The sequence below is a fragment of the Plutella xylostella genome, chromosome 14 (assembly GCF_932276165.1).
Source record: "Plutella xylostella chromosome 14, ilPluXylo3.1, whole genome shotgun sequence".
In the NCBI taxonomy this organism is placed as follows: Eukaryota; Metazoa; Arthropoda; class Insecta; order Lepidoptera; family Plutellidae; genus Plutella; species Plutella xylostella.
This window is the reverse complement of record NC_063994.1, coordinates 3194750-3469854: the sequence shown is the minus strand read 5'-3', so window position 1 is coordinate 3469854 and position 275105 is coordinate 3194750. Positions and strand designations below refer to the sequence as shown.

General features: G+C 37.0%; 11 protein-coding genes across 13 annotated transcripts; 3 read left to right on the top strand and 8 right to left on the bottom strand.

Moving 5' to 3' along the window:
* Window positions 1–17217: 17217 nt before the first annotated feature.
* On the top strand, window positions 17218–20721 carry LOC105385737 (carboxypeptidase B). The gene is made up of 6 exons (XM_011556162.3): window positions 17218–17372; window positions 18094–18303; window positions 18675–18786; window positions 19213–19335; window positions 19669–19857; window positions 19995–20721. Exons 1-6 carry the CDS (start codon window positions 17305–17307, stop codon window positions 20619–20621), a joined length of 1329 nt encoding a protein of 442 aa, XP_011554464.3. The 5' UTR covers window positions 17218–17304; the 3' UTR covers window positions 20622–20721.
* A 532-nt stretch (window positions 20722–21253) lies between these two features.
* LOC105385736 (carboxypeptidase B) lies at window positions 21254–29829 on the top strand. Its single transcript, XM_011556161.3, has 6 exons — window positions 21254–21414; window positions 21600–21809; window positions 22121–22235; window positions 27997–28119; window positions 28426–28614; window positions 29100–29829. The coding sequence occupies exons 1-6, from the start codon at window positions 21347–21349 to the stop codon at window positions 29703–29705; spliced, it is 1311 nt and encodes a 436-aa protein (XP_011554463.3). The 5' UTR covers window positions 21254–21346; the 3' UTR covers window positions 29706–29829.
* A 9298-nt stretch (window positions 29830–39127) lies between these two features.
* LOC119694344 (carboxypeptidase B-like) lies at window positions 39128–41722 on the bottom strand. The gene is made up of 6 exons (XM_048625491.1): window positions 41556–41722; window positions 41136–41348; window positions 40852–40960; window positions 40476–40598; window positions 40076–40264; window positions 39128–39987 (listed from the first exon to the last, which is right to left on the bottom strand). Exons 1-6 carry the CDS (start codon window positions 41621–41623, stop codon window positions 39391–39393), a joined length of 1299 nt encoding a protein of 432 aa, XP_048481448.1. The 5' UTR covers window positions 41624–41722; the 3' UTR covers window positions 39128–39390.
* A 439-nt stretch (window positions 41723–42161) lies between these two features.
* Window positions 42162–45467, bottom strand: LOC119690308 (carboxypeptidase B). Its single transcript, XM_048625490.1, has 7 exons — window positions 45308–45467; window positions 44888–45100; window positions 43820–43928; window positions 43553–43675; window positions 43176–43364; window positions 42470–43094; window positions 42162–42317 (listed from the first exon to the last, which is right to left on the bottom strand). Exons 1-6 carry the CDS (start codon window positions 45373–45375, stop codon window positions 42498–42500), a joined length of 1299 nt encoding a protein of 432 aa, XP_048481447.1. The 5' UTR covers window positions 45376–45467; the 3' UTR covers window positions 42162–42317; window positions 42470–42497.
* Window positions 45468–46404: 937 nt separating this feature from the next.
* LOC105385733 (carboxypeptidase B) lies at window positions 46405–49907 on the bottom strand. Its single transcript, XM_011556157.3, has 6 exons — window positions 49748–49907; window positions 49316–49525; window positions 49095–49203; window positions 48768–48890; window positions 47364–47552; window positions 46405–47259 (listed from the first exon to the last, which is right to left on the bottom strand). The coding sequence occupies exons 1-6, from the start codon at window positions 49825–49827 to the stop codon at window positions 46657–46659; spliced, it is 1314 nt and encodes a 437-aa protein (XP_011554459.3). The 5' UTR covers window positions 49828–49907; the 3' UTR covers window positions 46405–46656.
* A 1677-nt stretch (window positions 49908–51584) lies between these two features.
* On the bottom strand, window positions 51585–54253 carry LOC105385735 (carboxypeptidase B-like). Its single transcript, XM_011556160.3, has 6 exons — window positions 54098–54253; window positions 53498–53707; window positions 53277–53385; window positions 52952–53074; window positions 52404–52592; window positions 51585–52310 (listed from the first exon to the last, which is right to left on the bottom strand). Exons 1-6 carry the CDS (start codon window positions 54163–54165, stop codon window positions 51717–51719), a joined length of 1293 nt encoding a protein of 430 aa, XP_011554462.3. The 5' UTR covers window positions 54166–54253; the 3' UTR covers window positions 51585–51716.
* Window positions 54254–64217: 9964 nt separating this feature from the next.
* On the bottom strand, window positions 64218–70019 carry LOC119692247. The gene is made up of 7 exons (XM_048625531.1): window positions 69897–70019; window positions 69310–69447; window positions 67475–68314; window positions 66977–67386; window positions 66565–66777; window positions 66002–66219; window positions 64218–64585 (listed from the first exon to the last, which is right to left on the bottom strand). The coding sequence occupies exons 1-7, from the start codon at window positions 70017–70019 to the stop codon at window positions 64218–64220; spliced, it is 2310 nt and encodes a 769-aa protein (XP_048481488.1).
* Window positions 70020–72188: 2169 nt separating this feature from the next.
* Window positions 72189–273956, bottom strand: LOC105385731. 3 transcript variants are annotated; one of them, XM_038120319.2, is made up of 5 exons: window positions 273520–273956; window positions 187652–187682; window positions 91744–91809; window positions 76036–77559; window positions 72189–74815 (listed from the first exon to the last, which is right to left on the bottom strand). In XM_038120319.2, the coding sequence occupies exons 4-5, from the start codon at window positions 77480–77482 to the stop codon at window positions 73911–73913; spliced, it is 2352 nt and encodes a 783-aa protein (XP_037976247.1). In that variant the 5' UTR covers window positions 77483–77559; window positions 91744–91809; window positions 187652–187682; window positions 273520–273956; the 3' UTR covers window positions 72189–73910. The 3 variants fall into 3 exon arrangements, with proteins under 3 accessions (XP_037976247.1, XP_048481399.1, XP_048481398.1); XM_048625442.1 differs by lacking the exons at window positions 187652–187682; window positions 273520–273956 and adding an exon at window positions 93638–93689; XM_048625441.1 differs by lacking the exons at window positions 187652–187682; window positions 273520–273956 and adding an exon at window positions 93646–93689.
* On the bottom strand, window positions 81563–84036 carry LOC105385730. The gene is made up of 2 exons (XM_011556153.3): window positions 83917–84036; window positions 81563–83773 (listed from the first exon to the last, which is right to left on the bottom strand). Exons 1-2 carry the CDS (start codon window positions 83926–83928, stop codon window positions 81740–81742), a joined length of 2046 nt encoding a protein of 681 aa, XP_011554455.3. The 5' UTR covers window positions 83929–84036; the 3' UTR covers window positions 81563–81739.
* Window positions 131756–134418, top strand: LOC125489477. Its single transcript, XM_048625443.1, has 2 exons — window positions 131756–132018; window positions 132873–134418. Exons 1-2 carry the CDS (start codon window positions 131945–131947, stop codon window positions 133351–133353), a joined length of 555 nt encoding a protein of 184 aa, XP_048481400.1. The 5' UTR covers window positions 131756–131944; the 3' UTR covers window positions 133354–134418.
* Window positions 135147–207102, bottom strand: LOC125489518. The gene is made up of 2 exons (XM_048625530.1): window positions 206248–207102; window positions 135147–135212 (listed from the first exon to the last, which is right to left on the bottom strand). The coding sequence occupies exons 1-2, from the start codon at window positions 207100–207102 to the stop codon at window positions 135147–135149; spliced, it is 921 nt and encodes a 306-aa protein (XP_048481487.1).
* Window positions 273957–275105: the final 1149 nt, after the last annotated feature.

Here is a 275105-nt window from a genome sequence, read left to right as displayed (position 1 = left end):
GTTTGAAAAAATTGGGGTTGTTTGGTGTCGGCATTTTGTGGGTGGAACTTTTTCATTGCCCGTGAGTGTAATTGTTAATAGATTGGGCAGTTTTTTGTAACAAAAGATATTGAGCAGACGTTTCAAGGTTCACTGATCAAATCCACCCTACATGTACCTATCGTTTATTATTTTATATGTACCTAAGTGACACATAATAAGGAGTATTAACTACAAGTAATTGCAGAAAAATATCAGCATTTAATATATGACTGTCTCTTTCTATCCGTATATTGTATACTGTCGAAGCTAGTCATTTAAGGGCGACACTAGCTTAAAATTCCTCTGTTACGCTCGATCTTTTCTATGACTTAAGCTGCAACTCTACTATCTTTATCTTCGTTAATGCATAATTGAGCAAATCGTTCGCTGACGGCTCCATCCCAATTCGAAGCCACAAATTGACGCAAAACTATCAAACTTGCATCCTTCACGTGTAATATTCCGAATATCCAGCTCAAATGGTTTCTAGATTAGAATCTCTAAATGCTACTGCTCCTATTCTCAAAGCTCAATCATCAAAACGTAATCGACATTGCACAGGAGACCTCAATACAGAGTGAGAAACTAAGAAATTTGAGCTCAAGGATAATACCCTACCCAAATATGAATTCACCGTTATTTGAGAATCGCCCCCCTGACCGGAAGTGCGCTATCTCGCCATCTTAGATCCGGCGACAACTTCCGGAAATAACGAGCTTCGTACGTGACAAGTTGGTGTTCACTATGTTGAGACGTTTGCGGATGGTGGCAATGTAACTCTTATGTCCGTCGTAATAAGAACGGTAAAGTACGAACGTTGGTTTTGTACCACCGTGAAATAGAAAAGTCTGGATTTCGAAATTTTCAGCAGTTTTCCTAAACGGGGAGCGCGATGTGACTCTGTTGGTAAGTGGATGTATTCGTATGTTCTTGATAAATACTTCTTGGTTGACAGCCGCTTCGGGGATTGTGCTGCATTCGTTCCTTTTTTGCATTCTGCTACTGAAATATTTAAAAAAGCCGTTAAAAAGGTAGTTTGGTAGTAGAAGATGCGATTTTTAGTTGCTTTTTAGTATCAAGTAGCATTTTTTTAGCTAATTTCGAAATCTCGTCGAATAAAAGTTGTTCAGAATTACCCTCGGAGTCAAATGAAGAGTCTGAAGAAGGTTTTATCTATGTAAACGTATCTGTTTAAGTTTAAGATATTTGAAAGCTTTCAAAGTTTTATGGTAACACTTATTTTGGTGGTTGGAATAATAAATCCAAAACCTATGGACTTAAAAGGGCAATTCGCTTGAAAATAGACTTAAATTCTAACAGCATTGCCAAAACTCTAGTGAGATATAATGCCATTGTCGCCAACGCGATTGAAGCTGCCTTCGGGAGTCGGAGCTGGGGGTTTACTCTATACTGACGAAAAACTAACGAACGGGAGCTGTCGTGCAATCTGCACGTTTAATACTCGATAGAGTCATCGCTCGCGCAGCAGCGTTTCAGAACTTAGTTTTTACAATACAATACAATACAATCCTCATTATTTGCACCAAAAACAGAAATAAAATACAAAATACAACTAAAAATAAAAACAGCACAAAAAAGCGGCCTTATTGCTTATAGCAATCTCTACCAGACAACCTTTGGATGGAAGAGAGTTTTAAATAAAATAAAATAGGATTAGAGGTAGCTTTTCGTAATATAGAGTGACCCCCTGTTCCCGAATTCATTTGTCTTGCAGATTTCACGGCGCATCGCAACCTTGAGTGGCAACTGCCAAGTGACGGATCAACTCGGTGAATAATACGAGCGAGTTATTGTCCGCACAAGCGACACTTGTGCGTTTCAGATAAAACCATGGCAGTAATAAGTACTTACGTACAACAGTACTTATTATTTCCATGTATAAAACATGTATATGTATGTTTGAGAACCTCCTCCTTTCTTCATAAATAGCATAGTACCTAAATGAATATTAGCAGAAGGGTTTTCGAGTGGAGAACACGTACCGGCAAGCGCAGCGTTGGGCGGCCCCCCGCGAGATGGACGGATGATATAGTCAAGTCCGCGGGGAAGCGCTGGATGCGGGCCGCCTCTGATAGGACAAGGTGGACATTACGGAAGGCCTTTGTTCAGCAGTGGACGTCCTGTGGATGAGTTGATGATGATGATGATGAATATTGTTATTCATCGTGTCGATTCTTGAATCGGGTATTAGTTAACAAAGTTTCATTAAACATGCATGGCATTACGAGTATCATTATAATAATCTTTCTTTCAATCTAATATTGAAATAAGGAAAACAATATTCGTAATACATAATGTAAGTACACTATACAATTGAACAAGTGCAAAAGTACTTTTGAGTGTATGACTGAGTGATTTCATCTATTTGAGAACGTTCGAGCAATAAAATTTTCCACAAAAGCTGTAGTATCAAAAAAACATTGTTTATTCATCCCGCACCGTAATTCATCGTATAGGCATCAAATGCACAAATCTGCGGTTCTCATTGCGCCGGATGATAACGCTGCGGTTAAACAGATTTAATTCAAAGCCTCCCGAGGATTCGTCTTTGCTCGTTGTTTGGTTCACGCAACCGGAAAACTTGCTGCAGCGAATGTAAGCTGTTGTCTGCAGCTTGCGTTATACGGGGATTAGATTTAAAATATACAAACTAGATGGTCTGGCATATACAAAAATCTGTCTGCGTTTAGTTTACTTTCAAACTGCTTTAAGTGGTTCAATCTAATGACAAACATTACCAAATGTGTTAGTTTTTCGAAAACTATAAAAGTTTACGTTATCTCGCATAAAAAGCGCCTCTAGCGGAAACTATCATTAAACTTTTTGCAGATAATGTATGCAGACGAAATAAGAAACCAAAACTTTTTTCGTTTTCGTAAATTGCTAAATCTGTAATAGAGGCTCAGGATGGGGTTTGTTGGTGCTGCGGAGACGCTATACCAACAATATTAGTCTATGCGCTATACCTTTCGAGTTTTAATCATTGATAAACATTATAACGCATAATTTTTATTTTAACTAACGGTGTACTGTAAATCTAGCCAGCTTTTGTGAACTTACAATAAACCCCAAAATAATAATTTTCTTTAGCCAGTATCACATTACATAATAACACTTACACGCTCGACAAAGTAAAATGCACAATTTCCGGAGTTACCCAGACTCTGCACAGTTTCAACGGAGATTCCTTGTAATTAATTAATAAACCCTACTGTAATAAATTATATTCTCACTGTCGCGTCGTGTGTCTGCTGCACGCGGCTGACGTGACGTTATTGCTGCACTCGGAATATATAAGCTTGATACTTTAACTTAGATGAATATACGTATTAGATGGAGTGTCAGTGCAAAGCGACGTCTCGACGAATAACATCTCACTTCTACCAGTCAGCTTGTATTTTGAATTAGTAAGGTTAGAAGATTTGTGATTTTATTCATGGGTAAAATAGTTGTTATAAGCTTAAACTTAGAAAGGATTGATAGCAAACAAAATGTTATTGTAATGCTGGAGACTTTAAGGCAAGATTTCACCATTGAGGAATAAGGTTATTCCGAGATAAATTATTTACTCGATAATAAGCAATATTAAACAAGGTTTTATTATGATAGTATCACAGAGTTATTTTAAAATCTCTCCTGTAACATTCAAGCACCAAACCAGCTTAGTGAGACAGCACTCAGTAGTTTGCAATAACTATCAATAGATGGCGCTGATTATTGGCCATGTAACTAATCACAACTGTCGCAGTTTGGAACGTTTATGTATTATCTAATGGCTAAATGAAGAGATTGTCAATAATATTTACGATCATAGGCACTGTCTATGCACAGTTATTTGATTCATTTCTAAGGAAATACACTCACGAGTAATGTAAAAGTTGCACTCACAAAATTACCGACAAGAAATGGCTGTAATTTTTATAACATTTTAATAAAAATAAATCTCAAAATTTTGATCTTTACTAAGAAAAGTTACCGATTGATAATATCTATAAAATATATAATTTATTATTATTCTAATTCTAACTAATCCTACCCTTCCTATAATGTGGCAAGTTACTTGGCGACCCTCCTTGCGGGGTGAAAGAAGTGGCGGGGGCGAGGTAGCACGACATGCTACACACGTAGAAAAGTGTGCCCGGATTAATCTCGCGATAGCTTGTAACTATTTCTGACGTAAGTAAAATTTTATTCTATGAGTGTTCCCGTAAATGTCATATTTAGCTTAAAATTTATAGTTTGACAGCATTAAAATTTGGATGTTTACCTTCAGAATATCTACCAATTTGAATTTATTTATGTAAAAGTGTTTTATTTTATAAATCAATTTCCATGTCACTTTCATGTTCACTCTCTGTTTGAACTTGTTCATCGTCGTCGTCATCCTCATCTTCATCATCGTTTTCATTAACTTCAATTATAAATCTAAGACAAAAACCAAAAAACATTGTTTTGTTATTTTTATGGATTAGTAGGTAGGTATTTTTAGACCCACTGACATAAGTAACAAAACTATTAGTAGGTAACTTTATGAACTCTTTATACCTAATTGTCAGTGTATTTCTACTACCATATTTAAAAGTGAGTTCCAGACGTTAAAATACGGCATTGAGGGTTTTTCCAGACTTGTAATTCTAACATAGCAACGATATAAAAATAATAGGCATAACAGCCCACTATACTTGCCACACTAAATTCTGGCTAAAGTCTATAATAACATAAAGATTATAGTCCATTAACACCGCTTTCAAATACGGAACTTTATTTGACATCCTTATACTTTGAAGTATAAAGTACTAGAGTTCGCCAGTCATATTAGTTCAGTGTACACCTATAATACCTATTTTATGTTTAATTTACATTAAATTATAAATAAACAATAACATACCTGTCCAATACATCGTCAAATACTCTATCAGATTTATAATATTCGTCTTAATTTTTTATGACATGGTCGTCACAATTTCTCCACTTTTCAGGCGAATAATTAGAGAAAAGCAACTCTAAGTCTTTTATCTCTTTATCTAAGTTAGAGTCAATCGACGTTCTTGCGAGCTCGCCTTTCACGTACCGCCACACAAGTTCAATAGGATTTAATTCCGGGTGGTATGGGGGTAGGTGAAGCACGATATAACAATTTTTTTTCAAAATTTCACTAATTTTTTAATTTTTCTCTGTGTTTTGCTCATTAATTACTTTCATTAAATCACATAAATTTTGGTTGCTTTCCTAGTTACAAGAACTGACAACTGACGCACTGTCATATGGACTCTTCGTCTTTGTTATTTACTTTTTCGTATTTGACTGCGCAGTACCAACCTTTAGCCGCGTAGCATGACTGATCCGGTACGCTGTTCTACAAGAAGGCTATTTTGAGACATTATACGATTTGTTGTTTTTAACGTTATTTTGTTGACGAATTATAGATACCTAATAATAATATAACGATAATATTAAAAAGGCCTCAACACTCATCCTAAGACTAATGGTCTCAGGATCAATGATCTCATGTGGGTCGCACTCAAATTATGACAGACTATATAAGACATGTGGCCGCCTCGGCTGCGCGGCCGAGACTGCCGGAAAGTGCCGTAACAATGACATGCAGTGCACGCGTTCCCCTCCACCGCTACCCCTCCCGCTACCCGCTGTCGTCTTGGGTACCTCGTCCCCTCCGCGTCTTTCACCCCTCAAGGAGGGTCGCCAAGCAACTTGCCAATCTATAACTAATATTTTAAATGCGAAAGTACCTAACTGTGTCTGTTACTCGTTCACGCCAAAACTACTGAACGGATTTGAATGAAATTTTGTATACATATTTATGGTAGACACTGAGAAAGAATATAGGCTACTATTTATCCCGGAATTCCCACAGTAAAACTTTTTAAACGAAGCTCGTGGGAACAGCTAGTATAATATAAATTCTTAACCATTTTTGCAACCGCTTGTATTATGTATTTTTCGACCATGGTTTTGATATCAAACCGAAAGCATTTCACTTGAGAGTTACCCAGTACATAATTTAATTTACATAAGTATATACGAAGTTGCTTATGATACTTAGGAAGTCTTTGAACCGCTGAGTTTCAGTAAAGTACGCTAATTTAATATTCTAATTAATTCTAATAACGTCACAGCTACTCGTTTTGCTGAATTTCAGGAGGGTTACTCTATACTGACAAAAATAGAAAGAGCGAACGAGAGCTGTCGTGCAATTCGCACGTTTAATACAACGATATAGAGTCGTGGCTCGCGCAGCAGCGATCCGAAACTTCGTTTATCGTCACATAGAATGACCCCCAGAACAAGGTTGTGCACCAACACAACCTAAAATTAATTAGATTAGTGTACTCTCATTCGTCTTGCAGTTGCCTATTTCATTGCGGTCATATGTTTTTTATGTCACAATAATTTTAACTTTTTGTAAGTTTGTCAATTTTATATTATGTGAGGTTATGTCAATTTTATGTTTGCACATTAAAAAGAACAAAGAAAACGTGCAGAAATAACGTTTAGCGATGAACAACTTCTATCATGTCTCTAACGAGAAAAAACACGCATTTTGTCGAAGTTTCCTGTAATAAATAAATACACACACGCACTCACGCCTTGTACTAATGTACTCCCTTGCGGGGTAGGCAGAGGTGCATTGCTGCACCCACTTTTCGCCAGAGTGTTATGTTAGTCCCAATGTAATAGGGGGCGGGCCTATTGCCATTTTACGGGCACATCCAAGACCCGAGAACAAATATCTGTGTTTAAACAAATATCTGCCCCAGCCGGGAATCGAACCCGGGACCATCGGCTCAGTAGTCAGGGTCACTAACCACTGCGCCATTCGGTCGAAGTTTCCTGTTTTGTATAAATTTCCACCCTGGGAGAGTCAACAGTAAAAAAAAAACTTTTAACGATACGCACACAAATTAATTAATTTGTATAAACTCTTTTCGGTCGGTCCGCTGAGGTTTATGCCGGATCCCGAGTGTCCAATCGGTTAATTTGAAAGATTTAATTCATTAAACTTTATGCAGTCAAAATTCTGATCCAAGCCAGCACGACGCTCAATGCGGCAATGCCAATATAAATAACATACCTACATATTGAACACTATATTTAATTAAGTAAAATGCTTGTTGAAATCGTCGTGTCGGTCATTTTATGCATTTCTACGGAATATTTTTGATATTGGGGCAGAAAAATAACCCGATTATTACATGATCGTATCGCGTGGAAAACAGATGTTGTTAGCATGGAAGTACAAAAAAAGACGGAAGGAATCTCGCGAACTAAAAAGTGACGCACCCAAAGTAAGTCAGTTTCATGTAACGACGAGACACACCCACACATTCACAAAAAAAGTAAGTCACTGAGCCGCCATTACGTCGCGAACCTTGCCGTAGTAAACACATTAAACGCTGTTTGAAAAGTGAGAAAAATATGCCGTCCTGCGTTGTTAAATCTTGCAAGAATCACAGTGGTTTTAAGAAAAAATGTGAAGGGATCACTTTTCACAGGTAAGTTATTCAATTAATACTATATTTCATATGGTTTACGTTTTTTTACTCAAAACATTTTGTTAGAAAAAAATGTAGGTAAACAAACAATCCCAGTGTTACCAGTAATATTTTTTTAAATTTCCCCAAATTTGTGAGTTTAGTTTATGATGTGAGCCACTATGCCTGAAATAAAGGATTATTAATATTATTAATGCTCCAAACCAAACTCAATCACAAAATATTAATTTACCAGTACCTACTTCTGTTTTTAGATTTTCTAAAGATCGCTCGCTCGATCGACCCCAAGATTTAATCCATATCGTAGGGCTTTGTTTATATTTATATGTTTATGTTATAAATACTTTTGTTTATATTATAAAAAATACGAATAAATCTATTTCTTTCTTATTTATATCGCCTACCTAGTTACCTATGTTTCAATTTCTACTTTCTTATACTGAGCACGAAAATAGTGATTTCAGGCTTCTTTGCACACTTTGAATTATATTTATAAATTATTTTTATAAAAGAAATCTAAGTTCAATGATATCACGTACCTACTCTTATGGCAAAGGTAAACATCGTGAGGAAACCTGCACATCTAGATTCCAGATTTTGTAGCCTATGTGAATTACATTATTCTATTATTCGTAAAAAGCAATACCGTTAGCAACCTATAACGGTAGTAAATTAAAATATATGGGCTACAAAAATTGGCTCTGACTCATAAACCTGTTCTATACGGACCAGTAGAATTTTAATTTATTCTGATTACATATTATTTTATTTTTATAGATTATTATTAACAGACTGCAAAATTTACAAAAGTAAGTATCATTTACATTACATTAATGAGTATTTGCCCCTAAATCATTCAATACATGAGTACAAATTGTACTTACCCGATTTTTCGGGAAAATTGGTTTTGTAATGGCAACCCTACGCACCCACACACTCTCGTGTCGCCGCCATTGCTGTGCGTCAATGTTTAGTTCGCGAGATTCCTTCCGTCTTTTTTTCTACTTCCATGGTTGTTAGTTAAGAAAAAAACTTTTCATTGATGTAGTTTGGTCGTAAGGTAAAAGAAGAATTAAATCCCACTTCTACCACTAAGCTTTTATTTTGGATCGTGTGTGAAGATGTCCGCACATATAGTTAAGTATTAATTCGGTTAGAAGATTTATGATCTTATCCATTGATAAAAAAGTTGTCATTAGGTTGAATTTTAAACGGTTTTGCAGTTAACAAAATTATAACAGTTTTTTGCCTTGTATGTGACATACCATATTGTTGGTATATTGTTTATCTAAGGGCGTCGCATTAGCAGAAACAGCCCTTGAAAGTTGGCATGCGTTCGGAAGATAGCGTACGTAAACACACTAACTTACTCGACGTATATTTAACGACACACTTCATTAACATATTGCTAACAGGATCTTGTAATAATCAACTAAAATATGGGTGGTAAGACCGGAGGGGCGAGTCAACAAAGGCTTGGTGTTCCAACGAGTCGGATGAGACTTTTAGTACAAATAAGTATTATGACTATGACAATAATACATTCTGTTATATTTAGGGCTACCACCGCAAAATTATTGTGGCTGTATGTACTTTTGTTCTTGAATAAACACACGGGATGTTAATAATTAATCAGACCACCCTTTCGGCATCGTACGTAACCCGAATCGACGATTGCCCTAAGAAGAAACAGGCTAACATCTCTTAGAAGAGTCTTCAGGAACTCGATAGTTTAAATGGCAGTCTAGTTGTAAACCACGCAGTGAGCACTAAACTATACTAATTTACTTTACTTTTTGTTGCAAAAGTGGTCAAATTTTGTTAAAAAAAATAGCTCTTCATAGTAAAAACTCACGTTCAGATTGACCCACTGAGTCACATTCTTTTGGCTTAGTATACTTACCACTTTTACAACCTTGTCTAGCGTTGCTTTCCTTTCGTAGGTAAGTACTTTTTATTCCCAAAAATATCCCTTTAAAATATTATGAAGATACGATACGTCGCGTCCAATAATAATATAGTCCTCACTACTTGTTTAATGTACCTAATTATTAACACGTTTATATGCTACACTTTTGCTAAAGACGATCAAAAGAGGAAACGATCTCAGTGTGGATAAAACAGCCAGATTAGACCCCCCGGAGTCGAGGCGGGCTTACTACCAAATAGCTCCATTGCACTTCGCTACACATTGAGACCAATAAACTCTTCAATGCTATTCCGATCCGGATTACTTATCAGAGCAGTTAAGGGTGAGTGCTTACTGGTCATGTATATGCACTCACGACTGTAATCCCCGAAGGGGTAGTCAGAGGTGGCTCACAAGCGAGCCACCCACTTTTCGCAGGACATTTTTACTCATGTGATAGGGTGCGAACCATATCGCCGTTTTGGAATAAATACAATAAGTATAGTGCTTACTGGTCAATTGGATGTAAACTGTAACATGTAACATGTAAAACAAAGCAAAAAATTGAGCGCATTTTGTTTATTGTCAAACCTTCTAAGTTCAAAACCTAATGGCAAGGTTAACTGGAAGATAATGTTTTAAGCATTAAGTTCGTATATGTACAAATTAATTAATGTGCAATAAAGAATTTAATAATAATGACAACCATGAATAAAATCACAAATCTTTTAACAGAACTAATTCAAAATACTAATTCCTCTTTTTCGTCACAGGTATAAATAAAAAAATACATAAAAAAACAGAAATAATACGCGTCACACGAAAGTTCATGAGGATGAATTTGGATCTGCTAGTCATTATTGAAAGGTCACAAATTTTAACGCAACTCAAAAAAGATTTCGAAACGGTCACCTCTGTATTCGTGGTAATTGTGGGACAATTCGGGACAAATCCCGTTATAGCTAGTCGATCTAAATGGCAAATGCATTTTTGTAACTTATTCTGGAAATTATAAATCGGCGTGTTTATTTTAAGCAACTACAAAAAAGGTTTGAACTTATAACATTTAAGCCTTATATGGATAAATAAGTAAGTACATCAAATTGGGTTTTTATTTGTAGTGGCACTTGTTTTTGTTAAAAAGTTAGTTTTGTCAATCTTTACCGTGTCTTTCTCAGTCGGATTGTCGTGTGTGAAATGTATATTATAACTATATGTCACTCGTATATTTTATATGTGCAGTCGGTCCTGTGCCTAGCTCTCTCCAGTCGTTGCGGTCAATCCGTCCCATTGGGCTATGAGAGTGATGGAACAGAGAGTGCTCCTGTGTACTGCGCACACACTTGGGCACTATAATCTACTCCTGCGTAGATGGCTGATCTCAAATGAGATTGGCCGCCGTGGTCGAAATTCGGCTAGGAGGACATTAATATAACTACTACATCAAATAATTATGTTAATGTAGATTGTATTTCAAAGTGCGCTGAGCCTTAACTCGCGGTTTGTGCTAAATCAGTGCAGGCCGTAATGGACGCCGAATGGTATGCTCATGGAATACTCCGTCTACAGCAGATACAGTGCACAGAAACGTTACTTGTAAAGATAATAATATTATAAATATTAAAATGTAGACTAGTGTAGATTAATAATACTTATAAGACATTAAACAAATGCTAAAAGGTGTAGTGCAGTGCGGAATAAAAATACTAATTAGGCAGTATTACTATTCCAAAAAACTCAAACTGTATTGTATTTATCATCAAAACATCCGTCTTCTAGTAATATACGGGGTATTGGAAAAGTGGTAATAACTAGTAAGCGGAAAAGAGAGATTTCCTGGGACTCTCTTTCGGCTTAGTATACCACTTTGGCAACACCTGTATATTATTAGAAAACTAATGTCTTCTTTTGTCTAAATTGATTGCTTGTGACGAAATTGAATTAAGATTTTCTTATCACGTAATACAACCGTAGTATGGTAATACGCTCATCCACAAAGCACCGCCACTGCAGCGTAAGCCACTGTGGATCACCTATCTTCCCGGTAACCACCTGCGCTTACTTTGCTAATGAACTTTGATACATGTTAGTTATTGGTAGTTAGCAAACAGCACGAGTGGGCTTAGTAAATACACTTCCAAATACGTACACCTACTTATAAAGTTAAGCTTTCACCTTCGTGTATCGTATGTATCGCACCAAACGGATTGACATAAATATAGGTATACATATTATGGAGAAACGGCGTCGGCAATGCCGATGAAATTGGACGCACTTGTGTATATTTGTATACAGGGTGTTGCAAAAAGGGTATACTAAGCCGAAACCTACATGTGCAGCATGGTATATCTAAGCCCGAAACTGAAATCAGAATTTGAAAATTCGCGAAAATGCTGCACATGTAGGTTTCGGCTTAGTATACCCTTTTTGCAACACCCTGTATAAAAATACTGAATGCGATGCGTCCGCTGCTTATGATGCCGAAAGGTAGACGCTTATACGACGTAATTTACGATTTGATGGCCGAATGAATTTTTTCTTAACTGATCGAGCAGTTAAAACCGACCCTCCCACGCCTCAAAAGTTCGCGTTTACTCGCCACTACTCGAAAGGTGAAAAAATTCACACTTTGTATGCTGTGCTAATTAATATAGAATGTGTTCTAACTTAAATTTTCTAGTACTTAAGTGAAAGTAGTATATTCATTTAATTTGATTGACTTTCCTACTTACCACTATTGAACACCCTGTAAATTATACAGGGTGTTTCGGAATTTCTGTACGGTACAACACCCTGTAAATTATACAGGGTGTTGTACCGTACAGAAATTCCGGTTAAATATGGAGCCTCTCAAACGCAACCTGATCCACAAAACCACCACAGTTTGTCGTCAATATTATGTTTGCAAATAATCTGGCAAACATCACCGGAATTTTGCGATATAATACGCTCAATTGTTGACACATCCATAATACTTACCTACATAATAATACATACTGTATAATGTTATGTTACAGTAAATGCGTGAATACGGTAAATCCTTAGATTCGACATAATTATATGAATACTTTTCGGGCTTTTACAGTAATAGAACAAGGTTTAACTTTGCACCAGAAACAAGTGGCAACACTTCGAAACACAGGAGTTTAGTTTGACTCGTTGTGTCAGTTAAAAAGTCAAAATTCGTATACATATTATATATCACAATATTAAAGTGACAAAAAGCTCTATGAATTAATTGGCACTTGGGGCTAGAAATCGAACCAGAGACTTTTAGTTTAATTCCATCATTTCTGCCTAAAATAATTGAGTTCAATCATACCTTATAAACAATTGACCATAATTTCAGTAGCCCCAAGTGCTAAGAATCTAATCGAGGCGGACCCCTAAAACCTTAATATCTCTTTGCTCAGTTCCAGAAGAGGAAGACGGGGCAAAATGGTCTCATTCCGACTAGGAAATGAAGAGCGATCGTCTAAACGATCCCCGTTAGAGGAGTTCTGGAGGGTTACTCTACAGGGTGTTGCAAAACGGGTATGCTAAGCCGAAAGGGGGTGACTCAGGGGGTCATTCTGAACAACTTTTCCATAGAAACTTTGTTGGTCACGTGACTTTTTATTCTGGGGAACGATTTTTTTTCGCGAATTTCCAAAACTCGTAGAATAAAAGTTGTTCAGAATGACCCCCTGAGTCACCCTCTTTCGGCTTAGTATACCCTTTTTATAACACCCTGTATACTGACGTAAAACTAAAGAACGAGAGCCTGTCGTGCAATCGGCATCTTAAATACAACGAGGTAGAGTCGTGGCTCGTGCAGCAAAGAGAGAGAACCTTAGTTTTAGTCATATAGAGTAACCCCACTGTGGCGCCTTCAAGACTCCAGTTCGGATTTACCCTGATATCCCCTTTGTTTCTCATTAGTAATCTATTATCTTTCTTTGAATATTTTTGCGGCGGCGAATTTTGTACTTTTGTAGGCATATTTAAATGTATAAAAGAGAGGGGCGTGTTTTAAGTGAGTGTGAAAGGGATATGCAGAGTGGAAATTTTATCAGTTAAATTGGTATTCCCGGGTGAACCTACCCGTCAAACTAAGTAACTTTCATTAGGATACCATGTTTGAAGTTTCTAGAAACAAATAGTGCCTTTTTTACTGTTTTATTAATTTTGTAATTAGTTTTTTTTCATCGTTGTTCTATTAGGTATATATTCTCTCATTTGAGGTAGCTATTGAAGATTTCCTGGATGCATCCATCTTTATTTGAAAAAAAAACGCAGTTATATAATTCACGAGCTCGATCATAGATGGCAGTTATTTCAACTGTTGGATCCCCATAGCAGCCATGTACCCGTACTCTTACCTTACGTAGTTTATATTTTATTTTAGTACAGGTTACCTACCTACATAATTACACTCACGGGCAATGAAAAGGTTCCACTGAGAAAAGTACCTACCAAATTGTACTTCAATGTTGCAGAAGGGGAACACCCAAATATTCCGAAATACTTTTTTCCGAATTTCAAAACACCGAATATGTACCTAATTTACGAAATATTGTAATACCGATTTTTTAAAATACCGAATTATAAAAATCACGTAAGTTCTAATTTCGAATATTATAATGACGAAGATTTGTTATTACGATTGTCAAATACACGAACGTTAAAAAATACGATTACTTAAGTATACGAAAAATAAAATACCGATTTATTATAATCACGAAAAATTCAAAACCCGATCGAAAATGTAATAATTCGTGATTTTGACAAAAAACCATAAACGTCTTAAAAACCTTAGAACCAAAACCTAAAGATAGGTGCGACGACGAGCAAAGCGAGGAGGAGCGTGTTAGGTGCACATAGATATCGAAAAACAAAGCGGAGCGCAGCGAAGCGGAGCGGAGCGTTCCAAATATAGAGCAAAACAATTGCTCGAAATTTTATGCTGTTAACCTTAAAAACCTTAGGACCTAAACCTAAAGATAGGTGCGACGACGAGCAAAGCGAGGAGGAGCGTGTTAGGTGCACATAGATATCGAAAAACAAAGCGGAGCGCAGCGAAGCGGAGCGGAGCGTTCCAAATATAGAGCAAAACAATTGCTCGAAATTTTATGCTGTTAACCTTAAAAACCTTAGGACCTAAACCTAAAGATAGGTGCGACGACGAGCAAAGCGAGGAGGAGCGTGTTAGGTGCACATAGATATCGAAAAACAAAGCGGAGCGCAGCGAAGCGGAGCGGAGCGTTTCACATAGTATAGCTTAAAAATATTGTTAAATTGTATACGGATTATGCTGATAATAAACACTATTCTTAATAACTATTTCTTGTTAACTAAGATACATTCAGGAATTTGTATTTTCGGAATATTCAAACTTCGGGATTCGTAATTTTAACAATTCGATATAATAAAAAGTCGTACTTTTAAAACATCGAAATAATAATATTCGGAAAATTGACTTTCGTCATTTTAATAAATCTGTTGTTTGACATTTCGTTCATTAACTATTCGTGATTTTCGTTATTCGGAAACTTAAAATTCGGGATTTTGAATTATTCGGAACTATGAAATTCGTAATTTAAAAAATCGTTATTTTCATATTCGTAAAAAAGTAATTCGGATTTATGTAGTGTACCCGTTGCAGAAGGCATCATTAATCAACTTGACCACAACACAAGGTATCTACCTATATAGGTAACATTCAGCTAAATGGTGAACTCTCTGCTGGTCCCCGCCTACGATACTTTCCATTAACATTGGGGATTGGGGCTTTTTTCATCTTTTTAGCGTGCAGTCGGGTTTTTTGTTTGTTTATAATTATTTTTTTTAGTCTAATTACAAAATAAATGTTTGAAAAAGCCGGGGTCGTTTGGTGTGGGCATTTTGTGAGTGTAACTTTTTCACTGCCCGTGAGTGTATATGAAAAAAACTAATTTTACTTTAGAGCTTCACTTACAATACCTGCTAGGTACTGTCTACCATAATTTATTTAAGGTTGAAAGTGAAAATATTCGGCTCATGCCACGTCTTACGTACGCTCTCATCTTTATTCATCAGACAGTAAGATCGAAAATTGAATGAGAAAAGCCGGCGTATATACTTGGTAGAAAAATTCTTTGTAGATAAGCGATATCGGGAGACCATTTGCAGAATAGCTGCTAATTTCCGCCGCTAGATGGAGTCGTTGTGCAAGTCTTCAAGATGGCGATAGCAGAGTATGAGAAAAATCTCAATGTACGAAGCAAACATGTGATAACGCTAATACAGAAGGTGCTCGCGCAAAAAGTGTGATGGAAAAATTTGGGATGGAAAAGTCTTTTGCAAATATTTACGTAGGTTGATATATTTTTTACCCCCGACGGAAAAGAGTAGTTACTTATGAGTTTAATGTATCTGTGTATGTGTCGTAGCTCACAAACGCATAGGTAATGTTAGCCGGAGTATTCTTAGCCATGCTTTATGAAAATCGGTTCAACTGTCCAAAAGTTATGCGACTTTTGGTGTTGTATGTCGGCGGTTTAAACGTTGCCGTTGGCTGGTTCTAGTTATTATTCTGTGCCGTTGGTTAGGTTATTTGGTTTTGTATCGTAAAACGTGGATGAGTCACAGGCACTACTAGTGAGACACCCAATTCTATTTCTGTTAAGTAATTAATTGCTTATACTCGCCAAAAAAACAAGATAGTCTGCAACCGCTCTTGTTAAAGTGACTCCAGTATTTTTGTCTAATTAGCAACTCATATACTGTAAGTAATTATTTAAAACAAAAACGCTTTATAATCTCTACCTATAGTGAATTTGACGTGGTTCCATTGGGTAATGATGACACAGTGAAAACAGAAAGTAATAAGTAGGTATATAGATACACGCTTTTAATTAAGTGTCAGACCGACGCATGATTAGCTATTCATAACAAACTGTATCCAAAATCGGACAGTTTCCACTCTAATTCAATGTGATAAGGCTGAAAATGAAATACCCGAAGCGTTTGTCAACTGTTTCTGTAATTACACCCATTTATTTTCGGTATTACACGTTTCGAATACGAAATGCCACAGTAATAAGAAAAAAATACTCCTGTCATTTTCAGAAACGTCCTGTTTCATTATGTAACGACGCGGCGAAGGAAAAATTACTACATACTATATACAGGGTGGAATTTTATAAGTAGGTTCTGAGGTAAGCTATCACCTATCGGTATCGTACCTATCGCACTAAGCGGATTGTCATAAATGTTTAGAGAAACGGCGTCGGCAATGTCCATGTTCTAAGAAAACATAATCAATATTATGTACTTACTGTTATTTATTTACATTACAATATACTTAAGTATTTCATTCACTTTTACCTAGAGATAAAACCTTAATAACTATGACAGGAAACCACTAATACAAATCAATAAATGCTTAGATTAGTGTTCAATTTGGGAAAATACGTTATTATCTCATAAATAATCAAAATATAAATATAATTACCTACCTATCTGTCAAGATTATGATAGTATAATTTAGGGACTTACCACACTGGTTATAGCTACTTACTAGCGGTCGAGTTTGAACACGGTTTTGTTTAATACATTATATATTTAAGTAGAGAATAATAATTGTAAAGCTGGCTTCCCACCTTATGCCTTTAATCAACAAAATCAGTTTAGACTCTTCATGATTTATGAAAAATATTCTCGGAAATAATTATAATTTATTAGGGATTATTAAGCTATAGGTAATATTTACAAAAACTGATCGCCTCGCTTTCAAATCTAGTGATAAGGCCCTTATTGATAAATGATAATATAAAATGAGTAGGAAATTGTCATTCTAAATAACATAGCGGTCCCAGCATGTTTCGAGTTTTAACAGTGTTTTTGTTGGTCAGCGTGGTTTATGCTAAGCATGAGATCTATGAAGGGTGAGTATGAGTATATTTAGAAGATACAGTGGGGCTACCACCACATTATTTAGCCATTAACAATCCATAAACAGCGTCCCTGTCAAATCTGACGTAACTTTTATGGATCTGACAGGCGAGCGACGCTGTTTAAGGATTGACAATTGCTAATGTGTCGGTGGTGGTACAGTCAGCTGCATAAGTAGCTATACACTTTTGAACCTTGTCAATCTAACAAACCGCCTACTCGTATCCAAACATTAAAGCATTGACGGTTCCTCAGTTTGACAAGGTACAGAAGTGTATAACAACTTATGCAGCTGACCGTACGGTAGCCGGTACAGCCGACCGACCGAATGTTATACCGGAGGTCTCGGGTTCGATCCCCGTCCCGGGCAAAATATTATATTCTCGGTCTTGGGTGTTAAATGTTTGTGTTGTGTAATAAATTATAAAATATATCCAAATCGCCTGCCAGGCTTGGATATCGTGGCGATCTCCAGTAACATGTCCTACAGTGGATTGTTTATTAGCTGTGTGTGTGGTACTATTCTATCCTACTCTCTGTTGGGGTGTCGGTAACAGGCACGTGCCTCCCTCTAATGGAATTTGTATGCATAATTGCATATCTCTATGGTCTAAACTGCCTTCCTAAGCTTGGAACATTTCCCACAACCCTGGTCCTCTAATTGGTAGGTTCACACTGCAATACACAACAATATAAACATATATTTTCTCCTAGGTGGTCGAATTATGAGTTTGAAGTAGAAAATGAAGCCCAAACTAAGTATGTATTCATGCTAGAAGATCAACTAGGCCTGGACATTTGGTCGCACCCTGGACCGTCGCACTCCGGTATGGTTCTTGTACCTAAGGACAAAAAGGAAGAAGCAGCCCACAAATTGCGACTAGCTGGCATCAAATTCCGACCTACAGTGGATAATGTCAAAGAGTAAGCATAGTTTTTTTCATTTTTGTTCAGAGAGTGCCTTTATTTATATTTATTATAAGATTCAATAAAGCATTTTGATAAATTGTTTTTCAGCATTGTTTTTAAATATAATATTATGTCTACCACAAACAAAATAGAATTCTCATCAATATTGTAATGATATGTAACATAGTAACTATAACGTTAACGAAGTTGAAATAGTCAATGTTTTATGCCAAATATAGTTAGAAACCTGATATAAACTAAAGACCAAAAATTAAAGCGAAATTCAGATATTTTCATAATATTTTATATTTTAATTGGAACACATTTTAACCGAATCTTCGGAAAAAAGGATGAGGTTCTCAATTCGTCTGTATGTTTTTTTAAAGACAGTTGGACATAGAAGACCGCATTATGGCCGCTGCTTCTAGAAGAACAGTCTCTTCAGATATTACTTCTAAGGCGGCTCTCCCTCTGGACAGAGTCTACACATGGGAAGAAGTGAGTGGAAATGATTTTAGAAATACAGGGTGTTGCAAAAACGGTTTACTAAGCCGAAACCTACATGTGCAGCATGGTATATCTAAGCCCGAAACTGTATGTAATATACCTTTTTTGCAACACCCTGTATAAAATGTTATAAGTAATTAATAACCTTGACCCAAACTGTTCTAAAATGATGACCATAAATGTTGAATCTAGACAGATAACCAGAACCATCTCCAAAGTAGATGATTGGATTAGATCAGAGTTCATTATTAGTCAAGCAAAGTTTATCAAATCAAAAATCAAAATTTCAGGCATCATGGCCTCATTTTCACTTATTTATTACATTACTTATATCAAAAAAAAACTAAAATTAAATTAATCTTCGAATCAAAAGCCAAAAGTACGATGAAATTTACTTACTGATAATCACTTTTTCAGGTGGAAGACTACATGGTTCGCTTGGCACGGAATTACCCTGACAAAGTGACCCTTGTGAACGGAGGCTCCAGCTTCGAAGGAAGACCTATCAACTACTTGCGTATATCCAGCACCAACTTCCAGGTATTTTTTTACAATGATTAAGATGATGCTCCGTTTTCACCATGAGCAATAAATTAGTTGTAGTGACTACTAGAAATTAATGCTTCTATGTGATGAACTGGACACTACCTAGTATTCTCCGTGTAAACGCTATTTGTGTACCTTAATTGAAACCAGAGTTTAGCCGATGGGTCTGATAGATCACCAAACCTCGTAAATAAGCTCCTAATGGTTATTGAAACTAAAAACTATTTAGATCTTGAATTCCCCTGTCTTGTCATCTTCCATTCGCTGTTTATATACCAATAGCATTGCTTAGTTGCTTTACTATAATAAGTTACATTATTTATGCAGGATACCAGCAAGCCGGTAGTATTCATGCAATCCCTGCTGCATAGTCGTGAGTGGCTCACTCAGGCCGCCGCTTTGTATGCCATAGATAAACTTGTCGTCAACAACACAGAGAGTGACCTCATCAATGACATCGACTGGATCATCGTGCCCACAGCTAATCCTGATGGTTTTGTGTACAGCCATGAAACGGTGCGTATTATTAAGTAACGTAAACACTTTTGTTACTGTCCGTAAATGTTTAGGTAGATTATTTTATTTGCTCTTAAATAATAAAATAATCTACCTACATAGGTATCTTACAACTCATTCGATATCGTATTTTTTAGGACCGTTGGTGGAGGAAGAACCGCAGAGACGATATTGAGTTTGACTCGGAGGAAATCATCCCTGGACTCGAGGACTGGTGTGTGGGCGTCGATCTGAACAGGAACCACGACGTGGACTGGGCCTCCTTCTCTAGCAACAAAGTTTGTGCCGGCGACTTCCACGGCACAGCACCGTTCTCCGAACCTGAAACTTCCGTCACTAAGAGAATTCTGGACGAACACAAGGACCGCATTGAACTGTTTCTGGACATCCACAGTTATGGCAGCTATGTCCTGTACCCGTATGGAACAGCTATTCTCCCACCTAACGCTCTGATGCTGCATAGGGTTGGTATTCTGATTGGAAACGCTATTGACGCTGTGAAACTGCCAGAAAATCCGAATTACACTGTTGGGAACAGTGGATTGGTGCTTTACCGTGCTTCGGGAGGTACTGATGACTACGCCCTTAGTGTGGGTGTCCCTTACGCATACACCCTGGAGTTGACCCAGTTTAGAGGTAGCAACACCCGTTTCTCGGTTAACCTGGCCCTTCTGGAGCAGGGTGGCTACGAGACCTTCGAAGGAATCAAGGCTGGAGCTCGTTTCGTTCGAGACAATTACAGAATGAGGAAAGACAGGCAATAAAGTGTGTCCATTTGTTGGCTACCTAAAAATATAATTCTGTAATCTGTGAATCAGAGGCATGTGCAGATAAATAAAAAATATATAATTTATGCAAGCGAAATACTGTTTTTTTTTTTTTTAAAACATCACACTAGATGTAAGAAACGTAACGTTAACAAGCTAAAAAAGTTTAGATAGTTTATTTACTTACTATTGTAATTATAATATTTATTATACAACTTCATCTAAATTTAATTAAATGGTCATGATAAATAGTATATTTAAAGAGGAAAGATTTTTTATGTTTGGAATCAGCCTACCTTCAAGTTATGCTTTCACACAAAGGTTGCCTGGAAGAGATCGCTTTTAGCGACAGATCCGTCGGCCGTAGAGCCTAGAGTGTAATTCCCACGGTGTACAATTGATACATATTTTTTTTGTAATTAATTAATATTCTATTAAACTAACCTTAAAACTTAGAAGGCCCATTTGAAAAATTAGTTATACTTACCTAAACATTATAATGTTACATTATGTACTTCCTATCCCAAAATTACACTGAATGAAAAGCTCGCGCGAAAATGCTAGTAAATAAAAAACTACCGACTAAGTAGGTAGTTTATCAGAAACTTAATTAAAAGATTAATAAGATAACCAAAATGAATAATTTATTGATAAGAGGATAATATTTATAAAGTGTGGAAATATGCATTGCTTATTCGAAATACTATTGAGGTCAAGTCAACATGTTTCGCCTTTTCACAATTTTTTTATTATTCAGCGCAGTTTATGCAAAACATGAGATTTACGAAGGGTAAGTCTTTTGATGATGATATTTATAACATTTTTATAGAAAATGGCATAGAAAACCAATATTTTACCAATGTACCTAGTTTTCGGGATTCTTAGTTTTTAGTTGCCTCATGTTAAATGTCTCTGTTCAACAGAATTTTGTTAAAAACAAACGGGAAATGTAATAAATAATTTGTAACTTTCCAGAGCATCAGTGTATGAGTTAGAAGTTGAAAATGAAGCCCAATCTAAGGTGGTGTCTATGCTAGAAGACCAACTAGCCCTGGACGTTTGGTCGCACCCTGGACCGTCGCGGTCTGGTATGGTCCTTGTGCCCAAGAACTCAAAGGAGGAATTCGCTTACAAACTGCGACTAGCTGGCATCAAATTCCGTACTACGGTTGACAACGTTAAAGAGTAAGTTAAATGATATTTTACTTTGTTACTTTGTACACCTATGTTACTATTTCAGTACAAAAAGTATATTTTTACGTTTTCCTAATGTAAAAATTGTGTAACTAGTGTGAATTCTATTACACACGAGGTTAAAAGGTTAACTCAGTGTGATTTGATTCTTGAATGAGAGTGATAATAATAATGCATCTAACGCATCAGTTTTGTAAATTAACTAACTTAAACGAATCAATTTGATATTCTCAGGTTAAATTTTTCATTCTGTTGAATTATAATAAAATTATAACATATTATACTTATATTATTTTTTCTAGACAATTGGACCTAGAAGACCGTCTATTGGCCGCTGCCGCTGCCTCCAGTAGAATCCCTTCAAAAAGTGATTCAAAAGCTGCTCTCCCGCTAGACAGAGTGTACCAATGGGAAGAAGTAAGTGTATTTTTATAGATAAGGTGTTAACAACTCTACGTGAAAACCGTAAAAAAGTAAAAGAAGCAGAGGGACGCCCCGTCATTCTTTTTACCTGTAATATAGGTAACGCGAAGTAACATTGACAAAAAAAAAACGAAAATCGTTGTTAAAACAAGTTTGTGATGGGAGGCTGCGTCTGGTCTGTGACAAATAATAGAGCTGACTAGAGTTCGTCACTGTGATTAAGGGAACAAGTTGAATGATTCAGAGGTGTAATAATAACAACAATATTAAGTTGATTGATGCAATACCTTATCTTTGCCTACATCAATCAACATTAGTCGGTATTAGCGATATCCACATACGTAGTAAATAATCAGCCATGATGATGGGGTTTTTCACAGAGATATGTGATTTTTAGTGATGACGATATTATTAACTGATTGTTTACAACTGAAAAGTGGGTATAAAGAATAACTGATGAACCTCTGTCTACCCTTGATTATTCTTCTAACTCCGCTATGAAATTTTGTCTATTCTGGTCGCTGAGAATAGATCTCCTATAAGTCTATGTAGGTCGCTCTTTGTGCTTTCTATCCTAAGGCGGATTCTAATCTAAGAACTACGCACAAATCTCCGCCATAGAGTAAATAATGCTAGTCGGTGCCACCGCTTCAACCGCTGCCGCTGGTGTGAACGCGGCCAAACACTCCTATGGCGATATTATCGCTCTGGTCTTCTACTCTTTAGTGTGTCCATATTTACCATTATTTATGACAATTTTTTAATAGACGCATTTTTCCTGAAATAAAAATGACATATTATGTATCTAGCCTATCTGAAACCTAGTTAAACATTGTGAGATATGGCGTTTCGACTTTCTCCGTGTTCGGCATCATAAGGGTCACAGTGACAGTTAAATAAAGTCCATTTTTCTCTCCACCTTTAATTTGCAAGGTGCGGGTGCCTATATAAATAGAGTGAGTCGCCTCGCGCCTCAGTTGTAATATCACCATGCAGAAATGACTAGGTTTCAGATAGGCTAGATACATAATATGTCATTTTTATTTCAGGAAAAATGCGTCTATTATGTAGTCTGAGCCTATCTGAAACCTAGTTAAACATTGTGAGATGTGTTTATTATCGCATGGTGGAGAGAAAACCAACTGTGACCCATAAGCTACTGATTAGTATATCAGTAGATGAATATTTGAATCTATAAATTTATAATGCATAGATTTCTAGGTAATAGATATACTAAAAAGAAAGGTATAAGTATACATAAGACTTAAGAACTTCCTTATTATTCCTGACTTGTCAGAAAGTTATGGAAGGTATGTACCTATACATATAGGTAGGTATTTATACATATGGATACAGTGCCTCTTCGAAAGCAATACTTATAAGTAATTATTGATCAAAATCTTGTTATTGTCAAGGCAATATTTTTAACATACACTAGCCGAATGGATGGAATCAGTGAAATACTTTGCAACAATATTTAAAAGCTGTAAAATGTAGAATATCGATCCAGGCCGCTGGGGCTCAGGTCAGCACATGCTGACTAGGGTATGTAATTCTGGACTGACCTCAGAAATGCAGCAGCCGACCCTGGAGCCTCGAGGACCTGCTCAGTCAGCCCCGTACGACGACACGGCCTGCAACACTTGGCGCGGCATCTAGTCCTTGGAACGAGGAGTGGTGCTTGAAGGGAAGATAATTTTACTAAATATCTCAGCCTCATCAGCTACTGGAAAAGATTAGATGAAGGCTGTGACACTGACGGATAACTAAGTATTCAGTTTTTCAAAACATGATGCAGGTCACTATATTCATATTCTAGATTGACAAGTAACACACAGTCTAATTTTGTATATTCTAACTAACTCGGCGGTTAACGAGTTCCTGTGCAGTCCTACTAGGAAGGAAAGTTATTTTATAAGCCTTTGCACCGATTTTGTGGGCTACTATCATTCTGTATCATCATGTGTGAATATTATGAGCTCTGGCAGCATTCCTTGGTAGATGACATCAATTAATAAAGATTGATTAACACAACAATAACAATAATAATTGATAAATGAAACCCGGCTAACATGTCTTAACTGGGTAAGTAAATGATCAGTCATGCCACCAGGATAAGTAAAATGTTCAGTACTTCATATGAAAACCATTAACAAGGTCACCTTTAGGTATGTTCGTCAACACTAACGGCAGGTCTCGGCCAAAACCTTAAGGCTTCGCCTTGTTGCAACTTCAAAGGTACGTAGGTAGGTACCTACTTACATTGTTGTAGGTTCGATTTTGAAACCATTAAGTCAACCTAGATAAAACAAAATAACATAGCTCGATTAAATAAAGATGGTACGTAAAGATGTTAGTTGTACCTGATCAGACCTGATGCAACGACAGCCAACATAGACTCTCTAATCTGTGGAAGCAACAATCATGGTGGCGGGAACATGGACAGTTGGACGAGCCACCTCGAGCCTGACTTATCAATCAGAACTGACAGTTCACCAACAGCAGATAGCTTGCGGCTATCTATAGGTAAACTTAGGTAGTTAGCTATACCCAAGAAAAAGTCCTTGGACATCGATATGACAGTGGAACGGCGAATAACTGTGACATTCTTTAAAACAAAAAGGCTTATTGTTGTCCAGCTAAGGAAGGTTACCTACTTCAGCGACCTGGTATTGCATTCTGAAAGAACTGCGAAGAGTTAATATTATGACTACTAATAATTAGAAAGTTTTATTTAGAAAGTTTTCAGCAAACTCTAATAAATCAAGCAGCTACCACGTCACCGCTGCCCGGTTATAACTCTGTACTAGCTTAGTAGATATATATACCAGTTCTAGCCTTCAGCTAGAGGCCAGAGAGCTCCTAAATGAGATGCGAGTACGAGCATGACACAAGTAATTTTTTACTTGGTAACTAGTTACGTAACTAACTGAAAGATCCATAAAACAGTTGAGGATTACTCTAAATGGAATTGTGAAAACGGCACGTCTGCATCTTAACCAGTCAGTCTAAGTAGTTTCAGCAGATACAGTGTTGAAAAATAGTTATGAAACGTTTCCGCCAGAATCGAATTAAAAATGCATTTTCATTAGAGAAGCCGTCTAGGCATGAATAGGTACTTTCACACTTTGGATTGTGCTCCAAATGATGACCTTCGAAATTCATAGAAATTTAATGACGACTGCCATTGTTTATTATCTAGCCCCGTACATTGAGTAGGGCTGCGGCTACACGTGATGTGATACTCAGTACACAGTACGTATATGCATGTTCCCAGAATAGTGGAAGTTATAATTTTACCAAAAGGTAGTCGTCTCGTGCAAGAGCACCGTTACTCGATTTATTCGATACACAACTAGTAGACAGCTGCTGCGTAGGAGGTTCACGCATTTTTCAACAAAGAGCTCGGATACACACTCACAATCCACTGGGACATAAGGAAGACAGCTAATATGGTGCCACTCAGAAACCGCGATGACACTCCGATCATGATCACCCGACAGTAGGATCATAATAAATTCGGTAACTTGTGAAGCGGTATGGTATAGCAACAGCGACTTTCACGAAATCAGGAATTAGCTCAGTGCTTTTAGGTTGAACACTCGCCGGTGGGATTCACTTTGCTCACAGCCGAGAAAAGAAAAGACTCAAAGCTGGAATCTGCCGATGTGTCATGACACTTAAGATAGTGTCTGGGGGGTCACTTTATATGACGAAAAACGAACTTTCAGTGCACTGCGGCGCGAGCCGCTCTATCTGTTTGTATGTATTAAACGTGCCGATTGCACGACAGCTCTCGTTCGTTCGTTTCTCATCAGTATAGAGCAACGCTCCTGTACTAACCGTGCGTCAACATTCCCATGAGCAGTCCAATGATCTTTAGGCAGTTTAGAACAAAAGCTGCATTAGACAGTTTCTTCAGCAGAGACATCGAAATAAAAAAATGATTGCACAACTATCCCCAGGAGCAGTCTACAGGTCACTTTGGGCAGTTAAGAAGAAAGCTGCTTTAATAGAATACCCTACCTCAGCGGAGGCATCAAATTGAAGTGCTATAACACTTTTAGAAGCGGTGCACGTTACCCGATTTGTCGTCATCCATGCCGATGCGGCTACGGCGACTGCAGGTGGTTACTCAGGCTTCGTTGGTGTGCCCTTGTATGGCTAACATGACCAACCTTGGCAGTAAACGTTCGTCTGCATATGCCAAAATCACTGATGAATAGCGCACGTTACTCGATACCTTCTAAATAAGTCACTCATAATGATGGCTGATGATGATGATGACCGTGCTAGCAATACTGCAGGCGGTTCCGCTGAGCATAAAATCTCTTCCCAGACAGGGGGCGTTTGGATCTGGCAACCAGAACAGGAGTGCCAGGTGTGCGCAGCGATGCAGGTGGGACAACACAGCCGCCAGGGCAGGAGTACATGGCTGGGTCTATGCAGCAATGCAGGTAGCACAAACCGGTGGCCAGGGCCAGGACCGGGTGTACGCTGCGATGCAGGTGGCACAAAACGATGGCCAGGGCCAGGACCGGGTGTACAGCCGCCAGGGCAGGAGTGCATGGCTGGGTCTATGCAGCGATGCAGGTACCACAAACCGGTGGCCAGGGCCAGGACAGGGTGTACGCTGCGATGCAGGTGGCACGAGACGGCGGCCAGCGCAGGAGCACAGGGCCGGGTGTATACTGCGATGCAGGTGGCACGAACCGGTGGCCAGGGCAGGAGCGCAGGGCCGGGTGTACGTTGCGATGCAGGTGCCACGAGACGGCGGCCAGCGCAGGAGCACAGGGCCGGGTGCAGGTTACACGAAACTTCAATTTCACCGAATCGGCCTGCCTACCCTCAGCGGGTAGGTACCGGCGGATCACATTACTCGCCGCACATGCCACAATGTCCCAACATACTGAAACTCGGAGCCACGTGCTTCCTGTAAAAAAAATCCTATGACGGTCCTGGAAAGCTCCTGTTTGTAAAGCCTTACATAAGCTATAATCAAGTGCATTATTGTAATAGCAAAGTTTTTATCAACTGTTTTATAAAAATATTAGAAATTGAGGGTAGAAAAATATATTTTTGTTATTTATTTATTTATTTTTTTTTTTTTTCCTGTATACAATTAACATATATGCTTTACTTAAAGCGGTCATTAATGTAAGTATCTAGCTCAAGCGCTACTAGTAGGACCGGAATATGTGATCAATCATCACCACGACTATTGAATCGGACCCTACTGCGTGGGATAAAAACCCCAAGCGCCGGAGCATTATGACCAGTGGCTGAGCTTTTAAAAGCAGTAAATAATAGCATTTTACTCACGGCTTATCAACTCAAACCTTCGTTGCGAAATCCTCAGCAATGGCTGCGTGCGCAGCAGCCGGCAGGCCCCGCGCCGCCTGGTCCGCATCACGCTACAGCTCCCGGCAGCGAGGACTCCGCAAATTCAATATTATATTTTTCCCCGTCGGAGCGAAGCCGACGAGAACCGTGGCTACATTGAGCCATTTTGCCGAAGTGTTCACTTCAAAAATCAAAAACCAACTGAGGCGCGCGGGCGACTCACTCTATTTATATAGGCACCCGCACCTTGCAAATTAAAGGTGGAGAGAAAAATGGACTTTATTTAACTGTCACTGTGACCCTTATGATGCCGAACACGGAGAAAGTCGAAACGCCATATCTCACAATGTTTAACTAGGTTTCAGATAGGCTCAGACTACATAATACAATATATCATGATCTCTTGTTTCAGGTTGAAGCATACATGCAGCGCTTGGCCCGGGCGTATCCCGACAAAGTGACCCTGGTCAGTGGAGGCATCAGCTTCGAAGGAAGACCTATCAACTACCTGCGTATATCCACCACCAACTTCCAGGTACATGTTTTGAACATAGGTATTTATAATGAAATCAGCTTATAAATCTTAACATCAAAGTGTACGTAGTAGTCTAGTGTGTAAAAACAAAAAGTACTCAACATCGTGTTCACAGTTCATACAATAATTTATTTTTTGATAATATATTAAGATTGCATTCTCCTTATGACACGCCGCCGCCGTTGACTTACATCTGGGTTATAAGTTCAGTACACTTTCTTTAAAGCTATTATACTGCAATTTTGTTTTATGTTTCATGAAGTGTTTTGATATTATTTTCATAGTCAAACCGTATTCTTCTATCAGGACAGCAGCAAGCCAGTAGTGTTCATGCAGTCCCTGCTCCACTGCCGCGAGTGGATCGGCCAGGCCGCCACACTGTACGCTCTGGAGAAACTTCTCGTTGACAACACAGAGAGTGACCTCATCAACAACATTGACTGGATCATCGTGCCCACAGCCAACCCCGATGGCTACGTGCATACTCATGAAGCTGTAAGTATCAATGTTATTGCAAATACTAATTATATTTTTACAGGTTTCACGATAAAAGTGTCCTTACTACCCTCACCCAAGTCTGATTTTTAATCTGGATAATCTTTATTTTTACCTATAATTAATATGATGTGACTCTACCATAACTACCTCTGTTGAGATTTCTGTTCGTATCCCTAGTGATAATTATTTTTATTATTTTAAATGGCGGATTAAATTTTTGGTTAGAGCATATAGGGCTCATCCAACGTTCTAGAAGTAAATTATTATTCCTGTCAAATGTTAATTCATGGGCTTTAAAATCGCTTCTGTCTATCCATTACTGTGATGGAACCGAGTGTGTCATTTGCATATACGTAGCATCATGCACTAACGAATAAGTAAGTCCTATGACAGTTTACTGGACCCCCGAGATAAGCCTATAGCAGTACCTACTCTAATAATCTAAAGTTCATACTCTAACCATCGCTTTCATAATGTTTCAGAACCGCTACTGGAGGAAGAACCGTAAAGACGGACTTTTCATCAACGACATATGCATGGGCGTCGATTTGAACAGAAACTACGACATCTTCTGGAGCACCGAATCTAGCAACTCAGTTTGTTCTGACACGTTCCACGGCAGAGCACCATTCTCTGAGCCAGAAACCGCCGTCACTAAGAAGATTCTAGACGAACACAAGGACCGTATCGAGCTATTCCTGGACATCCATAGTTTTGGCAGCTACGTTCTCTACGGCTACGGAAGCGGTCAGCTCCCATCTAATGGCCTGGCTTTACATTTGGTTGGAGTTTTAATCGGAGAAGCTATTGACGCTGTGAAATTGAGAACCAATCCGAATTACACGGTTGGTAATGTGGCGTTGACGCTGTACCCTGCTTCAGGAAGCTCTCAAGACTACGCTCAGAGTTTGGGTATTCCTTACTCGTACACCCTGGAGTTGCCCGCCTACAGAGGTAGTGCGACGCTTACCGGGTTCTTGGTGGATCCTGAGTTTGTGGAACAGGCTGGCTACGAGACCTGGGAGGGGATCAAGACTGGAGCGAGATTCGCTCTGAACAGTTACAGAACGAGAAAAGGAATACATTAAAACAATTTAGGTTTGTTTGAAATGACTAAATTATGTTTATTAAATTATTTAGATTTGACTGTTATAATAATATTAATATGATGTTAAGAAATAAATATTGACTACTAACGTTTATGTTGGCAAATGTTTTTTTATTTATTTCGTACTGCCCGTTAATTCCTAATTCATTCCAGCCCCCGTATTATGTAACTCCGAGTGGGGTTGGTTGGTATAAAATGCCTGACAACTTAGAACATTATTAATTAATAACTTTTTACTGACTTATTTGATTTCACAAACGTTTATGTTGAATGTAGGTAAGGATATATTGGTAGGCTTCTTGCATATTTCTTTCACTAAGATTTTTGGTGATTTCGGTTAATAAGTCTCTAAGTTGATACCAATTATCACCGGTTGCTAACTCTCAAAAAGTTACAAAATACGGGGGCTGATCAATGATACTAGGTACCTAATGAATTAATTGAATCGAGTAAGTAATAGTCTATAACAGATCCCGCTGCACGGAAACGTGACCGAGGTAGATAAACTAGTTTATTAGTTTATTGCACGTTTGACTAATCAGACCGCCATGTTTAACGCGCATTTTATTCCTCGATAACCGACACATGCAGCAGGGAATGAGCAGATTAATGTCCAACTTAACTATCGAGTAGCAAAGGTATTCTCGTAATTTTTTTATAGCATAACAGCAAAATTTGCAAGAATGAACTCCAGAGTCACAATCTTTTGGCTTAAATATCCACCCTTTTCAACACCCTCTATTAAGCTCATGTCTTAGCGTTGTTTTACTGTGCAATATTTTCAGCCAAAATGTGTGTTTAAATGGGAAGTAAACACCGTAAAACAACCATAATAGCTTTATAAATATGGCCACGGTAATAAAATAACATACTGTGTATCCAATAAATGTTGTTGAAATACATGACTTTGTATTCTTACATTTACACAAGCCTGTGCAGTGGTGTACTGCAGAAGATAATTATATCTGTAGGGGCCGATGCGAGGTACCCGTCGACTCCAATCAGTAAAGTCAGTGAGGAGTTTAGTTCACAAAATATATTAAATAAGTATTACAGAAAGATGGACTGTAATGGTTCAGTTGTAAGTGACGACTGATCTAACTATGTAAGATCTAGGTTAAGTAAACTGCTGCGTAAGACAACATAACTCTAGGTATGTGAAAAGGCTGTAGCCTGTACATGCTCCCAAGGGCACAAAAAAGGAAAAAAAAAAAAAAAAACCTTAAGTTTTAAAAATCTCTAGTAAGTAAGTGTATATAAGTTAAGTTATTATATTACCTAGCTAATTACAAAATTAACAATAAAACTCTGAACCATATCAGTTTACAAAGCAAAAAATTAAGTAAAATAATCAAAACTAAAAATCAAAATTAAATCCTTTTGAGTTCGCTTGCTTCTGCGACTCAATAGGAATAGCTCTCTGGTGCATAATCTCCTGTAACTCCATTCCTTGGTTGGAGTGAGTGTGTCGACCCGCGCCGCCGCCGCCGCCGCATGCCGCCGGCCTCCTGCCGCAGCGCGCTCGCATCCACCACCAGCATCCGGCTGTGGCTGCTATCACCAGTAGTATTGACGACACCGCGTAGTTGCCTATCTCATGCACGGATATCGAGTTCAATGTCACCTCGTGCTGTTTCTGCTCTAGAATTCGCTCCTCAAGTTCACGATGATTCTCAGTCAAATTTAGTATTTGTAAGTTTTTATCCACATGCTTCAAATTGACGGTGACCAGGTTGTTAGTAGAGTCTATAGTAGGAACTTGTATCCCGGTATCTACATCCACAAATACCAATAAATAATTTCATCCTCCTTCTGCATTACGCAATCCTGTCCAATCACAATCATTCCGGTGTTATTCAATGTTGTACTGGTTTTCACCTGACCCCCGCACATTATGCGTAGTAAATATGAATCACAACAAACAAATATCCAGTGATTCGGTTTGTGCAATTTGATCCATTTTTCCGAACATGTGTCTTGAGTGTAGTTGCATTGTAAGGCATTTCCCTGACTTAACAATTTAGCTTCGCACGGAGCCGCTTTATTGTATAAGTTGTATATTGGGTGCCGCGCGTGACATAATATATTGTTATCGTCTGTTGTTATACATTGCTGCACTTCTAATTCATCCATGGCTATGTAAGTGTTTTTCACAAAATTAGTAGCGATGTAATCCATGGACCGCCTTATCGTTAGTTGACTCTGTCCAATTTTCATTGGTACCGGTATAGTGCGATATAAGACATATTCGTCATCGCTTATTAGTGGTATGTGCAGTTCAAATAGCATGTAGTTTGTTATTCTCGCTTTGACGTAGATCAACTTGTAAAGGTTGTTTATGTCTTTCCGTAGGTCTTTGACCGGAAAGGAGAGTCTTTTCTGTAATGTGGATGAAATATGACTCAGTTGATCAATCAGCTGACTGGGTGTAAACAGTCTCATATCCAAGTGTCCTCGGAGTACGTCAGTAAGTGCGTTGGTAAGCATTTCTTGCTGTTGTTTCAAGTCTGCTATTAATAAGTTCGCCGTCAGTGATTCAGCATTTAACTCATTCATTACTGCTAGTTGAAGTAATCGGTTTTCAATCTTTGAAAAATCCGATTCAGTTTCATTTATGTATTTATTGATGGTTTGGAATTGGCTGTTGATAAACTTCTCATGGCTCTTGATAAGTGAATTCTCCGCTTCAATTATAAGTGTTTGATTCCTCATCAATTCTACTTGGTAGTCATCGTTCATTTGCAGCTTTTGTATGTCTTCTGCGTACTTATCGGCAAAGTTTTGATCTAGTACGCCAAATAAGGTTCGTGCGAGACTTCCTACGCCGTTTATGTAGCCTCGTTTCTTTCTTGATGAGTGGTCAGTTAATAACATCATGTTGTTTTCTGATATCATTTTTATTTCATGTTGCAAATGATCTGTCACTTGACTACAGTACCCGACTTCTAATCTTCCACACTGCTTGCTTAAGTGATCGACAAACCGCTGAACCTTTTCCGTAGTTTGCCAGTAATTTGTTAAGTTGTAGTACACCAGTACAATCCATTCGTCGTGTATGACTTGAACCTTGGCTATTTCATCAAAGTACATTGGTCGATTAGCTTCAAATGGCGTAACTTGGTATTTCGCTGATGTTTGTGCATTACCCGTCGGGAATATCATAAGTGTTAGCATAAGTGTTGTTATAAAGTTGCACAGTCTGCTCCTTTTGGTTCTAGGCTTCAGTTTGTTAGCAGTATCTGTCTCTTTTGATTTATGTTGATCCTTTTCAGTTGGTAAGTTATTGTCAGTTTTCATTGGCAATGGAGTCAGTTTAGTTATTGGGCGCTTGACTGTGTTATTTTGAGTCTTCAGTGTGACAACTCTAACACATCCGTCAGCTCCTGGATGAACTTCAGTTATTCTTCCCAGTGCCCATTTGCCTGGAGGTAAGCCTTTCTCTTTCACCAAGACAAGATCTCCTTTTTCTAGATCTTCTTTTCGCGTCAACCATTTACTTTTGGTCTGCAGTTGATGAAGATACTCACTGGACCATCGCTTCCAAAAATGCTGATGCATCAGTTCTACATACTTCCATCTATTCCTTAGATCCAAATGTTTTCCATCGGTAAGTTCTTCCTGTGGCAATGACATTATTGGACCACCAGTGAGAAAGTGGCCTGGAGTAAGGTATTCCAGGTCTTCCGGATCTTCGGTTATGGGGCAAAGAGGCCTACTGTTCATACACGCCTCAATCTGGTGTAACAAGGTCGTGAATTCCTCATAAGTCAATTTCTGCTCCCCGAGGACTCTTTTCAGGTGAAACTTCATCGACTTCACTGCCGCTTCCCATAGTCCGCCTGCACTTGGCCATAATGGCGCATTAAAGTGCCAGTTAATGCCTAGTTTATTCACTTCTTTGAAAAATTCTGGTGACATCAGTGTTTCAAACTGTTGAAATTCTCTTTGTAATTCTTTTGCTGCTCCGACAAAATTTTTCCCGTTGTCTGAAAACATCGATTTCACCACTCCTCTTCTTGCGCATAGTCTCTTCAAGGCCATAATAAATGACTGTGTTATTAAATCAGACACCAGTTCTATGTGCACCGCTTTAGTAGACATGCAAATAAATATCGCTATATATCCTTTGCATGTTCTGACCCCTCGTCCCTTGTTAATTTTAACATCGACGTGTCCTGTGAAGTCGACACCAGTGTTCGTAAACGGGCGCGACGGGGTTATTCGTTCAGTAGGTAAATTTCCCATTATTTGGTCAGTCTTCGAAGCCGCGTATCGCCGGCACTTCATGCACAATCGAATTATTTTCTTGACAGCTCTATTTCCTCCAACAATCCAATAGCGTTGTCGCGTCTGTGCCAATGTTAAGCGTGCCCCTCCATGAAGAGTCAGTTCATGAGCTTGCTGTATAACTAGCTCGGTTAATCTCCCGCCATGTGGCAATATCATGGGATGTTTAGTTTCGCTAGGTAAGGCGGAAAACTGCAATCTTCCACCCACTCTCAGTACACCATTTTTATCCAAAAATGGGGATAAGTTTAATAATTTACTCTTGGAGTGCACCAATCCAGTTTTCAAGATCATCTCGATATCTTCTGCGAACACGTCTCGCTGTACAGCTCTGATAATTACTTCAGTTGCGTAGTTCAGTTCCGATATAGATAAGTATTTATTGTAAGAGTCATTAGTTAATTGCTTCTCCCAACGTAATAAATAAGCAATTACTCGTGTTACATATTCGAGCCGACTATTGTTGTTTAGCAACGTCATCACTATGCACTCGCCGGCGCTTGTAGCTGCGGTGTCTGCACCTTTTGTCACAGTGCAAGTTTGTCGTAGGTCATGATCAGTTGAGTATGATTCATCGGTCTTTAAGTTGTCTGGACTCCATTTTTTCAGCCACTGTGGACCATTCCACCAGATTTTTTCTTCAACTAGCTGTTTCGGTGATAAACCGCGAGTTGCACAGTCAGCAGGGTTTTCTTTAGTATTCACTTAACTCCACTTTGATGCCGGTACTAAGTTAGTTATCAGTATGCTTCGGTAAGCAACATATCTATCCCATCTTGTTTTATCTCCCTGAAGCCACGCTAAGACCACTTGTGAGTCAGTCCAGCAGTAGGTTTCCAGTTGAAGGTCAGTTAATGCCATCTGACATTTGTTCATCAGTTTAGCCAGTAATTGCGCACCACAAAGCTCTAATCTCGGTAATGTAGTTTTCTTTTTCGTAGGCGCGACTTTAGTTTTTGCTGTCATTAGTGTAATAACGGCTTCTCCGGTATCATTCGTCGCTTTACTGTATATGACGCAGGCGAACGCCTTTTCGCTTGCGTCGCAAAATCCATGCAACTCGGTCACATTGTTATAACAGCTGATCCACCTCGGTATTGTTACATCATTTATGTTTATTATTTCGCTTCTTATCAGTTCCCACTCTTTCGACGAGCTTTCGGAAACGTTTTCATCCCAGTTCAGTCTATCTAACCAAAGTTTTTGGAAGATTAGTTTTGCTTTGACGGTCATAGGTGATAACCATCCTAGCGGATCGTAGATTTTGCTGATGTTTGACAGTAGTACTCGTTTAGTGAGCCTTGACTTTTGCTGAGGTAATTGCCAATTGAAAACAAATACATCTTCCGTAGTATTCCAGCTGAGTCCCAAGGTTTTCATTGACTCGTCTTGTTTAAAATCGATCGTATTTTGTTGACGTTTATAATTGTCAGGTAAGCCTTCCAGGATCGATGCTTCGTTAGTTGCCCACTTTTTTAGTACAAAACCACCTTTCAGTAATAGGTTATAGAGCTCATTTTGTAGAATTTTTGCTTCTTCAATAGTATTTCGCCCAGATATGACGTCATCCATGTAAAATTCTGACATTACGGCTTTTCTTGCTTGAGGGTAAGCGTCTCCCTCGTCGATGGCCAGTTGTTTTAGCGTACGCATAGCCAAATATGGGGCAGATTTACTCCCATAAGTTACAGTGCAGAGTTGCATTTCTCTCAGCTTATCAGTAGGTGTAAACCTCCAAACAATCTTTTGTAACTGCTGCTGATCTTCATGTATAAGTATGCCTCGGTACATCTTCTCGATATCGGCGATAACAGCGTATCGGTAACTTCTCCATTTGATTATTAGAGTCAGTATGTCGTTTTGCAAGTTAGGCCCTTTTTCCATGAGGTCATTCAAACTGTACTTGCTGCTAGTTTTCATAGACGCATTGAATACAACTCGTAGTTTTGTTGACGTTGACGATTCCTTTATTACACCGTGGTGAGGTAGGTAAACTTGCAGTGTCATAGTATTCGGTTGATTGACCGCCGGTTTCATGTGACCCAGTTCAATGTATTCTTCGATGAATTGTTTGTACCGACTTGCCAATTTATCGCACCTTGCCATTCGTTTCTCTAGCTGGTGAAATTGACAGATAGCCTGAGGTTTTGAGCTTCCCAGTTTGGAGGCTATATCTTCCTTGAGAGGCATCTTAACGATGTACCTGCCATCTTCTTGCCGTTCAGTTGTTTCCGCGTAATACTTTTCACAGTACGCTTCAGAATCTGTGAGCTCGGTGTCCTTTGTTATTTCCTCTGATTCCCAGAATCTAGTTAACTCCTCTATCTCATTGAGGGTTACAAAGCACTTGAATGTTTTGGTGTTTCCGCATAGAATCCAGCCCAACTTGGTCTGCTGCGCGACGGGAGAGTTTGAATCCTGCTTCAGCACTCCCTCCAGTATAATCTCGGAGTAAATATCCGCTCCGAGCAATAGATCAATTGGGCCAGCAGTGAAGTTATCGGGGTCAGCCAGTTTAATATTGTCTAGGTGCGTCCAGTTTGACGTGGTTAGTTTAGTATTGGGTAAGTTATTAATCAGTTTGTTCATTATGAGCACCTTTGTAATAAATTTATAATCTGAATGTATTGATTTACACTCCAGTGTCAGTAAGCCTTTGCTGCTGCCCATTGCTGATCCAACTCCTGATACGACTGCGTTTCCCTTTTGGATCGCCAGTCTGAGTCGCTGCGCCGCGTTCTCAGTGATCAGTGACACTTGAGATCCCTGATCCAGTAAAGCTCGTAATACTATATAGTTCCCATCAGTATTTTTAACCATAATTTTCACGGTGGTAAGTAAAACTTCTTCTTCCTCTTTTTTAACAAGGTTAGTATTTTTCTGGGGTGACCACGAAGGGGTTGATGTTGATTGTCCTTTGAAGTTAGTTTCGTGCAAAAATGTGTGGTGCGCTTTATTACACACTTTGCATTTTTTATTAGAATCGCATTGTTTACCGTAATGGTCGAATAAACAATTTCTGCACACTCGTAATTTCGTGACAGTTGCAATTCTGTTTGGCACGTTCGTGCTTAAGAATGTTGGACAATTCATGAGGACGTGATCTTTCTTGCATAGTGGACAGTTTTTAATAGAAACATGGAATGATTTGCTGCCTTTTTCCGCGTTCTTGAAGCTCGGCGCCTTGACCTCGTTATTCTTGTAATAACTTTTCACCGCTGGGTGATTAGTTTTGACGGTTTCTAAGGCCATGAATTTGGATTCTAGAAAGTTCAGCAACTCCTTTAGCACTGGAAACTCTCTCGGTTTTTGTAAGCCTTGCACGTAGTCATTGTAAGTGGCTGCATCCAGCTTCTGTGACAAGAGGTGAACCACTATCGGGTCCCAAGTCGAAGTATCCAATCCAATGTTCTTTAGCGCGTTCAAGGCTTCTAATGTCGTATCATGCATCCTCTTTATTTGATACGCATTCGGTTGCTGGACAATAGGTTGGTTTAATAGAGTATTGATGTATGATGAAAATAGCAGTCTCTTATTGTCAAACCGGTTTTGAATAATTTCCCAACAGCACTCGTAATTATCTGCTGACACAGTTAAATGCTGCACCAGTTTCTCAGCTTCACCCCTAAGTTTTGTCTTCAAATGCTGCATTTTCTGTGTTTTACTGATAAGGGGGTTGTTATGAATCGTTTCCATGAAGATATCTTTAAATGAAACCCACTGAGCGTACTCGCCAGAAAATTCCGGGATTTCTACTCTCGGCGTAGACTTCTCGTAGTGTAAGTTGGCCCACATCTTCTTGTTGATGACCTTGCGTAATTCTTCATAGAGATTCTCTAACCTGTTATACTCCTGCTCACATAATTCGTTAGATCCGTTGAGCCAGTTGTCCAATTCCCAATGAATGTTGTCAATAGCATTCCATTTCGTTTTAAGAATATTTAACCGATCTTCCAGGTCCCATTTTTCCTCGATGGTGTCGATGTTGACCTTGGTAGCGGCACGTTGAAAAGCTTTGAAATTACCTTGTTGTTGTTGTAACAAGACGCTCTTCCTGTCAGTTAAATCCGTATTTATCCCTCCAAATATGTCTTGCACTACGCCGAACGTCCCGGCTGACTCTCCTCTCTCTTCCTTAGACGTTCCAGCAGTCGGTTGTGGTTGAGTCTTCATTAGTTCAGCTACCCACTGCGCTTGTAAAGCCACCGTCTGACTTTTAGCTCTAAGATATTTCTCCTGAGCTTTCACAAACACGTTGCTAGTAAAATAAGATAAGTTTTTCTCCTCACCCGCGTTCAGTAACTTGTCAGTTTCTGCAAATTGTTGCCAGTGCGTATCGAGAGCTTCGATTCTCATCTTAAGATACTCCAGTGTTTTTCTTTCAGGAGCGTCCTTGCCGAAATTAACACATATCCTCTTGATGCTATCAAAGCAGTCCTCTTGGCGCTTGATCAGTGCTTCGGTATTCATTGTGTTGAATGTCGAAGTTAGTTTTCTTGGTAAGTAGTTAGTTTTCTTGATAAGTAGTTCGTTTTCTTGATAGGTAGTTAGTTTTTCTGGTTGGTCGTCTACACGATTTGTTTTCGTGTCAGTTAAGATTAGCTGGTACAAACACGTTCAGGTATGTGCGATTTTCCTTGTCTCAATACTCTCGGGGAGGTCCGCTGGTGGAAGGCCGAGAATACCGATTCGCTACCGTCACAGAGGCACTTCACTAATCACTTAGGTTCGAAGGACCATAGGTCGCTGGTTCATATCCGGCTCGAAGGACCATAAACATGTAGGGGCCGATGCGAGGTACCCGTCGACTCCAATCAGTAAAGTCAGTGAGGAGTTTAGTTCACAAAATATATTAAATAAGTATTACAGAAAGATGGACTGTAATGGTTCAGTTGTAAGTGACGACTGATCTAACTATGTAAGATCTAGGTTAAGTAAACTGCTGCGTAAGACAACATAACTCTAGGTATGTGAAAAGGCTGTAGCCTGTACAATATCAGTTCACTGTTATGATCATAAAATTCAAATTGGAAGATGAGTGTATGTTGCAAAACACACAGCCGACAGGAGTTATTACTTTAAAAAAATATTATTATAAGAAATTAAATCTATACAGCTGTGGCAGATTATTTATTTATCAGTTGATATTGATGATTATACCAAAGTAATAATGAAGAAATCTATAAATGGATTATTATTATTTACTGTGTCCTGATTTAAGTACAAATGAAAAACGTTTTTGTGCAATAACCTAAAACACTTTATTATTTTTTATGAATAAACATGTACATAACATAAAACAAAATCAGAAGATATCACTGTAATAGTAGAGGTAGTCAAGGCTATAAATATAAATCCATCGATACAGATTATTGCGTTCATCTCCTCATCTTGTAACTGTCTAGAACATAACGCGCGCCAGCCTTGATCCCTTCCCAGGTCTCGTAGCCAGCCTGCGCTATAAACTCAGGGTCCACCAAGAACCCGGTAATCGATGAACTACCCCTAAAAGCGGGCAGCTCCAGGCAGTATGAGTAAGGAATACCCACTTTACGGGCGTAGTCATCCGAGCTCCCTGAACTAAGGTACAGCAGTAGCCCGCTATTGCCAACCGTATAATTTTTATTGGCACTCAATTTTACTGCATCAATAGCGTTTCCAATTAACACACCAACCAAATTCAAGTCTAGAGCGTTGGGTGGCAGCTCGCCAATTCCATAGGGGTACAGGACATAGCTTCCGTAACTGTGAATGTCCAGGAACATTTCTATGCGGTCTTTGTGTTCATCCAGGATATTCTTAGTGACAGCAGTTTCTGGTTCTGAGAATGGCCCTGAACCATGGAATGTGTCTTCACAAACTTCATCGCTCGATTCGGTGCCCCAAGCATAGTCATAGTTCCTGTTCAGATCGACGCCCACACAACGATTATCTATTAAAAACCCCGTTTTACGGTTCTTCCTCCAGAAACGGTCCTGAAAGGTTTTGAAAGTTAATTATAATTATGAGAAATTTCTACAATCAAAAAATAGTTCTAGATATACATATAAAAAGGATGCTTACAGAGTTATGGCTATATATGTAGCCATCGGGGTTGGCTGTGGGCAAGATGATCCAGTCGATGTCATTGATGAGGTCGCTGTCAGTGTTGTTGACCACAAGTTTCTCTATGGCATACAGTGTGGCGGCCTGACCGATCCACTCGCGACTGTGGAGTAGGGATTGCACGAACACTACTGGTTTGTTGGGATCCTGGTAAATAAATAATAGTACAGCAATCATAATGAGGATATAAAAATGATTATTATAGTATTTAACGGACTGGCAGGAGGTAGGAAGAATATTTATGAACCTATTTCGGTATGATATCAAACGTTTTGTATGGCCAAGTGAACATTACTACCAATGTTCATGTCGATATTATGGAAAGGAGTTTTATTTTATTAATTATTGTTATAAATACCTGGAAGTTGGTAGTGGATATACGCAGGTAGTTGATAGGCCTTCCTTCGAAGCTCGTGCCACCGTTCATAAGGGTCACTTTGTCGGGATAATTCCGCGCCAAGCGCACCATATATTCTTCAATCTAGAATATGTAAAAATAGAGGTATTTTAACTGCGGTGATTATGTAGCTTTTTACAAAATATGCCCTCCCGAAAGTATATACCCTCGAGTACATTGGCCAATATATTATACATATTATGAAAGATATATATAATATATATTATATATATCATTGTATATTATATTATGAATGAGCCTAAATGGCAGCCAGCGATAATAACAGGCATCAACATTCAAAGTCCGACCAAAACATCCTTAAATTACTTTCACTTACTTCTTTCCATCTGTATACTCTGTCGAGTGTGAGAGCAGCTTTAGAACTACTCTCCGAGGAGATTCTACTGGAGGCAGCGGCCAAAAGACGTTCTTCTATGTCCAACTGTCTATAAAAATATTTAAATTATTGAAACAATAAATTTATAATTACAATATCGCTTACACGACCTGTAATTTTAGTCTAAAGTTGCTGCAAAATTATTTTAAGAAACAAAATTTTTAATCTCAACGGTGAAGGTAATTTTAAAAGTAATTCTATATATTATTTTTGAATCCACTTACTCTTTGACGTTGTCAACAGTGGCTCGGAACTTGATGCCAGCTAGTTTAAGTTTGTAAGCAAATTCCTCCTTAGAGTTCTTGGGAACAAGGACCATACCGGACCGCGACGGTCCAGGGTGCGACCAAATGTCCAGGCCTAGTTGGTCTTGTAGCATATAATATACAATTTTAGATTGGGTTTCATTTTCGACTTCAAACTCGTAAACAGATGCTCTGAAAAAATAAAATGTACTAGTTAGGAACATAATTTTAGTGGTACAGCAAATAGTATGCTCCCTCTTAAAGTTTAAAAGTTCAATTGAACTTTATGTTACGCGAAAAAGCGGTTGCACCAACATTAGCATCACACGCTTGTAATTTAGTGATTAATATGCATTCCTAAATAAATAAATTGCATGTGAACTCTTGTTTCGTACTCACCCCTCATAGATCTCATGCTTAGCGTAAACTACGCTGATCAATAAAAACACAGTTAAAACTCGAAACATGTTGGTTGTTTCCAGATTATACTTCAAATGACAATTATTTTCAATTTTATAACATTAGATCGTCGTATCAATACATTATCCGCTTAGGTTATCTAATTAATCTTGTTTATAATAATTAGTATGTTTCCTAATAAAAATATTTTACCTTAGTTTCAAAGATAGTGCTTTATTCGGAAATATAATAACTACTCTACGAAAGTAGTAATTCTAGGTAAGTAATATTTGAGTATTATACTTAATATAATCTGGATCTGGATGGATTATGTAAAAACAATTAAATTCTGATTACATTTGCATAAACCACCAACCCGTAGTAGGCCAGCGTGGTTGACTAGGCCTTTCCTTTATTGGAAGGGGAACTGTTCCCCAGCAGTGGGGACGTGATGAGACGTGATGGTAATTATGATGACCCGATGAGAGTTACATACGTGGACACAGACAATGACTGTTAATTTTTTTTTAAATATTTAATGTTACTCATGGGCTTATGGTGGGTGTTTTTCTGAAGGACGTAGTCAGAAAAATAATAAATATATAATTGGATTATTATTATTTATTCTGTCCTGATTTGTATACAAATGAATAACGTTTTTGTGCAATAACCTAAATCATTTTATTATTTTTTATGAATAAACATTATTTACATTAAACAAAATCAGAAGATATCACTGTAATAGTAGAGCTAGTCATAGCTATAGTGCCACAAACTTATCTGTTCCGGTGAGAGCGAACTAAATTGGTCCATATAATCTATGTCATGTCAATATGAAATTCATTAGTAAGAAGTAATGAGGTATGGACCAATTTAGTTCGCTCTCACCGGAACAGATAAGTTTGTGGCACTATATAAATCCATCGACACAGATTATTGCGTTCATCTCCTCATCTTGTAACTGTCTAGAACATAACGCGCGCCAGCCTTGATCCCTTCCCAGGTCTCGTAGCCAGCCTGCGCTATAAACTCAGGGTCCACCAAGAACCCGGTAATCGATGTACTTCCCCTAAAAGCGGGCAACTCCAGGCAGTATGAGTAAGGAATACCCACTTTACGGGCGTAGTCATCCGAGCCCCCTGAACTAGGGTACAGCAGTAGCCCGCTATTGCCAACCGTATAATTTTTATTAGCACTCAGTTTTACTGCATCAATAGCGTCTCCAATTAACACACCAACCAAATTCAAGTCTAGAGCGTTGGGTGGCAGCTCTCCGGTTCCATAGGGGTACAGGACATAGCTTCCAAAACTGTGAATGTCCAGGAACATTTCTATGCGGTCTTTGTGTTCATCCAGGATATTCTTAGTGACAGCAGTTTCTGGTTCAGAGAATGGCCCTGGACCATGGAAATTCTCTTCACAAACTGCATTGCTCGATTCGGTGCCCCAAGCATAGTCGTAGTTCCTGTTCAGATCGACGCCCACACAGAGATCAGCTATGAAAAGGCCCGTTTTACGGTTCTTCCTCCAGAAACGGTCCTGAAAGGTAAGAAAGCGAATGCTATGATTAGAAATTTCTAGAATCGAATAAATCGTACTACATGAAGAAAGTCTGCTTACAGAGTTATGGCTAAATATATAGCCATCGGGATTGGCTGTGGGCAAGATGATCCAGTCGATGTCATTGATGAGGTCGCTGTCAGTGTTGTTGACCACAAGTTTCTCTATGGCATACAGTGTGGCGGCCTGACCGATCCACTCGCGACTGTGGAGTAGGGATTGCACGAACACCACTGGCTTGCTGGGATCCTGGTGAATAAAATAATAGTAAACCAATCAAAATGAGGATATAAAAATAATTATTATAGTAATTAACGGATATGGGCTGACAGGAGGTAGGAGAAGTATTCATGAACCTATTTCGGTAATGATATCAAACGTTTTGTCTGGCCAACTGAACATTACTACCAATGTTCATGTACCAATGTTATAAATACCTGGAAGTTGGTAGTGGATATACGCAGGTAGTTGATAGGCCTTCCTTCGAAGCTCGTGCCTCCGTTCACAAGGGTCACTTTGTCGGGATAATTCCGCGCCAAACGCACCATATATTCTTCGATCTAGAATATGTAAAAATAGAGGTATTTTAACTGCGGTGATTATGCAGGTCTTTACTAGATATGCCCTCCCGAAAGTATGAATAAGACAATATCTTATATATTACATGATATACCCTATTGGCCATTATATGTTATATAACTTACTTCTTCCCATCTGTATACTCTGTCGAGTGTGAGAGCAGCTTTGGAACTACTGTCGGAGGAGATTCTACGGGAGGCGGCGGCTAAAAGACGTTCTTCTATGTCCAACTGTCTATAAAAATATTTGAATTATTGAAACAATAAATTTATAATTAGAATATCGCTTACAGGACCTGTAATTTTAGTCTTAAGTTGCTGCAAAATTATTTTAAGAAACAAAATATTCGAGTTTTTTTGTTTTACTATCAGCAGTAAAGATAATTTAAAAAGTAACTCTATATATTAGGTCCTTACATATGAAATTGGCGTTTTCTATAGGAGGAACATAAAGTCGTTTTTTTTTTTAATGAAATATATTAAATTAATCAAAGTATGTACCATTGCTATGTATGCACTTTTGCCATCTCATAGGTAGTTCATTGATCCCCTTACTAAAAAAACCATTCGGGCGGGAATCAATAAAATCTTTGAAGGCGGTTTGGACTGCCCCATCGGAGTAATAAATGCCCCATCGAAAAAAATGGTTATCTGTTGGAGCAAGGTCCGGAGAGTACGGTGGATGTCTAAGATATTGTAATTGAAGCTCCTCTAATTTGGTAGCCGTCTGTTGTGCAGTGTGTGGTCTAGCGTTTTCCTGAAGCCTTCAATTCTTCATTATCAACTTTGATCTCCGGCCGTCCACGAGGCTTGTTCTGCAGGTCGAAATTTCCAGAACGAAAACGTTGGAACCAAAAACGCACTGTGTTTTCTTTTGCGACACCGTCACCATACACATCATTAATGCTTCGAGCCGTTTCTGCAGCACTGGTGCCACGGTGGAACTCATACTCGTAGATAACGCGATATTTCAAGTTTTCCATTTTGTAAACAGAGTGACACAAAGAAAAAAACAAAAGAAGAAAAAACAAATGAATTAGGGGGTTTGAAACACAAATGCATGAGTAAATAGCTGTATGAATTTGAATTTGGAATTCCTAACCATAAAGGTAATATTTGAGATCAAAGTACGCCAGTACGACAAAACGCCAATTTCATATGTAAGGACCTAATATTATGTTTGAATCCACTTACTCTTTGACGTTGTCAACAGTGGCTCGGAACTTGATGCCAGCTAGTTTAAGTTTGTAAGCAAATTCCTCCTTAGAGTTCTTGGGAACAAGGACCATACCGGACCGCGACGGTCCAGGGTGCGACCAAATGTCCAGGCCTAGTTGGTCTTGTAGCATATAATATACAATTTTAGATTGGGTTTCATTTTCAACTTCAAACTCGTACACTGATGCTCTGAAAAAATAAAATGTATTAGTTAGGAACATAATTTCTGTGGTACAGCAAATAGTATGCTCCCTCTTAAAGTTTAAAAGTTCAATTGAACTTTATGTTACGCGAAAAAGCGGTTGCACCAACATTAGCATCACACGCTTGTAATTTAGTGATTAATATGCATTCCTAAATAAATAAATTGCATGTGAACTCTTGTTTCGTACTCACCCCTCATAGATCTCATGCTTAGCGTAAACTACGCTGATCAATAAAAACACAGTTAAAACTCGAAACATGTTAGTTGTTTCCAGATTATACTTCAAATGACATTTTTTTTTCAATTTTATAACATTACATCGTCGTATCAATGCATTATCCGCTTAGGTTATCTTTTAATCTTGTTTATACTAATTAGTATGTTTCCTAAGAAAAAGATTTTACCTTAATTTCAAAGATAGTGCTTTATTCGGAAATAAGATAACTACTCTACGAAAGTAGTAATTCTTGGTAATCGTTGAGTGTGCTTACCGCCTTATACATGATCGTATGTATAAATAATCGATAAGATTAGACAAGATAAATAATCGATGGTCTATGTAAAATCCATTAATTTTTTATCACATTTGTATAAAAAACCCCGTTACGTATGAAACGTGGACGTGTTAATGTTACTCAGGGGTTTACGGTGGGTGTTTTTCTGAATGACCTAGTCAGAAAATGAGCTTATACGTAGGAGAAATAAGGTAATTGACATTATAACTTTTGAAATTTCCTGTAGCATAGGTGGAAGAGGTGTAGGTAGAGGTTGGATTCCCCTTTCTTAGCAAATCAGTGACAAATAATAGCTAAAAATAATAACTAATAAAACATGGGAGTTGCCAACGTGGGAATAGTAGTACAGCACGGTAGTAGAAGGCTCATTATCGTTAAAGGTGAAGAGTAAGCTCAACTAGCGCCGCCAATTGATGATGATGATCATAACTTCTAGGTGAAATAGTTTTTCCTAAAACTGCCACGATTCACGCTCTCTTAATGCTAATTCCAATTCAGAGTCTACATCCATCCAAATACCCAGCCTCTAGAAAATAGAAGTTTATGTTGTTTCGGAAGTTATGATTCTGTTCAGAATTCCTTAAGTACCGTCATGTAACATGAGAGGTTTTTGAGAGTCTAACTAACTTATGGGTGCAATAGTTGATGTTCCTAAGAAAACGCTTTTAACACAATACGTATATAACTTTGTTTAATTTGTTGTTTATAAATAAGTTGACTATCAGTCTATCAGGCTTTATTCACTGAAAAGTTACGTCGCATTAAAAACAAGATTTTGATATTTAATTCTGTTTATTAATGGTAACAGTAAAGAGCGATGAAAAGTTTTTTCACCAATTAAATTTTTTAGTTGATAATCTTATCAGAAGCGAAGCATATATACCGTATGGGTTTAATTTGGTGCAATAGTCATTGAAACTTATTCAATGCTCCCGAGTGAATAAGAAAATGAATAATAGTTTCGTATTCCATTTCTAATGAGGAAAGGTTATTTAAATATGTATATATTGAAATATTTTACAAATCTAAACTGTAATTTGTATTTCTTTCCTCATTCTGTAATTGTTCAGTGCGTATCGTGCACCAGCCTTGATCCCTTCCCAGGTCTCGTAGCCAGCCTGCTCTATAAACTCAGGGTCCACCAAGAACCCGGTAATCGATGAACTACCCCTAAAAGCGGGCAACTCCAGGCAGTATGAGTAAGGGACACCCACACTCAGGGCGTAGTCTTGAGAGCCACCCGAAGCAGGGTATAGCGTCTGCGCTAGATTACCAACCGTATAATTCGGATTGTTTATCAATTTCGCTGCGTCAATAGCGTCTCCGATTAAGACTCCGACGGAAGACAAGGCCTCGCCATTGGGTGGGAGCTCACCGTTTCCGTAGCCATAGAGAACATAGCTTCCGTAACTGTGGATGTCCAGGAACAGCTGGATGCGGTCTTGGTGTTCCTCCAAGATTTTCTTAGTGACGACCGATTCTGGTTCGGAGAATGGTTCTGTACCGTGGTAATCCTCATAGCAAGGTGAATCGCTTGATTCGGTGCCCCAGTTTATGTCATAATTCCGGTTCAGATCGACGCCCATACAACGTCGGCCATATTTACGGTTCTTCCTCCAGAAACGATCCTGTAAATTAGAACAAGCGATTGTTTTAATACATTTTAGTATCATGCGCTGGTTAAATCACAATAAATCAAATAAATAGTACTACATGAAAAAGCTATGCTTACAGAGTCATGGCTGAATATGTAGCCATCAGGATTGGCTGTGGGCATGATGATCCAGTCGATGTCATTGATGAGGTCACTCTCTGTGTTGTTGACGAGAAGTTGGTCTAGTGCATACAGTGTGGCGGCCTGAGTGATCCACTCGCGGCTGTGCAGCAGGGACATTATGAACACCACGGGCTTGCTGAGATCCTGACGAAGTATATATTATGTATATGTTACTGTAAAAGCCCGAACAACGGTAAATCCTAAGATTTACGCGTAAAACCTAAGATTTACCAACCCTTAATGGTAAAAGCCCGAAAGATTTTGCGATTCGCACTTTTACCACTATTCACTTGGTAAATCTTAGGATTTACATTAAGGCACGGTAAATGTTGAAAAAGCCAGGTTATAACTTATAACCTCCGTAGTCGAACAAAGCGTCCGTAGTAGAGCGGGCTTCAGTGATCGTAACTGATCACTGAGGTTTAGCAACAACCAGCATGGTCAGCCATTGGATGGGTGACCGATTTCAAGTGGTTCTTTTCTGGATGCTTTCGTGCTTCGTACGGCACGTTAAGCCTAGTCAGAGGCCTTCGGGCGGCTTGAAAACGTCTGACAGTCGGGTTGCCCACTTACCCGACAACTCGCTCAGCACAAGCTTGCTTGTGTTGGGGTCCACCAACCCGCACTAGGCCAGCGTGGTGGACTAGATCGAAACCCTTCCTTCATTGGAAGGAGACCCGTGCCCCAGCAGTGGGGACGTAATGAGTCGTGACTCGTGATGATGATGATAACTTATAACTATCCGAACTTAAGAAATATTTATTATTGCAATCTACCTACTTTACTCGACGTCAACAATAATAATACGTGAAAATTATTTTACTTCCGGTTCCCGTGTTTAAATTATCGTTCAGTGAATGAGTGAAAATAAAGTTATTTTCTAATAATCAATAAACAAAAAAAATATATAATATCGATTCTGTTATGTTTTTGAGAAGACATTTTAATAGTTTTAATAATTACAAAATGAAAAAATATATGATTATTACACATTGTTAAAATTATTATGTTGATTTAAAGGTTTTAAAATGACTGATCATAATAAATAATATAAATTCTGAAAGAAAATAATTTAAGTTTTTGATTGAAATAAATGAATAGGTAATAATTAATCATTGTTTTATTCCCAAAACCAACTTTTACTAGGTATTAGTGGTAAAACCTAGCATTTACCAAATTCTAATGGTAAAAGCCCGAAAATAATGACCCATTTTCACAAATCCTTACATTTACCAACTCATGTTGGTAAATCCTAAGATTTACTGGTAAATCCTAGGATTTACCGTTGTTCGGGCTTTTACAGTAACATATATATTGAAATATGGCAATATCTTAATTGTTATAAATTCATTTACTTACCTGGAAGTTGGTAGTGGATACACGCAGGTAGTTGACAGGCCTTCCTTCGTAGGTCGGGCCTCCGTTCACAAGAGTCACTTTGTCGGGATAAGTCTGTGCCAACTGCACCATGTGATTTTCAACCTAGAATGGCATAAAGTTGTGGTTTTAATTGTCTGTTAGTGGCCGTCTCCACAAGCAAGAGATTAGCGAAAAGTCCGCTCTTCTATCGTGGGAGAATATAGAAATACGTGGCACGACAACTAGTATCGTCGCAATTTCATCGCTTGTGGAAATGGCTTGTAAGATGTGGAAAATACAATATTAATAATGATAATTTCCACTCACTTCTTGCCATCTGTACACTCTATTCAGTGGCAGAGCAGCTTTATTACTACGATCGTAGGAGATTTTATCACTGGCAGCGGCCAAAAGACGGTCTTCTATCTCCAATTGTCTATGAAAAAAGAAGTTTTCATGTTAAATTTATTATACCAATTCTGACTTTAGTTTTAAGGATGTATACAATTTAATTATATGGTGAAACTTGCTTTAAAAAGCTATCTTACTCTTTAACGTTGTCGACCGAAGTTTGGAATTTGATGCCGGCTAGTCGCAGCTTGTAAGCGAATTCTTCCTTTGAGTTCTTGGGCACAAGGACCATACCGGACCGCGACGGTCCAGGGCGCGACCAAATGTCGAGACCTAGTTGTTCTTCTAGCGTAGACACCACCTTAGATTGGGCTTTATTTTCAACTTGAACTTCATATACTGATGCTCTGAAAAAAATATATGTATACTCAAGTTATTATAGTTTTACGGAAGAAATAATGCTCGGGAATTTAACTTAATTTCTGTAATGCGCAAAAAAACATGTTTCGACGCCCTCAAAGTAGTAAGTAGCTTTCGAAAAACGTAGTTTCAGACCACCACTTTTTACCTACACATCTACTTATAATCATTTCTGTTAGTGTCTGAGAGTGCTTTTGTTTCGTACTTACCCGTCATAGATCTCATGCTTAGCATAAACTACACTGATAAATAAAAACGCGGTAAAAACTCGAAACATGTTAATGATCATGATCTCGATCGTTTTTTCAAATGACTATTTTTTTAATTACAACACTTTTTTATATATAACTGCGATCGTCATATCAATACATGATCCGCTTTGGTTATCTTATGTTAATCTAGTTTTTGCCTAATTATTTTTCGTAAGAAAAAGATTTTAATCTGATTCTGCAGATAGTGGTTTTATTTGGAAATTAGATAACTAGTTGGTAGGTACTCCACGAAAATAGGCATATTTTTCTTGATAATCTTTGAGTGTATTAAAATGAATATAATGGATGGTTTATGTAACAACCATTAAGTCCTGATCACATTTGCATTAAAAAATATACTTACTTAGTTATTTTATATTGATATCACATAGGTAATTATTATGACAAATAATAGTAAAACTTTACGTCGAATTAACAATCTTGACCGATAACGCGATTGTCCTGAGAGCCGTGGAATACCTCTCCATCCTTAGCACCTCATGCCATGTTGCCCCCTTGTTGCTACGTCACTGTAATGTGCTAGTGACTGTTTTGGAGGGGCCCATTTACTGTGTGTGTAAGTCACCCGCTGCCTTTTTATCCGTGTGTGAAACATATAGGTCAGGCAGGGGCCATAGTCATTCCATAGTCCCAGTTACCCAGTCCATTTAGCACCCCACTCCATAACCCTGTATTCTTTTTCTCCATATCCTACAATAGTCCTGCACTAACCGGGCGTTTTCCTTCGGTTTACTTCTATAGTTTTCACAGGGAAAATCGTCGGTTAGTGTCACATTTCATATGGGTTAAGTGCCAATTTCTCATTCTCGGTTAGAGCATAACCAGGGAGTAGTGGTTAACTTTTGACACATCTGTTATGAATTTTATATGGAGATGACGTTTAATTTATAAATCAATCCCTGTCGGTTAGATAATCGACAATGGAGAAATTGGCACTAATGTTGTCAAAGGGGCCTCTACAAGTTGGCTTCGGCCCCATGCACGTCTTCCAAATGTCCAGAATCCCATGGTCCCGAGATGGAACAACAACAACCACACAATAATAATATGTGGGGACATCTCACACACGGCCATCCGACCCCAAGCTAGGCAGAGCCTGTGTTATGGGTATCGGACATCTACACAAGTACCTACATAGATAGATAGGTACTTATTAAATAAAAATTAATATCAACACCCAAGACCCCAGTACAAATATCTGCCCCAGCCGAGAATCGAACCCGGGACCTTCGGCATAGCAGGCCAGGTCACTAACCACTACACCATTAGACCGTTAATATATATATAGAAATGCGTGGCACGACTATAGTATCATCGCAATTTCCTCGCCTGTTTAGGCAGCCCCTTCGGCTTTGTCACCGTGGGGAAAGGATTGGCCAGACATATGTGCTGTCGCTGACTATCTCGCTGACGTATTCAATATTCAAATAAGGAACAGAGTCGCGAGCACAAGTTTCGAACCTCCGATAACTTTGCGTATCGTCAACTGTCACTGTCAAAATGTAAGGCAAAGTTAGTTCCAAAAGTGACATTTGTTTTTTCTATATGTTAGGTGGAATTTCACCAAACTCTAAGGGCTATATTTCACCGGGACACCATGGCGGCGCAACCAGTCGCCGCTACCAACAAAATGTATAGATTGGTTGCGCAACGGAAAGAGTGTTTTGGGACTCATTGGGAGAGGCAAAATGTCTTAGTGAAATATTACCTACTGGCTGCGATGCAGTTTTTTTTGGTCAGTATAATAAAGGGATTAAGTCAATTAATAACAACATATATTATATATTTTTTTATAACTTGAGCAGAATTTTATTTAGATACATTACAAGTTTACAATATTTATGGTATCTCTTTTATAATGTAAGCAGAATTTTATTTAGATACCTACATTACAAGTCTACAATGTTTATGGTATCCCTTTCCTCATTCTGTTACTATTCAGTGCGAATCGTGCGCCAGCCTTGATCCCTTCCCAGGTCTCGTAGCCAGCCTGTTCCACAAACTCAGGGTCCACCAAGAACCCGGTAATCGATGTACTACCCCTAAAAGCGGGCAACTCCAGGCAGTATGCGTAAGGGACACCCACACTCAGGGCGTAGTCTTGGGAGCCACCTGAAGCAGGGTATAGCGCCTGCGCTAGATTACCAACCGTGTAATTCGGATTGTTTGGCAATTTCGCAGCGTCAATAGCGTCTCCAATTGAGATTGCGGCGGAAGACAAGGCCTCGCCATTGGGTGGGAGCTCACCATTTCCGTAGCCATAGAGAACATAGCTGCCGAAACTGTGAATGTCCAGGAACACCAGGACGCGGTCTTGGTGTTCCTCGAAGATTTTCTTATGGACGACCGTTTCTGGTTCGGAGAATGGTTCTGTACCGTGGTAAGTCTCTGAGCAAGGTGAATCGCTTGATTCGGTGCCCCAGTTTATGTCATAGTTCCTGTTCAGATCGACGCCCATACAACTGCTGCCAAATCTACGGTTCTTCCTCCAGAAACGATCCTGTAAATTGGTACAAGCGATTGTTTTAATACATTCTAGTATGAAATCACAATAAATCAAATAAATAGTACTACATGAAAAAGCTATGCTTACAGAGTCATGGCTGAATATGTAGCCATCAGGATTGGCTGTGGGCATGATGATCCAGTCGATTTCATTGATGAGATCACTCTCTGTGTTGTTGATGAGAAGTTTGTCCAGTGCATACAGTGTGGCGGCCTGACCAATCCACTCGCGGCTGTGCAGCAGGGACATTATGAACACCACAGGCTTGCTGAGATCCTGACGAAGTATATATTAATGTCAATGATCTTATTTAAAAATGATTTATCCCAGTGAAGACCGCTTTTTTAACTTCTAAGTGTGTCTGTGACAAAGACTGGAAGGAATAAAGTTAGTCACTGAACTGAAAAAACAAGGCATACAGTTTAGGCTGGTATTAATAAAGTCCTTTTGATATTCTCTTCCTTTACAAAAGGCGGTCAACCCCTCGCTATATCAGAGAAGGAAGTTAGGGATTAGAGAAGCATGTTATGTCACCATCTCCTTCTGGAACTGCCTATTTGCAGTGGTTGTTGGATGTTGGGTTGGCTGGGCATTATTCATGCAATATCTTAATCGTCATGAATTTATTTACTTACCTGGAAGTTGGTAGTGGATACACGCAGGTAGTTGACAGGCCTTCCTTCGTAGGTCGGGCCTCCGTTCACAAGAGTCACTTTGTCGGGATAAGTCTGTGCCAACTGCACCATGTGATTTTCAACCTAGAATGGCATAAGTTGTGGTTTTAACTGTCTGTTAGTGGCCGTCTCCACCAGCGAGAGAATGGCAAAAAGTCTGGTCTTCTATCGTGAGAGAATATAGAAATACGTGGCACGACGATAGTATCGTCGCAATTTCATCGCTTGTGAAAATGGCTTGTAAGATGTGGAAAATACAATATTAATAATGATAATTTCCACTCACTTCTTCCCATCTGTACACTCTATTCAGTGGCAGAGCAGCTTTATTACTACGATCGTAGGAGATTTTATCACTGGCAGCGGCGAAAAGTCGGTCTTCTATCTCCAATTGTCTATGAAAAAAGAAGTTTTAATGTTAAATTTATTATACCAATTCTGACTTTAGTTTTAAGGATGTATACAATTTAATTGTATGGTGAAACTTGCTTTAAAAAGCTAACTTACTCTTTAACGTTGTCGACCGCAGTTTGGAATTTGATGCCGGCTAGTCGCAGTTTGTAAGCGAATTCCTCCTTTGAGTTCTTGGGCACAAGGACCATACCGGACCGCGACGGTCCAGGGCGCGACCAAATGTCCAGGCCTAGTTGGTCTTCTAGCATAGACAACACCTTATATTGGGCTTCATTTTCAACCTGAACCTCATAAACTGATGCTCTGGAAAAAGAAAGTGTACTATAGATAGGAAAATTCTTATATTTTTTCGGAATAAAGTAGGTATGCTCTAGAAAACTAACTTCATTTCTGTAATGCGCAAATAAATAAACATAATATTTCGAAATATTTTTTTCTCATGTACCTAGTAGTCTAACCAAATACTAAGATAAAAAACTAAGTAATACACACATCGCAGATAAAGGTAAGCAGGTATATATCTTTTCCTAACAGAACCTGTTGGCACTCACATATGGAATCATCTAGAGATTGCAATGCGGTCCGGTGGTTCCGTTATGTTTTTTTCGATTGAAGATTTTACCGGGTTGCAATCCCTATCTGCAGATTTGCAAAACACATCTTATCGTATCTCAACTTTTGTTTCGTACTCACCCCTCATAGATTTCATGCTTAGCGTAAACTACACTGATCAATAAAAACACAGAGAAAACCCGAAACATGTTGGCTGGATTTCGATGGTTGTTCGAATGACATTTTTCTCCCCATTTATACCTACCTCGTCATATTATCTATACTTTATCCGCTTTGGTCTTTGTTCGCCGTTATCTAATTAATCTAGTGTGGATCTAATTATTTTATGTAAGAAGAAGATTTTACTCAGATTTTGAAGATAGTGGCTTTATTTGGAAATAAATAAGATAACTAGGTAGGTACTAGGGATGCCCGTTTTTCTGGCTTGAATCGATCTTTTGGATCGTAATGGATCGCAATTCCGTGAATCGATTCTCGATCTAAATCCAGAGATATGTCAACCACTGGATAAGAAGCGCATATCAAAAAAAGAGGAAATCCTCTTTAATATACCCTAACAATTATATCGATTCTAAAGGTACAAAATGAAGTTTTTCATACTCATAGAGTAAAATTATAACAAAGAATAACACGCATATTACGCTTATCAATAGTATAAGTAGTGATTGCGTATTGCCTATGTTTAAGTTTTATCTTATAGTTTACTTACACTTGTGCAATAAAAATGTACTTAACTGTAAATTTATGGATTTATTACGCTTTATTGATACCACATCGATACTGTTCATCGATGTTTTCAAGCCATATGCGGCAGAAAAAAAGTATTGAATGAACGAACATTTACTTCGATCTCATGTATAATCCAACTTAATTACGGATGTAATATCTAGAATATGACATGCAAATTTTGCCGTGTACAGCTTTGTTTACAAACCTAATTTTATTAATTTATCAAAGAATTGTGTTGAAAATAAGATGAAATGGTACTTAATGGTGAAAATAAACATTTTGCGATCCGCCAGAATAACATTTACAAAACAATACGGCGCATTTGCCCATTTTTCATAGATTGTTACTCCTTGGGCAGTGAATTGACACTATTTGACACTGACATAGTGGAAGTGAAAACGGTGACTACAAGGCGCCGTTGGTGGCAGAGGGGTTAAGGCGAAATCGGGAAGCGCTTCGTGTCCAGTGGTATACTTTTCTAAGTCTAAATCGTATGGCTTTGAATCTATTTGATCATATTTTTTTATGTACCTTTTCACAATATAAATCATATTATGGCTCGGAATAGGTCTCAGAAATAGCCGGAATTACGAGTCCGGCTGTTTGGACCAGGGTACTACGGGCGTCCGGATCTCGAGCCCTCCACTAGCTTGCTAGTGGATCCGGACTTGGGTATGGATTCGTAGTGGCATGTGGTTAGCTACAGGCTAAGCTAGTCACCGGGCGTCTCCCCCGTGCGCTAGTGGCTCAAGTAGCGGTTTAGGACGAGGGCCGTTGATGCGAAAGAGTCACGGGGCACGTGAGTTTTCCTTATAGTTGGTCCGAGGACTGACATCTCCGGTGCTTGACTGGATATCAAGTAGTGCGTGACTGATAGCATGCGCCGGCCGACCCAGCTGAGTAGGCTTCATGGGTAGACATGTAGGTCTGCATGTCGGGAGGTGAGCGCGCATTACAGCTCCGGTACCAGAGTGGAGATCTGGCAAATGGCTTCTCCATTGTCCCTAGTGTGGATCCAAACACGAGTGCTCCGGATGGAGTACGGGAAGTGAGCGTGCTATCAACAGCTCCGGCACCTGTCTGGACATCAGGGAGGGGGGGTCTCACCACCCCGAGGCGACTCTCCTTGTGAGTACTGTGGCTATACGCTGCAGCGGCTAGATCCACTGCTCCATGGATCCCTGATGTCAGACTGCCGTCTGACTGAAGGTATAGTGCCTGTAGTTTATGACCAAGTCGTCGGGAATTACAGGTTACTATAAATAAATACGTAGTTTAGAAACTGGGTATGGTGAACCAACCAATAAGGTTTCGTTTTCTGATGATACGATTTATTTCATACGATCTAATCTGCATACGATTCGATCTACCCCTAGATCGCATTCCCATTGAATCTTATTAAACCTTAAAACTTATTGGGTTCACAAAATTGCGACAGAACCAACCAATAAGAGCTGGCGGGTTTCGTTTTCTGATGATACGATTTTTTTCATACGACCTTCTCTCCATACGATCCGATCTACCTGCAGATCGCATTCCATTGAATCGATTCAAAAGTTCGGTAGATCGTATTGCCGTGAATCGGACATCCCTAGTAATCTTTGAGTGGCTACTACTTGGTAATGGATGGTTTATGTAACAACCATTAATTCCTGATAACATTTGCATAATAGTTATTTTGTGTACTATCGATAATAGATGATATCACATACCTAATTTCTTACATAATTTTAATTATCTTATGCCCAGCTGCCTTACCACCAAGGCACATAATTGGAAATTAAATGTCCGAAGGTGAAGTGTAAGGCCAACAAATGCCGCAAATTAAAAAAAAGTTATAACTTTGGTTTGATTGAGTTTTTTTCGTCTTATATTTTTCTTACCGACGTGACGGAGCCGTGGTGAAATGATGGTAGAGTAATATTATGACTATCGACAAATTTAAATAATTGTAAAATTTTACGTCGAATAAACAACATTTCATTTCAATTTCAATGAAATTGTTTCTCCCAAAAGTGCCACGTTTCACGCCCTCTCCGTGTTAATTAATTTTTTTATAACCTACCTAAGTACATATTTCTCAATGCCGTTTCTCTACATTCTAGATACTGGGTAACTGTGTATTGGGAGGTAGGTTCTAGGCAGTATTAGTAAAAAACATTTTCAAACGGGAGTTTTTTTCAATTGGCGCCGCTATTACTTACACTTTACCTTAAGGCGCTCCGCTCACTGCATCACAGTGGAGGCGGCGTCGCGAGGGCAGCGACAAAGAAGCTCGCCTCCTAAACATGCCGAAGAACCTATGACCGATGGTAGGCCGCCCTTCAGTCCCCTGGACCTCTACACTTATCTGGATTCGACTACTTAGCGAGTCGGTGACAAAGCTTGCTTAAAGCGTTTTCAGTCATCACCGGCTAGAAAATCGCTACCAGTTGACGTTTCCATCGTACTCACCCACTCATCGATAATATTGCCATGGGGAGACCTTCTGTGAGAGTATATAGAAATGCGTGGCACAACTAACAGAAGGTATCATCGCTATTTTCTAGCCCGTGGTGACGGCCCCTTAGGGTTTGTCACCGTGGGGTAAGGATTGGCCAGGCCAGAACATATTAGCTTCTGTCGCTGACTGTCTCGCTGACGTATTCAATATTAAGGGTCTGCAAGGGGGAATCGAGGGTTGGCATTGTCATAGAATTATGTAGTAAACGATGCTCTACAACCTTGAAAAAAATCACACGGGTAGCCGAAGAGTCTAGCTAGGTGCTGAATGATTCGAATTCAAGTAAATGATTATGGATAACTGTAAATAAAATTCAGAATATGACGAAAAACCAGAAAATCACACTCCCGTATTGTAACAACTTTGTCGTAATTATTAAGAATTTTCATATGATTTTTATCATATTATAAAGTTAAAGGCTTGGACTAGGCGCTAAATACCTTGTTTTTTAATAAACACACACTTATTTTGTGTAAATTAATCCCAAACTTGAGCAATTTTTTTCCCTCAAATCTTCATACAAATATCTATGGCGGCTTTCTGTGTTATAAAATCATAAACACAAGTGACGTTTGACTCAGTTGGCCGCTGGCCTCCAAAGAAGGGTCACGTCGGTTTAGGCAGCACTGACAGCTCGCGATCTTATCGTGTACAGATACAAAATCACTGCACATTGGTTGTCATTGCACTTTTTCAACTTTTATGACACCAACATAATTTGATTTAAAATTGAGGAAGCATAATTCTTCCAGTATATTCAATACATTAAATTAAATTAGATAGTGTGCAATATTCTCGTGACATTACAGTCTCGTAAAGGTCTGATGAGGAGCAGGAATATAGCGAATGGATCTAAGTGATGACAATACGCACGAACATTAGGTTAGGGATCAAAAATACAGTCTCTTGGTGCTGGTTGAGGTATGGTCTCGTGAGGATCTGATGAGGGCAGTAACACGGTGGTGGCTCAATTTTATTTCAAGATGTTAATAGCTAAAGGCATCGAGTTTAGGCTATTAAGTATGTTTTTCAGAGAGAGAGAAAGAGATTTTATTTTTCCTCTGGATGTGTTAGGTTTACTGGGTTTACTAAGTTCATTCTGTTAATGGCATCAAGTTGTTATATGTTTATAAGTAATAATTATTTATTAACAAAATGCTGTTGGTTCTCCACGAAAATGTAAAAATAAAAATAAAATAAATAAAAATAAATTCGTGACGTAAAATTGTCAATGACGGAATTTCTTCTATAGACAGTAGCCACAAAAAAAACAAACGATAGATGGCGTGATTTGAAGATAAAGATACATTTATTCGACACATAGACAGCAACAACAAAAAAAATACAGATTTAAAGAAAAGAAACACATACTTATACAAAACAACAAAGAAAAAAAAGAATACACATAACTGGAAAAAATATAAGCCCCAATTTACTTGTGTGGGACAGGGAGTACCATAATATTTTTTTTGGGGTACTCCCCATCTATTCGAAATATCAGCTTGATATCTTTACCCGTTTCTGAGAAAAAGGGCGGTGACAGACAGTCAGTCAGACAGACGGACAACAAAGAGATCCTATAACGGTTGCTTTTTTTCTTTTGACGTTCGAAACCCTAAAATTAAGTAAAAATATTATGCTGCTACCAAAAAATTTACTTAAAGGTATTGAAAAAGCGGTATACAGGGTTATTGATAAGTAGACCTGATCCTTTCAGGAGGTGATAGAGGAAGGCATTTCCAGTCGATTATACCCTATAATGCATTATCCGAAACTTAACCATTTCTAAGATATTTAATATTTAAAGATTTTTTGAATTTTTGCCAAAATTTCATGTTTAAAACCGAAAATAAAAAAAACTAGCCATATTTCAATCCTTTTTTTGTTTGTTTTGAATTAGTAACATCTTAATAAACTTATAAATAATCAAATGTGCATTATTTGACTTAAATTAGACACAATTCCTCAAAATAGATAAACATTTTTTTTTAATATTCAAAACCTAAAAAGAAATAAGTTAAATTAAAAAAGAATTTCATACAACAATTTTTTGTGCACTTCAGCTTAAAAACATTGTCAACTTATAAGCTTTCAAATGAGATATTTCAATATCAAATCGATTTAGGTATCACCAAGATATGGCTAAAACAATCAGAAAAGGTGGACAAAATTCAACAGAAAAACTAACAAAATTAGCGCAATTTAAAGGTAAAAAGTGTGATGGTTTTCAGTCCTGTTCACTTTAGTATGGAAACCCCTGTTGAGTTTTCTTGACAAGTCCCAATGTTAATGGAAAGTATCGTAGGCGGGGACCAGCAGAGGGTTCACCATTTAGCTGAATGTTACTTAGAAAACGGCCTTGAGTGGCGGTCAAGTTGTTCCCCGCCTGCGATACTTTCCATTAACATTGGGACTTGTTTTCATGTTTTTAGCGTACAGTCGGGTTTTTCGTTTGTTTATAATTGTATTTTTTTATTTGTAAATTTTTAGTTGTTTTTATTTTATGAAATTTTACGTCAGTAGTTCATGATCATTTTTAATTTCAATAATTTTGGTGTTGTTATTTAAATACCTTCAATATGCATATTTTTGTAATGTGAAAATCAAGCCCTTTCATTTGATACCTTACACGGCAAAGTTGAATTATTATTTTTTCGATCATCACGTTATGTCCTCTAGAGGGCGCTATGTACATTTTAATTGAACGTCACATAGCCTATAACCATCGCGCCATCAATACGCTTCTATCAATACCTCATACATCAAAATAGAAACTTTGTTGGACATGTGACTTTTTACCATGGAAAACGAATATTTTTTTTCGCGAATTTGCAAATCTCGTAGAACAAAAGTTGTCCAGAATGACTCCTTGAGTCATCCCCTTTTGGCTTAGTATAGCCCTTTTGCGACACTATGTATTTACTTTGCTTTGTCGTCGGGGTTCAGTTGGCTGGAGGATGCCCGAAACTTATTATCTACACTTTAATACTTGTAGTTACCTTTCTACAAGTAAATACCACATTTGTTTGAGAAAGCTAATCGGGTTCCGAGTATAGAGTAAAGTGGCACCCCTATTAATTTCTACTCTTTCCTGGTGCCTACCAGTGTAAGTAAGAATTATACTTACTTACCCTAAAATCACCCAAAATGTACTTGAACATAATTGTCAATAAAGTTGGCGAGTAAAAGTTTATCGACCCACTGTGCAAACTTACATGTGTGCGTGTCACTGCGTGTGCTGTGTGAAGAGCATTGAAAACCCAAAATTGGCGCGGCACGTCACCCTGTACGGGCCCTTAATATAAGGAACAATTGTTACGTCACGTGGCTGCATCATGCACCCGTGTGCTGTGGTTGGATGAAGAATGTGGAAATAGTGTTTTGGCACTCCTTGGGAGAGGTAATAAATGTCATAGTGAAAGTGTTTTTTTGGTCATTATAATAAAGGCATTAAGTCAATTTATAAAAATCATACTTTTTTATATTAATTCTGACTTTTGGAGCTATAGTTTGTTTGAAGTTATAGTATTGGTGATGTGCCCACTCCAAACCTCTTATTGTTTAGTTCTACGCTAATGTTGCGTTGCGATTGTATGAAGGTACGGCCAGCTTCATACACTTTTTACCTTGACAAACTAACAAAATCACAATGTTTTATTTAAGCCAATAGTTTGAATGAATATAGAGGCAGATTGCGATGTGACTTTGACGACAACCTTTGAATATTGAATACATGCTTAGCGTTAACAACGCTAACTAACAAAAATACAGTAAAAAATCGAAACATCTTGTCCGAATCCCAATTTTTATTAGAATGACCGATTTAAAGTTTTTTATTATCTCGTCAAATCAATAAATTATCCGCCTTTATCATAATTATTAGAGATTTTTAATTCTATTTTTTAAAGTACAGCTGTTACCAATTATTATAAAGATAATGATTGTTAGGTAATATAATTTCAGAGATAAGCTGTGGGTGTATATTCTAAAATTAGATAAATTTTCTTCTAGCATAGTTGTTGCGTACCTACACTATTTTTTATTACATAATTTGTTTTGTTAAAAAATATCACTGACCACTTCTTCTTGTTATTGTGTCGGTGGCAAACACTAGATTCGGTTTATTACCATGATGACAGGATTAGCTATGATTAAGTAATCAGATGTCAGTCAGTTGTCAGTCGCTGACTGCCGACTATGGGTCAATTCAGACGTACCACAACCACACCACAGCCACAACCACACCACAACCACACCGTGTGGTCGGGCGTATATTGAAAATGAATAATCCAATTCACACATGCCACATTTTGCCGTTGTCATCGACCACCTGTGTAATACGACCACATCGCAAGCACATCGCGTAGGCAGCGCCGCCACGCGGCGGCGGCACCGCGGCCACCTCCTCTCCCTATTAAATGCATACGACCACGTGGTTACCACATCGCAACGACAGCGACAACACAACCACATCGACATTTTGTCGCTGCCACAACGCAACTGCAAAAAGCCGCTGTCACACTATTCACACGTAACCACAGCTTGACCACATTATGTCGCTGCGACGTGGTGTGGTTGTGGTACGTGTGAATTGACGCTAAATATACAGGGTGTTGAAAAAGTCGTATACTTAGCCAAGAAGGGTTGACTCAATTCGTCATTCTGGGACACCCTCACCAGTATAGAGGCTGTCTGTCCTGTCAAAAAAAAAAAAAAAACACACACTCACGCCTTGTACTAATGTACTCCCTTGCGGGGTAGGCAGAGGTGCATTGCTGCACCCACTTTTCGCCAGAGTGTTATGTTAGTCCCAATGTAATAGGGGGCGGGCCTATTGCCATTTTACGGGCACATCCAAGACCTGAGAACAAATATCTGTATTTAAACAAATATCTGCCCCAGCCGGGAATCGAACCCGGGACCATCGGCTCAGTAGTCAGGGTCACTAACCACTACGCCATTCGGTCGCCTTGGGTGTCCTGTCAACTTACTATAATACTCTTGCAACACCCAAAGAAAAACCGCTGAAAAGTGAGAAGATTTTATATAGCATGTTATTATTATTATTATAAGGCAACATCATAATATATACCCGACCCATAGATACCGTAGATCCGTAATTCATACTCGGAAGGACCGGAAACGGAAGCCTTTTGTCCACAGTGGGTTTTGATCAAGGTTTCGATATCGTGATTAGTTCGTTTGAATGTAAGATGATGATGTGTTTCAGTATGAGACTGCTAATGAAGTATATTATGTAAGTACATAAGCAATCAGTTATACAAACTTGAGTTACTTAGTTTGCTGTATAAACCGACCTAACCAACGTTAAAATTAAGGAAAAGCTAAGCCGATTTTAATAAAGTATGGCTAAGTACACTTTGCGTATCTATGACCCAAAAATACAAATCGAAAATAGGTAGTTTCAGCCGTTTGGGTGCCACGCTAATACAGACAAATACACAGACTCGTGAAACTTATAACAACCCTCTTTATAGGTAGCCAGGGTTTAAACATGGTCGTAAAAGATAAACACGTATTACAACATAAACGGACTAAATACTTAATGAAAATAAATGATTAAAACTTCGACCTCCCCATATTTAATGAGGTGAATAAAAGCAATTCCGTAGTCTACTAACCCGTCTTTAGGAAATTAACTGAAAAAAAATAAGTTCTTTATATTTTAAACGACCAACGTTTACAATATTTAGGCCCTGTTTCACAATTTCTGGTTAGTCGCTACCTGTAAGATAAAAGACATAATGTCACTCTCTTAAGTAATATCTTTTTGACAGTGGCAGCATGTATTTTATCTCACAGGTAGCTACTAACCAGACATTGTGAAACAGGTCCTTAGAATCTGGGGTACATAAGTAGCCTTTTTGAGTGATGTAGGGGAACGTACCTTGAGCAGTCAGCGACTGAACAATAATAATATTGTTTAATGACAGTTCGTTTGAAATGAGACGCGACGCAATACAGCGCAACGCACCAATGGGGCCTCACCCTTGATTTAAAACGTTATGAAAATATGCTTTGGAAAAAAAACAGTAGAATACTCCCGCTGATATTAAACTTCGTGGAACGTTTTAATATGGGAAAAGTAATTAAAACCAGGACCAGAGAGAGTAGGCGATTGCTTTATCTTGAAGCGAAGAAAAAAATGAATAGGATCAATCAGGGAATTTTATTTCCGATTTCATGATGAGAGAGAATTCTGAAAAGTTTTACCAGAATACTTCATTCACTGTTATACAATAAAAAATATGGCTTTTTAGCCATTTCGTCCTATTTTTAGAACCAAAAATAAATAAAAATAAGAGTGCAGAATTTCGTAACAAAATGTTTGAATTTCACTCAATGTCTCTCAAGTCAGAGTGCTTCAGTGTGCCTTCAAATGAATTAAGTTTCGCTTATAATTTATAAATTAAAAAAAGGATTTGGTGTCACTATAGCACAGGCGGTTTATACCCTACTTTCGAAGCTCGGGGCCGCGGGTTCGAATCCCGCCCACAGCGTACAATTGTGTCGTGAGCCTTGTTTTGTATTGTGTCTAGTTTTGTTTATCTATTTATTTATTTACTTATCTATGTAAATACTAGGAACAAGCATAAGCTGGCTTTTCCAGCGATGCGTCTGGCGAAAGTTAATAAATCGTTTTTAGGGTACTGTATTAGATTTTATAATAGGCTTCCAACAGAAGTTGCTCAAATGCCAGATGTAATGTTTCGATTCTTGTAATAAACCACTGTTCAACACTTGTTTACCTTGGCTCGTCGGTACACGCCCACTTGCTTGTAACCCGCGCTTCCAGTGTCACACTGACAGCTGGTCACAGACAACTGACATATGTACTCGAGACAAGTAGGATCTGTGCAGGATGTTATTATTCCGAGTGCCATACACTACATCCCTTTCTTGTTTTAATTTTTCAAATACTTACTCTATATTAAATGAATTTTAATGAAATTGTGTTTTATTAAATGTAAGGTACATATTTATTTATTAATCCTCTTCCATGGTAGCACCATCTTCCGTATTTCCATTGATCTGCAATTGCTCGTTTTCACTTCTATTTACCACTTCCCAGTTTCCTTGAATCTTTTTAAGATGTACTACATTTCTTCTTAATGTCTGGCCGGTTTCATCATTTCGAACTTCAATGTCTCCTCCGATAGTCTTTTCAACCGTGTGAGGAGTTGCATCATAATTTAAACTCAATTTATTATCTTTGGACATATTCTTAATGTATACTTTGTCACCCAGTTCTAACTCACAGTCTTTAGCTTTACGTTTTCTATCTGCATATTCCTTTCCTTTTTCTTTCATTTCTTTATCCCTGTCTTTTACCTCTATTATTTCTGAACTTGGTCCTGCAACTGCATCAGATAACATAGGGATTTTATCACGAAATCTTCTTTTGAAGAATAACTCTGATGGGGTTCTTCCCGTTACTGTATGTGGTGTGCTATTGTACATAATCAGGTATTCTTGCAAGCATTCTCTCCAGTTTCTCTTTTCTACTTGACTTATCTTCAAACGTTTCAAGATGTCTCGGTTCTGACGTTCTACCTCTCCGTTTTGTTGCGGCCAATACGGTATTGAATTATAAAGAGTTATATTTCTTTCTTGACAAAACTCTTTGAATTCCTCACTGACAAATTGTTTGCCATTATCCGAAGTTATTGTGGAAGGAAATCCTAGGCGACTGAATATCTCTTTAAGGTGTGCCACAATTTCCGAGCTCGTTATTCGACGGCATATTTTAACCTCTTTATACCGGCTGAAATAGTCTACCACAACAAATAAGTGCTCTCCACTTGGAAGTGGGCCCATCAAATCAATGGCAACATCAACCCATGGTTCTTCTGGTAATTCTCTTCTCTTCAATGGGTTTGGGGGAGTTGGAGCCGAAACCAAAGTACAACCTTTACAGGATTTTACGAGGTTTTCAGCATCTTTGTCCATCTTAGGCCACCACACTTTTGTTCTTAATCTTCCTTTCATGGCTACGATTCCAGGGTGACCTTCATGTGCGGCGCTTAATACTCTGTCCCGTAATCCTAAGGGAATCACAATTTTTGTCCCTCTTAGTAAAATTTCTTCATAGAAACACAGTTCATTCTGGAAAATTTTGTACAGTTTAGTCTCTTCATCCCATTTACCATGAAATATTCCTTCTTTTACTTTTTTAATTTCTTGATCTTCTGCAGAGCTTTCAGCTATTTCTTTTAAAGAAACCGCCACAGGCCTATTGTATTCAACAATTTGATGAATATGGCTATCTTGAGTTGGAGGCATGACATCCGGGAGTTTACACAATCGCGAAAGGGGGTCTGCAATATTGCTCTTTCCTGGTCTGTATATGACTTTGTACGTATAAGCCTGAAGGCGTAAGATCCACCTTTCAATTCTTGCGCAAGGTTTAGATTTCGGTCCAAAAATAACCTCTAAAGGTTTGTGGTCTGTAATGAGTTCGAATTCTTTTCCATACAAGAATATATGAAAGTGCTCTACAGCCCAGACCAGAGCCAGTGCTTCTTTTTCGGTTTGGCAGTATCTTCGCTCACAGTCCGTGAGTGTTTTGTGCCCATATGCAATTATCCTCGGTCCTTCGTCATTTATTTGAATCAAAACTCCTCCCAACCCTACAGGACTGGCATCTGCAATCACAGCCGTTCGGTCATTAACATTATAGTAGCCCAATGTAGGAATGTTAGACAGATCTGATTTTAAGGAGTCAAATTCCTTTTGCTGCTTGGCCCCCCAAAGTTCTTGAATGTTATTACTGTGTTCCTTTTTACTTCTTAATAGTTCTTTAAGTGATTCTGTCCGTGTAGCCAAGTCCGGTATCCATTTACTCACAAAGTTCACGAGGCCCAAGAAACTCTGCAGTTCTCCTGTAGTTGATGGTGCCCTGAATTCTTGAATCGTCGAGACATATTTCTCAAGTGGTCGTATGCCTTCTCCAGAAAGTTCGTGTCCAAGAAAATTTACTTTCTCCATCCTGTAGGAACATTTTTCATCTTTTAACAACACATTGTTATCCTGCAATACAGTTTGAACTTTATTAAGCCGCAGGTCGTGTTCTTTTATGTTCCTTCCAAATACCAGAATGTCGTCAATGAAATTAATAGTACCCTCACATCCGAGCAACATACGTTCCATGGTTTTTTGAAAAATTTCAGGTGCACATGAAATCCCGAACATAAGCCGCTTGTACCTGAATAATCCCTTGTTTGTAATGAACGTAGTTATGTATCTGGAATCAGGGTGAATTTCGATTTGATGAAACGCATCTTTGATATCAAGCTTGGAGAACAATTTAGCTTCACGAATCTTAGGCAATAACACATCCATGGTGGGTAAGGAATGATTTTCACGAACAATTGCTGCATTAGCACGCCTCATATCGATGCAAAGACGCACTTCTCCATCGTCTTTAAGGATAGGAACTATTGGTGATACCCATCTTGAGGAGCCTTTAACTTCCTCAATGATGTCCCTGTTGACTAGATCCTGGATCTTTGCCTCGATTTTCCCTTCAAGTGGAATAGGTATTCGCCTATAAATAAGAAAATAAAATGCTTAGCTGTGAATCAAATTGGCTTGTTTATTATTCAATTAAATCCTTTAACATTAGGTATGTAAGGAAAACAAAACTTATTTAAAAAATATATCTAATTAATATAACTATTATGTTTGTTATATAATTTTAATCAATATTGTATTGAATACAATCATATCAATATTATATTCCATACCTGTATGGTTGAGATACCGGAGATACAGAATCATCAATGGGTAGGTCAACTAAGACATCTTTGAATTTTGGAAAAACTTCAGTATCAACACTACCAACGACACTGTCCAGTCCAATACGTAGTATTCCCAATGCTACTGCGGTTGTCTTCCCCAGTAGATTTTTTGTCCCCTTGATAATTACATAGAATGTAGCATTCTCGGAATTGTTTCCTACTTTTATGGTTGCTTCGAAAGAACCTTTAACTTCTAATGGTTTGTCACTGCCATATGACATGAAATTAATGTTTGGGTTTTTTATTTGGTTGAATACTTGAACATTATGCATTTTCAACTTGTTCCATGTTTCTTCAGTAATTAAATTTTGCTTACATCCTGAGTCAACCAACATTTTTTGTTTCAACCCCGCCCACTATGCAGTTAAATTCGACATCGTCATCGATATGGAAAACATAGTAAGTATCCTTTTTCTTATCATCAATGTTTACAACATTGTTTACTGTTTGTAATGTAATTTTCTTCCTTTTATCATATTCTCTTGTATTTTTCCCTTCCCATTTTCTTTTTGTTATGTTTCTTGTCTTACAAAATTGCCGGAAGTGCCCCAGGAGTCCGCATTTAAGGCACTCTCTCCGTTTGGCAGGGCAGTTAGGGTCATTCGATGAGTGTCTACGATTGCCACAACGTCCGCAACCTATTTCTTCTTTTTCACTTACTTCGAACTTAGATTTTGGCTTTGATTCAATTTTATTAATACTTTCAGATGACGCAGTGCAACCAAATTTTTCTAATTGTTTGTTAACTACTTCCAACAAATTTGCTTCTGATATAATTCTATCCAGAGTAATTCCATCTCCTATTTGTAGAATTTTCTTCCTGAGTTCACTTGAAAGGCATTTTTCTGTGATTTGGTCAATTATATTTTCATCCTTTGCTGTAAACTGACATTTGTCAGCCTGTTGTCGAAGTCGTACAACAAACTTCTCAAACTTCTCATCTTTTTCTTGTTTCAGGAGCCTAAACATGTGTCGTTCATAGATGTTGCTCTGCTTAGGAGCAAAGTATTCATCTAGTTTTTTTATGGCTACAGAGAATACGTTCACACCCTCTGCAGGCTCCACATGAGCTTCGGGTATATTATAATATATTTCCTGCAGTTCAATGCCGCCAAAATGTAAGAGGTTTGCTCTTTTTTTATCGTCCTTCTCTATATTTGACGCGTCTAAATAAATAAATAAAGCTCTCTTCCAACGCTCCCAGCGCACTCCCACCGAACCAGGTTCTCCTTCGCAGTCAAATGACTCCAGGGTTAATGGCGATGCCATTTTTAGCAAGGTGTACTGTAACAATCGATATAATCATATTACCATTGGTCAATATGCTATTAACAATTTAATGTTCAGATCATTATCTGCTTGAAAATAAACAATTTAATGTTCAGATCATTATCTGCTTGAAAATAAACAATTTAATGTTCAGATCATTATCTGCTTGAAAATAAACAATTTAATGTTCAGATCATTATCTGTTTGAAAATAACAATTTAATGTTCAGATCATAATCTGCTTAAAAATAAACAATTCAATGTTCAGATCATAATCTGCTTAAAAATAAACAATTCAATGTTCAGATCATTATCTGCTTGAAAATAAACAATTTAATGTTCAGATTCAATCTGCTTCGAGTATATTTATTAATCAATCTTTACATGATTAATTTCATGATATGCCTTGACCAATTTAATGGACAGGTTTTATTTGGTACCACTCACTTCACAAAGTAATGAGTAAAACATGTATTTTGAACAGTAATAATTATTTTAGTTAGTTATTTTTCAGGTTATGATCAGGTTATCCACAGCACCAAACTATTTCAATGAAATTGATGGTTCTGGTTATCAAAATAAACCCATTATCAGAATAAGCAGTTAATATAAAAGCTGATAGTAACCTCAGTTAAGATTATTTAAAACTTGTATGTCTTACATTTTTACTTTTGTAATAAAACTTAGCTCAACTATAAGTTAGTAAATAAAACATTGTTTACACCCTTTCTTATCGGTGAATTTAGTTTATAGGTGTAGATAGGTAAATTTAAAGGAGTTCTTATAGCAATTTATTTGATTTCCACAGTGAAAAATTGAATGTGTTTGTTGATTTCATTGCGGTGCTAAACCACAAATCCCACTTTTTTCAAGGTCAAAGTTTCGATCAGTTTCTGATCCCTTTTTCCTGTTTTTCTTAGTACGCAAACGTAAGTACTTACTTTTTTAATCCTCGTCGCCACTTGTAATGTTTCGATTCTTGTAATAAACCACTGTTCAACACTTGTTTACCTTGGCTCGTCGGTACACGCCCACTTGCTTGTAACCCGCGCTTCCAGTGTCACACTGACAGCTGGTCACAGACAACTGACATATGTACTCGAGACAAGTAGGATCTGTGCAGGATGTTATTATTCCGAGTGCCATACACTACACCAGAGAATAAGTTTAAGTGTTACATTAAAGAGAAACTCTGTAAAAAAGCTTATTATAAAATCGATGATTACTTAGAGGACGTTAATGCATGGCTGTGATAAGTAGTTAGCTCTGCTCATATTATTATAATAATAATTATTAAGCTTATAAGTATTGTATTACCAACTAGTTTTAAGTATTTTTTTGAAAAGATGGCTCAGGAGTTTCTTGCCTCCGTTCTTCTCCTTAGACAGAAAGAGCCCCCCCCTTATCCGAACGCAGAGTAATTTGTAAAAATTGACGGTCATCAGAAAATTTTACATTTGTACGATGAATAAATTTTTTTGACTTTGACTTTGACTTTGACTATTGTCATATGAACGTTTTCATTGCTCGTGAGTGTATAAGGTATACGTATCAGCTGTCTGTCACCAATGGGACAGTAGGCCTATGGGCCACAGTACACGGTACAGTCGGGTACCAATAAAGATGACCCCCTTCAGGTAGCATTTTGTCACTCTGTGGGGTCCGTTTTCTCTGTCCCAGAATTTAGGTACTATTTTGGGGTTGAATGTCCCTTTGGCCATGTGTCAGAGTACTCACGTAATATTATTGTACTTTTGCCACATAGCCAGGCGTCGTTATGAAAATAGCAACAATTGAGTTAATTAATGTCATCAGACAGACACACTCATGATACCCGAATGTTTAATTGGGTAATACGCAGTGTTGTAAGCGTAAATAATGTCGACTTTATTATGCCGCATTTAATTTTACCCGAATTTCGGTACGGAATTTCATTGCATACTATTATACATTTCGATTTTATCAAATATACTCGCGTAACTGAAAATTTTTAGTGTAATTTGTTTTCCTTATTAAGTTGGTAAGTAATTAAAATGTAGGTACTGTAATAGGTCTGTGGGGTGCACGACAGGTTCCTCATCCCAAATGACGTATCACGTACGTATATTGTGTACTCACATAATATTATGTATTTGATACCTACGGCAACTTATTTCAGTTATCAAACAACTAATCTGACTGGCTAATCCTATAACCAGCACGGAGACACACCCACAAATTGGCTCATTCTTTCAAAAGATCTTAGAAACTGGAATAATTATTCTTATGTTTTGATATTGCAGGTTAGAAAAACTTCATAAATAAACGTAATTTCAGTTTATAAAAAATAAAATTATACATTTAAGTATTGCTTACCATTTTGGTAATAAAAATCCGCTGCTTACTGTTCCCCGGATTGTGCCAAAGCAAAATAGTTAAAAAGGCCAGAGTTTGTGTCTTTTAATTAAATCCAGGTGAGTAAATAACAATAAAAACTTTAAGGAAAATGTACAAAACGAAACGTAAAGATTTGTATAAAGGAAGACCAGTCAACCGTAAAACTTAAGCGTCTAATTTTTACGACTTATTGTGTTCTTTTATTTTACATTTTATGGTATAAATGTGACTGTGTTATACCAAATATCCTCCTATCACTTAAAGAATTCTTCTAGTGTGTCCATGAAAAACACACAACTTGTCATAATTAAGTTCTCCTCCCATATCACTCCACTTTCACTTACCAACACTGAGAAAGAGCTACCTACTATAGAGGCAGCATTGTCATCAGCCAATAATCATTTGGTGCTCTACGTACAGGTATGATAGTTTGTCGAAAACTATAAAAGTTTTCGTTTTCTCGCATACAAAGTGTAGCCATTAGTGGAAGCCATCATGAAACTTTTGACAGATTATGTATGCAATGACAGAAAAAGAACTAAAATATAATATCTTCGTAAATTGTTAAAATAATTGTACAATAAAGAGTTAAATAAATAAAATAAATAAATTGAAACTCTTGTAGTAGAGTACTAGAGGCTCAGTGCTAGGCCTTGCTCATACATAATTATGTCTGCTGCTTGTGAAAATAAAATCTGCTCCGGTCATACTAAAGATTCATAGCGTTCTCTAAACGCAACTTATGTTTTGACCTACATAATGACGACGGAACCCTTATTATCACCTAACCTTATTATCACACCACACTTTTCTGTAACAAAATGTCGCCAGTCGTTAAGATAATTCATACCTTTGTGCGTCCATGATTTATAACTTCCTCGGCGGCTGTTAATTTCATTTTAAAAACCTTTTCTCTGTGATAAGCGCTTTTTAAAAGTCATCCTTGATAATGGCTCCCTCATTGTGTTCGAATTTAATTAGGATGAGTGTGGAAAAGAAGATTTATGTCTCGTTCCGATGATGGATGACCACGTTATTGGCTGAAGGCATTATTTTGGAGGTTCATTCAGGAATACTTCGACGCAACGCATAGTGGTAGGTCAGTTAATAATATATATATATATATATATATATATATATATATAATATGCGTAGGGACATCTCACACACGGCTGTTAAATCCCAAGGCAGGCAGAGCCTGTTATATGATAGCTCATACATCTATACTGATAATACATGTTACAATTAATATTAACCTCCAAGACCCGAGAACAAATGTCTATCTTTAATAAAATATCTGCCCCCGCCGGGAATCGAGCCCGCGATCTTCGGCATAGCAGTCCGGGTCACTAACCACTACACCCCCCGGTCGTCTGGTTAGCTGGGGGAACTAATATATTGGTCATCATGCTGTTTGTAGGCATTTAAAGATTAACGGAATTAAAAAACCTATATATTTTATCTAACTCGAGATTATATGTAAGTATTCACTGTAAAAATAATACAAAATGAGATAATTTCAAAATGCTTTTATTAGTTTATTTAAAATCTCTTAATCATCTTGCATTCTGTCACCACATTTCATATTTTTGGTCCATCCACAATAACAAACAATCTGTCTATCTGCACACTTTAATTTACAGTGTTACCGTGTACATTGTATAGAAAACGTTTATATGAAAGTATACTGAAAACATATTTGAGTAAAAAAAATAAAAGTTGACTCTGTAAGATGTTCCTTCCATATTTTTATTATTCACACTACACCGACATAAATCGCAATAAAATAGTTATACTTACTGTCTTAAACCGGGTCCAGACGAGTGTAACGTGTAATGTAATTTACCGTATAATGTAACACGAATTCTACGTGTGGACGTCTCTACAAGCATTACATGTAACGCTCGTGGTTGATCCATCGGCTGTCGGTTTTTCGCGCGAACACAAAGGCGCTCGCAGTGCTCGTTTGGTTGAGTTCGCGTGCCGTCCACACTGTTGACGCTAAATTACACGTAATGTTACATTACACGTTACACTCGTCTGGACCCGGCTTTATGTTAGAACAAAAGCGGTATATATGAATGACAAAATAATACAAGGTACAATTTGATCTAGGACTAGCTGTTCCCGTGGGGCAATTTCGTAAAAATCAGTTCAGTAATTTATACATGACAGTAGTATTCTCACAAACTTTCCCATTTATAATAGGTATATATTATGTTAGATTTTGTTGATGGGTGAATAACATCGTGAAGAAACTGTTGTTATGGGACACCTAATAATATACATAATTACATAAATTTAGCTTGAGCAGTTAAATATTTAACTGTACGAGTAGCTGTTACTTTTTCGCGATTTCTGAGTTGGTGCCAAAATTAAAGTTGCAGTTTGCGGGTTCATTGACCTGACACCGACATCACTGATAGAATTTCAACTGGATACCTGTATATTTAATAAACTAAAAATAGTAATTCAAACTTAATTACAAAAAACATACCAACAGAATATTTTTAAATAGAAGTTTCACAACTGAAATAATTATATTATTTTCCTGAATATTCACGGTAACATCTATACAATACATCCTTATAATTTAGGTAGGTACAACTTGTATTTACATATTTTATATTAGATGAGTGGAATATTTACATTTATACAATATATTTTTTTAAGTGAATTAACTGTATCTATATTTCATCAGTATTTATACGATAAAGAAAGAAATACCGAAGATTAATTTTCAGCAATTAGGTATGAAGATTGTACATATAAGAATATAGGTAGTTACTTATAGTATTAAAACTAATGAGAAAAAAAAACAATAATTAGAAAATTGATAATAATACATGTACTACAATGAAATGGAAAATTCTGTTGTATTTGTAAGGGCTAAATGATTAAATCAGTAATTTTAATCTTCAGTATTTCTTTACGACATCTTTTAACAACATAATTATACCGTTTTAGTGTGTTATTTTATAAACATTGTGTCTATACGTATATTTCACTATATTTACTTATTCTGTTTGTAATATGAATATCAGAGCAAGGATAAAAACAATATTTCAACACTATTATTTACAATATTCTGTCGTAACTATAAAAATTTAAAACAAGCCTATCATGGAACATTACGCATGTTTAATTTTACTTTCATAAGCACCAATATTGAATACTAGGTATATTTATTGTAAACTTCAATGAAATCTTTACTTAAACTTTTACTATTTATACGATTAAACCTGAGTGGCTGTTTCGCCGGAGTTCAGTAGAAACGGCTCTTTCATTTCGTTGGAGGATCTTTTTCTCGGCTTCGGCGGTGGTTTAGGAACAGTTTTTCTTCCCAACGTCCCCGTAACGTTGCCATTACCGCCCATTCGGCGTAACTCACGACTCGTATTCTTTATGAGGCTCTCGTTTTCTGGAGGGGTCAGGATTACTTTCAGCGGCCGAGGTTCGGAGGACATTGGCACCCGAGTGCCTCGCCCGTGATTCATCGACATGGCTTGTAAAGCCAACAGCTGGTTGTGGATGTTTGGAGAACTGATGCTGCTTCGAGGGATCGTGGCGTGAGGAGTCCCTGGCGCGGGTGACGGCGCTGGCTCGATTTCGTCACACGCTTCTACACCCTGAGGCACGCTGTAGTTGGGATTCACCCCTCTACTGCTGCCCGTCATCACGTCCAACTCACTCTTGTTCAGACTGTAATAGTTACTACCGTTCCCGAAAAGCTTCATGCCGAAATTATCGTATGGAATCACACCATTGAGAGTCGAGAACACTTGCGGGTAATTGCCTTCGGGAAGCCAATTTGGCATTCGCGGTCTTCGCGGTAGCGTGACGTAGCCCCCTTTTGAGTAGGAGCCTTGCGATGTGCTCGGTAACTGAATGCGGTTGAATAGATTAGGGTTCAATGCAGTGACGCCGTAGCCAGGGGACTTAATTGGACTGTTGGTGGTCTGTGTGGATTTTGGTCTGTCGACACCAGCTGGTGATATCTGCGTGCTGCCTCTTAAAGGGAACGAGAGCAGATCCGGGGGGTACGTTTGATGCTCTTGCGCTAAGCGATCTACCAGCAGAGTTTCTTGAGACATTTTCGGAAGCGGTTCCGCATCTTGAGCTCGATTTTCCCCGCTCGACGCTGTAGAAAAAAAGAATAAATGAGTTTTGAAAACATTCCAAGAAGCTACTGTTGCGAAGGTAATATCGCCGTTGTTTCGTAACAAAAACTATTTGGAAACTTCCAGTGTTGGAGACTCATGCGGCGGACTACTGAATTCACAAAGCATACTTTAGACATTCGTATAAAAATTTGGCACCGGCTCAGCTCTGTAATAACTCCGCTGGAGCTTGCAGCCGGAGCACAAAAGAGGGAGACCTCATTAAATTTTATGGTCCGACGAGCAAAGCACGCAAAGCCATGAATGTTTTATTGAAAATAGTCCCTAGTTTTCTTTAAATCAAATGAAATTATTACTCAAGTTGATACTAAATTTAAAGCTTGTTTCACAAAACAGTGATCGATTTAACATTTTAAATTTATTTGACTTAAATTTTATTCTAAAAGTGGATGATTTTTGGGGAAGTAATTGCAAATTGTTCTTTTTTGTCAGGCAACTTCCTATTCCAAGGGTCTTTGTAATCAAATTAGGGACAACAAAGGAATTCGAATACATTTTGACTTGACAAGAGAATTTCGGATTCGGACCGGAAGGAAGGATGAGAAAGTTGGATCCAACAAACCTAAGTTATCTCATTAATAGTTAAGTGTTTGTGTGCAGATTAAAATACAATGAAAGAGAAATACCTACCTATACAGACAGTCATTACCATTTTACTATGCATTTTAATTTTACATAGCTTCCTGCTAATTGAAACAAGATATAGCTTTGTTGTGTCTTCAAATGTGAAACATCAATTTAACGTCGTGCTCGCTAAAAATCACACGATAGTTATTATTATTTTATTATGTAACTGTAATGTGTTCTCAACATTACTTATGTGAAAACTAGTTACATAAACATTAATATTATAATTAATAAAAAATATGATCATGGGGTTTTACGAGTAGGGAGCAAGATGTACCTATATACATATATTTAGCTACCGCATGATCGGAGTCATCGTTCATTCATCGATGGGACAGTTATATTCTTAACTGTATTTAAATAATACGATTTTCTTAATGTAATGTTCTCTGTCTGATTGTCCCCCTGGGGTTAGTCTATACTGACCAAAAACGAACTAATGAGAGCTGGGCGTGCAATCGGCATGTTTAATATAACGGGATACAGTAGTGGCTCGCCTAGAAACTTCGATTTACAGAATGATAGAGTGACCCCATGTGACTTTAAAACTTACCTAAAGTGGAATCGTTGTCGAGCAGCGTCCTGTTGAGCTCCGACATCTCCGTGGCGGCGCTGGTGAGCGAGGGCGGCGCCTCGTGCTTCCGCGGGGGCTTCGACAGCGGGTTCACCTCCGCCGGGTACCCCTTCTCCAGCTCCGACCCCAGGGAACCCTCGATCAGAGCCTCCCCGTTTGTCCGAGTGTCATCTTTTATCAACTTCTTCGTCTCATTCCTCTGCGACGTGTAGTAGCACACAGCCGTGATCGACCCGAATATTATAAGGAAAGCAGACAGGCAACCAACTAAAATAGCAAACGAATCCGTATCCATTCCCATTATGGTTCCGTAACTGCCGTATTTAGACAGATATAGGGTGAGCGTTTTCTCGTCCCGCCCCCCTGGGTTCTCCGCTATGCACGTATAATTCCCCCTGTCGCTGTACCTCGCGTGCAGAACTGTCAAATTAACCCATCGGATCAGATCGACTGTGTTGTCAGAAATAACGTAGCGTATTTCCCCGAACGCGCGCATTTCGATTGTTTTCGAGTTGAAACGCCACACGACTTCGGGCGTGGGGTTGCCGACGACTTTGCAAGTCAGTGTCACGTTTTCTTCGTAACTTTTCACTGTTGCGTCCGGGAGCGGCTCGAGAATGGTCGGCCGGCAGGCGAAGTTGGATGAGTCTAATTCGTTCCAAAGTTTATCTCTTAGAGACGCCGGTTCGGAACAAGCGGTGGGTGCCGTGTACAGGTTATGACTGATCACCCAGTTGCGAAATGTTTGCAAGTTGCAATCGCATCGCCACCGGTTGTTGTGCAAATCTAAGCCGGATAAATTGCTGAGGCCCATCAAAGTTTCCGGTTTCATGTGGCTGAGGTTGTTGCCGTCGAAGCGCAGTATCTTCAGCTGAGGCAAGTTCGCGAACGCCTTAGTTCCGATCCGAACTATCCTGTTATTGCTCACCTCGACTTTCTGTAGGTACTTCAAGTTGCGGAACAGACCGTCTTCTAACTTGTCGATGAAGTTGTTGTTTAAGTTTATCAATCTCAGCTTCTCCGTGCCTCGGAACGTATCCGGGTGTAGATATTGTATTTTGTTCTTTGACAAATCGAGTTCGATCATGATGGCGAGGGTCGTAAAGGCGGATTTGTGAACGGACTCGATGGAGCAATCTTTTAGGAAAAGTTTCTTTAGATTACTTAGACCGACTTTCTTGAACGCCTCTTGATGTAGCTGCTGGAGGTTATTATTGGAAAGGTCTAGGATCTGAATGTCATTACTAAGGTTGGCGGGCACGGCTCTCAGGCTGGAGTTGGCGCAAATGGCGGCTTTATTCCCCGATTGCCATCGACAGTCGCACGGCCGCTGACATTCCGTGGTGAAGTCCGCGCAGGCAGTTGAGAGTAGTGCGAGGGGCAGAAGAGCGAATTTCAACCATTTTTTCCGATATTTATGAGCCATTTTGCCTCGGCCAGGGTCATTGCCTCGCCTTGAAGCATTCCCAGGAGATAGGTATCACGGCATTCCACATTTACGTTCTGAAACAACGAGAAAATAATATAAGTATTTTTCATTAGACATTACTTTTGAAGAGGTTATCAAGGGTTTGTTTATACATTCAAATTCATTCAGTTTTGGGATGGAAATGGCTGAGTTTTGTGTGGGTAGTACTATGACCAAAAAACATATGTTTGTTTACGTAAAAGCGTGGGTCTTATGATATTTACATTAGACAGATTTTTTTCGTTAAATTATACTTAAGTATACACCTACGTCTTGAAAAAACAGACGATGATATGAGGTATAATAATTATTAGAGATGCCACGAATATTCGGCAACTATTCGGTATTCGGCCTATTCGGCCAGTTTTTTCAGTATTCGGTATTCGGCCGAATAGTAAGTAGTATTCGGCCGAATACCGAATACTTAAAAAAGTAGGAAATATCTTGCAAAAGGGAATAAAAAACTCTTTGATCGAAACATTTAACTATAAAACAATCATTAATTGCAAAAACCTGAATACAAAATATGTATTTTTAATATTTAAAATTAATTAAAGGCAAATTGTGATGAATATAGACAAGTTTTCGGCATTTGTTCGTAAGAGAAAATTGCGCTTTTTTCATAAAATAAAAATATACAATACCTACTACTGAGACACAGGTATTTTTTAACAAAATATATAAGGTTTGGCTACTGATTCGAGTTGATTGACCACCAGTTGTACGGATCTGCCGTAAGATTACGAAGAACACTCTTTAAATAAAACTTCAACTTATTGAATTATACTGGATCACCTGCCGAATATTCGGTGGCCGAATATTCGGTATTCGGCTGAGAGTGCCGGCCGAATATTCGGTATTCGGTATTCGGCCAAATCACTATTCGTGGCAACACTAATAATTATACGTAAGTTAGAACTTCGTTCAATTTTGTTTTGTTTTTTATATTCTACTGTATAAAAACGCATCAATTAATATTGACGACGTATACGCCCATATTATGTAAATTTAGTACAAATTCCATTATGCATAACAAACATGTTACAAAACATACGTAACTAGTGTAATGTAAGCCCAACTATAACTTCCGTTTGAAATTGTTTTTCCCAAAACTGCTACGTTTCGCGCCCTCTTCATGCTAATTAAATTTTTTAGAACTTCTCTTCTAATACCCAGTACCTAGGATTAACTTCTAGTTAATAAAAAAATGCTAAAAACAACCGTTTCTGGCGGAAACGACTGCTAGTTGGACTTCCTCTTAATGTATTCCAGACTGTCTCTACAAACATAATATTACAATCAATCAAGCGAGGCGCGTGCAAACTCAATACAATACACATTAAAAAGTCATCGGGTGTAACAACCGGTATTATCCTCAGTGCTCAGTTTATTCCTATTTTATTTATCCAACGTAAGAGAAAGGCTTTACTAAATGTCAAAGTAACTTGATCTCTCTTTCTACAGAAGGTCACGTTTGCCTAAGGCCGCGTTTACACTATTGGTTAGTACAATTAGTGGGTCTACCTACTAGAAGTACATTTACGAGTATGTACACTCAGTTAAATAGTTATTAATGCCACCCCAGTGCAAATAATTTTATGATGCACAATTTAACCGTTTAGACAACTTTTTTTACATTTACATGTAAAAAGCAACTTTTTGCTAAAATAGGCATACATCCTTATAAGATAAAAAAGAAAATCTCTGGGGCATGTAGAATAATTGTATACTTAAATAATTATATTAATAAAACCTACATAATGAGGATTAACTGCTGGTGTAAATAAATAAATCAGAAAACACATGAAATACTCATTCAAACAACTTTGAGGTTGGTACATCAAAGGACAACAATAATTCCCATTTACCAACATGTTTTTCGACAACCCTATTAACGTCAATCAACAAGAAACCACTTACCGAGATAAATGAAACTGTCACTAAGAAAATAGATAGTTGAAGACATACAACATGAAGGAACTCTATAGTCTATAGTAGAGTAACATTAGAAAATAAGGAGCAGTAGGTAAGATCATGGGTAAGTACCTACTTACCTAAGTTTAGATATATAGGATTTTTTAAATGCTGTATGCTGCCGTAAATCTTTAAATTATAAGGTCAAATTGTTGAAAGAAATACAATTAAATTAGTGTTTATATTGGAAGGACGATAACCATAGTGTAACAATCACGATTTGATTCCCGACCGGGGCTTTCTTAAATATCGGATATTGGATAAGCTGGAAAACTGGCTACAGGCCACCCCCAACTCAGACCTAATTGACATTTCAGTTATTAAAAAAAACATGTATCTCCCAAATCTAATCTTCCGAACTCGGTATCATAATACCAGTATTCTAACCATGAGATTTCTACGATGTAGGCGTTATAGCAACTGAAAGTTATAGAATAGGGGTGGGCACAAGCAGCGGTGACAGTTGACACACCCATCATATCCCCAGGATATACGGCCCGGAGATAAAGTGTAATGTCTTCATATAGGTTAGAAGATGAGCAAGTTGAACGTCCTACGTGTTATGACTGTCATTTTTACCGGGATACACGGTTTTGTGTTTTATGTAAGTGATGGTTGTGTGATTTTGGTTATTATGTTTTCTATTGCGCTCGTTTTTTGGCGTGAATTGGTGCTTGTTTTGTTGTGAACGGCTATTGATCGTATTTTGTTTGGTAGTGATTATCTGCCTCTATTTATCGTATAATTAATATGATAATACCTACTGTTTTATAATGTAATATTATCAGTTTATCAATGAAATTTGTAACTATGATATCTACAGGTGTTGCAAAAAGGGTAGGTATTATACGACCGAATGGCATAGTGGTTAGTGACCCTGACTACTGAGCCGATGGTCCCGGGTTCGATTCCCGGCTGGGGCAGATATTTGTTTAAACATCTGTTCTCATTAAACATTTGTTCTCAGGTCTTGGATGTGCCCGTAAAATGGCAATAGGCCCGCCCCCTATTACATTGGGACTAACATAACACTCTGGCGAAAAGTGGGTGCAGCAATGCACCTCTGCCTACCCCGCAAGGGAGTACATTAGTACAAGGCGTGAGTGCGTGTGTATTATACGAAACCGAAAGGGGGTGACTCAGGGGGTCATTCCGAACAACTATTATTCAACCAGATTTTACTCTTTTGCAACATCCTATGTAAACATTAATGTTAAAAATAATGTACCCGCAACTCGATTATAGGCCTAAAAATAAAATGATACTAATGTTTGTCCGGGAATCAAGCCTTTCATATATTTTTAATCTACCTACAAACTACACCTGTTCGACAAAAGTTGTAAAAGTATAATAAAAACAAGGTCAAATAACACACTAGGCATCGCCTATTTGTAAACACGCATACATGCTCTATATGTCAAGGCAAAGCATAAATAAAACAAAAAGAACATACCTCATTACCATAATAATAATTATGTAGAATTGTAACCTGAATCAAATGTGTAATTTATTCATTTAAGTGGTCCATTTCGTGATATATGTTTCACCATATCCTGATTCATAGGTTTTTTTTCATGTATCGCAAAATTTGGTTTTGATTTGACTAATGATTGGAACTTGTTTTATATGAAAAGATAAATTAAATTAAAAAGAAATATGTCATCGTGCACATAATTATGTACAATCGAGACAGTAAATTAGAATTAATTTGAAACCTTCCATTAAAATACATATACCATGAACCATGTTCTATGGTCGTTTACTATGATTGTAATATTTAGTTTAAAAATGACTTACCCACGTACATAAATTATTATTATTATTACATTCGTACAGTCTTTGGTGCAATATTAACTTTCAATCGATTTATTTATAGATTTGTCCTTTCAACTGTTTAAAAGAAAGATCGTCAAATAAATGGAGAATTACGTCTGAGATCCTGGTTATACAGGTCGCGACAAAAATAAAGGTCGTTTGTCGAAAGTAAAATTCATAGCAGATCATAAAAATAGATACCTGCAATAAATTTTATCATTTTATGGAGCGAAACATAAAATACATCTCAAAGTTTCATATTTTTTATTTATAAATTGTTCAAATAATGCTATTTACATTTAGTGACTATTTTGTACACATTTTATATACAAACAAGGATTTTTTTCGACAAGAAATGCATGTGGTAAGTAACTATTCACTCGTGTTATCGTTCTATCTTACTATGAGACTAGGACTACAATACTTCTATTTCTTAACATGTTTACCGCAGTTACAACCAGTGCTGCCATGCAGAGGCTTAACACCTTCACCGGCGGTGTACAATGTAGAATAACCAGTTCTTGGATAAGCCGAGTACGCCACCTCACCCGTGCCTTGTGCGTAGGTCACTGGAGCTGGTCCATCAGCGTAGTAAAATGCCACGGCAGGATTACCTTGGGCAGTGCCAGCCTCCTGAGAATATGTCACCTGACTGCTTAAAGGGCTCGCAACCTGCGTATATGCCACTTGGTTGCTCAAGTTAGCGTTTTCAACTTGCGTGATAGCAGCCACCTGGTTTCCTGATACTTGCTGTTCAGCTTGATAGGTCACAACTGGGACAGCTGCCGGGGTAGCGACTGTGGCGGTCACTGGGGCGGCAATCCTGGACGCTACTTGGGGCGCTTCATAAGACCATTTGATTCCGGCAGGTTTTGCTTGCTGCTGAGTGTATGTTTGGACAGTCTTGACTACGGGAGTTGTGTAGGCAAACTTGTTTGTATTGATAGTTGATACTTGACTGTTTGCAGTGTATGTGGGGAAAGTAGGAGAGATGACAGTTAATGGAGCAGCGACTTTAGCCTTGTAGGGGGCAGGGGTAGTGGTAGTGAATAAGGGCGCTGGCGTCGATACAGAATATTGGCGAATACCGGCTGAGCCAACGTTCACAGCTTGGTTATTAGCGACAAATGAAGGTACAGAAGGAGCAATCCTTGACACAAGACTAGGGTTCGACTGAACTTTAAAAGGGGCAGGAGTAGTGTAAGATACTTGCTTTGTCGCGGGAGCAACCGTTGAGAAAGACCACTTGTGAGACTTGAAGGGGGTGGGGTTTGACTGAACATTTTGATTGACGTACTGGGTGGTTTTAGTCACAGGAGCGGCAGAATATTGGTATTGGTTAGTGTTAACCACAGCTGGTGTAACTTTCTGGTAAGTTTGGGTAAATTGGGCAGGTTTTGATACTTGTTGGTTAACATACTGTGTTGTTTTGGTCACTGGGGCGGAATAGGTGTACTGATTTGTGTTAACCACTGCTGGAGTGGCCTGTTGGTAAGTTTGGGCAAATCTAGTATTTAAAGCTGGAGCAGACTGGAATTTCTGAACGGTCACTTCTGGTCTGCTTACTGCGGCACTACTGGTTGGTTGGTAAACGGTATATCCTTGAGCAGGGATGGTCGTCACTTTAGATGGTTGAATTTCAACTGTGTTAGCCACTTGCTGGGTGGATACCTGGTTGCTGAAGGTAGCTGGAGCAGTAGCATAAGCTGATGCAGCGCTGGCTGTATTTTGAACACCTACTTGGTTAGAGTAGATCACTTGAGCAGGGGCGACTGACTGAACAAGTTGCGATCCGGCGTTTTGAGCGAAATTAACTTGCTGTCCTCCGTAAGCGACTTGCTGTCCAGCATAGCCTGCTTGTTGTTGCTGTCCACCGTATACGATTTGCTGCTGCTGACCTCCGTAAGCTATTTGTGGTTGCTGAGCTCCATAAACCACTTGTTGTTGTCCACCGCCGTAAGCTGCTTGTTTTTGTTGCCCTCCATAGACCACTTGGTACTGCGGAGCTTGAACATTCTGCGGTACTTGTTGCGGAACGTATTGGACTGGCCCTTGAGGGTTTCCTTGAGGAGCAGCATACACCAGCACTTGTTGAACTTGTCCATTACCGGCCTGTTGGCCAGCTCCCTGGTTGTTGGCAAATACGTAACCAGCTTGGTTGTTGTTAGCAGCTGAGTAAGCAGCTTGGTTGTTGGCTGTGTACGCCAGTTGCTGCACATTTCCAGGCGCGCCTACAGTTTGCTGGTAGCCAAAACCAGGTTGCTGGTATACTACGCCTTGGTTCACGTTTCCATCTGCATATTGAACAGGGTACGGGCCGGCGTTCGGTGCACCTGGGTATACGGCCGGTTGGACGGAGTACGGAACGGGGGCACCCTCTTGACCATAGCTGTAGACGAGTTCTTGCGGCTTGGATTTGGCCTTGGCGGCAGCGAAGGCCAAAATGGCGGACAAGACGATCTGAAAATGTTTAAAACATATATTAGGTGCGATATGTAATAAACCGGACCATAATAAATCTGTTCGTAAAGCCATGAATGTAAGTTAAGATGAGATCATAGACGTAATTGTCCATTAATAAATCATAAAAAAAAATCACTTACCAATTTGATCATCTTTAAAAATATAACCCAAGGGTTCCTGGGCGAGGCTACTTTTTAAATGACTTCGAGTAATGTTGTGAAGTTGTTTTATAAGCTTACTAGAACCGGAATGCATAACATTATACCTGACATTTAGAATCGAGATGATACGATTTTGAATTTATTGATTCCAACAAAAAGATGCGCTGGTCACAATTTTAGGTATTACGCAAAATGATGGCTCGGATACACAATTATAATATTATGATTCGTAAAATAATTATTTTTCATCTTATTCAGATTTATTTTGTACAGATACCTCTTTTGAACCCGGATATTGTAAGGGCGTCGTAAGGGCCATAGTTGTATGGTTAATGTCGGTTGCTATTTTTATGAGATTGCAGCAGTTAATTATAAGATACAGGTATAGCTTATCCCAGCTGTTGCAACATACAGGCTTACTGCTCTTATTTACACCATATGGCTTTGATGAGCTAAAAATAAGGGGACATGTAACTACAAAGGTTCTTTTTCCCAGAATATAATTAATATGGTACAATCTCGTGTCGTGGATAAACGTTAATGGAAATGGCTGTACTTTTGGTATAGTATATAACGGATGGTATCAGAAATTAGGTCATCTATCAGATAGCTAAACCACAATTTTAATTTAAAAATATCCTTGTCGATATCGGGACAGCCATAACGACTTTTAATACTGTTACGTATACCTATGTATGTATCGATTGATAAAAAAAATGCTTCAGGATAATTAAAGAAACGGATAAATTAAATTCCCAATTAACGACATCACTAAATACGAGTAATTAAGTTTCGCACACAGGACGACGTAACTGGTTCATTCAGTCTGTTCTAAGAATAGAGCCCACACTGCTGATACACTTTATACTAGCAAAATATATATTATGCAAATTACTACACACGTGGGAATGAGGCCACGGTAATGATATCGCATAATTTTAACACCGATTGAGCACATCGCTGCCAATTTAATACATAACCACGTGTTTTGCAAACTGTTTTCTATGATTTATGTATGGTATAAAAATCAGTATGATGGTTTACGTTAGTCCAGTAACATAACATTGTACTAGTTTTGCCATCGTTCTATTCGGAATCGCTTTTAAGTATAAGATCGAAAATTACTTTTTATGCTAACGAATATTTCATAGACCCTACTTTAACTAGGCTGGGCATTTCTTTTGTTTGCCATCCATCTATTGTTATTCCCGAAAAGATTCCCGGGAAATCAGGGCGTTCCCGGCTCTGAGCAAGAATGAAGCTAGTCTCGAATAGGCAATAAATCTTGGCAATTTGGCGCTGGAGCGTCTATGTAAGTAATAGCTTGTAAGTTTATTAGAAAAAATCCCATGAATTATTAGCCGTTATTCATCTACTTACGGCCTTTCTATCTAACTGCGGCATGATAAAGGCCTATTTATGTAATGTATGTACGTATATTATGTGTACTTATATATGCTCCCAACCCAATATTCATCCTTGAACGGGTAGAGGCTACTCAAAACGAGCCCTACATTACTCGCGTGATAGGAAGATTGTGGCCATTATTATCATTTATTTTATTTATAAGGACAAACAACAGTAAACATAACAAAACATAAATTATAAACAAGAAATACATAGTAAGCTCATTACCCTAAACATTTACCACGATAATATATAATAAACATATAAGAAAAATAATTACGAGTACTAACATATCCTTAACTAAACAATATATGCTTGGATATTTCCTTTATAAAAATAGCTTTTTTATTTTTAAATAATGTCTATCGACAGGAACCTCTCGTTATTTGACTGATATATTCGGTGTAATGGGTGCTCGAAATCCAGAATTATTGCGTTGGACACACTGTACTCATTGGAATCAGTACAGTGATACAATACAATACAATAAAATACTCTTTATTTTGCACCATTAAAGAAAACATTACAAAATCACAACTTATATATAAAATAGTACAAAAAAGGCGGTCTTATTGCTTAAAGCAATCTCTACCAGCCAACCTTTGTGTGATACGTAGCGAACCGGATAAGAACTCGTCTCTTATTCGAGAGGCTGCAAGTTTAAATCCTGACGGCAACTCTGCAAAATCTTATACAGGGTGTAGCAAAAAGGGTATACTAAGCCGAAACCTACATGTGCAGCATGGTATATCTAAGCCTGAAACTGAGATCAGAATTTGAAAATTCGCGAAAAAAAAATTTCATTTTCCATACAAACTTTGTTGGTCACGTGACTTTTTACTATGGGAGAATATTTTTTTATTCGCCAATTTCTAAATTCTGATTTCAGATTCGGGCTTAGATATACCATGCTGCACATGTAGGTTTCGGCTTAGTATACGAATTTTGCAACACCCTGTAGATGTAATTTCGTTGTAAACGCGAGGAAAGGCTAACATGGTCATTTTGACAATAAAACATGTAGCAATCAATCTCAGCAGGAAATCTTAGACAGGTCAGGAACACAGGCACATCTAGATTCTAGATGTGTACCGTATGTGCATTTAACTCATTTAAAAAACGGCGATCTTAGCTTACGACCTATCTTACCTACTACCCCTTCGGGGATTACAGTCGTGAGCATATTTAATCTCATTATCATTTTATTTTAAAGAAATGTAATGTGTTAAATTCATTGATTGATGAAAGGATTTGAACCCACAATCTTTCGAATGAGAGGCAAAAAGCTTATGAGATCCGGCACGGCTGTAATAATTAATAATGTAATGAGTCTGCTTAATGGCCGCGTTATCTTTGGTTGCAGGCATTCGGTAGTAATCTGGGATTTTGTTCTGCGGCTGCAGGGTAATTCTCGACTCAAAAATAAAAATCAAAGTCTATTCAAATTCAAATGGCAGTAAAGGATTAATTTTCACAAGAGTTTCAAAGGCTTGGCGCTTTTAAAATTAGCCATAATACCTATAATTATTTCGAATGGACATCCTCGAAAATCAGTCGCTTGTTAAAAGTGTTGCGATATAAAAGCGATGCACCTCTGCCTACCCCGCAAGGGAGTACATTGGTACAAGGCGTGAGTGCGTGTTTTTTTTTTTTTATAAAAGCGATGACTTTTTAACACTATGATATATTTATGATTGTTTTTTGGTTCTCAGAAGGAAATTGACAACACTAGCACGAATAAGGCTTTACCTACTTAAAAATAATAGGATGGGATTGAGACGATTTTTTTTTGTAAGCACGAGAATTACCCTCCTGGGGTTTGGCTCTGAAGCTATGCGTTAACTAGAGGATAAAAGTTACTCCTACTCTGATCCAGTTACTCGCATTAAGCGAGTCTCAAAGCCGTTGGCTATCGGCTTAAATTATCTACCTACATTTGCGTGCGAAAAAGTGGAAGTTATGCATCTATGTAATGCGGTATGTAATATTGCAAAATAATATTATGATGATGCTTACATTTTTTTTATGAAAGCTAACAGTTTAAGAAAACATAAGTATGTAAATAATTTTGTGTACCTAACTTCAGAGCTATTTAACAATAATAAGCTTTCTCAGATAGGTACAAAGAAATATACAGGGTGTTCAGCACAAGAACCGACAAGAAAAACTAAAAAAAAAAAAAAAAAAAAAAAAAAACATTTATTTGCAGAAAAATTTCAGTACAAACTTGTTCTTAGGCACAGAATTATATTAGTTACATTTAAAGTGTACTAGGTATATCTTGAGAAAAGGTTGCAACCTCCTGAACTAGTATTAAACTGTATCTCAGGAGGAAGAGACTGTGATAGAGGAGGTCCTGGAAAGTATTTTCTTCTTTAAGACCTATGTCTAAAACACAACATTTAGGTATTGAGATATATTTTTTCTACTTTTTCAATAATTAATTAATTACCTAAAATTTCATATCACATGCCTTATATTTTTTTTGTTATTTTATTTATCAGGCCAAAACAAACTTTTTTTATTTTGTACTTATTGTTTCAATCAAAATGCAGAAAAAAAAATTACTTACTCTTTACAACTTGTATACCTACATAAAAAGTACAAAACTCTCCAATTTATATCATTTGAAACTCATCCAAAACCCCATTACCGGTTACGGTACACACGGCAACGTTAAATGGTTGGCAGGGCACACTAACGTAGGTAGTGTATGTGTGTGTCAGCGACGTCGACGTAATTATTTAGTTCTGGGCAACCCACACACGGATATTGTAAGCATGTAGTTGTGCCAGTGACAATGATTCATTGTTTTTATAATATGAAGCAAAATTTTGCAATGCATTGTAATAGATTGAATGGCTCAGTTGGTATGATACAAGACTCACATTATTTGGTATGGTGGTTCAAATCCCACTGAACTTACAATATTCCTTTTTTGTTTTTTTTTATAGATTTAATTTATTTTTAATATGGTTAATAATATTATTGTAGTATATACGAATAAAAGCAACACAGAAAGTAAATGAAACAAGTTATTAAGTGTTAAAATTACAAAATTTATTCTTGCCGTAACATAAACATTAAGGATGTTACGTTTTTGTTGTTTTTCGTTTTAAAACATAGTTGTAGTTTATATTAATAAGGAAAATTTTCAATTAGCAGTTTTATATCATTATATAAACATCAGAAAAGGATGGACTGGCTGTTTTACTAAAGTAAATAGGCAAGTCATTAGTTATATGAATCAACATGTTAATTAGCTAGAAATAAGATAACTTATTCCAACATCAGTAACAATAACATCATTAACACATTGGCTTACCCATAATTGTAAATAATAATAAGTATTTAACAAAATAACTAAAATCTTATACAAATGGAAAAATAAAAATTACTGAGCTAACCCCAATAACTATAATTTTCACCACTTTTTCGCCATAATATCTTACCATCCATCCTTGTCTGACTTAAAGGACTTTTCATCACTAAATATCACCACATTATTGCACCAATCAAAGTTTAAAATAGTCAGTCGCAAAACGCACTCTGTTTCGACGATGCTGATCGGTTAGAGCAATTTTCTTCGTCGGCCTCCGACACCGCAACCCAGCAGCACGCAAGTGAACCCGTACGGTTTGTAGGGATAGATTATGTGTTGTGGCCGTAGAACGGGTGCTGCAGAACGGATCAGCGCTATGTGCAGCTACGATTTCTCGATGGCGTGGTGATGCATCCGTATAGACGACTACTGTCTACATGTCCCGAATCTGCGTATTGGTGAACCCATAATTGAACAGTTCTCCTCTGCAAACAAAAAAAAAACAAATACTTAGCTTATACAAATACAAATATTCTAACAGTCAAATAAAATATTTTCAATTCTATGTTACTTACCGTTAAACGTCTTGCGATTTCACTAATTGTAATGTTTTGTTCATATAAATACGATTATCTCCGCCTTTTTGAACATGGTTAAATGACTTTCCATAGTGACTGCGAAGATAAATTAATTATAAATTGACAAATCACAAAGTGAATCACTATGCAGACGCAGAGGTGAATTGTCACTAAAACTAAAAACTAATTTCGTTTATTCATATTGTATGAGGGTAGAATGGTTTTACTTCTCAAATGAAGAACGAATCATATATTTTTAGCGAAGAGAAATAGTCGACAGCTATGCAGCTTGTAGTCATTTGTCAATTTCAAATAAATTTATTTTATACTCAACAGCGTTTAAATTAACGCTAAATTTAAATAAAGTAAAATAAAAATACCGATCAGTGGACTCGAACTCACGACCTATGTCTCATAAGTCTAACATACTACCAATGAGCTACGAAGAGTATAGCTACAGGCTGTGAAATTTTGCTTCAAGTCAATTTTATAACTATTTGACTTACTCGACCGGTTGATATTTTTATGTCACAGCTGGTATAAGGGCGTTTGCCTACGCGCAAACTCGTTTGTGCTGTTGTGTGTGTGTGTGTGGTTTGTTACTGGTGTATTTACCGATTTCTGCTTTATTGCACACATAGACCACGTTAGTGTGCACACATACACTACGTTTGTGTGCCCTGCCAACCATTTGGAGTTGCCGTGTGTGTGTATATGTACATATACAGGTTAATTACAAAACTTTTACTAACACATTACAAACTCTTTATTTTAACCGTTTTACTGCGGCCGCATTCATTTCGAGAGCATAAACCTAAATTAAACGAATTGTAAACACATTTATTTATATAGCCTTGGTGCTAACTTTTGCCCGCAAGTCTGCTATATATTTTAGATTTCAATTTGATGTAAACACTCTGAAATCTCATATTTTTCAGTTAAATGTACTTAATTTTTATAGACTAAAATGAAAAAAATAAATAAAAATATAGTTAGTAATAATAAAACGCATACAAGACAATCGGCGTCTAAAGGACGCTTCCTTTCGTTGACATTTGTCTTTTCATCGTATCATAATCCACAGATTTAGTTTTATACCATTACAATAAAATTTATGTAATAATAAACATACAGCATTATAAACTTATGCTATTATCATGAACCCTTATCATTAACGCCCTTTATTGGCAGCAATGGTGATTATCCCGTGACTAACACCAGTTTCAGCAGGCGCTCCCTACACGAAATGCAAATTCCTTCTACGTTTCATGTTGTACAGAATAATTTGGACTTCCACGCGTACATTACATACATACCTACATACATATACAAAAAAAAAACAAACAAAGAAACACTTACGCCTTGTACTAATGTACTCCCTTGCGGGGTAGGCAGAGGTGCATTGCTGCACCCACTTTTCGCCAGAGCGTTATGTTAGTCCCAATGTAATAGGGGGTGGGCCTATTCAATAGGCTCAAGCGTTTAACGCTCGAGTCTAAAACGCTCCAAAGCGTCGACTCAGTGCTTAACGCTCGACGCTCAGCACTCATTTTTACAACACTAGCCTATTGCCATTTTTACGGGGACATCCAAGACCCGAGAACAAATATCTGTGTTTTAACAAATCTGCCCCAGCCGGGATTCGGACCATCGGCTCAGTAGTCAGGGTCACTAACCACTACGCCATTCGGTCGTCTTGATATACATATATAAATTTATTTAGATCCAGTTCCATAGAATTAGATTCGCCTAGACACCGCAAGTGAAGTAAAAAGGGAACGAAATTACCTAGTCTACTTTAGCAGATCTCATTCATTCCGCAGTCAAACGTCCTTGATGACAGTCGATGACGTTGAATAAAATAAAAAAATTACGTATTTTATTACACTGAAAAGGTGAAAAGTACGATATTATGGAAAGGTCATTTTGTTACTAGCTTTTGAAACTCTTTGGAGTGTAATGTTGACAATGCGAAGCAGCTCGAAAAAACAATCTATGAATATCTACATTTATAAAAAAAAACAAACAATTGACACAGAATATTGCCACTTGCTTATCTGCCGCCGCTTCGATGTGCAGTCAGGCGTGAGGGCAATAGACCCTGTTTCCATTCCATATTGAATAAATTTTCAATTCTATTTCACTCAGTTATGTGATAGTATTTATTCACGATCGTTTGTGATTGTGCTAACTCAATGAGATTGCATTTTGCGGCTATTTTGCGTGATTGTTTCAAATGTTTCAGTTGGATACTTTACGTGTGTTATTTGTTCCCACTGCAGGAGCACAGGTCTCGTTCGATTGAAGGGTTTAGGGGAAGCTAGCCAGACTACGGACTCTTCTCCTTTTTTGTGCAGTAAAATTATGAAAGACACTACTGTTATCATTGTATCTATTTTGTCACTCTACCAAAACATTAGAGAGATAGTTGGTAGGTGTAGTGTATCTAGTAAATAGATATAACACCTACTAGAAAAATATTATTAAAAACCAATTTACCTTCTAGTGTCTTCTGTTTATATTTTATTTCAATCGCTGTGACGGCCGCAGAAGTTGTTATAGAATCTGAAACAATAAAAAATTACGATTATGAGCTTAGATTAACCATACACGAAAAAAATGGTGTTTCATATTCAAAAACAAAGAAAAAACTGTCCGCATTTTATTTACTGTTAAACCGTTTTAAGTTTAACCCATAGACTAACCCCCGTATTAATAGAAAAGTTACAAGACGTTTTAACTAATAAACTGTTTTGTTCCTCTCCAACAGAGAGGACAGAGAGAGACAAAACAGTTTATTAGTTAAAACGTTTTGTAACTTCTCTATGAATAAGGGGGTTAATACAGGGTGTTAACTTAATTGCGTTGGAGCGGGAAATGGTAGATACAGCTGATGATACTGAACACGATAAGACATTAAAAAACGTATTTTATTTGCTTTAAGCTGACCAACATAAAACAGTTTTATTTGGTTCATTTTAAAATTTCATAGTCACCCTATTCATGTTTAGGTACGTTTGACAGAATGACCATGAACTTGAAAGCCAAGGTCAAGGCTAAAAAAATCAAAGCCAAGGTCAATAAAAAAGTATGCGTGCATCAGCACCACACTTGGAGCCACATCGTCAAGGTACCTACCGAGATTTTGGGTACTCAAAGTACCCAATCCATTGTAGACATTTCATTTTACTCCATAAGTATCACTTTATTGATACACAATAATTATCTTTTATGAATACAGAACAGTTTTATTTTATGCTTCATAACATAGGTCACACGTAATCACAGCACAGCACAACATAAAACGAGATGAGGAACAAGGCTTAGTAATCAAAAGATAGAATTGTAGGTACCTTTTCCCTTTTAGGTAATGATTGTAAACCATTTGTAAACAAGTAAACAACAATGACTGACTGACAGACTAGATCCACAGAGAAGGTAATGACTATCATAAATACTCGATGGTTATGATACGCGAGATTGTTATTATTCTACTGGTATTCAAAGTGAGGCCATACTTATTATGAGGATTTCCGTACTATTCGCCATCAAAGACGTCTCAATCGCAAGTACACAACACAAATCGAGATGAGCGAGTGTAAGTAAACCAATTCGTCATTGAAGTAGACCCTGTTATCATCCTGTTATGCATTGTGGTCTTTTATCTTTAGCTGCGTACAGACTGGCCAAACGAACGCCAACGAACGGGTTTTGTTGACCTTCGTTGCTCAATCTGCCCCTGTATTATGTATGATAAATGTCCATCGGTGGGCGTTCGTTGGGCCGGTCTGTACGCATCTTTAGGTAATAAAAGAAAAATAAAACGTGGTGAGTATCAAGGGTGAATACTTAACGCTTACCTTATTCTGAGTAAAAAGGTTTAGTTATTGTTCTGTGCTCCTAGAAAGTCATAAATTATATTCTGTACGATCTATGAAACTTTATGCACATCAGCTGTTTAATTGTTGATTAGTATGTCATTAATCACCATGAATAATTTCAATTTTATTAAATAATTGTTATTACCTACTGTGTAATTAATTACAATCATAGTTACATCAAATAAATTATGAAAAGTGAAGTTGATAACAAATTTACAGTGTGTGTTCTTTTGCAATCGAATGTCTCATTGGTTATGTGTTTGTGTAGGGTAACCATGTTTTTTGATTAAGGTAAAACTTTCCACTTTACTTTAGACTTTAAACATAAATATACGAGATTCTGATGTTTTTTTTCTTAGAAACGTGCTTGGTTAGACTAATACTAACCCCCATTTCCCGCTCAAACGCATTCTAGTTAACACCCTGTATATACTAGCGCAGTATATACTAAGTCTATGGCTTAACCTAATGACAACCATTGTACCAATGAATAAAGGCACAAATCTTCTAACCGAAGTACCTAATTCAAAATAAGAACTCAATGGTAGAAGTGAGGTGTTATTTTTACTGACGGCCGAATGGCGTAGTGGTTAGTGACCCTGACTGCTGAGCCGAAGGTCCCGGGTTCGATTCCCGGCTGGGGCAGATATTTGTTTAAACACAGATATTTGTTCTCGGGTCTTGGCTGTTGACATTTATAATTAGTATTTATCTATCTATGTATTTGTGTAAATATATCAGCTGTCCGACACCCATAACACAGGTTCGGCCTAGCTTGGGGTCGGATGGCCGTGTGTGAGATGTCCCCACATATTTATTTATTTATTTGTTGAGACGTTTCTTTTGCACTGACACTAGTTCGTATTAAAATATCTTTGCCGTATAGATTAAGGTGGCAGGGGTCAAAGTGAGTTCGAGATACCGAAACAACATTTGGGAAGCGGTTAAATTCATTACGAATTCAAAATTTTATACGTAGAAAGCATTCCATTTTCATTAAATTTTATCGTCAGACTCGATTAATTTCATCCAATTTTGACATATTGAGATAACTTAATTATCGGTAAAGATACATAATTATGTAAATATATTGAATGTGGTCATAAATGGACTTACTTTAACCAAATCACCGATCAATAAAGAGGGGTGATACTAGTTACACGTGTAAACCCGTCTAGAACTGATCGCCCCATGTTAAGATTCATCAAGTATTGAAACACTTCCTGTATTATCATCATCGACCCATAATCGTCTATAAAGATATGGTATGTTATGGATGCGTAATTAAGCCTGTGTCATCATCATTAGCCCGTAAACGTCTATTTCTGTGCATAGGCTTATCTGAGCAGCTTCACAACACTCTATCCTCGGCTGTCCTCATGCATTCTGCTAATATAGTGCAGTTATTTAGTACCTTCTGTGTATTTACGTATCTCTCCTGAAATTCTGTATACCTGAACCCTTACGAAGATATTTTATTATACAGGGTGTCCCAAAAGTCAACGTCATCCCTTAAAGGGCTGATAGGTCAGCTCATGAGAGGCCAGAATATCAGAATATGACCTTAGTAAAAACTCGATAATTTTCGAGATATTGACACTTTCATAAATTTGCCGAAAATCGACACCTTGGATCAGTTTTTTGCGTGCCGCCGGTACAAAAATCCATATTGTTAGAATTTGTTTGGTGTTGCATCACCCTGTATAGCCCTGCTATTGATCGCAGTCAAAAAAAATATCGAGTAATGCTGTATGTTTAAAAAAAACACGGTTTTCAAAGTCATAAAAGGTAATCGTATTTTTTTATAAACAACTTTGACTCTACATACTGTAAAAAAAATATACCACGCAATCCTGGTACCTTATTTGAAAAGATTGCTCATTTAATGCAATTTCCAAAATGGTATGAAACGTTGCTATTGTTTCAATTAACAAAAAAGTTATTGCTATTTTAGTACAAAACGACCTCGATATAAAATTGTTTGAAGGAAATTTATCTGACTGAATTTATTAAGGGTAAGTCATGTTGGAATGAGTAAAAGTAAAATAGGTGGTGGGGTCAGCCGTGGCAACATCTTAATGACGCAATGATGATGATGCGTTTTTTACACCTTATTTAAAAAAAAAACAAACATTTATTGACTTTTATTTTTATTTCTCAAAATTATAACACCACATTATTATATTAAGTACATAATCAGCAAAAAATTATACTCATTAATGGTCATAATCATAATTTTGAGAGTTTGGTTTTGTTTAACAATAACTTTAAAATAAATAACAAGTAATTAGAGGTAATGTTAATGACAAACTGATCTGTCCCTTTTTTGAATACTGTGGGTGTACAATGTACATATGTAAGCGTTTTACTTGTACAATATCACACATTAGCACTACTCAGGAATGCACGTTACCATGCGCTACATTTATGGGGAATGTGGAGTTGCTATAGTCCACTTTTTTCGAGAAAGATACTCAAAATGCGTTTTTTTTATTCTGTGACAACGTTGTCTCTTTTCCCACTCCCGGCCACACCACCTATTTTAGTTTAACTCATTCCAACATGACTTACCCTTAATAAATTCAGTCAGATAAATTTCCTTCAAACAATTTTACATCGAAGTCGTTTTGTACTAAAATAGCAATAACTTTTTTGTTAATTGAAACAATAGCAACGTTTCATACCATTTTGGAAACTGCATTAAATGAGCAATCTTTTCAAATAAGGTGCCAGGTTTGTGTGCTATATTTTTTTACAGTATGTAGAGTCAAAGTTGTTTATAAAAAAATACGATTACCTTTTATGACTTTGAAAACCTTTTTTTTTTAAACATACAGCATTACTCGATATTTTTTTTTAATTGCGATCAATAGCAGGGCTACACAGGGTGATGCAACACCAAACAAATTCTAACAATATGGATTTTTGTACCGGCGGCACGCAAAAAACTGATCCAAGGTGTCGATTTTCAGCAAATTTATAAAAGTGTCAATATCTCGAAAATTATCGAGTTTTTACTAAGGTCATATTGTGATATTCTGGCCTCTCATGAGCTGACCTATCAGCCCTTTAAGGGATGACGTTGACTTTTGGGACATCCTGTATACTCGCTATCCTGACGACAGAATAATATCTAACATATTATTATTCGTACGTCTATTATAGGACAGAATATAGAGTACTTAATAACCTGTAAAACCTATGTTTCACAAATAAACGACTTCTATTTCTATTTATATTCTATCCAAATTGAATATTAACGACGGAAATTCAACGCCTTCGACTGCCATTGTCAGGGGATGTCATTTGCTCCTGAAATAGTTTCCGAAGTATTTGGCCTTTTCGTTTTCATGACGGGATTCCAATGTGAAGTAACTTTTGTGATGCGCTCAGGAAAGCAAATACTTCCCAGTAGTTCCGATATTAGTTCTGAAAGTAACAGGAAATATTTAAAAACGGGAATCTTAGGAAATTTTTGATGATAACATTGGTTTTAATGTTGTATAACAGCTTTTCCCGGAATTTCCACGGGAACACCTTTTGAGGTGAAGTAAAGTACATAGGTACATATGCTCATGACTGTAATCCCCGAAGGGGTAGTCAGAGGTGACTCACAAGCGAGTCACCCGCTTTTCGCTGTAAATTGGCACTCACGTGATAGGTCGGAAGCCGTATCGCCGTTTTTGAATGAGTACAATGCACTGAAGTTGTCGGGTAAGTGGGCAACCTGACTGTCAGATGTTTTCAAGCTGCACGAAGACCTCTCACTAGGCTTAACAACTGCTGCCGAAGCAGCAACCGGGACCCACGGCCTAACGTGCCGTCTGAAGCACGGAAGCGTCCAGAAAAGAACCACTTGAAATTGGTCACCCATCCAATGGCTGGCCGTGCCAGTTCTTGCTTAACGTCAGTGATCGGTTACGATTACTGAAGCCAGCTCGACTACGGACTACGGACAGTTCTAAAGGGTGAAGTAAAGTGGGCGGGATAATCTAGTGTTGAATATTTCACAAATAATTATGTAAGTAGTAAAATGTTAAATAGCTGCATACAACACTCACAACTACTACTAAGCTGTCTACGAAACCCTAACACTCTTAAAGCCAAGGGAATTTATTGTTTCATTAAGCTATTCTATGAATGCAGATCAAAACAGGGTTTAACGCAGTGAAGTTATGTTAATCCTAGTAAGCGATCTGGATTAGAGGGATCCCTTTGATCAAAGGAGATCTCCTCATGACATACAGGATGATTTTAAATAGACACGCGGTTTAGCACGGCTTAGGTTAATTTGAATCTTTCACTTTCACTTGAATGCCTCCTAGAACATAGAGTATTAAAGAGAAATTTGAAAATAATTAATTTTATAAAACAGGAGATCAATATTGGTTTTCCAGGTTTCAGCATATTAATTTAAAGGATTGTTGATGTGTCGCTGGTGGTTCGGTAGCTGTTGTAATTCGTAAAACGAGTCAGTTATCACGTAACCACGTTTCAACCTATTTCGAAAACCAAGTGACCCACATCTGCTGAAAAGCAATTAAAATTGAGCCAATCTATCATGGAGTGACAGGGTTGTACACGCCGCTATCTCCTAGTTTGGCAGAAGGTAAATAATCTATTGAATGGAACTTTATCACATTACTGTGAAACGACTACGCTGCAATCCATCAGCCTAAGCTATAGATTAGCCAATGTTTGCTGACTTTATAGTTTAAAATATCTTTTTTTTATTTTATTTCCAAAGGTAAACTAATTACGTGTAGACATGGAGTTGTATTTATTATGTAGGTAAGTGGAAAAAGTTCGATGGTAACTTCTTCTTCTTCTGGTGCCTCTCCACTACTGGAGGTTGGCGGTCAGCTCTGCATACTCCTCTCTATTCTTCGCCAAGCGCATCAGCTGTTCCACACTGGCCACTCCCGTCCATTCGATGGTAACGTGACTTTCTAAAATGGGGATAGAATATTTTTTCATGAATTCAGAGCTGAAACACTCTTTCGGCTTCCTATACCACTTTGAACACCCTGTACATTTCACACAATTTCCCCGTGAAGACAGTAGTGACATCTTCACAGTTCATCTTTCATTGATAGTTGTGTAACGAGAGCAGTTATTAGTTCTACGAAGTTTGTTGGCTCACTAACATCGGATCCAGTAATGAAGAGAATTTCGACGTTTCCTCAACTTCCTGCCTCACTCAGCATTAGCTGTTATGATACGGGTGAATAAATGGGGAAAACCCTGGATCAACTTATAATAGACATTCAAATGATGTGATTATTTGAGCGAGTCATAACATAATTATACTGATATAACAAGGAAAGGAAAAGGGAAAGATGTGTAATGTGTATGTAAGTATAGCTAATAATGTAGGTTTGTATGTATGTATGTTGTATAGTAACAAATAATTTATCCTCAGTGACTGAGCGTTTGTAAAATGGCAGTAGACTCATAATCTTGACAATAAAGAAATAATTTAAAAATTATTGTAAGTACGTAAGTTGAATAAATAATTAATTTGTAATAAAAAAAGAATTGGAATAAACCGATAAAAAAAGGTTTAAATTAGATACAAGGGAGTAGGTAAGTACGTCTAAACTGGGTGCGGATGTATTGTATACGTTATTTTATCCCTGTAATCCCACTACAAAACCTGTATGCATCCATCAAACCTTTATGAAACTCGTGGTCAACAAAAACTAGTTCCTAACAAATTTAATGTCTCATTTATGCAGTTGCATTCTCATTATCATGAACTATAAATAAATCGCGATAACATGTCAAGGTCAGGTGTTTGACGGAAACAAAGTTATCTGAGTTCTTGACCTTAGATTCTTCATCAGCCTGTATATAATGATATCGCTGCATTTACAAGACTACATTGCAATAGTGATTATCTCAAAAATGTCACGAATACAGAATGTGTACATTTTGGTCGCAATTTTGATCATAATATTAGATGAGTCCCGACAATATCGTGTTGAAGATAATGTGTACAAATCATCGATATATGCGTTACAGCCGTTTAATAAAATAATTTTTATACCTAAAAGAGTGGGTACGGGTTTCGTTAACTTCCAATGTGCCTATAATCAAAAGAGAGTTGGAGAAATGTGCGTCGATCGATCAGTGATCATTTTAAACGACAGAGGTGAAGTGATATCGAAGGTTTAGTGTAAGAAGTGACAGTATTATTTTTATTTATAAATTTTAATTATATTATATAAATTAATTTGAATAAATCCCCATTTTACTGTGTTGTTTTTATTTTATTTATAGGACTAGGGAGCGTATGGTTATAGAAACACGACCCTCAAGAGCAATAAAAAATTTCCATTTATAAAGTGTTGACACCAAATGACCCCAATTTTTCAAACATATCATTTAGAATTTGATCAATTACCTTTTTAGTTGGTAACACTTTCATGCTCTGTTAAATGTACTTCAATATTGCAGAAGGTGTCATTAAGCTAGCATTTTCCGCTAAGGAGTAATTTGCTGCTATTGTCACTGGAACTTTTTCATTGCCCGTGAGTGTATGAGTCTACTGTCTATCCAGCTTGCAGGTTTTAAGAGTAGTAACGTTGTGACACGTCTTCTACTACAGCCTTGCCACTACCTCTCGCTACCAAATGGCACCCACCTCCGTTTTAGAGACGTCCACTCAGAAAAAGCCCGAGCATAGCTTTTTCCGTAGCCCTAAAGCACCTAACTAAACATAAACCAGGCCTTGTTTCATCCAAGACTATGATCGGGGCATTCCATCTTTTCTCTTCTAAGATAATGGCTGATTCTTTCGCCACAAATTAATCTCGCCAACCATAAAACGGGCTGAGAGCAGTAGACTTATTTACGTTTTAGTACCGATTCCACAAAAGTAGGTTATTTCTGCCGGCCCTTTTATCTTGGGTTGGGGAGAATATCCTCTGCAGTGTTGCTAGTTATTTACCAGTATGCTTTTTCACATCAATTTTTTTTCAATGGATTATTTGAATTGTATTGTTTTAGGGTGTTTGCAAACCACTGACTTATGGTATTGTAGAATAGATAATCTGGACGATGTTTTCTTTCTTCTGATTTATATACTAGGTATTTCGTGTTCGTTCTATTTCCCTGCTAGAAATCAACGATTGTAGGTCGCGTTCGGAGTAACGTATGCAACGTATAAAACGAGTACAACAGATATAATAGGTAATTTATAAGTCAATGAGAAGACACATAAACGATAAACAATATGTCGGTAACTATTTACACATTTTCTTACTTAATTGCAATCCGGAAATACTCTGCTAAACAAGAAAGTTGGCAAATGAATAACATAAAAGCTTCATAAAAGTGAACTAGGAAACGTAGATACTATCTCGTAAACAAAGACTTACAATGCTTTCGTAAGTGCATTTTTGGCAAGTTCACAAAATACCAGCAAAATAACTGTACTGGGATGGGTTAAATTTTATCAGTGATACAGCCAAACCATGGTAGTTGGTTCATAAGTTCATAGCATGCTTCCTGTAAGGCTTAACATATTATATTCATTGAATTTAAAAGAAAGATTTTTTACTTGTAAAGGATGCTATGTGAATCAACCCTTAAAATTAAACGTCTACCTATCGAATATGGAGAAACCGCGTCGGCAATGCCGATGAAGTGTATACTTGTATGAATTTCAATTCAGATATTACTGAATGCGATTCATACGTTGGACAACAGACGACATGGCAACCTCCTAAACTACATGTATATACTAACTCGTATTTTAAAACCCCATAAACGACAATCTTCATCAGCAAGGAAAGGAAAACCATGCAAAATCTCTTTACTTTTCTTTCAACCCTCGAAATAAATCCTGGTGTAAGGGCTTTGATGTAATGTGGAGGATATAAAATACACATGTGCACGGGACATTACGATAAGTTCATAGTCACTTAGCCGGCCCATAACAAAGATATTACGAAGTACACGTATGAAACGGTTACCCTTTGAAAAAATGGGAATTTGATCCTTAATATTGTGTGTGTTTTTTGGAATACTTACTTAGGTTTTCCATGTGTTTGGTTTTGGGAAAATATTTCAAGAATTTAGATGGGGACCTGATAAGTAGAGACCACGAAAGGTCTAGTAACATTCTATAATTATCTTTTGGTCCACTATAGATCCAACATTAGACTGGCGGCGTTAATTATGTCAGGGAAATATGGAAAAAAAATGGCCTTTAAAATATTTTAACCACAACAACGGTTGGCAGGTAAACCGAATTTTGTGCTATATTTTAATTGTCAAACGCTGTACGGCCCCTAACGACACTTTGCAAAACCGAAAAGCTGCGCTGTTCACATAATCAAGCAAATTGCTTTTCTATACCGGCTTTTCCATTTTAAATAGTCACCCGTGTTATACAAAAATATTGCTGTCATGTTTTAGCCCGAAAACAAAAGCATCATTTAGTTACTGAATATTTAAAACTCAACTACAGCCAACCCGATGGAACTACTGGCGATCCAAAAGGGGCAAAAAGTACAATAAGCGATAAAGAGGGGAAAAGGGTATTTTTCCTGCCATCAAGCGGAATTCCATCGAAATTGAACTCGCAACAACGACGTACGATAAAAAACCTCTTGATTAGAGAGGCATTCATTAGTATGGCACGTTGAAGAACCTTTTGTACGGCGATGTTCAATTGTTCGTTTATTTGTTTGTTTTGCGGGCGCGGATCGAATGTTTTGTGAAGCCTCCGGCCATTTGTTATTGCTAGTTTAGAGGCGACCAAATGGCGTAGTGGTTAGTGACCCTGACTACTGAGCCGAAGGTCCCGGGTTCGATTCCCGGCTGGGGCAGATATTTGTTTTAACACAGATATTTGTTCTTGGGTCTTGGGTGTGTCCGTAAAATGGCAATAGGCCCCCTATTACATTGGGACTAAAATAACACTGGCGAAAAGTGGGTGCAGCAATGCACCTCTGCCTTCCCCGCAAGGGAGTACATTAGTACAAGGTGTGAGTGTTCGTTTGTTTTATGTTTTTAGTTTGACACTATATTTCTGTCTGTTAGTAAGGTTATGAATTATGAATAATCACCCGAGCGGTGGTAGCTCAGTCGGGTAAGCGCCCGCTTCTCACGCAAGAGATGCGAGTTTGAATCCCGGCGGTGACAAGTACCAATGAGTTTTTACTTAAGTAAAATGTATACCACCGCTCTTACGGTGAAGGAAAACATCGTAAGGAAACCTGCATATCTAGATTTAGCACATCTAAATAATTATGTGAACCCACCATCCCGCAGTGGACCAGCGTGGTGGGAAATGGTACAAGCTTAGGAAGGCAGTTTAGACCTTGGGGACCAAAGGTTCCACTTGAGAGAGTCAGGTACTTACACCCCCACAGAGAATATAATAGAATAATCACCCTAAAAACTTCCAAATTCGGTTTAGCCGTTTGGGAGTTACGCCACCACATACAGATACACTGACATTTTAAATTTATAACACCCTATTTTGCTGTTCGGGATTTCAAATAAAAATGGTATTTAGTACTTTAATGGAACCATTTCAATTTGATAACTATCCTATGGCGGGTTTCGTTGCAACTCTATTAGTAAACATAGGACATTGGACATATTGAGGCAATGATGAAAGACATGCTTGCTGTCGTACATTACCAAAATATTTAGCAATAGTTTAAATCACTATTTTTTACAGATAACTTTAAAAAATATATCGTATACACAACAGAATGCCTAAAATGTATGTGTAATATTATTACCAAATTATGTCTACTTATTGAGTAGCTACTGGTGTGGGTAATATAATTTAAAACCTTTTTTTAGGCAATTTGTAAAGTTGTAGAACAATATAGTCGATCAGAGTGACCTGCTGAGTCACTCCGTTTCGGCTTGCAATAACTTTTTTTATCACCATATACAGGTTGAGTCTTTCATAGGTGCATATCCGGAAGTATGTTACAGAGCTCTTCATTCTGAACAACTTTTGTTATAATGATAACGATTGGTTGGGTGGACTAGGCCTAAACCCTTCCTTCATTGGAAGGAGACCCGTGCCCCAGCAGTGGGGACGTAATGGGTCGTGATGAAATGAACATTGGTTGTTTACGTATCACTGTGTATGGGGAGTAGATTTTTTTTTCGAGAATATCCCAAGGTCATTATAACAAAAGTTGTTCAGAATGAAGAGCTCTGTAACATACTTCACTAGAAAGACTGACCCTGTATATAATATTTTTCGTTGGAAATTCGAGCAGAATTCTGTGTTTTCTTTGAACACAAGCGTTATAGGCAAGCCATTCAAGTGGTATTCAATATGGAAATCCACTTTAAACACTTTTATTCAAAGAATGCACTGCAGAGAGCTTCTTCGGTTTCATAAAACAGTCATTTTACTAGAATAAAAGTGTTATTTTAGTTTTTTATGCTGTAAAATAACAAAATGTATATACCTACTTACCTAGCGTATCTTGTTGCACTATTCTATAACTATGATCACATAATGATCATGGTGAAATTAATAGATAAGTAGAAACTTAACCTATGCAATCATACTAAAGCCAAGTAGGTACTTATATTGAAATAAAATTATCCTGATTTGTCCTACTGACTGGAAAATGGGCTCTATATAATATTTTTATATGAATATTTTAATCTAACATGTAACATTTTTACACAACTTTGTAATGTAGCAGCTCAGCAGGAGCTGGTCTGGATCACCGGGGAGCGACCCCTGGGCGAATCGACCTGCCTGGCCTCCCCCGAGAGTAGGGGTTGGGTGCTATATTGTAATGTGATACTTACCCTTATGACTAATGTCCCTAGTGCTTAGGGCTGGTACCTACCTAATACCTCTCAATTAATATGTACCGGGAAGCGGTCTTAGACTAGCTCAGCTTGACGCCGGCCTCTGAAGGAGTGCCTGGTCGCCTGGGGGATCTACATTGACCGTGAAGCGGTCCTAACTATCCTGATCTTGATCCTGAGGCCCCTGGAGGGAAATAACCTCGGTAGGTGTACGGGGTGAGAATTAATAATGCCGATTAATTAGTGTAACACAATTCAGGCGGCACTGGACCCGCTTTATTTACAACCAGGTTAACTTATGTATCTAAGGTACTTACAGCTTATGTACTTAATATTAAACACACTACACAAATGCACAAATACTTATCACGGTTATTGATATTTTATATTGATATGGTTCGGGCCCTGAAGGGGCCAACGCGGATGTTCCTATCTTAATAAAGGGAAGGAATAAGGGTACAGGAGGTCGGGCGAATACCGGTGGTGCGTGTGGATTTGTTCCAGGATTTGTGGAGTGTAGTTGTGTTGATAAGAGAACGTGTGGCTGAGGGCCGGTGTGTGTTCAGCGATTGTATAGTTCGGTACACGGCCGCTTTAAACTAGGCGACCCAGGCGTCCGTGTATTCCGGGGAACCTCGATCCGCTAGTAGGCGACCCACAGCGTAGGGAGGACGGTGTAGTGAGATTAGTGTGCGTGAATAGATACTTAAATAGATAGAGGTGCGGGGAAGGATCTCGGGAACGGACTGATCACTCGCCGGAGCAGGAGGTGACGAATGGTGGCCGGGCAGCCGGCTCGCGGCTACTTATAGGCGGGTCGCCCCGCGCCCCTTGTATTCTCCGGAGTCGCCTGTGTGGTGCCCCGCCTCGACTCGCGGGCGCTCTTGTGGCTTCGGTATGTGGGTAGGTGCGGTGGATGGTTTGGTAACGGCTCGTTACATTCTCCCCCCTCAGCAGGAGAATTTTTACCTGGTAAAAATTCACAGGTTATGTAGACAAACACAAAAAATAATAAAGAGAAAGGTGCATGTACTGGTGCATTTGTTTACCACAGGTTCCTACTTTATCATCTGGATTCAGGATATATTTTATTTACTTAGATATTTATTTCTAGTTAAATTTACAATTATAATACTAATAATTTTGGTAAAAAAAACAAGATTAGACGGTATAGTCCATGAGCATTTCATCCTTGCTTGGGCCAGGTAAAACAGGGCATTCGGTTTCAGGTATATTCGGGGTTCTTTTCTGTATAAAAGATGTGAATATATTGCTTTTGCAAGCTATGAGCAAGGATAAAATGTATGGTTGGTTTTACTTACATTGTAGGCTATGTATGTATAACTTATTGTGTATTGATATACATTTTCCTGGTAATTAGGATTAGGTATACGGTTTCAGCTTTTCGGTTTTAGATTATTTACATTGCAAATAACATAAAATTTATAATGTATGTATAACTTATTGTGTATTGATATACATTTTCCTGGTAATTACATTAGGTATACGGTTTCAGCTTTTCGGTTTTAGATTATTTACATTGCAAATAACATAAAATTTATAATGTATGTATAACTTATTGTGTATTGATATACATTTTCCTGGTAATTACATTAGGTATACGGTTTCAGCTTTTCGGTTTTAGATTATTTACATTGCAAATAACATAAAATTTATACGGCATGTGCCCTTGCGCTGAAATTTACTCGGTCGGTTTGACGCTTGACAATTAAAATTCTAACCTGTGTACGTTCACAGAGTAACGTATTGGGCTGCGTTCAAAAACATTACACTCCTTATTCTAAGTCTGATCTACATTTTGCTTGTGACTTGGATGCAAAAAGGTGGATGTTATAAGTTTAATATTATGTCTGTGTGTCTATTATTTACTTATATTATATTAATCTACGGACGGACGGTGTAAAATGTGTGCATTTGCGTTTACATTTTTACCTATTTCTATATTTTTAATACAGATTGTGGTTTTTCGGTTGTATATCAATTTAATTACAAATTATACATAATAAGGTTTATACGGTACGGTACGGAATGACTAAGTCATAAATATATAAAATGTTTTAACTTTTTACGGCTATTTGTCTTCAATCTTCATTATGTTGATGATTGAGGGTAGATTTGGAATAATCGGTAAATCGTTCGGCATCGCATGAGTACCGCGGCTAGGCACATCTGGCGATGGGTGATGACGTCGTCGGTAGGTTATTACTGTTTCGGTTCGGTGGAATTTGGTTGCGGCGAGTTTGATGAAGATGATTTTAGTCGTTCTTTGTATTTTTTCATATGATGAAGAACATCTTTGTACATCCCGGGCCAATAATATGTTTCGGCAATGCTTTTTAGGATTTTTCCCGTGCTTCGGTGGCCTGTTGTTGTCGCTTCATTAAGGTGTTGCTCGATAATCGACCTTCTTTTCACTGTCGGAACGCATATTTTCCACTGCGATTGTGAATTGATCTTGACCCCGTACCTCGGATTTACAATTCGTTTATGGAGTGAGCCGTTTTTGATTGTGAATGTTGGGTCATTTTCAGGTGATTTTCGGGTTTCGGTCATTTTCCTCTCGAACCATCCTTTTCGTTCCTGGATTGAAGCTGTGTCGGGATATCTTGGTGGATGTAGTTGGTTAGGTTTTTTCTTTTGCTTGCGGGATTTTGTTTTTCTTGGGCCGTTTATTATATTATTGTCTGGTGGCGTTGATTCTGGTGCGACGATTTCGGTGACTTTCGGTGTATTTTCGGTGTTGTTGTCCCAGACTATTGTGGCTCCTGCTTTTCTTAGTAGGTCTATCCCTATGATAACTAGGTTTGACGGTGAATAAGCTGGTAGCACGAAGAGTTCGTGTGTTAATTTTCTCTGCCGTATCTCGATTTCTGGGTCTATCTTGAGTTTCACGTCCATGACTCTGCCATCTGCGACGGTTACTCGCATCCCTGTGACTTTTTCTGTGTCGGCGTTTGTCGAGTTCTCTTCATAAATGTTTCTACTGATGTATGATCTGGTGGAGCCTGTATCAATCAACGCTCGGTATGTCATGTTCCCTATTTTTACGTTTTCGAAGATTCGTTGTTCCAGTAGGTTTTCTTCGGCGGTTATGTTCGTGTCTCCGAACTTGGTTTCTCTTCTGCAGCAGTTGCGCGTTAGTCTCCCGAGGACTCCGCATTGGCTACAGAACAGTACTTGCCTGCCCCGGCATTCCTTGTGTGAGTGGCCTGCTTTGCCGCAGTTCCAACAGCACGTGGTCTTGTTGTATTTTTCGTGTATTTTACGAGGTTCTGGTGATGTTTCTGGTTGACTTTTCGGTGTCTGGCGGTGTCGGTCTGGTCGGTGATTCCACTGTTGAGATGAAGATTCTTCTGTGATCTGCTCGTACTCGGCTGCCTGTTTGATTAATTCCCCGAGGCTGGTGAAGTCTTGCTTCTTGATGTAGTACTTGTAACTCGCGTTCATGTTTTCGTACACTCTTTCTTCTTTTTCGGTTTTGGTCATTTTTCCGTACCTTCTCATCAGGGTTTGTATGTCGGTCAGGTAATTGACGAAAGATTCACGGTGGAGTTGTTTTCGTGCGATGATCATCTCGAGCAGGTTCTTCTCGTATCCCGCCGGGTAGAAAAAGAGTTTGAATTCTTCTAGGAAGTCCTCCCACTTTTTCCAGTTGTCAGAGTTGTTTCTGTACCATAACAGCGGTTTACCTCTTAGTACTTTAGGTAGTACCTGGAGTAATCGGTCCTGCGGGACGTCACCTGATGACGTCAGTTCATCCAAACGCTCGATGAACTCAACCGGGTCGCATGCGGTGTCGAACGATATATTCCATTCCCTCACGATGGATGACAGGTTCAGCTGGCTCGCGGTTTTGGTCTGGTCTTCGGATGTCATCTCGAAGGTCTCCTCCTCTTCTTCTCTAATGTGGTCGGATAGCTGTTTTCTTAGTTTGTCTACGGTTAAATTTACGGTCGGTAGCTTCCTCTCCCTACTTTCCCTTATTAATTCCTCTTTACTAAGGTTATAAATCCAAGAAGTTGGCATTTGATGCTGTATATTTACCTACTATAAAACGGGGCCAGTTTGTAATCGGTTACGGAAATTTCAATAAAAATGACCAACAAAAATTTACGTGCTCTTTACTTTTGAATTGTAATTTTTGTTAAACGGGGTCGGTCGGTCGGTTGTCGGTCTATTTTTAGAACAATTACGGGTAGTTAAGTTGAACGGCTAGTCGGTCGGTCGGTCGGTTATTTCTAATATTTTCTAATGATTTACAAGTTATTACAGGGGGCTAAATAATACTAAATATTGATGAGAATTAGTGGATTTTACGTTGGGCGCCAAATGTAATGTAGCAGCTCAGCAGGAGCTGGTCTGGATCACCGGGGAGCGACCCCTGGGCGAATCGACCTGCCTGGCCTCCCCCGAGAGTAGGGGTTGGGTGCTATATTGTAATGTGATACTTACCCTTATGACTAATGTCCCTAGTGCTTAGGGCTGGTACCTACCTAATACCTCTCAATTAATATGTACCGGGAAGCGGTCTTAGACTAGCTCAGCTTGACGCCGGCCTCTGAAGGAGTGCCTGGTCGCCTGGGGGATCTACATTGACCGTGAAGCGGTCCTAACTATCCTGATCTTGATCCTGAGGCCCCTGGAGGGAAATAACCTCGGTAGGTGTACGGGGTGAGAATTAATAATGCCGATTAATTAGTGTAACACAATTCAGGCGGCACTGGACCCGCTTTATTTACAACCAGGTTAACTTATGTATCTAAGGTACTTACAGCTTATGTACTTAATATTAACACACTACACAAATGCACAAATACTTATCACGGTTATTGATATTTTATATTGATATGGTTCGGGCCCTGAAGGGGCCAACGCGGATGTTCCTATCTTAATAAAGGGAAGGAATAAGGGTACAGGAGGTCGGGCGAATACCGGTGGTGCGTGTGGATTTGTTCCAGGATTTGTGGAGTGTAGTTGTGTTGATAAGAGAACGTGTGGCTGAGGGCCGGTGTGTGTTCAGCGATTGTATAGTTCGGTACACGGCCGCTTTAAACTAGGCGACCCAGGCGTCCGTGTATTCCGGGGAACCTCGATCCGCTAGTAGGCGACCCACAGCGTAGGGAGGACGGTGTAGTGAGATTAGTGTGCGTGAATAGATACTTAAATAGATAGAGGTGCGGGGAAGGATCTCGGGAACGGACTGATCACTCGCCGGAGCAGGAGGTGACGAATGGTGGCCGGGCAGCCGGCTCGCGGCTACTTATAGGCGGGTCGCCCCGCGCCCCTTGTATTCTCCGGAGTCGCCTGTGTGGTGCCCCGCCTCGACTCGCGGGCGCTCTTGTGGCTTCGGTATGTGGGTAGGTGCGGTGGATGGTTTGGTAACGGCTCGTTACAACTTTATACATACAACAGAATCACCTAGCTACTTACACCATCCACCTAACTCGCGATAAAAATAATATCATTCTTAAATTACATCAAAATTTCATACTTAAACAACAAGACCGACGACGGAAGAAGGTGATGCTGAAGAAGGGTCACTCTATATACTGACGAAAATCGAGCGAACGAGAGCTGTTGCCCGAGCACAGGATTTGAAACCTCCGTTTACGTTGCGTATCGTCAAATGTCACTGTCAAAATGTAAGGCAAATTTGTTAGTTCTAAAAAGTGGCATTTGTTTTTTCCATGTTAGGTGGAATTTCACCAAACGCTAAACGTATTTTAGTAGCCTGTCATACGTCTGTCAATTAGTGCAAAATGTATTTAAAATTTGATTTAAATACGTTTTGCGTTTGGTAAAAGCGACCCTTCGTGTAGATTCGAAAATAGTATCGAATCCTATGCTCGCGCCTCTGTGCAATGTCGTGTCTCGCGTAGCGCTCCGAAACTTAGTTTTTCATCATATAAAGTGACCCCCCAGGTAACTTTAACCCGTCAGCTGTAAAGTGCTGGTGGGACGACGAATTCATTATTTTACATAACAAAACCTCAAGCAACAGCGCCGCTACTCCCCGCATCGAAACAATAACCTAGCAATGACTAGCTGTTTCAGGGTTGGCAGTCTACTCTCCAAAAAATAAAGTCATTTTACTTATTTTTATTTTAACATTTTCATGGAAAACCAACAGCATTTTTAAAAAACTTCACAACATAACTTAATTATTACTTTATGCCATTAATAGGTCCCCGCATATAATACTAAAATATATAGTGACTGAAGGTAGGATTTTACAAGAAAATTGTTATTAGATATAGCCACAACGGGAACATTAAGGTCTAAGTCTAAGGTGAGGTAAGTAAAACAAAACGAAAATCGGTTGATCCGTTAGGAGCTACGCTAGTACGCTTCCACAGAGAGGTATGCGAACACGTTAAACTTATAAAACGCCCCTTTTTCTGTTAGGTGACATTAGGTCTTAATTTTTTCAGATATTTTTTTATAGTTTTTTTAGAGGCACCACCACTTTGTATACAAGAATGTTAATCTGTACTTACCTACTACAGTTTTCGTAGACAATCAAATCTCACCAATACAAAAGACTCATCTAACTTACGTGATTGTTCGTCAGGAAACTCAGGAATAATAAAGTAAACCAACAAAACTGGATTGTGGAAAGTGCGTCCTGAATTTATACAGCTTTTGTAGTTTGTGGGGCCAACCCAGTGAGCATAATTACTCCGCACTGGGGGAATAATGTCAAAGCAAAGCTGCTTATGTGAAAATTAATGTTTAAGAGGATTTGATTATGGTTGCAAATTTTATTGAAATGCATTCTCGTTATTATGATAATACCTTAGTATTTAATTTAAATACTTACGTAAAATTTTATGCGATTATGCGATATATCCACTTATGAATATAACTGACATTAAATGTTTAATTTATAGTGAGTAATTTATTATTGAAGTGTGAAATGGCAAAGTTATAATATTATTTTGAAGGTTATAATTACGTTACATTATTACACAAAAAATATGTAATTAACAGACAGTCGAAACTCAAATTATTTATTTATTTTAACACGTTATTGTATACAAAAACATAAATACATAACAATTGATAAACACAGTAAAAGCATACAATGGCGGGCTTATTGCCAAAAAGCTATTTCTTCCAGCCAACCTTTGTTGGTGGATAAAAGAGTTACTTACGAAAGTAAAGTTGAATTTCAATACTCAATAATAATTTGTATGCATTACTGATAACTATCCTATGGAACCATAATCATAAGTGGTACTAAGATATAATTTGTCACCAGCAGCGACCCTAAATCTTCAACTAAATAATAATCTGACCAAAATTAAAAACCGGCCAAGTTCGAGTTGGACTCGCGCACTGAGGGTTCCGTACAAAGATAAGCACTCTCAAAAAACAAACTTAACTTTGCAGTTGAAATTATATTTTGCCATACATCGATATCAATTTTGGAGAACTATACATCATGGTCAATTCTGCAACTTTAAATCATCACGACCAATCACGTCCCCACTGCTGGGGCACGGGTCTCCTTCCAATGAAGGGTTTAGGCCTAGTCCACCACGCTGGCCTAGTGCGGGTTGGTGGAGCAAGCTTGTGCTGAGAGAGTTGTCGGGTAAGTGGGCAACCCGACTGTCAGATGTTTTCAAGCCGCCGGAAGGCCTCTGACTAGGCTTAACGACTGCTGCCGAAGCAGCAACCGGGACCCACGGCTTAACGTGCCGTCCGAAGCACAGAAGCGTCCAGAAAAGAACCACATGAAATCGGTCAACCATCCAATGGCTGACTGGAATGGCAACTTTAAATGTAAGTTTGCAATTACAATATTGACTATTAATCGTAAACATATAAAGTCTACTTACCTGAGATAGTTTTCCTTTTAATTTCGTCATAAATGAACTTCATATTTGAATTTTTTAATGTTTTTAGGACCAACCATTCAGCCTGCAGGGGGGGGGGGGGGGGGACACTTGAGTCTAACAAAAATTTGCACTTTGAAGCTTAATATTTCCTAAACCAAACACTGAATCAAAAAATGATTTCAGCATACCTATAATGTTTTTGAAAGACTTATTCAACGATATCCCACACCATCGAAACAGCGGGAAAAAAAATATTCATCCCCGCTTTACTTGTATGGGAGGACCCCAGCTTTTTTTAAATACTTGTTTTTACTACTTTGTCGGGCCGTAAAGTTGTATATTTGTATATCCTGATAACTTTACCCGTTTCTGAGAAAAAGGGTGGTGACAGACAGACAGACGGACAACAAAGTGATGCTATAAGGGTTCCTTTCTATTTTTGAGGAACGGAACCCTAAAAATACTAAATCAATATCGGTTTATATCACAACCCAGCTATTCAAACGTAATCGAAAATTGTTGGTCTCGTATTTTAATAAAGAAAATCGTGTACTTACCTATTTTTTACTTTAAGATTTTATCCTACAGACTGGGACCGAATAGGTTAGGTAAAAACTCAGTAGGTAGTTCTTTTATTTTATATAAAATTTCTTTCAAGGGTTTTATATCTGGGAGAGAGCCCTTGGGAATCCGATTTTGGGTCGCAAAACCTAATGTAACCCAAATGGATAAAGAGGTCATTATTTCAATCAATTGAGATGTCATCTAAGAGATTTTTATCTATTACACAGAATTTATAGCTTTTGTATTGAATTTCCCGCAAAAGTTAGATAGTTATATCAGTTAGAAATTATTATGTTTTTTATGAAAATTAAATTATTACTAATAGAATTATTTAAACTTAATACAGGATAATGGAAGCAAACTGTTAGCAAAATGATAGATCTCGAAATAACAGTGTTTGCATGCATTTCGCATGTTTATAAATGTAAATCTTGATATAATCAGTCGTATATGACAAATTAAGTATTTTGATATGCATATTAATTACTTACATGTAAGTATATGATTATCTTGAACTGGTCTCAAAAATTTGTCATGAATATTATTTGGACTTAATACTAAAAGCATTTTCTACCAGTCAATTATTATGCATTAATGACCATTATAAGCGATCAGTTCGCAAGACCTTTGAGGTAAAAAAGAAAGTTCATTTAGTAGACACAACAAGTTAAATTTTATTTAACCTAGAAACGGAAAGGTCCTGTAATATCTTATAATTTTGAGAGCTCGAGGTGAGGGTTCAAATTCAAAACTCAGCTAGTACGGTCATGTGCAGAAAAACCTGACCCCCCTCTCATAGTAACAATGTTTCTGAGAGGGGTCTGATTTATCTGCCGTATACCGTACCTATCTATCAATTAACCACCACTATGCACCAAAAATCTATAATAGCCTTCCAGAACAGATTCGAACAATTGACGAAATAAATATATTTAAAAAAAACCTTGAAGTGGTTCCTTGTCTCGAGGACATATTATTATTCGGTACAGGAATTTTTCATGGACATTAACAAAAATAAATGTAACGTACAATTATAACTGTTAAATTAGATTGTCTGTGTCTCAACCGAGTTGCCAAATTAGATTTTAAGTGAAGGTATTTGTAGTTAATTGTTTTTTTTTTACTATTAGTTAGTACCTACTTATGACATAACCATTATTAATTAGAATGCATGATTTAGGTATTTTATAATTGTATAACTTTGTACGCCCAAGGGCAGGCCATAGTAGCAATAAAATTAAGAGGACTTTGTTAATAGCTGCCTAAACCTATGTGTCACAATTGGTCACAATTCACAATAAATATATTTTGATTTTGATTTTGATTTTGATTGAACCATTTGACCCCATGACTTCTCCACCGGGGTGGTCAGCTCAAAATTATATCTCCAATATAAGTACTTCACTTGTCACAAATTCTATAAAATCTTCATCACAAGTACCTAGTAAAAGAAAAATAAATAAATTAATGAAACCGTTTTAAGACGACTGGAAAACTGTAGTTTAAAAAACAACACAACATTATAGCCGACTGTGTGAGTATATTAAATCAGTGTTTGTTTCTTTATTTCTATCTGTATTAATTTATCTGTGGCAACCCTAGCTCCTTATGTTTTATACAGCGACACCGGCTGCACTCCCTCTTTGTATAATGAATCACGTCTTCAGAATAATGGTCTTACGCCTCACTCCTTGCTAATGCGGCAACCGTTAAGGATTCGCTGATAGGTGAAGACTCGAATAACACCAGCAGTGGAGCAGAATAATACATAACTAATTTATGTACGAATAAAAAATAAAATTTATATCTAATAATACACTCACGCACGGGCACTGAAAAAGTTCCAGAGACGTATGAAACGTCATTGGCAGGTGGAACTGTTTCATTTCCGTGAGTGTATTCCATACAAATCTGCGTGTTCGATTTCACTTCTCGATAGGTGAAAAAATTCGCACTCGAGACCCTGTTGCAGTTAAGTAAATTCACCGGGTACTTACCTAAGTTGTCAGTACGGCCGGTTCTAAGTTCTAAAAGTTTCTTTTGACGATTGTTTTTTATTTTTTTTCTGACTTATTAAAGCGTCGGTCGTCATTAGCTAAAGGTGTCAAGGCACTCTTTATTATAAAATGCGAGATTCAGCCGTTTTTTACCTTTAAATGTTTGTAAGTAATTCAGAAAACACAAGTTCTTTGAGCTTACGGGCCGTGGGCGGTGATAAAATCGCTTTAAGCGATAAGACCGCCATTTTTGTACATATTTGTTAGTATTTAAGTTTTGTAAGTTTCTTTTATGTGTGTGTGTACAAATAAAGAATATTCTATCTATCTATTCTAAATTAATGCTTTGTTTGACTCGCTGCCATTTCATGGGGTGCTGTTACAAATTACTTATGAATATTAAGATTAATTCATTACAGACCTGACTAGTGTGTCTGGTGAATTTCATTGACCCACTTGTTACCAGAAAAAAAGGACTCAAATAATCCTAATCCTAACTAATATTATAAATGCGAAAGTAACTGTGTCTGTCTGTCTGTTACTCTTTCACGCCAAAACTACTGAACGGATTTGAATGAAATTTGGTATACATACGGTCTAGACCCTGGGAAAGAACGTAGGCTACTTTTTATCCCGGAATTCCTACGGGAAAACTTTTTAAGGCGAAGCGAAGCGCGCGGGAACAGCTAGTGTCAAATAAATGTGGTTTTAATGACGAGTAGTAAAAAAATGTTTTCCATGTCAATTATGTATTTTACCTACATATAAGTTTATTTTAAAAAATATAGAGGAACTTTCTAGTTACTATAACATTCGACTCACATTAAATTAACTCAAGAAGAAAATATGACAGCTCTTTGTTTCAAACTGAATTTTATGCTAAATTTCCACTGCAATTTAACAAACATACTCAAAATGCGGCTGTAGAAATATGGCGCTTGCTGAAAGTTTCAGCCATTACCACGCTTACCGTATAACGTATGTGGTGTGAAGCTGTGAGCTGAAATAAACTTTCTCCTACCCATGATATCCTGGTACTTAACGTCCTTAAAATAAACTATATACTTAGTTGATTGAAATTATTTGATATTTATGGGTCCAGCCAGACTCGTCCCATTCCACACTCGACCCGGCCAAACTCGACCCGAATTTCTAAAATACGGTAAGGTCTAGGTACTTTTGTTGAAATGTACTGTCAGCCACAAGAGTTTTTTTACTGAAATTATAGTTAGGTGTTTTATGTGCTGATTAATTCAAACAAAAGTAATAATTTGTTCTTTTAATCATTTATTTATCATTTTCTATAAACATTATTAGTAGGTAACACATGTTTTGAATTATAAACGTAATAAGTAATAATAAATATTAACAAAATAAGTAACTATTAATAATTATGTGTGCTAAAATCACAGTTACACAAAATATCTTTACAATGAAATATGTATAAAATCCTTTTTATAAAATCCGTTTGCTGTTTATAAAATTATAATTACTTCGCAGTAGCCCTTGCTTATCAAATGTATAAATTACAATACAAGTAAGTGCGCGAAAGAGATGGATGCAGGCCATCCAAATCTTGACCATTGTTATCGATAACCCGTTTATTTCAGGCTAAAACAATGAGAAGGGTAAACTACTTCTCTCTGTTACTGAGGTCAAACTTAGGCTAGTTTAGTCAACATATTTCTTAAATTTAAGTGATAATCACTTTATATGCAATCAATTAAGAAATCCATAAACATTTTCTGTCGACTGTACTTTGCGATAAGAAAAAAAAATACAAACAAAAATGAACCTTATCGAAATTATGAAATTCGGGTCGAGTTTGGCCGGGTCGAGTGTGGAATGGGACGAGTCTGGCTGGACCCATATTTATATCTCATATCTATCTATCTATGTATTTGTGTAGATATATCAGCCGTCCGATACCCATAACACAGGCTCTGCCTAACTTGGGGTCGGATGGCCGTGTGTGAGATGTCCCCACATATTATTATTATATTATTATTTTACTAGATTTTACCGGGAATATCGCCTTGCCTTAATATTTATGCCCGGGATAAAGCTGATAATCAAGTTAATTATCAATTGACTATAGGTATTTAGTTTTAGCTTTTTCAATTTAGTAACCACTGTTTTTTGTTGCACCTTTCTACTAGTTTTTCTGTGCCTCCTGTAGGTTGGCTGGTAGAAAATGCTTTTGGCATTAAGTCCACCTTGTACACTTATATTTCATATTTGTGCAATAAAGTATCAAATAAATAAATAATGTTTATTTAAAGCGGTCGTCCGCCAGTTTCACCTCCTCGTGGAGTTTCCCGGAATAAAAATTTAGTGTTTGCTATAACATTTATCCTATTAAGTACTATTCAATTATTTCTCCATCTTTCAGTTATTAGGTAAGTACTTTTCAGTTATTCAAATTTGTAATGCCTGAGAAGTTTTTTCCGTGATAACTCCAGGATAAAAAGTAGGTACTCATATCTTAATCGCTCCCTACCTACATGCCAAATTTGATAAAAATCATTCATTTATATAATAAACAAACTCGAAAAATCGCGTTTAATAATAAAATCATAGTAGGAGGGATGACGAATCATAATTCAATGAATGCAGTCTGTGTATTTTTTATTTAAAGCATGAATGAATATCACAACATTCACAACACACAACGTGGGATCACTCGTTGCACCAGAATTTAAAGTACAATTAATAAAACACGATAGTGAATTATTTCCGTTGTTTAAATTTGTCAACTGGCCCGACCCGGATTTAATCAATCCGACCATCAGCGACAGTTACTTTTTTTTAAGTTCTGGAATAAGTCTGGAATTCATTTAAATTACTAAGCTACTTGACCTATGGAAGCTTTAAATCTAAATTTAATTTTGCGGTCCTATGGCGTTTTCGGTAGCCGAACTGGTCTACACTGATTGAGTTAGCGGCGTGTCGGGTATGCGTTGCAGGCGTCTAGGTGGATGAGTGCGAGCAGTCTACTGGGAAGAGGGAAAGCAAACATAAATGTATAAATCTTAATACACTCGCGTTCAATGAAAAAGTTCCATTGGCATAGCTAATATGGAACGGCAATAACAAGTGGAACTTTTTAGATTATCCTAACTAATATTATAAATGCGAAAGTAACTGTGTCTGTCTGTTACTCTTTCACAGCAAAGCGAAGCTTGCGGGAACAGCTAGTTTGTTCAATAACTAAGGTCATAACTAAATAAGGTAACTAAGGTCAGATTTTGTGCCATTAAAACAGAAAAAAAACTCCAAGCTTCTTTATTTTTAAGTTAGGCCCTTAGATTACTATAGCACAGACTAAGGCAATCCCATGCAGCTCCATAGATCGTATGGCACATCCGTGTGTTTTGATAGAATACCGTACAAGTAAAAGTCAATAGCTAACTTATTTTCCCTTCCTACTTATTTATATTGGATTCCAACCCTTCCATTATTAACTTACACAATATACCCTTGTGATCCAGTCATGTTATTCTCAATTTATCCACTCGATAATTCACCAATACGGAAATTAATTTAGTTCTATTTGCTTATTGTCACTCGCATCCGGTTCTTTTACTCGTACATAATGGAGTACACAACGTTCAGTGACAAAATTGTGCGTTAGTAAATCATAAATAATATGGTGTTTTGAAAATTGACACTGGAAGGAAGATCGAAATATATTATTTATGAAATTCAGTAGCATGTTCTAGAGTATGTAGATCTTTAATACGTGATATAAAAATGTCTCAAGTTTTCATTATCTTGAAAAAAAATGATGACACTGATGATGATGATGATGAAAACAAAACTATTTTGTTTCTTTTTCCTTTTTATCGCAAAAAATAACATCAGAATTGTCAGTAATAGTTGTCAGTGATCTGTACATTGTCTCCATATTGTGTATGTCGCCTATTTACCCTGTGTAACCGAAAATCCACCGAAAACACAGGAAAATGTCAGCCAATATTTTCAACCGTATTTATCTTTCTGATTATTATTGTTTTCATAAACAGACGATAGAGGGCCGGATCGGTAGAAATAACAGAATAAAAATGTTGTTGAGTATAATTTTGTTTTTGCTATAACCGTAACAGAGAAAGGCTATAGTGTTATAGGTATATAGGTAAAACTTGTGATCTTTTGCTCTTATGTTTATCACCGACACACTAAAACATTGACATATATTATATTACTAGCGTAAGAACAGGGCAAACCACTCAATAAAATGGCACCCGTGGCCCTAAAATATACATTTTAGGGCCAATGCTGCTCAGTCGTCAGTTGTCTGTGAAGGAGAGTGGTTTGTGACAGCTGTCTTTGATTCTTGTCAATGTGCCTAGTGGTGTTGTGAACGGCTTCAAAAACTACATACCTACTACAGCAGATTCGAACCTTAATGAAAAACCTAAACTGGGTCCTCTGAATAAACCCTGAGTCGGTGAAACAAAATTAACCACTAATATACACTATGAATACCCCTCGTCTATAAATGTTTGTTTCCCAAACACATTAATGCAAATAACGTACTCTCATAGTTAACTGCACGGAGCTAATGTTTCAAACTTAGTCGTCTGGTTTTGTCACTCAGAGAAAACTCCAGCGGTAAGTAAGTAAGCTCAGAGAGACAAGTGTAGTAGGATTTTCTTCACCGATCGAGAAAAGAAAATCGACTCAAAGTATAGCGAAAGGCTTTTAAGTGACTTGATTAATATAACTTTCAAATCTGAATTGGTGATTGGCGAAAAAACTACACACACACACACTCACGCCTTGTACTAATGTACTCTCTTGCGGGGTAGGCCGAGGTGCATTGCTGCACCCACTTTTCGCCAGAGTGTTATGTTAGTCCCAATGTAATAGGGGGCGGGCCTATTGCCATTTCGGGCACATCTAAGACCCGGGAACAAATATCTGTGTTTAAACAAATATCTGCCCCAGCCGGGAATCGAACCCGGGACCTTCAGCTCAGTAGTCAGGGTCACTATATAACCACTACGCCATTCGGTCGGCGAAAAAATCTATTTTGTGTCTTATCCTAAACTAACTAAATGCGAAAGTAACTGTGTCTGTCTGTTTCGATTTCACGCCCAAACTACTGAACGGATAAGAATGAAATTTGGTATACAGATTGTCTAAACTCTGGGAAAGAACATAGGCTACTTTTTATCCCGTAATTCCTACGGGAAAACTTTTTAAGGCGAAGCGAAGCTCGCGGGAACAGCTTGTATCTAAATAAAATAAAAAATGAACACTTCTTCTATCTATGCCGTGGTCGTTTTAACTATCATCGCGAGAACAAAATATAATACAAGTAAACAATATTGTAGATTATAATTCAACAAAAAACCCGTTTAGCCCATTTCTTTCGCCATTTCATATAAAAACCAATTTAATTAACTAACCATACATTCCCAAAAATTAGATTTGTAGTGAACCTTCTGTTCCTACCACTCAGCAAGAATCTTATTTGCACAAGAAATCTGACTATGCAAGCGAATTTCGTCGTTAGCATAAGTGGGGTAAGAGAACTTATGTAGTGTTGTTTGACTGTTGCCGAGTCCCATTGTTAACTGCAGTTCAGTCACCTTTTGTCAGAACTTGAGAGCATAAATTTACTGAGTAGGTATAATTATTAATCCAAAAGGTTATGCTACTAGTCATTTTGAATTTTTATGCCACTTTAAAAAAGATCATAACGATAACGTAGCGAGTTACAAGTTATGATTTAAGTATACGCATAATTTTGTAGCGTAGTAGTAGGCTACGAAAATGTGTACGAACAAAATAAAAGAGTGTCTTATAACTGAATCCCGAGAAACAAAAATTGGATGAAAACTTTTGAGTGGAATTTAATCAAAAACAATATTACTCCTCCGCCACCGTCGCCGTTTCTGTCTAAAATATAAACGAGCCAAACGAAATTGTATTTTCACAGGGAAACTATAGTCGCCAAAATGAATTAGAAGCGCTTTCCATTCTCCATTGAACGAAGTTTGCTTTTCACTTTGTTTCATTCAAATGAGCCAATCTTTGCTTACAACAACTATTCAAATAGTTTTGTAAAAACCTTGGCGTTTAACTGGACCGTTTGTTTTGTCTCCGTTTTAAAACCCCTTAAAGAAAACTTTTTTAATTAAACATTTTAAGAGCTTTGTAAGTATTGGTGTGGTCGTATCAGATTTTTTTATATGATTTGCTGTTTACTTTTTTATGACGTTTGTTCAACGGCATGTAACTAGGTCATCTAGGTATCTTGGTAAAGTTGTACAGTTTGACCAGCAGATCATGTAGCCTGTCATTTTCAAGATCTAAAATATAAGAATAAAATATTTATTAATAATAATTAATTAATAATTAGGCTAAATAAGAAATGTCAATCCAGCGGAGCGACAATGCCCCGTTTCCTGGATCGTTGGCTGCAATCAGCGTATTCATGAAGCCAGTTAATTGGAACCCGCGGCCCTACCGGCTACCACGACGAATTACCACCGACGGGCTTCAAGTTTGACAACCATTCTTAGGGCCACTTGCACCATAGTAATAAAAACACGATTTATGCCATAAATTTATATGGACACACGTTTCTTTAATCGAGATTAGACACTAAATCTAGATTTAACACTTTAGTGCATGTCACCCTTAGGCCTACCTAGGTATAATAGGTATAGGTCGCCCATGGCGGCTTTTTGCAGCGATTCTGTCGCGCGTTCGCATCGACACACACGCGATGTGGTCGCTAGGTGTCTGATTTTTATGTGTCAAAGTCAAAGTGAAGAAACTGGCAGTTAGTAGTGATACTATACTGTACAAAAACTCCGTCAAGGAGACACCTCGCTTTTGTATAACTGAATTATGCTGCTTCATGCTTAAATTTAAAGGCCAGATGTCGCAATGAAAATTGACTCCTTATTCGGTGTTGGTTCAGTCGTGTTTTTGACAGGATCATTTCGAGGTTGGCTTAGGAAGTATAATTGTGACATAGGTACCGACAACTGTGGTTGAAGTTATTAGGGCGGCAATTATGGCCCCTACAGATATTAGATAGGTAAAATTATGTTATATTTTTGTTAAAGCATCAGCCCCAACTGATAAATAGGCAAATACAGAATTAGAAATCATTCAACTCTTCATCCTTAACTTAATGGGTTAAAGTTCAAACAATGTGTCATCCATATTCCCACCCCTTATTAAGGCTTAAGTAAATGCTTTTAATAATTAATATAATAATACATTATGTTACGATAATCGTACATACTGCGACGCTGTAATGTTGGAGGGTCGGTGGATACTTGTTTGGAACAAACTGTACCAATGAGTTCTTTGTAATTTGAGTACAAGGTATTCCGTTTCTCTTTCGGTGAAGCGAAGTATGATAGGAAACCTGCATATCTAGATTTATCGCATCTGAATGTTATCATAAAACAAGAGTTGTTATGAATGTCCTCCAATGACCCTTTTCGAAAAACTAAACCACTTTTACAACACTCTGTATTTAACTTGGCTTTCTGAAAGTTGAATAAAAGGTATACTTAGATATACATATATATGCATAACACTATTATTATTGGCTTTTATTCTCAATTATTGATGCAAAATTTCAGCGGAAGCCAACTTCTGAACTCTGAATGATTAAATTTAGACCCCGAAATACCAATCTGAAAATAGATTGTAGGCGGTTAATTATATTGGTTATCGGGCAATTGGCGTTTATTTTAAATGTGAGACGAATATCTTTTTGAGAGTATTATAATCTTCAACACTGATAAATTGAAATTGACGATAAATTAAGAATTCAAGCGATATAAAAACCCCAAGGCAGATGACTTATATACGCTGTCAAATATGCCACAATATGAATCAGAAAATCCCGTTAAACATTTCTTATTAGCTTTTTTAAAAGAGGGTATGATTTTTCAGCAAAGTTAATTTTACAGAAGTATCACCCTGTATATTTGCATAATTTGCATAACTAATTATGTAACACCCGCCCGCATTTTTTCGGGATATAGCAATCCAGAATAAAGATACACCTGCTACCTTTATCTTCATGTGAATCGATGGATACTTTGAATCATATAATTCTTGTCAATATTACCTTTATACTTTATCAAACTGAGAAGTCCCCTTTGATTTCATTCAAACATTGACGGTTTCTTAGTTTGGCAAGCTACAAAATGTGTAGCTACCATGATGCTGACCGTACACAATCATAATTATGATTACGCACGAGCAAAGTTGATATTATCATGAGGTTATACTGAGCCAGATATGGCCCAAATATCGCAAATACAAAGTTTCAAAGGGCAGACCTTTAAGTTATCGAGCATCGATACCATAACTAATTTTGAAAGTCAATTATCGATAGTTGGTGTACGGTACGGACCGTACAGTAGATAAATGATAAGAGTTTTTGTAACTGTAAATTGATTTATTGATAACCAATGCCTTATGATAATGATGGGGATGAGTAACCGACGCGATTGCTGAAAGTATACTAATGAATACATGGAAAATTATTGGTTTGTTGTAAAATGATCCGCTGACGCGGCGATGTACGAGTTGCGGCTCGTACATGCTCCCGGCGAGAGATGAAAACAATTGATTTAATTATAGATACTGATGATAATAGGTATTTAATATTAATAACTAATTTATGATGGGGATGATGTAAACTAATAACTATTCTATTCTATTCTATTCTATTCTCTGTGGGGGTGTAAGTACCTGCACCTGGCTCTCTCGAGTGGAACCTTTGTGCATATCCCCAAGGTCTAAACTGCCTACCTAAGCTTGGACCATTTCCCACCACGCTGGTCCACTGCGGGTTGGTGGGTTCACATATCTAGATGTGCTAAATCTAGATATGCAGGTTTCCTCACGATGTTTTCCTTCACCGTAAGAGCGATGGTATACATTGTACTTAAGTTAAAAGAACTCATTGGTACATGTCAGCGCCGGGATCGAACCCGCATCTCTTGCGTGAGAAGCGGGCGCTTACCCGACTGAGCTACCACCAAACTAATAACAAGATGATGCCATTTTTGTTTTAAATTCTAAATTGTAAAGTCTCTAGTGTGATTGATTATAACCGAATTTTTAACGGATTACGAAATATAGGCGAAGTAGCCTTATTCACGACACTCCGCGCACTTAGTGGATTTTCACTGAAACACGGCACTCTTTGTTTATCTACTTGAACACTAGATAGCTCTGCTTTTACACTATGTACACTACACTGATGCTGCTGAAATGGGCCGGCTGCCGCCGCCTCGGCGACGCTGCCGGCGCGGGCGGGCCCGGGCGCGGCGGGGGCGGGGGCGCGGCGCGCGCGCAGGCCCTGGCACGCATACACCGCGCTCGCCACTGCTGCTGCTCCGATCACCAGATAAATTGCTACGTAATGATGAATGTCATGTTGTGATAGACTCTCTGACAATACTCCTTCTGCTTTCATCTGTTTTATGTTATTCCTTATATTGGTCAATATCTTTTTATGATCGCTAACGTTCATGATATCCTCTACTAGTTCAGTGCTTGGTATTGATATATTTATAATGTTATTTATTTGGGGAATCTCGATTTTTGCCAAATCTGAAGATATTGTTATCTGATTGCTGATCTGTCTATGTGCGAAAATAGTAAATGATTGTCCTTTTACAATGCAATCCTCGCTGATTTTTGCTATGCCAGCATTGCTCAGCTGTTGAGTGGTGACGTAACTCTCACACATGAGTCGGACGGTGCATTGTCCGCAACAGAAATATAAATATGTGTTGACGTTGCTAAGCTCATGCCAGGTATCCCGACACGTAGAAGTTGTAGTAGTGCACTGTTGTGTTGATGGGTTACTGATACAATAATGGTTGATATCTGACGTCATCTGATTCACTGGTCTTGATAATAAACAGATATAAGTTTGTGTGTCGCCTCTAAGGCAGTTCTGTATATCGATTTCTGATATCTCAATAAATAGATCTTTATGCAGGTTTATCGCTAAATGACTGGCTATTGGTTCTACATTCATCATTTTACCTTCTCTTTCAAAAGGAATGGGAATGAGCTTGTATATTTCGTAGTTGTCTCTTGTCACGAGGGGGATTCTGATTTCAAAAATTAAATAGTCAGGTTTCATGCTGGCCTTGACCTTTAACATGTGGTATATTTCATACATATCGGTCTGTATATTCTTGATAGGTAGAGATAAATCTTGAAGTTGCCCAGATATGATATTTAGTTCGTCCCGAACTTGTTTTAGGGTTAGTAAATGCATATTGAACCTTCCGTAATGAATGTCTGTAATAGTATCCATCAAGGTATCTTGAATATTTCTCAAGTTCACTGATAAGCTATTCGCAGAGATTGACATTAGTGCAAAGTCGTTCATTGATCTAGAATTTTTCAATTCAGCTTGTGTGTTACTGATCGTCTGCTCAAACTCATTTATATGTTTATTAAAAATCTTATGCTGCTTGTCCATGGCGGTTTCTACTCTTTGTAAAAGATTAAATTCAGCCTCTATAACCGATGTCTGATTCTTCCATAATGATGCCAAATGATTCTGATTGGATTTTATAAGTGTTATGTCTCTTTGATATTGTTCGGCGAATTCATCGTCTAGTACTCCGAACAGGCTCCTGGCTAGCGACCCGACACCGTTGATAAGCCCGCGCCGCTGTCTCGGTCGCGCGCTGTTTTGCTGATTCAGTACGAGTTGGTTGTTAAACTCGATCTCCTCGTAATCGTGACGTAATTGTAGTATTACTACGTCACATTGTTTATGTTCAATGACCTTTGTGCAGATGTTGTCCATATGATTGATATATTGCTGAAGAAGTTTTGTACCTTGCCAATACGGTTGTAAATCGTAATACGCAATCAGATTCCATTCATCCTTTACGAGTCGCATGTTTGATATTTTGTCGAAGTAAATTCTTTGACTATTATTAAATGCTGATATTTGATAACTGCATTGTGCTGATACAAACATAAATAGTAAAACCATTAGGATAGAAAGATAACTTCCTTTCTTTCTCGGATATCCTTTTGATTCTCTTTCTTTTCTTACAGGCTCCTCTCTTTGGTTTTCTGTGTTTACAGGTAGTTTTGATAACTTTACCACGGGTCTTTTATAGATGCCGTTCTGTGTTTTGATGGTGGCGACTCTCACGTAGCCGTCCTGCCCGGGATGGACTTCGAGCACGCGGCCCATCGCCCATTTTCCAGCTGGGAGATTGTCGTCACGTACGACCACCAGATCGTTGATATTGATATTTTCTTGTGGCTGTTGCCATTTGCTGCGCTTTGATAGTTGACATAAATACTCAGTCTGCCATCTTTTCCATATGTCTTGGAATATTTTTTGGGATAATCTCCATCTAGTTCTTTCATCTTTCTCCGTCTCGATGATTGTTAAAAGTGGTCCGCTTGATAGAAAGTGAGCTGGAGTTAGATAGTTGATGTCGTCAGGATCTTCGCTGATAGCACACAGTGGCCTTGTGTTCAAGCATGCTTCCACTTGACATAGGATAGTCGAATATTCTTCAAATGTAAGTTTTTGGTTTCCTATTACCCTTACAAGATGATATTTAAGACTTTTCACCGCAGCCTCCCACAGTCCTCCTGCACTCGGCCAGGCAGGTGCGTTGAAGTGCCATTCTAAGTTCATTTCTGATATTGCTGCGAAGAACTCTTCATCTAGAGTTTCTTTGAGGTTGATATACTCTTTTTGGAGTGTCCTGCTGGCTCCACAAAAGTTGGTTCCGCAGTCAGAATACAGGTGACCTGGAACTCCTCTCCTCGCTGCCATTCTGCGCAGGCTGGCGAGCATTGCTGATGATGAAAGGTCCGAGACCAACTCCAGATGGACTGCTTTCGTTGCCATGCAAACAAAAACAGCAATGTATCCTTTCGTTGTTTTTGCTCCTCGTCCTTTATTCATTTTGATGTCCACAAACCCGGTGTAATCGATTCCGGTGTGATAGAACGGTCGTGTTACGTTTGTTCGTGCTTCTGGCAAATCGCCCATGATTTGATATTGTTTAGGTGGATTCTTCTTCTTACAGATAACACACCTTGATAATCTTTGTTTCACAGCTCTGTTACCTCCGATTATCCAGTATTGTTGACGCAGCCATGATAAAGTAAGGCGGGCGCCTCCGTGAAATGTCATCATATGTCCTTGATCTATTAGTAAGTTTGTCAGATGGCCTGAGTGGGGGATGATGATGGGGTGCTTCATATTTTCAACAATATGTGCGTTTTTGATTCGTCCACCGACATGTAAAACACCATCCTTCATGAATGGGTTCAATTGATACAGTTTGCTTCTAGGGTCAATTTTATTGCTTTTTTGTAATGATTCCATTTCATCTGCAAATTCAGAACGCTGCTCGTTCATAATGATTTTCATCCTTGCTTGATTAAGTTCTGACGCGGTTAGGTAACATGGCCTGTCTTTGTTTTTTGATAAAAAGCGCATCACCCACGCTAGGACTCGTGTTGGTCGAGTAATATTGCTATGATTGTTTACAATTTCTTTTATGATGTCGCGTTCGTCTGTCTTGACCGATGCTAATGTTTGTTTTGATTTCTTTTCCTCTTCATTTGTGGTATACGAAGGTTTTAACTTTTCGTCCTGATGATTAAAAGATGATAACCACTCTGGCCCTTGCCACCATAACTGATTATTCTTCAACTGCTCGGCTGAAATACCACGGCTGGCACAATCAGCAGGGTTTTGACTTGACTCGACATATCTCCAGCCTTCGGGTGGCATGATTTTTGTTAATTGCTGAACACGATTTGCTACAAACGGCTTCCATCTCGTAGGTTCGCCTTGGATCCACCCAAGGACTGCAGTGGAGTCGCTCCAGCCGAAAACCTTGATCTCCTTTGCTTCTGTTAAGCTAGTCACTACATGACTCATCAGTTTTGATAACAAATGAGCTGCACACAGTTCCAGTCTCGGCAATGATATACTTTTGCTCTCTGATATTATTCTTGCTTTGGCTGCTACCAGTACAATTGTGGACTCTGATGATGAAACTGATTCTTCAGGTATTTTACAGTATATGACGGCAGCATAGGCCTTCGTTGACGAGTCTGAGAAACCATGAAGCTCTATGGTGCTGCATTTTTTCATACATAACCATCTTGGTAACTGTATGTCGTTGATAGTTTGGAGGTCGCTCTGAATTTTCATCCACTCTGATTTGATACATTCTGGTATTTCTTCATCCCATTCTATTCCAGTCTGCCAGGTTTTCTGGAACAAAAGCTTCAATTTGGTGGTCAATGGGGAAAGCCAACCCAAGGGATCAAATATCTTTGATATGTTTGATAAGAGTGCTCGTTTTGTGGTTTTATCAGAGAAATCTTCAAGATTAATTTGGAATCGAAACTCATCTGTTACTGGATTCCAGCGTAACCCTAATGTTTTGCTTGATTCTGCTTGTTTAAATGAGAAGTCACCTTGACTTGTTTGTTGTTGTTGATCTACTGCTTCCAATATTTCAGGTTGGTTCGAGGTCCATTTTCGCAAATGAAAGCCTCCGGAACTTAGAAGCTTTAATAAGTCCGATACAAGTTGCTTTGCGGTATTGATATCGTGGCTTCCACTGACTAAATCGTCCATGTAAAAATGATTTTCAAGTGCATGTTTTGCCGAACTTTGATACTTATGACCTTCGTCGCGAGCTAACTGCTTCAAGGTCATCATCGCAAGGAAAGGCGATGATTTTCCACCATAGGAAACTGTGGTTAAATTATAGTCTTGCAATGGTTGATCATCTGATTCTCGCCATATGATTTTATGTAATCTTTGGTCATCTTCATTTAACCATATCTGTCGGAACATTTTCTCAATGTCCGCTACGAATGCTATTTTATACTGTCTCCATTTTAATATAAGTTCGAACAAGTTTTGCTGCAAATTTGGACCTTGTTTCTGTATGTCATTGAGACTATAACCGGTTGACGTCGCTGAAGTTGCATTAAAAACAACACGGACTTGTGAAGTAGTAGAATCGGCGCGCTCTACGGCATGGTGCGGTAGGTAGTAGCTCACATTACAGTCACGCGCTGCGCGTTTCATGTGTCCGAGTTGCTCGTACTCCTGTAGAAACAACTTATATTTTTCTGCTAACTGATGTTGTCGCTTAAGTCGTTTTTCTAACTGTTTAAACTGCGCTATGGCTTTTGGCCTGGATTCGCCTAATAGTTGTAGACCTCCTTCTTTGATGGGAATCCTAACTTCATAGTGACCGTCTGATAATCTCTTCGTAGTTTCCTGATAAAAATTGATACATTCTTGATCTTCGATTGATAGCTCCGAACTTTCATGAATGTCTTCAACTGTCCAGAATCTTTGAATGTCATCCGTAAAGTTTAGGACAACGTTACAGTGAAGCGACTTTACGTTACCACACAATATCCAGCCTAACTGAGTCTGTTGTGCGATAGGCCTGTGGTCGTCTTCTTTGATAATCCCTCCCATGATGATTGATGAGTACACATCAGCTCCTAATAAAATATCGATAGGCCGGCTGACGTAGAACTCTGGGTCTGCTAATTTGATATTATTTAGGTATTTCCATGAGGGCTTCGGGAACGATTGATTTGGTAATTGTTTAACTAATTTTGGCATGATATAAGCATCTGTATTAAATGCATAGTCGCTTGATAATGATGAGCATTTGATATTGATTATTCCCTTGCAGGTATTTTCTTTGGATCCTACTCCATAAATGATACCCTTGCACCTTTGTCGAGGCAGTTGCAGCAGCTGACTCGCATTTTCTGATATGATAGATGTTTGTGATCCCTGGTCAATTAGGGCTCGTAGTTTATGGCTCTTCCCGTCCTTCGCCTGTACATTGATAATCGCAGTTGATAATAATATTTCCGAAATATCATCTTGCGAAACATGGCTATGATTGCGACTAATATTGTCTGATTTTGTAGCTGGCCGACCTGATTCCATGTTGTTTCCTGCCTTCGGCGCCTCGTGTAACAACGAATTATGATGACCGTTGCATTCCTTGCACCTTTTCTCGGAAAAACACGGCATGCCAAAGTGCGAATAAAGACAATTGTTGCATAAATTCAATTGGCGGACTGTTTTCTTTTTCAATTCAATCGGCATTTCCAGAAATTTCTTGCAATAAAATATGGCATGATCGGTGTTATTGCAATAGGCACATTTAATTGCTGATCCGGTTGCTTTGCCGGACTGATATGGTTTTTGCGTTGCATTGTTGTAGAATTTCCTGGGGCTATTCTGATCATTTCGGTATTGATTAAAGTTAGTTTTTTCTTGATAAGGCCTTTTAGTTTCAGATGAAGATGATGTACCTTGTTGATTCTTGTCTTGCTTACGACGGCTTGATTCTAATGATATGAATTTCGTTTCCAGGAATTTTATGAATTCGGATAATGATGGCAATTCCTTCGGGTTTTTTAGCGAGGTGATATATTCATTATTTGATTCGGAGTCTAGTTTTTGGCTGAGTATAAAGACAAGCATGGGGTCCCAAGTGACGATGTCGACGCCTAGGTTTTGAACCGCGAAAAGACATTCATTTATGGTGTCATGCAGTCGTTTGATATGATTTGCTGATTGAAATTGCATAGACGGAAGGTTCATGAGAATGCTCATATGCGAGTTGAAAATTAATTTATTGTTATTGTATCTGTTGTTCAGAATCTCCCAACTGATTTCATAATTGTCGGAACTGATACATAGATGTTGAATTAATTTCTGTGCTTCTCCCTTAACCTTGGACTTAAGAAATTGCATTTTTTGGGCTGCTGATAATGATGCGTTTTTATGAACAGTTTCCAGAAATAGATCCTTAAACGATGTCCACGTATGATAGTTTCCCTCAAAGGTTGGGATTTCGACCTTTGGAGTAATTTGATCGTTGTGTTTCATAGACCACATTTTCTGATTAATAGATCTTTTTAAATTGTTGTACATGTTCTCATTGCTACTATTAAACTAAATAAACTATTTTGATATTCTTCATATCCCCCATTTAGATCGCTATCGATTTCTAAATGAAGTTGATCGATAATAGACCAGCGAGATTCCAATGTTTTTAGAGCGTCTTGAAATTCCCACTTCTCCTTGATAATATCGAGATCTATGTATGCTACAGTGCGTGAAAAGGCTCTGAAATTGCTGCTTTGCCTGCGCAGCATTTCATCCAGCTTGCTGTTAGTACCCTGCGAGTACGTGGTGGAGGCGGAAGCACCTCCCGAGGGCGAGTGCGACCTTGATAATGCTGACGGCTTTAAGGTGAAGGCAGTAGGTTTCCCCTGCTCTCCGATTGGCAATGGTTGATAATTCATGATAAATGATTTAGCTGATAGATAAAGATCGTTAGTTTGTTGATAAATATTTTCAGTGAAATATTTCCCTGAGCGGTCTTCGTATTTACACAGGTTGATATGATTTGATTGGAACTCCTTCCAATAAGATTCAAGAGTGTCCAATCTACGTTTGATAAATTCAGGTGTCTTACGCTCAGCGCTATCCTTTTTGAAGTTGGACAGCAGCTGCTTTATAGCACCTATGATTTGATCTTGATTAGCGATGATATTCTCCATTTCCATGGTAATTTATGATATGATAAGCTCACAAGTAAATGGAATGATCTTACTTGAAAACTCGACGATGATACTTGCTGTAGTTCCGTTCGAAGCTCCTGCTATTGATACAGGCTCCGTGAACTGATTCCAAAGTGCTGATACCCAGAACACTCACACGTTACAATCCAAGTCACTGCAATCCAATGTTCTACACGAAACTTGAACTAAACACGCGCGATGTCCTGATTTTTCGAAGGACCAACATGTACGGTACGGACCGTACAGTAGATAAATGATAAGAGTTTTTGTAACTGTAAATTGATTTATTGATTTGCTGAAAGTATACTAATGAATACATGGAAAATTATTGGTTTGTTGTAAAATGATCCGCTGACGCGGCGATGTACGAGTTGCGGCTCGTACAGTTGGGTAAAAGCAACACCAAGTTAGGCAATATAGAAGTAAGTTATTAAATTGTACTTTCATAGTAAGTACTCGAATATTACTTTACAACTACAACCATTGAGTCTTGTCAGTGATGTCGTATGGTGATCAATGGTGATTGGTGATTGGTCCAAAAATGTGGAAGGTAAGTTGGATTGTCCCACCGATCGCGCTTTTGATTGCTCGGGATTTATCATATGAATCACATGAGAAATGACATAATCCGTTAGATTAGATGTTGATTGCTCATTGTCCAGGGTGAGCCAGAGATATAAAAAAGTCAAAATATCTTTTACAATTATTGTAAGGTTCACTGTGAAAGTATCCTAAATTGGGTATTATTTCACTGTAATTCATATTTTAATTGATTCTATTATGTTACGAGGAATAGTGGCAACACCGCTCTTGAGGGAGACTGACATTTGATTGACAGAAGGGAATAGATGTCAGGCGAGATGTCAGAAAAAGGAGGCAATTGGGTTTTTGGGATGAAAAATGGTGGTTCGAGTTGTGGATTATAAAAATGTAATTTATTGCTAAAACTATGAATAATGCTGAAAGTCATGGAAATAAACCTATATCGTGTACGTTTGGTGGTTTTACTATAGATCAGAAGCGGTGAGTAACCTTCTCCCATAAATTTTGTTGTGATTCTTGTTGTCGGCATTTGGCCGAGATGAATAATAATATCAAAATATTGTGTTTTTCATCAGTAGATGACACGCGTATAGTAGTAATGTTATGTTATTATGTCGTGTAATACTAAGGAAATGTTCGGAATAGTCATATTACTCATATTTATCATTTTCGTAAGATTTTTATTGCGATATGCTAGCGACATCTATAAAATAAATATAGGAAACTATCCAGATTCAATTGACATCTGACATTGACACTGACAGTTTGATCATCTGACAGTGTTGACATTACAGGGAGCGTTCAAAAACGATGCCTTGATTACTTTAAAATATTAGCATTATTATTCTGAGTAAAGTACTATTGGGTTTTACGAAATATTAGTTTCTGCAAAGATTTCCCGATGTTACGCTTACTACCTATCGTGTGGTAGATATTATTTATAAATACTAGATAGCCTAATATGATAAACGTGAGTCATTGTTATTGACTATAAGTCTTAAATTAAATTTTCATAAATGATGATTATTTATGAAAATGTTCTATGTTAACATTAGGTGTAACAAGGGTATGATTATACCGTTGGGCTCATTAAACTTACTACCGAAAATTACTATGGGTCATTACCTATATAATCATTTTATTTTAGTTGCCAAAGATACCAAATATATTAAGTATTGAAGACTGCTAAATTAGGATTATCTATTTAATATCCACCTTATCTGTCATCATGTATATTATAATTAATGTACCCTGAAGGTTATACATAATAATATCTGTGTATAAAATTATAATATGTATACCTACTAATATAAATTTATTCCTTTTTGTTTGAGTTGGAGACAAGACGAGAAAACTGGACCACTCAAGATATATGGGATGCAGCAGATTCAGTTGAAGATGGACAAAGATGAGGCTGCGGTACGGCTGTGCCTGGGGTGCGGCTGGGGCTGTGCCTGCGGCTGCGGTGGTGCGGCTGGGGTTGCCAGCGTCTACATCTCCAGGTGCAGGCCTGGAGTTGGAGCCGTGGTGACAGCGGTTGTCAGGGCTGTCAACATCAATATCAACCGGACCAAGGCTGGAGGAACAGTGGAGGAGATGGCTATCAGTGGTGTCAGTACCCAGACCGAAGACACCAGACCATACCATACCAGACTGAGGCGGGAGTCTGAACTTCGGTTCGCATGCTCAATGGCCGACGGGCGGCAGTGGCGACGCTGTCATCAACAGGACTGGAGCTACATCTACAGTTGCATGATCACCATGATTATTATAAGGAGCACCGAACTGGGTGTTATTTACATATTATTTAGTTAGTTTTGATCAGGTGCATAAAGTTACTCGTAATGTAGGTTAATAAAGGTATGAGGTACCTATGTTATGGTTATAAGGAAAGGGAAAATTAATTTGAAACCTGGATGAATTCCATTGCATTGGTATTGATACTTAATTTTGAATGGTGGTTGCACAGTTATCTTGCAATGTTTTATTTATACTTAATTGCTTTTTGATATAGTGATTTTGGAGGTTTTACAGTTGCTTCAAGTTTGATGATGGAATGTTCATTTGAGGAAGTCTTGATGGTTTTGATTGCATTGGCTGTGAGTGACAGAAGGGTTGCACTGGAGGAGTAATTAATTTGTTGGTCGGGCTTTGTATATTCCAATTAAATATTAATTATTGTAATGTAAAAAGGGAATCTTGCGCATAATAATTGCGTAACTAATTTTGATATGGAATTGGAGTAAAGTCACAATAGGTATAAAAGTACCTAAGTGCTTTGTTCTCTTTTGTGGTGTACCTATATTAAACCGAAACGATAATTATATTCTTAGAGTCCTCCTCTTAAAATATGTCATGTGATATATGGTGTCATGGGTGCTATAATTCATTTTGTGATTGAATGATTCTTTGTTTCATAAATGTACTCAGTTTTACAAGGGCATCATTTGATTTTGATTCATTATCTAAAATATTTGATATACCTACCTACTTCAGCTAATGACATTTACGTGAAAGGAACATTGTTGTTGTTTTCAGTATTGGTGGGGAATAAGGTGGTAAAGAAGGAAATAAAGTGATCTGGCAGGGACTGATGTCCGGCAGGGCGAGACTCTTTGGTTTTCCATCCGTTCTCGACCACGTTGAAGGGTTCATGTACCTTCTGTAGACCTTTAGTATGTCTACCCACTCACATAGAGGTTATTGTTGAGTGGGCCTGTTGATTCCATGAAGATGGGGTAGGAGGAAGCGAATCTTGTATCCAGCATCTGTGTAGTAGGTACCTATCAGTCAGCTGTTGTCGACAGACTTGAATGACGCTATGTCCTAACAAGTATTCAGTAGGTACCTACATATATTTACTTGAGTTTAAAATTCCTAGGCCATTATTGAGTCTGTTCGTAATGATTTCAAATGAAGCTACAATACGGAATACCTACTGTCTTTTGTCATTGCCTTGCGATTCTGGGACTGTGTGTCATAAATACTTATATGTTGCATTTCAAGTGTTATAGTTGGATCTAATAATTTTATTTTATTAATAATATATTAAGGATACCAGCCAAATTAAGGTACTTATAGGTATTAGGTATATAATTTAGTATGGTAGGTAAAGTAGGTATAGTAGATGAAATGATGATGATGACTCTACTTTTTCTAATGGGTAAGGTATGGATCATGACTGTGCGCTAATAGCATTGCATAATTAATTATCGGATCTATTTCACCCATACCTATAGTTTATCTAGTAGGTAAAATCTTATGGACTAATGTTATGATTTTCTAAAGATAGTTAGTTGGGGGCCACTACAACTTGTGGCAGTCTATGAGGGTTTGCAAAGTTCTACTTATAAGAAGTTACGTAATATTCAATTGTTGTAGACTTGGCATATAGTGACTTAGACGGTCCTATCTAGTATTGCTGTTATAGGTGGTTAAAGGTGGCTTACATTGAAGTGACGACCGGATATTGAGAGATGGATTAGTTTCTGTTGCCTAGGGAATTTTGAACTTATATTGCCATGTGGCCATTGGCGAATGGCGGTTGCTAAAACAGGACTCGTGTGTTTTTCGAAGTTCCCACAGTTCAATATTGTGACCTGCGGATATTACTGGATGCGCTTAATGTGGATATGAATATCATGAGGTATGTGAACATTTGTGAGTGTGAGCGTCTGGAATTTTACACGGAGATGGAGTTGAGGAAAAGATGGATGTATCTATTTACTACATGTTGTAGTTAATGTATATTCGAACTGTTGCGTAGGAGAGTGGAGTTTTCAACTTATTAAAGTACTCTTTATCCAGGGAAGTTAGACCGGCTTCGAATTAAAAACATGATTAATTACCTACTTATTAAATTTTATGACTTGGATATATAATAATATGTCAGATAGGTTTTGCCCGTTGGTTTCTGCTGTGATTATTATTATTGTATACCTACTAAATATTCTCTAGAACATGATCATTCTATGGAATAGTACAATCAGTCGAATTTGTCTTAAATTGTCGTTTTTATCTATTTGTTTGAACAAAGTTGACCTTTAAGGACAAATGAGACTACATTATTTTGTCATGATCATACAAGGATGAATGGATTGATGGACTAATATGCTGAATATCGTCATACATGGATGGCAGCTCGAGGGGATGGGTTATCTAGATATGGAAACTTGTAGTATTAAAATTTTGTGATTATAAATATTCAACTTAAATGGGATTTACATTGATTAGCAGTTAAGTACTTATGTTAAAATTAAATGTTATGGATAAAGTTGGAGCGGTTTCGAAAAGTCAAAACAAGGTATCTGAAGGACTAGGGTACCTAGTTATTTAATATTTATTTTAAAAGGGATTTACATTGGTTAACAGTTATGTTAAATCAAAAGTTTTGGATAAATCTGGAGCAACTTTTGTTTGAATAAAAATATAGGGCAACTTGTTACTTTCCCTTAATAGATTTGGATAAGTACCTAAGCTTAATTGTCTCTGCGCTCTCAAATGCTCGTGAAATGATAACTTCATTCAGCAAGGGATTTCAGGGATTACATTGTATTGTATAGGTACTTACCTAGTTCCATCTTCGGCAATTTGCAATTACCTATTTATATGTAATTATAATAATTTTGGGATTTAATGGTATCTTTTCAGTTAATAGCAGATTGCATCTGATATATTTTATGTTCATGATAATAGGTAATAATTAATTTGTATTCAGGATACATTAAAGAGAAACTCTGGAAAATAAAGCTTATTATAAAATTGATGATTACTTAGAGGACGTTAATGCATGGCTGTGATAAGTACTTGGCTCTGCTCATATTATTATAATAATTATTATTAAGCTTATAAATATTGTATAAGTACCAAACTAGTTTTAAGTCTTTTTTTGAAAAGATGGCTCAGGAGTTTCTTGCCTCCGTTCTTCTCCTTAGACAGAAAGAGCCCCCCTTATCCGAACGGAGAGTAATAAAAAAAAAATGTACACGATCAAAAAAAAAATTGACTTTGACTTTGGATAGACATCAAAATCCACAAAAAAAATATGTAAGTTCTTTTTCTGACATCTCAGGTTAATTGGTACTTACCTAGGTTATTACTTACGATTGCTCCTCTGATATATTTCATTGTTTAAACATTATTTAAGGATACTTATAAGTACTTAATACCAGTTGTGGAGTGAATAACTTTCAGAGTTTCATATTAATGCGTGACATTGTAGTTTAATCTGTAAGGAGTAAGTAATATATGTTTTGATAGATATAATATAATAGATATGGATTGATACAATTTTTATAAATGATTTGAAGAATATCAATTACAACCAAACTATAAAGTCATGGAAACGGAAGTGGAACCTAACTAATTGTTAAAGACTGTATTTAAATCGATTTATTATTTTTATTTAAGAACATATTCGTTATAAAGCTATTATCAATCGGCATGTTATTTTTAAAATGAATGTACCTAACTGTAAGCAAATAATTGACAATGATAAAAAGTCTTAGCAAAATCGCACTCTTTATTGTCAGGACTTTATAGTTGGTCTGTATCAAAGTATGTTATGTAAAAGTTAATCATGGAACAAAACAAAGATCCAGAAGGTTGTTATTGTAAAAATACTTAATGGATGAATTTTATGGAATTAATATTAACATTATATACTTAATTATTTAATAATATTGATAGTTATGTATATGGATATTATGGATTGATGGATTTTAAATGGATAATTTGAAGAACAACAGTTATCAAAGTAAAATCAATGTTATTTAAAGTTAATCATGGTATTAAGATATGGACCAAGGATCCAGACGATTGTTATTGTAAAAATACTTAATGGATGAATTTTAAGGACCAAGGTCATTTAATGAATCGATGTTGAATTATGATGGATTAAGTTCAAGCTCTAAGAAGATGTAACTTAGTAATTAATATCTTAGTCCTGCAAGAATGGGTTTGCAGTATTGCAAGAATGGGTTTGCAGGACTAATGAGTTTTCTATCAGTACAGCTAGAATTGATGGGTTAGCTGGTACTGGATTCCCTGCAAGATAGGAATAATTGAAGTCTGCTAGAATGGATGGGTTAGCAGATTTTGATTTGTTAAGTATCCAGTATTGCTAGAATGGATGGGTTAGCAAGTACTGGATACACGATTCTCTACTAGAAATGGATGGATTATCAGATTGTTATCTCTTCGTTTACTTATATAAAAATAATGCTTATTATGGCCATTTTTATGAAATTGTTATTACAATGTACAAGGAGTAGTCATTAACGTTTACAATTTGCACTGATAACTGTTGATTGATTGTTAAGTCATTGTTTTATACAAATATTTTGTCTGATGTTAAAGTTAATAATTTAATTATATTAGTGTAGACCTACCCACTTAATGATATTAGGTATAATTAATACTATCGATAGTCAGTCTCACTTGCCGAGTGTAAGGTGCCTTTGTATCTACTTTGATCCGTGTATGAGGACATACACGAGGTCAGGATGGACGAGTGTAAGGTTCACTGTGAAAGTATCCTAAATTGGGTATTATTTCACTGTAATTCATATTTTAATTGATTCTATTATGTTACGAGGAATAGTGGCAACACCGCTCTTGAGGGAGACTGACATTTGATTGACAGAAGGGAATAGATGTCAGGCGAGATGTCAGAAAAAGGAGGCAATTGGGTTTTTGGGATGAAAAATGGTGGTTCGAGTTGTGGATTATAAAAATGTAATTTATTGCTAAAACTATGAATAATGCTGAAAGTCATGGAAATAAACCTATATCGTGTACGTTTGGTGGTTTTACTATACAATGTAACTGTTTAACCGAAATACTATAATGTAAATGTGCCAATTCGTACTTCGTATCATGCGTATTTTGAGCCTTACCTTATCTTAGTACTAAACTTGTTATGTCACCACTTGTTTATTCATATGCTTACCTGGAAATGAAAAAAAAAACATTAGAAAATCATAGTAATCACTTAATTCGCTTTATTAATTACACGCAGTAGTTTTAATACAATTAGTACACCAAACACACTAATTCAGATGACAAATCAACCTACAACACCCTCTGTTCGTGTCAACGGTGAACTTTGTAACGAAAATCCCATCTACTTAGGCCCGGGTCTCCTATTTACGCCATAGGTCGCGTCCAGCGTCACGCTGTAGGCTGCGTCACGATGCTCACTATAGAAATGTACTGATGCGGTCTCCTTCACACGCCGACGTTGGCGCGTAGACGTAGTGAGCATCGTGACGCGGCCTACGGCGTGACGCTGGACGCGATCTACGGCGCGTAATAGGAGACCCGGGCCTTAGGGAAATCACCGACTAATCTGACTGCGTAATCTTTTGACCACATTTACAAACCATATTTTAGGTCTAGTGTTTGTCACCGATACACTAAGAAGAAAGATTAATCTTACTATTCTACAAAACGGTAGCATGCATGCATTTTATTTATTTACTCAATGATATCGATTCTGAAGGCAAAAATTCTAAATTTAGTGCTGTCAAAACCTTAATTTCTTTGTTTAAAATTCGACTCTATGATTGTTTCCGTAAATGTCATTTTATGGTAGCAAATTTTTTAGTTTGACAGCGTTAAAATTAGAATTTCTGCCTTCAGAATCGACATCACTGTATTATTTAACACTAGATTATTGTTATAATTAAGGTTGGTCTCAGCACTTGGTTACAGATTGTGTAAGCCATTATTGTTAACGAAATAAGCATTTTGATATTTTTTTTAATTTTTTGAATGCATATTTCCACGACTAATCCCCGAAGGGGTAGTCAGAGGTGATTCGCAAAACAGACACCCAATTTTCGCCGTACCTTTTGTACCCACGGGTAAAGTACCACCATTTTGTAACATTGCTAGCAGTATAGGTATAGCGTATGTCAGACATGACACAAAGTCAATAGCGCAACGTCGGTAAGAGATACCAATCAGACAGCTCACCTCGGACTAAACAACGCATAGCCATTTTCATTTGTCCGTACCAGCGTATTGGAAACTACATAAAGCGGACGTGCTCTCAGCTCATATCGGGCAAAATGTACCGGAAAAATACCGGGTACTACCGGTTCACGTACCTACACAATGCCCGGATCACTGTGTGTGCGAGAGATGCGCGATCCGAACCGATATCCGGTGCAAGGAAAAATCCGGAATCACGAGTTAGCCGCCATAAGTGTATGTGTAATGAGGAACATTAAAAAACGGACTAAATTGAATTTAGAGTTTCATATGATCCAAATCATTAATGATTCCAAATGCCTTAACACGTTTTTGTAAATATTTCCACATTAAACTATAATTGTAGATTTCACATTGTAACAAATTTTGTAAACCGCGTACCGGTCGTTTACCAGTTAACAACAATAAAACATATTCACTATAATGAAGATCATCGACAGCCACAACACCTTTGATAGGATAAACTATGCAGTAAAAATGCAACGAAACCGACTTCGTATCCGTATTTGTATCCGAACTGCGTGACAACCCTAGCGTACAATAAATAACACAATAGATACTGCTAGGGCCGCTGCAGGGGCGATTGGGAGCAACGCGTGGTAAATGGGAAGAAATGGGCAACGTTGTACACACACGTTGTTGGGACACATTTTTGTTTTACAGTGTGTTCATTTGGAATATCTGCAGTAGGGAAAAGCTTATATCATGAGTTATTGTTTTTAATTAATATAGTATGCCTTTACGATCATAACGAACGGAAATAGTAGTGGGTCGGCCAGATCTATCTACCGAAAACCGTTAGGGTAATTGTAGCGTAAATATAAAAGCATAATTTCGTAAACATGAGTAAGTAAAGGTTGTTCCTGAAGTTACACTCCGACTACGCTATGGCCACACACTTATCTAGTTATTGTAGTTGTGCATTAACCATTCCGTTCTAGAGTCAAGTTTAGAAACTCGGAAACTATCCGGTTTTTTTTCGCAAGACAATTGGCTCTGTGCCGTTAAGTCTGTTTTCAATTTGCAATTATTTTTCTGTTTTCTTTCGTAGTTCCCGCTAAGCTCTTTCGTTACAATCGATAATGTTAAGCTTATTAGTGAATTGGAGCTTTTATTCATGATAAGTAAACTTAGTCATAGTAGGAATAGTTTTAAATTTCGTACTTATATGAAAAAGGACAACTTGCCATGGTAAGGTTTTTGCAAGCATAAAATAGCATGGCTTATAAATGTATTTTATTCTATGATAAATTAAGAAGCTCCATTTATAAATGTAATGGATACCTCCTATGGAGCGATAAGAATTGTTAACTAGGTATGTTCTCGCAGCAGTTTTGTCTTTACGTTCCACAGATTTTTAAATAATAATATTAATTATTTGAATTATTTGATTATCTTCTGAGATTTAGAATGGCTAGTGCCCTTTAATGGCCTGTTAGTTCTTTTGGCTGTACCCAGCGAAGCTAGGTTCGTAGTAGTAAACAGGTAAGTACAGTTTAATAGCTAATATTGTAAATATACTAACTGATATCGCACATGATCAAAATTAAATAAATTTTTAATTAAAACACTTCTGTGTGACGGCCTAATACTCGTTTAATATGCAAATTTCACAATGCGAATCAAAATATAGCAATTATTATCAATTTAGCGTCGCTGTTAGCGATCAACGGCTGCATTCAATTAATTCACAATAACATTATTTAAAATTAATAAATACTGTGTTTTGTACTATAAAAGGGTAAACATGTTCTGGAGTGGAGGCCGCGACTAGGCAAACGTACCTCCTGCTAGATGGGATGACGACTTGCGAAAGGTGGCTGGTTATGATTGGATTCGGAAAGCTAAAGATCGCATCCAGTGGCGTGCTTTGGGAGAGGCCTATGTGCAGCAGTGGACTGCTATAGGCTAATGATGTAAGTACTATAAAAGAACCTTATTCATGCCTTAATCAATTTTGAGATGACAAGCATACGTAAGAATATGTATTATACGTAATATACTCGTATGTAATATGGTTACTTATACTTATAAAAAATCTAGAATGGGTCCAGCTGACACCAGCTACCGTACCAAGATCGACTTTTAATTTATTAGCAATCAACAATCCTTATCCAACTGTCAGATCCATACAAGTTACGTCATATTTGTCAGATAAGCGGTGCTGCCTGAGGATTGTCGATTGCTTATGTTCGGTGGGGGTAACCCCGCCGTAACAGAATTATAAAAATCCCTTCTAAATATTACTAAATGCTACCTATTGATATTTTTCGATATATGTACATATATATGATAAGGGATAATGATTATGAAATGGCTGTGTAAAGTAATTTATGCAATGCATGTGTATGTGTAGTTATGGTTAATCAGTATGTGATAAAATGGATAACCCGTTAATTTGCCTACTTAGGTATTATATGAGATTAATCACATAATGATTCGAGTTTTCATGAAACGTAATTAGGTGAATTCTATTCTATGCCTGCACCTGGCTCTCTACAACTGTAAGGTAATCTGTATATTTTACAATACTTTTTTGTTTATCAATGTTTTAATAATATTAAGTACCAGATATTAATATTTTTTATACGTGGAAACCTGTATAATTGGTTGTTTAGTTTAGTTGTTACAATTATTTAACCATACCGTTGGGGTAGACGAGTTCTCGAGTGGAGACCACGAACAGGCAAACGCAGCAGCGTGGGACGCGCTCCTGTCCGCTGGACTGACGACCTAAGGCGGGTAGCCGGTAGTGGTTGGATGAGGAAGGCCGAGGACCGAGTGTTGTGGCGCTCCTTGGGAGAGCAGTGGATGATTATTGGCTGATGATGATGATGAAACCATACAAAACTTAACAAAAATAAGTCTGTGCATTTAAATAAAGGCGTCGTCTAGTAAACAACTTGAACTGCAATGTTTCAAAAACAGTGAATAATCACAGCCCGGAGTAGCTGCGAAGTTTGTCGAATAAAACGGGGCGATTACAAAAACTTGTATCACAAAAAGGGATCTGCGGGAAAAGTTGTCCTTTATATTCCACGTCAGAGGGGAAAACATTAATTTTTAGTCCAAGCTTGCTAAAAGCGGGCTCGGGGGCAACAAAAGAAATTGTTGGACGAAATTGCAATAAAAATGTAAGGCGCGAGCTGAAATTCAAAGGTTTGTCTCCGGCGAATGATTGCGTGACTATTTATAAATGATTTTTTGTCTAAAATCGCTTGACGCTGTTTTCTAAACTTAGCTAAAATAGAAAGTAAGCAATACAAAATGGCCTCATGGGGAGTTGGCCTATTCTATTCTATTCTCTGTAGGGGTGTAAGTACCTGCACCTGGCTCTCTCGAGTGGAACCTATGTGCAGTAGAACCTTTGTGTAAGTTATGATTAAATTTGTTAACCTTATTATTTTGATGGATGTGTAAATAAAGAGTACTCTGGAGTACAGTATACCTCTACTATCAGAATCTAGGTATCACAAGTTAGCTTACCGCTATGGTTAGTTATTTTAGAACTGCTGTCAGAAATGCCAATTCATATAGCAAATAATATTATTATATCATATTGAAACCGGCTAAAATACCGCTCATTCCACTCACGAGTTTGTAGCGCCAAAATTATGTGTTTTCATTATTATTGTTTGAACAAAAGTCCGTGTTTCACGGCGTTTCCGCCTCTTTGACAATCGTAACAATGGACGATGAAAGAGTTAAAGTGTGTTGGTTCTGTGGCCTTCTGTTTATGTAACAACGGAGTGAATTGCTCGCATATACAATGGGAATGCGAGTAGTAAACGTAGAATTCGTTTTGTTATTTTAAAAAGTCGTTTTTGGACGACTACGTTCACGTTAAAAGGTGGGTTATGATTATTCTACCTATTCTATTTCTGTTCTATGGGGGGTAAAGCTCCTGTAGTTAGCGTGGCTCTTTCGAGTGGAACTGACAACATCATTATACTTACTTATAACTAGTACTTATGTATAGTATAACTACAACCAGTAGGTCTGTTCGTCTGTTCCTAGTTTTTTTCAGTACTACCTACGACTAGTATTCAGTGTTTGTTAGTCTCGTAAAACTGATCTTAAAATAGGCTGTAAAAAATTAAATAATGCGTGGGAAAGGATAATGGGTACCTTACTCTAGCCCAAATAATCTAAGCAGCGTTAAAACTTTAAACTTTTCAATTAATCTCCATTTGGAAAGTTGAACCAGGTAGCGAATAAGCTCGCAAGCTCAGAAATTCAAATTAACAATATAAATTAAGCCACATTAGGCAGTGTGTAATGGTTGGAGGCGTGAATACTGAATACTCTGGTACCATTTGTAGTTCCGCCACCTAGGTACCTAAGAGTATACATTTACAGAGTATACACAGTAATAATACTTTCTTTTAGTGCTTGTCATGATGCTAAAATGTTTGTATTGTATTGTATAATCAGTATCTAACATAAAAATAGAGACACATTTTCCTTTATAGACCTTCACCTTTGATATCGCCTGTTCATAACCTACCTTTGCCTTTGACTTTACAGTTTAAAACCCGGCAAGAATGATAATGACTAAAGCTACTACTTTTTGTAAAAGTTTCGCAATAAATTTTATCGTTCCTCTCCCGTGTTTTTCCGTTCAGTTTTAGGCAAAAAGCCTTGTTCTTTTAAATTATGTAGAGGAAACCTTTTTGTGAGATGGAACTTTCTGTTCATAGACTGGTGAGTTTTGTTTCTTGAGATCCAATAAACGTTTTAATGAATTTTCAGAGGTAACTTTAGTGATTCCAATTCAAGAATGTTCACCTTTTAGAGAGAAGTCTGGTCGTCAGGGCCGTTTGAGTTCTAATTACTTGGTATTTGAGTTTGATCCGTTTCAAGGTGCCGCTAGCCGAAAAAAAGACGGGGTTTTAATAGATTTTTATTTGATTTTGTGTGTCTGAAGAAATAAATATAATTTGGCTGAACTTCAAAATTGGTGAATCAGAAATACAAATCCACAAAAGTTGAAAGCTTTTTGAAATCGATAATAAAGCCTGTAGGTATCTCGCTAAATTTTAAAGCATACTTTCTTGATCTGAATAAAATTACACCAACTTTCATATACATTATAGATCCAGAAAGTCGAGGATTCTTACAACGGTTTCTATCATCGTCCAACCCGCCGCCGCAGCGTTCAAATCCGCATTGATAGAAATTCAATTTCGTATTGCTAGGGAACCGAATCTAGCAACACTGCAAGGCATAAACCTTGCACCACCCGTCCCAGGGGCGTCACTCTATACTGACGAAAAACGAACGTGCGAGAGATGTCGTGCAATCGCCGCGGCAGCGCTCCGAAACTTAGTTTTTCGTAATGTAGAGTAACCCCCTCAGTTCCGAATAGTATATAAACAAGACCTGTAGTAATTGAGTTGCTTATGTACGTACAGCATCCAGACATTTCCCCGCGGAAGATACACAGGGTGGCAAAAGTGGTAAGTATAGTAAGCAGAAAAGAGTTGAGTCACCCCGACTTTTGTCTACTTATGACATTTAAATATACGTGGAAAAAGTCTATTCTCTACGGTAAAAAATCACATAACAACAAATTTACTATGGGAATTAAAAAAAATCGCGAATTTTCAAGAGAAATAATAAAAATACTATATAACAAAACATGTTAAGCCTGAATAACCCTCTTTCTGCTTACCCATACCCATACTTTACCGATTTCAAACACCCTGTATAATGTTTCGTCCGCATTGTATTTTGTGAGACCCGACGTGCTGGGAATAAGGAGTCAACAATCACGCTGATGCGATTATTCTAGTTCCAGATATCTCCAGATATTATCCTTATGCAATATTAAATAGATGCTCACCTTTGAGAACTGGAGGGTTACTCTATACACACGAAAAACAAAGTTTCACGAAGAAACGAAGCCACGACTCTATCTCGTTGTAAACGTGCCAATTGCACGACAGCTCTCGTTCGTTCGTTTTCGTTAGTATAGAGTGACCCTCCTGCTTTGTTGCCACACATACTCACACAGACACACACACACACAAACACACATGTCGTAAATAGTCCACTGAAGAACATGGGCCTCCTCAAACCTGGATGGAGTATCATTGTCAGAATCTCCACGCTTGGCAGGCGGGGTTGGAGATAGGTTTCACGTAACACAAAAAATACTTCTAAGACCCGAGAACAAAATAACGATCTTTAAATTCACATCTGACTCGGGTGGGGATCGAACCCGCGGCCTTCGGCTCGGCAGGCAGAGTCTCTAACCACTGCGCCGTCTGGTCGTCGTTGCCATGCATACGGGGAATTATGTATAACACTAACCGTTGCTCTCGAGATCCATTCCGCATTGGCTTGCAAAGTTATCTCGTCTAGTACTAAGTACAGTAAGCAAAAGACGCGCAAGGTGTTGCAAAGGATAGAGAGTAATCTGAAAAGGAGTGACTCGGATTATCATTCTGACCAACTTTATTGAAAATTAAACATAAACAAATGCACATAGCAAAAAGTCACTTGATCATGAAATTATTATTATCTATGAATGGCATGAATTAACCACTTTTGGTACAACATTTTAAATAGCATAAAATCATATTTTGTAAAACTCTATTGATTCTTTGTCTGCGCAGGTAACAGCTTAGGTCATCCATTTCTCGAGGACATTTGACCTATTTCTAAATACTGTGGCTATTTCTGATATTGCTTTACCACATACACACACACACACACTTATTCTATGCCGACATTAAACAATGTTAAAAACAAAAGGTGTTTTAGCTCGGGCTCATGGAACATTAGTACAATGACGTATCGTATACGAAGCTTGTCATATACAATTAAAATATTACCCTTTTTCGATCTTTGAAAAACGAAGTACTTATTACCTACAGAAATTAGGAATGTCACATAAGGATAATAAAAACTAACCATTCCCGCGAACTTTCCCAAACTGTTCATTTACGCCGTAAATACATTTATAACACATAAATAAATTTAATTATATTGTAATTTATTCTACAGGGTCCAAAATATCTAGGCACTGGTGCGATAATTTATAAAGGCTAAACCTACTAAAGGTAAACAACAGTGTTCACAACTTAATTGACTGTTAATTTTAGACAAATAATAATTAACAATGTATAACGGCTCGTTACGTTTCAGTTCGATTAGAATACCTGGTATTTGTTTAATTTTACTCATGTGCACGTTGTATGGAACATATATATTATTATGGTAGGTATATTTAGGTACCTGTATTTATCAGAATTGGTTATTCAAATTGTGTATAATAATGATGGTGAGTTCCAATTAGAGGTCTTCATAAATGCTAAATATTTTAAATACCTACCTAATAATATATTTTATCAATATAAATATTTAAAAAAACTTTTAGGCGATTTTCAAAGTAATTCAACGTGATATTATATTGAAAATAATGCTAGTACATTTAAATCATAATTCTGTAAGATAACACTAAAAATATTTTTTCATAGCTACCTTTGTATCCTAACTTAAGACTCAATATAAAATAACTACATGTTGAATTTTATTATCACTTTTCTTATTTCGTTATCCTATAGCCTCAACCTGAAACAGAATTGTGTTGTGACTTACCCGGCTTGTCCTAGCTATATTGTGTTCCACCAAACTTTATAGTTCCGATACTGAAAATTTACGGTTAAACCCACAACGTGGTGTGCGGTGTATAAAAGGAAGTTCTTTGGGAGAATTATATGCGTTATCACACGCAAGTTATAATACTAGTCTTCTACAAGGATAGTGATGTCTATATTCTTGTTAGGGTGTCGGTGGCAAACTTGGGTTTGTCATGTTACCGTAGTGAAAAAACTGGCCATTCAGATTATACTCTGTCCATTATATTATTTGTTTATTGACAATGACAAAAAATCCCATACATATTTGCACTGCAAAGGAAAACCAACTTTACTTACCAGACATAAGGAAACGTCTAAAATACAATAACATAGTGGAAGCTCTATAGTGTCGGTCGGATTGGAATTTAGTGATACGTCACCAGAGGAGGCTAGCCTGCTGGATAATAATAGTTTAGGTCAATCTGTTGCTCGTATGTGGCAAAATGGCGCCAAAATAGTGTGTCCTTCAGAACTTGATATCGAGCCCTGGATTTTGACAAAAATGCCAATTAGCCAAAGCTGAAATCAGACTGACCGTACCACACCAACCGCATGCAGTCGCATCTACAACATACGTACATAATATGCTCACGACTGTAATCCCCAAAGGGGTAGTCAGTGGTGATTCGCAAGCGAGTAACCTGCTTTTCACTTTAGGTACATTTTTACTCCTGACAGGTTGCGAGCCGAATCGTCGAAAAGCTATTTTGTAATATGTGGGAAAGCCCATATTTTTATTTTGTTAAGACATATAAATCTGTATCTAGACTTGTAGATCCGATAGTATTTTTAACATAATAGGTAAAAAAATAAGATATTAAACATGCAAAGAGTTCGCAGTGGATGTACCTACCCCGCTGTGAGGCTTGCTAATATAAGAAACACGTAGGTACTTCTCTTCGCAAAATTTCAGATTTATGAAAGTAATATTTTACTTGAGGCATCGTTGAAGGCCGACTATTATTATCTTGTGGAAGAAAAAAATGTAAGTGGATTTTAGTTGGCCTTGAATTAATATTCCCAGCGTCGGCTGGCAACTTGTGGCGTTATAATATGTAATATTATGTTATTCAGCCCCTACCAGAAATTATCATGAATATATTCAAGGAAATTTTTTGGCAGATGACCGCACAAATCTTAAATATAAAGTGCTGCATTAATGATGCAGAGTAGCCGTAAATATGCTTATAATCATCATCATCAGCTTATAGCAGTCCACTGCTGGACGTAGGTCTCACCCGAAGCACGCCACTGGATGTGAATCCTCATGTAGCCAAGCCACTACTGCTAAATAGCACGACATGCCAGAGAAAGGTCGTCGTTCCAGAGGTGGTCCCACGCTACTAGCTTGTTCGAGGTATCCACCGGTCATCGGTAATAGATTATGCTCATCAGTTTAAATATCTTGGGCACGTGTTGACCGAGGACCTGAATGATGACGCGGACATGGAGAGGGAACGCAGAGCATTATCAGTCAGGGCGAATATGCTGGCCCGCAGATTTTCCCGATGTACACCTGCAGTCAAAATTGCGATTTTTAAAGCATACTGCACATCTTTGTACTCGGGAAGTTTGTGGGTAAAATATACCCAAAAGGCGTATAATGCTCTGCGTATCCAATTCAATAATGCATTTAGGGCACAGTTGCGGCTACCCGGCTTCTGCAGTGCCTCAGCAATGTTCGCCGAGGCACGCACAGACGGCTTCAATGCAATCTGGTGCAAGAAGTCGGCCTCTCTTTTGGGCAGAGTGCGGGGGAGCCGTAACAGTATCCTAAGTGCTATAGCACAAAGAAATGACAGTCCACTTGTCTGGCAACTAGTCTTAAGAACAAAATCTGTTTTCGTTATTAAGTAGATATTAGAATGTAAGTGTTGTAAACCGTGTTTTTATATGGACAAATTGTCTGAAATAAATAAATTATATATATGCACAACCCATCCACAATTTTGTATCTCAAATACGAACATCTACCACATAATTTAGTAACTGTCTACAGTATACGCAGTGTTGTGACAGCCCTTAAATATCCGAATACTCATTGAACCAAATGTAATTGTAGTATCTAATAGGATACCTAGTACACAACTACACAGGTATTAAACGTTTCCCCGATTCTAGTTCATATAAGGCAGTACGGAGTAAAATAAACCAATTTCGAGGAGTTAATTGCGATGTGGTTTCAAATATCCTGTGCGATTTGCAGTTCATTAAAACCGGCACAGTCTGCGTTTGAAACATAGATTCGAAATTCACTCATTTAAATGCTAAGTTGTGGTACGTAAGAGAAATATAATGGTTACGTTTCTACTCTGAAATATAAACTGCCTGTTTCACAAAGTATGATTATGTTTCTGGTTGAAGCGGTAAAAAGATCATTATGCATGCTAACAGATTTGGAGATTTTATAAAAGTTTAACTTGGCATATAACATATTTTATGTGATGCGTATTCCAGTCATTGTGAAACAGACACATAGGTACATCAATTATGTTTCTACATATCCCTTTTAATAAAAATATCATGGACAATACCCTCAGAAAAGCCAGTTCTAGATTGAGCTCAACTCGAAGCGAGCTAAAAGTTTTTCATAACTTCCTAAAGCTACTTTTCTAAGCGCTTTCCAGCCGTTTTCCGCGTCCAAACAATATGAGTACCTTAGCTAGGGGTCACTCTATAAACCGACGCATAAACAAACAAAAACTGTCAAGCAATCGGCACGCTTAATACAACGACATAGAGCCGTAGTTAGCCCACCGCTCTGAAAGTTCGAGAAAGCTTCGTTCGTCGATTTAGAAAGTGACCCCCCAGTAACGGAACATGAGCTTTGCAAAGCTCGATCCTGCAATTGGAAAAGCTTACTTACACTGTTTGCCCGGTGAACGAGTAGTAAGGGCCAATATCTAGGGTGTTTATTGAGCAAACACCTGTAAATGTTGGGCGAAAAGAACTTTCTCGAGTCAAATTAGAGCACGGGAGCTGAAAGTGTTTGCTGGAGGTCGTTGAAAATAAATTGACACCTTTTGTTTATTTGTTTGCACTTGAAATACTTGGGGAGGTTTAAACTCGAACGCTAGAAAGGGGTGTTATTAATTTACGTCTAGTCTTGTGTATTACAGGTAGGTATAGTGATGTATCTTTAATATATTTTAGCTTGGTTTGTCATTTTGGTTAATATTAATAGACTAGATATATAGTAAAAGACGTAGGTGTGTGTGTTTTTTTTTATTAGACGTGATATTTAGTTCCTATTGATGATTGTAAAAGTCCTGTTTTAATACCTCATTATAGGAAATGCAACTTAAAACCAGAAGGTATAGTAGAAAATATTATAAATATCGGAGGGATTCTCAAAATTTCATTAAAATATCTGTTCTGTTCTTCAGTAAATTCCTTTAAGAAAATTATATGAATTAAAATTTTAAGCTAACTGGAGCGTACATAAGAAGACTTGAATTAAACGCTCCATTTCCATGTAGGTAATTTAAATACGCAATTATGTTATTTATTTCTTAATTTTGTTTTTGGTACAACTAAAATACAATGTTTCCTATAAAGATTTCTAAAACAGTGACTCCATTTTCTATATTACACATAATGATGTATGTCTCAATCGTCAGCATCCATGCCTACTTCTCATCAAAATCGAATTACCCATTCAACAATTATTGTCGAACGCTTTTAACATCGGTAAGGTTGAAAATAAATAAATTATTTGCCAAAAATAAGTAATGTGGTGGCCATAAACCGACACTAATAAATCAAACCCAACTCGGTAACCTTTAACAAATCCTTCTCCCCAAGTAGCCGGTAATAAATACCTGTAATTTATGAATGAAACGTTTATGTGGACGTGTTTGTAATCCGTTGATTAACAAACCTTAAATTCAAATTTACGGTTTATTTATCTCTTAAATATTAACGTTGTAATATTTTTCGCAAAACCGGGTACCTCATTTATGTTGTATATGTTTTTTTTTTGGTAGCTAATAATTAGATCTGAATGAAGGACCTTAAAAGAAAAATAACCTACCTAGATGCTAGAGTCTACCAATGCTAAATTTGCAACAAGTAAACGATAGAACATATTTTTTGCTTAGCTGATGTACTTAGCCCTAAATCAATTTAAAAGCGATACCACGTCGGAAATGACAAAAAATAATTGTGTCCCTAATAAACTGGTTTGGTTTCTACTTGTTCATGCTGCAAAGTTAGCGTTGACCACTCTGTTTTGTAATTTCGGACGGCCACTGTACCGGATATGGTGCACGTGTTGCCATGTTGCAAAATTACTCACTAAAATGATACCGCAGTGTGATGGAGCCTGTCCGTAGTCAGACGGGGTGTTTACTACGGAAATTACTGAAGCTGTGTGCTCCTTAATTAATGTTACATGTGATAAAAGCACTACAAATTCGGTATTTAAAATTTAAAAATACATCTGAGATGTCAGTTTTAAAATTGGTGACGCTATACAGCATGTTTGCGGGTAAACATGCTTTACAACTAGATCGCTGAATGTACTGTCTTAAAAATATACAATACACAAGACCCACACATTAAACACATGTGTATAAATAAGTTATCAATACCACAATTAAGCACATCTAATATAATACAACACCCCAACATCTACCCTTAAACACGTTCCACGCCATGTCGGTCACTGCTGGGCGACAGTGGTATATTTCAATCGGGTCAAATGCAAATCAGTAAAATGTCAAAATTTCGCAACTTTTTTTTGAGTTATTTTAATAGATAAACCGATTTTAATAGTATTCTATTTAACAGCGGTGTATTTATATTGATTATTTACTGAGTTATGGGGTATCACCCAGCAATGACCGACGCGGCCTCCAAGGAAGGAAAACCGAAAATTCGTTGCACAGAGCCGCGCGGGTCAGCCCCGGCCACGATGTGTCGCCCACCCCCCACTAGTAGCTAACTTTGCCCCAAACTTAAAAGACCGACAGTTTTTCAAAAGATCCCTTAATTTATGTACATATATCAATTACAAACGACCCACCATGTGATTTTATCCGCATAGTTCCCTTTTTAATAAAAAAAAACATGACGGGCGTCATGATCCTAGATATTTGATTTAAAAAAATTTATCTTAAACATTTTCAAAAAACCAAGTGGTATAGGACATACTAGAGAGCCACGCGGGTCAACCTTCATTGCAATCGCCTAAGAATTACTGCCCGTCGGCCTCTGGGAGCAAGTCAAAAAAGACTCTGACTCGCGGTCACCGTTGTCCGACACGGCCCGAATGGAAAAGCTTGTTGTCGCCCAGCTCTGTCCGCCATGGCCCCAATGGAAATTCACTAAATTTTTGATGGCGTTGAACGTGTTAAATACCCAACCACCGTATTCTCTCTACCAAGTCTCAGCTACCCAGCTAACTAAAGTTATAACAAAATTCCCACCTCGAAAATTGCCAGCCTAAAAATTTCACCGGCCGCACGTTGAAAAAACGAAGCCCACGGTTGAGTTGGTTAGCTGACACAATAATCTTGTTTATAATGCATGTACCCGCCCAGGGATGTGTCACATACCCTGCGGAATGAATTTCGACGGACGTGCGTGTGTTGTACAACGTATTCGCACCTACGTACGTGACGGAGTTTACATAAAACGTTACGTCATTACGTTGGTGCTGTGTTTTTGGGTGGTATATTGTACTAATGCTTTGTAGAAAGCTACTATACGGAATACACGTGTTAATAATAATTATGTAGTTAGGTAAAGTGAGATTTTAGATGCTGGAGTTAAGTTTACAAGGGTGGTTCTAATGAAATGTCAGAAAAAGAAATGCAGGTTGGTTAATCAGTTTCTAAAAATCAGTTCCTTATATCAATACAAAAAGTTCTCCGAATCTTAGCCAAATCAACCAAAAACGGATAAAAAAATAAACGCACAACCGAAAACGGTTGCAAAACCAGCACAACAGATATGCAAATCCCAGCCAGCTAAGTAACTAGTTATACGCTTTATTTTCCTTTTAGCAACACTAAAACGCCGGCTTCTTTATGAAAAAAGGAAATCTTTTACAAACAAGCTCTTTTTCACTGAAACAGCATTTTTTCCTCAAATGCGCGACCGCGCTAGTCCACGCTATAATTTTTAAGGGTTATCTACAGAGTGCACTATTTTGGCGCTGGTTTTACACAACGCAAAATGTACGGCGTCCGCTTATGAAGTTCTGGTAAAAACAATGAGTTTTCACAGATACGTCGGAGTGGGTTGCTTTTTGTTTCACCCGTGATGTCAGCGTGTGTAATAAAATACCGAATGTATCTTTGAGCCGATGAAAAATGTTAGCAAATATATTTTCGAACGGTCTCGGTATAAATCCACCCCGAATACTAAACTAAGGAATAACTGTGCCAAATCAAGGTACAATGCATTTCCAAACTTATAATTACTGTAGAACATAAAGCTTTTAACCACATCTCTCTTTTTTCCAATATGTACAGCTAACTTGACTCCCACATAGAGATTTTTCCTTATGTCAATTCTTTTAGTCTTGTTACGAGTATAGTATTGATAAATAGTTATAAATTAGAACCTGAATACCGTTTCGGAACACTGTGAATACTTTGTAACACTCACTCCTTTTGTTTTGTAACGGGAAAACCCTTAGAATATTCAGACAAATTTAAATAGATTCCCTGGGAATGTGCACTAAGTGGAAATATGCCCGTAAACTTTTCCGGGTACATACCTACCTAGTGGAAAGTTAAGGGAAATTATAAAAAATTAGAACGGCAATATTTCCGTTTCCAACAGTGTTAATACACGTAGTAGAAATTGCAAATCACGACATTGCAACTACATTTAAACCCGTCACTTAGCGAGGCCATAACTTGGACTCAACAAGGATTATCAGACGTGCTGAGCGTTCCAAGTGAATACAATATTTCTTTGCAACCCCACTTTTTCAAAACCTTTATTTTCTTCAAGCGAAATGCAACTGAGAAGTCTGTGAACTATTTCTGTTGAAAAGAAAAAAAAGCACGCTTGAAATCCTAACAGTAATGGCATAGTTTTATTAGGTACTTATTATTGTCAATTTGATTCGGCTTAAAAAGCTTCTCTGTGTGAATTCTTGGAAAAAATACACTCTTATCTAATCAAGGGTATACTTTGGTTTGCCGAAATCATTAAAGTTGTAATGAAAGATCAACAAACATCAATCCATAAGGGATCGAACCTGGAACCTTCTGCACAGCAGCTATTTTAGTGAACAAGACACATATATTTCGAGCAATACTACTACAAAATACTGTTTAAACGGCCAATAGCTTAAAGTTAAGGGCAGTGTTTCTCGGGAATTGATTCGACTCGCTCGGTTACTCACTTAATTGTCACCCTGATGTATTTATGTGTCTCCAGTTGGAAGGTTGTCCCGAAGAGTGATATATACTTGCTGCCAGAACACAGGTGGAAAGAGAAGTGATATTTGTAAAATAAATAAGTATACATAATAAAATGGTTCAGATTTAATGCGATATTTGAAATATACCGGGTTTCTACAATTGCCTACTGAAATACAGACATCTAGTTTTTCCAGAACAATGTTATATGGGGTCAAAAACGGAAATGGTTCTCTCTGAAATTATGTTTTAGACAGTGACAACATTATTGTTATCGGACAGATACATTTTATAATGTACTTACTGGGACGCAGCCTAAGGAGAAGATTACTTAATCTACTGTAAATTGCCTAAAATTATCTAGCAAAACTAGAAAACTGTGAGAGCTTGGCATAGTAAATAAACATTTAGTTCGACTTACAAAATAATCAAAAAATCTATTTCACAATCACAGATTTTAAGTTGATAAACTGAAAAAACTACACTTCTCCCTATGTAACTATCCAAACAGGAGGGTGTATTAGGCGATAGGCTTTTACGGCAACAACGTATGTCCACCTATGGACATAAAAAACAAAACCGACTGTCGCATGCGATACAACTGAAGCTTTTATACAGCGGGAAATTTTATCAGTGACATATCCTTTGGGAACTCTGAAATCGGGCAAAAGATTCAGATATTTTACAGTCCATTTTAATATGTACTCAACCAAAAAATCTGTTTTTTTCGCGATTTCTGCGTGGTTTACACAATAAAAGTGGCTCAGTATGAAAAAATCACCTGCCAAGGCGATATACCACTATTAAATTTTCACCCTGTTCCTGTTTGGGTCAGTTTTTCTGTCCGCCAGTACGCTTGGGAGTTTAATTGGGAACAATAGCCACTAACGGTATTATACGGCTTTCAGGTTTTAAAAGGACCTTTTAGATTAATGTATTTATAGAGCCAGCGCCAGTCGCCTTTGCCCAGACTGAGCTACTCGGTCGAAACAGCAACTAGTTAACCTAACAGCCTGTATGTCGTTATGATGTGACTTATTAATTGAAACATGCACGAACGGCCAGCTTCATAAGTACCCTTACATTTTGGTATCTTGTCAAACTAACAAACTGTCCTATCTATGAATGAATAAATGAGTATTTCAAGGTACAAATTCTAGTACTATATAAACTAAAAAAATGGGAACTAGTAAGTAATATAAAACTCAAAAAATAGGAAATTCGCACGGTCGCAACCAATGTCATATGGATCTCATAAATTGACCGTAGAAGCTTAACCTTTTCTCGTAAATCTAGCCAAGGAAAATTAACCTCTATTTGTGATAGTATTTGGAAATTTATCAGCCTCTTCTGGCATTACTTAAGCTGTTAAGGGTTTGCTAGTGATATAGAGGTTCTTTTAGACAAGAATTATGAGGTAGAAGACCTTTAACTATAATAGGTTTACCTTGGACATTATAGCATAAAATACCAGGTGGAAAAGTATAATCAACAAACAACAAAAACTATCAAAAAAGTTATATCACTGGCATGGCGTTGTTTAACAGGACACCCTGTACTATGTAGCAGCAGATTTTTACTAAACGGTAAAAGTGGCTTTTGGTCATAAATTTTACATTACTCACATGAAAATTCACCCATGCAATGAACTCGGTAAGTAGGTACTAAACGAAGCCCTAAATAAGGCGTAAAAAAACCTATTTAACCGGTGCGAGGTTGTTAAATAGGGATAACAAGCAACGTAGGTACTACCATCTAATTATGAATATATTTAGCCTTTTACGCGGTCCGCCCGCTCGCTTATGCCCACCTGACTTAGTTAAAATATAAAACACTGACCTGATTTTATCATAAAAATATCTTGTCCGTACTGGGGTTTTTGCGTAAACTACTCCCAAAAGGTTTTCTAATGGAAATACCGAGTTAAAAAGTAATCAATGATATATTTTTGTGATTAAATACGAGAACAATCCTAATCCTAACTAATATTATAAATGCGAAAGTAACTGTGTCTGTCTGTCTGTCTGTCTGTTACTCTTTCACGCCAAAACTACTGAACGGATTTGAATGAAATTTGGTATACATATGGTCTAGACCCTGGGAAAGAACATAGGCTACTTTTTATCCCGGAATTCCCACGGGAAAACTTTTTAAGGCGAAGCGAAGCGCGCGGGGACAGCTAGTTACAGACAGTTGTTGACAGGACAGTTGTTCAATAGATACTGTGATTAAAAACTGCTTCTTGTTAAGGTACCCTCTACCATCGTAGGTAAAGTATCATTATGGCCACTTGGGCCTGAGATGTTGCAGCTGGGAAGCTGGGAACAGCACTAGTATATACTTAAACCCAAAAACCTGACAAATAATCTGACTGTAGAATAAACACGAAATACATAGTATACGACACACGACTTTCAACACCAAAATATTCGAAATTGATCAAGCCCTTTCCGAGTTTTAGCTCAACTAACATTTTTTTTTGATTTTTTATACATATTTTAAAGATTGGTGAAGAAAAAATACTTTTCATATTTCAAATCAAATTAACCAGTCGCCTCAAACCTCCAACTACAGTAATCAACGAACCCAGACAGAAAACAAATAAAAAGTAAAGCCAAGAAGTTAACTAGTTGCGTGATTGTTATATTTTCCAGTAATCACAGGTCAACGAACCTCATTGAATAAAAAATACTGTTTAAATTATACGTACGCTTTAATGCCTTCAATACACAGTGCTGTCGCGTGCCACTAGAAAATTACAACAAGTTAAGAACAAATAATGTAAGAGAAGTGTTTAATAATTCTGATCACACCCTGTCATATTTCTAATATCCGTTGTGAATGACGATGGCCATGCTTACCAAGCCTTTTGAAAGTAATTATTATCAATTCACCATCATCAGGTGCTGCTAGTGACAATGTCATAGATAGATAGAACTATGTAACACTATAATAAATCTATAACTTTCGTGTACCTACTCATACAAAAAAATAAACAGAGGACAGAAAATAACATATTTTTTAAGTAAAAAGTTACCCTTTCACTCATGGACAAAGCCTTATCACAAAGAAGTCTACCTACACCACACCACTCCAGCCGACTAGACTATTCTGTTTCTCAAATCCCACTAGTGCGTACGCGTACTCACTCTTCGCTTCACCTTCATCTGTATGTCCCGAGCAACAAAATAATACTCCTGTAGTAAAATTCAGCCGTACAGCTCTCACAATTTTCGCTTTGTGCAACTTTAGGAAGCGTCCGCCCAGCACAAAGCCCGCATACAGTTGCCTCATAATGCCAACTCTATTGTTGACTTTTTAACGAATAGCTTTTAAAACGATAAAAGGAACTTTTTTCGGTGACACATCGTTGAGGTTAAAAGTGCGGGCACACAGATAATACAGGGTGTTGCAGTCACGGCCCCGGAGGCACCCACTTTCAGCTTGTTTGATCTCTTGTCGTTGGAAATTTCCAATCATGTTTGCAATCCTGTATATATAGTGCAGGTGGGTTATTCCGAATTTCGGGTAATACCGATTTTTGCCAATTTCTTCCAATGTTTTTAATTCTAATGTTTTAAAAGGAAATATAACGCTTTTAAAAATACGTATAAATAGATTTATAGATTTTTTACAATATAACCTGGATAATAAATTAATACTAACTATTCACAATAAACACATTGAGTATTAGGCGTCTAATCCCAATTCATAATAGGATTAGTGGCTCACCTATCGAACGTCAATTTAGTCACTTATGTACTCGTGTAATAAAATCTAGCAACCATGATTGATGTAATAACTTTGAGGTTTCAATTTACATACAAATACAACAAACAAACCTCTGTAACTAAATATCTTTACAAGTTATTTCTGAAAGGAGTAAAAGTAAGTATTTAAATCTTGATACTTAAGTATTTGCTTATCATACGCCATAATAAGAGTATGTTTTGTGATGATGATGACTCTGTGTATTTTATATAAAATATTACATAAGTAGGTAAAAAGGTGAAAAAATATAACAAAATCTTCACATTTCGACTCCAACCTGACTATAGTGTCTCGATTATTGATTAGGGGTCGTTTAACAAATTGCCTGAAAGGTAAAGGGCAAACTAATTTGTCGCCATCAGGAACTAAATTACAGCTCCCGAGGGTAATGTTTCAATCAATCCCATCTGAAGAAACCTACGAACATCGGCTAAAATCATATTACTAGGTCCAGCTAGAGTCTACAGAATTACTTAGTCCACTGATACTAAACCATGGAAGAACATGAAAATATCAATCTGGACTGAATTAATAATTAAAATAGATGAATTTTTAATTTGAGCAAACACAGCGGCACCGCCCCATCCTTTTCTCGAAGTTGTTCAGGCCATTTTCGACCCCCTATAACTATGTCATAAAAATTGCTAGATGTCTGGATTTTCAGAATACAATTAGATATTCTATAAACCCAAACTGAATAAATTTTTAACCAGTATTTTTATAATTAAAAATTTAGTCAAAGTTTCTCAATTTGTCACTCACTCACTCTCTCAAGCTCACAGGAAGTTTTAGGCACTTCTAGCAGACATAGAAGCCTCAAATTTAGAACGGTATTTGTATGTATGCAGTTATTGTATCCTGAAACTGTACTGAAAAAGAAAAAAAAAACGTTTTCTTTGATCTATACACTACTGGGTGGTGTATGGAACCGGTACCTATAGGTCTATAGATCAAGGAAAAAGTTAAATAGGTATTTTTCTTTTCGGTTTCAGGATACAATAACTGATTAAAAATGGAAATGTTATGCTTTTGTCTCTAGTATTTTAGTATGTTTTAAATTCTCATACTTTAATTTTGTCGTCAGGGGTCATATGTCATAAACATTTTCGACAAAAGCGCTTCGTCTTCTCCAAAATTGTCACCTAAAGCGCTCGCTCATCATACTATATTAAAACACTGAAAACAAGGCTTTTGGGACAGATTCAGTTTCTGTGAAAGCTTTCATGAAAGTGTAGTATGTCCGTCGGAAAATTTACTAGACTATTATACCAGGTCTAATCTAAACAAAACTAGGTTAATTGACAGAATACCGATGGCCTATTAAATGTTTAATTGGAGGTATTGGTTACGCTGAAGTGATTCATGAAATAAATGTGGTACCATGTTTGCCAATTAGAATAACATTTTATATATAAATTCAAAGGCATTTTTTTGTTTCACCCGAGATAAAAGTTATCTCGGCGATATCATTCTAACACATTGGAATAGAGCACCAGGCCCTCGCGGATGGAAGTACATCCACGAGCAGTGAAAAAGTTTCACTTACCAAATGACCGCAATTTTTCAAAACATTGAATTAAAACATTTATGAAAATATTACGTTTTTTTGTTGGTTATATTGTGATACGCTATTAAATGTACTTCAATATTGCAGACGGCGTCATTGAGCTAATCTTTTCTGTTAGAAGTAATTTGGTGCTATTGTCACTGGAACTTTTTCATTGCTCGTGAGTTTATAATAATAATAATATGTGTGGAAATCTCACACACGGCCACCCGACCCCAAGCTAGGCAGAGCCTGTGTTATGGGTATCGGACAGCTGATATATCTACACAAATACATAGATAGATAGATATTAAATATAAATATCAACACCCAAGACCCGAGTACAAATCATCATCATCATCATTATCAGCCCGTATCTGCCCACTGCTTGTCTTTAAACAAATATCTGCCCCAGCCGGGAATCGAACCCGGGACCTTCGGCATAGCAGTCAGGGCCACTAACCACTACGCCATTCGACCGTTTATACATAACTACATACATGCTTACATACTTGAACTTGGAAGTATCTACGTCATGTTCATTAAGACTCAGCCGAGCATGCTAGGTTGTCAGTTAACCGACGAACTAACCTGACACTGCGGTCCGACCTTGGTGTCGGGTTCGAGGTCTGGCCGGTCTTCATAGCCGTGTCTAGTTGCAGAGAAACCCTCAAGTAATGCGATCCTTGGATACTCGTAATGTCAGTCGCTTGTGACGTAAAGGCCAGGATGAAGGTCTCTGTCTACGTATCGTTATTATGTAATTTAGAAATAGGTTTTTTATATATTCATATCGGTATACGCTAATGATATATCAACTTTTATATACCTTCACGATGCTCGAAAAAAGTTAATTACTATTGTATGGCAACTATTTTTATCGGAGTCTAAAACTAAACCCAGATTTTTACGTAAAACTTTTCGAACTGTGAATTCGCGTGGAAGTAAAACTAACAAAAGGTTATTTCGGTCGCAGAGTTCACCACTGTGAGGATAAATATTGTCATAGGATTCTGTTGTTTTGATAGAACCGCTAAGATAAACAAAATATTTGTCCCAAAAAGACTTTTCGGAAAAGACGTGCGTCACACGAGATAAGTACTTAGAGATTACTCGTAATATACCTCGCCATTTGTATCAGAATCAAACATCATGTTCAGTGCTTACTTTTCTTTAATCCCATGACGATTTTCTGATAAGTGTTCAAAATTCTTACTACTCGTATCGGTAAGGAACTTTTAAGTATAATAGAGGAATATACCTATTATAAATAATACTATATCTTGAGTTACTACTAGACCAGTAGTAACTCAAGATATAGCACAGCCATTATGAAAAAAGTCTACATCGCAACTCGCAACTCAACTCAAGCTACGATCTTCAGTGACGCCTACAGCCTACAAGAATAGTCATTCACACTGTCGAAGAACCATTGAAAATTTCAAACTCTTATTCAAACGAATATAAGCTTTATACGCCAAGCAATTAAGCTTAGATTGGTGTGGTGAGAGATACTAATTATTGCCAGGAGAAAGAAGCGGCGAGAAGCCTGTGAAATCATGCGAGATCGTAAACTATAGTTATAGTGGAGTCGAGTAGGGATGGGCTATGGTATAACCATAAATGTTTTTAAATAATGTTTTGATATTTCTTCAGCGTAGCAAACCCTACTGTACTCTGTGCATTATATTATTGGTTTCTTGACAGTCGAAATCCCATACATATTGGATGACTGCAAAGGAAAACCAACTTTACTAACCAGACATACTCGTAAGGAAACGTCAAGAATACAATAACATAGTGGAAGCTCTATAGTCCAGTTTCTTACCAACAAGTAAAACAAAACATAACTATAATTTGAAAAAAAAAATACTCAGAACAGTCAGTATGATAGTGACATAATATGGAACGCTAATGGGAGGTGGAACTTTGTCATGATGTAATTGCTCTTGAGTGACAAAGTTCCATGACATGAGTCCTATGACGTTAGATTGAGAAGGTAAACCAACTGTATTTACCAGGCATAAGGATATTATGCCCGGTAAATAAAGTTGGTTTTCCTTTAAAAACAACCAAGTGACGAATAAAAGTTACGGATTTGACAGCTGTCACAGGGCTCATGCTTCATTTTACAAAGTATAATAAAACATCGATAGCTGTCTCTTTTCCTTATCAGTGTTTCCCCTCACTATGTCTCGAGCACACTGCGCTCTGTAAAGTGGCATACGCTCTTTCCAACGCCGCCATTCATATTAAAGGACTTTACTAGGTAGCGAAATTTAATAAAACTATACACAATAGAAGCTGCTTGATCATGTTTCGTGTGAAAATACATTACTATTATGTTCTAGACGATGAATGGATTGCGGTGCTGATGTTAAATTTTAAATTTGAGAGTGATTTTATAATTACAGGATGTTGTCACTGGATGATAAGTCGTTAAGTAGCTACTACTTTTGAAATAATAGGTTGTAGATTCAATATGGTATACTGCTTTAATTTTTTTATTCCATGCGGGAAAAGAGGAGTGTTATAAGTTTATCGTATCTGTGTAAGTATATGTATCTGCCTGTGGTAGCGTAGCTCCCAAAATGCTGAACCGATTTTCGTTTTGTTTTTTTTAGTGTGGTAGGTAATCCTACCCTGAGTATCCTTATTCATCCTTACTAATATTATAAATGCGAAAGTAACTGTGTCTGTCTGTCTGTCTGTCTGTATGTCTGTCTGTTACTCTTTCACGCCAAAACTACTGAACGGATTTGAATGAAATTTGGTATACATACGGTCTAAACCCTGGGAAAGAACATAGGCTACTTTTTATCCCGGAATTCCCACGGGAAAACTTTTTAAGGCGAAGCGAAGCGCGCGGGAACAGCTAGTGTTTTATAAAAATCACTTCATTTATCCCTCAGACATACCATCACAATCTAAAACATAATGTCCTTTTTTGTTCGGGTCTAAATACAAATGATAGTAGAACATTTTGTATTCACGTATTCCATTTGTTCACAAAACGCGCAGTTTATTCAGATGAAGTACCCTGCTCAGAAAATTTGGACATCAGGTAAAGCAATTTCATTCATAAAACGAGGAAGAGTACAGAAGTAAAGGTTAACAGAATTACACATATTCTCAGAAATTAGAGTTAAAGGTTATTCGTCGGAGAAATATACAAAGTAAAATAAGATAAGAAATTCTTTATTTGTACACAAAAACATGGACACAATAATAGAAAAATATGTGAGTAAAAACTAAGTATAATATGTATGCAATAATTTACTTTACTTCTGTACTATCTGTTTATGTTTTTGTGTTTACAAAATGCCGAACCCACCACCTGAAATTAAGAATAGCGAGAAATGACGGTGCCTACTACTGCCTACCCAATTATTATTCATGTAAGTTTGCATCATTTATTTTTGTTATAAACTTTAACCTTTGTTTCAAAGTCCAAATACACTCACGGGCAATGAAAAGGTTCCACTGAGAAAAGCACTAAATTACTCCTTAACGGAAAATGGTAGCTTAATAACGCCTTCTTCAACATTAAAGTACATTTAACAGAGCATCAAGATATGACCAACTAAAATAATAATATTTGGTAAAGAATAAAAAAAATAAATAATAAAAAAATAGGGGGTTTTTGAAAAAATAGGGGTCATTTGAGTAGAACTTTTTCATTGCCCGTGAGTGTATTTGGACTTTGAAACAAAGGTTAAAGTTTATAACAAAAATAAATGATGCAAACTTACATGAATAATAATTGGGTAGGCAGTAGTAGGCACCGTCATTTCTCGCTATTCTTAATTTCAGGTGGTGGGTTCGGCATTTTGTAAACACAAAAACATAAACAGATAGTACAGAAGTAAAGTAAATTATTGCATACATATTATACTTAGTTTTTACTCACATATTTTTCTATTATTGTGTCCATGTTTTTGTGTACAAATAAAGAATTTCTTATCTTATTTTACTTTGTATATTTCTCCGACGAATAACCTTTAACTCTAATTTCTGAGAATATGTGTAATTCTGTTAACCTTTACTTCTGTACTCTTCCTCGTTTTATGAATGAAATTGCTTTACCTGATGTCCAAATTTTCTGAGCAGGGTACTTCATCTGAATAAACTGCGCGTTTTGTGAACAAATGGAATACGTGAATACAAAATGTTCTACTATCATTTGTATTTAGACCCGAACAAAAAAGGACATTATGTTTTAGATTGTGATGGTATGTCTGAGGGATAAATGAAGTGATTTTTATAAAACACTAGCTGTTCCCGCGCGCTTCGCTTCGCCTTAAAAAGTTTTCCCGTGGGAATTCCGGGATAAAAAGTAGCCTATGTTCTTTCCCAGGGTTTAGACCGTATGTATACCAAATTTCATTCAAATCCGTTCAGTAGTTTTGGCGTGAAAGAGTAACAGACAGACATACAGACAGACAGACAGACAGACACAGTTACTTTCGCATTTATAATATTAGTAAGGATGAATAAGGATACTCAGGGTAGGATTACCTACCACACTAAAAAAAACAAAACGAAAATCGGTTCAGCATTTTGGGAGCTACGCTACCACAGGCAGATACATATACTTACACAGATACGATAAACTTATAACACTCCTCTTTTCCCGCATGGAATAAAAAAATTAAAGCAGTATACCATATTGAATCTACAACCTATTATTTCAAAAGTAGTAGCTACTTAACGACTTATCATCCAGTGACAACATCCTGTAATTATAAAATCACTCTCAAATTTAAAATTTAACATCAGCACCGCAATCCATTCATCGTCTAGAACATAATAGTAATGTATTTTCACACGAAACATGATCAAGCAGCTTCTATTGTGTATAGTTTTATTAAATTTCGCTACCTAGTAAAGTCCTTTAATATGAATGGCGGCGTTGGAAAGAGCGTATGCCACTTTACAGAGCGCAGTGTGCTCGAGACATAGTGAGGGGAAACACTGATAAGGAAAAGAGACAGCTATCGATGTTTTATTATACTTTGTAAAATGAAGCATGAGCCCTGTGACAGCTGTCAAATCCGTAACTTTTATTCGTCACTTGGTTGTTTTTAAAGGAAAACCAACTTTATTTACCGGGCATAATATCCTTATGCCTGGTAAATACAGTTGGTTTACCTTCTCAATCTAACGTCATAGGACTCATGTCATGGAACTTTGTCACTCAAGAGCAATTACATCATGACAAAGTTCCACCTCCCATTAGCGTTCCATATTATGTCACTATCATACTGACTGTTCTGAGTATTTTTTTTTTCAAATTATAGTTATGTTTTGTTTTACTTGTTGGTAAGAAACTGGACTATAGAGCTTCCACTATGTTATTGTATTCTTGACGTTTCCTTACGAGTATGTCTGGTTAGTAAAGTTGGTTTTCCTTTGCAGTCATCCAATATGTATGGGATTTCGACTGTCAAGAAACCAATAATATAATGCACAGAGTACAGTAGGGTTTGCTACGCTGAAGAAATATCAAAACATTATTTAAAAACATTTATGGTTATACCATAGCCCATCCCTACTCGACTCCACTATAACTATAGTTTACGATCTCGCATGATTTCACAGGCTTCTCGCCGCTTCTTTCTCCTGGCAATAATTAGTATCTCTCACCACACCAATCTAAGCTTAATTGCTTGGCGTATAAAGCTTATATTCGTTTGAATAAGAGTTTGAAATTTTCAATGGTTCTTCGACAGTGTGAATGACTATTCTTGTAGGCTGTAGGCGTCACTGAAGATCGTAGCTTGAGTTGAGTTGCGAGTTGCGATGTAGACTTTTTTCATAATGGCTGTGCTATATCTTGAGTTACTACTGGTCTAGTAGTAACTCAAGATATAGTATTATTTATAATAGGTATATTCCTCTATTATACTTAAAAGTTCCTTACCGATACGAGTAGTAAGAATTTTGAACACTTATCAGAAAATCGTCATGGGATTAAAGAAAAGTAAGCACTGAACATGATGTTTGATTCTGATACAAATGTGTTTGCATCATTTATTTTTGTTATAAACTTTAACCTTTGTTTCAAAGTCCAAATACACTCACGGGCAATGAAAAAGTTCTACTCAAATGACCCCTATTTTTTCAAAAACCCCCTATTTTTTTATTATTTATTTTTTTTATTCTTTACCAAATATTATTATTTTAGTTGGTCATATCTTGATGCTCTGTTAAATGTACTTTAATGTTGAAGAAGGCGTTATTAAGCTAGCATTTTCCGTTAAGGAGTAATTTAGTGCTTTTCTCAGTGGAACCTTTTCATTGCCCGTGAGTGTATAAGTTCACCTAGGCCTATTCCGTCTACGGGGCTGTCTATGATCCTGCTCGCGAGCTCAACTCCGCCTTAAAAAGTTCCCGCGGGAATTCCGGGATAAATAAAGATAAAAGATAAATATAAGATAATACATATCCTATATCTCTCCTGCTACCTCTCTACCACTTTTAAGTCAAATATGTTAAGCCGACTGTGATTTAGGTTAAATAGGCAAACTGTGTATAATATATTGTATTCATTTGAAAACTTATTTCATCTATCTAGTTGTAGTTGTAGTTACGTTGGTTAAATAGGTACTCAACATGTTGTAAGTTATTAATTTTTTTTTACGAAATTGGGTTTACTTAGGTCCCAAGTTGAACTAACCTAAGCCTTTTGAGCGTGTATACGTAAATACGTATACCACAAAAATTTTAAACTTGACTGAAATTTACATGGGAACGCAAAAAACAGCCGAAAACGGGTTACGAACTGTAGTTATGAAATTAAAACTTGCACGAAGCTATAAAGTTATGCGAAACTAACGTAACATGAAAAAGCGGTTTAAACATTTTTCATGGAAATTGTCGGGTAAGGGTCCGCTCATGCTTGAAAATATTATTTATCTACACGTAAATTACTACTATTCATTATAAAGAAGTCAAGTGTGTTTGTTCGAAGTATTACTTAATTTAAATGAACTGTTTTTATTATTTTTACAATATTGTTGAGTGACGCTCCTTAATTTTTAGGTATGTTTTGTTATGTGCCAACAAGTGTTGAGCATGTCTGTAATTGGTACATGTTACAGATAAGTACCTCTCTAACCTATCTTTTGTAAGTGTATTGTAACATGTACCTACTGTTGATGTGCCTTATATAAATAGATAAATAAATACAGTATTCTCCGTGAATCACATACAGAAGATTTACATACAACAAACTTACTTTAGTGTTAATTTCAGTTGTTATAATGATGTTACTTACAACATAGTTATAAAATATTGTATAATTTTATATAAAAATATAACAGTACCTACCAAGTCGGTATTCATATTGTAATTTAAAAAATGTTAAGTACCTACCTACCTAATAAAAATATTTATTGACAACCGCAAATATACTGTAAAATTTTATGCAAATAAATGATTTATTGAAATCCCACGGCTTCCACATTAATAAATTTCAATATAACCACACCCTTATTTAGTAGCACGCAAATGTAAATTCTCCTTTGTGCTACTGAATGGATATTTCACCTGTAATTTCGAAAATTGCTATGTCTTTTTACATAATATATGAGGAATGTTAATACGTTTTGTCAATTTATTATAGTGATTTTTGATACTGCCTACATATTGGATCTATTCTATTCTATTCTGAGAGGGGGCTAAGTTCCAGTACGTGGCTCTCTCGAGTGGAACCTTTGTACATATCCCCTTGATTTCAGCTCAGCCAGCTTAGCTCCCGAGTAAACTGGAGCAGAAAGCCTGGATGTTGTAATAGCTGAGATGTCATATGGATCGTTCAACTTTTTTTTTTAACAACAAAGTTTTAAACAGTAAGTAAGTACACAAAAGCGGGCCTATCGCCTAAAAGCAATTTCACCACCTTATAATCCCATAATTTTCAACATCACCTACATATACGAAACCAATAATTCAACAGTCAATTTCTGTGAATGCAATGGAAGGAAACTGTCAATAAACAACATTCCCATCCTCTCCAAGTGATTTCATACGAAATATTCTCCCGAGCTCTCTATTGACATGTCAATTTAAGGGAATATTAAAAATTTCATTGCTTTTTACCTTTAAATATTTTCCTATGGGGATTCCGAAAATAATTTTAACATAGTATATTATTTTTAATTAGATTTAAGGTGCTGAAACTGATTTACTTACGCTAGTTCATATAATTTTAAAGCGTTCGTATTCCCGTAAGATCGTAATTATTTAATGGAATTACTAGTTTGACTATACTATTGAAAATAAAAGTAACAAAATTCTTTAAATTCTTACCTAGAATTTAAAGAATTTTGTTACTTTTATTTTATTTTTACACAACAGTGTACCACCTAGCGCATGACAAATTACTTTGGTTATATCTGCCTACCGAAGTCCACGACACAGGCTTAGTCTAGTGTGGACTTCACTGAAATTCCATGCGAAATACCTAATGTCATCATTTAGTATGGACGACTTATACCTACCATCTTTTATGTAATGTTTCTCACTGTATAATATTTGTCTATGCTTACATGGTGTTAAATAAATTATTTTTGATTTTGATTTTGATTTGATTTTGACTCTGAAAATCATCATACTGTGACACAATATGTCCGATGGTGAATATAGTGATGTGATCCGAAGATGCGTATTTGTACCAAATAAAAGATTTTGGATGACAAGGGGGAGGACCAGGGCTACTCAAATCGCGCGCCAAAACGTTAGCGTCCCAAGCCGATTCTTGCGCAGCTTTACTGCGCAGACCGCGTCCCGCGCATCGCCTCTTCACCCGCGCGCACCCCCGCTCGCGCCGCCGGCCAGCGGAGCCCGCGCATTCAGTCCCGGCTAACTCGTTGACGGCTGCACCACGCTCGCTTGCGCCTTCGCGGTTATTAGTATTAAGCTATACAGTAGGTACCTCACTTGCATATATTTGTGTTTGTAGAACCTTTAAATACAGTGAAGTATTCCCTGAGATTGTGTTTTAGTTCTATCTACCACTCCCACGATAGGACCTCATAGGACCTCATAGGACTCTTCTCATAAATAGAGAATTATACACAATGCGAAATTTTATAATGATTAAGAGCTCCTCTGAGTAAATAGGTATAATTTCTTGACTATATTTATCCCTACTTCAAACAGACAGCTAAGTTAGCATAGAAGTTAAGTTAACATAGATTCAAAGAAGATAAAGGAGTCCTACTATTACTTTGAAAGTCTGTTTTAAAATTTAACGTCTGACGCGAGTTAGTCGCTGACTGTTCATGACAGCTCGCTTGATCCACAACTTTGCGTGTATTGCTGTGCCTCGTTCATGTTATTTCGATTTACTCTCTCGAGGAGTTTCTTTCGCCATTTCTTTCATCCTTTATGACGGGGCCTTTGTAAAATGGTGGTACATGACTATCGACAAATAATTGTAGAATTTTACGTTGATTAAACCATTTGAATTTGAGTACTTTCGAATATTTGTTGAGGTTATTGAACTCCCTTCTTCCGCTTTTAAGTACGTAAAATTACTGCAGTACAGAAAAAATATTACAAAATAATTTGGTTATGGCGTGGTTTCAGAAGGTACTCACTGCGCTAATCTGCCGGGCCCATCCTTTTACCACGGTGGCAAACCTTACAAGCTCTTGCATTTGTCACAGACGCAATAAATAGAAAACATTAGGGGTGACTTGAGCGGTGGTAGCTCAGTCGGGTAAGCGCCCGCTTCTCATGCAAGATATGCGGGTTCGAATCCCGGCGCTGACATGTACCAATGAGTTCTTTTAACTTAAGTACAATGTATAACATCGCTCTTACGGGAAAGGAAAACATCATGAGTGTCCTTTAAACCAACCAAAGGCGCTGCAGTAGCTGAGTGGACACCGTTTTGACGACGACAGCATATTAATTATTACCTATCACCAATTACTTATATATACATATATTTTTTTTCTCATTATTAGATTTATATACTTATATATATTTAGATTGATTAGATTAAGTACCTATATTTATATTTCATTGCATCTTTCTTTGTAAATTAATATTGCTGTCTAAGCCAAATAAAGTTTTTCTTTCTTTCTTTCTTTCTTTATAAGTAAACCTGCATATCTAGATTTAGCACATCTAGATATGTGAACCCACCAACCCGCAGTGTACCAGCGTGGTGGGAAATGGTCCAAGCTTAGGAAGGCAGTTTAGACTTTCAAAGCAAGAGAGAATGGATTTAATTTCACTGATGATTGGTGCAAGTCCCCTTAGAAGGAGAGCATTCAATTGTATAGTGACTTGAACATGTAAACACGTCATAAGATAAGTGAAATGCCCGTCTACGCCTGTTGTGCTCTCAACTTCAGTATTATCTTAAATCCATACACTTAATGGATTCCTTTAGCTAACAAAGAAAGCTTTCATCTCGGTTGTCATAACAATATAAAGCCTAGTCATAATTGTCTGTAACAAAATAATGTAGATTTAGAATGAAATATTAGGGAAAATTTAATTTTGAGTTAATAACTTGCCAATATTTTTTTAATATCTATGTTAAGAAAGCAATCTCTATATTGTTAACTAATTTACCTGGTATATTACATTATCAGATTATTTTATGAAAAAATAGAAAACAGACACTTAATTTTCAATATTAAATGCCTGTATCCGGGTAGCCCACGCGCCATATTAAGTTTTTATATTATCCTAGCGACTTATTTCTTTGTATTTATGGTACGAGAATCATCGTTCAGTATATCAGAACACGGGCTAGGGGGTCACTCTCTCGTGTAGGACAGGCCCAACCGCCCTAGAAAATGACACTCCCGCATTGGCCATATGGCATTATGAATTAGGACCAGCGCGCGGGTGTCATTTTCATTTCACAAAACGTTCTGACAAGCGTATCCTTCCTCTTGAAATCATTGTGTATACTCGTGAATTTCCAAAACTAGTAGAAAAGTTGCTCAGAATGACTCCCTGAGTTACTCCCTTTCGGTTTACCCTTTTTGCAACACCCTGTACATAATATATTTCTTCCAATTTTATGGGAAAATATGACCCACATTCTAGCATTTCTACTGAAATTCAAAATACAACAATGAGAAGGAACGGATTTTATATAAAATTATACATTTAATTAAGTATTGGTTATTAAGTAATTTCCGTCGCTTTATATTTCTGTTTGTAATATGAATTAATTTAATAAATAAATAAATAAAATAATAAATAATAAATAATAAATTTATTTATTTCAAAGCCAAAAACATAAGAAAAGGAACTTTAATAATAGTCAATTCTGTTTTGAAGACCGAAGTGATCGGTAATGGGGCGTTTTACATGGTTCAATTTTAAGGACGAGCCCTCACATTGCTGCATGTCCCTGAAAAATACACTCAAAAGCAATAAAAAAGTTCACTTACAAAATTTCCACACTAAATACACCCCAATGTTTTAAAACATTTATTTTAGGACTTGGTTAAAATATTTACATTTTTGATTGATAACATTCTAATGCTCTGTTACTGCCAGTTTCTATAACTCTATATATCCATAACATAACTGGTAGTTACTTTCATACGATTTTGACAGATTGTTACTATTTTGATTATGTCAAAATTGTATGAAAGTAACTACCAGTTATAGATAGATATAGTTATAGAAACTTGCTTAGTACCTACCTACTGCAATGTCAATGCTACTTTTTCATTGCTCGTTAGTGTATAAATATGTCCAAAACCGTGCAGGAGCAAGCACTGAGAATGATTTTGCTGATGACAGCTAGAAACCTAACCTAACTATGTAGGTTCTATCTAGAGCTAAGCTAGTATCTTCACGATAACATTTATTAGAATCTGGTTAAGCTCTTTGTCGTACGAAAATTGACTTCTCGGAGCTGTGAATAAACCTCTTAACAATAGAATATCGATGCAATATCCAGCTTTTGTTCGAAAATCGGGTACATTAATGTTAGACAAGAAGTTGTAGTGCTTAATCATCAAAAATGGTAAACTAAGACGAAAAGGCGTGACTCATGGGGGTCAATCTGAACAACTTTAATTGTACAACTTTTGGAAATCCATGGAACAAAAATGCTTCTCCAGAGCGGTGGTAGCTCAGTCGGGTAAGCGCCCGCTTCTGACGCAAGAGATGCGGGTTCGAATCCCGGCGCTGACATGTACCAATGAGTTCTTTTAACTTAAGTACAATGTATACCATCGGTCTTACGGTGAAGGAAAACATCGTGAGGAAATCTGCATATCTAGATTTAGCACATCTAGATATGTGAACCCATCAACCCACCAACCTGCAGTGGACCAGCGTAGTGGGAAATGGTCCAAGCTTAGGAAGGCAGTTTAGACCTTGGGGATATGCACAAAGGTTCCACTCGAGGGAGCCAGGTGCAGGTACTTGCACCCCCACAGAGAATAGAATAGAATAGAATGCTTCTCCATAATACCTAAAAACCTAAGTTCCTAATGGTTTCACACTTCAATCCCTTATAGCTCCACTGCTTCGTTTGCAAAGGCGACAGTTTAATTAAACATTTGATTACTACGCTAAGTACCAATTAGTTCGTACCACTGACTATTTTACCGCTTGTCTAGACGCTGTGTGTACAATAAATGGTATATATGTCGCAGGCATCTAGTTGAATCTCCTTTTTGGTTGAATCACTAGCGCATTCATTGGATGGCGCTATTCAATTGTATGACTAAAGGACAACTCGTCAAGTCGTTGATTGTAACGTTCGACGTCTTACTGAACGTCATTTAGCGAAGTCGTTGAATGGGATAGCCGACTTTGTAATGTCCGGTTAGGGTGAACATGACCGGACAAGAGTCAACAAAAATACTATGTTACAAACCTCTTATCTCACACATTAACTAAACATTAAAAATCAAAGTATGTTCATAATTATCCAGTTTCGCCTCAAGTTTTTCTTCGAAATTAGTCATACAACTTAATAGCGTCATTCAGAGAACGAGCTAGTGATTCAACCAAAAAGGAGATTCAACCAGATGCCTGCGACATATCTACAGTTTTGTCGAAAGACAATATTAAAAGTGACGAAAAATGGGCAAGAAACTATTTAAGTTAGCATCTTGTAAATGGGACTATAGCTTACTTTTACCTATGGCTTTAATTCTCCGTAACCCTTCTGCCTTTATCGGTTTGAATTAAAAGCATGCGGGCTAGGCAATCATAATTGTTTTGTGCAAACGATCCATTCGCTAGCAATAATAGAGAATGTCTATATCGTGGTTCAAATATCGTGACAAACACCAATAAATGCGTGACTAGTCGGTGTGCCCCGTGAATAAATAAAAAGAATACCACGCAGCGAGCGGTACAAATACCTCAGGAAGTATAATAAAGCTTTTTGTCAGCAATCACCCTACATTCCTGCCGTATAGTAAATTAAATATACAGTCAAGAGCATTGAAAAAGTCCCAGTGATAATAGCACCAAATTACTCATAGATGGAAAATACTAGCTTAATGACGCTATCGGCAATATTGAGGTACACTTAACAGCGCACCAGAATATTACCTACTAAAACCCAGCTATGGAAACCAGTACCGTTGCCAATCATAGAGATCATAGTCAGCCTAAAATCTTCCAATATTGGACATAGCAAGAGTGGAAGATTGTCTCCCAAGGACCACAACCAACAGTCATTCTGTTTTCTGTCTACCTCATAAATTTCAGTTACATCATCGTCAGTCCATAGGGATGTACAGGGTTTTTGGTTTGGTCACCTTCAGCTAACATACCACCACCGATCTATCTAATATCTGTCACCCGAGTCCGCGTTGTTCTATGGTCGATCCATAAAAAATACAACACGTTTGACAGGCGAGCGACGATGTTTACAGATTGTTAATTGCTAAGCTTCGGTGGTGGTAGCCCCACTTCTCGTCTATTTGAGTCGGTCGAATGGCGCACCAGTAACATACTATTTTTAGTAAAGTCCAAGCCACATGACTCCTGTTACTTTATGTCAGGATACGCTCCCGAGAGTGATACTCGAATTCGAAATCTTCTAAGTGGATTTTTACCCCTTCTGTACATTTGACTTCACTGAAAAACTTGCTTAAACAAATTCAATTACATTTCATGCTCCAGATAAAACTTTAAAATTCTCTGAACAAGATGTCATCTCACAAAGGAAAGAATAATGTCTACGCTCGGAGCCATTCCGCGAACCGATCAAAAACTTCCGCATGATTTTGAAGTTTTTTCATTACTCCATAGAAATAGTCAAATAAAACGGCGAGGCTGGTCGTCAATAACACTATCTCGTATTTTATTCCTCTTCGGTCCTAACTTATTTTTAAGGTACCGTCGTTAAAAGTTTAGAACCTCTGCTTTTACGATTGGAGAAATTGAAATTTTCCACAGGTAGCGCGGCGAGTGCGATATATTTTAAAAATGAGACAAGTATTGCGGAATAGCAACTCGGAACAGTCAGTAGACGAATGGCGATACGAAACATATGAAAGAAAATGGAACGGTCTCTAAGGAGCAGTAGGGTAACAACAATGCATGTTTAAAGAGAGATTCGGACAATAAAACAAAGTGTCCGTTTGAGCATTCGGTGCTTTTCCGGCGGGAGGGAATATTTTATGGGATAAAAGTTTGCAATGCAGATGGATTTATCAAAGATTCGTATAGTTTTACTACGGGCCAACAGCAGTATTATAAGTCGATATTCAAATAAAAATAGAAGACATCAGCTGTTATCGTAGCTTTTTCCCTTCCTGTAAAAGTATCTGAAAATATAGATGAGGTAGTAAGAGCAGATATTAACCTTAGCTACAAAAAATCATTCATAGATCGCTATCTATTTTATATTTAAAAACACACTTGGAATTATAATTATTGTGATACATAAGAATATAATTTATTTTGTTTCATAAATGGGAAATGGGATGAGAAAACAATATATCATAAGTATAATAGCTACACCCACATTACCAAAATCTTCTTGTACTGTTTCATTGTTAAATTATTATTATTTTAGCATTAAAGTAAATTTTTCAATTTATACGGATCTGTGTACAATATCTTGCTTTTTATCCGCTTGCAAGCTTTCAAAACTTATTAAAATTAATGCCTTCTTATCCTTTAAATTTAAATTTTAACTCTTTCATCAACAGCGACGCTTATTACAACGTGAAAATTGCAAAACCCCCGATACAAAGTAAGGGCGAGATTCCCCAAGGGGACCTTAAAAAACATGGCTACCCGAGCGCTACGAAGCTTATTACGAAATCACATGCATCATTTTTATTAAAAGAATAATTGAATGCCTGCCTGTCCCATTTTTACAAAATATATTGTCGCCCCACCGACGCTTAAAACTTATTGTATTGAAGTAAATAAAAGGATGTTAAGAAGACATATTCACGCTCGATAACTCACTTCGTCTTGTCCTTTTAGTTTATGTAGGCGGTAACGACTATTAGGTCTTAAAGTCTGGGGACTTGTGGCTATTTTCGGTTGCAGTCCGGTCAAGAAAACGACAGAATAAAAGACAATATAATGTGAACACAGCTTGCGAAGAGCGCTTGTGGAAGTCATAATATATTTAAGAGGTAGACGGCAGTATCTTAGCGGTAAAGTAGCCTTTTCTAAAAGAGTATTGCACGTATGAAAACTTTCTTTAAGAATTTGCAGTTTTAAAGAGTATAACAACATCTCGTGTACGAAATTAAATTGAAGTTAAATATTGTTCACAGGTAAACGAAATGGTGTTTGATGGCTTTATCGAGGAGTACCGCTCTGTCCTCGACCTTCCCGACAAATGGCGGTCGCCGGATCCCGGGTTCGATTCTTGGTTTCTTGGTTAAAAATGCCTTTAACCCTTTTAGAAAAAAAAAGTATATGTATTGATACATATAAAAATAGAAAGAAATGAGTTATTATTATACCAGATAGAACCGAGCGCAAATAGGCTAACTAATGTCAGAATGAAATACTTAAGTTATTATTTTTATCAGATATATGGGTCATTCTACCAAACATCGATTTTTATGTTCGCGTGAAATAACTCTTAAAATATAATACCTAGACGTTAATAATGTACTATCACAATCAAGCCGGGATCGTGTTCTATGTGTTCTCCATAAAATATAATGAAAATTTTCATTATTTATTGAAAAAACCATATCGACACTATGTGATTTGTCACGTCGTGTCGATTGTTCGCGAGCGTGGTAGCACGGTTTGAGCAGCTATAAAAAAATATTGTGTAGAGATAGGATTATATTTAACATAATAAAATAAATTACAATACTTTTACTTATTCATAGTTAAATATTATATTTTTCCAACAATTAATTAAAAAAATACAGACCATTCTACAACCGTTATAAAAAAATAGTCACAAATGTCGACGTTCATAAATCACGATTTTATGAAGGTAAATATTTTACTCTGTGAACATATTTTTTATTAATGGCAACTCTAAACCACACCTGTCATTGCCAAGTCTAAAATTTTCGTGGGGAATGAATAGTTTTTTTGTAATTCAAAATTCAATATACGTTCTACACCTGTGTCAAAGTTGACCTGTCACAAATGAGGAGGCTATAAAAAATAAATGGATCATTCAATTACAATTTTTGTTACTTGACTTAGTGAGTATGAGAGTACTTAGCACATTTTTAAAACATGCACAAGTTTAACATCATATTGAAGCTGATATGGCGTATTTTGTCGATGTTCTCACTAATGTCGATGTCACGCGTGATGAAAAATTGTTCGACAATTGTGATTTTGTTCGACACGAGGTGACAGATGCTTCTAGGACTTTGGTCAAATATCTATTAACTGTGTATTTTTTTTTCTATTGCTTATTGCATTCACTAATATAATTGTAAATATGTCAAAAGAGTTAACAGATGTATCAAACATGCGATGCAGGCGTTATTATATGTCTTGTCGACACTTGTGATTTTATTTGATCGACACAAGTGACTGTAGCTTGTAGTGTGTTGTGAAATTTCTGTTAAATTATACTATATAATGTACCGATCTTTTTACCTAGGTTTAGGGTTTTTACCAAAATAGGGGTAAAGACGAAGTTAAAGCACAAGAAATACACGGTTTAAGTAAAAAATATTAAAAATGAGTAAATTAATGCTAGAATAAGAAATTTGACAAAAACAATACAGTAATTATGGAAAATACTTTAAAAAAAATAAAGTTTTTAAAAAAAAGGAGGCACCAGGATTAATGCAGATTATTTTAGACAATTAAAGGTTTACGATTATCAAATCAAACTTATTACAAAATGTGCTAAGGAAAAGACAAGGATGAAAAAAGCGATTCTGAGATTATTGATCTAAATAAAAATAAAATATTTGGAATAATAGTCCCAAATAATGTATTATTTTCATTTAATATGATTCCGATGACCTTGATTCATATTTATTTTGTGGTCACCTAATAAAACCTAAATTTCCACCATCAAAAAATTTCGACATTTGTGAAGACACTTTTGTCGAAATTTTTAATATATTTTTTAAACTTTTTTCAATATATAATTTCAATAGACAAAAACATATTATGGTTTATATGTAATGAGAATAATATTATAGAATAAAGTTGAGAACCTTAAATGATTATATTATGATAAAAAACATGGATTGTATCACCCATGTCGACTTCATAGTCACTCGTGTCTATTTAATAAAACAAAAAGTTCATATTTTTTCCTAAAATAATTCTACTATATCTCTGATTTTTTTATTTAATGTTCCCATCATTATGTAAAAGTTAAAAATCTACTTCAATATGCGTAAAAGTTGATTTTATTTTTATTTATTTTTTTAATCCGTACGGTAGAATTACCCTTATAGAACCGACTTCAAATAGGTTAACAAATGTCCAGTATTCAAGCGTACAGTCCGGTATTTTCGAGTCCTGGCAAATTATAAATATAACTGAAGGTGAAAATACCTATTAGGTACCTAAGATACTTTACAAGAAGAGGCTTTCTGATGTCACGGAAATATGAGTATTTCTAGGTAAGTAATAATATTTCGACGTAGGTATTTCGGCAACATTTCTCAACGCAAACCCGTCTCCCCTTAACCATTTCTACCGAGTAATCATGGCCTACGGAGCTGATATTTACGATTGGCAGGTCTGACTCGTATTTCTTCAGTGCGATACCATTTTGCAGCTAGTGACTGTGAAATGTTAGATGTCGACGCAAATTAAGAGGTGGTTCCGCTTTGATACACTGCCACTGGTGCCGTCTTTTATACAGGGTGTTGAGATGATTAACATTTAATAAAACATTATACCTATATCAGTATCATTCCACGGAAGTCCTTTTAAAGGCAAAGCAAAGCTCGGGCAACAGCTATTTTTCTTGTTAATTTATAATAAATAATTAATTTTAATAAATGATGTACATGTTCACTCTTTAGAAACGTCTCGATTTGATAGTCCTACAAATGAACAGACAATGGTATGACAGTCACAATAAGTGTACAAAGCCATAACAAAAAACTATTTAAGTAGTCTAACAAAGTAACCTACCCTATCTTTCTGCCCTGATCATTTCGCGAACGCTAGCACAGGCGTTAACCTAAATTACTTGGCTTGTGAAATATCATCTGAAATGTCTTTCATTTCATCCTGCCCTCTATTTTCAGGCTGTAGCGGCCTGAAACTTCCTTCGTCTCATTAGTGAGAGCGTAGCCGACAAAATTACAAGATACGATTTCTAGAATATATAGGTACTAAATTATTTGCTTATAGGTTACTACGTGGCTGTGCAACATCAAAGAGTGGACCGGTGTAAAAACCGTGGAAGAATTATTTAAAACAGCCAGGAATAGAGAGCGCTGCAAAGAGCTGACTGCCAACCTTCAATGATGGAAAGGCACTATAAGAAGAAGATAGGTTACTAGCTGTTCCCGCGAGCTTCGCTTCGCCTTAAAAAGTTTTCCCGTGGGAATTCCGGGATAAAAAGGAGCCTATGTTCTTTCTCAGGGTCTAGACTAAATGTATACCAAATTTCATTCAAATCCGTTTAGTAGTTTTTGCGTGAAAGAGTAACAGACAGACACAGTGACTTTCGCATTTATAATATTATATATTAAATATTATATATAGTTAAGATAGTTATTATTTCTAAATACACTAGCGAGCAATGAAGTTCCACCTGCCATTGACGTTCTTTATGTACTGGAGCTTTTTAACATACCAAGTTCCTATTTTTTACTAGATTTCTTACTTATAATTATTTAAGATTATAAATTACTGTTCCGTTAAAATCGGTACCTGCGGCAAGTTATATATAAATCAATTTGACTTCAGTCAAATGGAGTACTTAATTTTTTGCAGACAGATAAAGACAACTTTCTTATTTCAAAAGGTTTGTTTTAAAAAACATACATTTAATAGCCTTTTTAATAAGATATTTATGTTGAACATTCTTCTTTACTCTGTTCCCTCAAAGAGATACAAACAAACTTGTTTTCAAACTCTGGCAATACTTTCCTCTGGAGGTTGTTAAAAAACTTTATCCAAGGCCTATCTATTTAAACTTTAATAACTTACAAGTAAATTCTATTCAAAAAGAGATATTTTTTAGCTTAAAATATTTCCATTCAAAATGTACAAAACCTAGAGATTTTTACAAGTATTTTGTATTTAACCATTGTACACTGTACAGTAGATACATAATTAAAAATTTAGATTTAGAAGTTTGAGATAAGTGCTATTAGGTTCTTCAGTGGAAATCATTGACTGATGATGATGCGTTGTTACCGATATATACAGGGTGTTGCAAAATGGGTATTATACCAAGAATAAACCTATATTTGCAGCATGTTATATCTAAGCCCGAAAATGAAATCAGAATTTTGAAATTGAAAATTAAATCAGAATTTTGAAATTTTCGCTTAAATACCTATATTTACATGCTGCATATGTAGGTTTCGGTTTAGTATACCCTTTTTGCAACACCCTGTATGGTACTGGTCGTCAAGTCCTTACCCACGCAGCCTGAAATGAATCCCGGTGCGAATTGTGCGCCATGATTTAGCGGACCAGCCACCTTCAAATTCCCCATAAAACATATCAATACTTTCAGTTTTATACAGGGTGTTGCAAAACGCGAAAAAAAAAAACATTTTCCATAGAAACTTTGTTGGTCACGTGACTTTAACTATGGAAAAAACATAATTTTTTTTCGCGAATTTCCAAATTCTGATTTCAGTTTCGGGCTTAGATATAACATGCTGCACATGTAGGTTTCGGCTTAGTATACCCTTTTTGCAACACCTTGTAGAGTGATTGAAGGATATTTGCCATACCAGATTCCTACATTACCATACAGCTATGCGTCGGCGCTCGTGAGCAAAAACTGCTAGGAGTATCAGGTTAATTTAAGCGAAGCCACAACCTCCAGCCTTACCATCAAACTGAAATATGCCGAACCGACTAACGTGTAGTCAAACCAATGACAAAAGAATAAAGAGAGGACCTGGCATAAAAATCGGTATTTAAAAATATATCGTCGTTTCTTTTTAACTTATTAGTGTTATCGTACGTAAAAAAGGACAACAGTAGTTTTGTCTTTGCCTAAAATTACAACATTGCGACCGGTCGCCATGTTTATTGACATCCAAACACAAGGTATTTCAGCTGTCAAACAATTTGTTTGTTTACATTTTTCAAGAAAACCGCCGCCATTTTAATTGAAACCAAAGTTTAGGTAAGCGCATTTTTTTCGTGGATATGCCATGTCCTCTCTTTATTCCTTTGTCATTGAGTCAAACACACTAAACCCGTAGTAAATTCGATGACATTATCGACAAGTCACTATGTCCGACATTGCAAGTTGCATACGTCGTGTCCAAAACAGCATGCAGAATTTCCGGCCATGCTAAGCTTATAAACCGACGTGTACAGCTTATGTAGGTTGTGATATGTACCTATGTGCGTATGTCCGGCCCATATCACACGGCTCAGAGGGTTACTCTATATGACGAAAAACTAGGCTGAAACTAGCTAGGTAGTTTCAGAGCGTTACTGCGCGAGCTACGACTCTGTCTCGTTGTATTAAACGTGCCGATTGTTTGACAGCTCTCGTTCGTTCGTTTTTAGTCAGTATAGAGTAACCCTCCAGCTTAGCCATGATCCTCCTAGCCTGACGTACTCAGCCACCAATAGGAGTGGACGGTAGAACGCAGAACGTTATTAAAATTTAATCTGTGAGAGTACATAGGCTTTGATTTTGTAAAACGTACAACGTTATTTAAGCTGTGGAGACTAGGTTTGAATATTTTAAATTGTATTTATACGCTTTTAATAACGTGGCAATAAATTTGTTATATAGGAAATACAAATATGTAGGTATAACATAAATGTTTGTGCGACTTGAAAGAACTAAGATTTTAGAAAGTATTTTTATGGTCATGTAAACCATGTAAACATGTTTGTTAGGGCATGCAATACCGCAATACCGGTATTCGTAATACCGGTATTAGGGACAAAATTCACGCTTTTTTCAATACCGGTATTGAAAGTTAATACCGGTATTGAAGTAATACCGGAATCGGACTTTTTTAGGCTATAATAAAGCGATTAAGATATAGTATTCCTATGTACTGTGAAAGCGCACTTGTTTCCAACCGTTTGATGCAGTTTTCGGCCGTTTGATATCTACTGTTGACCATGCGTAAACGGACACTGGATGTAAAAATATTTTTTTTTGTAAAATTTAAACTCTAATACTCAATTATGGTAAAAATCTATTACAAAAAACTGAATTTCATTGCTTTTTCTCGTTTTATTTTGACCTATACGACCTTTAATCACAATATATGCCATTTATTACAAGGAAATCTAATACCGGTATTAATACCGGGATCCCGGTATTGAGTTGCAATACCGGAACTCAATACCGGTATTGAAAATAGTTCCGGTATTGCATGCCCTAATGTTTGTCCATTGAGTGAATGCGTTTTTGACGTTCCCTTATGTCTGGCAAGTAAAGTTGGTTTTCCTTTGCAGTCATCAAATGTCTATGGGTTTTCGAATGTCAAAAACGAATTATCTCAATGGACAAAGTACACTCATGAGCAATAAAAAAGTTCCACTCACAAAATGCCGACACCAAACAAACCGAATTTTTTCAAACATTTAATTTAAAATTTGAACAAAATACCTATTACCGTTTAGTTGGTAATATCCTAACCCTCTGTTAAATGTACTTCAATGTTGGAAAAGTCGTCACTAAGCCAGCCTTTTCCGTTTAGGAGTAATTTTGTGTTTTTCTGAGTGGAACCTTTTCATTGCCCGTGAGTGTATAAGTTACATGATAACGGTTATTCCGTTGATCGTAACATTATCAAGTTATGTACGTGATTTTAAAGTTATTCAATTGATACGTTTTGACTTTATCCCAGACATAGGCTTGCGCGGAAGCCGAGCCAGTGTATTTGGCAGTGCAGGCCGTTACATAGAGGAAATAATATGCGCAGACATTGTGCGTACAATATTATGTAGTAGTAAATTGAATTTTGGCTTGAATTATTGTTTCAGATGATTTAATACGGAATGTTGGGAGAGATGCTTGTCATCTCAGGATTTCAAGTTTTATTGTTGTATTGTATAGACACATTATTTATTTGCTTACAAAATATATGGGCCTCTTGTTGACTGATCATAAAAGTGATTCTCTGAGAAATTCATCGTATGCTGTCTCATAAATGTCAATATCAATACCTTGAAATACCCTATGTGTAACGAAAGACGGTAAAAAATCCAGTTGAAAGTTAATATGGGATCAATTTAATCATGTTACATGTCATTGATCCATTCTTTGAAAAGTATCTGTTACCTACTTAAAACTTCCAAAAATTTGTTATGACTAGATTTCTCTAAATTTTTTAGATTTCTTATGATCTATCCCCACCAATTATAATAATTTTAGTAAGTATTTTCTATTCCAAATGGAGATAAAAAAAAAAATTATTGTAAGAATCTTTAATCAAAATATCCTTCCACCCTAAGGTTGTCTTGAAAAAATCGCTTTAAGCGATAAGACCGCCATTTTTGTACATAGTTTATAGTATTTAAGTTATGTAAGTTTCTTTTATGTGTGTGTGTACAAATAAAGAATATTCTATCTATCTATCTATAAGAATCTTCCCTCGAAACAATAGAAGTCAGAAATTAACTCAAACAAAGAAAAGCGTTGGTGTTTTCCGTTATCGGCTAACCTAATTACGTAATACAGTTAGCAACTACACCGATACAAACGAATTGAAAGATAAATGACTCAAGCTAATTGAGTGTGGCGAAACTTTATTGATCCTGCTTTTGGGTTCTGTAGTACAATTAATGAATCCTTGTATCTAAAAATATTGATCAACCGGCATAAATATTATAACGTTCACACCGTGGGAAATCCGGGATAAAAACTAGTACTTACTATCAGTTTAATGAAATTCTCTTCAGTAGTATTTACGTGAAAGAGTAACAAACATTATGTATGTTGTTGTACAAAATTTTGCCTTAATAATATTAGTAGAATACCAATTGAAATATCGTGACATTCACAAAAGCTCTATTGATTTAGTAATATTTGTGTCATCTATCTCACAGTGGATATGAAAGTTAATACTTGTTTGTTGTTCACTCGTCAATGTAAGTTGCAACTAGGAAGAACTCATTTATATAGTTGACTTATTAGTTATTACCTTGTACAATGTTTTCCTTTAACGTAAGAAGTACGTATAATGCTGTTTATATAGTAGATCCTAAAAATCTTATTATTTGTCATAAATATCGTTTATTTTTTGAGCAGCTGAGGTACAACCGCTCTGTCGGTCTGTTAAAACGGTAGACTAAATATAGTAAGTACTGGATTAGAACCACTTACAGTCTAGAGCTTTCATAAAAACCTATAGTAAAAACTAAACCCGAGTTTAAATCAGAACTATCTTCAGTCTTCGTTTTCTGGGTAAAATATGTTGACTTTCACATAAAATTTCAACACAACATTTACATGCGTATTCGTCACACTTATTATACCGAGGCTGAACCGAAGGCGGCCTATATTAGGGTGTATTATGTCAACATTTAGCCGTGTGAATGATCGGCCTCGCATGCTTGGCCGCCATATGCATGCCGCCGCGTTTTAAGGGTGAAAACGATAAGTTAGACATGCGATAGCTCAAGGCTGAACGGGAGCTACTAGGTATATTTCATACCGCGTAAAATAAAGAAAGAAATGAAATATGTGTAACCGTAGAGATATTAACTTGGTATCGTCAGGATATGATAGGTTGATAGGCCCGTTTTGACAGCTTCACGTAATTATTATATTGCATTTATCTTTGATTTACTAGAACAAATACATCCAAAAGACAAAATCCTCAAGCATAATTTATTAGTTAACAATTGAAAGAAAAAATAGTTAGGTATCAACTCAAAGTTAAGATTTTGTATGATTTTGATTCCCAACTTATGATTGATTATATTTTGTAGCTGTCAAAACGGGCTAACTAGGTATATTGTGAGGTTTTCGAATTATTATAATATTAAGATTTTCTCTAGATGTCACATAAATATGGATTTATTTTAATTTTATTAGCGCATCGGTCACAGTGGTGATATCATATTATACACATTCAGATTAGTTCTAAGCTCTTATCTTACCGCCTTATTCATAGAAAAGATACAGGACGTTTTAACTAATAAACTGTTTTGTCCCTCTCTGTCAAATAACAAATTGTTCATGGTCGGAGAGGGACAAAACAGTTTATTAGTTAAAACGTCGTGTAACTTGTCTATGAATAAGGGGGTCTGACTATATAAAAGCGCTTATATGCACCCGTAACTGGCGATGAGCGTGGACATGAAATCAAAACGTTCCAACTCAGAATCAGATTCTGAGTTGGAAGCTGTACTTATTATTACGAGTATTACATTACAACGCTGACTGCTGTGGTAATGGTCCGGAATCGTGAGTATAATACTCAACATATTCTGAAATATAATTTGTGGTTGACATTCATACATTGTGAATGCGTCATGGTTGCTGTACACTGTTTGACAGAAATCCTCTGTGGCAATGAACTATTGTAAAGGACTTTATTTAACATCGACGTGTACACTAATAATAATGCATATAAATAAGCGAGAAGTAGCTGTTGCCTGCGACCTCCGTTATAACTGAAAAAAAATCTGTGGGAATCCAGATATTAAAAGTAGCCTAGTCTAGGGTGTAATTCAGCGTATCAGCTTCTCACATACCAAATTTCATCAAACATAAATTGGGGTAATTTGGCGTCGGCATTTTGTGGGTGGAACTTTTTCATTGCTCACGAGCGTATTATTAAAATCTAAACTACGTTCGTGTCTGGTTACAATCAATAGCTTTTCCATCACAATACAAGACACATACAATCTTACATCGCAATATCCTGATCGCATGGCTGAACGTAATAAAAGAATATCTTCTACCAACATCTTCGACACTGCTGTCAATTTACTTTACAAAGGGAGACGACCTGAGGGTGCAGTGGTTAGTAACTGACTATTGTGCGGCGTTCAATCCCAGCCGGGAAAATTAACAAAAAAAATTAACCTGTGGGGATCAATAAATAGATCTTCTAGAATAATATTGAGGTTCCTACATTAAAGATTCATTTTAGAATGTGGTAAAATTTGGTATGTTTTTTTCTGCTTGCCACCATTAAACATGACTATAATACCGGGTGACTAGGCTTTCAATATTCCGTTTCCGTCTGGCTGACTACACTGCCGTTTCCAAGTACAGCTATCAATAGGTAGGTATGGGCTGCGGCCTTATTTACCAAACCTCTGTGCAATGTGGCTAATTCAAGTGCAATGAAATATCACATTTGAGCTATCAAAGCCTATATGATTTTGACCCCTCGACAAAAAAGAGGGGTGTTTAAAGTTGAACGTGTCTGTGTATCTGTCTGTGGTAGCGTAGCTAACAAACGGCTGAACCGGTTTTTTATGTCTTTTTTGGGTCATACATAGGTAATGTTACCCCAAATTAATGTTCTGAATGTTATGCGACTTTTGGTTTTGATAATCGCAGTGTTTAACGTTGGGTAGGTTATAGCAATTTGATTGCATTTTACAAGCACATTTCAATCTGATTGTGATTATAGACGCAAAACACACGTAAAACGTATACCTCCACTGTTTTTTCGTTCACCGGTGAACGAGAAGTTTTCCTGCTCTTTCCTAGTTTACGTGTCCCGTTTCATACAGTAAAGTCGGGCGGAGTGACGGGCTTTTAGCTTGCTTGTGTTTATTTTAATGGCCGTTGTACATTTTTTAAAACAATACGTTTTATAACATTTATACACGTACAGCGCCAGTTAAAAGTCATGGTCCAAACTAAAAACCAAAAAAGGGTCATAACGGACCTAATTACAACATTACAAACAATGAATTCTTCTCCACCATGGCCAGGCTGTATAAAGCCTACAAAATAAATTATACAGAGTGTTTCGCACATGGACCGATACACATTATTTGGAGGTAGATGAGGTCATGAGTAAGTATTATTTTATTCTTTTAGACTTATTATGTCCAATCCTCCAAAGTTGTAGAGTTTTTTTCGATCATTACCCGAAATTTCATCTTAAATGAGTTACAACTTTTGAATTTTTTGAAAACCAGAGAATTCTGTTGTGAAAATAAAATAAATGGAGGAGAATTGAGGTGGAAATTGTAATCTTACCGTGTAGGGTTTCCACTCTGCCCTTACGGAAGGGCAATTTAAGGGTCACGTGACACCTAATCATCCTGGCCCCGTCACGTTTCTGCCCTGACTAGTGTTGTACTAGTGTTGAGAGATTTAACGATATCGATAGACTGTCTTACTCTTAATATTGTTTAATTTTATCGCACAAATGCAAGTTAACATAACGTTTAATTTTGAAAATTAACCCGACTAAAACACAGGTCATATTTTAGGCAGCCCTAGATTTAGCTAACTTATTGACCTACATGTCCTGCGTCCAATAGTATTTAACGGGGTTTACATAAATTTCATAGGTCAGCCGAAAGGTGTTTGCCTATGCAGCAGGCTTCCTAATAAATAAATGTCATTAAAGTTTTCCGGATTTTCCCGAAATTATCGGAGTTTTTCCCTGAATTATTAATGTATTTCATATACTATAAAAATCTATCGATATCAGAAATTTTTGGCAACACTTCTGATAGCCAATTAATGGTACTTTTATGAACATTACGTGCACTTGCCCCGCGGCGTCGGCGGGTAGACCTTACAACTGCTATTCTTAGAACAGGAAAAGTTACAGTATTTCTCTCTTACGAATGGCACCGTATGCTCTATTTTTAATTAATATGAAATAAAATGGTATTTCCAAGGGATGCACTCTTAATAAATAAATAAATAAAATAAATAGTCATTTATTTCAGGCTAGACACCCATATTACACATTATATAAACACAAACGTACTTACACAAATAAATTAAATTGTAGTATTACAATTATTATCAGTTTAAACAAACATATACCTATTACATAGGTAAGGTCATTTTTATTTTTTGTGTTATATTAATGTACGGTCAGTTGCATAAGTAGCTATAAACTTTTGTACCTTGTAAAACTGACTTCATAACAAACCGTAGATGTTTGAATAGGCAGTTTGTGAGTTTGACAAAAATTAAATTACCACTAATTTATGAAATAATAATGTAACATACGAGAATATATAATATTTACCTTGACATTCAAGCTGCTACGGCTATTCCATCTGAAACAAAAATAATTATGTTTTAGAAACATGACATACCTATGTTTAAATCATAAACCAAAAGGTGAATGTGTAGGAGTCAGTAAACTGCTGTCTAAATGTCAAATGATTCGTGTGCCTTCTTCGCAATTAAAATAATAGTAGGTACGTCTAAATACTAAATGAGACCTTTGTTTAAAATTACATGCTGTATAAAATGACCCTATATTGGTTTAATTATTAATGGTTTCACCATCCGTTAAAAGAGATTATTTTTGTGTAAAACATTTTTATTATTTTGATTTTGTACAAAGTGTTAGAGCCAATACTATTGTGAACAAAAAAATGCAATCATCTTAAAACTGATCTGTTTATGTATCATCATCATCACGACCCATTACGTCCCCACTGCTGGGGCACGGGTCTCCTTCCAATGAAGGAAGGGTTTAGGCCTAGTCCACCACGCTGGCCAAGTGCGGGTTGGTGGACCCCAACACAAGCAAGCTTGTGCTGAGAGAGTTGTCGGGTAAGTGGGCAACCCGACTGTCAGATGTTTTCAAGCCGCCCGAAGGCCTCTGACTAGGCTTAACGACTGCTGCCGAAGCAGCAACCGGGACCCACGGCTTAACGTGCCGTCCGAAGCACGGAAGCGTCCAGAAAAGCACCACTTGAAATTGGTCACCCATCCAATGGCTGACCGTGTCAGTTGTTGCTTAACCTCAGCGATCAGTTACGATCAATGAGGCCCGCTCGACTACGGACGCTTCTGTTTATGTATAATAGGTAGGTACCTACTTATAATTTGAACGAAGTTAAAAAAAGTAATAGTACCTAACATGTAAGTTTCCTGCTTTCAGGCTTACATTACTTTTGTTTCCTAACACCCTGTATAAAACTCAAGTCGTTCTTCAGAACAACACGTCTTATCTCAGGTTGGCAAGGGAAGCACTAAGATATTATTCAGTATATGTATAGTATGAAAGTGCGATGAATTAAGCTCCCTCGTCCAAACTGCAAGGAAGTTTGTACATGAATTTTGCAGAAAACTTAACCGCACAAAAGTTTCCTGCAACATGTGTAGAACCTAAACAGTGTAACGTTCTCTCTATTCTATTCTATTCTCTGTGGGGATGTAAGTACCTGCACCGGGCTCTCTCGAATGGAATCTTTGTGCATATACCCAAGATCTAAACTGCCTTCCTAAGCTTGGATCATTTTCCCACCACGCTGGTCCACTGCGGGTTGGTGGGTTCACATATCTAGATGTGCTAAATCTAGATATGCAGGTTTCCTCACGATGTATTCCTTCACCGTAAGAGCGATCTTATACATTGTAAGTACTTAAGTTAAAAGAACTCGTTGGTACTTGTCAGCGCGGGATTCGAACCCGCATCTCTTGCGTGAGAAGTGGGCGTTTACCCGACTGAGCTACCACCGTTCCTAGTGTAACGTGTTTTGTGAATGTTATAAAGGTAAGGGTCCACCTATCGGTATGGAATGTATCGCATTAAACCGATTATCATAAATGTATCTAGAAATATAATTATAAAGAAACAAAAAACCCGACTGCACGCTAAAAAGATGAAAACAAGCCCCAATGTTAATGGAAAGTATCGCAGGCGGGGACCAGCAGAGGGTTCACCATTTAGCTGAATGTGACTTAGATAGACGGTGTACCTTGTGAGGCGGTCAAGTTGGTCCCCGCCTGCGATACTTTCCATTAACATTGGGGCTTGTTTTCATCTTTTTAGCGTGCAGTCGGGTTTTTTGTTTGTTTATAATTATTTTTTTTATTTGCAACTTTTTAGTTGTTTTTATTTTATGAAATTTTATGTTAGTAGTCGAATTTTAGTTCTTTTACATTTTTTATTTCAATAATTTTGGTGTTGTGATTTAAATACCTACAATATGCATATTTTTGTAATGTGCTAATCAAGCCCTTTCATTTGATACCCCACACGGCATAGTTGGAAAAATATTATTTTTTCAATCATCACTTTATTTCCTCTAGAGGGCGCTTTATACATTTTAATAAAACGTCACATAGATGGTTATACCATCGCGCAATTAATACGCTTCTAACGATACCTCATACATCAAAATCTATCAAGCCGTTTAGGCTACAGGAGGGAACAAAGAAACAGACATACATACATACATACATACAAACATACAATCGAAAAACATTACCCTCATCCTTCGGCAGTTGGGTAAAAAGCGTCGGCAACGCCGATGAAGTGGACTTGTGTGAATTTCTATACTAAATGCGATACGTTCGTTGGGTACGATCATACGATGCCTAAAGGAGGACGCTTACCTTAATTGAACGTACGTAATCCTACAGGGAAGGGAAATATCTGCCACGATAGCTTCGCTACTAGTATGGTTTTTGCAATTTACGAAAACGAAAAACTCTTCTGCTGTCGTCTGCACACATTATCTGTCAAAAGTTTCATGATAGTTTCCGCTAGAGGCGCACTTTGTATGCGAGAAAACGTAAAATTTATATTATTTTATTATAGTTTTTGACAAGAGCGACCGGATGGCGCAGCGGTTAAAAACGCTGACTCTTGTGCCGAAGGTACCGGGTTCAACACAGATATTTGTTCTCGGGTCTTAGATGTGCCCGTAAAATGGCAATAGGCCCGCCCCCTATTACATTGGGACTAAAATAAACACTGGCGAAAAGTGGGTGCAGCAATGCACCTCTGCCTACCCCGCAAGGGAGTACATTAGTACAAGGTGTAAGTGTTTATAAGTTTTCGACAAACCGCCAAACCTGTACTAAACGCACTGAAGAAGGTTACTTACTGAAGCAGTTTCACCTCGGTGCGTTGCCCGAAGAGTTTTAGGGTACCGCATGGTGCAGTGGTCAAACGCTCCGAAACTCTTTAGGAGCTGTGGCCGGGACACTTTATACAAGTCCAGCAGTTCCGAATTACTTTGTCAGAGTCACTCATTTTATGCCGCATGAAAGTTTGCGCTGGATATTTTCGCTCAGATTTTAAAATAGTCACTGTGTGTACGGAAGACGTGAAGAGAGCTTGGTGTTTTTATAGACTGAATTTAGTGAGTTTTCTGGACTATCCTAACTAATATTAGAAATGCGAAAGTAACTGTGTCTGTCTGTCTGTTACTCTTTCACGCCAAAACTACTGAACGGATTTGAATGAAATTTGGTATACATATGGTCTAGACCCTGAGAAAGAACATAGGCTACTTTTCACCCCGGAGTTCTCACGGAAAAACTTTTTAGGGCAAAGCGAAGCTCGCGGGAACAGCTAGTATTTTATATTTTACTGCTATTTAATCTAACTGCAATATGAAATTCGTCATTCTTAATTATTAAATATCAACTTTTAGTAAGTTTTTCTTAATATTTAGTACTGACCTTATATTTTATACGTAATGTGATGGTCTTGTTAATTGTAAATTAAATTTATCCAAGTTATTTTATAATATACCTATTTGCAGTTTAATATATCCAAGTAGCTACTTTAATCCCTCTGCCAAATTAAGCTCACAATTCATTTACTTACACCTACCATATACCTACAACTTTAATACTCCACCATTTATTGGTCTACGCGTTTTTCATTATTTCAGATACTACTGAACCCTCCACACACTCGAGAAAAGATGCAAAAGTTTGCAAGACACGTAGACTTGAGAGTGATATATCATGTCGGTAAATGTACCCACGGGATGAAAGCAGGCGAAACATCGAATATCGGAAGTAGTACTTTTTTGCATGGATTTGGTGCGGAATTAATGTGATGCTGATTTTTTGAAGTAGCCAGGATTTAGGTAATGTAAATATATATTTTTTTCTAAATCAAAATAAGTGTTTTATAAGTATCTACTTCTACCACTTTCAACTCGTGAAGTGGAGAAATAAATAAAACAAAGTAGGTATTTATGGTATCAAGCGTTTAAGCCCAATAGTATAAGTGGTCAATCTGCATTGGTGGTGGGGACTGACTTTGTAAAAGGTGGAATTTTCTGTGTGAATTTCCATACGATTCAGTGTGATTCTATCTCACAAAAAATACAGCTATAGAGTCAGCTCACTGGTAAAGTGGAGGTGGAGTCGATGCTTTACAGGTAACGACTGAAAACAAACAATCTATTTTAAGTATACTTTTGGTTCTATCTTAGGTACTTCATTTCTACATCCACTTGCCAACACGTATACCACTCATAAAATTCCCCCCTCTGTAATAGCATCTTGCACTACCGTTGATATTTTCCAGCACGGGACCTTCGGACATAATACATACTCGTACCTACTCAGTCACGTAGTGGTGAGTGATGTATCACGTCGTTAATGTATCCTCTGGAGGGTTACTCTACACTGACGAAAAACAAACCAAAGAGATCCCAGAGGTACTATTATTACAACGGCATCGAGTCGTGGCTCTGAAACTTCGTTTTTCGCCACATAGAGTGACCCCCTGGACAGCGTGCGACGTCGAACGCCTTTGTCCGAAAGGAGACGCCATTTTGAAATCTCGTTGTAAAATATCGGTGACGGTATGATGAGTTGTGGAACATTTTTCATAAGTGTGTTTGGTGTTGTTTGTTAAAATAGACATGGCTGTGTGTTTACAGTTTTTTACGTTACGGGTTGGGTGACAACTCTAGGGAGTACCGCAATGACTTTTATCGCATTTATCTTGATTTATCTTATCTCCTTGCTGCAGGATGGCAGAGGTCATGTCGTATCAAGAAATGAAAGAACTGGCTCTTGAATCTTGTTACTAGTTGTGACAGACCGCGGTTGCGGGAACTACACAGCAATTAAGGCTCTTAAATTTAAGAAAATCCTATTGGAAAATTCGAACTCCAGACGTTGGTTGCATAATCAAAATTGTTTCTAATCGCTGCAATCCTATCAAATACCAGCTGCTCAATTATACAAAAAAATATGCGTAACAATGAGAAAATATAACTTAATTACCACCCTGTGTTTTTATACAGAATATACTACACTACTAACCACCGGTGCTTAGCTCTCCATTAGCTCGGGTTAAAGCAGAAAAATCACATTATTACTTCTTTTTTAACCTTATATTTTCATACACTGGCAACTGAGAGCGGCGCAAAATGAACAAAACTCTAGTAAGTTCTTTACTTACATTACAGCGATAAAGGAAAAATTCAATCTTGTGGTTCCCATTTTCTGAAAACCCGGCGCCCAAACTGGCCGGATTATTTTTAAATAAGGGTACAGGAGTGTGTATCCGAGAAACGTATTTTATTTCATTGCTCTATTATCAACAAAGAACTGATAAAAAGGGACCCGTATCGAAGTCTGGTAGCCCAGGAGGGTCACTCTTTATAATGAAAAACTAAGTTTCGAAGAGCTACAGCGCGAGCCACGACTCTACCTCGTTGTATTAAAAGTGACGATTGCACGATAGCTCTCGTTCGTTCGTTTTTCGTCAGTATAAAGTAACCCTCCACCCCCCGAAACCTACGATCTGGGTATTGTTTAAAGATTTTGTTTGTAGATTCCAGCTACTCCATCCCTACTGGCAAATTTAAGGGATGGTATTTGAACATTATTTGATTGTGTAATAAGATTTGTTCCAGTCACTGCCTGATACGCTTTAGTTTCTCGATTCGTTAGACGATTTCGTCTCGTGTTCTGTTCTGCGTAACAGATCTTTTTATCTTCTGCTTTTTCAATTGGTGATTGTGTTTTGTTTGATAAAGTGGCATTACGAATAGAAATACTTATTGTGGAATTTGTGGCGGGAATTCTAACTTGACAGGTGATCACAAACCGTTATATTTTTTACCGTTACCGTAACCGTTATAGTTTATATATTTTTTATTTTGCCCTTACTGAGATTAGCTCAGTATCTCGGGTACACTGACCCTGCCTACGGCTAAAACAAATGGTTTCGTTGCGAAAGTATCAATATTTGCTAGTTTCATCTAAGTTTTTCATTTTAAGCTTTATTTTAAAACATACTTTTTTTTTTTTTTTTTATTAGTCTATTTGTTTTCCCACTGCTGGGATACTTTTCCCACTGCTAACATACTTATTACCAAATAAAAATACACACCAAGATTGTTTACCTTTTATGCCAAGCAAGAAAAAATGCATTATACATACACACCTCCCCTACAACTATGGAGGGTAGACGCAACTATGCGACGCTCCGGCACTACCTACGTTGAAATGCGTCTCATGAAATTTAAATAGCTTGTTACCACCTCAAAGTGGTCGACATTGTTACGTAAAACAGCTGTGCAGTTTACAAGATGCTTGTGAGTCTTGTGACGTCACATCTCCAGGGATGTTGTTTCTATTTTGTGTTAACAAGAAGTCATTATGTTGAGGATTGCAGTCTTGTGTGTTACGTCGCGCTCTGCTTTAGGTTTGAAGTGGTTTTAAAGTGGTTTTTGTTAACAATGTAAACGTGTAACATTTTTTGAGATTAATTTATAGGTATTTGTGTAGGCATCATTAGATTGAAAGTTGAAAGGCTGGAACTAGTAAATATGGACTAAGCTGGAGTGAGGCCAAAAGTACAGCCGAAGATAGGCGGAAGTGGCGGACGTTAGTGGAGACCCTCTGCACCTCTGGGGTGCCATAGGACTGCAACAACAACAGTAAATATAATCTCAATGCGTAAAAAGGGTTTTACGAAATTAACTAAAAATAAAACTTCAACGTGTCAGTTAAACTGCCGCAGCGATGCCAAAAAACCACATGAAATTGACTAGAGCACCTTTCGTACATACATTACATATTTACAGCGAGTCAGCCATCGTATTTTTTCTTATTGTATGTATATTTTGCCCTTTTGCAGTCTAAATAATCGATGATGCGGGTCTGTCTATCAAATATTATTATTTTATAAGGTAAGGTACATTTTGTTTATACCAGTTTATACATAGTAGATACCTCGGTCGGGTACAAACTGGACCGTGACATGTGGCAATAAGCCTTTTTCTATTTATTTAACCCATCATTATGATAAAATCCATACATAAGTAAATCAAAATAACTAAAAATCGATTCTAAATTACATCGATTTTAAATTCTATTTGTCACATCATGTCCCTTATTCCATACAATTTATAATATATTAGCATCTATTGTACCGACTGACATTCCCCGGAGGATAGTATCACAGCTACTTAGGTACTCTTTTCGCGTCCACTTATAAATAAATACATCAGCCTAACGTACTACCGAAACCGGAATTTTATTATTTGCCAAAACCAATAAAGATAAGCCATGAGAGAGACAATTTACTAAACTAAGCGCCTCACCGGCCGCGCCCGCAATATCGCCGACAGCTTGTTGCTAGGGCATGTCTACATTAGGCTCACACTTAGTCACTGACTAATAAAACATACCATAACACTTAATTACATCATGTAATGTATGGTTCACGAAAATTTTTAGGATTCATTGTTCTTACATAGCAAACTTAAATACACCAGCTACGAACTAGGTAATACTATATAGGAACACTAAATAGGAAACAGATTTATAATAATTATTACTAGGCAGTAACTATTACTTATTATATGGTGATCCGGTGCACCCTGGGCAGTCAGGGCGCAGCGACTGCCGACATGCTGACTGGTTTTTCTGTCACCATCATAGTTAAAAGAATAATCCATTAGTGTAAGCACAGAGGGATTTGTGTAATTGTACACTTTTAATCAGTGTTATTATTATTAATATTATTATTATATATTATGTCCTCTCAAATCTGACCTCAGTGTAGGATACACAACACAGTCAATATGTAGGTATTATATTTTATGTGTATGTGTGCTAACTCCAGTTTTATTAAACTATTTGGACCACGTCCATTTGGAGTCCGGAATCCGGACTATTTATTTAGCCTCACTTTAAACTATCGAATGTAAATTACACGCGATATCTCATCGTGTAGCCACGAAGCTCTGAACTAGGTATATTTTATGCACCTTGTAATCCCATGAAAACCCTTATACAAGACAAGACGAGACTAAATTGAGAGATTTTAACTCAGGTTAGGACATGACAAGTGAGAGGTCAAGTAACTAGTGTCGAGCCAGCGGTCACTAGAGTCCTTGAGTTTGCGGCTGACCCAATCAGACTCTAGAATCTAGACTCTAGATGTGCGCCTAATCGGCACTCGCCCTAACTAGAGTCTAGAAATTCCTCACCGCCCCGAGCACACAGCTCAGTTTCAATTCCAGCCGTTTTGTTATTACTAGCTGTTGCCCGCTTTTGCAATCGTCATAAAATAATATTTTTAATTCTTTGGGAAAAAAGTCCTTGAAACACTGACCGTTTGCTCAATATTTGAGTGAGGATATTAAAAAGTATTCGCTTTTGGTAACTGTTTTATTAACTCTGTAGATACTCGTTTGACGACCGAATGGCGTAGTGGTTAGTGACCCTGACTACTGAGCCGATGGTCCCGGGTTCGATTCCCGGCTGGGGCAGATATTTGTTTAAACATAGATATTTGTTCTCAGGTCTTGGATGTGCCCGTAAAATGGCAATAGGCCCGCCCCCTATTACATTGGGACTAACATAACACTCTGGCGAAAAGTGGGTGCAGCAATGCACCTCTGCCTACCCCGCAAGGGAGTACATTAGTACAAGGCGTGAGTGCGTGTTTTTTTTTTTTTTTTTTATACTCGTTTGAAAATTGTACATGATTCAGTGTGTAACTATTCTTTACATAATAATAACTGATAATAAATGTATTTATTCCAGGTCAGAACCCATATTTCTTTTATTAAATAACTTAATATTTATATAGGAAGATTCGTGACATTCACTAAAATTTAATTGCGTGTAACTTCAAATTAAGTTTAGAGTAATTTGGGTTCGTAATACGACAGTAATAATCATTGATATTGATAACAAATTATAAATTAAACCAGATATTGCAAAAAATATATAATAACTACAATAATATCACGGCAGTAATATCACACAATATTTAACGCCCAAACCCAACATATCAGCGTCAAAACGAATATCTACAATTAATTCCAAGAAAAGCTATAACTTTTCACAACTTATTGCACGGAATATTACAGAAAGGCTGCTTTATTACGAGAGGTAGTCTGTATTTTGAGCAAAAAGACTAAAGGAGATGTGTTATCATAACAAGTTAGAACCAATTCACAAACGGTGATACGGCTCGTGACATATCACGTGAGTACAAATGTTTAGCTAAAAGCAAGAAAGTAAAAAGCCTGTTTGTAAAAAAAAAAAACACACGCACTCACGCCTTGTACTAATGTACTCCCTCTCGGGGTAGGCAGAGGTGCATTGCTGCACCCACTTTTCGTCAGAGTGTTATGTTAGTCCCAATGTAATAGAGGGCGGGCCTATTGCCATTTTACGGGCACATGCAAGACCCGAGAACAAATATCTGTGTTTAAACAAATATCTGCCCCGGCCGGGAATCGAACCCGGGACCATCGGCTCAGTAGTCAGGGTCACTAACCACTACGCCATTCAGTCGTCTAGATGTTCGCAACTGATAACATCACTTGAATGCAATGCTGTGATTGTCTTAATTGCCATAGGGTACTTTAAGCAGGACATAAGTGCAGGCTTAGATATAGATGGATACGAGTAGATAGAGTTATCTTTATTTATAAACCAATGAATAATAGCAATATTAAATTAAAACTTTATTAGGGTACAAAAGGCGTAAATATTTGTGAAGATATATCAGCTGTCCGATACCCATATTACAGGCTCTGCCTAGTTTGGGATCGGATGGCCGTGTGTGAGATGTACCCACATATTATTATTTATTCAAATGAAAAACCTTTGTTTCTCTATTAGCTAACCCTTAAAACAGTCTTGGCATATTTTAGCACATCTCTGTTTATGCTACTTTCGGGAAAATATGCAAGCTACATAGACTTATTTTGTAAAAAATGTAACATTTATGCTAACTGCGCTTAAAACTTTCATGCCTACACAGTCAAGTTTTCTTCTTCGTAAGAATTTACATCTTGGGAGTTGGAGCTCGCGTCTTATTATGAAAAAAACTTTTGATATTGTTATCTATGATCTAGGTCGCTTCTAGGAGAAAATACTGGTGTGTGTTAGCTTCATAACTTCATAATGTGTTTTCATTGGTTTTCATAAACAAATATGAAAAAAAACACAAATTGAGTCTGAACCATTTCACTACCAAATTTACGAAAATCCGTTTGGTCCGATGCGAACGATACCGAAAGGTGGACGCTTACCTTTTAACTCTTTTTGTTGCGACATCAGACACACACACACATAGCTACATTGTATGTATCTATGTACAATAATGTATACAAGGGCGGGAAGTAGGCCAATGCTATCCGCCACAAACCTAAATAGATGACTGAATACCTGATTTTTGCCAAACGACTTTTATAGCCTTATAATAAATAGAATAGAAATACATTGAGAACCTCCTCCTTTTTCGAAGGACATTATGCTACTTTTAAACTCTATACGACCATAAAAATTAATCCATCTGTTTCAGAGTAACTATTTCACGGATACACGCACAGATACACTAACTTATAGCATCCCTCTTTTTCAGCCAAGGAACGGGTTATTCTTACATCAGCAGTTAAGTCGTGGCCGTACGGTGAATAATATTGCAAGTCGTTGAAGGAAATTGCATATATGTATCTGTGTTATGGTTATGACTACGATATTACTTTTCAATTTGATATGTCGCAAACTTGCATAGATGGCTTAGATAGCAAGTCATATTATTGAGAGTGGCTCTGGATAAATTGGGTAAGAGTTATTTGGCTGGTTTTGCAAAATTATTAGTTTACATTATAAGGAGGAATAACTTGGTTGTTAGTTAATATTTTAATACTGACTGAATTAGTTTCACCTTCATAATGCTACCCCTCCCCCTCAGTATACAAGCTACCTTTTATAACGAAATTCCCATAGCACATAATAATTAAAGACATGTCTATAGACACGAGTACAGTAGTAGTACGAGTACACTAGTACTCGTTATTCTATGACAGACACCATAATGTCTACATTATCTATCTATACAGATACATAGATAAATGTATATTAACACGCAAGTCCCGAGTACAAATATATTTAAAGATGTTAACAAACATTTGTCGCGCACGGGAAACGAACCCGGGACCTCAAACATAGCAGGGTCACTAACCACCACACCATTCGGTTGTCAATCGCCCTATGTGAGCGGAGCGTGAGGAAATGAACCGCTTTTGCCATTCAGCTACGGAACCCTAGTATTTGAAAGACAGTAAAACACAGCTAGACAACAACAAGATACAGCGTCAACCGGCCGGGCTGAGTCCACAAACGGCCGGGTTGAGTCCACAAATGGCCGGCGTCGGGGCACCTGGCAGCTGTCACTCCGGGACGCAACTGACAGCGGCTAATCCAATCAGCGGGCCGGTTATGTCGCAGTTAGGTACAGCCGGATTAACTTACACTTGTGTTGGGGTTTGGGCGGAATTTACGTCCGGGATCGTCGTGGTAATACGAGTACCTACTTAAAGGACGTATTTGTTTAAGGTAGAGAGAAAAGCAGAATAATTAAAATAATTCTAATTACCTATAGTTATTATTATCATTCTATTGGTGAAAACACCTTAGAACCAAAAACGGCAGAAGTCTATAAAAAATTAAACGATGGTTCAAGCTAAGGACAAAAGGGAGTTGACTGCTATTACACATCATAGGTACCTATACCCTGTACATGTAAAACCCAGACAATGCTAAATGGCTCCAAAGATATTTACCTCAGCCAGAAATCCCTCGCCAACAAACCGAGATCGAAACGACGACGCGTTCGGAAATAAAAATAAATTATGAAGAAACCCGCATAAGCTCACAATACATCCTGTATAACGATAATACGTAATGTCTGTACATGAATGTTTTAATGCTATCGGGCACAGATGTAAAAGGTCCTTCTCTTTAGTGCTTCGGCTGTAAACTTCACTTTATGTGTGACTCGTGCGTTTGGAGCCATAAGTTTTAATATCGCCAGCTTTTTGTGTTTTGGGCCTCTTGCCTTCGGTTGAGGATTTCTTAGGATATTTTCTGAAGCTAAGCCGCTTTGTTACCATTATCACACGTGATTTGTACGTTTTGTGTGATTGATTGATGAAATGAAATAATTATAGTTGTATACATATCCCAAAAACTTAAAGCAATCTCTGTGGTGTTAGGTATTTTTAAAATATAATTTGTTAATTTAGGATATACCTATTAATATCTCTTCAACCATTCCAGTGATTAAATTGAACTCGTGTGACAACACATCATGACACGATGTTCATTCGAACATTGAAATTTATCACGTATAACGTCATGTCATGTAAATATGTAATGGCATTTACAGGGTGTGCCCACGGAAGTGGTTCAGAGGCAGGCACACATCAAACGCTTGTAGTAATAAGTGTTTCAAATAAATTTAATAATAATAAAGACCACATAATTCAGAGTAATTCTAAATGGTATTCAGTTTCTTTTTTGTCACCATACTGTATGATCTATAAAATTTATGTTTGTAATAACCAAACTTCATAAAAGTAAACAATATTATAATGAAGCTTTCTGTACACACAGGGTGGAATTTGAACTTTTCACCATTGTATTTTTGATGACCGTCAATATTTTATATACTACACTCTCTATTATAATAGACTTAAAAAGGAACTGTCTAACTCTGAATTCAGTAAATTGAAAGATGTATGACTTCCCGTCCACTGATAAAATGACACCCTATACATGTCCGCGCCACATCCCGCTTCAGCGTATCAATAACAAAACGTGACAGGAGCTGTCCCAAACCAAATGCGATAGCAAATCACATAATCGCACACGCGTAATCACTAATCTGCTCATACTAACTCGAGAATTATGGGGATATGAGATCAGTCATTGTGGATAAAATCATGGGGATATTATCCTAAGGGTAGATTAAGTTACTGTAATGAATAAATAAATAATTCGTAGTGATTGACGTTGTGATCCTCGAGGATTATTATATGATTAATTGTTCTTTCAATTCTTAATGAAAACGTTTATATCTAGGTATTTGGAAGCATTTAATTTCACGAAAAACGACAAAGTATTTCATAATTACACTTCAATAAATAACCATATTTTATTTTGGATTATAACTTAACAATGCTGCAATGGGTTCCACATTAGAAGGCATTGTTTTTGGTTCACGTCCTAAATGTATGTTTGATAGTAAATTTACTTATTGTGAAAGTTCTTAAAATACCTCATGACCGTGAATTTCTTATACACCCAGTTGACTGTAGTGGCGGGACGATGAAGACAGATTGTGTCGCTCTGATGATCACGACCGACGGAGACACAAAACAAATACCCACAAACCCTTTCGCAAAATGCGAGTCTACCCGCAAAAACCCGTTTACACGAGCTCTCCGCAATATAAACTAGACCAAGAAGGGCACACAAGACAATCTACTACAAAGCATAATTCAAACTCTTTGTATTTTCAGCGAAAAATCTGCACTTTCAGGACGAAGCCGCTTCGCAGTCTTATGTTTAAAAAAAACTGAAGTAAAAAAAGATTTAAAGGTACTGGGGCGCGTGAAACGTACAAATTACAAGGAATGAGAGGGTTCCGCGGAGCGAGGAGCCTTTTATTTCGTCGGAATCATTTGCGAATCCTCGGGGGATTAAAGAAAGCCTACTTTTAGTGCACGCACTGCGGTGCAGAGACGCGCTGTCGGGTGTCACTCTTCGTTTTGTGTGCGCGAGATCTGAAGGTTTGGTTTAGGTCCTTGTTTATGTATATTTTGTATTTACTATATGTGTTGGTAAAGAATAATATTCGTTTTTTTAAATAAGTCAATCCTTTCCAACCCTGTCCACAAATCTTAGACCTGCACTAATGGTTATTTGTAACCGATATCGAAATGATTATATGAAGAATTCAGTAATCAGTACACTGTTTTATAAGACCTACTTATTTCTTTAGAACTGACTTTGACATTATAAGTTGTATGTATACATGCTACTTGGCAGGAATTAGTATGTGTCCATTTTTTTAAGGCAAGCTCCATAACTACTATGGGAAATCTTATAAACACGGTTCCAAAACACAGTGCGTGGAGAAACAAAAATTAGAGCATGATTGTGCCGTGGTCACTCGAAACAAAGCCTGTGTTTTGTGAAGACCCGACCTCTTGCAGTAGCGGCCAGGCGGCCATTTTGTAATCTGGGGTTTAGAGAAAACAAACAAGTGCGTTCAAGAGAATAATAGGAAATAATTTTGTAACAAAACGACGCACTGTTCTGTGTAAATTTTGTCGCTGTTTATGCTAATATGTTAACTGAAATTGTACTGGGCAAAACTCAAATTTTTTTTTATTCATCGTACAAATATAAAATTTTCTGATGAACGTCAATTTTTACAAATTACTCTCCGTTCGGATAAGGGGGGGCTCTTTCTGTCTAAGGAGAAGAACGGAGGCAAGAAACTCCTGAGCCATCTTTTCAAAAAAAGACTTAAAACTAGTTGGTATACAATACATATAAGCTTAATAATTATTATTATAATAATATGAGCAGAGCTAACTACTTATCACAGCCATGCATTAACGTCCTCTAAGTAATCATCAATTTTATAATAAGCTTTTTTACTGAGTTTCTCTTTAATGTAACACTTAAACTTATTCTCTGGCATTTGAGCAACTTCTGCTGGAAGCTTATTATAAAATCTAATACAGTACCCTAAAAACGATTTATTAACTTTCGCCAGACGCATCGCTGGAAAAGCCAGCTTATGCTTGTTCCTAGTATTAATGTCATGATTACTGCCAATTGTATCAAAAGTTGAAATATTCTTTCGTACATACATTAAATTGGAAAAAATGAACTGACATGGAACTGTAAGGATGTTAATTTCTTTAAATAGTTCTCTCAATGAATCCCTGGAACCAAGTTTGTATATAGAGCGGATGGCTCTTTTCTGTAATACAAATATAGTTTCAATATCAGCTGCTCTACCCCAAAGCAAAATGCCATACGATAATAAGCTGTGGAAATAACTAAAGTAAACTAATCTGGCGGTTTCAACGTCGGTCAGCTGTCTAATTTTCCGTACAGCAAAAGCTGCGGAGCTCAACCTTCCAGACAATTTTTCAATGTGAGGTCCCCACTGTAACTTTGAATCTATAGTCATCCCAAGAAAGACAGTATCATTAACTAGGTCCAATTTATTCCCATCTAGAATAATGTTAGTATCGCATTGTCTAACATTCGGCAGTGTAAATTTAATACATTTCGTTTTCTTAGAATTCAATAGAAGATTATTAACGGTAAACCAATCGTGTATGTCAGATAGAATTGAATTAATTTCATTAAAATTATTTTCTCTTCTTTTAACTTTAAAAAGCAAAGAAGTATCGTCAGCAAATAAAACTATATTAGTCAATTTTTCAACCATAAAAGGCAAGTCATTAATATAAATGAGGAATAAAAATGGTCCTAGAATAGATCCTTGAGGGACGCCTATTTTTACATGAGCCCCCTGTGATTTAGTATTGTTAATATCGACCCTTTGTTGTCTCTTGTCTAAATATGAAGATATCAAATCTAAAGCCTTTCCTCCTATTCCATAGTATCTAAGTTTCGAAATTAAAGTCTGATGGTCTACACAATCAAACGCCTTCGACAGATCACAGAAGACTCCAATAGCATCGTGATGGTCTTCCCAGGCGTCAAATATGTGCTTAATCAACGCAGTACCGGCATCGGCTGTTGATTTGCCTTTTGTAAAACCATACTGCTGGCTATGAAACAATCGAGCATCATTGAAATGCAAAAGCATCTGACTGAGTATGACCCTCTCAAATATTTTACTCAAAACTGGAAGAACCGAGACAGGCCTGAAATTTGCAGGGTCCTCCATATCCCCACTTTTGAACAGAGGTATAATTTTACTAAATTTCATAAGATCTGGGAACACACCTTCAGCGATACATTTATTAAAGATGTTAGCCAAAATTGGGGCGATTTTATTAATAATAGAAAGAACAAATTTAACTGACATTCCCCACAAGTCTTCAGTTTTCTTCATATTTAATGACTTAAATGTTTTTATAATAGTTAATGTATTAATATATCTGAATTTAAATTCCTTATCGGTTGAAGGTGCGTTCTCCTTCGTCAGGGTTTCAGCTGCTGCAGCCGAAGAATCTAGGTTACACGTAGTCTCTAAAGGAATGTTCGTAAAAAACTCTTCAAAGACCCTCGCCACCGCATCATTCGATGTTATAATGTCATTGCCTACCTTCAAAGATAAATTTGTCTCGCGTGTTCGATTCTTCCCCGTTTCGTTATTAATAATAGTCCAAACGGCCTTAGATTTGTTAGCAGAGTCTTTAATCTTGTTATTAATAAAAATTGTCTTCGCACAGTGACAGACACATTTATACATCTTGCTATATTTCTTCACATAAGATTGAAAGTCAGGTCGGAGTATGAATGTTTTCATCTCATACAGATCATATAATGTCGCCCTGCTTTTGCGAATACCCTCTGTAGCCCAGTCACAAAATTTAATTTTATTGTCAATCAAAACTTCCTTCGTTTCAAAATTACTCTCAAACTCATCAGCTATTATCTTAAACAAGTTACTATACATCTCATTAGAATTGCAATCTAATTTAACATTCGGAAGTTTTTCGTCTAGTTTCTTCAAGTAATTGTCAATTTTCTTTGTAGTAATCGGTCTGCATCTCACCTTAGTTTTATTTGTCTTGTCAGTGTTTACTAAGGTAATGGTCTGCCCACTGTGGTCTGACCTCAGGCAATTAATCACACTACTGTCTTTAAACTCACAGTTACAGAATATGTTATCTAGACAAGTGGCTGACGTGGGTGTAATTCTAGTTGGTTCCAGAAAAACATTAAAAAGATTAAATGATTTAAAAAGTAACAACAATTTCGACCTATTAGGAGAGTCACCTAATAGGTCAACATTAAAGTCACCACACACTATTACTTCCTTTTTACTATTGGAAGCTAACCTTAGAACATCCTCCATGACAGTCTCAAAGGTAATAAAATCACCAGTAGGTGGCCTGTAGGTACATACTATTATATACTTATTAAGCTCTGCACATGAAATTTCTATATGGTGTTTAACAGAAAGAGCAACTATATCCTTTCGTTCTTTACATTTACAATTTTCTTTAAGAAATATAAGTGACCCACCATGCTCGTTGATATTTCTGTTAAAACAGCTTATAAGTTTGTAATTTTTTAATTGGAACATCATTTTATTCTCGTCTAACCAATGTTCTGTGATACATAAACAATCAATGTTAAATTTTTCCGAAAATAGTTCTATTTCTAACAATTTAGAAGAAATACTCTGAATATTCTGATGTACCAATTTAAATTCATTCTTAAATGTCTTGTCCTTCGATAGTTTTGAGCCGAGAGAGCAGTGAACTGAATCAATCTTTATATCAACGCTATGATGCTCTCCCGTTGTCTGAAAATCTAATTTAAATCTACTGTACTATTTTCAGTATTACTACTGACGGTGTCAATAGGGACACAAGTTTTCTTCGTTATAATGCTTATAACTGAGTTAATAAGAGGAGCTACTTCTGTAGCTAAACGTCGTTTCTGATTTAAGGACAGAAATAAACTGTCCCAGGTCAACTTAAAATTATCTACATACAAATTAGTATCAAAGAAATTGATACAGTCAGATTTATAACACGCATTGTACATATTTTTATTTAGGCTACATGTCATATAATTGTATTTGTCAGGCAGTGTGCAAGAATAAGGAAATGCACAAACAAATATATGTTTTGCAGGAATGCTTTCTAATATAGCAAAACTTCTATTTATATCAGAATTTGACACACCTAAACTATTTCCCACCATAATTAATATAGTAGTTTTTTCGGTGTACGACCTCTCTGAAATCAGTTGTACTATTTGTGCGAATGAAAGTTCTGGGTAACAATGATTAACAACATTTCCAGTTACATGATTACCCAACATGTGCCCGAAATCCTTGCCAAGCCTATCGGAGTATACAACTGTGCTGTAATCCTTGGCTGAACTGCTACTACTTGTATCAGTAGTAAGCCTTGTCAAGTAAGTGGGTGACATCTTAGGTAACTGCTTATTACCTACTATTCTACTAGCTGCCTGAGCATAGGTGGGTATCCTATGTAATTTATTATTGGAGGTCGGAAAAACATCTGCTGTAGCCGATTTACTCTGGATGACCCTTGAGGATGGCGTGGCCGTCGGGAGGCTGGTGGTGGCCCTCGGGAGGATGGTGGTGGCCCTCGGGAGGATGGTGGTGGTCCCCGAGAGTCTGGTGGTGATCCCCGAGAGTCCAGTGGTGGCCAACGGGATGCTGTTTGTGGCCTCCGAGGTGGTGGTGGCCCTTGGGAGGATGGTGGTGGTCCCCGAGAGTCCAGTGGTGGCCAGCGGGATGCTGTTTTTGGCCTCCGAGGTGGTGGTGGCCCTCGGGAGGATGGTGGTGGTCCCCGAGAGTCCAGTGGTGGCCAGCGGGATGCTGTTTGTGGCCTCCGAGGTGGTGGTGGTGGCCTCCGGAGATGCGGTGGTGGCTTCAGCAGGTGAAGACTTCTCCGGCAGCATCTCAACCCGAACTAAGCCCACACTACTCAGCACCAGCAGCTGGTTTTCGTATTCCAGAGTTCTCTGTTCTAGGGCAGACTTCAATGTGGCCAGCCTAGACTGTAGCATAGCCATGTTGAACTCGCACTCCTGGTTGTTGTCTGCGAGCTTCTGGTTGTAGTCTGACATCTCTTGTTCATATTTATTCACAAGTAGTTGGAGTCTCACTCTATCCTTTGTCAATGGAAGGTGCGTCTTATGCTTTTTCAATGCTCGCTCAGACTTCCTGATATATTTCTTTATTTTAATATATTTTTTAAGCCTGTTTGCACCTGTGATATTGGTTGATTTTCTTGGAGTTGTGAGGTCTATTGTTGGCATAGGGGTGGGGTGTAGGGTGACTAATTCATCGTACAATGCCATTGTCTTATCTGTTTCCTCCCTTGCATGTGCTTCATTTATTTGCTGGATCTCTGCGTGTGCTTCAGCCAATTGCTGCTCTAGGCTATAGATCTTAGACAAGGCAGCTTCATGTAAATCCTGATTTTCTTTGTATGATCTAAGTACAATCTGTAGCTCATCACATTTGCCTTGCAAGTCTTGGTATTGGATGTCCATTTCAGCTATGTCATTCTTTAAGTCCGAGTTCTTTTTTAAAAGGGAATCAAATTCCTTTTCATTGTCCTCCCGCTCTGCCATCAGTTGGCTTGAGAGGTCACGAGATGCCTTGAGATCCTCCAAAGCTGTCCTCAGCTGGATCTCCAGGTCACGGCTCTGCACCTTCCGGGTCGTCATCCTCGACATGTCTGAAACCACCCGGGGTTACCCGTTAGTATGTTGATAGGTAGAATTGAGAGGATGTTTATCCAAGATATATACAAAATAACCCTCTTTAGGTATAACTTGATCAAACCAATCAAAACTTGATATATTGTAAGTCTATGTAAAAATGATCAAAAGGTAACTTATTTGTTAGTTATCATATACAATGTAGTCATGAACACAAACTATGGGTGGGGAGGGAGTAATATGCATAATATGTTACTTAAATGAATAGGTACTCAGTGGTATTATTGACTTAGAATTATGTAAACTTTAAGCCAAAAAAAAAAAAAAAAAAAGCCAAATAAAAGAGTCTCAGAATAATTTTACGGGCACATCCAAGACCTGAGAATATCTGTGTTTAAACAAATATCTGCCCCATCCGGGAATCGAACCCGGGACCTTCGGCTCAGTAGTCAGGGTCACTAACCACTACGCCATTCGGTCGTCAATTTCAATTTAGAATTCGGGAAATTAAATTTACGCAGCCATGCAATAAAAAAAGTACACTTTTGACTTTGCTTAATTATCCCTTATTGTACACTCGAAGTGCAACTCACACGTTTAGTAAACCAAACTGAGCACATCAACTTAATCAAAAGTAGGTTGTTAACCAACAGATCAACGCGGCCCATTACACCTTAAGGCCAGCACATCTTTAACACAAGCCCTAACCCTGAGCACAAGCTGGTCCGTGAAAACGAAATGGACCGTAGGCGCAGTACTTGGTGTGACATTACCCTTAATACGAATCTTCGTCGGCGCCCTATTACGCTATTAGTGACGATCATTAGGCATAATGGCCACTTGTCTCGTCGTGTGAGTTGGCAACCGGTGTTGGTAGCGTTGATGTAATAGGGTTTTTTATTTTCTACCGTTTAGTTGTTGACCAAAAACCCTTTCTCACGGGTTTTTTTGTGATGTATTCTTTGCTATGTACCTCACTTTTTGAGTCAAATAGGTACGTAAAGTTATTTTTTAATGTAATATTCCATTAAGTACCTAAATGTTAAGCTCAACCGCATACGTATTCTATATTTTGAACATTTTCTTTTTAACTAGGGATTTATTCTACTGATATAAAATAAATACTTATTCATTTAAAAAAAAACTGACAAGTCTATAAGTAATAAAAACTAAGACACAACAAAACACCAGCTCAAACTCTGTCTACTAAGAAACCCAATTTCGTCCGAATCACCCAGAGTAGGTATTGCAAAGCAAAAATGTTTCCACTAGGGATCTAATACAGAACAAGTAATGGATATCGGAGTTGTCCCCAACGGCCTCTGAGTTGCGATATACGACACGTCACTTTGTGTCCCGACTTTCTATCTTCTTTCTGTATTCAATAGAACACTTACCGAGTACACTCGGAAACAAGTCAAGCTCAACGTTTATTGGCCTTGTGAGATGTTTGTTTGGAAATAACTGAGTAGCGATGTTTGATAAACAATAAACGAACGAAAAACAAAGCAAAGTATTTACTGTGCTTATGAATATGTACTCATACGGCTTAGTGGCAATTTCTCCATTGTCGGTTATCTAAGACAGGGATTGATCTATAAATTAACCAAAAGTTGACCACTATTCCCTGGTTATGCTCTAACCAAGAATGGAGAAATTGGCACTAAGTTTGTTAACTGTCAAACCCAGATAAACGCCTTAAGTTCATTGTATAGCTGATATTTTTTTATAAACTTACATGAAATAAATATTTAATTCCAGACGGAAAAAACTTGGAATAAATAAACCATTAACCATTTCAACGAATCGCTCAAACGACAAGGCGACAAAAGAAAGGGGCATTTACCTTTTATTTGAACAGTTAGGTACAGGAATAAATAAAACAAATTAGGTACATTATATTTGTGTTTTCCGGAGTAGAAACACCTAAACATAAATACTGTAGAGACTATCTTTAATTTGAAAATGATGCTAGAGATGAATAAGAGGTCTTATCACCATCATCATCATCACGACCCATCACGTCCCCACTGCTGGGGCACGGGTCTCCTTCCAATGAGAGTTCCTTATCACCATAAGTCCTTATTAGGTATACATCGTAGATTTATCACGATAATTCTACGACAAACTTTTATAAAATCAGATCGCAATATTTCATTTTATCAATTAATCTTCACGTAGAAATATACATGTTTTTTTTTATTATTTCAGTACATCCAAAACGAAACGCTCGGTCCAAAGCCAGTAATTTAATGCTGGTGCTATCACACCCCCACAAGTAATGAAAGCAGTAGCTCATATCATTATGAGGTGCTTCGAATAACCATAAGGTACGTTCCCTTTGCAATGCATCTGCACGTAAGCGAATGACGAGATGTTTGACCTCATTTCAGGTGGAATTTTCATGTAGGTCACAACAAAGTCGGTGGTGGAAGTGTTTTTATGTTTGCCTTGAGTAAACTGTAACATTTAATGTAAAAGAGTTTTGTTACTGGGCGTTCTTCTAACAGTTTCATTCTTTGATTAATAATACGAATCAGATGAAATGTCAGCGCAAAAGAAATCGTCAAACATCATCTCTCTTAGCTCAGTGGTAGGAGCCCTTATTTTAAATTACTTCGGTTAGAAGTTAGGTTAGGTTACCGAACTATAGTTCGGTAGAAGTTTGTGACCGTATTCATCGGTACAATGGTTGTCATTTGGTTGAACTTAAAACGGTTTTAAACAAAATGCGAACAGTTTATTGCTTTATTCATGTGACAACCCATTTTGTTTGTATAATGTAAGGTAAGTACAGTCACTTTTGTACCTTGTCAAACTCACAAACCGCCTATCAAAACATTGACAGTTTGTTGTGTAGCTTTGTCCAGTTTGACAAGGAACAAAAGTGTATAGCTACTTATGCAGCTGACCGTACATATTAAATGTAAAGTTCAATTAAGAAAAAAACTCGCTCCTTTACCAGTTGCAAAGTAAGCTTCTAATAACAAAATAATAAGAATTGAGTATAACATAATTATTTACAAACACATTTTGCGTAGGCGTATTATTCGTTCATGTGGTACTTAATGGTATATTGGAAGGACAGGATAATGAAAAAGGAATGAGATGGCATATTAGAGTTAATCAGCTTTCGTCGACATGACGATACCAGTTCCGTGTTATGGTTGCGGCAAATTCCATAACGTATTAAAGAACTATGTAGGTCGTGAATGAAAATTGGTTTTCATTTATTATGTATATTTTAAGGATATGCTAACTACGAATGTATCTTGTTGTATTGTGTTGGCGGCTGAATTGAATGGCGTAGTGGTAAGTGACCCTGTCTGCTATGCTAAAGGTCCCGGGTTCGATTCCCGACTGGGGCAGATATTTGTTTAATAAAGACAGATATTTGTACTCGGGTCTTGGGTGTAGATATTTATATTTACTATGTATCTATCTATGTATTTGTGTAGATATATCAGCTGTCCGACACCCATAACACAGGCTCTACCTAGCTTGGGGTTGGATGGCCGTGTGTAAGATGTACCCACATATTTATTTATATTATTATTTATTATTGTATATTCTATGGATATGCGCATACAGATCTATCTCGTTATATTAAAGCGTCCCGATTGCGTGACAATTATCGTTACTTCGTTCGGCAACCGTTTGTTTGTATGTTTGTTTGTATCAGTTTGTTTGTATTATTTTCTGTTTTTTTTCTTTTCATATAAATTATTAGGGTTCCGTAGCCAAAATGGCAAAAACGGAACCCTTATAGTTTCGTCATGTCCGTCTGTCCGTCTGTCCGTCTGTCCGTCTGTCCGTCTGTCACAGCCGATTTACTCGGAAACTATAAGTACTACAGTGATGAAATTTGATGGGAATATGTGTTGTATGAACCGCTACAAAAATATGACACTAAATAGTAAAAAAAAGAATTGGGGGTGGGGCCCCCCATACATGTAACTGAGGGATGAAATTTTTTTTTTCGATGTACATACCCGTGTGGGGTATCAATGGAAAGGTCTTTTAAAATGATATAAAGTTTTCTAAAAAACATTTTTCTTAAAGTGAACGGTTTTTGAGATATCAGCTCTCTAAGTCGTAAAAAGTATGTCCCCCCCCCTCTATTTTTATAACTACGGGGTATAAAATTCTAAAAAAAATAGAGGTGATGCATGCTAATTAACTCTTTCAACGATTTTTGGTTTGATCAAAGTATCTCTTATAGTTTTTGAGATAGGTTGATTTAACTGTAATTTTGCTGCTACGGAACCCTTTGTGCGCGAGCCCGACTCGCACTTGGCCGGTTTTATTCTTTTTGTTTCTGTTTTTTATTGTTCAGTGTGTCAAATAAATGTTTCTTTCTTTCTTTCTTTCTTTCTTTCTTTCTTTCAATTTAGAGAGTGACCCCGGTTCAGAGCGGATTTCGTAATAACGTGTAGGCATTATATTACCTAAGTATATTAGTACAAATACAACCCATCAACACATATAAGTGTCACATTGTATTTAACAATACAAAACAAGTGTAATGAAAACCGATATAATAGAGACACATACTTGAAACAAGGTAATAGATTGTATTTATCGTAAAATTATCATTGCACATAATAATTGTAAATATTTCACATACTTACACACAAAGTTAGTTTTTTTTACTGTATTCATTGGTACATTTTTTTTCATATTACGTTGAATTTAAAAAGTTTTGACGGTAAAAAAATGCGGAAAAGTTTTCTTTGTTTTTGTTCAAACATAACACTGTAGTTCTTATGATTGTCACTGCTAATCACTGTTACGTCTTAAAAAATGCGATAATTCCTATATGTAAACAGCACATCCCTATTTTATTTAGTCTGCGTCTTACCAGTACGTGTACAAGCTATCAGATATCAAGCCCCGTCTGTAGCGCTGCTGAACCTAATCTAGTTATCTAGATGTTAATAAATTGTAATTGCTATAATTGACAGTTTGAAGCTTTAGCTAGAGGAGAGATCATAGAACAACGCGGACTTGGGTTTTCAGAGCAGAAAGTAATTGACAAATGTAAGTATAATTGTAGATATACTACAATTATATCTTTAATTGAAAAGCCAACAAAAGTAATGTAATGTATGCGTTAAATTTAGATGGTTTAAATAATACGGTGGACGCTAGAAGAAAATGTTGTGCACACAGTAAAATAATTAGTACCTAAATACCTAAGGTAACATAAAATTTAACTTCCAAAATGCAAATTAGGCCTTCATATTTTATTGCAAAGGGGTTCATTTTCATTCAGTCGTTAACTTGATGTCTTTGAACTTAAAGTACAAGTGCTTTGGAACGTTAATAATTTAAAATATTCTGTTTCATTTGAGTTTTCTAGTAAAAGCTAAGTGATGATGAGACTGCTCATTTCCCGAGAGACGGGACTGTACTATTTAAATCTTTTGAGACTGTGGCAGTTCAGACTGTATTATCGAATTATTTTTGCTTAGGATAACTGAAGGGAATTTATATCTGATGCCAGTAAGTCTAGTACTTACATGACACGTTGGTTTAAAAAAATAATCAGAAAGACGACGTTACGATCCTAACTAATATTATAAATGCGAAAGTAACTGTGTCTGTCTGTCTGTTACTCTTTTACGCCAAAACTACTAAACGGATTTGAATGAAATTTGGTATACATACGGTCTAGACCCTGGGAAAGAACATAGGATACTTTTCATCCCGGAATTCCCACGGGAATACTTTTTAAGGCGAAGCGAAGCGCGCGGGAACGGCTATTCAGAATAAAAACAAAATATACTTATACTTATAGCGCTGAATCTGCCACTGAACTGTACCTATCTTTTTGTGGCCAAGCCTTCCTTATACCCTCATTTGTATTCTCTTTTCTCAACCTTTGTTTCTTATAATAAGTGCTGCTATATTGCTGGGGTGTACGCAGGGAATGTTACTTTTATCCTTAAATAAGGCAGTCGGGAAATAATGGCCAGGAAATGAGATTTTGGTCAGTGACACATTTCGGTCCCGGCCCAGGCAGTGATATCAAGTTTGTTAAAAACATACCTATACATACTTACTTATAGGTTCCTAATTATGTCTCTAGATGGCGAAATGCATATAGTATTTATCAGGCAAATTAATAATGTCAGTAGTAATATTTTATAACCAAGCAATAAAATAGTGACACTAAAAAAAGACAGTCATGAATGCCACAATTTTTTCAAAATGTATTATTTAAATTATTCAATTTTTGGTTTGTTATATTGTGATGGGATGTTAAATGTAGTTCAATATTGCAGGCCGCAAATTTAATGTTTCATCACGTAGTCTCTGCAATATGGTATTGATTAGGTCATGTACTCCACTTATACTTGCGTTCATATATCATAAAATGTCGAAGTCAGAATATTAGCCAGGTACTTAAGCGCTTCAAATTCATCGTGTTAAAATTATAACAGTCTCCAGGGACTGAAAATAGTGGCTGTTGGAACTTGACCTTCTATGTACTTATACATTTTGAAAGAGGTTAGAGAAAACCTGAAATTCTACAAGATATTTTTTGCGTCAAAAGGAGATAAAATAATTATTATTATAAAGAAATTTAAGTTAGTTAATTTAATAATTTCGATCTTCAAAAGGTTTGGAGGCTTTTTGAAAACTTTTGATACTATTTTAGATTTTAATAATATCAAATATCACCGACGACCGAATGGCGTAGTGGTTAGTGACCCTGACTACTGAGCCGATGGTCCCGGGTTCGATTCCCGGCTGGGGCAGATATTTGTTTAAACACAGATATTTGTTCTCGGGTCTTGGATGTGCCCGTAAAATGGCAATAGGCCCGCCCCCTATTACATTGGGACTAACATAACACTCTGGCGAAAAGTGGGTGCAGCAATGCACCTCTGCCTACCCCGCAAGGGAGTACATTAGTACAAGGTGTGAGTGCGTGTTTTTTTTTTTGTGACTGCGTGAGCCTTATACTTATAGAATAGAATAGAATAAAATATATCTTTATTGAACACCACAAATTAAAACATACCAAGAGAACTTATAAACTAGGAACAATGAACAATAGGCGGCCTTATCGCTAAGAGCGATCTCTTACGGGCAACCTTAAACATAAAGAAAATAAAAGTAAAGAAAATTTGAGGGCGGTGTACCTACTACCTAACTATACTTATATACACAGAGCGGTGGTAGATCAGCCGGGTAAGCGACCGCTTCTCACGCCAGAGATGCGGGTTCGAATCCCGGCGCTGACATGTACCAATGAGTTCTTTGAGTTTAAGTACAATGTATACCATCGCTCTTACGTTGAAGGAAAACATCGTGAATAAACCTACATATCTAGATATAGACATATGTGAACCCACCAACCCGCAATGGACCATCGTGGTGGGAAATGGTCCAAGCTTAGGAAGGCAGTTTAGACCTTGGGGATATGCACAAAGGTTCCACTTGCACTCGAGAGAGCCAAATGCAGGTTCTTACACCCCCACAGAGAAGAGAAGAGAAGAGCCTTATACTTGGGTAGAGTAGCGGTTGCTGAGCCGAGTCAAAACTTGAAAAAGAATTTCTTAAATTTCTTCGTTTCTTATCCCTATACAAAAGACTATCAATGTACCTATGTACATTATCAAAGTATGATTGATGATCTATGTAAATAATTATGCCATCCTCGACATTACTGCGTATACATAAATAGGTACTACATACATAGGTACATGACAAAACTCCATTAGATATTCAAAGCCACATCCCAGCGATAACTCAAGTAAGCATTTCTTAAGGGATTTATTTTAACTTCGATTGAAACGGACCGCTTTCCGTCGTTGGGCCCATAAATCAAATATGGTTAGGAACTTAAGTATATAAAAAAAAACCTTATTGAGCTGTCACGCAATCTCCAATACGCCAATAACACCATACATAGCTCACCGAACCGTTTTATGCTGCTCACTTAATGGTGAAAGTCTGTGAGTAACGTTTATAGCTTTTTAATAACTCCTATTCAAAAAGGGATCGATGTAAAACATTTATAAAATGTATCGTTACCAAGTTAGTATTATGTCGGTGTTAATGAAAAGTTAACTTTTATATCTAAAAGGTTACTCTAGCTAAACTCTAGCTTGACAAATCACGAATTGGTAAACCTGGCGTACCTATATAACAATACCGCCCTTTATTTTATTACTTTTATAGTTGGTAACATTTGGGGTTAAAACATTTCTACGACTGCCTCCTTCATAAAGAGAGAGATGTAGTAGATCAGAAAAGGCGTATCAAACACACAAAGATTATTTAAAAATATATAGGAACATTCATATAATATAAGTATGACTAGCTTTATCTACTCTATATCTACTAATAAATCCTATACTGTCAAAAATACAAAATTATATTGCATTAACATTTAAGCAGTATAACTAAGAATAAGCCTCTATCCCCAAAATAAATGAAGTTGATAAATAAAACACGCCGAGTAATTTATCGAAGCGGCTCACATCGAAAGAGTTGTGGTTCGTATAATAAGCTCATCGAAATAATGCGTCGTTCGTATTTTCAGCCCTTTTTCATATAAAATTATTCCCGCATCATTCTGAATTTGTTTGAATAGACGGTCTAAATTGTATTAAGGGTACGTTCTTAGCATTTGCGGCGTGATCGGGACATCACTTTTTATTTTCACATTCCTTTCGTTTTCATACTTCTTACTTATGTGGGAGTCCTGGCTGGCTTTGCATGCGGAAACGGGAAAAAATCGTTATGTAAAACCTGCCTTCTGATTTGGTTACAAAAACAATTTAATGTTCGAATTGGTTTGATAGTACTGTCGGAAACAGCCTAAATTTATATCAGTGTCTGTCAAATTTAGCTCTAGCTACGCACAAATCAAGGATGATATAACGTGTAAGGTTTAGCCAGTCTCGTACTGTACGACGGGGCAAGCGCGGCTATCAAATTCGATATTTTTTGGACATCACATGCGTGATAAAATTAATGTGTGTACAATTAAATATTCGTAACGTGTTATTGAGAATCGGGACACGTAGCAATCACAATGCTATATGTGGTGATTATTCCAAAAATATTTTATGGAGAGTCATCAAAGGGTAAATAGAGTTCTAACTCTTAGTTAGGATTATGTGTGTATACTAAAATAAGTGTATAATCTCTAGATTATACACTTATTTTAGTATACACACATAATCCTAACTAATATTATAAATGCGAATGTAACTGTGTCTGTCTGTCTGTCTGTCTGTCTGTCTGTCTGTTACTCTTTCACGCCAAAACTACTGAACGGATTTGAACGAAATTTGGTATACATACGGTCTAGACCCTGGGAAAAAACATAGGCTACTTTTTATCCCGGAATTCCCACGGGAAAACTTTTTAAGGCGAAGCGAAGCGCGCGGGAACAGCTAGTTATTTATATATTATGGTGTATTCTTTATTCTTGGTACACCAGTACCCTTCCTAAATGAAAGAAGAAATATCCAAACCACCACCCAAAGGTTGTCTGAAAGAAATCGCTTTAAACGATAAGACCACCATTTGTACTTATGTGTTAGATTAAGTTTTTTGTAATGTTGTCCATGTTTTTTTGTACAAATAAATAATATATCTATCTATCTTAAATTTTCCTATACTTAACCCTTTACTTCTGTAATGGAATTAAGAAAACAATTTCTGCTTAGTTGGAAAACATCTTCAAAAGCGTAGAATAAAGAAACTTCATATGCCACAAATGCGAACATATGACGAAGATTTCTTCATTCCATTCTTGGGACGAACAGTTGTTTCTTACAAGGTACCCTATTACAGAGTCACAAACTTCTAGACCCAGCTGTGGTTTTGCCGCCGGCCTATCTAAACTTTTGTAAGCTTTCGCCTATTCACGCACCGTGACTCAGTACTCCCTTATTAATACCCGACAAATAAGAGGGCTGTTATAAGTTTATCGTGTATCTGTCTGTGGTAGGGTAGCTCCTAAACGGATGAACCTATTTACGATTTGTTCTATCTATTTGGTCACATAGTCATATTTTATCAAAAACGGGTTAACTGTTATGCGACTTTTAGTTTTGAAAGTCGAGTATTTTTAACTTTTGTTAGGTTATTGAAAGACCTTTTGCCCTTTTTAAGAAACTGTGCTTTAGCATATTATAATTTATTATTATACAGGAGAGGGGGGTCATTCTGAACAACATTTGGTCTAAGTTTTTTTTAGTCTCTATAGAAACTTTGTTACTTAAGTAAGTAAATATATATTTAGCTGTTTATTTCCTGTATCCTTTTCGCGTGCATTATGTATTTTTTGCGACCGGAAAAGTGTTTGTAGAGTACGGATCACTTTACATTTCAAGATTCTTGTCAGAAAATAAGGATATAGGGGAAAACTCCAAAGAAAAACAAATTACGTTAATGTGTGTAAATTAAAGTAATGATACGATATTATTTTAGGCACAATTTGTTCCTATAGAGGGAAGCCAAGTCTTTGATGTTTCAAATAACATGTAGCGATAAAACAAAATACGCCCAAGTGAAGTGTGAAATTTAGATGGAAAATCTCACAGTAATTAGGTAGCAAATCGTTTAAAGGTTATAACATTGTTTGTATTGCGTCAATATTCAACGCTTATTCGGTTGCCACCGGAAATTTATACCGTATTGACAACAAAGCTAAGTAAATATATATTGTGCTTTATAATGTTTATTCCGCTTTAGTAATTACCAAGTCCTATGGAGTTTGATTACCGGTCGGGCAAAATTAACTGGTTGAATATTGGCGAAAATTCCGTCCTCGAGCACGTTTGAACTGAAAATATCTTCGAATGGTTCGTGTCCCATCACTATAGTTACCTGGCTTTGAGAAAAACAATTCTCTCTGTGTAGTGATGGGCTATATCCGGGTTAAAATATCCAATTGTTCCGGTCAAAGGCCGGAACTGGCCGGAATTGGAGAGAAAATGAAAAATTTCGATCAATTACTAAATACGATTGCTTTTGCGCTTTCCGAAGAAATGTTATATCTCGAAATACCAGAGAGCGAAGCGCTGTGAGTGCAAACTTGGATTTGCTATTTCACTTTTTTATTTACTGTTTCATTTCTGTAAAATGAAGCTTGTTGTGGCTGCTTATTTTAACTTTCTTGCAGACTTTCAGAACATTTCAAATAATAACAGAGAACAGGACAGGAATACGATGTATTTTTACTTTGTCTTTGATTGCATGAGCCTTTAACTGGCAATTATCTAAAGTATCGGTTGATATTCAAAATATAATATTAAGAATTTCTAAGCACTATAACGGGATTACGACAATATATATTCGTTTAGACGTAAAGTACTTATAAATATTTGGAATCTCGGATACAGCTCCGACGATTTTCACGGATCATTTAGAATTTAGAGTTTTGGAAACTATAAATAGATAGCTAGGTTTAAAAGCTTTATCTACGCTATCTTTTCCAAATAATAAAAACATGCAGCGATTAGCAGCCTATTATTAGGATACAAATAACTTTTACATCCATATTATATTGGATAGATACAAATATATTCGAACTACGAAAACTATACCTGCATCCTTCGTCCGCCTTTGAAGACGACCGCAACACTGGGTGAAGGCTCTAAACACACACATCAAAACTCCATTACCACCCACAAAAGCCTCATTACAAACCGAATTATCCTTCACCATTCAGTTTGGGGTAAAATCTTTTGACCCCACAAGATTCGAAGTAAACAGATCCCTTTAATCTAACGTGTAGGTTCTTCGGGGTAAATAGTCGATGCCAAAACCAGTGCTGTAAATAGGGGGCGCCAACCGGCTTAGGCACGGGGCGCTAACTCTGAGGGGTCGCAAAAAAGTCCACGCAAAAGTCATAATAAAGGATTAATCCCTTCAAAATTCATGAATGTATACTACTAGCTGTTCCCGCGAGCTTTGCTTCGCCTTAAAAAGTTTTCCCGTCGGAATAAAAAGCTTCGACTATGTGTTAATCCAGGGTGTCAGTTAACTCCATACCAAATTTCATTTAAATCAATTCAGCCGTTTTGACGTGAAGAAGTAACAAACATACACACACACATACTCACAAATTTTCGCCTACGTAATATTAGTAGGATATTATTAATTGATCTGGTTTTCAGCATTTTCAGTCATCTGGTTAGCCGTGTCTTGGCAGAGTGTTTTTCGCCTATTTGATAGAATGATACTGTCGGTGCTAGCTATTTCAATAAAGCAGAATTTACTTTATTGGTCACCAAAATAACAAAACTGACAAAAAATATATAATTGTTATGTTATGTTATGTTATGTTATATATGTTACCTATGTACTACACTCAAAAACCTAGGGGCGCACAGAATACTTGTTACATCACTGCGCACAACTGGCTATATGCCAGGAATAAACTTTGGCTTCTAAAGGTAAGCCGACTGAATATTTTTAGGTTTAAGCTGCGTATGATTATGGTTGATGTTGGAAAGATGTCTGCCACATGAGTGCAATGATGCTGTTTTTGGGTTTGGTTTCATACGTAATATGTGGGAATTTACTCGTAACATATAAGTATAGTGAGTAAACAAATGAAGTAAGTAAACACCTTAAAGGAGAACGGCAGTGGGCGTACCGCCTTTTTTTTGGAGCGTTTCATAACCATGTTTTCATCATTTATTAATACAGTGTAGACAAGGTATTTTCAGTAATTACAATATTTTTAGAAGTCGGGGGAAAAGAAAAAATGATAAATGAAGAATATTTAAATCTAAGGATAATGGAACGTAAAAACAAACATATAGAGAACGGAACGTAACAACAGTGGTGCCAGACCACGGAATATTACCAGCAAATCCGAGCAAAAAAGTAATCGAATAGAAATACCGATACATTCTTAAATACAAAAGATATTTTATTTATCAATAAATTACATGTTCTGGTACTATGTGTGCCAAAACTAGTACATTTGGTTTATAAAATATCATTATATTTAAGTCTTGAAGACTTTTATCCATAGTAAACCATTTTCTTTTTCTCATTATTCGATTCACTATAATCGATATTTTTTGAATATTTAAATCTAATAACACTGAATCTTGCTTGTCAATCTTGTCATAGTAGTTGTTATTTCATTTTCCATTACCTAACCTAATTATTTAATATTTTGAATACCGCTGAAACTGCTGAAGATATAAAACAAATGTGACAAAGGGGAGAACCAGACCCGGTTCCTGTTCCACCTCCCCGGCAGGCTCCCGTCCCATCTTCATCAGGAACCTGCAGAAGCAGCAGAACAAGAACACGCAAAATCCTGACAATATTTTCTATGAACCATAGGATGATAAATACCTAAGTCAAATATGAGAAGAGCAACTGCGTTCTGCAGTTCGAATCCCGGCGCTGACATGTACCAATGTGTTCTTTGAATTTAATTAAAATGTATACCATCACACTTACAGTGAAGGAAACCTGCATACCTATCTAGATTTAGCACATCTAGAGAGCCAGGTGCAGGTACTTACACCCCAACAGAGAATAGAATAGAGTAGGTAATAGGAACATAAAATTCCTAAAGTTGATTCCAGGCAAATTATGTTATGTAAATAAAACAATGATCTTTTAAACAGTATATTTTATTTCATTACATTACTCGCCAAATGCATACCCATATAGTAGAACCTTTACATATAGCATTTCGAAATGGCATAGCAGATCCCTGTTGCGGAATGGCAATTTAAAACTTCAGACGTTGGATAAGTATAACATTATTCCATGATGAAAGTAGTAGCCTGATCTAGTCGATAATATTAATAAAATCATTATATTTATTATGTACGTTGCACGTCCCGTATTTATTTAAACGTAATTAAAACATATAACTTGATATACCTAACATAATAATATTATTATCAAATTATTATTCACGTTGTTCGTCTTGTGTTGTTCAAGTGTTGACATGGTGTTGACGTATAGTTGTTGACATGACACATTTTTTTATCATTTCAATTTTTCTGCTCTGGTTTGTCAATTTTTATCATTATACTGAGATCCAACCTAGACATTTATGACGTAAATCACAAAGTACTTGGCATAAACATTACTTCACTTGACGTTCCATTCTTCCTGTATGAATGTTTACGTTCCATTGCGACTACAATTTAAAGATTCTTTTTTTCCGTTTTTCTCTTTTCTCCCAGCTTCTAAAAATCTAGTAATTAATTGACTTGTGTACCTGTACAGTGTCTCTCTAATCATGGTACTTTCATTACGGAACCCGTCATTTCCATAGTGGTACAAAACGTCCTTAGAACCCTGCCTTTGTCCTTTTTAAAGTGAGATTTTAAAGCAAGCAATTTCTTTGAATTCATGTTTGTACGTATGATTGAAATAAATTAAATAGGGAAAAGAATGTCATATTTGTGCAATAAAGTATTAAATATTAATAATAAACCTATATAGGTACGTTTAAGATGAGAAACCCAAAAAAGGAGAAAAACTTTCCCAAAGTTAACCTCCCGAAATTATTCGATGAAAACGCTATTCGTTGAAGCTCTGCATTGTTCGGTGTTGGAAATTCTACGATAATCGCTTAATTGAATGACCGAGCTCTTTGTTGCCGTAATGCCTTAATTGTAGAATCGATGGATCGGACGAGACCCGATTCACCCGATTGTTTGGGCAAGCGTTCAGAGATTTATTCAGTTACCAGAAGCCGCGGTCGTCAGTCTCACAATGAGGTTTGGAATTTATGCCTCATATTATTCCCACCTTTTCATCTTTCTCATGTTAAGTATTCCACTCTCTCAAGTTCACTCTTCTCGTATATGTTTTTTTATGAATAAATGACCGTACTGAACTAAAGCTAACACTTTTCTTAGTCTGGAAGAAATTACTCTTAATAATAAGGCCGCCATTTGTACCGTCTATTTTGTACATTTTCTTGTGTAATTTCTGTTTGTGTGTGCAATTAAGAAATATCTATCTATCTATCTAACACTTTTCCTATTCAGATTATGGTGTTAAAATCAAGTGTTTTCATGATGCGTTATTGTCATCAACAACATCTACCTTTGTCATGCTATGTGGCCTTTTGCATGATCATACTAAATTATTGTATCATAAAGCAAAATAAAGGTTTTGCTGACATAGGTTGGCTAGGTACTACCTCTTATTTCTATGCAATAAATACATATTAAAAATGCATCGAAAATATAATATCCCCAGCCAGCCTATCCAACAAACCTCAAAAATTCAATTTCAGATCAGAGGCGGGCTAGGTATAATCCGGCCTGCAAAGGTTTGGAATAAATTCAAGAAGCAAAGCCTTCGCGGGCCGAGGTTGATCTTAGATGCCCCTTAAACTATATTCAGGAGGGCTTGAGTTCAGGGAAACGGGCTTTGGCAAGATTCTCGAGATGGACGCAAGTGTTCTCGGCATGTTTTGTTTGAATAGTAAGATATGTTGTTTGGGAAAACTTAACAACTGTACGCAGGTTACTGTGTTGTTTTTTTTTTCAAAATAAACTTCTTGATAACCGATGGAAGACACGGAGGTGGTCCTTTATTCGACGCGTTTGTTCGTTTTAAATAATAATACATGTAGTTAAGTATTTAAGTAATATTTACCTTTAGATGTAAAACTAAAACATAGAAAGCAATATCTCAGAACATGGTTACTATGTACTCATACTTACAGACGGAGTAACTTTCTTGAGACATTTTTAGTATAAAATCTTCACGATGTAACGTCCGTAGCAGACATATACATTATATTTGTGTATAGATTCGCAAAAGTTTTATTAAACGATTGCTATTCGATAAAAATTAAAAAACGTTGACCGTCTTAGCGTGTCTGAATTTTTTAATTAAAGTTTATAGCTCAGTCGCTGGAAGTAGGTCGTATTAATGTTGGATGTGACGTCGTCCGCATTTCGATGTGTTGCACTCGGCGTCCACCTGGCCTTAAATACTTAGGACTCGGGTCTGTTCCTGTTGTACCGTGGCTGGTGATTCATGATATTTAAAAACATACAGATTTTCAAGATTGTATGAAATAAAACATACGGGTGCAAAAGGCACCGATAACTTTGAGTGAGAATTCAGAAATATTAATAGATATCAACGTTATGCACAAAGATTCCACTCAAGAGAGCCAGGTGCAGGTACTTACACCACCACAAAGAATAGAATAGAATAGAATAGACATCAACGTAGTAAGTTGTTTGAATTCCCATAAAAACTCCATGAATCATATTTTTTACAGCAAAAGCTAACTAAGCATCTAGGAACAATCTATCTTATAAAAAATACCGATATTTTTAAACTACTTAAATGTGTCTGTGTTAAACATGAGGATATTATACGACTTTAACCATTTTATCCATTCATGACTTATTTACTTGATCCAGAGTTGTGATCACTGGACTAATAGCCCATAACTAGCAATACATAATTACCAACATTACTACCTACTGATAATTTGGGCCCAAGGTTATGGTAAAACGGGAATGAGACCTAACCTCCAGTACGCAGGTCGGTGAGCTAGACTAGCACGAATAAAAAATGCAAGTCTATTACAAAGCTGAGGGCGGTAACACACGTAATCTTGCATAAAACACATAGTAATTATGCATGTGAGTTAGCTCGGGAGGAGCATTACCGGTGACCGGTGCGTCGGGTTAACGAACTGCGGGGTTACCACCACCGAACATTAGCAGCGACGCTGGCTTATCAAAGTGACGTAAGTTGTATGGATCTGAGAGATGTTTGACAGGCGAGCGACGCTGCTTATGGATTGATAATTGCTAATGTGACGGTGGTGGTACGGTAGATCTTGAGGTAAGAACATACCACCACCACACACTAATAAGTAATGCAGCTTATGGCGTGTGGATTGATAATAATATGTGGTGGTGCGGTAGCAGGAAATGGTAAGCGTAGAGTGGGACGCCCTCCGTCACGCTGGACCGAGGAATTTAGACCGAGACTAGTGGATGATGAAAGCCGAGGACAGAAGGGCGCGCCTTGGTGTAAGCAGCAGTGGACGATACGGGCTGATGATAATGGTGATGATGATGGAGCAGTGAGAACATGAGCTTGCTTGAGCCGAATGCCGTAGTTTTACATTGATATAGGTTCAGTGGGATATGAGGCTGGTTGGAAGTTGGAAAAAAGAAAACGGGAAAATATAATGTTACACACAAGTTTACTGCAATCGTGAAGAATTTTAGTAAATTATTAGTTAATTTTAGAGTTCAACCTAAGGAATCCTTATTCATACTTAATTTTTTTGCCAATTAACTAATCGATCGCATTTTAAAAAACAAACCTTATTTTTTGTTTTTAACTATCAAGAACGTCTATGGTTATAAAAAACATCTAAAGCCAATCATAAACCGGAAAAATTATCATTTTCTTTTCAATATCAATTTAAGCCTGTTTTTCATCTACTTGGTCTTCCTAAATTAAGGTTAAAATATTCACAGAATATTTGCATATCGTATTTTTTCGTCCATCTCTCGATAGAGCACGGCTGTCTTGCTCATCCATAATCTGTGGTCTCTGGGGATCCGCCTCCATCGTTACGCTTGCTCTAATATCTATCAGGAATCTTTTCGTTTTTTTTATCGTTGTTATAAATAAGATTCTTACCAACCTTTTTCAGAGTTTCAGAATAAATAGAATATAGCTGATAGGAATGACAGATAAACCAGAGAAGATATAATTAGGTATTGTGTATATCTGTCCCGCCAAGAATCGAATACTTTATTAGTAGAATACATTGTGTACTGTATATGTATAGTCGTCTTCGGTCTCATCAAATCAATCAATAGTTTTTTTCCACTCTTATGGAGAGTCTAAAGAGTGGCATGCAGTTTTTGTGTTGATTAATGATGATGTTAAATTAAAAATAACTAAGAAACTTTCAAACAATCATGATGTTATTATATTAGGTAGGTAAGTAATCTTTTTTTCAAATTTTCTTAAATAAGTATTTGTAATCCCACTGCAGCCTGTGTCTGGCAGTCTAATTATTTTTATGACAAGTCTTCGTCGCCATTTCGTCTTTCTTTCTCCTGGTTATGAAAAGATTGAGCGGTCTTTTGTGGGAATGTTGAAACTCGAATCAATTGTAGGTGTTTTTAACTTTAATTATTATACTTAGGGCGACTTGCACAAACATATTAAATCTAGATTTAGTGTTAAATCCCGATTTAAGCCATAAATTTATATGGATTGACGTTTCTTTAATGGATATTTGACACTAAATCTAGATTTAGCCCCTGTTCCACAATGTCTGGTTAGTGGCTACCTGTGAGATAAAATACATGCTGTCACTTTCTGTTATTATTTTTTTGACAGTGACAGCATGTATTTTATCTCACAGGTAGCCACTAACCAAGCATTGTGGAACAAGGCCTTAATATGATTGTGCAAGTGACCCTTAGACCTCGTAGGTACTCGTATACCTCGTCGTTTGAAAGTGCAACATATAATAAGATGGTTTTTAGAAAATACATTAACAAGAAAATTACGATGAAATACATTATTATTTTTCTAGGATGATTCATCAATATTTACAAGCACTGAAACCAATATCATTATTGCAGTCACTGTACCCTTAAGTACCTATAGAAAAGTAATCTATGTTTATATTGGGCACGATGTTTAATAATTTGTAGAGGTTATCATACACCGTACTAACCGTATGAGTGAATTGAGTTAATACGAGTTAAAAAAGTTCCACCCACAACATGTCGACACCAAAGGACCTAATTTTTTAAAAACCTTTATTTTAATACAAAATCAACATTTTCAGTTGGTTACTTTCTGATGCTCTGTTAAATTGCTTACGTGCCAATTTCTCCATAGTGGTTCTACCTTTTTTGGCATAAGATTTATTTGCCTAATCTCGTATTGCATAGTAACGTTTGGTCAAAGTCTCGTTACGCCGAAAATCGTATGGCATAAATCTCGTTTAGTAAAAAGTTATTTCGCATAACATTGTTTAGCCTAATAATGGTATGGCCAAATCTTGAATAGCCTAATAATGCTATGGCATAGGTTTATTAGGTTTATACAAAGTAATAATATTCGTTTGGCTTTAACTTTGACGGAGCGTCTCCCTACATAGCGCAAACTGGTGACTTGTATTGTTTCCGCTGTTTGGAAAACGCTCCGCTCCGCTTCGCTGCGCTCCGCTTTGGTTTTGATGAACATGTGCACCTAACACGCTCCTCCTCGCTTTGCTCGTCGTCGCACCTATTTTTAGGTTTCGATCTCATGGGGTTTGTAATAATTATATTGGTCGTTAACTTTCGATTTTTTGATCATACAATATCGTGATTTTCGGGATGTAGGAGAAAAATACCACAATTTGTACATTTACTGCATACTTAATATATTATTTATTAAGATAACATTAGGAGAAACAAGATTATACATAGGTATAGACGAACATAAATTTGAGCAAACGAAACTTAGGTGTTTAAAGATTGTGCCTAAAGAGTTTTAGACGAAACGAGCCCTATGCCACATAAGTCTTGACAAAGTGATGGTTCGGCCAAAAAAGTTTAGACCATACGAGTTATGCGAAATGAGTTTTGGTCAATAAAGATTATGCGAGATGAGCGGAACCCCTCCATAGTCGGTTAGACCATAACCATGTATTAGTGGTAGAATTTTGACACATCTGTCAAGAATTTTATATGGAAATGACGTATGTTGATGAACCAATCCTTGGTCGGTTAGATAACCGACTATGGAGAAATTGGCACTCAAAAAAAAAAAACACGCACTCACGCCTTGTACTAATGTACTCCCTTGCGGGGTAGGCAGAGGTGCATTGCTGCACCCACTTTTCGCCAGAGTGTTATGTTAGTCCCAATGTAATAGGGGGCGGGCCTATTGCCATTTTACGGGCACATCCAAGACCCGAGAAGTTTAAACAAATATCTGCCCCAGCCGGGAATCGAACCCGGGACCATCGGCTCAGTAGTTAGGGTCACTAACCACTACGCCATTCGGCCGTCTAATATTGCAGATAGGGTACCTACCTACCTAGGTGGAACTTTTTCATTGCTCGTGACTCGCGAGTGTATTATGTATAAGTATTATTATTATTATTAAATTCTTTATTGCACATAAATTAATTTTGTACATAGGCGAACTTAATGCTAAAAGCATTCTCTTCCAGTTAACCTTGGGCGTTGTGGAGAAAGTGATAGGTAGTGCGAAAGACAATGAGGACAGTTTAATTTTGTTTAATATCTATATTGTTAAACACTAGAATATATACTTACGTATAATTACTATAACATTGACATGGATTGTTTCGTTATAAAATATTCTGAGTCGTGAGCACAAGTTTCGATCCTCCGTTAACGTTGCGTATCGTCTACTGTCACTGTCAAAATGTAAGGCAAAGTTAGTTCCAAAAGTGACATTTGTTTTTTACATAAATGTTAGGTGGAATTTCACCAAACGCTAAACGTATTTAGTAGCCTGTCATACGTCTGTCAGTTAGTACAAAATGTATTTAAAATTTGATTTAATTACGTTTAGCGTTTGGTAAAAGTGACCCTTCGTGTAGATTCGAAAATAGTATCGAATCCTATGCTCGCTGCACTGGTGTAAAAAGACATTCGTTTTTGTTTTGGAATTATTTTTGCCAGTCACTGTCAGACCGTATTGTTATGAAGATTCATTTTTAACAGATTTATCACGAGGAAATTCAAAAGTTTATTTTTGTTTAGAAAAATCTACATTTAATTCTCAAATGTAACGTTGTTATAAGCGCTCTTCCTTCGTGTTATAGGTATACTGACTTTATAAAAATAGGAGATTCATTTAATTGAATATTTGACGTTCTAAATATTAAATAACTTCCTATTTCTTTCTTCATCTGAATTCATATCATCATCATTTTGAGGAATGGTCGAGGAGAATAATAATATGTTTTAAAGCTTTATATTATATGCAGTCTGTGCTAAATTATACTCACCTATGGCAATAACAATTTCCTATTGAGTGTCAGCTAAAAAAAGGCTGTAGCTATAAAAACCACAATGTTAAATAAAGGAGCGTTTAACTGAATTCAGCGATCAAATACATTTAAGCAGTTTTAAGAGTAGTGCACACTGGATGAAATTATTGATATCTTCGTTTATACTTTTTTCTTTTAATGGGTCTAAACATGTAAATAAATTGGGTATTATAAACTTGCCCGATTTAATATGTTTTTATCAAATAACAAAACCGAATTTTAAAGAGAAAATGTACACGGTCTTATATAACTTACACCCGGAAAACTATACATTTTAAGATGAAACAACATTTGTATTCTAATATTTGGATGGCAATATAATTTTTGCGACATCTTATAGTTTTTTTATACTTAGTTATTATCCCTGTCTTACAAAAGTCGCAGTTACCTTAACCTAAAGCCAATACCTACCCGTACATAAACAGTTGGGTATTCATTTATGAATTCAATGTGCACCTGGCCTTATGTAAAGCGAGCTAATGGACAATTTATTCACAGGAATACATTATCGTTTGAGACCTTCGATGTATGCCGATAGACGCATTGATTTCGCATTGGAAATACCTTCTAAATACGTCTCAAGTGGACAAAAATCAAAGTACCAAGAGTAAACTAACTACATAAGTAAGTAAAATAATAACATTTTATCAGCCCTGCTGTTCTATCAAGTCAGGATATAAGTCAGAGGTCTTCTTGTTTATTTTTTTTAGGTTTAAATAACATATCATCATCATCATCATCCACTGTTGGACATAGGCCTCTCCCAAGTAGCGCCACAAAACTCGGTCCTCGGCCTTCCTCATCCAACCACTACCGGCTACCGGCCTAAGGTCGTCAGTCCAGCGGGCAGGAGGGCATCCCACGCTGCATTTGCCTGTTCGTGATCTCCACTTGAGAACTCGTCTACCCCACCGGTTATCGGTTCTTCGGTAGATATGACCAGGCCACTGCCACTTCAGCTTGCATATTTTGACAGCGATGTCGGTAACTTAGTCCTCTGGCGGATAACCTCATTTCTGATATGATCCATCAGAGAAACCCGACCATAGCTCGATAAATAAATCTCTACTAATCTGCACTCGCTTTAAATATCACGAGTGAGTTGAATTATAATTTAAAATGAGTAATTAAAATTAAGGGATACCACGTTTTGTACACGTGACCCTAAGTATTTTCTTAAGCTTAAAAAAATTAAACGATTATACCCCATACCATACCACATACTATAGAGCAGCTGTTAAAATGTTATTTTATTGCGGGTACAGTTTAGTTCTGACAACCTCAAAATTTAAGATGCGTTGCTTCAAATTCACTGCGTCAGTAGTCAGTCCCTAGGTACTGAAACCCAATACCAAATCCTAGTATTGATTTACGAGGCTCAAGCGTCAAACGTTTTCCGCTTAAGGGGTCTCACAATTAATTGCCTTGCTAAAGGGAAGTTAAACTATTCAAGTAAAACGTACCGGGTTATACACCTATTAAATTAAGCCGCTGGCATTCTGTTTGAACCGTGATTTCAAGGCTAATAGCTAATGATATTTTAAACGGTGGAGTTTTATAGTGATTTCGGTGTACAAATGAACTAAATACTGAAAGGGTGGGATGTACCATTTGTCTTTGTCAAAGTGGTAAACGTGTAAACATAAGGTTGGTCGGAAAGTTTAATAATACAGCTAAAATTAGTATTGAAATGGATGTTAATTCTTTCACTATCCGATGCAGAGGTATTTTTTAAGTAGTGTTATTATAAGGAGGACATCGTAAGAATGTCATACCAAAAAGTCAATTCCTCGCTAAATTTCTTAATATATTTCTTGATATGCAAATCTTTAAAAGATTCACAAGAAAAACACATTTGGTTCTTCAAGTTAATATTGAAAGAGGAAACTTTTGGCTTAAAGTTTTCCTTTAAAGAGCGCAGCTTGGAAATGGGGAATAAACGGCATAGTTTAGCTATTTAGGTCTAATGATGTAATCCCCTTAAAATGGTGAGTTTTAAAGGAGATTGCCGGCTGCGTCGCGTGCCGGATCAAACCGGATGAAACCGGATGCAGCCGGATGAAACCGGTCAAGTGCAGTTTCCTGTCTAGTTTCTAGATACGTTAAGTATTTTTTTATTTATCCTACAGATTTGTTTGAGATGGAAAGGACTTATACTCATCGTAAATTGATTGGATTTAATTTTAAAAAAAGAAAAAAAACCTTACGCTTACGGCGTTTATTACAAATGAGGACAATGTTACAGTCGCCTTCGAAGGTCCTCTAAGGTACTTTTATGTAATCTGTCTGATAAACTAATAATAACATAGGGTAAAAATATTAAATGCTGCGCTGTTCAATGATACATAATAGTGACTATGTCTATGTTATATAGTTTTATAAGAAGCGGCATACCTACTCAAGGCGTCTTTCAGAGAGCTATTAGTGAGTGAAAGCGGGTTCGGTTATCTTGTTTAGATCTCTGCGGGACCGCCCGCCGGCGCGGCGGAGACCGGGCGGGGTCACTCTAACTACACGAAAAAGAGTCTTCAATACCTGCAATACAGCCTTAGGGTTTTTACATAGAGAATCAGGTTCCCTGTATCTACCTGTACCGGTAACCTGATTATGCGAAAGCGCTCACTCACAGAGCATTTCCCGGATTTTGTAATGTCATGAGCGCTTTCGCATAATCAGGTTACCGGTACAGGTAGATACAAGGAACCCGATTCTGTATGTAAGCACCCTTACCACCACTGACACATTAGCAATCAACCATTCTTAAGCAGGGGCTCTATTGCTATGTCAAAACGAAGTAACATTTACAAATTAATTAGCGTCAAATTCAATACATTTGTCAAAAATTTAATTATAGTTTCCGCTACAGGCGCCACTGTGTATTTGATTACTTGCGTATTTTATGCAAACTACTCATTAGGCTATATATAACCTTGAGCGAATATTAATAAATATTTGTTTCCAGACCACATAGTCCATATTGACTATTTAGACTCAATACAAACACAATTATATATTTACAGATAAATAATAAATAAATAAACAGCTGACTTCGACTCTATCTCGTTGTGTTAAAAGACTACCGATTGCGTGATATATTGCCCTCCAAAACTTGGAAAGCCTGGAAGAGATTTAAGATTTAAGGCTGCCTATTGCATTGTATCCACTGTATTATAAATTGTTATTTGTGTCCTGTTTAGTCAATAAAGTAGTATTTTATTCTATTCTATGTCGTGAATCAGGAGTACTCCCCTTTCAGTTGCTCTTCAACGTTCGAGAGTCTTTGAACATTTTGGTTCATGGTTAGAAAGAAATAATTATACAAGCTTACATTTTTAACGTCAGTATGCAGATGTGGATGAGGTGTAGTCGGGTGTGTGTGGTTTTTGCATTTAACATTGGCATTGAAAACGTTTTAGCAAAGAAGTATTTCCTTTTCAATTAGCGTCGCTAGTTATCCTAATTCACTAGAAACAGCCTTAAAATCCTAACTAATATTATAAATGCGAAAGTAACTGTTTCTGTCTGTCTGTTACTCTTTCACGCCAAAACTACTGAACGGATTTGAATGTTTGGCATACAGATAGTCTAGATCCTGATGGAAGAACATATGCTACTTTTTACTGCAGTATTCCCACGGGAAAACTTTTTAAGGCGAAGCGAAGCTCGCGAGAACACACCTATAAGTTGAAGCCAAGAAACATAAGTACTTACATATCTATCGAAAAGGTTGAAGTAAACCTAGGGATGTGCCTAACATTGTCAACTTTGTCATCTATGGAAGTTTCTGGTCATTTAACACGTGTCAGGAGCTATCGTCATGTCGTGATAAGGGTACCCTACCTGAGAATTGACAACTGTTGCCACAGAGTTGTTACCCTAGGGTAGAAAATCTACATGTAAATATGTATATTTTCTGTAGATGGGGAAATAAAGCTTTAAAATTTGATGAAACATAACTAAAATCCTCTTAATAAAGTAACTTTTCAAAAAGAAGTACCTAGCTGTGAATATGTCCCTCTATTTTATAGATACGCGCCAAACGCGTCCAATGACGGTCGAATGGCGTAGTGGTTAGTGGCCCTGACTGCTATGCCGAAGGTCCCGGGTTCGATTCCCGGCTGGGGCAGATATTTGTTTAAAAGACAGATATTTGTACTCGGGTCTTGGGTGTTGATATTTATATTCAATATGTATCTATCTATCTATTTGTGTAGATATATCAGCTGTCCGATACCCATAACACAGGTTCGGCCTAGCTTGGGGTCGGATGGCCGTGTGTGAGATGTCCCCACATATTATTATTATTATTATGTTGTGTCTTTACCATCACGGGACCATGGGGTCCCGGGCATTTGGAAGGCGTACATGGGGCCGAAGCCAACATGTAGAGGCCCGTTTGACAACATTAATCTATATGAAATGTGACACCAACCGACGATTTTCCTTGTGTAAACTATAGAGTGAACCCATGGAAAATCCCCGGTTAGTGCAGAACTATTGTAGGATATGGACAAAACTAATACAGGGTTATGGAAGGGGGTGCTAAATGGACTGGGTAACTGGGACTATGGAAGGACTATGGCCCCTGCCTGACCTATATGTTTCACACACGGATAAAAAGGCAGGGGGTGACTCGCACACACAGTAAATGGGCCCCCCAAAACAGTCGCTAGCACATAACAGTGACGAAGCAACAAGGGGGCAACATGGCATGAGGTGCTAAGGATGGAGAGGTATTCCACGGCTCTCAGGACAATCGCGTTATCGGTCAAGATCCCTACAAGCACCTTACTGGGTAATACATCCTTCCTCGAGCATTGCTGCTCTAGCGGTACACCACTCAAGCCAGCCAATGAAGGCAAGCAAGAGGTGGGAGATCCTGTTCCTCGTCAGTGTTCACTCTGGACAACCAATAAAGGCAAGCCAGAGATGAGGAACAGGGGTTCTCCCCGGTATCGGGTGGGTGGGGTCGCTAATGCCCAACAGCTCGCCACAAGCTGCCCTGCCGCCTTATTATTATTATTATTAATTTATAACACGTCTTTTTTCGTGAAAGGGTCAAAAACCGCAGTAGTCCATTCACCTATGATATGAACGTGTGACGTCAGCGAGTCTATTACAAGACGCCAACCCTCCGGAAGGGTGGCCTGCCTCGGCGCCGCTCCGATATTTTATTTTTATTGAACCAGCGGAGTGTCAGAAGCGATTTTATGCTATACGCTTTTTAGGGTTAATAATGCTTATTTTGTTCGGAAATGTTTTCGTAAATAAGGAAAACTTAGGTACAAGAAATACCCGTGCAGTATTCGAAATGAATGTACCAACCAATGTGAAGGCAATTCTGAAAATTGTGCAGCTGTACGTTTTGTTAATGTCATTCAGCGGTGGTCAGATATCTCTGTTGAAGACTGTACGTCCATAACGTATCCAGAAATGCGATGGTGAGTCCATCTTCAATCATTCTTCAACTGTGTTCAGAATTATAATCAGGTAGGTATACTCATATGTCTTAATGTTGTCAGAATAGGTTGTGTTAACTTGTGTTGTACTGTACGCCTTTTCCCTAATTTATATTCATTTATCTCATTTCTAGAAACAAATCTCGTTCCAAAAATAGACCTGGCTTTTCAGATAACATTTCATATCTGATCTTCATTTTATTCTTGTCTTATTTCCATGACTTATGATAGCGATCAGACTATGTTTGCATGAATTTTTTGGAGAAAACTGTCACTAAAGTACGTAGCTTAAGTTTTTGTGTGGTTTTAACTTGTACCTATCTAATAATGTTCAATGTGCGAATGACCACTAACCTGAGCAGCTAATCCTTTCAACACGGTAAAAAACGATAGTCAACAATGTACGTCTAGAACAGGTTTGATAGTTGGTCGAAAACTATAAAAGATTATGTTTCCTCGCACACAAGTAGCGCCTCTAGTAGAAACTATCCTGAAACTTTTGACACATAATGTATGCAGATTACAAAAGAAAACATAATTTTTTTTCACAAAAGCGGTGATAGAGGATCAGTCTTTAACTTAGACCTACTACACAGTAGTAAAACAGTGCACCCCGATCCGGAAAAACCAGAGCTAACGTACCTATAGAATCGAGTGCGAGTATTCTATTCGAAAGTGCTGTCAATCTGTCAACAACAAAATGGCGGTGAATAGATTTGCGAAAGTTTGACAGCTATCATTCCATAGGTCATTCTCAGAATAATATAATGTACTCTGTGGTCATTCTATTCAATAGGTAAAAAGTGTTCAAAAGTGATGTCAACTTGACAGCACTTTCGAATAGAATGCGAATTAAAACACTCGCACTCGATTCTATACGTTAGTTCTGTTTTTTCCGGATCGGGGTACTGGTTTTTGTCACAGACTCGTTAAGAAAAGACAGTGAAGAAAAGAAAACTCTACATAACATTAACACAGTATAGTCACGGAATCAGGAAGTACCGACAGCCAATCAATTTCATTCACGACATTTCGTCTCGTCAAGGAAAAGTTCTCTTTATTAAAACGAATTTGTAAGACAATTTATATCACGAATATCGAGGAATTGAGGGTTCTCGCAACTGTCGAAAAATTCCACGACGAAAAATGGGAAGTTTATAGAAGTGAGAAAGAGTGGCACAAAATATTTAAACGGATGTACCGAATACGATACTCATATTACATACAGGCTCTGCCAAGTTTGGGGTCGGATGGCCGTGTGTGAGATGTCTCCACACAATTATTATTATTATTATTGATTAGGTATATAAATTAATTAATTATTTTATAACATAATTATGTATAACTGAACTCTCTCGGTAGTTAGTAATTTGTTTTAGGTACTAAGCCACACCATTCTTACTTTTCACATTTTGTCAAAGGATCTCCGAAAAGTTAAAGAAATGCCGATACTTTACAAATGAGGCCCATCAGTCGACACTCTTCGATGTAATCTCAAAATAAGTATAAGAAATTTAAGTGTACCAAAAGAGAAAACTTTTTCATTGGAATTCTTGAATCACGTCACGTCTGAAGAAGGTGGTTAAAAGTTCGGAAATCAATTTGTTTTGTCCTTTTTTTATGTTTTACATTTCGATGAAGTGGCATGATTGACGAAGAGTGTTGTTGGTACGTACATATTTATATTAATTTATAATACCCAAATTTACTTAAAGTTGGGGCTTTGCTTGTGATATAGTATCGTCTTAGTCTTTATCAAAATATTTGACAGTAATGACTTCATGGCATACCAACCTACTAGAGAATGGTTAGCAGAATAATTATGGCTCTGGAGCAACTATACCATACTTAGTTTAAAATGTATCAAAACTTATAAGGATTAACTTACGCTGCCGACACGCAAAACTGCAGCTTACTTTCTGCATCGGACCGCCACGCGATGGCTCATCACATCAGTTGATAGATAATTAATTTTAGTCTCTTACCTGAAAAGAAATAAATAATAGTTTAGAGATTATAGACTATTCATTACAATGAGTTGAATGAAATCATGCCTTTGTTTTAAACTTTAATCTATTGAAATAATATATGGGGAAAACTAGAGTGTTTGTAATAGCCATGGCCAATTGGTTTTCATAACATACATAATACAAGTATTTTCATCGTAACCACCACAACAGACAGAGTTAATGTATTCATTCTTTAAAATTATTTTCTTCACTTTATTTACAATTTTATCAACATAAACCGGTTTGTCTCATGCACCCACAGAAAATGTTTTCCATTTTGTTTAATTAAACCAAAGTGGCCAGAATTTCTTTTTAAGCTGTATAATTCAGACGGAATTGTGCGGGCGGCTCACAAATGTAGATACCTCCTATCTGACCGCCATTCTGGGGTTTTTAACCGTCGTTATCCCTTCTAATACGGAGCTCTCATTGGCTGATTTCGTTCAAAGTATTTTTCCGCTTATTTCTTTTGTGTTCAACTTGACAACTTTTTTTGTAATTTGTCGCTGGCAGTAGGCCTACCACATCCGCTGGACCAAAGATTTTAGACAGTGTCAGGTAAGGGATAGTGGATCTTCGTCTCGTGCCAGTGATAAAACTAGAGTGGACTAGTTTTGTCACCGTGGTGAAAGGATTAGCCAGTCAAGGTTATGTCACATTCATAACATTCTTCTGTTTCTACCGGGTGCTAAAAAAACTGACCAGGAATTCGAATCGAGAACTTCAACCGCTATTAGAGGTTACACCGCAGTGACAAAACGCCGAAAAACATAAAAAATTTAGGTACATGAGGGACATAAATGTCGTTATCGTAAAATTTTACGTCGATTTTCACGCACAAACGATGTCATAATGGAAAATACTCTTTTGTTCTCAAATTGAATCCTAAATTTGTAATAATATACCTTATTACAGCTACTGTCAAATTGGGAAGATGATAATATTAAGGTGGGTCTACGCTAGACGAACCGAGCACGAGCGGAGCCATTCAGGTTCAGCGATCACTGTCCTCGAAGGCGAAGCAAAACCCTTTGTGTTCGTCAAAAAACCGACAACAGGCGGAACGCAGCCGAGCACGAACGAAATGTTCGCAGCGCGCTCGTTCGAGGCTTGTAGGTCGGTCCACACTATACGAATCGTGTTCGGCTCGTGCTCCGCTCGTGCTCGGTTCGTCTAGCGTAGACCCACCTTTATACAAATACATTATTCTAATTATCAATTAATGCAGGAGACCTGTTACGTTCTACGTATTACTACGAGTATCTCCCTATACATAGCAGGATATTTAACGAAGTAGGACTTGCAGTGAACAGGGTAGAACAAATAAATGGAAGAAATGGGAAGTACCTAGTCGAAATACGAAAATAGGCGAGGTAGGAGGATATAGTGTAACTTTTTTCGTCAATAATCTGATTGATTGAATGTTTGGAACAAATTAATGCATTTGTTCTTATAAAAATATTTCTTTTATTGCTTTCATATATATAGTTCTATTCTATTCTATTCTATTCTCTGTGGGGGTGTAAGTACCTGCACCTGGCTCTCTCGAGTGGAACCTTTGTGCATATCCCCAAGGTCTAAACTGCCTTCCTAAGCTTGGACCATTTCCCACCACGCTGGTCCACTGCGGGTTGGTGGGTTCACATATCTAGATGTGCTAAATCTAGATATGCAGGTTTCCTCACGATGTTTTCCTTCACCGTAAGAGTGATGGTATACATTGTACTTAAGTTAAAAGAACTCATTGGTACATATCAGCGCCGGGATCGAACCCGCATCTCTTGCGTGAGAAGCGGGCGCTTACCCGACTGAGCTACCACCGCTCTATATATATATAGTTAAAAACATACAGTAATGGTACGAGCGAGTTGGGTACTGTCATTTCCGTACTGTCATTATTTATATTGTGTCTTATTTTAGAATACCTCGCATACAAACAAACGAAACAAAAATCGAAAACCGACTTCAAAAAACCACTAAAATGTAAGTAATAATTTAAGGTTTACACAAATTATATGTGACAGTACAAATATACCTAAGCAGGAACTGTTCTTTTTTGATGTTGGTGCAGTGACAAAGTAATCTGAAGAAATATGGCACCAACTTCAAAAAAGAACAGTTCCTGCTTAGGTATATTTGTACTGTCACATATAATTTGTGTAAACCTTAAATTATTACTTACATTTTAGTGGTTTTTTGAAGTCGGTTTTTTATTTTTTTTAATTATTATTTTATTTTATAGTTTTTAGTTTATTTGCAATAATTTTTAATCAAAAGTAAGATGCAAATGATACCAAAAAGTCCTACTAATCAATACGAATCATTCAAGCCTAAACACGAGGTAGTTGCTATATACAGTTGAGGAGTTCCCTTGACTGCCTTCCGTTTCCATCATCAGATCAGCTCAAGCTCAACCCAATACAACAAAAAAAGAATTTTCAAAATCGGTTCATAAACGGCGGAGTTATCGGTGAACATACATAAAAAAAATATAAAAAAAAAAAAAATATCCCGACGAATTGAGAACCTCCTCCTTTTTTTGAAGTCGGTTAAAAATATCAACAAATAAAAACTAACACATATATAACCTCTCATTTTCATACGAGCACATATTAAAATAACAAACAAAACAATAACACCACGGGGTGCTTAACAAAGTCAATATGCACCTAAATGTCGGATTCGCGTGGCGAATGCCTCTAACAAAAACACACACACAAAATATTCAATCAACACTTACATTCAGTTACATATGGAAACACTAAGTCTGTATAATGCAAATAATAGGGCCAGCCTGTATATTACCTCTTTTATTGTTAAAAGTCACGCGAAGCCTACCTGTCATTACTGACCTTGTTTATATGCTAATATTTTGATTTATAGGAGGTTTTAGTTAGAGTACTTTATTAATAGAGTACGTTCAACGGCTTCCTAAGCCCGTATGGTCGTTGTTATCCAAACTGTAGGTTTACTTTATTGCCATAAGCAAAACGAATGATCATTTTGAATTGTCGGTCTAAATAAATTTAAATTCATTTATATCTGATATACTTCTAAAACTGTATACGATTGCACTATTGTATCATATCTTTCAAGCTCAAATTGTTTATTCGTTTCTTTATTATTATCATATTAAATAAATTTGAATAAAAGATCTGAGCCACCAGGACTTTACTGCTAATCATTCACCAAAATTTGTCAAGCCTATGTTCGTAGAATCTTTGAATAAAATCTTTCAATGCGAAATGGACAGGGCTTATTATCAGACCGCGTTATAAATATCCTCAAACACGATACAGACCAAGAATAAAACAGTCCATTTGAGCTCAGATAAAAATCTCATTTAGATCGCAGCGTACACATCAAACTTTCAGGAACGTTACACTACATTTGCACAGGTACGCTTGGCAACTGAGCAACATCCAGGGGCGTTCTCCACCTTATTCCCCAGTGATACGATGCATTATAGATTGTCTCGGAGGTAAACTGGTTCGGGAAACCGGTACCCTTTCGTACGTTGGTTAATGGGGCATGGTATAAAAACACGCACACATGTATAATATTTATGAAGCAATTGTTCTCTTCACATGTCTTGGTTTGCTAAGTATGTTACTTACGCGCTATTGCAGTCTTGAGAGCACTTAAGTACCATGTTATAATTCATAATATATAAACTTTAGTAAAGAAAAGAGAAATGCTAATGAGCTTCCGGAAATATGATGAGTAACCGGAACCAACGTCAATTTAATAAATTTTCGCAATTATTCAGGATGCCCCACGGAGATGCCACATGAATATAGGGTATTGAACAGAAAATAAACTTTACTTTTATTTTAAAAACAATACAAACTGCATTTCAGTAATTGGACATTACCACGTGTTAAAACGTCCACCCGTATTCTATGTACAGAAATTCACACAAGTTCGTCAACTTCATCGGCATTGTTGACACCGTTACTCCATACATTTATGACAATTCGTGCAATACGTACAATACCGATAGGTGCTGGTCGCTGACCTTTATGAAACACTAGCTTTGAAAAAGCTATGAAAAAAAGTTTTTCCGTGGGAATTCCGGGATAAGAGTAACCTATATTCTTTGTCAGGGTCTAGACCATATGTATACCTAATTTCATTCAAATCCGTCCAGTTATTTTGGCGAGAAAGTGTATCAGACAGACAAACACAGTTACTTTCGCATTTATAATATTATTTAGGATTAGGATATGTCTATTCACTCACTATCACTTCACCATTTACCTCGCAAATCGCATTAGTTGCCCAACACCCTGAAAGGATGTACAAAACTAATTTAACTGCGTCGGTAAAATATACTTCCCCGTTAATAGGACTGTCTTTGTTTCATTTGTTGAACATAAATCAGGAGCGAAATCTCGACGGAAAGCCAGTTCGAAATTATAGTGAGTGTGCAGCATCTTAAGACGAAGCAAAATAATTAAAAGCTCCCGGGCGAAGCGCCAATAAAAGCTTGTAAATAGAGACGCTATCAAATTATACTAGAGCAGAGGAAGTATACTGGGTGGAAATTTATCTGGGATCTCCCGGTAGGCAAGCGAATATATCCGTTGTAAAATAAAGAAGCTGAGTGCATGCATTCTTTATGATAATAATATAATATAGTGTGGGGACATTGTCACACACGGCCATCCGCCCAAATAGGCAGAACCTGTAATATGGTATGGGTATCGGACAGCTAATATCTGAGCTACACAAATATATAGATAGATAGATACAAATTATATACATAATGACACCCAAGATCCGAGTACAAATATCTTCCCCGGCCGGAAATCCAACCCGGGACCTTCGGCATATCAGTCAGGGTCACTAACCAATACACCATTGGGTCGTCAATTGCATTGCATGTATATGCTCGGCTGTAATCCCCGAAGGGATAGTCATTTCACAGAATATTTTATTTGTACTCACGGGTTCAGTCGCGAGCTGTATCACCGATTTGGGATGAGTACAATTAAGTACATTGTACTCATACAGGGTACACAAGAGTCTCGATATTTTGTCTTCTAGTGGGTATAAGATTTTATTCTTCCTTGAAAAGGTGGCAATCTTAAAGTTGAATAATAATTTCCTTAAAAGTAAAAAAGCATCAGTTTCTTATTTTAATAAATTGAACTTAATTTATCTGCTGAGTATATTCTTTTGCAAAATAGGTAGAAAATATCCTAAAAAGTTTACACAACACAGTATATTGTTTTCTGTGAAGACAATACAAAAAGATCCAAGATGCATTTAATTCAACGCCAAAAATCGGTTCGTCAGTCTTGTTTTTGTAGTCAGACTGTGTTTAAATATACACTAAATCCCGGAGTAACATCCTCGCCGAAAGCGATAGTTGGCTAGTGGGAAGCTAAATAACTTATTATGAATGAGTACAAAGCCGCAATGCGGTGCCCGGCAACAGTCAAGGACGTGTGGATGGTAACTTTAAATACTGATGGTTCTATTATGTGTAATATCTATACTAACAGTTAAGAGTTGCAGAAAGGAACTTTAAGCTAATGTTGTAGCTTGTTGCCAGGCAGATACACTCACGAGCAATGAAAAAGTTCCATTGATATAGCACTAAATTACTCCTAAACGGAGTCTGCAATATAGTAGTACATTTAATAGCGTAACAGAATATTACGAGTACCTACCAACATTTTTTAAAACTGTGTTCAATTTCGAATACTTAGGCCTGATTTTTTAATAGCCAGATAAAAGTTATCTGGAAAATAATTCTGATACTGTTGCGTCTGAATGTTTGTATAAGACAGTGACAGCAACAATTTTATTCGGCATATAACAATTATCTGACTATTGAAAAATCAGACCTTAGTAAAAAAAATAGTAAAAAAAATCAGACCTTAGTAAAAAAAAAAAAATTGGATTTGGCCAAGATATTTTGTGGGTGGAACTTCTTAACTACTACTAACTACCCGGTAAGTAGCTAAAGAGACTTCTCTCTACAAATATGTGACGAAAATATTTATTAAGCTTTCACAGTTTAACATTGCCGACAAAGCTTCCTGGAATATTAAGTGCCCCTATATGTCACTTTCCTTGTCCACATAATCCAAATGATTTTGGATTTCTATGTAAAGTCAATATGAAAATTTATTACGACAAGGTACAAACGTGTTTAATTTACATGTTTATGCATGTCACAGGATCTCACCTAGCTGTGCATAACTTAACAATGTTTTTGGTACTACAGACTGATCTATTCCAAATTCCTATAACCTGACCGTTAGACATTAGGTAGTTGAAATTAATAAAAGCATTAGTTCTTTCTTTACTATAATATCGGTTACACACATAAGAAATCACACAAACTTCTTATTTTTATACTATGTGTTACTAATGTTTACCATCACGATATATTCTTGAACATAAACTTAAACCCAATCCAATAGAAAACTACCATAAAATGCATTAAACGTATCCCGAGAGGATGTCTGAGGTTTGGGCCGCGGCTCCGGCAATCCCTTAAGAGGGACCTTTCCTCTCAACTTGTAATTTAATGACACCCGTCGAGCCCTATTTGGTTAACTCACTGCTTCTCACGTGAAGGGTTGCCGGTTCCCATCCGAGGCTGTAATTTAATCATTGAGAGAAAATTGGACAAGTACTTAGATTTTGACATCTGAATAGTGCAGTGCTAAATCCTGATGACACAGATTAGATTCTTAGCCGAGGCTATGTTTTAAAATAGATACAATCACGGCTTGCTGCCTATTATAACGGGACCAACATAACCACCAGCGAAACCGTACTCACATCGTTAGTACTTAGTTAAGTAATACTCAATACCTAAATTAGTATTAGGTACCTAAGCAGAGAAATAATGACATAAGTAACTTTTAAAACCCCCGACATTCCTAGGTATCACAAAATTCGCATAACTTTTGAACTGCTGAACCGATTTTTATGAAACATGGCTAAATTAGCTAAGAACACTCGGAGTAACATTACCTACAAATCCGTACAGCAGTTTGGGAGCTACGCTACGTCATACGACGAACAGATAGAACACACAGATACACAGACACGTGAAAATTATAACATTCCTCTTTTTGTCGGAGGTTAAAAACAGTTACGATAATGAATAAAGTAACTTGTACTTAATTCACTATATTCTATTGTTGAGTGTTGCCGCAAACCTCAGACACATTTCTCAAAGTCTGCGTTGTAGTGATCTATTTACTGTAACACCAAGAAGGCTTCCGTCTACTACTGACCTACATTTTCAGTAATGTGCTGAAAATTTACCTGCTGAAAGTTTTTAAAGAAATAAGAATGCAAATAAGGAAATGCATGTATACGGAGTGTTGGAATGTGAGTGGTTCCAAGTGATAGGTACCATAATAAATTGTGATGTAAGAAGTATATATTTATTACTAGCTGTTCCCGCGAGCTTCACTTCGCCTTAAAAAGTTTTCCTGTGGGAATTCCGGGATAAAAAGTAGCCTATGTTCTTTCTCAGGGTCTAGACCATATGTATACCAAATTTCATTCAAATCCGTTCAGTAATTTTGGAGTGAAAGAGTAACAGACAGACACAGTTACTTTCGCATTTATAATATTAGTTAGGATATCAATTAGGAAATGCATAGTTATTTTAGACATACATGTATATTGTATAAGTTTTTATAGCAAATCAAAAAATTTAATCATATTAACATTCAATTATTTCTGGCCTTTGTAGACTTCGAAAATGCCTTCGACACCGTGAAGTGGACCGCGTTGTGGTCAAGTCTACAACGCAGAGGCATACCAGCCTGCATCATCCAATTGATACGCTCGCTATACGAGGGCAGTACATGTAGGGTCGTTCATGAAAAAGAGCTTGGGGCCCCAATACGCATTTCAGCTGGCGTCAAGCAGGGATGTCTCCTGTCACCGCTCCTATTTGTTATTCTCCTTGACGATGTGATGAGGAACGTGGTTGCTATCCCGAGAGGTATAAGCTGGGCTTCAGGTGTCCTAGAGGATCTAGACTACGCGGACGACATCGTGCTGATTTCGCCAACTCTCGACTTATTACAAGAGAAGCTCGCACACCTGCAGGAGGAAGCCAGAGTGATGGGTCTGCGAATAAACCGACGCAAAACAGTCGATATGCGTATCAAGGCTAAAACCTCGGACGCCTTAACACTCGATGACCAACGCTTGGACTCGGTCGATGCATTTACTTACCTCGGAAGCACGGTCACCCGTCAGGGAGGAGCAGATGAGGATATAGAGAGCAGGATCAAGAAGGCGAAGGCTGCGTTTGCCCAGCTCAAACCTGTTTGGGACTCGAATGTGCTCACAAGGCGGATAAAAATCTCCCTCTTCGACTCCATCGTGAAGTCCGTATTGCTCTTTGGTTGCGAAACGTGGAGAGTGACGAAAGGGCTGACGAACAAACTGCAAGTGTTCGTCAATAAGTCCCTCAGGTCGATCCTACGCGTTTTCTGGCCGAAGACAATACGTAACGAAGATCTGTGGAAGCTGTGCCGACAATCTCCCATCGGCAAGGAAATTGCGAAGCGAAAGTGGAGATGGATTGGGCACACTGTACGAAGAGGAGCTACGAATGCCGCAACTATAGCCTTTGACTGGAGGCCACCAAATGGCAAGCGCTCCCGGGGACGCCCTGTCCAAACATGGCGCCGAAGCGTCGAAAACGAGCTGCGAGCCGCTGGACTAAGCTGGAGTGAGGCCAAAAGTACAGCCGAAGATAGGCGGAAGTGGCGGACGTTAGTGGAGACCCTCTGCACCTCTGGGGTGCCTAAGGACTGCAACAACAACAACATTCAATTAAGTAACTGATCGTTTTTGATTTGTACTTTGGAAAATAAGTACCTACAGAATGTACCTACCGTTATTAAAGCGAATTATGTACGTACATGTGTAGACAATTATAATATAAATTACTTATCCTCGTCCTATCCCATAGGGAAACAGACATGAGGTGAGTATATAATGGTTATGCTGTATGTGTTATGGTAATTAATAACTAGGCTAATGTTATGTCAGTAAACCTTATGTCACTTGAACTACCCTTGACACAATTAAACACAAAATACTTGTCATATTATTTTTATAATCCAAAAACAGTAAAGGACTCGTTAAACTTTGCATTTTGTGGCCTATTCTTAAGACCTAAATTCCTAAGAATCCAATGCCGTTACCAACATATAATTTTACGAAACATAATTGGTTAATTACGACCCAGTATACAATGTCCTTACGCACGAACAGTCGCTCAGTACGCTGATCTAAATTCTGCCTACAAACACAGCAATGTACATTATGCATATTATAATTATCCTTATACCTGATTACTTAGAGCGAGGTGTGCGTGCGCTGTACACTACAACAGTTAAAATAAGGGTGTGGATACATTCAAGCAAATCCCTTGACACAAGCTTGATAGACAACTACCAATATTAATATTAATATAGGAAAATGCACACACGGATGAGTTTTATTGAATAACACCAATTTTACTATATCAGTAATATACTTTATATATTTCAATTTCATAAAACTGCATTTTATCATAAAAGGTACACAATATGGTAATGTACCTAATGTAATGTATAAAAGATTATTACAAATGCTGATTGCTACCCTATTTTCATATTCGAAGTGGATGGTTAAAGGACTCAGACGAGTATGTAGGTAATCACTATTTGTAATGAAATTGAAGCCGTGTTTTAATTTACTACATTTACTTTTATATTCAAAGGATTGTTATTGATTAAAGTACTCACTTGGAAAATAATCACTATTCGTAATTATAATATACTCGGTTTTATGTAAGTACTCTATTATACTTTCTTTTATAATTAAGGGTTTCACAGTGTTGACAGTGGCAGTGCATTCAGGAATATTTTTTTTGTCTTCTACTTTTAAATTGTATTTTTTTTTTCATAGATTCGTTTACATATGAGTATAATTTTCCAAGAGTAATCAGAAGCACGCCATGGTGTAGCGCTAAACGTTTTCTACGCATAATTATGCCTAGGTACTACAAAATTTGTGCGTTAATTTTCGACTACAATTACCTAAAGGAGTCTACCGATTAATGTGAACACGCCTTATAGCACTGGCACTACTGCGCCCACTCAAAAACAGCACTTAGCTAGCGGAGTACACAGTTTAAAATCGAGTGTTTTAGGTCACATCAGGTTAAGGTACAAAAGGATTATGTTCCTTGCGTAAAGCACTTTCAAGGTATCATAATATTTGTGCTAAATATGGCGCGACAACACACGTGGGGATTTAGTACATAATTTACAGAAGCCTTTGTTGCCAGGTAATGAAATCTGGATGCTATTATCTTTAGCACGATTATATACATAATATTATCATATTCATAACCATAACTTAGACACCATGTTCAATTCATGAGCTTAACTAAGACTCGGGCGATTTGTAAGATGTTAAATCAGCGTATTTAACTTTTTTATGTAGGTATCTTAATAGAATGACGCATATTATGGCGGGCCGCAGCGGGCTAGGCCGCACTGGAAAAAATACTAGTGCACTCTCGAGCAATGAAAAAGTTCCAGTACAGCACCAAATTACTCCTAAACGGAAATCCTAATCCTAACTTAATATTATAAATGCGAAAGTAACTGTGTCTGACTGTATGTCTGTCTGTTACTCTTTCACGCCAAAACTACTGAACGGATTTGAATGAAATCTGGTATTCATATGGTCTAGACCCTGAGAAAGAACATAGGCTTACTTATCCCGGAATTCCCACGGGAAAACTTTTAAGGCGAAGCGAAGCTCGCGGGAACAGCTAGTCTGCAATATTGATCTCATAGAACAACGCGGGCTCGAGCGGACATCGAAGTACATTTAACAGCGGCAGCGCATCAGAATATTACCAAAAAATGTATTAAGAAGTTGTTAATTACAGACTTATACCTATAACTAAATAATAAACGCCGCCGCCGCTGTCGGGTAGGGTACCCAAGAAGTTGTTCAAATTTTAAATAATGTTTGAAAAAATTGGGATCGTTTGGTGCCGTCAATCTTTTGAGTGGAACTTTTTCATTTCTCTTGAATGTTACTTTATCGCATAATTCCGAATACTTTCACATCATATCATAATTGGCACTTGAATCAGAGAGCTTCAGTATACTTGGCATTTCCAGTAGGTTTCAATCTGAGCTTTCAAAGCACGATAATTCGCATGTCGAGCTTACAGCTGATCTACGAAGTCCGATCAAATTCTTGTTCAGCTCTTCTGAGCTTGCGCAATGTGCACCTGCTGTAGCTTATATCTACAGGGCGTAGCAAAAAAGGCGGTGACTCAGGGGGTCATTCATTGCAAACAACTTTTGTCCTACGTATTTTGCAAATGTGTGATTTTTTTTTGTATTTCGTGACTTTTTGGTATGAGGAGCAGATATTTTTTTCGCGAATTTCCGAACTGGTTCAGGATGACTCCTTGACTTACCCTCTTTCGGCTTACTATGCAACACAACAAACACCCTATATTTATTCCACTTCTGAGAATAGTCCATGTCCAATAATTGGCCAGTTTTTTCCGTATCCAATATACGTAATGGGCAATCAGCGACGGACGGCAATCTGTTTGGCTAGTCGGTTGCAAAATCTAGTCTAGCTGTAATGTTTGCTTTGACATGCTAAGGTGCCGAAGATAACGTAATTATATCAACAGACTTCCGGCATTCTTTTTAAAACTGTGTACCTATATCATACAGCATTTATTAACTTAACTTGTGTAAATTTTTGGTATAATAAACTTTTTTTTTAGCTGTACCTGTTTGTACTGATGTTTTCCTTCACCGTAAGAGTACTTTGGAATATATTTTACATACATTATATTGTAGACCAATAATCTATTTAGGCAAAAGAAAAAATACTAGTCTAGAAAGCACTAGGTATATAGAATCTGCTGCGATTGTACTTAGCGCGTAGAGTCAAGCCACTTAGCTTACAGCACTTTACAGACACCCGGATCAAAGAGAATCGACACGTAGTACCTACCTGTGTAGGTACAGTCAACAAAAAAAAGATTCACCGACAGGTGATAAAATGAACATAAATTTACTTATAGAGATTGTTTGTATGTATGGATAAAATATTATTTCATTCATCTATCCTCCACTCATGAGTCACAAGATCAAACTGTTTGCGGTAGGATGGCATAGGTACATAACTATATATGTTGTGTCTGTCTGTTCCTACCTGTATGTACCTACTAGCACACAAATGATACTAAAGGTAGCTTGCGTCAACCCATAAATCGAGATTAAATCTATTGATGTACCTTTGTGACAGTATACAGTAAAATAAAACAATATTATTATTGAAAGTAGACTATAGGTAGTTCTTGATTAGAATCGGTTATAGTCTAGAGATTTTATTGAGTCTTCTAATTAATAATTAAGGGGAAACGGTTTGAACTTCATTTATTTAGTGTTTGGTGTAAGACACCCTAAAAGTGTAGAACAATTAAAAAAAAACTCCCGTTAGGACTTGGTAACAGTAACATAAAACCTTACTCACAATTATTGTTTCTCGAAACAAATAAACTTTGACGATACAAAAAAGAAACAGTAATTAAACAACTGAACTAAAGTATAATAAATTTTCTTGTTTCCCAAAAAATAAAGTGGAGCAAAGAGTTCGTTATGCAAAGTAATAACCGACTTCCTTTTTTATTAGAAACGGAAACAGTGACTTATGGCTTATTTGCATTCTCGTTTCGGCGTCCAGTACAAAGCGCCTTCCAAGGAAGACATTTCGAGTGTTACGTCCTGTATGCAGGATTTCCCTTTGTGTGTCCTGAGGAAATATGTAAAAATATTGCTTGGCATGTAGCCAGGAGCCACGGACCGTAAAACAAAGGATATAAGGCTTTACGGCGGCGAAGATAAGGTCTATGGGGCGAGTGAGAGGCGTTGCAGCGAGCCCCATCGTTCGGACAAAACTTAAATGTGATTCGGAATTTCGTTTAGGATTCGATATCGAATAGAATATTGCGTTACGGACCTCGCTCGCGGACAACTGTGCCGTCGAGACACGGCGGGAGTCGAAGGATTAATGGAATACCTAAACAAATAGATACTGATCTAGTAAAAAGTAGAAGTGTCTGTAGTCCAGCTAGCGTAAGTTATCGGAACCGATCATTGAAGTTAAGCAAAACATGGCAGAACCACTTTGGAAGGAGATCCGTGCCCCACCAGTTAATGGATTGTGGTGATGATGATGACTTGTCTAATTGAAAACATCGAATACTACGTTCCATTATTTACAAATTGTATTTAGATTTTAAATTGAATTACCAAGTGATTCCCATTCCCAGAAGCATCGTGTTAATTTCAGGAATAAATAATAAAGCCGCGAATAATCTTACTTTACGAAATAGAAAACCTGAATCCCGAAACTGAAGTCTTAAAAGCTTTTGCAACGGAAACCTTGAAATCCCTGGAGTCGGCACGGGAACACGAATCGTGGAAAAAAAACGACAGATAGGTAAGAGCAAAAGGCTGTATGTGTATTGTTTTTTCGTGACCTCAGATTTAATGGCATAGGTTTTTAATGGAATGCCACATCCAACATTTGGTTGACCCAGTTATGCGAAAAAAGGATATGTATGAAAAAAGTTATAGCTCAAACAGTTAGCGTGCAAGCCCAACGGCGCTATACTTTGACAAAAAAATTGCAGGTTTAAACAGCTGTCGAAGTCAGTCTTTGACGATGCGACTGAAGCGCCAATAATAAAGGGCCGGGTTATTTGGTAAATATTTAATGACAAAGTTAGTGATCGGCGTAATAATAATTTGAACAGGGTTGCCTGTTGCCGGCGACGCAGCTGGTGCGGCCTAGTTCAATCGATGAACCGTGGTTTGTTTTTAGTTATAAACAAAGAAAGGCAGTCCATTTTGTATTTTAATAAAGACGATACAACATATCTAATTATTTACGAACATTGAGCTTTTGATCATATTTGTACCGCTAGGTAGGTATTTGATGTTTACCCTGCGAAGGTAAAATCCATTTATAGATATTGGAAAACATGTTATGTTTGCTTTTAATCATTGCGAAATACCGAAGTTTTAAGGGCCACTCAAATATACCAGAATGGTTTTAGTTTCAGCACTGGGGGTCAATCTAGGTTACGAAAAACAGGTTTCAGAGCTAACCACGACTCCATAGAGAAAATACACGACTCTATCTCATAGTATTTGACGTGTCTATTGTATGGCAAGTATCGTTCGTTCTTCGTTTTAACCGCCGGAGATAAAGAGTGTTGTTATGTTTAACGCGTCTGTGTATATACGTATCTGTACACACATCTGTCGTGGTACAATAGCTCAAAAACGGCTGAACCTATATGTTTTTTTTTGTGTTATCCTGAATGTTTTAGCCATAATTTACCAAAATCAGCTTAGCCGTTCAAAAGTTATGCGACTTTTAGGGTTGTATGTCGGGGATTTTTAACATTGGTTAGGTTATCGCTGAGTTGCAGAAAGGGACTTTAAGCTAATGTCGACCTTAAATGTATAGCTGCCTTACTTTGACAGTATATGGACAGAAAGAGACACGCATAGATTTAATGCCGACATTAGCGTAATGTTCCTTTCTGCAACTCAGCGAAAGTCAAGCTAAAGTAACCCTCCAGTAACAACGCAAAATAGTGTTCATAGAATATGTAGGTATGGAATAATAACTGTTCCAGTACTCAGGCTTCACTGGTATGTTACAGTAAGTGCCAATTTCTCCATTCTCGGTTAGAGCATAACCAGGGAGTAGTGGTTAACTTTTGACACATCTGTCATGAATTTTATATAAAGATGACGTTTAATTTATAAATCAATTCCTGTCGGTTAGATAACCGACTATGGAGAAATTGGCACTTAACCTTCATTAATTTTCTAACATAAATTTTGGAAATAGCAGTGTTCTTTGAAAATTACATTAGTACTTTTTCAAATTAAACAGAATTTTCCCTTGCTTCCGTGACGTGTGTTTATTAATAATGAATACTTAATTAAGACATATGCATGAGGTAATGTTTGCTGAATAATTATTATAACGTGAATTATTATATCATGAGTTTACGACCCGGAAGAGTAGAAGCATAGAAGGTAATAGGGTTGTTACGAATAAATCCGATATAATGTTTGGGACAGTGTTAATGTGACTTTAACGTCTTTTTCATGGACTTTTATACCATAGTAAAAAGGCATATTATGTTTCACGTATTTAATATAATATGACATACCTACTATAAGAAAGTAACAAACTACCTACTTATATAGTTTTTAGGGTTCATACCTAAAAATTAATGTGGTGTATATTATTATTTTTACTCGAGTCAAACTATTGTTTTCATTTAAATAAATAAGTAACCATTTCTACATACTTACATCAATTCTCAGGGTTCATAATGTTACTGAAAAAAAAGTTAATATCACATCAAAATTGCTTAACAATTTCTCAATTTTCATAACGATATGCAACAATTATATTACCTACTAACATCTATTGGCTTGTACCTAATTTTAATGCTTTCAATAAAACCATGCACTGTCAATTCACCTTAACTAGTGCCATTACTCATTATTTATGTAAAACTGATGTCAATGTCATAATCAACATGAACTGCACCACATGACATACCATCATGATTGATCAAACTACACAACCAGTGACCTGAAAATGTCAGAATCGATTCACGTAATGAGCACATTACTATTTATTAGGCCAGAGAAAATGTATTATTCTATCCATAAATAAATACAGCATTTATTATTCATAGCTACTCATTGTGTAAGTGCATGGGGAAAATTCAGTAATTCATAATGAGTATTTAACATGATCTTATCTTTATACAGAAGTATTATGTGGTACAAGTTTTTGATGGCTACACGAAGTCTCCCGTTTACAATCAACTTTTCAGTGACTTTCATATTACTTATCTGACCCTGTAGCAAAGGGCGCTATTAATACGTGACAAGAGTTCTCCGTCGCGCTCGCTCTTGAGGCTGCGCGATGTGAGTGAGCGCGATGCAAAACTCTTGTCACGTCTTAAATGCGCCCCGTGCTAGCCCTTCTGAATAGGAGACACAAATGAGTGCTACCCTAACTAGTTGGCAGCGTCTCCAACGCATGATCCGGCGGAAGTCACAAACAGCACAGTATTTCACTGCGCACTTGGCCGCAGTCCCGTTTTAAATTTTAACGTTATATTTTTTAACCTAAATGATTGATAGGTTACCTACGTATGTTTTTTTTTATAAACAGATGTGAAAAAAAATCAACTATATGAAAGTTACGGTTTATTGTTTAAAATAAGTAAGCTTATACACTCACGGGCAATGAAATTTTAATAGTTCCTCTCACAAAAAGAGACACCAAAGGGCCCCAATTTTTTCAAACATTTAATTTAAAATTTGAAAAAGTTATTATTATTTTTAGTTGGAATATCCTGATGCTCCGTTAAATGTACTTCAATGTTGCACCAGGCGTCATTAAGGTAGCTTTTTCCGTTTAGGAGTAATTTGGTGTTTTTTTCAGTGGAACCTTTTCATTGCCTGTAAGTGGATCAAAGAAAAAAAATATGATGAATGAAATGCGCCTCACGATATTTCATTTTAGGTTTAAGTAAGTATATATTTTTTCACACCGGCTTCCCCTATAAAGAAATTAACCCTCCACTAATAGTTAGCGGCCTCCTCAGGTATGTGGCTAGACAGTTATGCGGCCTGCTTATGAAAGGAGAAAAACCTCATTCTTTTGATATGAAATTCCTGAGAAAAACAGGCACAGCTATGAGGTTTAAAATCTAATGAATTTTGCTGCTGGGCGGCGGAAAACGACTGGCTTAATCTAGTTTTCTGATTAAATTGTTTTAAACTGATTACTTCGGTCTGGTGTGGCGGTGCGCTGCGGTATTGCGCGGATATTATTGAATAATTTATAAAATAAACACAGGCTTACTTGTCCTCTTTTTGCCACGTACAAAGAAAGATTTAAAGAATTTTGAATGAAATTAAAGTAAACTACAAAATTTAAACGAACTTCAAACACTTTCTCAATAACGTCTTACTGCAGTAACTATTTTTATCAGGTTAATTGGTGAAATTCATTTACACACCGTTTATAATAATATACCCTTTCCGAACCCGATTCGACTTGTTAGACAATAACAATCTTAGTTAAATTGTGTATAATTTGCATAATATTAATGGCTAATTATTTGAGGGCCATTATAACTTAGGTCTAATTGTCAGCCAAATCACTACCCCATAAATAACATAGCAGTCATGGCACGATGTATGCTACGAAACACGCAACAGCTACGCATATGCTACGCCGTAGCAAAGGGTTTTCACTAATGAGCTACGCCGTAGCACACTGCTACGAAAATGCTACGCCGCCGCGCAGTGGTGCGTTAAGTAACTATGGTAGAAAATAATAGGTTTTTATTTGATAAAATATACCAAATTAAAACTTTGATAGTTACTAAACCTTAATTTCATATATTTTTAGTGTTCGTGACAAATACTAAAACTGGACAGATTTTTGAAACTGCATTTAGAAACTGATATTTAGAGGATTTCGTCCGAAATAAATAAATATTTTAGGGACATCTCACACACAGCCATCTGACCCCAAGCTAGGCAGAACCTGTGTTATGGGTGTCGGACAGCTGATATATCTACACAAATACATAGACATACTAAATAAAAATATCAACACCCAAGACGGAGTACAAATATCTGTCTTTCAACAAATATCTGCCCCAGCCGGTAATCAAACCCGGGACCTTTGGCATAATAGCAGTCAGGGTCACTAACCACTACACCATTTAGCCGTCTGACTTTACTTACGAGGTTTACTATATCTTGTGTTAATTATAACTGATATTAGTGTGTTTAACATTTCCACATGGTGCTTATTAGCAGGAGAATGTATCATCTTAATTAATCCCCTAATCATAGTCACAGAGGCGGGTTGGCTGACGTATGTATTTTAATTAATTATACCATTTCAATGGCGTTACTATGTCTATTATATTATATATGGGGGGCATAAATTAAGTTATAATTATTAGGTGTAAAGTAATTTAACCGCTTGAATCCCAAGTGGGACACAAACTAGGCTATATATCTTTAAGAAATCTTTCTGTGTAACCTGTGTAAGTGTTGTGTTAAGTAAATAAATAACTTATCTATCTATCTATATTTAAAAAAAAATCCCTACATCAGATACATTAGTTGATATTATAGTTATCTTACTTTTATATACCTAAGTTTTTTAAGCCTTTTTGTGATCTGTCCCGATCTCGATGTAGAATTTACTATAGTAATCTTACAGTGAATCCTATTATTAGCCTTACTGTTTTTGTTTGTACTTAACATTAATTTATACAATATAACGCTGTTGGATTTTCAATAAAAACTAAATAAATAAATAAAAATAAATTAGAAATCTATTGTCGTCCGGCGCGATATCCCGATTTTGGAACGCAAAAGGTTAAAGTTTATATCTTGTGGTTTGGCCAATCATACTAATATGTTAAAGTCTAAACGCTTATAAAGTACATTATATTTTTCATCCTTTGAATTTTCACCCTTAATTTTTTTTAAGTTTTAAGCCATTTAGTATACAAATTCCTATTAGCCTTAATTATCACCAGAGAACAAACTTCCATCGGTGAAAATTATTTAAAAACAACATAAATCATACACAAGATAAATCATATACTTAACAATACATATTACTGTATTTTGTCATCCAGGACATATTCCAATAAAATATTTTAACCATTTTGAACACGGCAATGATAGGAATTGAATATTGATGTCCGTTTTACTACTAAAAATAATTATTGCTGAGTTATTCGTATGTATGTAGAAATATGTATGAGTACATTCATTAAAATATTGGTTGAGTTTGAGTAATATATTATTATTCGAATAAAAAAATCTATGATTAAATTATCTCAATAGCGGTTCACTTGCTGATATATATTTATAGAATCATTTTCCATAATTTGAAAGTATCACATAATGAATTAACACCCATATCAACATAAAAAAATGTGCAAAAAAAAGTGTGCGTGTGTGCTTGTTTAAAAGATAATGAGAAACAATAAAATTATCTGTTTGGGGCGAGTAAATTATACAAACATCAATTACTCAAAACTAACAGTTAAACATTGATGAAAGATAAAACTGACATAGACAAAATATTCAATAGATAATTATAATTTGTTTTGACTACTTGTTGTGGAGTTTGAAGGAATACTTAATGTTATTTGTACAATGTAACGTATAAACTGGGAAAAGCTTAACTCAAAAGGTATTTGAACAACATAGAAATTTAATTTCTATATCGAAAGCATATTATTATTATCATTATGAAATCAAGCTTAGCAGCTTGCCATAGGTGGCTTCGCTAACCGCAGCAAACCTAAATTATATGAAGTGGTCAGATATATATGCACACGCTTTGAACTCATTTTTTCTGTCGATGGTTAATGAAATAAAACATCAATTTAGTCGCAGTCAGAGTCGTCAATGGAGGTCAGATATCTGCGAAGCATACTGTACCTATTAAACTCTTTTTTTCTGTTGGTGGTTAATAAAATAAAGCATAAATTTAGTCGCATTCAGTGTCGCGTGCTAGGAACGAGTAGCGTGCAGAGGTCAACCATAGGGAGTGTTATAAAAACATTGTTATATGCGGAACCACCCAACTATACTGTATTTTAGAACCCCTAACAACCGTATAGTTTTTGTAGCTTTTGAAGAGTTCGCTATAAAATGTGAAGGAATAACTTGTGTTATATTTAGACATTCGATAAAAGGTTTTAAATTAGCACGGTTATTGTCTTGACTACCTAAAGTGTCCTAAAGTGTCATCGTTGCCGGAACATGTTCAAATATGGGTTTTACTTTTAGTTTTAAAATTAACTTGTTTGTTCTTACCTTCTATATTTATCAATTTTAAATTACAAAACAAAATAAAAGATTTCTTGAAGTTAATAAAAATATTGAAACTATTTTCGTGTTTCTCTCAAAGTGAGAATTTAAATGTAATTAGGTTTTGTTAGCTTTAATACTTAGAAAAATAGCATTGTATCGCTCTTAACGATATACCAAACTCAAGTACCTACTTCCTGACATATACTTCCTACACTGTTGACCTACGAACGAGAAAAAACGCATTTTAGGTATATGTATTTCACATAAATATGATAAATCTTCGTTACAAAAAATATGCTACACCATTTTCCTGGACATAAAATTCATTTTTATTCAGGCAGCTTTTGCAATGTTCTACCAATTAGTGATGAGCTGGACCTACTGATGATAAAACACGTTGTTTACGCTTCACAATATTCTGTTCAATAAGAAGGGAACATTGTTAAAATGTTAATATACAATAGGTACCTACTAGACGACCGAATGGCATAGTGGTTATTGGTTAGTGACCCTGACTACTGAGCCAAAGATCCCGAGGTCGATTCCCGACTGGGGCAGATATTTGTTTAAACATAGATATTTGTTCTCGGGCCTTGGATGTGCCCGTAAAATGGCAATAGGCCCGCCCCCTATTACATTGGAACTAACATAACACTGGCGAAAAGTGGGTGCAGCAATGCACCTCTGCCTACCCCGCAAGGGAATACATTAGTACAAGGTGTGAGTGTTTGTTTTTTTTGGACCTACTAGAATATGTTAGTGACTCTTGAATTATATCGATTTCCTAGCTTAGACCCTTCATGTAAGTATTTATTTATTCAATTCAATTCAATCTTAAAATAATAATAATTACAAACATGCACTCCAAGCTACGACAAAAAGCTTAGATGTCGGAGCGACTGTTTTAATTTTCACGTGTTGTCTAAGTAAGATAAGTAGATTTTGTTATATGAATTCCATTACCCAGTTTTACATGAAGTAAAATACAGCTCAAAATTTTGACACAGGTACGTCTCAAAAGAAAAAGCTTTTATGGGTCAAAATCAGAGAGGTGAGCATTTTAGGTTTTCAAATATCTGAGAAATTAAGTTTTATTTTGAAGAAAACTAACAAGTGGAGTCTGTTGTGGCATTTGTCATGAACCTATCCTGTGATGAGGCACGCACAAAATTATATATTTTAGAAATTATACCTGTTAATAAGAATAATGACAGGGTCATGAGTCATTTCGGGAACACTTTTAATTATTTTTTAAATAATAATATAACGAGCACGTTTAAGAATGCCCTTCAAGAAATTGTAATTAACCTTTTCCTAAATCAGAAAATATTATTATTTTGTTTTTTTTTATAATTAAAACACTTATTTTTCAAATTACTCTCCATAAATTTCCAATTTGTGCAAATTTCGTTCCATAATTTCAATTTATTGTGTACATTTTTACACTACGTTATATATTGTTAGTATAAATACAAAGATTACAAGGTAATTTAATTTTGTATATGCAAGATTTAATTATATAATTACATAAAAATGACTTATTTGCCGTTTTTGTGATGTTCCCGAAAATGATGGGAGTGTTCCCAAAATGACGTTGACCTTCCCTCAATGAACGCAAAGCTCGGTTTTTGGTACATTTGATGTATGAAAATATTATAATCATCATCATCTCAGCCATAGGACATCCACTCCTATGTTCACATAGGCCTCCCCCAATGATTTCCACCTTGTCCGATCGGAGGCGGCCCGCATCCAGTGCTTCCCCGAGGACTTGACTATATCGTCCGTCCATCTCGCAGGGGGCCGCCCAACGCTGCGCTTGCCGGTACTTGGTCTCCACTCGAGGACTCTTCTGCTCCACCGACCATCAGTCCTTCGAGCAATGTGTCTGGCCCACTGCCATTTCAGCTTACTGACTCGATAAGCTATGTCAGTTACTTTGGTTCTTCTACGGATCTCTTCATTTCTGATTCGATCACGTAGAGACACGCCGAGCATAGCCCTTTCCATAGCTCGCTGGGTGACTCCGAGCCTATTCAAGAGGCCTAAAGTTAGAGACCACGTCTCGGCACCGTAGGTCATCACTGGCAACACGCACTGTTCGAAGACTTTCGTCTTGAGGCACTGGGGAATTTCGGACGTGAAGACGCTTCGTAAACTCCCAAACGCTGCCCAGCCAAGTTGGATTCGCCGAGTGACCTCTTTCTCGAAGTTGGATCTTCCTAGTTGGACTGTTTGTCCAAGGTAGACGTAATTTTCCACCACTTCGAGAATCGAGTTCTAATCGATTCTGCCATAACCACGATATCGTCGGCAAACCGAAGGTGAGAGATTTATTCGCCGTTGATATTTATGCCGAGTTCTTCCCAGTCCAGGAGCTTGAAGACATCCTCCATCGCATTAGTGAAAAGCTTCGAAGATATAACATCTCCTTGTCTCACACCTCTCTGCAATGGAATTGCTTCCGTAGTCTGGTCCTGTACTCGAACTGACATGATGGCGTTTCTATACAAGTACTTTAACACTTCCATATACCTGTAGTCAATCTGGCACCGTTGTAAGGCGTTTAGCACCGCCCACGTCTCGATCGAATCAAAAGCCTTCTCATAGTCCACAAACGGTTTTTTCGGACGCTTTTTTTGACTTCTTTTTCTCTTCATTTTTATCGTTCTCCATCTTACTCGGTGTACTAAATGGATACGTAAAACCAAAATTTTGCATGGTTATGGTTTTATATTCAACAAAGCATCATTTTTCCACAAAAAATGGCATTTTAGGTCATTTCGGGAACATCCGTCATATACCAGAACGTTCCCGAAATGACCGTTCCCTAAATGATTATTCGCTAAATATTTTCATGTCACGCTTGACGCCGTCATGTTAGATATTGGTTTTAGAGGGTATGAACAAGTGAGCAACAATATTTATAAGAATTTTGCTAAAAGTACGCAAATTTTCGAAAAACTAATTACCAAAGAGCGTTCCCGTAGTGACGGGGAATTAAAGTACGCTCCACACATATGAAATTAAAAGGTACTTTCCAACAAAATCTATATATTTTTTCCGATAACACGACACACGCCTTTTGCTTTGAATTGTGAACTTCACACTGTTGCTCGCTAACGCCACCTGGCGTGTGTTGTTTTATTTACATCGACCGATATCCACCACGTTCACGGAATGATTTGATAAACGACGGACAGCATTTGATTAGCCAAAATATGAAGAAGTTTTACTTGTAATAATGTAATTTATACACATATTCTTAATTTGATTATACTAAAATCTAATATTAAAATATGACAATTTTAAGTTGTAATTTTAAACATTTTTGACTTGTCTGAACTATGAAACATGGTATAAGGACGCATTCCCGAAATGACGATTTAGACCTTTTTTGTTTAAAATCAAATAAAAACTACCATAGCGAAATAAATATGCTGAGTGCACTGTAATTATATGCACAGAACCTTTATTTTGAAATGTTTATTTTAGTAATATCATGTAATAAAATTAGGAAAAACTTTGTCAGACGCATAATGCTCACCTCTCTGATTTTGACCCTTATAGCGTACGAAATATCAAAGGAAATTCTATGACAATAGTCACAAGCACAAACAGTAGTTCGGGAGTTTCTCAACTTTTCCGGGAATACGAACGGAATTGTTGAAAACTTTAGAGTTTAGAATAACAGTGCAGTTCGGTTTTGACAAACGAATTTCTGAACCCTCAATCATATGGCAAAGTTGGCAATCGGATGGAGCCAATCAGAGATGTTTCTGTACTATTCCAGCGAGCAAATTTTCAAAATTTTCCGCTTCTATTATGAAAAAGATGAAAGTTAAAAAATGGAATGGAAACCATTTTGTTGGATTTTTTTTTGGGTTTTCATGCACCGAATTTTTTTTCCATAAATAACTTAAAAAATAAATCATACATTTTTTTGGTGAATATGTAAAGTTTTTATGCCACTTGATTAAACATACAGTCCAAAATAAAAAAAAGTTTGATTTGCCCTGATTAATTAAAAAACATACGACGAAGTTACGACGAATGAAATTTTGGGTAATTACTGAGAAAGTAGAAAAAAATTATCTCAATAACTTTTGGGTTTTGGACATAGGTCTGAAAGAAGAAAATACTTCTTATGACCTCCTCTATCACCGAAAAAATGTTGTCGTTTCATGTGCCCAACACTATGTATAGAAAGGCGGATCAATTTGCCTAAAATACTAAAGAGCACGTGTTAGATACTATTTTACGTTCATAAAAAACCTACTTTTGTTAAACATTCAAAATGACGAACGAGGCGGCATAAACATTAAACACGCAGCGTGAAGAGACCAGTTCAAGTTCTTAGCAAAGTTACGCAACGAACGATACCGGATTAAACCAGTGATAAGTGTTTTCTTGTTTGACTACACTTGAAGCTGTTCATAAAGGCTGGAGTGCCTGCTGCGAGGAAGATCATACTTCAATGTACTTATCAATGCTACTGCCAACAATACGCACCTTTTGCTTACAGTTCTCTCGCTTCAAATCATGGAGATTATGCCAAAAGCTATACAGTGTACTGAGTGTCGTCTTGAGATACTTTTTTCAGGTCGGTTTCACGTGAAAAATTCTGTAAAATATCTATTGTGTCTCGGTTACGAATGTGGAATTTAAGATGAGAGACTAAAAGTTAAGAAAACCTTTTGTATGTCACAAAATTTGATTTGAAAATAAAAACTACAACTTTTGCTTAGCGTAGTATATCTAGCCTTTATGAAGAACAATGCTTATACTCCTTCATCTCTCCGATTCTGACAGTGATCCCTCGTGGGGTTAGCCGAGATACTCCTAGTGTCATCTGTTGTCCGTTTTTGGCAACTTCGTGGCTTTTATCGCCTTTTTGTGGAGGATTTTGCTTTGCATGCGTTTGATGGATGGGCTCCAGGATAGGCTGGTTTGCATAAAAAACAGAAAAAGGTTTGTTTTCATGTTTTGGAGTATACAGCATGGATATAAGTACGGTGGCCTGCGCCTTAAAGTATACAGGCGGAGTTTTTAAAATAGCGATCCCTGATGATGAAGGGACCAGCTACATCTGTTATAAATGACGGGGACGTGTTGTGTGTGATGTGTGTAGCAGTGGTGTTTATGTGGATGTGCTTGAGCAGCATGTGAGCTTGAGATCGCTATTTTAAAAACTTCGCCTGTATACTTTTAGGCGCAGGCCACCGTACCTTTGGCGAGTTATTTTGTGTAAATTGTATCTGGTAAGTTAATTCTAGTCTTCTTTCCTACAACGCAATGGAGTAATAATCGTGATTTATTTCCACAAACATCCAAAAGCCATATTATAGTTTTTTTTTTTTACAGAATTATGAGATAAATATTCACGTTTCGGCTTACTATACTTTCCCATCAACCTGTATATATCTATAACAATAATCAAACAATAAACATACTTATACTAAACAAAATTTTAAATTATGGATAGAAGCTACGTGCAAAAACACCTATTCAAACTAACTATGTCACAACGTAACTAATAACCCGTTGTCCAATACATTAATGTTGGACGTCACTTTGATTGTCAGCCAGATGATAACGCTTCACAACATTTTAAACAAATTAAGTCGCCGACACTAGAGGTGTACCTCGCGACCTATATTGGTGTCGATGAAAAAGTTTAGCTGGAAAAATACATTTATGATATGTGATCACTAATAATAAACTGTTTTCTAGGTGCAACAATAAAACGACTGTGTATTTTTTATTAAAACCTGTAGGTACCTACTCGTATTATAAAGAGACTGTACCTATTTTTTTCTTTGAATTTCATCAATAACTTATTTATAATACCGAATACAATTACCCCTGATGTAAAAAGATGGACGTAATAATTTTAACTAAGTATGTGTGTATATTTTCATTACGAAGTAACATATCGATATCGATCAAACCACGCTACGAACAACACTACCCGTTCTATTTAATAAACGTCGGACAAGAGTGGAACATGTTCCGAACAGCATTAGCTACTGTTTTAAACTTAGATTAATAATACACGAATAAAATGGTCTGTCACACACAAAATCAATGCAAAAAACTTTTCGCATTTGGTCTACTGTAAAACTGTTCTAAGTTCAACCAAAATGGCAACCATTGTACCAGTTAATAAAGTCACAAATCTTGTAACCGAACGAATTTAAAATATTAATGTTGGTTTTAAATTTTTTAAGGTGAATCTTTATAATAACTCTCCAAAAAGTTAGTATTAGGTAAAATTTTTAGTATTAGGTATGACCATTTATAAGTAAAACTAAATCCAATTATTGAGTTCATTTTGAAGACCAAAACCTTATTTAAGGAGTCTAGTAGGAGTTAAACAATGGGAAACTAAACAGGTGATGACTTCGTAACCCAATCATTAGACCTTTATAATTACAAATATACTGCTGGACGTACAACCTTACATTATTCGGCTATGTAATGTATTTTATTTACTGAAATAAAGAGCAGGTTTCACTTACATAAGTTTAATGTAAAATTCTAAAATAAAATATAAAAAATCTTTTAAACTATTTCTACCTAAAAATCCAAAAAAATCCAACAACTACTACCTACCACCAACAAAACACTTTAGGCTGAAATCAGCCACACAATCAGTGGTTATATTCAACTGCATGCAGTTGTTCTGTGTGTTGATATTGGCATCACTCGACTGCAGCCGACCACGTGCAGTTGATATCATGACTGCATGAAGTCGAACGTATAACCGACGGCACCGTAGCTAAGGTGGTAGTGAAGCTGCTTCCGAAGCTGAGGGCCGCGGGTTCGAATCCCGCCCAGGGCAAACATTTGTGTGAAAATTATTTGTGTTTGCCTTGTGTCTGGTTGTCGTTTATTATATATTAAATATGTAATATGTAATGTATATCTACACAAATACATACATAGATCTATGTATGTATTTGTGTAGATATATCAGCTGTCCGACACTCATAACACAGGTTCAACCTAGCTTGGATATCGGATGGCCGTGTGTGATATTATTATTATTATAAAAACTGCAAGCAGTTGAATACCTATAGCAACTACACACAGTCGCTGCGATGCAATCCGTCTATAGCTAGCCATACTCTATGTATAATGTTCATTAACAATGCACATCATAGTTACCTATCTAAAAACGAACAGTTATTTGACGCAAATAGGGTATTCTGAGACAAAGGATAATTGTAGATGTGTCGCAGGAATGTTCAATTTCGTCGATAGTGACAAATAGGCAGGTCCTGAAAGTCCTGATCCCTTTTACTGGAAACTATTTGAACACTTCGCGCCAACCTTACTCCCACTGGAGCCTTTTTCAGTGGAGGTACTTTTTATCTTTTATATAGACATTTATCTCCTCATATCTTGAATCTCTAAGCTATTCTGTAAATTGTTAAAGGCGTGTTTTAGTCAAGCTGGCAAATTCTTCGGTGAAAATAATAGCGAGACGAACGGACATTTATAAATCTAATTACTGGACTTGTACCTACTGATATTTTATCTTCTTTATTATCTCTCTAGCAGAGACAGAATAACTGTATTAAATCATTTTCTATTCGAATAAAAACGAAATCTTAATCCAAATTAAATCACTTATGTTACCCGTCTATTGGCTGCATTTTTTGCATCATATTAATTCTAACTGTACCTATGTCATATATAAAATGCATACTGAGCATGAAACATGAATTTAGATTATAAAAATACTACAATTAAATAAGTTAGCACCGCTTTTAAATAAACAGCGGCAGCGACACAATATGTTTTAAAACGAGATTAACGTGACCATAGACACGGGGAAGTGGAGCAGTTAAACTAGCAAACGAGCGTTCATAAATTCACACCCCAACTGTAGGTGTGTAAGACATACCCGTCTACATAAGTGATGCTTAGGGTGCTTATACAGCTCATGTATTAGATGTTTTTGTGATATCCCAAGGTCATTATTACAAAAAGACGACCGAATGGCGTAGTGGTTAGTGACCCTGACTACTGAGCCGATGGTCCCGGGTTCGATTCCCGGCCGGGGCAGATATTTGTTTAAACAGATATTTGTTCTCGGGTCTTGGATGTGCCCGTAAAATGGCAATAGGCCCGCCCCCTATAACATTGGGACTAACATACACTCTGGCGAAAAGTGGGTGCAGCAATGCACCTCTGCCTACCCCGCAAGGGAGTACATTAGTACAAGGCGTGAGTGCGTGTTTTTTTTTTTTTATTATTACAAAAGTTGTTCATAATAAAGAGCTCTGTGACCTACTTTCGGATTTGCACTTACGAAAGACTCACCCTGTATATTTAACAGACAAAAGATCCTAGAGATTTTATTACAAATTTCTTCGTAATGATCAATATTTAAACGATAAAGGAGGATGGGCAAAAATGTATGGGAGCTGGTATACCTTGCAATAATAATGAGTCATATATGTATAGAAGGGTAATTTTATTTATTTACATATGTACTAGGTCGCATCTTTCTAAGAGTTGTCGGATCTGAGTTCTACTACTTTGAAGCTGACATTTTTCAGTAAAAAATCTGAACATTGAAGAGTAGGGATTTCAAAAATAAAACCAATCAGGACAGATCACGCCGCACTTAAATCTACTGGTTTCAATACATGGTTATTGTGTTTTATTGCGATAATTTCATAAATAAAGTTGAAAAAGTAAAAAATTACACCGTATTGTGGTAAGCAGTGGTAAGTCTTCTAAAATCCCTATACAAATGCTTGGTATAACACATGTTTGGATGGCTATATTTCCGAGTGGACAACTATTTTGAGGAGACTTCCATAGTAACTATTGATTGGGATAATATACCCAATTTAAAAAGTAATATCTGATCTCTATTGACTGTATACCAAAATGCAATGGGCATCCTCCTTTAGTCTCTAGATTAAATTAGTCCTAAATAAGGTACAAACAATATTTTACTTATAATAAGTAAAGATTCTCATGTTTGTCTAATAACTTTCAAGATAATTCGTTTTATAATTAGTTGCCGTTAAAGCGCGAATCTCGAGGACCTATTTCGGAAATACAAAGTTTCCAGTTTTGATAGAACTGAAAAGCCATCTCCCCGACGTTTTGTCTTTAAAATTGAACGAACTTGGGCTCTATTTATTAATCATTCCGATGAAGTCGCGCAATGTTTGCGTTTAATTATAATCATTTAGGCAATGAGCAATGAGATCAGGATTAAATAAATGGTATTATTATATACATACATACATGTATTCTTATTGATAACTTACCATCGTTAGTTGACGTTTTGTTTAGTAGGTGTTTTGACAGGGTGCAGAAGTGTATGGCTGCTGAATCAGCTGACTGTACCTTATGTCGTTATGAATTGTTTTGTATACCTACCTAATAATAAGTTCTTTTTTCTATTAATTGTAATCTAGAGGAATGACTAGTGGTCGTACAAACTGTAACAAGTTTCAGAATCACTAGGTTAAGCGAAAAATATATTGAAAACTTTTGTAATTAAATAAATAAATAAAGTTACATAATATAAATACCTAAAAAAAGAGACTATAAAGACTATAAAATCTACGTTAATGTCGCTTAAGCAATCTCTCTTCTTCTATGTCACTTTTAAATTCATATTTAATGTATTTAAGCTATAGGTTTTTGCCGAAGTTGTAAAGTAATCCAAAAGGTGGTGAATCTGGGGGTCAAACAGAACAATATTTGGAAATTCTATGAAGAAGTAAAGTTTACAAAGTCGTAGTATAAAATATTGTTTAGAAATATTGCCCTTTCGACTTACTACCCCAATTTTGCAACACCCTGTATAAACAATTCAAACTGGATCCGGACACACAATAAACTAACTTCTCAAACACACAGATTCCTTCTCAATACTTAGCCCGAGCTCAAGCACGCTTTAATCCTATTAAAATTCCATTTCCCAACGGTCGAGTTTGAAATTCAGCATTCATTTGTACAGTTGCCGGACAGTCGGGACGCCAGCTCAGCATATTACCTTCTGGAACTTTCCATCTTTACGATGTAAGTCGTGCGCGGCCAATTTATTAAATGCCGACTCGGTAACGTGCGACTTGGACGGAATTTCAGCTTTTACCGCAGCACTGCAGGGCTGCATCTTGAGATCTTGTGAGTGAATCCCGCCCATTTGGGTGTTGTTGGATGCATACAGTTTTTTATAACAAAAAAGAAGTAGGTGTAAAATTCGTCTATGTATGTTTTTTGGTATGTATGTTCATTTCATTCACCGATTTTTCACTATTAATGGACTGATCTTGATAATTATTTATTTAAGGTTCACCTCAGGGATGGTCCCATTTTAACTTATAAAAATAAAATCCTCCCTCGAAGGTAGTGCTTATATTAAAGTGTACTAAGTAGGCCACTTTAATTATTTCTTTCTTTGCTACTGCAGTTGTTTCGTACGAACTTGGTTTGTTCTTTGTTTTGTTTTCGGACGAACTAATAAAGAACAGGAAAGTTTTAACTAATTAGGTAGAATGTTTGGGCAATCGTATCGGTGTAGTGGATGGTACGAACTTACTTATTTATGAACTAATTTGTCTACGAACTAATTAAGACTTATCCTTTGATTTATTTCCTGCTTAGCTACGATTAGTCGACAATCGTCCACTACTGGATATGGGCTTTTTAACCGACTCCAAAAAAAGAGGAGGTTCTCAATTCGTCGGGATTTTTTTATCACTTTATGTATATACAGGGTTTTATGATTATAAAATGGTTATTTCGACGTAGCATTGTCAAAAAATACTAATATAAATATTACCGAAACACTTATCTGTAAATTTATCAAAATTCTAGAAGACCATGCCAAATATTGGTATTACGAGTTCTACGATTACAATATGATTTTGTACTCCGTACCTAGAGGTACATATCGGATAGAAGAAATGGCAAGTTAATGGAGCACGATGTTTTGTCTCCAATGTTTTCTTTACATACTTCGGCTCGCACATTTATCATCGTGAAAGGCTTTTTCAGACAAAAACACGACACGACATGTCCTGAACGACTTGTTCAAATTCTTATAAAAAATGTACTTCAATATATCCGAGTAGAAAGACAAATACAAAAAAAATACAAGCGACAAAAACAAATACTTTTACGTCAAATTACTCGCTCACACTACGATCTTTCATATATCCGAAGATATACCCCCCCCCCCTTCCCCCATCAAACACATCCATTTACAATATCGCGCGAAACTCATCTTATTTCGTACTAGCTATTTTTATTATACAACCGACACTTATGTGGGGCTAAAAAAACATATACGCCTACGCCCGTAAATCGGATGGTAAAATATTGAACCTCACTTTCGCCGGGTAATCATAAAACCCGGAAGGGAATTATGGTAAGACATATTCAACGCTGTAAGAATGATTCTTACGCAATCTTTCGCTTATCGCACTTCGTATCACTCTCTCCATAACACTAAAGGTCAACTGGAAGAGACTGCTAGTTGCATTAACTTTGCCTATGTACAGATTTATTTGTGTGCCATGATGATGATGATGATGATTATGCGGTCCGACCGATTTCGGTCACGGCGACCGCTTCGAGGATCAGACTCGTCGCTCGTGTGCTCGCATGTGGCTTGTGTAGCCTATCTTATTCGTGAAGAAGATTCTTTTTTTGTGTGCCATAATATAAACTTAAAAATAACTCGATTGTATGCATTCTTGTTCTTAGAGTGACGGTGGGAATCACTAGAGCTGAACCAGGATTGGTCACCGTGATGAGAGTGCACCCTGGTCAGCCTTTGACTGACCAGGCCCTGTAGCACGGGACGTTATTAAGACGTGACAAAAGTTCTCCGTCGCGCTCGCTCTTGAGGCGGCGCGATGCAAAACTCTTGTCACGTCTTAAATGCGCCCCGTGCTAGCCCTTCTGGGTGCACCCCGGCCGGACGTATAATTATGTACAAGTTATGTACAAAGTGCATTACTCTTTTGTGCACTTCACTCATTCGGTATAAACAACAGATACTGTAATATTCATTTTATATCATGCGTATCACTGTATATGTTATAATTGTTATTACTATTTCAGTAAAATACACGTGCGTATAATTAATAATAATTGCCAATGGTATATAAATACACTTCTTGAATAAGTAATTGTTCTGGGAACAGCCAACCCTTCACAATTTTGTCTCGTTTTAAATAAACATAATTACGTTCGCATTTAAAATTCCCTCAAGTCGCACATTACATTTCAGTGTACATATTAATAATAGCTTGTTATTTGAAACAGTAGAGTGGGAGTTAGAAGTGGGCAGTATGTACCTACAAATGGGTTTACTTGATATAGAATAACCCTCGAATTCATGAAACGATCTGTGAGTTTACAAGAGGCTTGTGAATGCAATAGTGACCGTTATACTCGACTTTTGACTTTTTGTCTAACACAGAGTAAAATTTCGAGTATTTCGATAACACTTAAGTAATATCCTCGTATAAAGAGACATTTCATTCTATAATGTATAAAGTCAAGGATAATAATTTTATGCTATTTATATTATATTTTTCTATATTATTCACGACACGTGTAGTAGTTACCGATTTAATTGCCCCAAAGAACGTGGTAGTTAGCTTAATATTAATAACTACAATAAATGGCTAATAATATGGTGTATATATCAGGGCAGTGATTTCATTGGATTTTTATACAAAGTACCTAACCTATATTCACCTTCATAAATAGCTGTACGGTTTACAAGCTAGCGTGGGAGTTCAAACTTAGAAAGAGTTCAATGTACGGTAATAATCGGGCAACTCACTTGCAAGTCCCTTATGAATCTAATTACAAATACATATAAGTCATCAATATTATTATAATGTATGTAACTAGTAACTACTCGTCTGTATGTTTATAACAAATAACATACCCTCAGAAACTTACCTATTTCAAAAGTATTTTGAAAATAGCCATATCTGTGTCACATTGCTGGGCAAAGGTCCATGCTTATTCCACTGTCCATGCAGGTGCCCCCGCCATCTCCACCTAGACACAATTAAATCTTTAAAAGCGATGTGAAGTTCACGAAGTATGTGTTAAACAACAACAATCACGCACACCTTGTACAAATGTACTCCCTTGGGTAGGCAGAGGTGCATTGCTGCATCCACTTTTCGCCAGTGTTATGTTAGTCCCAATGTAATGTGTTAAACACCATTAGTTTTTATTTCTCGCTAGTGCAATAGTTTATCACTCAAACATCTTATCACCACATCACCACCATCGTGATGTTTAAATACAAATCGCGCTAACAAATTTCAGATTCCCCGCTAAGATTCCGCTACAAACTAACACTGTTAGCCGCAGTTTCAGGTTCGCTATATGTTAATCTTCACCAAGTTCCCAACTCCAAACTCCACATTCGCAAGTTGAAACTCGTGAATTCGAGCGTCTTCCAATTGATTAAACCACAGAGTGGTGCGGCTGTAATTAATAACGTATTCTACATGCGAACTTACATACACACATACACGTGTTTGCAGGGTGTTCCAAAAGTGGAGAATTTGGAAATTATCAAAATACGTTACACCAACAATTTTCCATTCCTAAGACAAACCCTATTCGACCTACTATACTGGGATTTTAACGGCCTGTACAATTGTTCACCACTAAGTACAATAAACGGCGGAGTAATCGGTGAACATACATAAAAAAAAGATCCCGACGAATTGAGAACCTCCTCCTTTTTTTGAAGTCGGTTAAAAATACTTTAAAATCTTCATAATTACGACTAGATACATATAGCAAGTTTAATGAATGAACAAGATTTAACGCAAAAATTAACATAATAGTACTTAAAATGCCTAGAAACTTATTATGCGTAACAAAACAAAGTCCCATTCATAACACAGTTTGTTACAATTGTAATGTAAGTAAAATTATTACAACTCCTTACCGTAAACTTACTGTCTCCTAAGTAAGAAATTCCTTCAGGAAAGTTATTTAAAGCAGATTTGGCGTTCTTATTTACTTGTCTGGGCCTTGCGGAGATTATTTATTTACGCGGTGTTGCCAGATATAATTTATTAACTGAAGGGGTCTGTGTTTAATTGTACTTAATTTAATTTTAATTAGATAGGTATACAAGTGAATTATTTTGGTAAAGTTTATCTACAGTCAACTTGTTCACTTCCGGAAAAAATATAACTTATTAATAATAAGTAAACGCCAACGTAAATTCATTTAACTACAAATTTATTACATAGAAACCACGTTAGCAAATTTAGTCTACTGTTTACTCCTCTCCTACTCTATACTGATGAAAAACTAACGAACGAGACCTGTCGTGCAATCGGCATTATTAATACAACGAGATACGACCGAATGGCGTAGTGGTTAGTGACCCTGACTTCTGAGCCGAAGGTCCCGGGTTCGATTCCCGGCTGGGGCAGATATTTGTTTAAACACAGATATTTGTTCTCGGGTCTTGGGTGTTGATATTTATATTTAGTATCTATCTATCTATGTATTTGTGTAGATATATCAGCTGTCCGACACCCATAACACAGGTTCTGCCTAGCTTGGGGTCGGATGGCCGTGTGTGAGATGTCCCCACATATTTATTTATTTTATTTATTTATTTATAATACAACGAGATAGAGTCGTAGCCGTTTTTCCTCATATACAGTGACCTCTCTGGTTCTTACAAGTGTACGCCGTACTTCCCCTATTTCCCCAGTGTAGGTACTTCGGAAATATACGTCTTGTGCTAATGTACGGCACGCTCCGTAGCAACACTCCGCGTCTTGACCGTAAAGTACTTAGTATCAAAACAGGGAGCCCATTCTGGAATACTGCAGCTATTGTGAACTTTCGCTATCGCTGTCGAATATCGCTGCAGGCCCTAGATTTATGAATTTATTAAAGCATACATAAAATATTTTGGTTTACATTTTTAGTTCTTCAAAACTGTATTTATGCAGTTTCGTGTGTCAGCGGTTGGATGAGGAAGGCCGAGGACCGAGTGTTGTGGCGCTCCTTGGGAGAGGCCTATGTCCAGCAGTGGATGATTATTGGCTGATGATGATGATGATGATGATGATGATGTGTGTCAGTGAATGTCGTGAGTAATACCGTATGTGAGCACAAACCATAAGGTATATCAGATGATCCATTTAAATACTTTGCACTGAAGTATTTTGTATTACATCTCTAAGCTCCCTTTTTCTTACAATACATATTTATAAATGTACAACAAAGACACTATATTATTTCTTGTGAAAAGAGAAAATACATAGTTTTGTATCTGAAAAACACGATCCGTCCGTGACCGCTGTTTATTTGCGGAGCTCAGACAGCAAGATGGCCGCCTCTATCATACGTGATGCAGGGTCAAGGCTCGGCGGAGCTCGTTTAAATATCTGCTCAGATTTATTCACATATTTAAGCTTTATTGAGTACTAGCCTTTGCCGCGAGCTTCGCCTTAAAAGGTTTTCCCGTCGGTATTCCGGGATGGAAAGTAGCTTATGTGTCAATCTAAGGTATCAGGTATTAGTTTGCGAGGAAGCGTTAAAACAGCATCCATGCATCCAATCTACATGTTGCATTAAAATCTTTAGGACGGTTTATGTACTGAATATGTAAAATTTATTTCTTTTCGTAACCCCTTCTATTTTTTTTAGGAACGTGTTTTCCCGCCCCTAAGTTTTTAGACACCTTGGCATCATTATTTACTAACCCTATATGATTATTGTCTTGATCACATTTATGCACCATAAGCCAGCCTTCTTCATCAAACCACTATCGGCTACATATCTAAGGTTTTCGACTCAGTTGGAGGGCGTTCCACGCCACGTTGCACTTTCATAACTTACAACTTGCTAAATACACGTCGCCGTACCAAACGCTGGCAAAGTAAAACTTAAACGATAAGTGCCATTTATAGTTATGGCAAACTATAACATAAATTAACTTGGCTGGATGATTAGCTCGCATGCCCTAGGGTTCGTGTTAGCACGCAAGAAATTAACTCAGTCAAACTCAGTGGCGGACCTAAATCGATATTTTGTGTTCCAATGCCGAAAAGTTTTCCCTTTGCGTGTTAAGTTTAGCCTCGGAAATTCGGAAAGCATACAGAGAGAGATTTTTTTTAGCATTCCACCGAAAGTCTGATTAGTGTCCGCTAAAAATAAATTCGATGTTTGAAAGAGTTATTTTCTGTTTATCTGTTCAAAAGTGGCTATGGGGGTGTATTTTTAGGGATATAGCATAAATTAACGAATATAAACTAACGTTACAATTTTTTGAAGTTTATTTTTTAAGCTGTATTATTTTATATATTTTATAATCTAAAAATCGAGTGAACATTGAAATACTTTATTATGTGTGGTGACCGTGAAAACGGAACTAACGTTCATCAGAAGTAAAAGAAGATACTTAATTAACTTAACTTATTTTATTACTGAATTGATTAAATTATTATGTTATACTATTTTCAATAGGTTTGTTTCAAAAATGTTTTTTTTTATTCTGTTTTGCAAAGAATGTAAAAATATGACAGGCCCTCACAACTAAAAATTATAACTCTCTATCAAAGTATAAAGTGGTTTAATTGAAAGAGGAAAAAATACATGTCTGCTATTTTACTAAATATAATTTTGATATTTGTACCATGAATTGAATTTTATACATACTACCCTAGCCTTTGAGAAGAGTAGATCGCTTTTCACCTAAGTTCAGGGCATACTGAAAACCAGCGCTGCATAGATTATACGAGGTATAACTCGCAGCATTGCTGAGTTTGTCCTTTTGCCACCTTTTAATCTTAAGTTAATTTTTGTATTTGTGTTTTATTGTGTTTTCCCGATTATGTGGCAATAAATGTTTTTTCTTTCTTTCTTTCTTTCTTTCTTCTGTAATTTATATACAGGGTCGCATTTAAGCGTGAAACACAACACTGAACGAAAACAGATTGTATCGTCGGGAACTTGGATCATTTGGATAAGAGTCCAACTTTATAATTAAACCAAACTTGTAGTGAATGTTTCTAAAATATTTAGACATTTAGGTCACTAATTTAAATTCCTGAACTGTCCCGTAACGGACACAAGCCCGGACACATGCTTTGACCCTTTTAAAATCAAGTCTCCATGTCAGATTTAGTGCCAATTTCTCCATTGTCGGTTATGTTGGAATAATAATGTAAACGAGTATAAACTTATTGTGTTGTATTTAAGAAAAGTAAGTTATGTACTTGCTCTATGGGCACATGACGTCTGTCTCTTTTCATCTTACCTGTCTAACCGTGTATACATATCAAATAAAATCCAAATTACCAAAAGTAATCCCGCTGCTTTTAGTTACGCCTATCCAATAGGTTATCTAACCGACAGGGATTGATTTATAAATTAAACGTCATCTCCATATAAAATTCATGACAGATGTGTCAAAAGTTAACCACTACTCCCTGGTTATGCTCTAACCGAGAATGGAGAAATTGGCACTTAGAAATGGATTATATGTATTGTAGGTACGCTAGCTTTTTCTTGTCTCAAAGTGTTGTTTCATACTGTTGGATATGAGTAGTAGTTGAATAACCCTCATTGTCTGTCGTCTATAGGAAATAATTAAAATTTACGCTTTAAAAAAAAACGCTTAAGTATAGGTAAGGTTAATCAATTCATATTAGTTCATTAATTTCAAGTTTACTCGAGTTAAGTATGAAAATAATATTACAAGTAATTAGGTACCAGCAAAAATATAAAATACTTAAGGATAAAATAGGTATATAATTTTTTTAAGCTATGAATTACCTAGTTTTAGCTTAGCACCCCTTCAGTTCGTTTTGAGTTTCCCTCTGAAAAAATATAGTGCCTACCCTTATGGTATAATAGCAGAACCAACTAAAACTCACCTTCATTGCAATAGCAAATATTGTCGACAGCTGTAACTATTTTATAATAATAATATCTCCAAGAATCCAAGTTCTTTCAACAACTAACAACACTGCAGTTTTCACCAATTTCCACTTACATTTCACTTATTACACTTAAAAGTTTGCCTAATTAACTACACAACCAATCACTTAACACATCGTTCATACCAACGTCAGTATTAACCTAATTAAACCTTTGACACGCAGAAAACGAACTTCGAAAAAAAAACGCACTACAGCAAAAAGTTTTTGCACGATTCGATTTTTAAATCCAGGAGCACAAGTTGCGAAAAAGTAAACTGGGATCAATCCAGCCGGCCAGTGTCACAGTAGTTTATTTATTTCGAGTTGAATTTTAATAAATTATTTATCGCGGGCTATTTTCCCGCCGCGCGGCGCACGTCCGGCCCGTACCGAGCGTGGAGTGAAACTGAAGCGAAGGCACTGCGGGTAACCTATTGGCTGCACGCGAAAATGGTATTTTTGCTTTATTAGCTAGTGTGGTTTTCTTTTAATTATTAAGTGCGCCGTCGCTCGTAGAATTAGATTACTTATGTTTTTGCATGTGGTTTTGTACGTTAGTGGAGCAAAAGGTTAGTTGAAATGGAACTGTAGCGTGTTTATATGCTGAAAACATGGATACTTTTTATTTCGCGTTTGATTTTTCGGATGTAAGGTTATGTTACAACTGGGTTTCCTCTGAAAATTCAATATTTTAAATTAACTAACACCAACATTTTATAGAAGATAAACAATTTAGATATTCTATGGTTTTAACTCAAATAGTTTTGACCCCGGAATTCCTTAAAATCGTTGAGCCATCACAAAACGCGAGTTGGAGTTTTAAATCCCGATTAGGTCAGCACCAACTAATGTTTACGGATTAGGTAACCGTATTTATTTATTAATTTATGTAAGTATAAGAGTTAACCGAATTGATGAATGTTTTGTTTACCGATTACTACTTATTATAATCCCTACTAGATGAATAATTACATATTTACGTCATTTTTCAGTTGTTCGCAATTAAGGTATGTACATTTTAAATAATTTAATTGGTCTTCAGTTGGCAACCATTTCCGCCAGACTGCTCCGGTCCATTTTTTCCTAGGTACAAGTGACTATAGATACAAACCTACTTTGTGAGTATTTTAACGCAAGAGTAAGTAACTAGTTCTACCGACATAAGACTAATAATCTGTAAGTTGCAAATTTTCTAATTTATAATCATTCATAATTATTATGAATGATTATAAATAATTAATAATTAATATTATGAATAATTACCCATAGATATTTAGACGTGGCCCACGTAAGGTGTGAACTAGTAAAGTGCCGGCCACACTCTCGCTCGATTAGCCGCCGCCTTATAACGCACTGCCTCAATCTCGTTAGCAGAAGCGGCAAGAGTGCGCCCACTGTATACAGGGTGTTGCAAAAAGGGAATAGTAAGTAAGTAGGTGGTGATTTCGGTGGTCATTCTGAACAACTTTTGGTAATTCACGAAACATTTGCTTAACTAATAGCTATAGAAATCTTCACATGACTTTTCACTACAACAGTGA

Coding starts and splice junctions, on each gene's coding strand:
- LOC105385737 (XM_011556162.3), top strand. CDS start 17,305: ATGTTTCGAGTTTTAACAGTGTTTTTGTTGGTCAGCGTGGTTTATGCT. Junction 17,373..18,093: donor AAGCATGAGATCTATGAAGG/GTGAGTATGAGT, acceptor ATTTTCTCCTAG/GTGGTCGAATTATGAGTTTG. Junction 19,858..19,994: donor TTGTGTACAGCCATGAAACG/GTGCGTATTATT, acceptor CGTATTTTTTAG/GACCGTTGGTGGAGGAAGAA.
- LOC119690308 (XM_048625490.1), bottom strand. CDS start 45,375: ATGTTTCGAGTTTTAACTGTGTTTTTATTGATCAGCGTAGTTTACGCT. Junction 45,101..45,307: donor AAGCATGAGATCTATGAGGG/GTGAGTACGAAA, acceptor TTATTTTTTCAG/AGCATCAGTGTACGAGTTTG. Junction 43,929..44,887: donor ACTGTTGACAACGTCAAAGA/GTAAGTGGATTC, acceptor ATATTTTTATAG/ACAGTTGGACATAGAAGAAC.
- LOC119692247 (XM_048625531.1), bottom strand. CDS start 70,019: ATGGCCAAAGGGACATTCAACCCCAAAATAGTACCTAAATTCTGGGAC. Junction 68,315..69,309: donor GCGTGTACCGACGAGCCAAG/GTAAACAAGTGT, acceptor CGATTGTTACAG/TACACCTTGCTAAAAATGGC. Junction 64,586..66,001: donor AAGAAGTAAAAAGGAACACA/GTAATAACATTC, acceptor ATGCAGTTGCAG/GACCAAGTTCAGAAATAATA.
- LOC105385735 (XM_011556160.3), bottom strand. CDS start 54,165: ATGTTTCGGGTTTTCTCTGTGTTTTTATTGATCAGTGTAGTTTACGCT. Junction 53,708..54,097: donor AAGCATGAAATCTATGAGGG/GTGAGTACGAAA, acceptor TTCTTTTTCCAG/AGCATCAGTTTATGAGGTTC. Junction 53,386..53,497: donor GCGGTCGACAACGTTAAAGA/GTAAGTTAGCTT, acceptor CTTTTTTCATAG/ACAATTGGAGATAGAAGACC.
- LOC125489518 (XM_048625530.1), bottom strand. CDS start 207,102: ATGTCGAGGATGACGACCCGGAAGGTGCAGAGCCGTGACCTGGAGATC. Junction 135,213..206,247: donor CCACCACCACCACCTCGGAG/GCCACAAACAGC, acceptor GTAAAATTCCAG/ACGCTCACACTCACAAATGT.
- LOC125489477 (XM_048625443.1), top strand. CDS start 131,945: ATGAATAATGCTGAAAGTCATGGAAATAAACCTATATCGTGTACGTTT. Junction 132,019..132,872: donor TTTACTATAGATCAGAAGCG/GTGAGTAACCTT, acceptor TTTTTGTTTGAG/TTGGAGACAAGACGAGAAAA.
- LOC105385736 (XM_011556161.3), top strand. CDS start 21,347: ATGTTTCGCCTTTTCACAATTTTTTTATTATTCAGCGCAGTTTATGCA. Junction 21,415..21,599: donor AAACATGAGATTTACGAAGG/GTAAGTCTTTTG, acceptor GTAACTTTCCAG/AGCATCAGTGTATGAGTTAG. Junction 21,810..22,120: donor ACGGTTGACAACGTTAAAGA/GTAAGTTAAATG, acceptor TATTTTTTCTAG/ACAATTGGACCTAGAAGACC.
- LOC105385733 (XM_011556157.3), bottom strand. CDS start 49,827: ATGATCATTAACATGTTTCGAGTTTTTACCGCGTTTTTATTTATCAGT. Junction 48,891..49,094: donor GAGTGTACAGATGGCAAGAA/GTGAGTGGAAAT, acceptor ATGCCATTCTAG/GTTGAAAATCACATGGTGCA. Junction 47,553..48,767: donor TATCCACTACCAACTTCCAG/GTAAGTAAATGA, acceptor ATACTTCGTCAG/GATCTCAGCAAGCCCGTGGT.
- LOC105385731 (XM_038120319.2), bottom strand. CDS start 77,482: ATGGCTCATAAATATCGGAAAAAATGGTTGAAATTCGCTCTTCTGCCC. Junction 74,816..76,035: donor CGACAACGATTCCACTTTAG/GTAAGTTTTAAA, acceptor TTTTTTCTACAG/CGTCGAGCGGGGAAAATCGA.
- LOC119694344 (XM_048625491.1), bottom strand. CDS start 41,623: ATGTTTCGAGTTTTAACTGTGTTTTTATTGATCAGCGTAGTTTACGCT. Junction 40,599..40,851: donor GAGTATACAGATGGAAAGAA/GTAAGTGAAAGT, acceptor TACATATTCTAG/ATTGAAGAATATATGGTGCG. Junction 39,988..40,075: donor ACATATATAGCCATAACTCT/GTAAGCATCCTT, acceptor AAAACCTTTCAG/GACCGTTTCTGGAGGAAGAA.